Here is a 288,358-nt window from a genome sequence, read left to right on the forward strand (position 1 = left end):
CGCCGCAACTTTTTATAGCGCCAGGGACACCCATATACTACCGCATAAAGCCCCCTGATTGCCCCCTAGTTAACCCTTTCACCAGTGATCACCATATAACTGTTACAGGTGACGCTGGTTGGTTAGTTATTTTTTTTATAGTTTCAGGGCACCCGCCATTTATTACCTAATAAAGGTTTAACCCCCCGATCACCCGGCGGGTGTCATTTGTGACTGTAATAACTGTTAGGGCAGTTAGGGTTAGCCCCCTTTAGTTCTAAGGTAACCCCCCCAATAAAGGTTTAACCCCGTGATCACCCCCCGTCGCCAGTGTCACTAAGGCTGAGTTCACATTGCAGCGGTTTATGAGAACGGATGTGATTCGCACCGCACTGCAGTGCAAATCACATCCGATCTCTGTGCGATTCGAGTTCAGCCATACAGATAGTATGGCTGAATTCGTGTCGCACCCGCCGCAAACTCGCACGGGACCCTTTTTTTGGTCCGCAGCAGAATCGGATCGCATGGGTGTTCACACCATGCGATCCGAGTTTGCAGATCGCATTGCGATATGTGAACTGATCTGGGGGTGTCATTAACATTTCACTGACACTCCCAGCAGTTCGCATAGGGCAGTGTGAACTGCCGCTGGGAGGCATGCGATGCGGGAACCCGCCGCGGATTCGTGGCGTTCCTGCATCGCTCCAGTGTGAACCCAGCCTAATAAGCGATCGTTTTTCTGATCGCTGTATTAGTGTCACAAGTGACGCTAGTTAGGCAGGTAGGTATTTAGGTTCGCCGCAGCTTTTTATAGCGTCAGGGACCCCCATATACTACCGCATAAAGCCCCCTGATTGCCCCCTAGTTAACCCTTTCACCAGTGATCACCATATAACTGTTACAGGTGACGCTGGTTGGTTAGTTATTTTTTTATAGTTTCAGGGCACCCGCCATTTATTACCTAGTCTCACTAGTGTACCCCTAAATTTAGGGGTGTCTACTTTCCAAAATGGGGTCATTTGGGGGGGGGGGGGGGGTTTGTGCCATCTTGGCATTTTATGGCCTTCAAAACTGTAACGCCCTTAGAAAGCCTGAAGGCGGTGCTTGGTTTTCGGGGCCCCGTACGCGGCTAGGCTCCCAAAAAGTCCCACATATGTGGTATCCCCGTACTCAGGAGAAGCAGCAGAATTTATTTTGGGGTGTCATTTCACATATGCCCATAGCATGTGTGAGCAATATATCATTTGGTGACAACTTTGTGTAAAAAAAAAAAAAAAAATTTTTTTTTTTTCATTATTCAATCGCTTGAGGCAAAAAAATAAAATATTCAATGGGCTCAACATGCCACTTATCAATTTCCTTAGGGTGTCTACTTTCCAAAATGGGGTCATTTGGGGGGGGGTTTGTACTGCCCTGCCATTTTAGCACCTCAAGAAATGAGATAGGCAGTCGTAAACTAAAAGCTGCGTAAATTCCAGAAAACGTACCTTAGTTTGTAGATGTGACAACTTTTGCGCAAACCAATAAATATACAGTTATTGACTTTTTTTTTACCAAAGACATGTGGCTGAATACATTTTGGCCTAAATGTATGACTAAAATTGAGTTTATTGGATTTTTCTAATAACAAAAAGTAGAAAATATCATTTCCTGTCGCATCATGGCAGCATACACCTATGGGTTGTGGCTCCGCCCCCGCAACCTGATAGGACCGTTTAACTATTAAATCTTGAGGGGGCCCCTGCTTCAGCATTCTCCTTTTTTTCCTCACCTGAGAAGACCGGACATCACCCCTTACCGCTATCGCCCCAGCCAGGTTCAAGCCTCTCCTGGGTGGAAGTCCTACCTGTACAGCCTCTAAATGAGCTTAATGGAGGAATCCCCACTCTGATGGTCTCAGGGGTATCGTTATTTATCTTTACAAATCTTAAACAGATTTATTATGCAGCGGCCTCTAACCTGTACTTTCTAGGTATTTTCTGTTCCTTTCTTGTCAAGCTCTGTAGAACCTCGCTCCTCGGGCGCCGATGATTGAACTCCTCTGCGAATGCGCTGGCGTTCAGTGCCTCGTTGTCTTGTTGGTTTGCCACTTTCCAAAATGGAGCCGAACGTCGTGGGACATTTCTGCGCATGTGCGGGATGACGTCGACGTTACGACGGCATTGGCGCAGGGTTTAAAAATGGCATTTTTGCTTTGTGTACCGTGGCTGCTGCTGCTTCACGACCAAGATCGTCTTCGTCATTCCGATCGTTTCTTACATATCGTTCCCTTCGGATCTCAGGTCAGTCTCTTAGTTTCTAAAGTTCTTTTTCTGCAACTTGCATAGCTCCCTACCTGTCTTTGCACACTGATTTCCGTTCGTTTTTAGGATTCACTCTTCATGGAGGCCGCTGCCCCAGCAGACCATCGCCAGCCTATTAGGTAAGTGGGGTCAACCTGGTAAGTACGAAGAGGAAAAAGAGAGCCTGTCACTAACGCTGTCTAAATTGCACAGCCCTATCAGATCATCCAGATCATCGCACTCAAGGCGCTCAAGAAGAAGCCGCTCAAGTCATAGACGGGACCGAGACCATAGCAGAAGTCGCTCAAGGCGCAGAGAGAGCGGAGATCACAGGAGGAGACGATCAAGGTCCTACTCTCGACATGGACACTCCTACCACAGAAGATCCCCTACTAGCAGACATTCTTCTCGCGCTCAAAGTCTCCATCTCTCTGGAAACTCATGCTGGGTTTGTGGCGCAATAGCACTCCCAGATAAGCTGGCCTGTCGTTCATGCTTCAATGAAGCAACAAAAGACAGGGAATTAGATCCTAGTATTCCAGCCACTGAATTGCCCCTCCAAATCGCAGGGCCGGAAACTAGCAGACCTTTGCAAGGCACCACATCTCCTATTCCCTCCACTTCAAGGATGTCAGATCCTTTGTCAGATAATGATGACATTGACGCCTCTACCGGCTTCGATTTTGCATTTGTTGAACCCTTCATTAAATCAGTGAAGGAAGCGATCAATTGGGTGGAAGAGAAACAAACTCCTCAGAAGCTGAGGAAATATTTTCCAAATCTCAAGAAAGATCCTGAGACCTTCCCATTTATTGAGGAACTAGAGGATTTGATTAAAGAGGAATGGCAAAAGCCGGATAAGAAGATCAGTCTAACTAACAGGTTAGCAAAACTTTATCCCCTGAAGGAGCCTAGTGTCACTCCATTAGTGACCCCGCCAGTGGTGGATTCTTCTCTGATGCGTCTTGCCAGACATGTGACACTTCCAATCGAAGATGCGGTTACATTTAAAGATGTGTTAGATAGGAAAATTGACCTAGATCTGAAAAGATCTTACCTATCAGCAGGAGGCGCATGCAGACCAGCTGTGGCCCTAGCAGCTGTCGGTAGAGCCATTTCCAACTGGTCCGCCAATACCGAGAGATTGGTGTCAGAAGGAGGGGAACAAGAGAAGGTAATCTCAGCCCTACAGGAACTATCTCTCGCAGGCGACTTTGTCGCAGAAGCCTCTGTAGGTATAATTAAATCTACATCTAGAGCAATGCTGAGCTCAGTAATGGCCAGAAGGGCACTTTGGCTGAAACCCTGGTCTGCAGACCCATCCTCATTTCAGAAATTTCTCCGTTTTGTTGTAGGTCATCAACATTTCCAATTCCAAAGTCTCCCGTTCGGAATATCCACTGCCCCAAGAACATTTACAAAAGTGTTACTGCCAGTAATTGCCCTATTAAGGGAGCAAGGCCTGAGGGTGCACCACTACCTAGACGATATTCTTCTCCTGGCCGACAACCGAGATTCCCTCCTACTTCATCGCGCAATCCTAATTTCCACCCTGCAAAAATTTGGGTGGCTGATAAATTGGGGGAAGAGCAGTCTAAATCCCACACAGCGAATGATTTTTCTGGGGGCAAAGCTGGATACCCGACTCAATACAGTAGAACTCCCGGAGGAGAAAGTTCCTATCCTAATCCGGAAAGTAAAGAGATTACTCGTGGCCACTACCATCCCCGCCAGGGAATGTCTCAGTATTTTAGGGTCATTCTCGGCAACTATCCCAATGGTACAATGGGCCCAGTGGAATGCCAGGCCTCTTCAAATATCATTCCTCAAACAATGGAACGGCGTGTCAATGACCCAGCCGATAGTGATCCGGGAAGAGGTGAAGCAATCGCTATCATGGTGGACAAAACCACACAATCTGAAGAGGTGCAAACGCTTAGTCCTTCTCTCTCAAGAAGTAATCACCTCGGATGCCAGCATGGAAGGATGGGGAGCACACTATCGTCACCACGCAGCCCAAGGTTGTTGGCCATTCAGGACACACGATGTGGTTTCCAACTTATTGGAGATGAAAGCAGCATTCCAGGCACTACTAGCCTTCAGCCCATTTCTGGAGGGAAAAGATGTCCTACTAAAGATGGACAATCGAGTGGCTGTGGCCTATATCAACAGGCAAGGAGGCACCAGAAGTCGCTCCATGTTGCAAGAAGTCCAACCAGTCTTCCAATGGGGGCAACTGAATTTAACCAGTCTCAGGGCAACATACGTGCCAGGTGTCCAGAATCAGATAGCAGACACCTTGAGTCGACAGTTCGTATCCAACCACGAATGGGCCCTAAGCAGTCAGGCCTTTTCTCTGATAACGAAGACTTGGGGGGTTCCGGATATCGATCTGGCAGCAACTCCGAACAACGCAAAGTGTCAGAGGTACCTGGCGAGAGTTCCCTTTCCTTCGGCGGAAGGCACGGATTGTTTACAACACAACTGGAATTTCCACCTAGGTTACGTGTTTCCACCAACTCCAATCATATCGAGGCTTCTACTCAGACTCAGGAAATCAAGTTCCACAGTTTTAGCAGTCCTGCCCTTTTGGCCGAGGAGGCCGTGGTTCACGACCCTACTCCAATTGAGTACAGCGGAACCATTGCCGCTCCCTGTGACAGCGGATCTACTCTCTCAAGGTCAATTCCTCCATCCATGCCCGGAGAAGTTACACCTAACAGCATGGAGACTGAAAGGGTTAGGTTCATAGCTCACGGATGTTCCCACAAAGTGATAAACACCCTTCTCCAAGCCAGAAGGTTTACCACTAATAACACTTACAAGAGAATCTGGGATAAGTTCCTCTCGATCGCACAACAACAAGCCTGGGACCCTTCATCCCCTACAGTTGCTCAGGTCCTAGAGTTCCTTCAGCTAGGTCTTGACAAAGGTCTTGGTTCAAGCACCTTGAAAGTACACGTATCAGCTCTATCTGCCATAACGGGGGTGAAATGGGCTCAAGAACCTCTTATTTCTCAATTCCAGAAGGCTTGTCTAAGATTGAGACCTCCCAGAAAGCCCTCATTTCCAACTTGGGATCTTTCGATAGTACTGGACTTCCTATCCCATGATCCATTCTTTCCAGTTGAAAAAGCTTCCCTTTGGAATCTAACCCTCAAAATCACCTTTCTGATAGTGATTACGTCAGCCAAGAGGGTGTCGGAAATGCATGCACTAAGGGCAAAGGAACCATACCTTACCATCTACCCAGACAAGGTAGTTCTGAAACCTTCAGACCGCTTCGTCCCCAAAGTGGCTTCCTCCTTTCATTTTAATCAGGAAATATGCCTTCCCACTCTTTCTACAGAGCAGGGCGACCCTCATCCACTGGATGTAAAATCTAACTTACTGGCCTACCTCTCAAAGACCAGTGACTTCAGGAAAGTGGAAAACCTCCTAGTCATCCCTCATGGCTCCAGAAGAGGACAGGCAGCTACTTCCCGCACCATCGCAGCATGGCTTGTGAAAATCATAAAGAAATCCTACTCTTCTAATCAAGCTCAGATACCTGAGGGCTTAAAGGCGCACTCTACAAGGGCAATGGCAACCTCCTGGGCAGCTTTCTGCAAAGTCTCCTCAGAAACCATCTGCAAGGCAGCCACATGATCTTCAAAAAGTACTTTTATATCCCACTACAAAGTGGACTCCGCTAGGTTGTCCACGGTGGAATTTGGTAGAGCGATTATTCAGTCCAATTCCTCCATTCCTTGTAAATAAACTTTTTCAGCTTAGACCCACCCAGTTTTGCGAGTTATTCCCCATAGGTGTATGCTGCCATGATGCGACAGGAAAACGGAAAATTGTATACTCACCTTTCCGTAATTTTCCTTTCCTGTTGCATCTCATGGCAGCATACAGATGCCCACCCGTCTAAGGTGAGGTATCTATATATTGAGAATGCTGAAGCAGGGGCCCTCTCAAGATTTAATAGTTAAACGGTCCTATCAGGTTGAGGGGGCGGAGCCACAACCCATAGGTGTATGCTGCCATGAGATGCAACAGGAAAGGAAAATTACGGAAAGGTGAGTATACAATTTTCCGTTTTTTTTTCAAAATTTGCGGTCTTTTTACGTTTATATCGCAAAAAATAAAAATCGTAGAGGCAATCAAATACCATCAAAAGAAAGCTCTATTTGTGGGAAGAAAAGGACGCAAATTTTGTTTGGGTACAACATTGCATGACTGCGCAATTACCAGTTAAAGCAGCGCAGTGCCAAATTGTAAAAAGACCTCTGGTCATTGACCAGCAAAATGGTCCGGTCTGAAAGTGGTTAAGGAAGAATGGTGAGAACTCTGATGTAAGGGGGTCCCTGGTAACTGGAGCCCCCCCCTTACATTGTCGTTCGTAGCATTCCCCTTTAATCAGGGTTCCCAGAGCCCCCGTTACTTCAGGGTCTGCATAATTTCCACTTGCACTGTAAGGGCCCTTTCACACATGCAAAGTGATCGGACCACCCATTGTTCTGTATGAGGAGGCCGATGTAAACAGATGTGTTCATTTACACCTGCCTGCATCTGATCCAATGAAAACAGAAGGATGGGGATCCATTCCCCATCTGGCTAGCGGATTGGATTACAGTCAGACCGGCCCATAGAGAACAATGGGCTGTGTCCGTGCCCACTCTGCACAAGTGGAGCACACACGGACCTGTCATCCGCCTACTCAGTGGCGATCAGCAGAGAGATCCTGCACTGTGCAGGCAAATCCGCTTGGCAGAGTCCGCCCATGTGAAAGGGCCCTAAGGCAGGGCTTGAGTCCTGCAGGAACACATGGGAATGACGTTTCTGTACTTTTTTTTTACAGTGGGAACTCAGTCCCCGTTAGGAGCCACGTTCTGCAAGACTGCGAGCTGTGGCAGGCAGTGTGGGTGAGTGGTAAGGGTAGGGTGTCTGTGCCAGTGGGGGTCAGTCCGGCCCGAGTGCCACACATTGGGCACCTGGGGAGGTCCTCCTCCAGCAGCCGCTGTAACAAGGCCTCCCAGAGTACACTGATAGGCAGAACAACGCCGGCGTGCATTATAGAAGGAGGGACAATTATTCAGCGGCTGGGGACACTGTAACAAGGCCTCCCAGGCCCCCCCATGGTGGTGGAACTCAAGGGCCCAGTCGCAAGTGCAACTGCTGCGACACTGGTACTTCCGCCACTGGCTGGAGCCATGACCACTCCCCAGGTTTCTAGTTTCACTGTGGCTCCTTTCCCTATTTAGTTTATTGTGTTCAATGTGTTGAGCTAAAAAATGATTTTAATACTATAACTAATAAGTGGAAATGTAAAAATTGCTTTTGTGTACAGGTACAAAAACTGAACCGGTTAATGATGCATTAATAAAAATAGCGTTGCAGTAATTTGTCTTATATCTACATGTAGTTCAGCTTTAAATCCAAGGTGGAATAGTACAAACTATCTATTTTAATTGTAGACTCGTGCACAATGGAATAGTTCATTTTGTTTAGTTTCCATTCGTGAACGACATCATTTCGTTCTGTTATGTTACGTTAATTCGTTTTTGGATAATTTCTGTAGAGTATAGATATTCATTATAACAAATCTTTTTCACATAGTTTGTTATGTATGTATGTATGTATGTATGTATGTATGTATGTATGTATGTATATATATATATATATATACACACACACACACACACACACACACACACACACACACACAGTATGTCACAAAAGTGAGTACACCCCTCACATTTTTGTAAATATCTTATGATAGCTTTTCATGTGACAACACTTAAATTACACTTTGCTACAATGTAAAGTGTACAGCTTGTAGAACAGTATAAATTTGCTGTCCCCCAAAATAATGCAACACACAGCCATTAAAACCACTGGAAACAAAAGAGAGTACACCCCTAAGTGAAAATGTCCAAATTGGGCCCAAAGTGTCAATATTTTGTGTGACCACCATTATTTTCCAGCACTGCCTTAACCCTCTTGGGCATGGAGTTCACCAGAGCTTCACAGGTTGCCACTGGAGTCCTCTTCCACTAGAATGTTAGAGACCTTGCGCTCCTCCACCTTCCATTTGAGGATGCCCCACAGATGCTCAATAGGGTTTAGGTCTAGAGGCATGCTTGACCAGTCCATCACTTTTACCCTCAGCTTCTTTAGCAAGGCAGTGGTCATCTTTGAGGGGTGTTTGGGGTGGTTATGATGTAATACTGCCCCGCGGACCAGTTTCCGAAGGGAGAGGATCATACTCTGCTTCAGTATGTCACAGTACATGTCGGCATTCATGGTTCCCTCAATGAACTGTAGCTCCCCAGACCACGACACTCCCATCACTATGCTTGACTGAAGGCAAGACACACTTGTCTTTGTGCTCCTCACCTGGTTGACGCCACACATGCTTGAAACTATCTGAACCAAATAAACCCATCTTGGTCTCATCAGACCACAGGACATGGTTCCAGTAATCCATGTCCTTAGTCTGCTTGTGAGCTTTCTTGTGCATCATCTTTAGAAGTTTCCTTCTGGGATGACAGCCATGCAGTGTGTGGCGTATGGTCTAAGCCAGTGATGGTGAACCTTGGCACCCCAGATGTTTTGGAACTACATTTCGCATGATGCTCATGCACTCTGTAGTGTAGTTGAGCATCATGGGAAATACACTGACAGGCTGAGCCCCCCCCCACCCCTTCAACCTCTGCAGCAATGCTGGCAGCACTCATATGTCTATTTCCCAAAGACAGCGTCTGACTGTGAGGCTAAGCACGTGCATTCAACTTCTCTGGTTGACCATGGCAAGGCCTGTTCCAAGTGGAACCTGTCCTGTTAAACCACTGTATAGTCTTGGCCACCATGCTGCAGCTCAGTTTCAGGGTCTAGGCCAGGGATATGCAATTAGTGGACCTCCAGCTGTTGCAGAACTACAAGTCCCATGAGGCATAGCAAGACTCTCACAGCCACAAGCATGACACCCAGAGGCAGAGGCATGATGGGACTTGTAGTTTTGCAACAGCTGGAGGTCCGCTAATTGCATATCCCTGGTCTAGGCAAACTTCTTATAGCCTAGGCCAGTGATGGCGAACCTTGGCACCCCAGATGTTTTGGAACTACATTTCCCATGATGCTCAACTACATTGTAGAGTGCATGAGCATCATGGGAAATGTAGTTCCAAAACATCTGGGGTGCCAAGGTTTGCCATCACTGGCCTACGCCATCTTTATGTAGAGCAACAATTCTTTTTTTCAGATCCTCAGAGAGTTCTTTGCCATGAGGTGCAATGAACTTTGAGTGACCAGTATGAGAGAGTGAGAGCAATAACACCAAATTTATCACACCAGCTCCCCATTCACACCTGGAACCTTGTAACACTAACGGGCCACTTGACACCAAGGAGGGAAAATGACTAATTGGGCCCAGCAGTTTAGACATTAATGGCTGTTATTTTGAGGGGACAGCAAACTTACACGGTTATAAAAGCTGTACACTTACTACTTTACTGTAGCAAAGTGTAATTTCTTCAGTGTTACATGAAAAGATAGAATAAAATATTTACAAACATGTGAGGAGTGTACCCACTTTTGTGAGTGTGTGTGTGTGTGTGTGTGTATATATTTTTTTTGTTTGTTTTGTTTTCATGATAATAATTAGTAGTTCAGAAAGTAATTTGGTTATTAACATACAATGACAATATCTCTTCTCCTATGCTCAAATACAAGACCCTTCTCACTCAGTTCTCAGGAATGCACTTTGGCAGTTCAACCTCAATCATTCGTTATAATTTCTTTTGTATTAGTTGAAATGTATATTTTCTTGGGATGCATCTGAATGGGATGCATCTGAATGTCCAAAAGTTGCAAAATTCCCGCGAATTTCGATTTGTTACGAAACGAACTCCACGTCTACATAATCGCACAGTACAGGACACCGGCAGAGTATTAATCATACACCATTGGTTACTGGCATGTACCTTTAAAGCTTTGCCTGTATCCAATCACCTATGACACATCCCCTGGGCTCCTCACCTATGACCCTGCCCTACTCCATAAGCCCTCAGTTTTAGCTGGGCGTAAACAGACACAAGTCCGTTTACATCTGCCGTGCTATAGAGGTGAATGGAGGGTCCGACTGAAAAACAGACAGGTGGGCCTAAGGCTTCTTACACACTGATGTACTGCAGTTTACCTGCACCTCAACTGACCTCAATCTTCACTTCTTCCTCGTGATTCCTGCAGGTATCGCTGGCTGCTGCTGTCCCCTGGGACAGTATGGCTGGTGGCTGCTGTTAGCTGTTCTCCAGGGCCGGTACTGCTGGCTGGTTCACAACCCACCAACCCTGAGCATCATTTTGACAGGAGCCAGCTCTAGAGGAAGCAAGTGGCTGCAGTAGAGACCAGAGCTGATGCTTCCTGTATTGCTCCCGTCACAGGGGGAGTACATTTGGTATCACTATGCCTGTGATAGGTGTCGGCGATATACAGGAAGCATCGGCTCTTCATCCTCTAGAACTGGCTCTGTTCATCACACTGATGCTTGGGGATGGCGGGTTTGGAACCCTCATATGAGCTTGCCGACCTGCCATCCCAGAGCAGGAGGCCACATTAGCGGGTACCGCGGGCACCCCTGCTCTAAAGATTTGCCAGGTCCAGTCATCTGAAGGTACATGCTTATAGCCCAAGGTGTATAAATAGTCTGCCTGTATCCTGCACTGTACTCCAAGATCTGGACTTTACAGGCAAGTCAAAATTCCACTTTTTATGGTTTGGAGTACACATGTGTAGCGTGTGTGTATGGTCACATGCATCATTTGTTGCAACTAAGCTGTTACTAACCACAATGTTGACCGTAAAGGGTCAGGGAGATAAAACACATTAGATCGTGACTGGTGACCACTGATGGTAGAGACAGCATTTTTAATTATGGATATTTCATACCCTGTTTGTATTGTATATATGCAGAGCTACACCTAGTAAGCACAAAATGGTGGTAACTAAACCACTCAAAACCAAGAATGTGCATTAAGTGAAGTCCGAACACAGTTTACCAAATGTTACTCACATTTTAATTTTATTTTTCAAAAGAACACAATTTTCATTTCTATATATTTTATCTCTATACAAAACTCTGATGAGAAAAGTTAAGCTTAGAAATGTAGAACAGTTTTCTCTCCAATGTACAAAAACAAATACATTCCCACATTCTAAAACGCAGACAGGAGTATACATTAAGGCTTGCAGTGTAATGCACACCACATTTACACATATCAAATGGGCAAACTATTTACAGGTTAAAAAACATGTAAAATATTTCGTGTTTCCTGATTTGACTTCAATTTCTGAATATTATACTGTGTTTGATTATCGGTTCCCATACCCTATGTACAAACCCTTACCCATGGGTACAAATTTAACAAATAGAAAAATAAAATAAGGATGCCTTTCTGTGTATGCCAGGATGTCATTGTATTACAAAACTATTGTAAATAAAGAAAATAGAGACCATTGACAGGCACAGTAGAGGAAAGGTTTTGGTGTTTACAAGGCACTAGAGAATAAAACAGGTCCTTAAATTACAAAACTGCTCATTACAGAAACAGAAAACATTACAATTGTTAACATTATTGCATTAACATAAAATTCAGATGCTTAATATGCCTTTGTGATGACTACCCTAAAGTGGCGTTTCCTACTCTGCGCCTCAGTGACCATTACCAAGTAATATTTTCTGAACATCTAAATACAATTTTACATTTATTAACAGCAGTTAAACACCTAAATTAAGCAGAAATTGTTTTTCTTTTGTTTTTTAGAGATATAGCATGGGAGGAAAAGTACTTCTTTCAGGTTTCTATGGCTTCCCAATTGGGGAGACTTCCAATAATTTTCAGTCTTTGTCACAGGGACAGGAAGTGATAAAATGTGTACAGCAACAAAATAAAGGTTTCCCTTAGAACACAGAAAGACCGTAAACTGAGGTTTTTATTGCCCTCTCTACCTACCTTTGCTGTCACAAGGGGAGAAGTCAGAAAAATATCCCCAATGGAAAAATAAAGCAATAAATTCATGTTAGAATGTATAAACCTTCCGTACTGCATTCATAAAAAAGCTGGATTTTAAAGCAGACCTGTGTTCAAAGCACCATCCCACTATTCTCAAAATGATGCTGCATTAGAGATACATTCACAATAAGATTGATGCTTGGCCGTGGTTGAAAACACAACCAATTCCCTTTTACATCTATGTGAATGGAAACAAAGTAACCCCATTAGTCAATTTTAAAAGCAGAAACAAAACTAGAGATCGTACACTTGTGTGTTTTTAAGGTGTGGCTTTGCATCACACTGATCCAAGTGCTTCATATGCAACATTTTAGATCTGGGGTCTCTCTGGTAGTTGGTGGTCTCTTTTGGAGAATCACATCCAAGCATAACTGGCCTAAACATTCATCCTCCATTTGGCAGATTAAACATTTAAAAGTTTAATACAGCAAAAATGTAACACCTAAGGGAGTGGTACATAAGTTAAAAGTCTACTTAAATTAGGAAAACTATAATGCAGTAAATTTGGAATTACTGTTAATGGCACCCAAGGCTTAGCTTGGCTTGGGAAGTCACTATTGCATGTTCAACGCTTGCTCTCGTTACAGAGAGTGGAAACATTTTTAAATGGCAAATTTTGAACTGTACTTTTCCATAGTAAATGTCATCTTTGTAAAGTTGACACCATTTATAATGTAGAATGCAGCACTTTCTATATATTTTAAGTAAAAAGCAGAATAGGAAGGTATTTATTTTTAAAGAAAAGAAGCCCACTTTTATATCTACTCTAGCTTTACAATGCTTCCTTACTGTCATAGTCATCTCATTTTTGTATAAAGTACAAAATAAAGTTATGTTCTACAATCTTTGGACGGTAATAGGACACAATTGAGTGTCATGCAGAGAAAACAGTGGACATTTAGTTTATGAGGACATGTATTTTCTGCTGTTTCACTGTAAAAAAATAAAACATTTTTATTGTATTAGGTGCACTAAAAACAGTACCACATACTGTGTGCAATTGGCCTATTCAAACTCTGCATATAATAAAAAAAAAAACACCTTTGGAGTCCATTGAGGGACACAGGAGAAGTCCCAACTTAGGGTTATAGCACCACCTACTAGTGGAATAGACATTAGCAAACAAACTGTAGGCCAGCCCAGAATAACCCCTCCCACTATCAGCATGTCTCGGTTTCATAGCAAAGCAGTACTGAGACCATGATTAAAAGTATGAGCACTTTGCCTGAAGGACCATACTCCCAAAGCTGGCATCAGAGGAGGGTGCAACTTCCACCTGGTAGCAAACTTATTGAGAACAGAAGACCAAGTGTCAAGCCTTGCTTTGAGAAACTAATGCCAGATGCATGCAGGGATCAAGCAAAACTCACATAGTGAGTGAAGTTTTGATAGGGAAAAAGAGAACCAAACCTTAGGACCATACGCTTGAAAGGCAGTCTACCTGAACAATCCAGAAGGCCTGAGCTGTAGTCAAACAAGGAAGAGAAGCTCATCTCAGTGAACTAGGGGATCAGAAAATGATTTCCTGGTTGAGGAAAAGTTTAGAAACTGTCTAGGTCAGAAGAACGTCGTAGGCCTCAATGCACCCGATTCCATTGTAGGCTCAAGGTGGTGTTCCATGCATGGAAAGGCTATCAAATTAGACACTCAACGAGGTGAGGACTACCAGGGATGAACCCTCTTGAGGGTGAGATGGATGTGAATTACCTACAAGGAGTGCAAACAGTGGTTCCTAAAAATGCAGAGTGAAAGTTTAAAGACTCAATCAGTTCCTTTTAAAAAAAAATTGTAATAATAAATGCTATTTTTTTGGCAGGAAAAAAAGTGCATTCGTTTTTTTTTCCTATGGAGCCTGCAGAGCATTGCACCAACAAACTCAGGTTCCTACAGACTCTCAGTATAGCTGTCTGCACATACCTTGTACGGGCAGGCAGTTAGCTGAGAGAAGGAAGCTCAATGGACTGTGAGCGCCCTCACCAGTGCATCTCATTAAGAATTGCAAGCCGTCAGCCGCTATGGCTGATGGTACCCGTGGGCATTCATTCACAGGAAATTTTAAATAAATGAAATGCCCATGTGGGAAGAGCCCTGCACAACAGCACAATTTTTGAATTGTGACAGAGGGAGTGGGGAGAAGACACCTTCCCACCCCCCGTTGTCACAGGAAGGGGAGGGGGAGGGGGAAGGGGAGGGGGAAGGGGAGGGGGGGGAAGGGGAGGGGGGGGAGGGGGGGGGGTGAGGCTGCAGATGCTGGAACATGTAACATATTTCAAAAGTGAACTTAGCCTTTAATCCAGAGTCACAAGGGGCTAATAGGGAAGGATACCCAAGACCCTTCCAAACTTAGGCAAAGAATAGCAGGCTATACCCAAGCATGGCTGTCGGAACTGTCAGGTCTAGATTCTTCCTTGCTATTTATATTTCAGAAAAATAACCATTTTGCTAGAAGAAGTCACTCCTAGGACAAAGCGCCATAATAAACCTTGTTGGAATGTCTTTGCCATTATCAAGCATCATACGATCACAGATTTAGAGATGCCCCTGAGCAGCAGTCAGAAGCCTTTCATACATTTGTCTGGATTTATCTGCAGCAAGAAAGATCTCAAAAAAGCACTCGATCTCCTGTCTATGAAACAGACAAGAAGTGGAAGAGCCTAAATAGTGTATAGATGCCACATGGTCACCAGAGCATTCGCTGGTACTGCTAGAGGATTCCTGCAGCTGGAAACACACTTGCATGCAGTAGAACCTCTGGTATCCTCCATCCGCAATGCAGGTCCCGGAATGCACTCAGATCTATGAATCGTTCATCCACGCTCCCCAGGATCCATACTACCTCTCCTGTCCCTCCCTAACAGCTGCCTCAGGCCAGCATTGTGGCGTTGTCTATTTGGATTCAGATTAGATGACCCGCCAAGGGTATGTTTTCAGTGATGTAGAATGAACCACATTTTTTTGAAACTTTTAGATGTAGATCAGGAGATCAGAATTCTCAGAAGACCAGGGCCCCTTCACTAGCAGGATGCCCATGCCTCCTCCTCAGCTCTGATAATAGGATCTTCCAAAAGGTGGGAAGGGAAGAATTCCCCAACTCCAGAGCTAGAAGACTAATCTACCAGACCAGAGACTACCTGATCCTCAGAGGCAGACAATTCAGTCTCAACTCCTAGACTAAAAGACCAGAACATGCGGCTGGATAAACTAAAGATTTTTCTGTCGAAGAAACATTTTGGTCTGATCTACCTGCAGGCGAAATGTGGATTCTAGCATAGATTTTTTAAAAATTCGGGCCCCTAAAAGGAAGACAATTTCTGTGGAAAAAAGAACAATGACCAAATAGGAGCACAACTCCTGAAATGGATTTGACACAGGAGCTAGGGCAATGACACCTTGGTCCAGGTGACCCCAGCGGGGCAGAGGTAGGTCAGCTAATCTGTGTGGTGACACAAGGTTAACGTTAAAGGAGCCAAAGAGGAAGCTGAAAATGAAGATTCATTTTTGATGCCTGCAATTTCACACTCTGAATGCCTGAAATGCAAAATATTCAACAGTCCACATTAAAAGCAATCACCCCCCCCCCCCCCCATTTTCAAATGTGGAGGGTGCTTTTCCATGCTGAAGAAGGCTTTTTTGAGGGTATGGCAGGCTTTTTATTACAGACCTTGCAGGTGACCAGACAACCAAGTTTGGGAAAAGTACATATTCATATTCTAGGAGTAAAGAAACAAGCTTAGGGAAAGGTCTATCAAGTCTTTCCTTTTTATTTCACTGGGGCAGGGAGAGTGCTCTTGCTTCCATACTTCCTAGATCAAGGTTTGGTCTGAAGAAATGCCTTTCAAAGACCATACAGATCAGGTGCTCCTTGGGCACAGGGTGTTCAGGCCGGCACTCTAACCTCCTTTGTATTGACAAAAAAAGATCAGTATGGGAGATAAGCGGAGATGCTTAAGGCAGTACAAAGCTCCAGCCATCTGCCCTACAGATCAGTAGCGATCCACTGATGCAGTGGAGAGATCTCTTAAGAGATTCTGACCACTCCCTCCTTGTTTGCTCTAATTTGGCTCCGACTTTAATTTATCAAAGTACAGGGCCCGCCAGCTAGAACCTGGTTATAAAGAGGGTGTTTAACTGGAAAACTGTCAGGATCCTTAAATCTGAGAACGTCCTCCACTACCCTAGTGATTTCACTGCTCGGATGGGCCACAGTCTAGTAAGTGTTTCAAGGATGTTCAAGGATGTTTCCATGTACATAGAGGGAGATCTCAAAGAGCAAGTGCAGAGGGATGGTCTTTGTAGCTTCAGAGGCTCTGGAGAATGGAGATGGTCTGATCTCCAAGTTTCAGATTAGTGCACACAGTATCAATAAGATCCAAATCAGTCCCTTAATTCTGGAGTTAAAAACATAGGACTTACAGGCTGGCTATACATGAATCATTTTTTTATTTTGATCAGTAGTGAAAGACTTCTCTTGTTCCTCAATGGACAAAGAAATAAAAGGATTAATCAGAGGTTACCTTTTAATAAACAGAAATAAAGGCAACTATGGTTATTTATGTTTTTTTTTTTTTTTTTTGCCACATCATTAAAGCTCAGCCTTTTTGTAAAATCTGAGCTTGGTTCCACCATATTCCAGAGGCTGCCCATACCATTAAGTAACCATTTGGGAAGTTCAGGGAAATGTGGTGTGGATTAGGTTCAACCTTTACAGAAAAATTTGATATTTGTATATTATGTCTCAGCTGCTTATCTTTGGAGCTACTTAGCTTTGAAATGAGGTTGTGGTATGGTTTCTTATGCATAATTTTTTTTTCCCCAAGAACAAATTCAGAACTTGAAAATCAACAGTTCTCAAAAAAGGCAACATGTAAATAAGGCATATACTAGAGAGACTATTTGTTACAATAGTAAGAATAACAGAGAGCCCTTTTGTTAACTTTACATAGTTTACCAAATTAAAGAGAATCAACACACCATATGGGTAATTTGATAAGTTAGTTAAAAAACAAACAAACACACGACACACAGTATTCCACAACAATCAGAAATCTGTCTTCATGGGCCTGCCTATTCTGTGCTGAAAAAATAAAATGGTTTCTGATTGGTTACTATGAAGTCCTATAGTTTATATGAAATTAACACGTACATTTCCTTTCTTAAAAATGGAGACACAAATTCTACACCTTTTCTGTCCTCAGTTCACACATACCTGAGGAAATGTATATGAGGAAAAACAAGCTGCAACTTTAAAAACAAATGTCTTTTGGTAGGGAATATAAATGAGGAGCATAGGAAAGACATACCAAAATCAAAGCCATCGCCTCTCAGCAGTGGATGGCACTCAAAAGCCAAAAGTGATATTGTCTCCAACTACAATATAACTACACTAGTATCCATTGTATGACATAATTGTTAATGAAAAGGCAAAAGTGATTACAGTAATGAATTACAATAATAAAAGTAAAGCTAAACTGTATTTTCCTATACTGCATTAAAGTGGTTGTATAGTCAATTTTGGGACTTTTACCTACAGGAAAGCCTATAATAAGGCTTACTTGTAGGCAAAACAAAATCTCCTAAAACTGTACGGTTTAGGAGATATTCCCCTGGCAATGCGCTGCTGACTGCAGCAGCGCACGCGCACAGGGGATTCTCGGCTGAAAGTCCGGCAGACGCCGGACAGAAATCTCTTGCGCGCATGCACGGGAGTGACGATATCGCAGCTCCGGCCACTCACAGCGCCGGAGCCGCGATACCCGGAAGAAATGCCTCGGCGTGGATCAAGCCACATGTTTGGGCCTCGTTCTAAGGTATTTCATAATGAGCATACTAGCTCATTATGCCCTTTCCTTTGCAGGCGAGTAAAAAAAAAAAATAATAATTCAGCGGATATACAACTGCTTTAAGTATGCGTGATTTTCATCTGCTACATTGCTTATACTCTACTACTAACTCAACCTCCAGAACAAACTGTCCCATCAATGGCTAAGTTTTACACGTAGGCAGTCAGGTAGAAAAATGTAACACTGAACATGGCTTAAAAGCAAAGGCTTTACCATGCAGTATTAGAAGAGATATATCCTCATCTTCTGTAGTGTCTAAAGTAACATTCCTTCAAATAGCAATATTGTGCTGTAAACCACACCAACTAGATAACACGTTTCAGCATTTTAGTGTAGTTAAACTAAAATAAGCTGATCTCTCATTGGTTGCTATGTGTTACTCACACACCACTATTTGCAGCATGTCGGTATACTAACCCCATTATGTAGTGCAGGGTTTCTCAACTCCAGTCCTCAAGGCACCCCAACCAGGTCATGTTTTCAGGATTTCCCTCAGATGAAATGGCTGTGGTAATTTCTAAGGCAGTGAAACTGATCAAATCACCTGTGCAAAATAATGGAAAGCCTGAAATTATGACCCGTTGAGGCGCCCTGAGGACTGGAGTGGAGAAACACTGATGTAGTGCATGTTTGACAGAGCTTAAACCAGTCTTAAAGAGAACATGTCTTAACAGAAATACAGCAGCTGCAACTGCTGGCTTTTGGTTGAAGTCATGCCATGATCAATGGTAGGAGCAAATGTCTTAGAACAAGCATTGCAAGCTGGTAATTATCACTTCACATGCCAATAATTACTTCTGGGCCAGAAACTAGCTAAATGACAAAGCCACAGCCAGGGAACCAATAACTAACAAAGTCAGTAATGGCATGGCAGCATATACATTTCTTTTAAGACAGGTCTAGTTTAAATGGAAGTATAGGTGATGCCATTGAAAATCACACAGGCCTAAGGATGAACAGTTCTGAATTGAGTTATGAGAGGCACACAATATCTAGGGGAGAATTTCAGATAAGGAAAGATCACATTAATTGTAGGAAGTTTTGGTGCATATTGGGATTAGCTTTTGTTTTACAAAGTGAAGTTCCCTAGGAAAACATAGGGGAAGGGAAATATATTGCCCATCTCCTTCTGAAGATGAGATGCCCGGATATTACACTAAAGCTGGCCATACATTGATCAAAAGTCGGCTGGTTAAGTAGGGCCTGGTCGAATTTCAATCCATATATGGGTACTGTGCTTGAACAGATGTCGATCTACCAATCAACTTCTGTACAACTGTTCTGTTTGATTTTAGCCACTCAATCAGCATTGCAAGCTATAGCCTGCAGTGCTGAACAGTGTATTCTGACACAGGGAAGTCTCCCCACTGTCACAATACAATAGCGCAGCAGGGAGAGTTCCCCCACCCACCTCAAATCTGTGGATGGGGAAATCAGGTCAGTTATTTTCATTAAACCCGCTGGTTGAAGGAAACAAAACGTACTAATATATAGGCAGCTTTATTATCAGTCTTCAGAACTTTGTAAGTTACTGATGAAGAAAGTCAGAGTAAACTCAGAACTTTGTATTTGCTTCTTCCAGGCCAGTGGCACAAAGTACTGAAGACAAAGGCTCAGCATAACCATCAACTAAATTTGCAGATGAAGGACTAGCAATGATGACAGTGTTCATCTCAGAGTTTTTCTTTAAGGCACTTAAATGCTGCATTTATAGTAAAACATCCTATTTCTAAGATACCATTACAGAAAGGTGATCCTAATTTGTAATATGTAATGGCTATAGTACACCACAAAGCTCATGTCTGGCTGGTCTAGATTTTAAAAATATTTGTGGTTTAAGCCTTAAGACTTGCTACATGCCCAATGGCAGTAAAATATACAAACTGTACAGCACTGTACTGACAAACGTCATGGCCATTCTTAGTCTGAAAGTGGCTAGGGCTGGTATTGGGCAACACCCCCCATAAGGCACTATGCAATAAAACGATCATCCATAAATAAGCTAAAGTTATAATTTCACTGAAAGCAGGAAAAAAAAATGTTTTCTTGAAAAGAAGCCACTGTTACAGATATAGAATATATATATATATATTTTTTTTCTTATATGTAGGTTACCTGGCCCATAAGGGTGCCATGGATATAGTCAAGTGTCTGGCTGGGCGATTGTCAAACAAAGACAGACCAAGTTTCGCTAGTTAAGAACATTGCAAAGTATTACAAGGTGAGCCTACCAGAATGGCATAACTGTTGGTGCTACCTGTCAATTTTAAATTGTAAATAATAATAAAATAAAATCAATAATTTAACGGTTAGGTTAGAAAAAGCTTGTACTTTAAAGTGCTGTATATCTTAAATTCAGCATTAATTTTTCATATGAAGGTGGGCGAATGTGGCAGTGTGATGGAAATCTCATTATACTTGCATCTTGATCATTCTTGTTCAAGCCTTCCATTCATTTCCATGCATATTAAAGAGGAGTAGAAGTAGCAGTTGCTTATATTGCCTTGCACAGCAGATGAACCTGACATGTGTAGCAAATGCAACCATTCCACTTGGGTCCATGCTTCCGGGAGATTGAGCAGAAACGAGGCACTCTGTTTTTTTACATTTGTGTTGAACATATAACAAGGAATGAAACAAATTAATTTAAAAGAGATTCTTCAAATCAAAGGGGCCCCAAAAACAGCTCGACAGTACTCTACGTTCTTGCTTGGAGGCCCATCAATCTTCTGCATTTTTTTGAGAAACTCAGATGGAAGTTTTTCATAAGCAAGTCTGTATTCATTGTCGAATGCCTCTAAAATTAGAAGAAAAGATCAGAGCATATGAGCTGAGATTTTAGGGGTATCTCTGCTGAGTTTGGTTAATAAAGGCTTTAGTATAACATAAGCATGTAACCATAGCAACATGATAATCCACAGATATTAAGTTCCTCCATGCATCTCCTCTCTTTGCTGCTTTTAGGATTAACCTGACTTTGTACTATAGACTTTAACAAGTAATTATCCAATTCACAGAGGCACAAAATAGTAGCAAAAAGCACATTCCACATTTTACAGGCTTAGGCTGCATTAACACCTGAGCGTTTTTGTAGCTTGAACTGTGAAGCTCGAAGACCCTCAACAATAAAAATCCCATTAATTTCAATGGCTCCTGCTCACATCGGAGCAAGAACAGGGGCCACTGAAATGAATAGGATTTTGCTTGTTGAGCACAGTTGAGCTTCGAGCCAGAAAATGCTCAGGTGTGAATTATGGCGACAGGTCAAAGTGAGGGTTTGTGTAGCTGCTTGACGGGTTCAAACTGATGCGTTGTGAAAGATCACATGAAATTTGCACCGCTGTGAAAATCACATGCGATGTGTGTGCAATGCAATTTCAGCCATACAGATTGTATGGTTGAATTTGCATCGCATTCTGACCAAATTCGCAAAGGACCTTCTTTTTGGTCCGCATCAGAATCTGATCGCATGGGTGTTCATGCCCATACGATCCGATTTCTGTCCAAACTGTCAGTTCACACTGCGATATGCGAACTGAAATGGGGGTGTGAAAAATATTGTATTGACGATCCCAACCGTTTGCAAATGGCAGAGTGAACTGCCTAGCGAGTCAGGTGCGATGCAGGAATCCCATGCAAGAGAGAGCTGGGAACACAGCGCTCAAAGCCACCTGTGAGGATCTCATGAGCTGCTGAAGAGATCCGGGTGCCTGTCTGGTCCGCAGCCAGGGAAATCCAATGGAAACAAAGAAGAATGGCAGCACATCCAGAAGTAAAATGAAAAGAACTTACAGAAAGTCCATAAAATCAAGCGAACATGACAAACATCAATCCAAAAAGGTGCTCAGTGGACACGTTTCACACAGATGTGCTTACTTATCACAGTGAAGAGTAAGCTCGTCTGTGTGAAACACATCCACTGAGCACCTTTTTTTGGATTGATGTTTGTCATGTGCGCTTGACTTTATGGACTTTCAATAAATTCATTTGATTTTACTTCCGGATGTGCCGCCATTCTTCTTTGATTCCATTGGAGTTCCCTAAATGCAGGAACCCGCTGTGGATTTGCAGTGTTCCCACATCGCACCTATGGGACTGAAGAGTTTATTGAACTGCATTGGGGTGTCACAGTCACTGTGTATACAGACAATGGAGAAAAAAAAAGAACTACCATTCATTCAATTCATGTCAATAGCAGGTAGGTTGCTTTACTGGACTTAATGGGACAAAACATCCTTGGTGTAAGAAAATCTTGGATGGACTAAAACATAATTAATGTTCGCTGATGCACAAATGATTTGCAAGAAATAAAGACCTACTCTGGTCATAAGTTCTTAAATGCCTCTGATCATAAAACGTCAACACAAAGCTCAACCAAAACCATTCAAATGCTACTATTAAAAAATACTTTTTCACTTACCAACATCAATATTTTCTCTCCCCAGGGAAACCAGAGACAGGTACAGTATTTCTCTGTAAATGCTTCTATGTAATTACAAAAAAGAAACATGTTTGTAGTAGGATTTATAACTTAATAGCTCATTAAATACAAATCGCAGTAAAAGCCAACAAGGCTTACCTTTGCCGTTTAGCCCCTGAGCCACACTTCTGCAGGACAAGGCTGATAGGCCTCAGAACATCATTGTGCTGTATACTTAGAGTGACGCTCTCTAATAAATGATTGATTTCATGAAGTTCCTTTGGGATAGGAGCTCCCGTCTTCTTAATAGATTCTGGTAAATATATTAATATTTGTTTAGTCAATAATCACATTTTGAAAACCATACAGCAATTACCCAAGCTGGGTTAGCATTTTCTATTTGGGGAAATATAATTTTATATATTAAAAGGTATCAATCACTTATCAAGCTTAAAGTGATTGTTACATATATATATATATATATATATATATATATATATATATATATATATATATATATATATTTATTTAAAAAAAACACGATACAAACATGTTATACTTACCTGCTCTATTGCAATGGATTTGCACAGAGCAGCCCCGATCCTTCTCTTCTCGGGTCCCTTGTCTGTGCTCCCGGCCCCTCCCACCTGTTCAGTGCCCCCAGAGCAAGCAGCTTGCTATGGGGAACCCAAGTCGAGTCACAGCTCCGTGTGTCCATTGCTGTTTCTCAGCCAATCGGGAGGGAGAGTCTTGGACAGCCGAGAGACTCGTGGACAGAGATGGGGCACAGGAAAGTATTTGGGGGGTTGCTGCACACACAAGGCTTTTTATCTTAATGCATAAAATGCATTACGATACAAAACCTGACTTTACAACCCCTTTAAAACTATAATTTACAAGCTTTGTCTCTGCTTACACTGTAAAGGGTAATGGCCTAGGGTTTCTGGCCTTTTTTTAATTTGTTTTTATTTATTGTAAACTCAGAGCACATCACCTGGAAACTGATAACAGGTTTGAACACCATTTCATTTCATATCTGCAAACACATTTATTATTTATAGTTGCAACTAAAAATACTACTTTACTTTACTACTATACTCAGGACAATAATAACTAAAACTAACTAGCAGAACACCTAAAGTACCTATATCTGGACTGATCCAAACCTGCCTCTGCCATCTTCTGAAAGCCTGGTAAAAAAGAAACATGGCTTTTAAAAAACAAAAACAATCATACTCACCTAGATGGCTGCAGCACCAATCCCAGCTGCAGCTGTCCCCCGCCACCTTGAAGACTGAGTAGAGTGATCAAAGAACGCTGATCACTCAGTTCTCGGTCTTCAGCCTTTAGAGAGGGGGTGACTGTCAGTCAAGGCTCTCAGCTCTGCCCCCTCCAGTGCTCACTGAAGCGCTGGGCTGTGGAGGAGAGGGCTGGCTCAGTCTCTCAGCAGACAATGATGAGAGAGCAGCCCCACCTCTGGTAAAACAACACCCTCTCTGAATGAGCTGGTCCAGTCCATGGCCTGGGCGTAGTAGAAGAATGTGGGACAGTAGACCGCACTCCAGACTTCAGAGAAAATGTATAATATAAACTCTAAAAAAGACATCACAACCCCACGATACACAGAGCAGCATGCCAAGAGGCTGAGCCAGCCGTCAGTCCCAGCAGCAAGGTGGATCATGAATATAAAGTCAGTAATGCTCCCAAGCCTGGACTGGCTGATTGAGCTTTAGCCTGTTGGCTGAAACCAGGTCACAGGAGTGCAGAACGAACTGCAATCCTGTGATCCATAAGTATAGCCAAAATAGCTTTGGCTATACTTATTTAACTTATTATATGAAAAGATAATTAGCACTGCCAACACTGTCAAGCTTGAGCTTAGTTCCCCCACAGCAACTCTGACATTTAAGCCTATCTACAATGAGCCATCCTTCACAATTTTGGATGTTAAATCTGATGGACCTCATATACAGTCATGCTCAATAGTTTGCATACCCTAACAGAAATTGTGAAATTTTGGCACCAATATTGAAAATATGACTGATCATGCCTAAAAACTGTCTTTTATTTAAGGATAGCAATCCCATGAAGCCATTTATTATCACACGTTTTTTTAATCCTTTTTAAATCATAATAACAGAAATCACCCATGTAAAACATACCCCGGAATGTTTGGCCTTGCTACAGACACAGGTGGTGCACACACAGGTTAAAATGGCAATTAAAAAGGTCTATTTCCCACATTTGTGGCTTTTTAAATCACAATTAGGCCCCTTTCACACTGAGCCGCGGGGGGCGTCGGTGGTAAAGCGTTGCTATTTTTAGCACCACTTTACCGATGTTTTAACGGTGCTAGCGGGGCGGTTTTAACCCCCGCTAGCAGCCGAAAAGGGGTTAAATCCGCCCGCGAAACGACGCCGGAGTGGTGTTTTGCCAGCGCTATCGCAGCGCTGTCCCATTGATTTCAATGGGGAGCAGCGGTGGAGGAGCGGTGAGTTCACCGCTCCAAGAAGCTGCTGGCAGGACTTTTTGTGACGCCCCGGCAGCGCACCGCTCCAGTGTGGAAGCCCGAGGGCTTTCACACTGGAGTGAGAGAAGCTGCTGTTTTCACTGCAGTAAGCAGGCTAGACGCTGAGCCATGAGGGGGTAGAAAAGAATAGTCAAAAGACCTGCATATAATAAGGTAATGAAACTTTACAAAGATGGAAAAGGATGAAAAAGGATATAAAAAGCTATCCAAAGCCTTGAATAGGCCAGTCAATACTGTTTAATAACTTATTAAGAAGTGGAAAATTAGGGGCTCTTTGGATACCAAGCCAAGGTCAGGTAGACCAAGAAAGGTTGCTGCCACAACTGATGGAAGAAATGCAACAAACACAGAGGGGGATGACAGGCAGGAAGGAGGGGGAGAGAGGAGAGCAGAGGGGAGAGTGTATGACAGAGAGATGCACTTTTAGAGGGGAGGCAGATTACACAGAACAAGCACTGTGCAATCTGCTTTAACCACTTCAGTCCCGGAAGAATTGGCTGCTCAATGACCAGGCCATTTTTTGCGATATGGCACTGCGTCGCCTTAACTGACAATTGCACGGTCGTGTGACGCTGTACCCAAACAAAATTGATGTCCTTTTTTTCCCCCCACAAATAGAGCTTTCTTTTGGTGGTATTTGATAATCTCTGCGGTTTTTATTTTTTGCGCTATAAACAAAAAAAAAGCATAAATTTTGAAAAAAAAAAACAAAAAAAAAAACACACAATATTTTGTACTTTTTGTTGTAATAAATAGCCCCAATTTCTTTAAAAAAGCAACTTTTTTTCCTCAGTTAAGGCTGATATGTATTCTTCTACATATTTTTGGTAATACAAATTGCAAAAAGTATATATTGATTGGTTTGTGCAAAAGTTATAGCGTCCTAAAAATAGGGGATAGATTTATGGCATTTTTTTTTTTTTTTTACTAGTAATGGCGGCGATCTTTGATTTTTGTTGAGACTGACATTATGGCGGACACATCGGACACTTTTGACACATTTTTAGGTTGATTGACAATTATACAGCCATCAGTGCTATAAAAATGCACTGATTACTGTATAAGCAATGCTCCCCCCAATATAGTGAAATCCTAAGGTCTAGGTCACATGGGCTTCAATTGTGAACACAAATCTAAAAACAAAATTATTATAAGAAAGAATTAGCAGTGCCCCAAAAAAAAAAATCTGAAGGCTTCTAATAACTTGCTTAAAAAAATAGGTAGCACTTCCATTAAAGACCTGTGTTTAATTCTCACTCTTCGGAGTGGAAGTGAAGAGTGCTTTAAGGGCTTCAAGAAAGCTGTGTGAATAATGCTGCGTACACACGATCAAACAATCCGGTGGAAAAGTCCGGCGGAAATCTGCCCGTGTGTAGACTCCGGCGGACTTTTTTTCCCCAAAAGTCCGGCGGACTAAGATTGGAGTTTTGCACATCAATCTGTCCGCCGGACTCGCATTTCGGCAGACAGTACCGACCGTGTGTGTGCCAGTCCGCCGTACTTTTGAAATGAATGGACTTTTTCCCGCCCGGAGAAAAGTCTGCTCATTTTGAGCACGGCTCCAGGTAGCCGGTGTTCTGGCAGATAGTGTCCTGCCATCATATAGTGTCCGCCCCGTACTGCGCAGTACAGAGCAGACGAAGCTTCGGAAAATCTACGAAGATGAATGGCGCCTGCGCCCTGAGTGGAGGTGGTAGCCCCACCATCCAAGCGGACATAGGGTTGGGAAAATTAGAGGGCCCCTCGCGGGTTCGCCAAGCTTCGGGCTCTGTCTCGCTGCGCTTGGCTCTTTTATATTCCAACTCTATGTCCACTTGGATGGCGGGGATAGAACCTGGACTCACGGCGCAGGCGCGGTTCATCTTCGGGTATTTTCTAAATCTATGTGTGCTGTGTACTGCGCATCCCCAGTACACAGCGGACACTATCCGATGGGGGACAGTATATGATAGGACACCGCGACCAGCGAAGGAGGCGTTGCTGGCCCCGTCACCTGGTATGGACTTTAAGGGGAAGCCTCTACGCCGAAAAAATGGCGTGGGAGTCCCCCCCTAGGTCCATATCAGACCCTTATCCGAGCACGCTACCCGGCCGGCCATTAAAGGGGGTGGGGACGAGCGAGCGAGCGCCCCTCACCCCCCCCCCCCGAGCTGTACCTGGCCGCGTGCCCTCAACATGGGAGGTGCCTTGGGGAAGGGGGGGCCTCGCGGCGGATATCCTAGTCCGCCGAAAAAGTGCCGTGTGTGGGCAGGTAGCTCGTTCGGAAAGTCCGGCGGATACGTGTGTACGCGGCATTAGGCTTAAAAAAAAAAAAAAAAAAAAAAAAAAAAAATGTTGCTAGGAATGACCAAAAACAGTTATCATGATCACTGCAGAACTTATTACCCAGATTTCGCCACTTTATATAGAGGGCCTCCCCGGGATCCTGGTGTAGGTTAACATTGTCCCATAACAACTGAATGTAAACCAACTTGCTGTCTTGTGACAAGGATGACTGGGAGATCTGTTAACAAAAAGAAAAAATATTTAGCAAATTTCTCAGTAAGGCACAATGCTTTGAGTAATACAAGATGCTTTAAGTATAATGTTCTGAATACCAAATTATAACATGCCATGTATCAGGCCAATATCTAATTCAGTTTCCATAGTTTTCAGTACTTTAAAGCAGTTGCACACCCAGAAGAAAAAAAAAAAAAAACACTATAAGGCAAAGGCATAACAAGCTAGTATTAACCGCATACTAGCTCATTATGAAATGCTTAGCACCAAACCCCCCTGCACTGTCTCCTGGTCACCCATGAGGGAGCTGACATTTTGCCTCAGCGATAATTCCAGGTTTGGCGCTTCAATGCTGTGAGTGGCCGGAGCTGCGATGACGTTACACCCGCACATGAGCCCTCCGTTCCGCCACGATACACCACGCCTTTACCAGACCCTCACTGCGCATGCACTGCCGACGTCAGCATCTGAATGCAAGGTGAATATCTGCTAAACCTTATAGGTTTAGCAGATATTCATTTTACAAACAGGTAAGCCTTATTATAGGCTTACCTGTAGGTAATAATGTGCTAAAGGGGTATACAACCGCTTAAATGTGACTTGTTTTGAAAAAGGTACATATTCTGGGGCTGTATTTCTGCCCCAGGCTTTGCAAACTAGCATGAAACCAACCCAAGACAAACGTGACACTTTATTTTTAAAACTATACTTGATACTGTTTAAAGTAGAAGAAATGGCAACATCCAAAGCAAGTTCAAAATGGTACCTCTAGAATCTTCAAAATCACCAAAAAAAACCCCCACAAAATACCTTTGTTACATTTTTCTGTGCACTCACACAACTGCCAACACTCCCTGCTTGTCCTTTCCCTAGTAAGCTACAGACAGCTCACTAAAGAATACCAAAAAAGTAAAAATTGAGGGAAGGAAGGACTGTACATTCATCTGGACTGAACATTGTCAGAGGAAGACACAAACCATGCATACAAACTGGGGGAAGTCTACGCAGAAATATGTTAATGGAACAGTGCAGCTTCTGACCATGCTTGAGGAATTAGCTTTTTGGTGGACCCTAATCAGCACTGTCAGCCCTACACCGAAAACCAGATAATAATGAAGGGAAATTGAAAAAAAATCACATTAATAAGGTTTAAAATAAAAATGGGCATTATGGTAAAGTGAAAAAATTGGGATAACTTGCAGTTACACTATTCTTTATTTTAGCCTGGAAAGACGCTTCTTTCAATCTAAACATTATTCAAGACCTGAAGCTGTATGAGACAGCTGTAAATGGGAGTAAACATTAACATTTCCTCTTCATTAGACATTCAACAGGCAATGTTATATTACAGACAGTAGATGGGAGAGGATTCAAATTGAATTTTTGTACTTACCAAAATGTCCAGTTCATCGACGGACACAAGCAGTCTAACCATCAGTTTATACAGCAGCCTACGGGGATTTGGACACAAACAAAACTGTAGCTCAGCTTAGAAAAAGCCCCAGAAGCCCTCGTTAATCTAGTCGAGTGTACAATGATAGCATAACGCACTGCCTGATCCTTGCGGCCAAAAGCTTAGATGACGGCCTGCCTAAGCCTCCCAATGATGGTAGAATGAGAATGTGGTACACCCATACAGGGTTTTTCCAGTATGACAAAGGTACCAGTCTTCATGAAAGAAGCCGTGGCTGAGAGAGACTCTCTTAGCCTAAACCAAATACAGACAACGAAAAAAATCTTGTAAAGGTGTGACCAACTACCAAGTCCCCGCTTTACACACTTGAGCGACAGACGCTTGATGTCGGAAGGCCCAAGACGTTCCGATTGTCCTTGAAGCATGGGCCATGACCGGAAAGGGGGGCACCTGCCCCTTCAAGGCGTAGGCCTGAACCGCAATCTGTCTGATCCACCTGGAAAAGATGGCCGACGAGACCGCCATGCCTTTTTTTGGAACAGCCACCGAAACAAACAAGGAGTCTGACTTCCCGAAGGGAGCGTGATAGACATACCCCACAGAGCCCGAACCACGTCCAGGGAATGAAGGGCCACCTCCTTAGGATGTGTTGGCTTAGGACACAGAGATGGTAACACAAAGCTTCATTAATGTGGAACGACGAAAACACCTTTGCAGAAAAGACGGTTGCGGACGCAGCACCACCCTATCCTGTGGATAACCAGATAGGGCGACTTGCAAGACAAGGCCGCCAGTTCCAAAACCCTTCTGGCCGAGTGATGGCCACTAGAAAGACCACTTTCTGGTAAGGAGTCAACAGGGGAATCTCTCATATATTCAAATGGCGGTTTCTGAAGCGCCGCTAACACCCGATTCAGACCCCACGGGGGACGCACCGGAGGAACTACATGTCGGACCCCTTGAACAAAAGTGCTCACTAGAGAGTGAGATGCCAGGGGTCGCTGAAAAAAGACAGCCAAAGCTGATATTTGTCCCTTAATGGTGCTTAAAGAAAATTTCTGGTCTACACCTTGCTGTAGAAACAGCAGGATCCTGGATACAGAAAAGGAGCGCGGACGCCATCCTTTCTCCTCACACCTAGAGATGTAGGCCTTCCAGGTACGATGATATATCTTCTGAGAAGAAGATTTCCGTGCTCTCAGCATAGTTGGGATCACCGAGTCCGCAAGACCTCAACACCTGGGTCTCAATAGCCATGCCGTTAAGGCCAGCGATGGGAAGGCAGGATGGAGAATCGGACCTTGAGACAGAAGGTCCTCTTGCAACGGCAGTCGCCAGAAAGCGTCTGCCACCAGGTGCACTAGGTCTGCGTACCAAGGCCAATCTGGGGCAATCAGTATTACTGGGATCCCCTCGGCTTCCACTCTGCAAAGCAGACGTGGTAACAGTTTTAGTGGAGGAAAGGCGTAGATCAGCTGGTACTGATGCCATGGAGTCACCAGCGCATCTGAGACGTCTGCCCATGGATCCCTTGTCCTGGACACGAATCTCGGCACCTTCCGATTGAGATGGGAGGCTAGAAGATCCCCGTCTGGTGTGCCCCAGCGCAGGCACAGTAGCCTGAACACCTCCGGATGCAACGCCCATTCTCCTGGGTCCAGCATCTGGCGACTTAGATAGTCTGCCTGCCAGTTCTCAACTCCTGGGAGGTAAATGGACAACAGGGCGGGTACATGTCGCTCTGCCCACCCAAGTATGCGAGCGACCTCCTGTGCGGCAGCCAAGCTTCTTGTTCCTCCTTGGTGATTGACATATGCCACAGCCATGGCGTTGTCTGACTGGATCCTGAACGGACGCCCTCGCAGTCTTATCGACCATGGAGAGGCATAGCCTGATCGCTTCAGTTTGAGCAGATTGATTGGCAACTTGGATTCCTCCGTCGACCACAGGCCCTGAGTTGACTGAACTCCCATTACTCCACCCCAGCCGGATAGACCGGCGTCCGTTGTGATCACCGTCCATTTCTGAGGTAGGTACGACTTCCCAGTCTGAAGTACCAGGGACCTCAGCCACCAGATCAGGGAATCCCTGACTAACTGGCTCACCTGAATCATTCGATGCAGGGACAACGGAGATTTGTCCCACTTCATCAAAATCTACTTTTGCAGAACTATGGTGTGGAACTGGGCATATGGTACTGCCTAGAAGGATGCCACTATGAGTCCCAGGACTCGCATGCAGAAGCGTAGCGACGACCATTTTCGATTCATCAGCAGTTTTACTGCGGCTCTGAAAGTCTGCAGCTTGTCTGAAAGGAGAAACACTCTCGCTTCCATGGAGTCCAGCTGCAAGCCTAGGTACTCCAAATGCTGAGTCGGTACAATCAACGACTTCTTTAGGTTCAACAGCCACCCAAATTCCTGCAGGGCCTGCATGGTGATGGCCATATCCTCCTCTAATTCTGAGGCGGAAGATGCTCTCAGGAGGAGATCGTCTAGGTAACCCATGATCGTGATCCCGCGTTGTCGCAGCAATGCCAAAACAGGAGTCAATACTTTGGTAAAGACTAGGGGGGGCTGATGCCAAACCAAAGGGAAGAGCCACAAACTGGTAGTGGGCTTCCCCAACTGCAAATCGCAGAAACCTGTGATGCCGAAGGCATAAGGATATGTGCAGGTACGCATCCTGGATGTCCAAAGACGCCCTTGATGGAGTGCAGCGACTACTGAGCGAACTGATTCCATTCTGAACCCCTGTACTTTTATAAAGTAATTGAGGGCTTTTAGGTCCAAGATTAGATGTACCACTTCCTTCTTGGGGACTACAAACAGTTTGAGTAGAACCCCTGGAAATGCCCGGGAGTACGGGTATGCTGGAGGGGAAGAATCTGTTTTGCGGCCAAGAGAGGAACTCCATCTTGTAGCCGGAGGAAATCAGATCGCAGACCCATTGGTCGGACAGCCGAGAGTTCCACCGTGCTGCAAACTCCCGAAGCCCACCCGAGTTGTGGGTGGAAGCAAACCTTCATGTGGTAACACTTTTGTTCGCAGGCTTGCGGTTCCAGGGACGTTTCTGTCCTTCTGTGGTCGGGCTGGGGAAGTCTGGCCGAAGCTCTGGGCGGACGAAAAAGCCGCTTGTGAGCGGAAAAGGAGGGCCTTTGCCTACGGCGTGGCTCCTTAGCCTTCCTGGCCTGTGGGAGTAGAGTACTATATAATGTCCAAATATATAAGGCTCCAAAATCCGGTCGCCAAGGAAGGAAAGATCCGTCAGGGCTTTCTTGGATGCCTGGTCAGCAGACCAGCATTTCAACCAAATCAAGCGCCTCAGCACCACTGCTGACACTGAAGCCCTGGATAACAGGGGGAGAGTATCCAGGGCCACGCCACAAACGTACTTAAGGCCTTTCACTAGTTGGTCTGCTAGTTCCACGCAGACAGGAGAAGCCTGCTGTTCTCCCAATTCGTGGTGCAACAACTTTGCACACTCAGTTAGTGACTGCGACACAGATGCCAGTACTGGTCGCACGGCTGACCCCACAACCGTAAACAAGGAATGAGTCTCTGCTTCGGCCTTCGTCCATAGGATCCTTAAATGCAGGCGTCCCCTCTACCGGGATCGTGGTTACTTTGTTTAACCTGGATACTGGGGGGCCCACGACTGGAGGAGCCAACCACTTTTTGAGAAGGCTCTCCTCAAAGGGGTAATGCACCGCCATGTATTTGGGGACCAAAAAGGTCCGTTGCAGTCGACCCCATTCCTTGTAAATGAACTTATCAAAATAAGCCAGATACGGGAACACTTATGTGACTTAGGCTTACGGGACCCAAAAGGGACCGCTACATCAGCAGAGGGATTTGCTGGCTCCTGAATCTTCAGGGTATCAAACAAAGCTGTGATAAGTGCTCCAACAAGCGCTTTGTCGCGCACGGACCCGGGTGGGGACTCATCCTCACTGTCCAAACGGTCCTGGTCAGCGTCATCTGAAACGACAGAGCAGGGGTCACCAGCCTCAGCAGGGCCCGAGCCTGCGTCAGAGCTCTCACCAGAGGACGGGGGGGGGGGGGGGGCGCTTTTTAGCACCGCCTCCATCTTGGCAACGAACGAATTGAGGTCCGCCGACAAGGTGTCCAAAGGCACTGCGCATTCCGCAGGCGAACCGGTTGCAATTGCCTGGATTTCGGGGGAAGAAACACTAGTTTCTGAAGCCATGCTGACCCTACCCTGTCTGCCAACTGAAGGGGACTTAGGACAGTGACAGTCCCACCCTCCTTACTGCTGCTGGATGAGGACTCACCACCCTGAAAGGTTCTGCGCTATCCTGCGGGTAGTGCCTGTGGTCTCTGTTGGCTCCCATGTGCAGAGGAATCAGCTCTGTGTCGGTGGAAGCTGCTGCTAATGGCACTGAAACCGCTCTGCAATGTGCTCAGGCTCAAGGAAAATGGCTGCCCAGCGTCCAGTATAAGGACATAAAACACAGGGAAAATGGCCGCCAGAGCACAGGGGCACATGCTGCCGCTAGAGAACGCTGAAAAAACGTGAGAGAGGGATGTGAGGGACCCCCAAATCGACCTTGCAGGGAATGCCCAGCTGCTCAGCCCCACTGAGGCAGGGAGAGCTGTACTTACCAGTCCTGAAGAGCTGGGAGACATTCCATTACAGACCCACTCTCTGATCAGTACAGGGTGGCTGCTGGCCGAGCACACTGTGACGCAGACATCAGTAGCCCGGTTAAATGTGTGCCCCACAGCATAAAAGCTCCCCGACAACCTCTGGAGCTGAGGTTTTGTCATGGCCGGCCTAGCGGGGAGCTGCGACCTGCACATGCGCAATGGCCCGACTGGGGAGACTACAAGGATAAGGGTATCCAGCCTGTCACCCAGACGGCTGTTGATAGCAGATCACAGGATCTATCATCTTGTGCAAAAAGCAAAGCTTCTGCAGAAAAAACACAGACCGATAGGCCAGTCAGGGTTCCTAGGTCCTTCTTCACTAGGCAAAATAAAACGGAGGCTGCAGTAGCATGCTGAGGGGTTGTTACGTAAGGGACCGCCCCTTGGGCGGAACTAGAAAGTTCTAGTTTTATTATCGCATATTAACATGTAATGCCTAGTCCTCTCCTGAAGGTGGCATAGCAACCCAATGGTCTAAAGAGAGAAGCTGTGTCAGTCGGTGAATATAAAAGTGCAGAGCACCCAGGTACACATCACCCAACAGATAAAGTCAGCAATCAGTCCTACAGAGTTTAGCCCTTGCGCAGTAACACAGACTGGAATGGGGATTAAAGGTGTCCAGAGACTCAAATAAATGAGGTAGCTCCTGATAAAATCAAGCAATATCATATACATTGTATAACTTAGCTACATATTAAAAAAACAAGTAGCCTGTTTACACTATAAAATATTATACCATTCAAACCCTTTCCAAGCTTTTCTAATGCATAATTGGCAATGACTTACTGTACCTGGACTCCTCCATTGCAATGCTCCGATGTTAGTATCAGTCCTGGCAGATTGCTTGGCAAGTCTAAACGCCTAAAATACCACACCAAATTCCAGTAGATGATGGGATGCTGATTGATAAAAGTAGCTGTATGGATGACTTGGTCGCCATCATTCTCAAGCAATGATTCCAACTCTTTCCGCAGCACAAGTGGACTTAGATAAGGAACAGAAACAGGTGGAGGATTGTGCCTCTTTTCTAAAGGATCCTGGAAAAAAATAAAATAAATCAGAAACCCAGACAAGATACAGTCAATCTACACATTAAATACAGTACAATTGTGACAGCTAGTGGTTCATGTTTAGGACAGGGAGCTTGGAGAAATCTGCTACTATGATTATGGTTGATAGAGGAAAAAGGTTTATGAAGGAGCAGTTAGTCAGAAACAAGAATAAACCAAAAAGTCAGAAGGAAAATAATATCCAAGGGGAAAAGTGGAAGGAAGAGTTAATTTGGGCTTATTATGGTAAACTAAGGATTACAAAGATATTAAATAGGATGTTATACACATTTTATTTAAAAAATCTTGTCAGGTTGCATTACCCGACATCATATGCAGATCAAAGCTTTGACCTGCAGATGAATGAAATAGAGTAAACAAAAAAGTAACAATGTTACTCTGTATCTCTGAATCACGTAAACAGTATTTATAAACAACGTGTGAGAAGGTCTACTGTTTTCACAGCAGCTTCTGTAAAAACGGCTGCATTTACACAGCAACTGCTGGCTGTCATTTTGACAGCTGGCATCTTAGGCAAATAGTAAAAAGGGAGGGGTAGAGCAACACAAGTGAAAAAAGGACAGGACATGCTACACACCCCTGATGGCATTCTTCCTTTTTAACACACAGTTCATCTAGACAGGTTTCCCAATCCTTTCAGTGTCTAGGCAAAAATCTACTGCAGTTATCTGACATTTATGAGGAATAGCATCCTATGAATTTTCTCTATTTATATTTTCTTTAACCACTTAACAACCGCCCATTGCCGATTAACGGCTTCAGGGCGATTGTTTTACTCTGAGAGGCCGTTAATTAACGGCCTCCCAGAATTCTGCTCTCGCGCGCACCCTGGGGCGCGCACACGAGATCATCCGTGGACCCGGCGCATCACGGATCACGGTAAACGCCCGCTCGTCGCGGCCGTTTACCACGTGATCGCTCCGTCAAATGACGGAGTGATCACTTGTAAACAAACCAGCGTCATAACATGACGCCGGTTCCTCCCTCCCCCTCTCTGTACCGATCGGTACAGCGGAGGGGAAAGAGATCGGTGTCAGCAGCGATGTGGGCTGCATCTGCAGTGCCCACATCGCTGCTCACCGAATTTAACCCCTCAATTCCCTGCCAATACTCTGCAATACTCTGCAGTACCCTGCCGTTACTCTGCAATACCCCCCAATACTCTGCAATACCCCCCAATACTCTGCAATACCCCCCAATACTCTGCAATACCCCCCAATACTCTGCAATACTCAGCCATAGACGCCCCCCCCCCCCACCCCTCACCACCCTCCGGTGCTTCTACCAACTCGCCAGTACGATCAAAGCCAGAATCTTTTTTTTTTTTTTTCAGGCTTCCCAGCCTAGAGGTGAGATGTGGGGTCATATTGACCCCCAGATTTCACTGTAAAGAGGACCTGTCACCCCATATTCCTATTACAAGGGATGTTTACATTCCTTGTAATAGGAATAAAAGTGATCAAAAACTTATTTTTGGGGGAAAAAAATGTCAAACTAAAATAAAGTAAAATGAACAATAAAAAAAATTTTTTTTTAAAGCGCCCCTGTCCCCATGTGCTCGCATGCAGAAGCGAACGCATACGTAAGCCCCGCCCACATATGAAAACGGTGTTCAAACCACACATGTGAGGTATCGCCGCGAATGTTAGAGCGAGAGCAATAATTCTAGCCCTAGACCTCCTCTGCAACTCAAAACATGTAACCAGTAAAAAAAATTTAAAGCATCGCCTATGGGGATTTTTTAAGTAGCGACGTTTGGCGCCATTCCACGGGCATGTGCAATTTTAAAGAGTGACATGTTTGATATCTATTTACTCAGCATAACTTCATCTTTCACTTTATGCAAACATTGGGCTAACTTTACTGGTTTTTTTGTTTTTTTTCAGCACAAAACAGTTTTTTCCCCCCAAAAAAACACGTTCGAATAATTGCTGCACAAATACCGTGTGAGATAAAAATTTGCAACGACCACCATTGTATTCTTCAGGGTCTTTGCTAAAAAAATATATATAATGTTTTGGGGTTCTCTGTAATTTTCTAGCAAATAAATGATGATTTTTACATGTAGGAGAGAAATGTCAGAATTGTCCTGGGTGCTCCAGAACGCCTGATGGCGCTCCCTGCATTTTGGGCCTCTGTATGTGGCCACACTGTGTAAAAGTCTCACACATGTTGTATCGCCGTACTCGGGAGTAATAGCAGAATGTGTTTTGGGGTGTAATTTGTGGTATGCATATGCTGTGTGTGAGAAATAACCTGATAATATGACAATTTTGTGGAAAAAAAAAAAAAGGAAAAAAAATCTTGATTTTGCAAAGAATTATGGGAAAAAATGACAACTTCAAAAAGCTCATCATGCCTCTTACTAAATACATTGGAATGTCTTCTTTCCAAAAAGGGGTCATTTGGGGGGTATTTGTACTTTTCTGGCATGTTAGGGTCTCAAGAAGTGAAATAGGCTGTCAGTCCTTCAGGTGTGATCAATTTTCAGATATTGGCACCATAGCTTGTGGACTCTATAACTTTCACAAAGACCAAATAATATCCACCAATTTGTACTTATTTTTACCAAAGATATGTAGTAGTATAAATTTTGGCCAAAATTTATGAAGAAAAAATTACTAATCTGCTAAATTTTATAACAGAAACAAGAAAAATTCATTTTTTCGCAGAATTTTCGGTCTTTTTTCTTTTATAGCACAAAAAATTAAAAACTGAGAGGTGATTAAATACCACCAAAAGAAAGCTCTATTTATGTGAAAAAAAGGACAAAAATTTCATATAGGTCCAGTGTTGCATGACTGAGTAATTGTCATTCAAAATGTGAGAGCACCAAAAGCTGAAAATTGGTCTGGTTATTAACCACTTGCCGCCCGCCCTATAGGCAATTGACGGCTGCAAAGTGGTTTCATAATCCTGACCGGACGTCATATGACGTGATCAGGATTATGAGCCGCTGCGCGCCCCCGGGGGCGCGCATCGCGGCGATCGTTGTTGCGGGGTGTCAGTCTGACACCCGGCAACTACGATCTCGGTAAAGAGTCTCCGACGGAGACTCTTTACCATGTGATCAGCCGTGTCCAATCACGGCTGATCACAGTGTAAATGGGAAGAGCCGGTGATCGGCTTTCCCTCACTCGCATCTGTCAGACGCGAGTAGAGGAGAGCCGATCGGCTGCTCCTCTGACGGGGGGGGTCTGTGCTGATCGATTATCAGCACAGCCCCCCCAGGATGCCCACACTGGACCACCAGGGACGCCACCAGACCACCAGGGAAAAGGTAATAAAGGTCATAATCCTCCCTAGACCACCAGGGATGCCAGTCAGCACAATGGGTGCCAATCAGTGCCCATAATGGATGCCAATCAGTGCCCACAATGGGCATCACTGATTGGCATGCATTATTGTTTGGCACTGATTGGCATCCATTACTATAGTATAACACCGATGCCGCCTATGAGTGCCCACCTGTGCCGCCTATGAGTGCCCACCTGTGCCGCCTATGAGTGCCCACATGTGCCGCCTATTCATGCCCACCTGTGCCGCCTATCCATGTCCACCTGTGCCGCCTATCCATGTCCACCTGTGCCGCCTATCCATGGCCATCCGTGCCGCCCATCCGTGCCGCCCATCCGTGCCAGCTATCAGTGCCAATTTGTGCCACCTATCAGTGTCCGTCCGTGTTGCCCATCCGTGTTGCCCATCCGTGTCGCCCATCAGTGCCGCCTATCAGTGCCGCCTATCAGTGCCGCCTATCAGTGCCGCCTATCAGTGCCGCCTATCAGTGCCGCCTATCAGTGCCGCCTATCAGTGCCGCCTATCAGTGCCGCCTATCAGTGCCGCCTTATCAGTGCCGCCTTATCAGTGCCGCCTTATCAGTGCCCATCAGTGTAGCCCCATCAGTGCCCATCAGTGAAGGAGAAAACGTACTTATTTACAAAGTTTTGAAACTGAAACAAAAAAAAAAACTTTTTTTTTTTCAAAATTTTCGGTATTTTTTTATTTGTAGCGCAAAAAATAAAAACCGTAGAGGTGATCAAATACCACCAAAAGAAAGCTCTATTTGTGGGAAAAAAAATGATAAAAATTTCATTTGGGTACAGTGTAGCATGACCGCGCAATTGTCATTCAAATTGCGACAGCGCTGAAAGCTCAAAATTGGTCTGGGCAGGAAGGTGTTTAAGTGCCTGGTATTGAAGTGGTTAAGGGTGTTTAAGTGCCCAGTGGTCAAGTGGTTAAAGAAAAAATGATACAAGTGCTCTGTTTGCTCAGATTAACCAGTGTGCTTTATTTCCCTGTAGAAAAGGCAAGCTTTCTTCCACACATACTTCCGAATGAATTAGTGCCAGAAGAAAGCTATACTTCACAAATTGTATGTGCAATGGGTAGGTGATCTGCCAAAAAACATTCTGCATTGAAATATATAAAAATGATCTAATTCTCAAAGCACTACATATAACCTAGCAATTAACCATAAGGTCACAGGCCTTCAGAGAGTTCAAAAATTACATTTGCTTTACCAAGTTAACAACCAGAAAGACATACCACAACTTCCTGAAGGCTGTTAGGTAGGCTGACAGTGGACACCCCATGAGAAGGTCTCTGTGAAAGGTCTATATTCTGAAGAGGTCCACCCACACTGTGGCTTCTTGTAAGAGAAGCAGCTCGTTTTGGAGTACCATTTTTGTCTGAAGGCTTTGTAGCTGCATCTTGGATGTCACTGGAACTAGAAAAAAATGGTTCAAATGAAAACAGGGCTAAACAATTACCTCCAAATACAAAAACACTGTCTACTTTTTAAAAGACCAACAACCCAAATCTTTACCTTGCCAATAGAGATGGGCTCGGGCATGTTCGAAACCCCACATGCCGATCCAGCTAGGAAGCCGACACTGCACATGGCTAATCACAGGCAGTGAGACATTCCCCAGTCCGCAGCTGCACAGATGGGGATATGTCTCACTGCCTGTGATAAGTCCTGTGCAGCGTCGGCTTTCTGTACAGATCAGGCATGTGGGGATTCAAACACGCCCAAGCCCATCTCTACTTGACAATAACAATAGTTTTCTTTTCAGGCATCATCTCGTCTATCAGAGACATTGTCACCATGACCACACCAGGCAAAAAAAATAATGCAAATTGGTCCCGATTGCTTGTACTAACTCTGCCTGTGCTCCTGCACATCTCTTTCCTGCCTGGGCAAGGTGACAGAACCTTAAAGTAAAATGATCGAAAACCTAATGCTTTACTGGCTTAGGTTATTAACCACTTCAATACCGGTCTATTCTCGCACTTCTCTCCTACATGTAAAAAGCATCATTTTTTTGATAGAAAATTACGCAGCACCCCCAAACATTATATATGTTTTTTTAGCAGACACCATAGCGAATAAAATAGCGGCCATTGCAACTTTTTATCTTGCACGGTATTTGCGCATTTTTCAAACTTCATGAATTAACAAATAACAAAACAGTAAAATTAGCCCAATTTATTTGTATAATGTGAAAGACAATGTTACACCGAGTAAACAGATACTTCACATGTCATGCTTTAAAATTGCGAGAGAGGAGGTCTAGTGCTAGAATTGTTGCACATGCTCTACCACACACGGCGATACCTCTCATGTGTGGTTTGAATGGCGTTTACATATGTGGGTGGGACTTACATGTGTGTTCACTTCTGAGCGCAATCTACCGGGGACATGGGCGTTTTACATTTTTTATTTATTTTTTTACTTAATTTTTTTTATTTGTACACTTTTTTTGATCACTTTTATTCCCATTACAAGGAATGTAAACATCCCTTGTAATAGGAATCTATTGTGACAGGTACTCTTTATGTAGAGATGCGGGGTCAATAAGACTCCACATCTCTCCTCCAGGCTGTAAAGTATGAGATTGAGAAAAAAAATTCACCGATCTCATGCCGACAGCCGTGATCGCGGTTTCGTATACTTCCGGGAACTCGAGCGTGATGTCATAACGTCGCACCCGGGCCTCCGATGGGAAATCTCTATAGTCTTCATCCGGCACCGGCTGATTCTTTCTCCGAGCCCCCAATGGCACGAGAGAGCCCGGATGGCGGCAGTAGGGGGGAGCCCCCTCCCGTCGCCTATAAGAATGATCAAACGGCGGAACTGCCATTATGATAATTCTTATTGTGCACAGAATCGCCAGCTAGAAAGAATAATATCTGAATGATGCCTGTAGCAGGCATCATTCAGATATCCCCTCACAACGTCAAGGACGTCATATGACGCCCTAAGCTATTGAAGTGGTTAAGTGGTATTGACTATTGACTTATTTTTTACATAATATTATCTGCAGCAAAGGAAAAGCTCCCAAATAAAATTATGTGGCTGAAAAAGACAATGGTTTTGACACATTCCATCTTCGTGGATGCGGCCTTGTGTTTGACTGCACGCTGCTAACGAAAGTTTAAAACAATATACAAACACACAAAATGCACAAATGGCTTCTGTTTAGCAAGTCCCACACTAAGAATTCACTATGCGGAGTACAAAAACTGGTACTTTTAATGGGTCCCAGATCCCACCTTTGAGATGTTACCTGGGTGTGGTCAGGAATGGCGTAATTTACAAGAAAAAGGACAGGTAATGTTGGCCATAAACGGCTTGAATTTAATCCGATTCTTGCTGCACTGGCCTATCGACATCGCCCTAAAAATCGAAGGACCAGGGTTGAAAATTTGTGGCCAAACCGTAACTGCAACCAATTAGATGGAGTCACTGTACAGGTATTCTGACAGCCATGGGAGCAACGCTGTTAAAATGCAATCACATTTAAAGACATGTTGGTTGGTTAACTTGATCCTGTCCAACATTGGCCCTAGTATGTATGAATGTGTGTTAGGAACCTTAGATTGTAAGCTCCTTGAGGGCAGGGACTGATGTGAATGTACAATGTATATGTTAAGCGCTGCATAAATTGACGGCGCTATACAAGTACCTGCAATAAATAAACAAATAAAATATTCAGCAGGGGAGTATCCTCCATCCACCACAAACAAAAGATCTCCCAGCAGACTTAGCAGCCACCCTGCAAAACAACCGAATAGAGTGATGTGTGTTTCCCTTCCATGTGCACCTCTATTGCAAAAGCTGGTTATAGGTTGGGGTGGTTGCCACTTTTTTGTACACCTGGTTGAATTGGGTGCAGGAGCTGCCATTGTGCTCTTGCTGGGCATCATATGCATCCCTGTGCCTTTAAGGAGGGGTGAGCTCCCTCCAGGCTCACCTGCCCTTAATCTATTGCTATATTCGCTCTTATTCAGGAGACTCTGAAAATTAAAGAGGTAGGACTGCAGTATACAGAAGAGCCTTAATGTGGCAACTGCAATTTACACATATTAGTCAAATGTGTGCAAACAAAACCCTGTTCATTAACATTAATTGTTAGACAGGGTCAATTTGGTTGTTTTGAAGGCTGGCTAGTGTGCTGGGAAATCTTTGTTTGTGATGTGCATTTCCCTTCCGTGTGCACCTTACTGCAAAAGTTCATAAAAAATTGGGACGGCTGCCACTTTTTCGTAGAGTGTCCTCTGTCCACTTTCTTTAACGTGGATAGGGAAATCTATTACTCTCTATTGTTCAGCTGGTGAGGCTGAACAAGAAAAGTCTTGTGTATGGCTTAGTCACACGCAGAACCAATGTCCCATGTATGTTCCCTTCCAACCATCAAAAACGAATAAATAAAAACAATAGTATATTTTAATAAAAATAACATAGTTTCACACTCTAACAGTATGTACACGCTGAAAAAAGCAGATTACCTATGCGCAGTGTTTTCTGCTGTTGCAAGTGGAGGCAGAGAATCTGTCACATGGCTTGTGTCAGTGGTGTACGGTGAAGACTCCTTTTTACGAGGAGTAGTGTCTGTTGTTGACTGATGGTTACTGCCATGCAGACTGTCCCCTGAGTTGCCAGGCTTGAGGAAAAAACTGAAAAAAAAAAAAAAAAAACACAAAACATAAATGGGCCTTATTAACCACTTCGCATCCAGGACAATTCTGACATTTCTCTCCTACATGTAAAATTCATAATTTTTTTGCTAGAAAATTACATAGAACCCCCAAACATTATATATGTTTTTTTAGCAAAGACCCTAGAGAATACAATGGCGGTCGTTGCAACTTTTTATCTCGCACGGTATTTGCGCAGCAATTTTTCAAACACGTTTCTTTTCAGAAAAAAAAAAACAACAGTAAAGTTATCCCAATTTTTTTTGCATAATGTGAAAGATGTAGATACGCAGCGTAAATAGATACCCAACATGTCACGCTTCAAAATTGCACACGCTCGTGGAATGGCGCCAAACTTTGGTATTTAAAAATCCCCATAGGCGACGCTTTAATTTTTTTTTACTGGTTACATGTTTTGGGTTACAGAGGAGGTCTAGGGCTAGAATTATTGCTCTTGCTCCAACGTTCGCAGTGATACCTCACGTGCGGTTTGAACAGCGTTTTCATATGTGGGCGGGACGAGCTCACAGGGACAGGGGCGCTTGAAATTTTTTTTTATTATTAATTTTACTTTTATTTTTTTAGTTTGACACACAAAAAAAAATTAATTACTTTCATTCCTATTACAAGGAATGTAAACATCCCTTGTAATAGGAATATGGCATGATCGGACCTATTTACAGTGAAATATGGGGTCAATAAGACCCCACATCTCATCTCTAGGCTGGGAAGCCTAAAATAAAATAAAAATAAAAACGATCACAGCTTCCCAGCCGAGGCGGCACCGTTATTTTGAATGCAGAGGCCGGGCGTGACGTCATAACATCGTGCCCGGCCTCCGAACAGTCATAGAGACTCCAGGGACCATCTGGTCCGCCGGAAAGCTCTATGATACCATCCGGGGGACGGCGGATACTGTAACCGACTCACCGATGGAAGCGGTGAGTCGGTAGAAGCAGTGGATGGAGGGGGTGGGGCGTCGCCCTTAAGAACGATCAAGCGGCAGAACAGCCGCTATGATGGATCTTATGGTGCACGGAATAGCAGACTGAAAATGCCGATATCTGAATGAGGTCTGTAGCCTCAGGCATTATTCAGATATAACACCACAAAGCCCACAATGTCATATGACGTACCTTGGGCGCCAAGTGGTTAATGAGCTGGTGGAAGAACAGCTTTGTGCTTTTAACAAGCACTGAAAAATAGGATTTCTAGGATTACCATGAAATTATTTTCTTACAGCCCATTGAGGGATACATGAATTTAGGTACTGTTGGATTAAACTGCTGCCTACAGGGATTGGACACTGGCAAACAAAAATAGTCGTAGGACTATAATACAGGATTTAAGAGCACCAACAGTTTTGTGCAGCGCTTTACTATACTATATGAAGGGAGACAATACAGTTAAAATACAATAAAACACAAGGGGGTTAAGCAGGCCCTGCTCATAAGACATTCTAATAGGGTGGAGCAAGTGGTACAAAATGTAATAGATTTGAAGAGTGAACTGACAGAAGAATAAAAAGTTCAGTTGTTAGGTGGAGGTGAGATAGGCTTCGCTGAAGAGATGAGTTTTCAGGGATCGCCTAAAAGTGACCAAAGTAGGAGACAACAGAGTGAGGCAGAGCATTCCAGAAAGTCAGAAGTTCTGGAGGCAAGCATGGGAGGAGGAGACAGAACAGCTAGAGAGGAGGTGGTCTTGGGAGGAGCAGAGATGACAGTTTGGATGATAGTTTGAGACGAGATTGGAAATGTAACTCAGGGCAGAATTGTGAATACCTTTGTATACTCATACTTTCCTTAGAAAGCCTTAGTCTGTAGCAACAGTACCACGAGCATGAAAAAAATAAAAAAACAATAAAAATAAAAACCACAAAAAAGGTGGGACCAGTGTCCCTCAATAGCCTCCAATGATTTTTTTTTTATGACAAGTAAAAATTCCTGTTTCATTTCTAGTGCATTGAGGGACACAATAATTTAGACACTGTCAGGATGTCCAACAGCAATGAAAATTGAGGGTTAGACAACAGAGCAACAACTGCTAAACAGGTCCAATAAAATCCCAATCTCAAACAACCCAATACTTAGACAATTATCAACGAACCTGGCAGAGCCACGCAAATCCTTGAATTCAATGTAAAGGAGAGGCAAGAACGTGGTTTTACAAAATGGGCATACAGTGTTCAGATTGGAATCATCTGCAGTCCATCCTGCCATAATCTCTTCATCATAAACCAGAGCATCACAAGCTCTGCATTGGGAACAACTAGACATCAGGACCTGCAAAAATAAAAATTTGCCATTTTTAAAAATTTCTTTAAGAGTACATTTCCAGGAATTTTAAATCATCATCTAAGGCTCCATGCACACGATTGTTTTTCATAAGCTCGAAAAAAAAAGCTAGAAAAAATGCTGAATAAAAAATTCCGATAACATTTTTGTGCCAGCTTCTAGTAGCATTTTAGAAGCATTTAGGAACATTAGCATTTTTGCAGTACTCTACATGAAGACAAAAAAAAAGCTAAAAAAAAAAAAAACTCTAAAAAGTTTAAAAAAAAAGCTGTTAGGTGTATTTTAGTATCATCTAGAAGCAGTTAGGAGCATGCAGCATTTTTTTCTGCTGGAAAAATGCTCCAAGAAACTATTTTCTGCTCCTAGACACTGAAGCTCAAAAAATGGCAATAGCCTAAAGTAGCGTACATGGACACATAAAATAACACTATTTAGCTTCTAGGAGCTTAAAAAAAACAAAAACGCTAGAATACATGGAGCCTAAAACAAACCTCTCTAAAAATGTTTACATTTTATGTGCAACAATTTAAAACCTTATAAAAGAAAATACACGCACTCCTCACTTAATGATCAGGTTCCGTTCCAACAACCAGGTCATTATACAAATTGGTTGCTAAACGAGGAGCAAGTAGTAATTAATATTTCAAGCATTGTTAACTACTATACTGTGAAAAAAAGGTCTAAAAACACAAAACTCCAACTCAATAATGTTGTTTTAATTTACATAGGTACAGAACACAAACAAAAATTCTGTACTGTACAATACGATACAATGATGTATAGCGCGTCATTCGGTTGGGGAGAGCTGGTCGTAAGTCCAAGTGGTCGTTAAACAGGTAAGTTGTTAAACAAGGAGTATCTGTATCTTCATACATGCACCAATTCTTATGACATGCATGCTACACAACTGTCCTTAAGAGACATCAATTGGTGATCTATTAGCTTTATTGTGGATGAAGGTTCAATAACAATTATAAATGAATATAATTTATCCTGGAGTAAAAAAAAAAATGTCTTATAAAAGAAGATCATAGTTACATAGTTGGTCAGGTTGAAAAAAATACACAAGTCCATCTAGTTCAGCCAAAAAAACAAAAAAAAAATTCAAATCCCATACCCACAGTTGATCCGGAGGAAGGCGAAAAAACCCAGCAAAGCATGATTCCTTCCTGATCCCCCGAGAGGCAATCGAATATTTCCTGGATCAACTTTACCTATAAATGTTAGTACCCAGTTATATTATATACTCCTAGGTAAGAATCCAGGTCTTTTTAAAGCAATCTACTAAGCTTTCCAGAACCACCTCTGGAGGGAGTCTATTCCACATTTGCCCAGCTCTTACTGTGAAGAAACCTTTCAGTATTTGGAGATGAAATCTCTTTTCCTCTAGACGTAAAGAGTGCCCCCTCCCCCTCTTCATTACCTCTTATTTAGGGGCCACCAGTGTATAGGAAGAATTCCTTCAGTTCTCCCACATAGAGGAGTTTGGCTTCCATGGTTGAGATGCAGGATCTTTCATTCTATTACTAGGGTAGGACCCACTAATTCGGGGGGTACTACGACGCATTAAGTGGGCTTAGCATTATATAACCATATAGTGTGACCAAACCCCCGTATTTTTTTTTTAATACGTTCAGGTGTTTTTAACTAGCCTGCTGGAAATGTCATTCTTGAATGTGTGCGCTGTAATATGTTCTGTACCGTTTGTTAGTCTTATAGCAGCACCATCTTGAATTTAAACGCATTAGGGTGTGCCCCCCAAATATGTTCGCTGTCACTAGTGCCACTGTCACATGACATTTAAAAAAAAAAAGTATCGGTAATTGATAACGTCAAGTACGTGAAAAAAGTATTGGTACTTGTACTCGGTCTTAAAGAAGTGGTAACGGTGCAACCCTAATATACACAATCAGAAAATCGTACTAGAAATGCCACTTTTGAAGTGATCGTAAAATAATCTGATTGTTCACAGCTTCCGAAAGTCGATCACGACAGTTGATTCGATGGTACAAGTACGAAAAGGTTTCCTCGTACGATACCAGATTGTACGATTTTTATTAAGTCAGCACAGTTGTCGTTGGAAAATACAATATATAATACATCACTTCCAAATGTTTATTCTGTCGTACGAGAATTTTTGTCACTTTAGTAAATTCTTCATTTTCGATAGGAGACTAGCATGCAAAAAACAAAAAGGTATGATTATTCCACCAATAATCTCATCATGTGTACCAGGCATAAGACTAGAATGTAATAAATGCTGGCCATAATAAATAATAAATGTAATGCCGGCCATACATGGTCTGAATTCCAAACGACTCTGCTTTCAAAAATCGCAATTAAGAATTTTTGTTCCGAATTTTGCACCATTAGTGGGCCGCAGTAACAGCCGATTTTCATGCAGCCATCAAACTTCAATGATCGGCATGTTGGAAATCGTATGAAAAACAAATTTCTAATCAATGATGGAAGAATTGTGCGAGAAATATAATCGAAAAAGAAATGGGCATGATGAGCTTTGACTTGGGGAAAAAAAAAAAAAAAAGAGGATTCCTGACCACAACATTTCTTCTCTGTAGCAACATGAGATGAAATTGAAGGCTTGGTTGGTCGAATTTCAAAATCAATGGTGGCACCATCGGATTACAAAACACATGAAATTTATGGTTTTCAAAAGAGAAATCGTTTGGAATTCGACCGTGTGTAGATTGCATAAGTATAACAAAATATGCAATACAGCCTAAGCTGAATTCTGCCATGGGCCCAGTCTGGAAATTTTTTACAAGAGGCTTTGAAATCTAGTAAGAATTACATCGCTGGAATAGGGACAGGTGAGTATAAGAGTAGGAGGGAAGAGGGAGGGGGGATGGGGGCCTACCATGTGTTTTTTTTTTTCTTTTTCCTTCCAAGTTTGTGCAGAGCCAGAGCCAGCACCTGCGAGTTCATAATAGGGTGGGTGTTTTTAAGACCCCTTTCACACTGGGACTTGGTCGGCAGTAAAACACAGCTATTTTTAGTGGCGCTTTACTGCCAATTTTGCAGCGCTATTCGGCCGCTAGCGGGGCGCTTTTACCCCCCCGCTCTAGCGGGTGAGAAATCGTTAAAACCACCGCAAAGCGCTGCTGTAACAGCGCTATTCCAGCGGTATAGCCGCGCTGCCCCATCAATATCAATTGGCAGGAACGGTGAATACACCGCTCCAAAGATGGTGCCAGCAGGACTTTTTTTTACCGTCCTGCCAGTGCACTTCTCCAGTGTGAAAGCCCTCTGGGCTTTCACACTGGAGACACAGCAGCAGCTCTTTCTGGGCACTTTGCAGACACTATTTTTAGCACTATAGCACCTGCAAAGCGCCCCAGTGTTAAAGGGGTCCTAAGGTCTGGAGCTTTTGGAGCAGCAATCTTCTCCCATGGGGCCTATCATGTGTGTAACCAAGAACCCAATTACACCTTAAACCAAATGCTACCATGGTGTACTGCTGTTTTTATCCTTTCCCTCAAAAGTTGAACAGAAAGAACATTTGCACAGAATATTAAATGCCCAGCGACAAATCTGCTAGAATCCAGGGTATACATAACATACTGTATATCAACTTCAAAGCATACTAATGCAAACGCTTGCTACATATTCTTAAGAACAGCTAACAAAATTTTTTATTTTTATTTTTACAAAAAGGGTTTCTTCGTGACTGATCCATCAATGACATTGCACTCACCTCCATAGCACAGTTCTGAAATATACTCGATAAGCTGGTATTTTGAGAATGTTCTGATCTTTCTGAATCCAAGCCTCTCATACCTCTTCCTGGAGTTGAATCACCTTTAGACAGTAACACAGGAGAACATTTTATACACATATCACTTACTAAATGTCTATGACGTTTGTCATCATATGATGTAATTCTTACTAAAAAGATTTAGCTCAAAAGTTAAGACTTTTTTTTTTTTTTTTTAAATCAATGTGACAAGATTCAGGCTCCAGTCACACTTGTATGACTCCAGTTGTGCAATTTCTATTGCGACACTGATGCAACTTTGGATGGGTGTGACACACATTAGCGAAAATAGGATGGGGATAAAACTTCCAGAAAAGCATTTCTTCTGCTCCATTGCTGAATTAAATACATGTATCATACCCCTAATATAAATGGGACTGCGCAGGTATGAAACAGATTTGATTTCAGAACTCTGCTTCATACTTTAGAGATAAGCTGATGAAAGTTTTAAAATTGTGCACTTAAAAAGTGGAATTAGAAGTTATCACGTTCTTCAGAATTTTAAAGATCAGAATTTGTCTCAGAGGCTAGGCGAGAACCACCTAGTCTGTTCTAAAATGGAATACAGATGCATTGGGTGGTGTCCGGTGAGGAACACACAGGATCTAAACAATCCCCTCCCTGTGACGGTATAAGGATTAAGCATTTGGACTCTGACAATCTAATGCAGGGGTTCCCAAACTTTCTAAACAATGGGCCAGTTTACTGTACTTGAGATTTTAGGAGGGCTAGACTGTGCCAAAATGTCCCAGTATCAGTGGGAGTAAACAATTCCCCATCACTGGTGTCATTGGGAGGAATTGTGTCGCATCACTGGTATCAATGGGCCCCATTGTTGGTGTCATTGGTAGGTATTGCACCCAATTATTGGTGTCATTGGGTGGAATTGTGCCCTTCATTGGTGTCAGTGAAAAAGAAAAGGGACCAGGCTGCAGTTAGGAGATCACTGCTCTAGTGTTATTGTACTGAACTGCAATATTTCTGAAAATAAGTGAAATATGATCCAGAGACCTTTGCATTCTTGGATGAATCATGACAAACAGTAAAGACAAATATTAACCTTTTAAAAAAAAAAATGATCATAACCATTACAGTTTCCCGTTGAATGAACACCAAAACAAATCCTACATAGGATTTAAAAACAGTAGCAAATTCAAGTGAAAACCCATACATACTGTTTGTGTAGCTATGTTTGCTATAATCTCCGCTGCTGCTGCTGCCCAGGCTGGTAGTGCTGTGATTCAGGTTGTTCACAGACAATCCCTGCAAGGTCGTCTTGATGCTGTCACCATGAATGTGTTCCTCAACATTTGAAGGAAAGTGAGCTTCCCGTTGATGTCCATCATCCTGTAAGACAACGTGAATAGGGTGAAATACAATATCTAGCTCCCAGATAAACCACTGAAACCCAAACCAATCTCTTCCCTTAAAGAAAATGCATTAGTACTGGCTGTGAGCGGTGACTGCTAGCCATGCAGTTTATTGGCAAAGCAATGGTATTGTAATTCCTTACAAAATGTAACAACTCATTATTTTTCTGCCTGAATATTAGAATGATAGCAGTTTTCCTTCAATAAGTAAATATAAAATATACTACAAACCTCATCATCAGAATAGCTATAAGCAGATGATACTACTCCCCACATCTTGCTGGCTACGGTGGCAGCTTGCTTCATGCTGGATTTTAACACGTCCATTTTGGGTCCCGCCAATAGATGGTCAAATTTAAGTCCAGGCAGTGAATTTACCACTGAACCCAAAGATCCATGTTGTGAGTTGCGCACAAGAGCAGTTAGTGATAGTGAGCGCTCTTTTTGATTTTTTAGGTGATGCTTTGGACTGTTCGCAAAGGTTTTCGACCTAGAGACCGTGTTTTTTTGATTCTCAATCTGCACATCAGCGGAAGGCACCGAGTCCACAGGCAGACTTGATCTCCTCTCTAGGCTACACTGACTATCTGCCTTAGCAGGCTCCTGGTTTCTAAGTTCCATGCTGGACGACTTGCTGCCAAGTGGACTTTTTAAATTCATATAACTTTCTATTTCATCTGCTAGGTTACGTGCAACAACTGGAGATATTGTTTTCTCCTCAACTGGGGATGGTTTTTCCTCCACGGTTTCTGATGCCATAAGAGATAAAGGATCAAGGCCTGTCTTTACTCCTTCCCTCTCTACTGCTTTAGGAACACCATAGAAACTATTTCTCTTACTTGGCTCCTCTGTGTTCTTAAGAGTATCAGGCATGTTGTCTTCTACAAGTTGTAGAGCCTCGGAAGAGTCCACTGTGCTTTCCTCTTTGACAGTATCTAAGGAGTCAAACATGTCCTGCGATCTCTGTACTGATGTCTGTTCTGCAGTCAGTTCAGCAGTGTCTCTTTGATGACCTGTTTGGCCTTCTGTTGTCAAAGAGGCAGTATGGCTCTCTACAGTTTCAAAATCAAACTGTTTGCTTGTCAGAGGATGTGGTGGTGTCTTTGAAAGTGCAGCTGTAAGGATCTTGGCATCTGCTCCCATCTTCATAGCCATCTCATTGGTTGTGATGTCTAGACTGCCTTTCTTCATCATTCCTGCCCTGCTCTCTGCACTGAAACTGCAGCTTCTCTCTGAAAACATTTTCTGCCTCTTCTGAGCCTTCTCTTCAGATTTTTTACTCTGGCCTTCACTTAGAAAAACAGAGTCATCAGCGGAATCTTGAACTGTGGGTAACTGGGCTGGCAGGGCACCTGTAAACAAAATACACACAAAACGCCTATTTTAGTACAGCAAGCATACATTAATTAGATCAATCCATTTTAAGTATTATGAGAATGACACATTAAAGTGTAACTAAAGGCAAAACTTTTCTTCATTTTGGACAGGGTAAGGAAATGTTACAAACCCCATCAGTGTTTTTTTTTTGCCATCTGTGTCCCACTGGGGAGATTTTCCTTCACTCCTTGTCCCAGAGCCAAAATTGGAAGTGAAAGGGAATCTCTGGTCTGTCAACAGGGTCACCAAAACTTGCATCACCATTGGAAGATTTCCCCTGTTAAGTGTTCTTCTGTCAACCCAGATTTTGTGATTTTTACTTTTCATGATAACAGAACCCAGGACAAACAGAGAGGGTGAATCTCCCTAATGGGGGCACAGACAGCACTCTATCCAAAACTGAAATAAAAAAAAAAAGCTTTAGGAAGCTTAACGTTGGCTTTCTAAGCTCAGTAACAGAAATATAAACGATTAATCAGATGGTATCATTGTCAGGCCATACTACATACGATTACTCCATCTCTACTGGATCAATGTAGGAGACGTTGAGAGCACGGTGGTACACATCTCCACATATGGGGATGGGAAAAAAAAAATTTTGTCGGCTATATTTCAAGTTAGCCATCTTATTACAAGCATGGCCAGAAACTCCGGAAGTTGCCCTTCTTTCTATGATCCCTAGATCAATTGAATCTCTTAAAAAGGCAATATTTACATTCCTACTGATGGCAGGCAGAAGTCCAATGCCCAGGTAATGGAAATCGCCTACAATCCCTACAACACAGGGATGAAGTGCGGAAATTAGCTATATTATGCGTATTGAGGTAGCTAATGAAAACCAGTCTAAGACTCCATACACACCATTAGATTTTCTGCAGATTTTTGTCTTCAGATTTATCAAAACCATATAATATGAGGTCAAACCTTAGAAGTTTCAATTTGTATGCAATCAGGCAGGTTCTTGCACTACATGGTTTTGGTAAATCTGAAGCCAAAAATCTGAAGAAAATCGAATAGTGTGTATGGGGTCTTAGTTCAGGGACTTTGGATGTACGGTGTATGACTGTAGCTGCTGACTTAAAAAAAAAAAAAAACAGCCACTCACCTGTCCCATGATCCAGCGGTGTGCTCACCCCCAGTTGCTCTCACCTGCTGTCTACATTCCTCAGCATCTTCCCTATGGGCACCTGGCTGTGACAGCTTGCGGCTTCACAGCCTGGTGCCCACTGCGCATGCGCGAGTAGAGCTGTGCATCGTGAATGGTGGATGCAGTCTTCTGGGACCTGGGGGGTGAGGGTGGAGAACTTTTGTTTCCGAACACCTAGGACAGAAGTGGGAGATGGTACCTGTCAAAATTAAGGTATCTGCTCTCCCCATGCTCCTCAAAAGTACCAGTTCTTCAAGAAGAGTGGGGGGCGAGTACTTAATGCTGACCTTCCCCTTTTGGGTGGAGCTTGCTTTAGGGGAGATAGCATATACCACACCGATTATAAATCATGTTAAGTTGTGTACTGACAACATGGAATGGTTTTCCATAAGCTCTTACATAAGGCTTATTGAATATATGTGGAACTTACCGCTACTGCTTTTTCTCCCCGTTGCATCAAAGATGCCAGAAGGCACTTTAACAATACTATTTCCACAGGGTGGGGATTCAGGTGGACTGCATGCCTCAGAGACAGTCACTGACTTTTCAGGCGATGTGTCCATGCCAGATTCTAGTGGGAGAAAACCAAACATAGTTAATGGCATTTTTTTTTCAATATTAAAGTAGAACACCATTCAAAAAATTGAATATTACTTGCTGAAAATTCCTTTTTAGCATCCACACAGCATGTATTTTACCTGTGAGACAAACTGCTCAAGAGAAGTGGACACAGGGAAAGAAAATGCAAAAGCCCAAGCAGTTGTTTACCAGGTTAGCTGGGATGGTGGTCTGCCTGTGCCACCTAGAGATGGTGGGGAACAAGAGGCTAGTGCACCTTTACATGGTCCATCTGTAAAACACAATCTTAATCTACCTTCTCGAAAGAAGCAGTAGCTGAGAGGTAGACTAGCAACCCAAAACAATGGAGGGTTATTTTCTTCTGGTGAATCTGAGCTAGACAGAGTGATGGGAAAACCATGCACTAGTAAAGGAAAAAGGCAAAAACAATTGTTTAGGGTAGAAGGAAGTCCTGGGCTTTAATACGACGTTGTCTCTATGCAGAATTAAAACTGGTTCTCCTTGCAGGATAAGACTACCATTTGGGGCAGCGCAGGATGCATATCACCAGCACACCAAGAATCTCCAGGATGGGTCCAAAGCTTGATTTAACGATCATATCATAGTCACAAAAGCGGCATTTTGGAGCCTCGTAGGACCCCTTCTTCATCAGGCATCATCAAATGCCTGATGAAGGGGTCCTGTGAGGCTGCAAAAAAACAAAACGGAGAAATGTTTCTAAAAGATTTTCAATGGCAGTCCTTGAAGGGCAGAGAGAACCATATTAATATCCCACAAAGTCACAGGAGAACAGTTGGGGAAAGAGGGATTACACAGGACAACCTCCAAAGATCTGACAATAAACCTTACAAGAAGCAGATTTCCTAGCTTTAAAGCATCACAGATTAGGAGATACCCCTGTCTCTTAGAACCTGGGCTACAAAAGGCATCATGTTAAAGCAAGCAAGAATATCCTGACGACCCAGAAGAGCTCACTGAGTGTCTACCATGGGCATCACAAGTCAGCCTATCACATCCATCTGGGCTGGAGCAATAAGGAATACCAGAATGCCCTTCATCTTAGGGCGGCCATACACAGCAAATTTCTTTCTTGCAACCATGCATTGCAGTGGATTAAAGTGGGTCTACAGTTAATTTGTTCTGATCATAATGCATTCTCTGCCCACTACTTGTCCTACCAACCCTAAACACCTACCCGATTCCTATCGCCTGGGCTATCTCAGCTGCAGCACTGCTCCTCCCACTTCCTGGTCTCACAGAAAACAGAGCAGTGGGAGCCAAAGGCTCCTGCTCCTCTCAATCAGAGGAGGAGGGAGTGGGGGCATGGCTTACTGGTTTTGAGAGTGTCTATAGATGCACACAGTTCTCCATAAGAGCATGCAAGGGTGCCTCCTTAGCATCCATTTTTTTTGAAGGGGCACTTAAGGGAGGAAAAGATAACAATAACATTGCACAGAGCAGGCAAGTATAAACTCTTATTTTTTTTATGGAAGTCCACATTAAAAGGAAGTTAACAGCCTAGTTTAAATAAAAATACACAGTAACAAAATTATAATATGCCTAAGCTTTGATTTGATAAACAGTGCAAGGTTGGAGACACAGGCCACCATCCACCTCCTATATAGTAGCTACTATATATATATGCTTCAATTCATCGTGGGTATACATGTTTCATTGCTCATGCACATTTATGTACAGTAAGCAGATAAGGGGCATGGGAAATGGAGGGATGCGAGCCCAAGCTTTTTATCTGACTACTATTACAACCTATATGGCCAAAGTTTTGGACACCTGACAACCACAACTATGTGAACTTATTGGACAATCCATTCTATAACCATAGTTATTATAACAGAGTTGTGCCCAAACCCACATCACCAGCCCCTTGCAGTAATAAAAGCCAATAGTCTTCTGGAAGCCTTTCCACAAGCTTTTGTACGTTCTGTGGGAAACTTACTCATTCAGAACATTTGAAATGTCAGGTATTGATGTTGAACATTAATACTGTAAAATACTTTTTCACAATTTATGCTCTAATTCATTCCTAAGATATTCCGTAATGTCGAGACTAGGGTTCTGTGCTGGTCACTAAAATTCCGCTACGCCAAACTTGATAAAGCATGTATTAATGGACCTGATTTTGTGCACAAGGAGTACAGTCATGCTGGTACAGAAAAGGGTTTTTTCTTTATCATTAGATAAATGTGCACTTTCAACCTTGTAGCATTAAAGCTACTCTTTACTGTAAACGCCCGACACTATTTTGGACACATTTTTTGCCATAAAGTGTGCATATACTATATACACACGTGTGTATGTATGTATGTATGTATGTATGTATGTGTATGTATGTATGTGTATATATATATATATATATATATATATATATATATATATATATATATATATATATATATATATATATATATATATATATATATGCGTTACTGTTGCCTATCATCTCAACCCAGTCTGCCCGTTCTCCTCTAACATCAAGGCATTTTCATCCACACAACTGCTCCTCACTGGATATAGTCTGTTTATTCGGACAATCTCTGTAAACCCTAGAGATGGTTGTGCGTGAAAACCCCAGCAGATCGCCAGTTTTTGAAACACTCAGATTAGCCCATCTGGCACCAACAATGCCACATTCAAAGTCGCTTAAATCCCCTTTCTTCCCATTCTGATGCACGGTTTGAACTTCAGCAAGTCATCTTTTCTTCACCATGTCCTAGATGCCTAAATGCATTGAGTTGCTGCCATGTGAATAGCTGATTAGCCATTTGTGTTACCAAGCAACTGAACAGGTGTAGGAAAGAAAAAACAAAGTGGTCGCACACCAGAACCAAAATATGCTTGGTAAAACCTTTATTGTCAAAAGCCAATGTACAGGAATTACAGTTGACACGTGTCACACGAATGTACCATGCTTGTTCACAAGGTTGTGCGCAAGCACCATACATTCATGTGAAACGTGTCGACTTTAATTCCTGTACATTGTCTGGCTTTTGACAATAAAGGTATCAAATGTATTTTGGTTCTGGTGTGCAACCACTTTGTTTTTTCTTCCTATTTGCTGTGGAGGGTGGTGAGCTGGGGTCTGCACCTGGAGCCTATTTGCACCCGTAGCTTGCCTGGAGCGGTGTGTTCTCTCTTGTTTTGGAATGGAACAGGTGTACCTAAAGTAGCCAGTGAGTGTATGTGTATATACATACATGATATATATTACACACACACACACACACACACACACACACACATACATACATACATACATACATACATACATATATATATATATATATATATATATATATTATACACACAAACAGTATTATATATAAATGTTGTTCAAATTACAAGCTTTTTGCTTCATCAAAGTAAAATAAGCAGGTTATTTGAATAAACAGTGGACTTCACAAAGAAAAATGTTCTGTGAAGCCACAAGCAGAAATGCTTTTGTTAAAAGTGTATGAAAATTTGTCTTTGGGCCTTTGTACCTGCTGTTGTCATTACGAAATTTAACACCATCCCCAATTGATTTTTAAAGCTGAACTTTAGGTATAGTTTTTTTTTTTTTTTTGCAAAGTTACATTGGGCATTGGACCTGAATGCTAGCAGGGCCTACTACAATAATTTCTAGCTTCCATGGGGAATGGCCAGGTATTACACGTACATCTGCAAAATTGGTTCTGGGAGTCCACCAATGTGATTCAGGTGCTCGAACCACCGTATATAATAATATACACAATATTATTTGGCAAGGATTTTTCATCCTTCATGGGATCCCATTCTCTTCTTTCTTCTCTTGGCTCTTACACTCTTTGTCTCAGTTGGTCCTGTTCTTGGACCTGTATCTGCTTATTTTACTTGCCTGGAGCTTAGGTTAGGCTGATTTGGTCTAGTTGTTTTGCTTCATGCCCTGGATACATTATTATAGCATATATTCACTTTATAAAACATAGTTTAGTTTTTTTCTTCATGTAGACTATTTCTCATGTTTGCTTGCTACGCAGTCTGTGTGTGTCATTTTGAAGCCTTGTTTGATTCTCATTTGCAACTAGGCTGTAATCTATGCTTCTCCAGGACACATTGGTTTCCTGTCCATTTTATGTTGTTAAATCTTTAATAAAAATTATTGAAAGTAAAAGCAACAGAATACTGGTGGGTGTCACCACAATAACTTCTTAAAGAGGAAGTAAACCCTGATGAGATTACTTCCTCTTTGATTCCCTGCAAAGGTAAAGCATAATGGACTACTATTCATCGCATAGTAGTCCATTATGTGTCACTTACCTGACACAGGAGCCAGCGAAATCACCGCTGTCCCCTTGTGTACGAAGCCTCCATCTTCTTGGTGGGTCTCGTTGCTCCGGCGCTGTCATTCAACGGAGCTGCGATGACGTTACTCCCGTGTATGTGCACGGGAGCCGCCACTCGCGGCACATCACAGTTAACAGCGGCGCGCTCAATGCGCCTGTGTGCTGCTGTCTACGGTGCATGCGCTGTAGACAGCGGTGCCTGTCTTTTGGCAAATATTTCTTGGACCTACAGGTAAGCCTTAATCTAGGCTTACCTGTAAGCCAAAGTGGTTTGCAAGGGTTTACAACCACTTTAATGCAAAAACAAAAGAATGAAAATGTGGAGAGAACCCAGCATATAGCTACCTTATCACAAGCATATTACCATCAATTAAAAATAATAATAGAATTAACAATATAATAGTATTTTTATAAGTAATGGGTGGCAAACAATTGTGATAAAGAAGCCTTGATGTTTTCCTGGGTATGACACAAACATACTGTACATACCAAGCTGGACCAATGTCAGTACACAAAAAAAGCCATACCAAAACTGTAGCTCTAATTTATACCCTAATTTATAACCTATAATGTGGCAGGAGAGTTGGGGACACAAAAGATGGGCAAAAACACCCAAAACTCCCATAGTTAGGAATCATGGCAGGGAGATCTCACTGCTTCAGTATTCAAATTATATAGCAAGACCACACCAACAGCTATAAGAAATATATCAAGTTTTGCTGGGCTGACCCGTTATGTACTACCACAAAAAGCATGAGCACAAATTCAAATCTGAGAGAGTTCTACAATAAAAACAAGTAACAATAAATGCATTTCTGTGGAAATCCACGCTTATAGGCTGATTGCTATGGTTTATAATTAATGCTCCTTGCCCTAAGCTAACAAAATGGTAAAATTTACCTAGTACACCAGAAGATGAAAGCAATTCTTCATTTCCCCCAGGCTGCCGAATAAATTTTGAAACAGAATCTGTTTCTATGCTGTTTTCCTGAACATCATGAATCAGAGCTTTGTCCTTGTGGAGTTCATCTTTGGGTCCTGTCCTCTCATCGACCTGACTCCCTACAGATTGCAATGACATTACAAGGGAACGGTTACTATAAAACCACAGGATATTGATGCGCCGGCTTTATGAAGTTTCTACTTAAGAATTTACTACTATGCAGTGTGTGATGCAAAAGGCAATCCGGATTACTTTGGCTAAATATCCCCGTTTGACATGTGCGCTGTGTAAAAAGAAAGCTTTGCGGAGGCCAGCAGTTCTGCTCTCAAGGAACATTATTTGTGATGAATACATTAAAGATTTTTCTACTGAAGCATCAAAAAGCTACATTTTGACATTGATTTGAAAAGACTTCAAGTTTAATTAACACCCCTATCGTTTTTCAGCCAAAGAAGCTGACAACTTTACCTGTTTAATCTACAACTACCATGATGCTGCACATGTGATCAGTTATGACACCAGCCATTGGATGGTTTGACAATTTGATTGAGAGCACAACCAATGGGAGTGTCGCATATCTGGCACGTGCCAGAAATGAAACTTTTTTGAAACTGGTAAACAAATGGATTTACTTCTGCTATATGAGCTTTGAGGTGAAAGGCTTTTTTCTGAGAACACTCTGGCCTAAACTGACAATTCTATTTTTTTATTTTTTAATCACAAAAACTGGTATATCATAATAAGAGAAATGTGTCTTTTATGGAGTTCTGTGGTCTCACCTACTGGATGTTATGTCACTACTGAGTCCCGTAGCGACATTGTGGCCAACAGTAGGTAACAAAGATAGCATTCAACTTCTTTCACAAGGTGCTTTTAGCTGACGCTTTGTCACAGTGACAGGGTTGCTTTAAAATTAATGTATAGACATAATACACACACTTAAATTTTCTCATTACTATGACCAGGATTAAGAAATGGCCCCTGCTGACTTAGAGCTAGAGCTTTCCAAACAGCGGACACCATGAGCTTTGCTGACTGCAGAGCTAAGCTATAAGAGGTCAGAACTCAGAGGTCATGTTGGACCACAGCGGAGAGACCCCTGCTTCCAGAGAGTGCAAGAGTACCTTTCTACAGTACACTGGCAGGGAACAGGCTTTTTTAGTCAAGCTGTGGCTGCTAACGAAAATTACTGTAAAATTTGCATACTTTTTGTGCAAAAACCCACTGCAACACGTTGTTGAGGTTTTGCGTTGGCACTGGAGGTGAACTCTGAAACATAAACTGCCCGAGAACTTTCCTATACAGAGAAACTACATCAGGGCATACAAATTTTGATTTATATTAAAATTTACTTCATTTTTCACATGCCGCCACTTACCCAGAAAAGGCATTTAACATTTTGAAAGTCCAATCGCCATCTCCATCCTTGTTCAAGATCAGTGACTCCAAGCCATATAGTGAGAGCATCAAAACAGCCAAGCAACTAGCAGTTTTAGAAGGATGCCAGGAATTGCAGCCCCCTGATGTATTTTAAGATACAACTCTAGCCAAAATTACATACAAGTTTTGGACAGACTGGATAAGGCTTTGTCAGATTGATTTGCCATTTCTTAAAGCCCATTCTGGGAAAAAGTTAACTCCTTTCCACTCCTCCCTCCTGCCCCTCTATAACCCATCTATAAAACTCTGCAAGTTTTAAATACTTTGTAGAGAGGTAACTACTTACCTAAGTAAGCTGTCTGTGTCCCTCGCCAGCACTATTTCCAAAAGTGGGGATCGCTAGTCAAGCACTGTATTTACCCACTTAAGCTGGTCCCCAAGCATAATCACCTCTTCTGGTCCAAAGACCCTGGCACTGGACAGCAAATAGGAAGTGTCCACATCACATATGTGGTGACGGGGACACTTTAAATAACCCACTTCTTGTGCACATGAGAGAGAGAGAGAGAGAGAGAGAGAGAGAGAGAGAGAGAGAGAGAAGACGCGGGACCAGAATGGCACACGACTGACTTTAGGTGAGTAATGGCACTTTTATTTTTGTTTTTATTGGGGGATTTGTCCATCACTTCCTATATGGTCACTGAAGCAGGAAGTGATCAGAAGCTCTCCAAATGGTCTTTGTGTTGATGTGTCCTCACTGAGCAGATTTGGTCAACAGGACAGAAACGTAATGAAAACTCTCCAACGCAACACAGAGGTTACAACCCACTCAAAAAAAAGAAATCCAATAAAATATTGGTTGGAGAAAATATTTGGCCTTAAAAAGTGTCTTTGAATAACATCAGGCACATGAAGTACAGTCATTGTTTAGTGCTACAGAAGGGCAACCAAATCCTGCATACCTGTAAGTAATAAGTATGATTGACCCTTGTGCAAATATAACTAAAAAGGTACACAAAAAATATTATTATAAATTATACACAGAATCCGGTCTTAAAGCGGAAGTAAACTCCCCTATCGTTTTCATCCACGGAAGCTGCCATCTTTGCCTCTGTTTAATCTTCAGCTGCCAAGGTGCTGCACATGTGATCCGTTATGACACCAGCCATTGGGTGGTTTGACAGTTTGGTTGAGAGCACAGCCAATGTGCAGTTAGCATTCCTGGCATGCCGTTTTTTGAAACTGTTTAAATCGATGGGTTTACTTCCACTTTAAATACTGATAAGATTTACATATCACTATTGCTAATATATTACATACTGTATTTGTTATAAAGGAACTATAATTTCTTTATAATAATTCACCATAATTTTCCTACCTTAATGGATCATATATAGGCATCAATTAAATTAGTATTAAACCCAAACACAAAGATGTAACATATTGCAGATTGCAAATTCCTACATTTGGTAGCTGCATTGTTTTTTTTTTTTCTTTCTTCCCTTTATTTTCATCAGCTAGTAACACACTTCCTGTCCTGCCTCCACTCTATGGAGAAGCACCAGAAACATTTGGACAGCAGGATAGGCAATCTGGAGTGAAGGCTAGTGTTTGATGCATGAAAAGATTTAGATAGACCTAACAAATTAAAGCCGACAGCTAACGCTTTAGAAGGAGTCACAGCAACAGATTTTTTTTCCGCTTGGGATAAAGGTTTTACATAAATAAAATCTGAGCACTGTAAACACCCTTTTTAGTAGTAAATGGTTTGTCTCAACACCACTTTTGCTGGACAGCTTGTTCTGTTTAAGGACGTTGAAAAATACCATACTTACTGGGCACATCAACAGGTGAAGATAAAGGCAAAAAAAAGCCTAAAAAGGAAAATGAATTCAGCTGCCACCTCTAAGAATAAGTAAGCTGCAATATAATACATTGTTGTTTATGGGTTTAATACCACTTTAAGCAGGGGACATAAAAATGCCAGACAGAGTGCCTTAACAGGGGCTCCATATTTCACATCACCCATCCAGTCTAATGGAACCCAGGACAAACGTTTACATTTTATTCATCAATAGATATTCTATAAAATCCAATTACCCAGGAAGTAGCTATACAGTGAGGATGGAAACTATTCAGACCCCCTTAAATTTTTCACTGTTATATCGCAACCATTTGCTAAAATCAGTAAAAAAATTTCCTCAATGTACACACAGAATTGTTGACATTTTTGCAGATTTATTAAAAAAGAAAAACTGAAATATCATATGGTCCTAAGTATTCAGACCCTGCTCAGTATTTAGTAGAAGCACCCTTTTGATCTAATACAGCCATGAGTCTTTTTCGGAAAGATGCAACAAGTTTTTCACACATGGATTTGGGGATCCTCTGCCATTCCTCCTTGCAGATCCTCTTCAGTTCTGTCAGGTTGGATGGTAAACGTCGGTGGACAGACATTTTTAGTTCTCTCCAGAGATGTTCAATTGGGTTTAAGTCAGGGCTCTGGCTGGGCCATTCAAGAACAGTCACGGAGTTGTTCTGAAGCCACTCCTCCGTTATTTTAGCTGTGTGCTTAAGGTCATAGTCTTGTTGGAAGGTAAACCTTCGCCCCAGTCTGAGGTCCTGAGCACTCTGGAGAAGGTTTTCATCCAGGGTATCCCTGTACTTGGCCCCATTCATCTTTCCCTCTATTGCAACCAGTCATCCTGCCCCTGCAGCTGAAAATCACCCCCACAGCATGATGCTGCCATCGCCATGCTTCACTGTTGGGACTGTATTGGATAGGTGATGAGCAGTGCCTGGTTTTCTCCACACATGCCGCTTAGAATTAAGGCCAAAAAGTTCTATCTTGGTCTCATCAGACCAGAGAATCTTATTTTTCACCATCTTGGGAGTCCTTCATGTGTTTTTTTTTTTTTTTTAGCAAACTCCATGTGGACTTTCATGTGTCTTGCATTGAGGAGAGGTTTATGTCGCTCAACTCTGCCATAACGCCCCGACTGGTGGAGGGCTGCAGTGATGGTTGACTTTCTACAACTTTCTCCCATCTCCCGACTGCATCTCTGAAGCTCAGCCACAGTGATCTTTGGGTTCTTCTTTACCTCTCTCACCAGGGCTCTTCTCCCCTGATAGCTCAGTTTGGCACGACGGCCAGCTCTAGGAAGGGTTCTGGTCATCCCAAATGTCTTCCATTTAAGGATTATGGAGGCCACTGCGCTCTTAGGAACCTTAAGTGCAGACATTTTTTGTAACCTTGGCCAGATCTGTGCCTTGCCACAATTCTATACAGGTGTGTGGCTTTCCTAATCAAGTCCAATCAGTATAATCAAACACAGCTGGACTCGAATGTGTAGAAGCATCTCAAGGGTGATCAGAAGAAATGGACAGCACCTGAGTTAAATATATGAATATCACAGCAAAGGGTCTTAATACTTAGGACTATGTGATATTTCAGTTTTTCTTTTTTAATAAATATACAAAAATGTCAACAAATCTGTTTTTCTGTCAACATGGGGTGCTGTGTGCACATGAATGAAGAAAAAAATGAATTTAAATGTTTTTAGCAAATGGCTGCAATATAACAAAGAGTGAAAAATGTAAGGGGGTCTGAATACTTTCCATCCCCACTGTATATCCAATAAGTATTAAGTCTGTGAGTTCTGCATACCCTCCACCACTAAAGAACACTAATGGGGAAGGACCCATTCCTCCATACAGCTTGCAAATTTACAATGACTTTGAGGGAAGTAGCCACTTCTTTTGGTGAAAAGCATGTGGAAATGGCAGCAAACTCTTGTTTTAATAATATAAAATTGTTATGGTTGATGATATGAGACCTTCAACGTCCCAATGGTACTATAGTATTTACTATTGGGATGTGGCGTGCAAGTAAGATCTTACAAATCCGATCTGCCGAAATACTACAAATAACCAATGTACAGCCTGCAGCAATTTTAACATTTTGAGAAATTTTGCGGTTTTAGAATCCAAGTTAAATCTGCTGACTGAAAAGATGGTAAACATATTCTAAATGAAACAACTGAACAACACAACTGTGCGTTAGTAGCAGTATACAAAACCTTGTGCAAGTTAACCCTCTTGTGCAAGTTGAAAGCAAAAGTCCACTCACATGGATGCCATGCAGAAAAATCCCCAACACCATGTTATAATGTTAGAACATGACTGGAAAGATTACCCAGTAAATGGTAATGGTTAGAAGCTTATGAAGAATACCTGAACTAGAGTGCATATCAGTAGAATCAGTAGACTCAAGCCTGATTAAATCCCTCATGAAGACAGTGTGCTCCCCAGAGTTAGCATCATTAGAATTATCCACGCCATGGCTCACCATGTCCCCATCACTCCCACGTGCAGCACCCTGGGAAGCTGAAGAGACAACACAGGTTAATAAAACATACAAATGCACACTATAGCAGGATATCTTTTCGGTGATCAACTCTTTGCGTTTTACATTCAGAAGAACACCCACTCCCTAACACTGGTTATCCAATATTTTAAATCTGCTAGATGATGATTTTGTGCAGCATTTCTTCATAAAAGTCTTGACTCAAAAAAGTGGCTGGGTCATGTAAAGTTTTTTGTGCCATAAGGCAGATTTCAGTTGCATTCAGTTGGAATTTGAGATCAGTTTGAGATGCTTCGGAGATCACAGTTCACTGACAGATGCATATGACTTTCAGTTAATCTCCTAAACTGCATTGTCCTGCTGTTTTTGCATTCCCATTGACTTGTAAAGGGGTAGAAGCAGCTCTGAAAGTAAAAAAAAAGCTCTTATACAGAGTTTTCCTAAACACATCATATTTTGTGAATTTATTGCATGGTTTTCTACCCGGGGATCCTGCCTATAGGAGCACTTCCTGTTGCAGGCTAACAACACTGAAACCCCAAGTCGTAATTAGCAGAATGGTCCAAGGATCTTCATTTGGCCAATAGGCTGCCTATCTGATAGACCTGATAGGCAGCCCAATGGCCAACTGAATAAGCCCACATGGCATGCTGCCAATGCTGGCTGTAAAGAGGCTGCAGGAGATCAGCAGCACTGAAATATAACAAAGGATGGAAAAAGGTAGAAAGTATTTTTTTTGCAATTGTTCATGATTCATAGTGTATTTAGCAAACGAAATGTTAAATGTTTGAATTTACATCAACCTAAGGGCCCAATTATAACACAACACCGTGCGCTTCAATGCACACATTATGTTAGGCAGCGCAATAATTTTAACATATTTTGCAGTGAGGCATCTCAACGAACATCCAAATGAGAAAAACTGGTGATGTCACACCATTAATATTTTTAGGTCACCCTGGCTTAAAATAGAAGGGGGTGAGAGGACGGCCACCACGTTACTCAACTGTCAGTCATACAACATAAGATGACAAAGAGAAATCAATCCGGGTAAACCAAAGTTTCACAAATTTAGAGTGACAATTCTGATAATAATACTGTTAAGCTCAGCAACCCATTCCCTGGGAGACTGGATACTGGGAGAAGTGGTTGTCATCCAGTACCTTGGAATACACAATTGGCAAAGTGCGCAGTGCAAAAACAGGGCAACAAAGAATGTTTAGTGCAAACAGTTCACAAAACTGATGCGCGTGTTGCCCAAATCCAATAATCCTGTATGAACGTACACCACTTCACACCCAGGTGCACGCCCCACTCATGAGCCGCTTACTGACAGGTAAGAACTCAAAGGTGGAGGTCTGGCTGCACTTTGGGAGAAATCCATACTGGGATGAATGGATGGCACATTCCAGGACTCAGGAACAGGGTTTCCAAAGCAATCCAAAGAAAAGTTCAAGAAGATCTTAAGGCAAAAGGAGGGACTCAGTGTAGTAGTATATAATTCCACCAATTTAAAAAAAAAAATACTCACATACTGCAGGTAAAAAAAAAAAAAAAAAAAAAAAAAAAAAAAGACAGCATGTAGTCAGATATGCACAATCAACACCCAGACAAGCATGATTACGTCACCACTGTAGTTTTTTCCAGCGCGTTTCATAGGGGAATATGTCAAAGCTCAGATGGGTGGGGTGAAAAGCATCTCAGTGTGTGGTGTAGTGGAGAAATGTAGGCGGGAGGTCACTCATTGTTTATTCACCTGGGCTTGTACTTACAAGCCCTCTGGATTAGTATCAAGACAAGCCTGCGCCCCATGCTCTGAGATAAAGGAATATGCGTTCGCCTCTACTTTGAGAGGCGCCAAAAGCAATATAACACAATGGATTATTGTTTACAACAACATGCAATATATATCACACACTGCAATGTGAACGAGCCTTTAAGGTTAATTTGAGATCAGTTCACACTTTTATTATTTTTCGATACAATTTAATGTGAGAGCACGGCAAACATCTTATGCACACCATATACTCTTAAAGTGGCGTTGCGCACACAAAAAAAATGTAAATTTCGAAAAAATATATATAAATGCCTGTTTCTAGGGGGTCCCTCGTAGTCTGCCTCGTAGTCTGCCTACTTCAGTGCCTGGGCTCATGACATCACTTCCCCTTGGCGCAGGAAGGGCTCAGCTCCGCCCCCTCCCTCCTGTCAGTCATCTGGGAGACGTGTGCGGCCAATCACGGCGAGTGGCGCCACTTGTGCATGCGCAGTGGGTGCCCGGCTGTGAAGCCGCAGCCGGGTGCCCACAGTTGAAAGCTTCAAATCCCCCGCAATGCTGGACCCTGGGACAGCTAAGTGTCCAATTAATAAAAGTCAGCAGCTGCAGTATTTGTAGCTGCTGACAATTTTTTTTTTTAAATGGAAACTCCTCTTTAAGGTCACCATACACTATACAGTACAATCGGATTATACAATCTCCTTTAGATCTACCATCAACTATCTAGTGCAAGGGTCTGCCAAACTGGATACTGGTTCATTAGATAGCTTAGGTATGTCCTATTATATAGTTTTGGTAAAATATATATATTATATTATATATATATATATATATATATATATATATATATATTTTTATCCCTGGGGAGCCAGTGCATATAGCCCCTGCTCTCGTTTTGATTGGTGGCCCCTGAATGTAGCGACACCCCCCCCCCCCCTTTTGAAGCCTAAATCATGGGCATTCAGTGGGGGGAATTTTGAAAAGTCAATGGCTGAAAGTGCAACACTCAGAACCGAAATTGGGGGGGGGGGGGGAGGCACATGCCCCGAGTGACACATGGGGGGCCAGGGGTTCCATCACCCCCACCTGCACTGGGAAGTGCTGCTCCGAGGGTGTCACTGCTGCCCTGGACTGGGGGGGGGGGGGGGGTTGCAGAGGAGGCCCTGGACTGGGGGGGGGGGGTGCAGATGAGGTCCTGGACTGGGGGGGGTGCAGCAGAGGAGGCCCTGGACTGGGGGGGGTGCAGCAGAGGAGGCCCTGGACTGGGGGGGGTGCAGCAGAGGAGGCCCTGGACTGGGGGGGGTGCAGCAGAGGAGGCCCTGGACTGGGGGGGTGCAGCAGAGGAGGCCCTGGACTGGGGGGGGTGCAGCAGAGGAGGCCCTGGACTGGGGGGGGTGCAGCAGAGGAGGCCCTGGACTGGGGGGGGTGCAGCAGAGGAGGCCCTGGACTGGGGGGGGTGCAGCAGAGGAGGCCCTGGACTGGGGGGTGCAGCAGAGGAGGCCCTGGACTGGGGGGGTGCAGCAGAGGAGGCCCTGGACTGGGGGGGTGCAGCAGAGGAGGCCCTGGACTGGGGGGGGGTGCAGAGGAGGCTCTGGACTGGGGGGGGGTGCAGAGGAGGCCCTGGACGGGGGGGGGGTGTGCAGGGGAGGCCCTGGACTGGGGGGGTGTGCAGGGGAGGCCCTGGACTGGGGGGGTGTGCAGGGGAGGCCCTGGACTGGGGGGTGTGCAGGGGAGGCCCTGGACTGGGGGGGGGGGGTGTGCAAGGGAGACCCTGGACTGGGGGGGGGGGTGTGCAAGGGAGGCCCTGGACTGGGGGGGGGTGTGCAAGGGAGGCCCTGGACTGGGGGGGGGGTGTGCAAGGGAGGCCCTGGACTGGGGGGGGGAGTGTGCAAGGGAGGCCCTGGACTGGGGGGGGGAGTGTGCAAGGGAGGCCCTGGACTGGGGGGGGGGGTGTGCAAGGGAGGCCCTGGACTGGGGGGGGGTGTGCAGGGGAGGCCCTGGACTGGGGGGGGGGTGTGCAGGGGAGGCCCTGGACTGGGGGGGGGGTGCAGGGGAGGCCCTGGACTGGGGGGGGGGTGCAGGGGAGGCCCTGGACTGGGGGGGGGTGCAGGGGAGGCCCTGGACTGGGGGGGGGGGTGCAGGGGAGGCCCTGGACTGGGGGGGGGTGCAGGGGAGGCCCTGGACTGGGGGGGGGTGCAGGGGAGGCCCTGGACTGGGGGGGGTGCAGGGGAGGCCCTGGACTGGGGGGGTGCAGGGGAGGCCCTGGACTGGAGGGGGGTGCAGAGGAGGCCCTGGACCCGCCCCCTCCACAGCCCAGTGTTTCAATGAGCATGGGGGGGACATAGGAGCGAGCCAAACACTGACAACAGCTCTCTGCTCAGGGAGCACTGAGAACTGAGTGGTCAGCTGTGTTTGATTACTATTTTCTCATCCTTAGAGCTGACAGGGGGACAGATGCAGCATCCACCTACTTAATTAAGATTAAAAAAAAATTTCCATGACAGACATCTCCTCTCTTCTGCTATCTGACCCACATGATAATTAGGCCTTATTCACATGGAGCATATGCATCCATGCCCAATGTGATAGCATCGAAATTTGACACACAGCCAGTAAGGAATGTATGTATCCAAACGCACAGAGTCTGCATTCGGATCAGTGCAACCACTTCTATAGGTGAAGCTCTCAGATGCAGAAAAAAGTGGCTCAGCATAGAGGATCTGTCTCAGTGCCTGTCTGAATGAGCCCTTAACGTAAAAAAAAACTTCTTTGTGCAGCAGTGAACCCCCTCTCAATCCAGCGATGTCCACGAGAGCCTCGATTCTCCAGGGACTAGCACTCCCGATTGGCTTTTGGGTGCAGTGGGATGTCAATCACAGCCAGTGAGCCAATCAAAAGATGAAGAAGGTGGGATTGCGTCTGCTTGTATACCCCCATAGCAAGCTGCTTGCTGTGAGGCCCACCTCGAAGGAGGGTGGGGCTAGGGGCACCAACGAGGGACCCGAGATGAGACTGCTCTGTGCAACACCATTACACAGAGCAGGCAAGTATAAAATGTTTGCCATTTAAAACAAAAACAAAAAAACAAGACTTTAATATCACTTTAACCGCTTGCCGACATACATCGGCAGAAGGGCTCATACAGGCAAACTAACGGTACCTGTACGTAGCCTTTTAGAGGCGGTCGTGCACGGACGCCTGCGGCAAGCTCCGTGAGTCGGGTCCCGCAGACTGTATCGCAGCGGGCATACCCGCGATCGCCGAACGGGGAGATGCTAATGTAAACAAGTATCTCCCCGTTCTGCCTAGTGACAGTGTCGCTGATCTCTGCTCCCTGATGTTCAGGAGCAGAGATCAGTGAGCCACGCCCCCCCCCCCCCCAGTTAGAAACCCTCCCTAGGATATACTTAACCCATACACTGCCCCCCAGTGGTCAACCCTGTCACTGCCAGTGTCATTTACACAGGAATCATTGTATTTGTATAGCACTGATTGCTGTATAAATGACAAGGGTCCCAAAAATGTGTCAAAAATGTCCGACGTGTCCGCCATAATGTCGCAGTCACGATAAAAGCTGATCGCCACCATTACTAGTAAAAAAAAAATAATAATAATAAAAATGCCATAAAACTATCCCCTATTTTGTAAACGCTATAACTTTTGAGCAAACCAATCAAACGCTTATTGCTATTTTTTTTAACCAAAATATGTAGAAGAATACGTATCAGCCTAAACTGAGGAAAATAATGTTTTCTTATATATTTTTGGGGGATACTTATAGCAAAATTTTATAGCACAAAAAATAAAAACCACAGGGGTGATCAAATACCACCAAAAGAAAGCTCTATTTGTGGGAAAAAAGGATGTCAATTTTGTTTGGGAGCTACGTCGCACGACCATGCAATTGTCAGTTAAAGTGACGCAGTGCCGAATTGCAAAAAGTGCTCTGGTCAGGGAGGGGGTAAATTCTTCTGGGTCTGAAGTGGTTAAGGTTAGCAGCGTGTAGTAAAGGATATGCAATAGAACAGTTTTATTTTATTAAAATTAGTGTACTGTCTGTTACATACTCGCTTGTGGCACAGTCAATAAAGCATATGGCCATTTAAGACCCTCCCACCGTTAATGTAATCTGACCAAACCCACACTTTCGGCGTGGCGCCGCTGTATTGACACATACTATTTTTCTTCAGGGGGGTGCAAAAAAATGACCAGCTCCAGCTGCCAGATGTGCTAGCTACACTACTGGCAACACTTAAAAATTCAATAAACTTTTATTATTTTCCAGAATTATAACGGTGGTGGATTTTGTAACGCAACTTTCTTTCAAAATTCTTTTATTTCAGACATCAGCTCTCCAGAGTATTCTTTCAAGTTCACTGCTGTCAAGTACTTGGAAAATTATTTAATCTTTATTGTTTTGGGTGAGGCACATTCCTTAATGTTTTTTTCTTCGGCTTGCTTATCAATGTCTATAAACAAAATGTTACATCCCGTACAGATTTCAAATGGAAACTATTCTTAAAATGGTAGTAAACCACAGTGAATGAAAAAAAAAAATCCCCTACAAGGCAATGTCATGATGTGCTAGAATGCCTCGTATACTAGCACATTATAAGAAACTTACCTTAGAACGAAGCCCTCCAGCACCACGCTGTCACCACTGAGAGGGCTGACATCTTCACCCAGTCTTCCGTCCGGGTTTGTGTCCTTTGGCTACACGAGGGTAAACTGTGCAAGTTTAGGAGATATTCACAGTACCTACAGGTAAGCCTTATTATAGGCTTGTTGGTAAGTACAAGTGGTAAAATAGAGTGTACTACCATTTTAAGTTTGCCATTTTATACATGGATTTGATTAAAGATTGTATGGCTCAGAGCAGTGGGAAACAAAGTCTTACTTTGGAAGTTTACAGTCAAGGTGTCCAAGCTGAGGTGTCCTCCCATACACCAATAGACAAACGGTCATAAAATAAAAGCAGCCGGCAACTCCATACCATCAAGCGTATTTATTTTCAAGCCTTCACAGTGAGTACAGTCAGCAGCAGACTAGTTTCAGCGATAAAACTTGTTCACAGCACAGTGCTATGAATAAGGTTTATTCTGGAAAAGCCTTTCTGCTGTGATCCAAATTAAAATGTACAAAGTACATGCTCAAGTTACTGGGATATTGGCATTGTGTATATTGTATGTATAATTATTTTACCTGGTACTGAGGAGGACCTAGATCCTGCCTTTGCCTTTTTCATCGGGTTGCGAAACTGGGATAATCCAAATATCACATTTCGGACTTTTGTCCACAAAAAAATTCCCACTGCGGTTACTGCTTGGCCAGGGGCTCACCAGGACAACCTGAAATCAAGTCAAAAGGAAAAGTACCTATTAAAACAGCATCCATGGGTACAATACAATACTGCACTTAAAACAGAACTAAAGCCCAAACTTTTTTTTTCCATTCTGAAGTGTGTGTTGGAGGTTGCTATAAATAGATTAGAAGGCAGCTAAACTATTCACAAGCAACCTCTGTGTGTATGGGCAGGGGTGTGTGCCTTTCCTCCAATCAGCTGTGTCACAGAGTCTATCAATAATTCAATCCTACAGGGGAATCAGGAAGAGAAAATTATAACAGGAGGAGCACTTTCTAAACAGTATATTAAGCTGAAGACAGAAAGATATACATGTAAAACTTATTTAGGGAGATTTGTTTCATCTCTGTGTATCATCTGAGGCTGTTCAGTTCACTGGGTATATGTGAGGGTTTACATCCACTTTAAGACAGAGAGCATGAGAAATAAAAATAGAAAACAAAACAAAATGCAATATACTGTGTAACAAAACAAAATCCCTTAGGCATATAAAACACACCTTGTTATAGTAGCCATATGTTATTGCATTAGGCTGTATTCCAGCATTCTTCATTTCAATGAAGACTTTTACTGCCAAAGCAGGGTTCTCCCAAATGCCACACAGCTGCATTACCACTCTGTAACAAACCTACAAAGAAAGAAAATGAACATACTAATGTGGGAAAGTAAACTTTAACTTGGGGTTAAATTTGTAACAAAGGAAATGCCTTCATAGGTCTAGTAGACTGCATAGTTAAAGCTGAAATCTGGACAAAAACAAATACAGGGGAATTCATAAACGACACTCTTTAGAAATCCATCATGTCCCTGCACAACACATCAGTTCCATGCTAAAGCCCCTTTCACACTGGGGCAAGAGCGGCATCAGCGGTAAAACGGCACTAGTTTTAGCGCCGACATTCGGCCACTAGCGGTTTTACCCCCTGCTAGCGGCCATGAAAGGGTTAAAACCACTGCAAAGAGCTGTATTAGCCATGCTGCCCCATTGATTTCAATGGGCAGGAGCGGTAAAGGAGCAGTGTATACACTCCAAAGATTCTGCTAGCAGGACTTTTTTTTTACCGTCCTGCTAGCGCAAAGCTCCAGCGTGAAAGCCCTCGGGGCTTTCACACTGGAGACACAGCAGCGGCTGTTTCAGGTCGGTTTGCAGGCACTATTTTTAGCACCTGCAAAACGACCCAGTGTGAAAGGGGTCCAAGAGGCTGTTGGCTGTGAGGCTGAAGATGTCCTTACCAATCAGTGACAGTTTGGGGGGTGGGAGGATGAGGATCCCCGTGCCAAATATGCTGCCTGCTAAAAGCATACAGAGACAGGCAGGCACTCTATTGGTCTCTGTACACCAACTTACAATTGGTCTTAGGCTTCATGTACACGGGACGTTTTTACAAACTCTCCTGAACAATTTAACTTGACAGATAGTAACCCATGTTTAAAACATCAGTTTTGCCGCGTTTACATGTTGCATTTTTAAAAAATAGCTAAAAGTGAAAAACGCCTGTAAACGAAACGCGGGTTACCGTGTTTAGCGCTTGAAATACCTGTAAACTCAGCATCAGAGCGCATTTTTTGCGTTCCAAAAAATGCCTTTAAACTCAACTGCCTAGAAAAGACTATAAAACAACCCTGTGTATATGTACAAATAAGATAAGAGAGGAGATTTCAGGGGCAGTTGAAAAAAACTCCCAACTGCTCCTAAGGCCCCTTTCACACTGGAGCGGTGGATGCACCGGCGGAAAAACGCTGCTATTTTTAGCGACGCTTTACCGCCAATTTTGCTGCGCTATTCTAAAGTGTTGGGACCCTTACTTTTTAATATCTTTATAAATGATATTGGGTCTGGGATTAAAAGTACCATTTTAGTGTTTGCAGATGACACCAAACTATGCAGTGGAATAATATCCTTACAGGATGTTTCCAACTTACAAGCTGACCTCAATGCACTGCTTCATTGGGCACCTATGTGGGAAATGAGGTTTAATGTTGACAAATATAAAGTTATGCACTTGGGGGGCCAAGAACATGCATCATACATACTAGGAGAGTACAATTAGGGGTATCCATAGAGGAGAAGGATCTTGGCGTTTTGGTAGATCATAAGCTTAATAAGAGCATGGAGAGAGAGAGAGAGAGAGAGAGAGAGAGAGAGAGAGAGAGCATGGAGAGAGAGAGAGCATGGAGAGAGAGAGAGCATGGAGAGAGAGAGAGCATGGAGAGAGAGAGAGCATGGAGAGAGAGAGAGAGAGAGAGAGAGAGAGAGAGAGAGAGAGAGAGAGAGAGAGAGAGAGAGAGAGAGAGAGAGAGAGAGAGAGAGAGAGAGAGAGAGAGAGAGAGAGAGAGAGAGAGAGAGAGAGAGAGAGAGAGAGAGAGAGAGAGAGAGAGAGAGAGAGAGAGAGAGAGAGAGAGAGAGAGAGAGAGAGAGAGAGAGAGAGAGAGAGAGAGAGAGAGAGAGAGAGAGAGAGAGAGAGAGAGAGAGAGAGAGAGAGAGAGAGATCATTTCACCCCTGTACAAATCATTAGCAAGACCTCATCTGGAATATGCAGTTCAGTTTTGGGCACCAGTTCACAAAAAGGATATCGGGGAACTGGAGAAAGTGCAGGGAAGACCAATCAAACTGATAAGAGGCATGGAGGAGCTCACCTATGAGGAAAGATTAAAAAGGAACTGAATGTATTCTCTCTTGAGAAGAGGAGATTAAGGGGGGATATGATCAACATGTACAAATATATAAGATGTCCATTTAGTGAACTTGGTGTCTTTAACCACTTTCACTTTAACCACTTCAATTCCAGGCACTTTCCACCCTTTCTGCCCAAGCTAATTTTAAACTTTCAGCGCTGTCACTTTTTTAAATGACAATTGCGCAGTCATGCTACACTGTACCCACATTTTTTTTATCATATGCGGTACTGATGGTACCCACCTATGGGTGGCACTGATGGATGGCACTGATAGTGCCATCAGTGATGGCAGTGACAGTCATTGCTAATGGGTACTGATTGGCATGTCTGGCATCTCTGGTGGTCCACGGTGGCCATCCATGATCAGCATCCCTTGTGATCCTGGGCGGGCATCCGTGGGGGGGAACTGTGCTGCTAATCAATCAGCGCAGAGCTCACTGTCAGGAGAGCCACCAATTGGCTCTCCTTTACTTGCGTCTGTCAGACGCGAGTGAGGAAAAGCCGATACATGGCTTTTCCTGTTTACACTGTGATCAGCCGTGATTGGACACGACTGATCATGTGGTAAAGAGCCTCCACCAGAGACTCTTTACCGAGATCGATGATGCAGCTTATCAGACTGACACACCACATCAATGATCTGCGCGCCCCTGCGGGCGTGGCTTTTCCTGCTGGACCTCATATGACGTCCAGTCAGGATAACCGAACCAACGCCCGGCCATCATTTTGCTATAGACCGGGCGGGAAGTGTGATTAAGGTCATCACAGAGGACAAGGGGCACTCCTTACGCCTAGAGGAAAAGAGATTTCGGAAATACGGAAAGGTTTCTTCACAGTAAGAGCTATGAAAATGTAGAATAGACTCCCTACAGAGGTGGCTCTGGCCAGCTTAGTAGATTGCTATAAAAAAGGCCTGGATTATTTCCTAAATGTGCATAATATAAGTTGGTAGTAACATTTATAGGTAAAGTTGATCCAGGGAATATCAGATTGCCTCTCGTGGGATCAGGAAGGAATTTTTTCCCCTGCTGTAGCAAATTGGATCATGTTTTTCTGTTTGCTGTTTTTTTTTTGCCTTCCTCTAGATCAAATGTAGGTATAGGATTGTGTATATGGGATTGTGTATTATTGGTTCAACTAGATGAATATCTCTTCTTGTTCAGGATAGCCAATCTTGTAACCGATTCCTCTAGTTTTCTACAGGCAGAGCTTCCGCATCCTACCCACAGCTCTGCTCATGCTATGTGCAGCCCAGGGATCTGAAAACTATTTACAAGGTAATATCTGTGTTTTTAATGGCATTTTAGGCACACAAAGTAGCTTTATATCCTTTGTGGCTATTGAGGAAAATATTTAAATGAAAATTGTTGTGCCTGAAGTTGAGCAACATAAATTGATTAAAAAACAAAACAAACAAAAAAACATGCTCAACAGTTAGCATTTTACAAGTACTTACTTCATCCAAAGGATCCACTTCAGTCTTTCTCATTTTGACCAATGCTTCATAGGACTTCTGAAGTGCTCTGGACTTTGACTGGGAAACCTTCACATAAACTGGCAAACAGATGAACCACAGACTAAAGCATTGGCTAAACAAGCACTTGGGCCAGTTACTGGGATTGGTGTAATATTTCCTGGCCATCTTGTGAGCCGCTTTAACTTCCTGCAACAAAAACAGTTAAATCTTGTAATGTTCACTGATGGTTATATATAGAGGACATACAGTATATAGGAGAAAGTTTAGGTAATGTTGTATAAAACCTTACTCAACAAGCCCAGCCGTGCCCTGTCATATCACAGGAGAACAGATTTTTTTCTTTTTAAAATGTGCGCATGCAGCTTCAACTAAACCATAATTCATATGCCTGTTTCGTATGAGCACATCTACTTGACAGGCACAGAAGAGACACACTGCTTGGCTTAATGCAGCTTGGGGTAGTGGGAGCATCATTTGCAGCTGAAATCCAGAGAGGAGGGCAAAATACACCAAATACTAAGACTGCATTTACAGATGAAGCAATTTTCTTTCCTGCAACTAATGTAGCCAGAGGACGCAAACCCAGAAGAAAGACTGGGGGAAGATGTCACCCTCTCAGTGGTGACAGCATGGCGCTGAAGGGCAATCCTCCTGACCTTTTACATCTACTTGATAGAATCTGGTAAATGTATGGACTGAAGACCAAGTTGCAGCCTTGCAGATCTGAGCCAAGGAGGCTTGGTGATGCACTGCCCAGGAAGTACTAACAGCCCTGGTAGAGTGTGCTTTAATATGAAAAGGAGGAATCTTCCTCTTTAACCACTTGACAACTGTGCACTTAAACCCCCTTCCTAACCAGACCAATTTTTTAGCTTTTGGTGCTCTCACACTTTGAATGACAATTACTCAGTCATGCAACACTGTACCCATATGAAAGGTTTGCCCTTTTTTCACACAAATAGTGCTTTCTTTTGGTGTTATTTAATCACCGCTGGGTTTTTAATTTTTTGTGCTATAAATCAAAAAAAGACAGAAAATTCGGTATAAAAATAAAAATTCTGTTTCTGTTAACATTTATGGCAGAGTATTGGCAGAGTACTGTCACAGAGCAGCGCTGTGGGCACTACACATCCTTCCCACAGCGCTGCTGCAATCTCTCCCCCTGCACTGTACCCCACTGTCATTTTACGGAGCGATCACGTGGTAAACGGTCGCTACCAGCAGCCTTTTACCGCGATCCGTGATGCGCCAGGTCTTCCGGACTCTGTGGTCATGGATGTTTGCCGGAGCGCGCCCCAGGGGGGGCGCGCGAGAGCAAGATTCTGGGAGGACACCCTCCCAGAAAATCGCAACCGCGCTGTAGCCATCTTTCAGCTATGGCCCGGTCGGCAAGTGGTTAAACCATAAGCTTGAATGATTACTTGTCGACTCTATTTAAAATAGTATATTTTGATGCTGCCTATCCTCTTTTAGGACCTTCAGGCAACACAAACAGAAACATCCGTTTTCCGAATCTGAGTAATCGCCTTTAAGTAGACTTTGACTGCTCTCACCATATCAAGAAAATGTAGTGATCTTCCTTCCAAAGAACAGGGTTGTGGAAAAATGAAGGTAGCAGAATATCCTGGTTTAGATAAAAACCTGATACTACTTTAAGTAAAAAGTTAGGATGAGGACGCACTATCCTTGTGAACACTAAAATGTCTCTTTACAAGAAAGAGATGCCAATGCCAATACCCTTCTTGCAGCAGATATGGTTACCAGAAAAATAGGATTTTTTTGTACTCACCGTCAAATCTTTTCTCTGTAATTCACTGACCAACACAGCTCCTCTCTTAGCCATTGGGTTGTTACTCCCTATTACTAGGAGATACTAGGCATTAGTTGTAATACAACACTCAGAACTCTTAGTTCCACCCAGGGGGCGGTCGCTTGGGCAACAACCCTCCAGCCTGCCATGCAGCCATCAGTACGTCAACAAGCAGTATAACGTAAAGATAAAAAGGAGGGGCGGGTGCTGTGTCAGTCAGTGAATTACAGAGAAAAGGATTTTACGGCGAGTACAAAAAATCCTATTGGCTCTTATATTCACCAACCGACAGCTCCTCTCTTAGCCATTGGGACGTCCCCAAGCAGTGCCAAGCGAGGGGTGGGAAAACAGCATAGAAACTTCATCCACCATGGCAAGTGGGAACTAGTGTAACTTTACCCACAAAAAAACAACAGTGCGTGGAGAAATCCACCACAAAACCAGGGTACCCTCAACAGGAGTGACTACCCACAACCGCACCAAAAAAAAACTTCGGAATGTAATGCAGCATCGCATTAACTTAACGATACTGCATTTTTTATCGAAAAAAACAGGAAAAAATAAAATATATTGCATATTCAATTGCAACTATACGGTCACCTGCAAAACGTTGCGGCCAAAACAGGCATCAGCCGATGCACTGACATCTACCTTGTAGAAATTGGTAAACGTGTGGACAGACGACCAGGTCGCCGCTTTACACACCTGCGCGACAAACGCTTGGTGTCAGAAGGCCCGAGATGTTCCGATTGCCCTTGTGGAGTGGGCCTTGACCGGAAAGGAGGGCACCTGCCCCTTCAAGGTGTAGGCTTGCACTACAATCTGTCTGGTCCACCTGGAAATGGTGGCCGACGAGACCGCCATGCCTTTCTTTGGACCAGCCACCGAAACAATGAGTCTGACTTTTGAAAGGGAGCAGTGACAGACAAATACACCTTAAGAGCCCGAACCACGTCTAGAGCGTGAAGGGTCACCTCCTTAGCGTGTTTCGGCTTAGGACACAGAGATGGTAATACAATGTCCTCATTGATCTGAAAAGCCAAGACCACTTTAGGCAGAAAAGACCGCTGCGGAACGCAACACCACCTTATCCTTGTGGACAACCAGATAAGGCGACTTGCGGGACAAAGCCGCCAGTTCTGAAACCCTCTTGGCCGATGTGATGGCCACTAGAAAGACCACTTTTTGGGAAAGAGTCTACAGGGGAATCTCCCTGATATTTTCAAATGGCGGTTTTTGAAGCACCGATAACACCAGGTTCAAATCCCACAGGGGTAATGGTGGACGCACTGGAGGGACTACATGTCGCACCCCCCTGAACAAAGGTACTCACTAATGAGTGAGACGCCAGAGTTCTCTGAAAAAAGACAGCCAAGGCTGAAATTTGCCCCTTAAATGGTGCTTAACGCCAATTTCACATAGGCATGACAACATTTACTAAATTAAAAAGAGACATTCATGTAGTACAGAAACCATAAGCAGGATGTGCTTATGTATATCAGATACTGTATAGCCGACAGATATATATTAGTGCAATAATACCCAACCTGTTTGCTCCTTTTAGCAATAAATGTAGGACTGCTTGCAGCTCGCTTGTCTTTTGAGTTTCCATTAAATGTAAGGTACTGCTCACGAGTCCGGTCAAAGAGAGCATAGTCAAGCCTTGGAAAATTTTTGTAGCTGAGGATAAAGCACAAAAAATACTTTAAAAGAAAGCAATTCATTAATTCACTGATAACATTATTATTAAGGATTAGTTATAAAACATAAAATGACATATAGAATGAAATAGAATACAGAGCCTTGAGAGAAAAATGTTGACAGTCATTTAAGATTAGACAAATACAAAGGATATACAGTATATAACTACAATCTTTAAACAGTTCATTAAACTGTATGTTATAGGCTAACAAAGTAGTTATAGTATACAAAAGCTTTGTTGGAATGTGGAGAGCAGCCAGACCCTTCATCTTCCCTGTAGTGACAAAATAAAGTAAATTTATCTATCTAATTTACACCCAAGTGCTACAATGATGTGGCACATCAGTGGGATTATTTAAAGCGGTTCTCCACCCTAAAGTGGAAGTTCCGCTAATCTGATCCCTCCCCCCCTCCGGTGCCACAATCGGCACTTTTCAGGGAGGAGGGGGGTGCAGTTACCTGGATAAGCCAGGTATCTGCACCCACTTCCGGGACAGACCGCCGCAGACCCCCGCAGATGCCCCCCCCGTTGTGTTCTGGGAAACACACAGTTCCCAGGGCACAGCGGGAACCAGAAGAGATGCGCAGCGTGACTTGCGCATGCACAGTAGAGAATCGGGCAGTGAAGCCACAACACTTCACTTCCCGATTCCCTGACAGAGGATGGCGGCGGGGGCAGCAGAGAGACGAGCGATCGCTCATCATCTGCCGCCGACATCGCTGGACCCTGGGACAGGTAAGTGTCAATTTATTAAAAGTCAGCAGCTGCAATATTAGTAGCTGCTGGCTTTTAATATTTTTTTTTTTTTTTAGGTGCAGAACCGCTTTAATTACATCGAACATCAAAATTACTCTTTATTTAATAACCCTGATAATGTAAGAAAGCTGGCATAAAAGGTACAATCTGTCAGATGGCAAAAAAGGAACAAACTTCTGACTGAAAAACATGATCTGTCAGTTATCAAAGCTCTCTACTCTTCAAAAGCACCTGGCCCAGATGGCTTTTCTGGCCATTATTATAAGAAATACACTGAATTGTTAAGCCCTGTGTACATGGGCTGAATGTCGGGAGACAACGGGCGTTTAAAAAAAAAAAAAAACACTGCATGGAAACAAAAAAAAAAAAAAACGTAGTGTGCATCGAGCTTTAGAACCCCCCACCTCACTTATGTTAATCTAATTTGTGTTTACAGCTGCTTCATTTAATATACCTAGATTCTTGAAGTTTCCTACTAGTCTGTTTGATTTGGTTAAGACTAAATTGTCCTGGATTATGATTAATAAAAATCTTTGATACCCCACAATAAAAAGATAAAAAAAAAATCACTCTTAAAATATCTTTTAACTGCTAATTGGTTGCTTATTTTTTTCTCTTTTGCTCCTGTTCTCTTTATTGTTGTTTGTGTTTGGTTAATGGTATATACCAGTGATGGGGAACCTTGGCACCCCAGATGTTTTGAAACTATTTTCCATGATGCTCATGTACTCTGCAGCGTAGTAGAGCATCATGGTAAATGTAGTTCCAAAACTTCTAGGGTGCCAAGGTACCCCATCACGGTATATACTCTACATGCTATACCCCACAAGGCACACTGTTAAGGCTCCCGGGACAGACATATTTGCAGGGAAGCACTCCTCTTTAAGGGGGATGCCTCACTACCTCAACCCAGAGACCATTCTTTCCGATACTCAACCAGGGAGCCTCTGTGGAGAGAGACAAAGCCTCTATTAAAATTCAACTGTATGGGAAAGTACCACCAACAGGCCATCCCTTCCCCGAAACAGGATTGGTGGGCAGGGACTGAGAAGACCAGTATGCTCCGTTTATACCATCTAACAGTGGGTCTTTGTATAGGGCAAAATAAGCAAGAAACATTTTGTAGCCTTTCGGTCTTTATGGATATAGGACCATCTTGATTTTGTAAGAGTTTATTCTCACTTTGTACTTATTATAAAACAATAAAAATGTTTGAAGATGAAAACATGTTTTTTTCAAAGTGTTGTATAGTTTATTACCTGTATTTTGGAGCAGGATCAGGCCCATCCTCTGGAAGAGGCTCAGGTGGCATTATAAAAACTGTGTGCTCACTCTTCTGAGACTCATCTAGCTCTATCAGACGGGTATCCTCAGGGGATTCCTGATCTACCTGCCATATAGATTAATACACTAATTAACTGTGACTGAAATGAACAAAAAGGAAATGTAAATGTGCAGGGCACACAGTAAGCAGGAGAGACACTGAAGCTGAACAATGGAGAATGGGGAGGTTTATTCTATTGTGTGAAGGATTCCATACCTTGTCTCCTTTTTCATTGCTCTTCTCTGGGAACAGCTACATAAATTAAAACAAAAGTTAATGTACATACAAATACATAGACACAGAAATTGATTTCATACTAGCTGATATTGCTGGTTTATCATACATTTTCTATTATTCTGGTCTGTGCCTTGTTCAAAAAAAAGCTATGCTACAATTAGGGTTGCACCGATACTAGTATCGGTGGCGATGCAGAGTATTTGCAGAAGTATCGGTACTCGTGCAAACGCACCGATACCTGAAACCGATACTTTCAGGCTCGGTTCTTTGAGCAGTGGGTCTCGCCAGTGTTAAAGAAGTCCGGTAATTGGAGCTGTCAAAAAAAAAAAAAAACAGCCTGCAATGTTTATTAACAACATTGCTCAGCCCCGAAACCCTAAAATAAAAAGAAACATTGTTTCTTTTTGTATATTTCTGTTTCTTCATCTGTAGATCAAAGGGATGAACAAATGTTCCTCTGTTTAACCCCTTAATCACCCTTAATTTAATCTAATCAGCCTTTATTAACTCCCTATTCTCCTCCATTTAATTATTTACCTGCTTTTTTTCTTTTGCTCACGTCTATTTTATAAACGATTATTAAAACTTTTTTTTTGATTGCTTTGTTAATGAATATTTTTAAACATATATATTAACATATATTTATACATTTCACATTGAAAAAGTACTAAATTAAAAAAAAATAATAATAATTTCATTTGTAAATAACTTTTCAATGCTTTGTACCATTGCCAACAGCTGAAGTTAAAACAAAACAGTTGAAGTAGGTATCGGCAATTGGTATCGGCGAGTACTTAAAAAAAAAAAAAAATAAGTATTGTACTAGTACTCATTGTAAAAAAATGGTATCGGTGCATCCCTAGCTACAATGTTAGCATAAACATTTCTGGCTTTAAAGGTCACAAGAAAATTGGAAACAAATACCCTTGATGTAGTCAATAAAAGTTCTCATTTCAGTCTGCCAACATTGGATTAAGAATGATAGACTAGGCAATGATGTATTACTAAAATGGTCAAACCCGAGACTGTATAAGGAGTGCTGTCCACATCAGCAAAAGCCTGGTGATTAGGGAGTAATTAAATAAAGAACTTCCCAGATTCAACAAGGCAGCCATGGAAATCTAGGCATTTGCAAGGCCATGACTATGTAATATGGAAAAGGCACAAAAGTTCTGAAATGAGTGAAATGAGGTGTTAACTGTGCGAGTAAGGGCTCATGCCCACAGGGCGTTAGAAAAATGAGCTGCAAAGCCATTACCAACTCCAGGAAAAAGCATCTGTAAAAGCGTGCCTTTAGTAGCTTTTTTGCCATTAATGCACATTTAGCCGCACTAGCTTTTAGCAGTGTTTCTCTGCCTCTATTCAAAATCAATGGTTCCCTATGAGAGCCCATTGATTTGAATAGAAGTCGCACCAGAAGTCAGATCATGAAGATCCAACTTGCAGTGCAACTTGTGCGCCGAGGATCTTGAAAAGGAACTCCGCGCCAAAAGCCAAGAAAAAAAACCCGGCATTGGGGTCCCCTCAAAATCCATACCAGAACCTTATTCGAGCATGCAGCCCAGCAGGTCAGGAAAGGGGGGCGGACGAGCGCCTCAACCCCGAAGCACCTTGTCCCCATGTTGAGGACAATGGCCTTTTCCTGACAACCCTGACCGTTGGTTGTCGGGGTCTGCAGGGGGGCTTATCGGAATCTGGAAGGCCCCTTTAACAAGTGGGCCCCCAGATCCCAGCCCCCTACCCTATGTGAATGAGTATGAGGTACATCGAACTCCTACCCATTCACACGGAAAAAAAAAAGTGAAGAATAAAAACAGTACACAGGTTTTTGACAAAGTCATTTATTAAAGCAGCTCTGGCGTAGTTTCTCCTTCCGGCGAGGTCTTCATCCTCCGGTTCTTCTCCTCTGAAGAACGGAAGTGGGAGCGAATACCTTTAACAGATTTACTGGCCAGATCACCAGGTGAAAATAAAAAGTAAAAACCCGAAAAAAGACAGACTAATGCAGCCACCACATTTAAAGTGGAAGAAATCCTTAACTACATTTATTCTTAAAAATTTTCCCTCCCCCTTCTCCTACTTATCCTGAATAAAAAAAAATCTGCATACTTGCCTAATTTTAACCCACTCCAGTCATATGACCGTGCGACTCTGGTTCAGGGAGTGCTCAACAATGGCTGGAATTTTACAGCAGTTGCGGAGTCACTGATACACTCATGGTCCTGCCATAGGATTGCATGACTGGACCACAGCAGATTAAATATAGGCAACTATACAGATCTTTTTTTTAAAACTTAGGCTGAATAAGTAAGAACAAACGTGTTTAATAGATGTAGTTAGGCTTTTCTTACACTTGAAGGATTAGTAATCTGCGATATATTAAATTTTTGCTTTTGGGTTTATATACACTTTAAAATATATTTAAAAAAGAAATAAAAATCATTTTTTCTCTGTACCTTATCAATGCAGTCATCAAAGAACGCCAGACTGGTGTCCTTGTCACTGACAAAACTGCACTCTTCGATAAAGCGGATAAAGATCTGAGTTTTTGTCAGCTGTGCGTAGAACTTCACGTGAGCTCGATCCCTACTTTTCAAAAACCCTGTAATAGCAACGATAACTTACATTAAGGCAGAACTTCACAAAGTAACATTCAATAAAAATAGGTGAGATGTACTGTAAGAATGTAACACCAGTCCCCCTCCATCCATTCAGCAAGATAAAAGCAGCAACAGCTTATTTATATATCTTTATAGTAGAGTTGGCAGTAGGTTGCATTGTTCTTTTTGCAATTTTTTTTTTAAAGTGCTTACATTTGTCAGAAAACTTTTATACGGCCAGGACTAGGTTGAAAAAAGCCTGGTTGGAAGGTTCCATAGCAATAGCTGTGCAGCTCCCACAGGACAGCAAATCCAAGACGTCCAAGGAGCAAGGACATGCAAGTATAAGCTGTGCTATTGGGTTCCGACAGGGGGGGGGGGGGGCGATCTTTATGTACGTATGTGAGTACGTACGTGAGTATGCATGTACGTTACTTTTCATCTTAACCCTGAATCCTGCACGATCAAAACCGCGAGGGGTTGTTCACATTAGTGACAAGAACTGCCGATCCTCGGAAAAGTGATGATCACCTTTATGATGTGTTTAAAGTGGCTCTTCAGTCATTTTTTCAACTTTCCATCTATTAAATATTCTTTCCTTGTTTTAACTTTGGATAGTAACACTTTTTTTCTGCCAGTAAATACCTTATACAGCTTACTTCCTCTTTGTCTGGTCATTAGCGTAGGCTAATGACATCATGCACAGATCTCTAACTCTTGAGAGAGTTTACCAGTAAGGGAGGGAGGATGAGTCATAGGAAGGCCAATGAGAGCTGCTGAGCTGGAGGGTGCTTGATGAGAGCGGAGATAACAGGAGATCCATGTGTATTCATCCGCAGAGGAGAAATGAGCAGGTAAGCAGAGGTGTGAGTGTGTGTGTGTGTGTGTGTGTGTGTGTGTGTGTGTGTGTGTGTGTGTGTGTGTGTGTATAGTTTCATAGTTAGTAGGGTTGAATAAAGACAACAGTCCATCCAGTTCAACCGGTGAGTGTCTACAATTGTCCCTATCCCTGTACATTGCTCACTCACTTTGGTCCCTACCCTCAAGGAGCCCACAATCCAAGGTCCCCATTCATATACTAGGGCCAATTTTGGACAGAAGCCAATTAACCTACCTGCATGTCTTTGGATTGTGGGAGGAAACCGGAGTACCCGGAGGAAACCCACGCAGGCACAGGGAGAACATGCAAACTTCAGGCAGGTAGTGTCGGTGTATGTGTGTGTGCGTGTCTGTGCGTGCCTGTGTGTGTGCGCGTGCCTGTGTGTGTGCGCGTGCCTGTGTGTGTGTGTGCACGTGCCTGTGTGTGTGTGCACGTGCCTGTGTGTGTGTGCACGTGCCTGTGTGTGTGTGCACGTGCGTGTGTGCGCACCTGTGCGTGTGCCTGTGTGTGTGCCTGTGTGTGTGTGTGTGTGTGTGTGTGCCTGTGTGTGTGTGTGTGTGTGTGCCTGTGTGTGTGCCTGTGTGTGTGTGTGCCTGTGTGTGTGTGTGTGTGCCTGTGTGTGTGTGCCTGTGTGTGTGTGCCTGTGTGTGTGTGCCTGTGTGTGTGTGTGTGCCTGTGTGTGTGTGTGTGTGTGTGTGTGTGCCTGTGTGTGTGTGTGTGCGCGTGCCTGTGTGTGTGTGTGCGTGTGTGTGTGCGCCTGTGCGTGTGTGTGCGCGCCTGTGTGCGCGCCTGTGCGTGCGTGCCTGTGCGTGTGTGTGCGCGTCTGCGTGCGCGCGTCTGCGCGCGTCCGCGTCTGCGCATGCGTCCGTGTCCGCGCGTCTCTGTAAATCCAGTAAGTGAACACGCAGCAGCTTCAGCTGCCCACAGTTAAAATGGATGCAGCCAGGCTTAGTGGAGGGAGATTTCTGTAGCATATTTGGCAAGTACAGAATCGCAGTATATATAAAATATGCAAAGTGGTTGGAGGGAAGCTTCAGAATGGCAAAGATGTTTTTATTACAAATTATGTAAGCAGACTGCATTTCCTTTTTAACAGGTGGTGAAGTGGAAATACGTCACCTCCTGACCAACTGTGACCAACTGTTTGACCCCCTAAATGCACATGATTGTGGGGCAGTTGCAGCGCAGCGCAGCCCCATTCAACTGAAGGTATATTTCTGCCGTGGCCACATCATGTGTACAACTATTGCCTCTACAGCTAAAGGGGATAGTAAAAATGCAACTCAACCACAGGGTTTTGCTCTTCCCCAAACCACCTGTGAATAGGCCCTTTGTTTACATCTGTACAGCTGCGTGCTGTTTGTAGGGCAGTCCTTTCATTTCAAAGAGCCTCCCTACCGACCATGCCGCATTGTTTTGGCACACAATGAAAAGCTCCAAGTTGGCCAATGCGTGGGAATACTATTAAGAAATAATGGCACCCCTGTGCATCTGCTAAAGAGCAGCAGGGTTGTTTGCATGTTGGGAATGTGTACAATTCTGCACACGCAGTAATGTGAACCTAGCCTTAAAACTTTTTTTTCAACAATGGCACGACTAAAAAAAAAAAAAAAAAAAAAAAAAAAAAAAAAAAAAAGGTTGAAAACACTGTTCTAGAGGAACAAGCCAATAATGAGTGGCTCTGCCTAGACCAGGGGTCTCCAAACTGAGGCCCTCCAGTTGTTAAGGAACTACAATTCCCATCATGCTTATTCATGTCTGTCTGAGTTTTACAATGCCTCATGGGATGTATAGTTCCGCAACAGCTGGAGAGCCGTAGTTTGGAGATCCCTGGCCTAGACAATGATCCTCCATGTCCGCTTTCATCACAAGACCATACACCGGGGATATGTGGAATTTCACACATTAAAGCGGAGGTCCACCCTAAAATGGACCTCCGCTCATCGGAATCCCCCCCCCTCCGGCGCCACAATCGGCACCTTTCAGGGGGGAGGGGGGTGCAGTTACCTGGATAATCCAGGTAACTGCACCCACTTCCGGGCTAGCGCTCTGCGGAACGAGCGTAGGTTACGCCTCTGTTCCGCAAGCGCCCGCCCCCTTCAGCAAGTGCCCCGCTGCCTGCTGGGAAACACACAGCTCCCAGAGGCAGCGGGGACCGTCCGGATTGCGCCGCGCGGCTCGCGCATGCGCAGTAGGGAACCGGGAAATGAAGCCGAAAGGCTCCATTTCCTGATTCCCATACCCAAGATGGCGGCGGGACCCGGCAGCCAAGCGAGCGATCGGCTTCGGGTGCCGACATCGCGGGCGCGCTGGACAGGTAAGTGTCACTATTTAAAAGTCAGCAGCTGCAGTATTTGTAGCTGCTGGCTTTTAAAAAAAAAAAAAAAAAACGCGGAGTCCCGGTGGACTCCCGCTTTAAAGGCAGCCAAACTTTTGAGGTCTTTAATCTATATACAAAAAAAAAAAAAAAACCCCTGTAACAGCATGCAGACATTACAATTATACATTCAATTGAACTGAATGCGCTATACATAAAATATCATCAAAAACAAATGTATTCAAAGCGCAAAAATAGTAAATAAAAACCTTAATGCTAGACATTTACAACAAAGGTTGACAAAGGTCTAAACGAAAATGTACCTTGGTGGTCAAAAAGCGAGTTTGCTGCAGTGGCCTTTTTAGAAGGTGCTTCAGTTATGGGCTTTAAGTAAGACCTGTAGCCCTTAAGTATGGATGCCATAAAGCGCAGAAATGCTTCTTGAATTTCCAGCTCAAGCTCTTTCATTTTCTTTTGCCAGGAGAAGTCAGCTTCAATGGGAGTCATCTCAACTGCACTCTGTTCTTGGTTTTGTCTGTGAACTTAACAGAAGTACAAATATCAAAACCGTCTATTCAGTAATACATGTTCATACCCTACACTAGCCTATACAAGCTATATTGCAGCTGCATGGGAAAAAATATGATTTTTTCATCATACTTACCTGTAAAATACTTTTCTTTGAGTACATCATAGGACAGAGTTAAGCTAATATTCATTACCTGCTGGATTATACTTCATCTACTGATGAATGGACATGGGTAGACCAAAGGTGTTTAGACAGGAAGTGATCCCCTATATAGCCCCTCCCATACAGGAAGTGATTAAGTTTTGTAGCAAGCACACTGAATCCTCAAAAAGAGGGGAGGGACCTCTGTGTCCCATAATGTACGCAAAATAATTTTACAGGTAAGTATGACTGAAAAATCCTATTTTCTTTTTCATACATCATGAGACACAGAGTTATGCTAATATTCATTACCTAGATATAGACAAATAAACCTTGCCTCTTCCACCGAACAAGGGCGAGAGAAAAAAAGGAGGCAAAATAATGTCCTGGTTTAAATGAAAGGCCGACACCACTTTTGGCAAAAAGGATGTAATACGACCCTGTCCTGGTGAAGGGTCAAGTACCATTCCCTGCATGAAAGGGCTGCCAACTCTGACAGCCCTCTAGCCGAGGTGATAGCCATCAGGAAGACTAGCTTGTGAGAAAGCAAGTCAATGGAATTTCCTTGATAGGTTCAAATGTTTTTTTCTGCAACACGGACAGCACCAAGTTCAAGTCCCAAGGACACATAGGTGACCTACTGTGGGGAAGAAAGCAAATTGCCCCCTGCATAAAGGTTCAGACCAGTGAATGGGAGGCTAAAGGCCTTTGGAAGAATACTGATAGGGCCGAAACTTGTCCTCCGATTGTACTCAAAGCCAATTTGATTTCCACAGCTGACTGTAGAAAAGAGAGAATTCTCCCAACCACATATTTCCAAGGATGCAATTTTTGGCTTCACACCCAGCAATATAAGTCTTCCAGACCTTATGATAGATCTTCCTAGTTGCAGTTTTTCTAGCATTCACCAAGGTAGACACCACTGGTCCCGAGATGCCATGGTCCTTTAACACCCTGGCTTCAATAGCCATGCTGTCAAATTTAGAGACTATAAATTGGGGCGGAATATAGGACCTTGAGACAGTAGATAGGGGCGACGTGGAGGTGTCCATGGCCCATCTATTGTCACTCTCACAATCTCCGGGAACCAGGGCCTTCTGGTCCAGGCTGGTGCCACCAGAATGATTGGAACTCCCTCTCTCAGAAACCTGCGCAACGAATGTGGAAGGAGAGGGACCGGAGGGAAAGCAAAGCATAAACAAGGGAGTATTGGCTCCATGGATCTACCAGAGCATCTGTTAAGATTACCAGAGGATCTCTTGTTCAGGACACAAACTGCTGTAGTTTGTTGTTGAACCTGGATACCAGTAGATCGACCTCTGGCCATCCCCAATGTTGGCAAACTTCCTGAACACCCTGGGTGTAGGGACCCTTTCCCCAGGCAGATCTGCTGGCAGCTGAGATAATCTGCCTTTCAGTTCTTTACTGCCGAGATATGGACTGCCGATAGAATCGGCACATGTCCCTCTGCCCAGGCTAGTATGTGGTTCACCTCCTTCAGAGCTGAGCAACTCCTGGTACTACCTTGGTGGTTTATATAGGCCACTGCAGTGGCATTGTTGGATTAAGCCCTGATAGGGCAATCCTGAAGCTCCACCATCTAGGACCGAAGGGCCAGTCTTACTGCCTGTAATTCCAGGACGTTGATGGGCGGCATCTGTTCTGTCCTTGACCATTTCCCTTGAGCTGTGAGCCCCTCCAGGGTCGCTACCCAGCCTGAGAGACTGCCCTCTGTAGTCAGTACTCTCCACGTTACCAGGAGGAAGGATCTTTCTTTTGACAGGTTCTGATCCTGCAACCACCAATTTAGGCTTAAGCGTGCCCGAGGAGATAAGAACATTGGATAATCCAGGTCTTGTCCGCTCCTGTTCCAAGCCGACAAGATGTTTTGTTGTAGAGGTCTGGAATGGAACGAGGCATAGGGCACCATCTCGAAGGGCGATACCATCCTCCCTAGAAGACTCATACAGAGCCGAATGGAGGGTTGTCTGGTGCCCCTTATCTAAAGCACCTGATGCTTCAGGGTACAGATCCTTGCGTCATGGGCCATCATACAGGTAAAAAACAGCCAGACAAGAAAAAAAAGGTACACTTTGCAAACACCCACAGCTAACCCAAAACTCCCCCGTATGGTCACCGCACACAGGTGTCCAGCCTCTAACTAGCTTGACTGATTGTTACAATCACTGGGACACCCCCCAATAATAATAATAAAGGGGTTTCACTTACCCATCTAGGTGAAGGGCAGCTTAGAAACTAAGAGCCCAACTTCACCCTTCACAGTGGGTTCCTCTCACTTGAGGACCTTCCAGGACTGGGTACCCCTTTCATGTTTAGGGTTCACTCCCTTGGACCTGTACAGCACCCGGCAGGAATGCCTTATCACTGTAGTGTCCATGAATCCACTTCGCAGGGTCCAGAGGCCGCATTACAGGCAAAACCTCTCAGGATCTTGAGTCTTCGTTGCGAGGCTCAGGTACCATTTATCTAAGCATATAAAGCCTATGTCAAATGGATGTGATCGGTCAAATCCCTTGATTCATTTAAGAACCGTTTATGGGACTAGAGACCTGGAGCCCAGAGAGCTCAAACAACCGTACCATCCACCTTGCAGATACTGGTAAAAATAACTGAAGTACTTCCTGTATGGGAGGGGTATATAGGGGATCACTTCCTGTCTAAAGACCTTTGGTCTACCAGATCAGTCCCCACTTCTTGTCCTTTGTTGCCCTATTATACTTTTACTGTGCCTGCTTGCCTCCTTTGTTCTATTCATAACTGGCCTAGCAGTGATGTTTTATCCTTCTGGCATCACTTTACTATGGCCATATAGGAAGAGGCAACCAGGAGCCAAAAGAGGGCACAAAGGTAAATGACCAGTAGGCAATTGGGGCCAACACAGAGAAAAACACACGCTTGGAAGCAATGACGATAGAGAAGACATGGCTTGGGGAATAGTGAGAGGGTAGTGATAATACTTAAAATCCAGTAATATTTGCAATAATAGCTGACAGAAAGAAAAATGTTGGGGCTGCTCAGAGACCTGCTTCTAACACTGGCTGCATGGGCTTGAGGTGGGCAGCTGAGCCCTCTATGTATCACTGCTTAGCAACTGTGCAAGTTTTACATAAAAACAGCTGTATACCTGTATAGATCACATTATATAACAGAACAACAGCAACAGTATGAGATACTTACCAAGCAACAGCTGAGGATGGACTTTTTTCAACACAGCAAGGAGGTTTTTCACTGGTTTCTTTGGAAGCTGTTTCCAAGTCACATTTCTTTTCTCCTCCGCTCTGGTATGAAAGAAGCAAAAAAGTAGTCACTGTCTGAATATAATGTACCTAAATACACTAAATTAGAATCCTATGCAAAATAGCCCTCAAACATGTTCTGAGTGTTGTATTAATGATTCTACTTAAGAACTTTGATAACACTAAGGAATTTACTATTTCTTTATTTTTGACATGTCAAACATCATATTTTACAACTTAGTTGATGCTCATGTGGCCTTAAAGAAGTATGGCCAATGTTCTTTAGGCCATACTTCCCCTGTGACCCAGATTTAGCTGACAACGGGCTAAAGTCCGCTGTCAGCTGATGTCAAAGAGCCGGTCCAGGCTCTGCAGGGATCCCAACAATAATGTCAAGACAAGCAAGTAGATTACAAAAGCACAGCCCACTGTTTCTTTACGCTAACATGATGAAGTCTGCAATTTAACAGAATGAAATACAAACGGATGGTGAGGGGACTGGTCACCCTGCAAAAGGAGAGAATAGGTATGATTGTCTGATCTCCTACACAGGAAATTATTGCAGAGCAGCTTCTGAATTAGGACTTTGAAAGAAAATACCAATAGAGTGGTGCTGCTTTATTGGTCCGATTGCCTAACACTGTGCCAAAAGATTTATTACAGTGTGGGGCTTTAAAGAAATAGTTTTCTGTAGGATACTAGTGCCTTGGGCTAACAGTTTTTAATATGGTCTGGTCTTTGGTTTTCTTGCATAATACTAACTAAATTGTTGAGATCAGAGCTTTGTAGGGGCCATATCATGTCTACTAGAACTACTTGCTCATCTGAAGACAGTTCTGTAGGACTTTGGTTGGAAGTTAGTGGTCAATGTCCAGCTGCATAATGAATTTAGAACAGTGCCTGTACATTTCAGCTTTGAGGAGACCATTCATTCCAACCAAAATCCCAGACTTCTTGTGCACAAATACATACCTGCATTGATTGTCCACCATGCTTCACCATTGCCTACAGGCACTCATCCTTGTACCGCTCTCATTCCTACTACACAGCTGATTTTGTTTGATTTAATGACTATATTTTAGGCTACATGTTTAGGTTATCTACTTTTTCATTAACAGCTGTTGGTATCATTTTGTTCCCCATAAACTGGACCATGTGCATGCAAAATCCATAAATTGGGACACACCAGATAATTGAAATTCATTTTTGTTTCTGGTTTATGCATTTTACAGGTTGTTAATTGACAAAAACTAGATCCATTGTTTTTGAAAGCATCTTAACGTTACAGCATTTTACCACAAATGCTTAAGGGTTCATTCATATGGGTACATAGACCCATACCTCTGTGCGTAGAGTTGTGTTTATGTGCCCAGGGAATCACAAGTGTTCCATGAAGCTAGCCTGTCAAAAAATCTATGAGATGCTGAAAGTGAGTGGCGGTACAAATCTTCAAACACATGCCAGTATTCATATCCTACAGGGACGGAGATCCAATCAGCTGTTCCATCCCTCAGCGTCTCATTAATGTTGACAGTCTGGCCGCACACACACCTGTCATTCCTGGGGTGCATAAACAAAAATCCCCCACATGCAGGTACAAGTCTAGATGCTCAGGTGAATGAAGCCTTAAACATTTGCATAGTACTGCGTGTCGTGAGAGAGTATATATTATTATATAAACATGTGACTTTACTTCAAACACTTACGTGTAGACCATGCTTGTATCCAAATCGATGCACACAACATCCTGGGGTGGGTCATATAAATCAAAATACCGAGAGTCCACTCCAACAATAAATGGGATAGGAGCACTAAGTACTCCTGCCAGAGATAAGGGGCATAAGGGAACATATGGGCACTGCCACTGGAAAGGGAAGATCATCTAGAGACAAAATTAGGAATATGTCATTTCTTTACAGACAGCTATACTTCTAAGCCTAAATGACAATGCATCTAAATGCATACGAACATAAAAGAGCACACAAATGAATGTTCCTGACCAAAAAGGTGCTTGATTAGCACAGATAGGCATAACCTAGCATTCACACAGCCAGTATTAGCTGAAGATTTAATACTAAAAATATGATTTTATAACCAACTGTGTTATAATATATTGTCTTCTGAATTCAGGAACATTTGTCATAAAAAGTTCACCAAAAAGGCATCCTTCCACAATGACAAGCTGTTAGAGAACATCCAAATTCAGTAATGTGATAACAGCATGATGGGCAGGTATCAAGATATTAAATCATCAATTTGTGGCTGGTTCTCTTTAAAGTTCTGTAATGCATACACACAGATTTTCAACTACAAAAAAATGCCCTCATCATATTAGGTGCAAATAGGACAATGGGTGCAGCTATTGAAAGGTTTCTTTTTTCACCTTAATGCAGACAATATATCAAGTTAAAAAACGTTTGCCTTTATAACCACTTGTCCTGCGACTATCCTTATTTTCCAAAAATAATACATATCCTATACATAAATAATATGTTACCCCTACTTCACTCCAAGCTCCATATGCAGCAGAACAGAGGTTATGTAATCACTTATTAATAAAAAAAGATATTTATATTGCAGATAGAGGTTTTGCTTTCATTTCATTGTTTCTTTTCTATTTTAAAACACAATGGGGGTTATTTACGAAAGGCAAATCCACTTTGCACTGCAAGTGTACGTGAAAGTGCAGTCGCTCTAAATCTAAGGGGTAGATCTGAAATGAGTGGAAGCTCTGCTGATTTTATCATCCAATCATGTGCAAGCTAAAATGCTGTTTTTTATTCATGTCCCCCTCAGATCTACAGCGACTTAAATTCCAAGTGCACTTGCAGTGCAAAGTGGATTTTACTTTAGTAAATAACCCCCAATGGGTTGTTTTACAAGGTGAGGGTTCATATATACTTTAAAGTTAATAGTTAGGTATGGATATTTTTGCATAGTTACATTGGTCAAACTTGGACCAAAGTATGCATATGCCATATCTGAGAGACTTGTGTGAAAACTGGAAGCTGTAGCAGTAGTAGGTACCCTCAACTACAGTAATCACCACTAGCTTCCGGGTCCCTGCTGGTTGGTGAACACAGGATGTTGCTCACAACATGCACATCATTTAGAAAACACTTCACATTTTTTCCAGGAATGCAAAGAGCTCTCAGTATGGGCGAGGTGGAGATTGCGACATCACCCACCTCTCCACCTCATCCAATCCGAGAACGCTCAGTTCAAATTGGACCAATGTAACTATGCCAAAATATCCATACATAAATTTCAGCTTTAATAGTCCTGTTATCCATTTTTCATTAAATGATTGCTTGCTGTGTTTTTCTACCCTTTTCTGCTCTTTTGTAATATCCTCCGTAAACTCCCGAATATCTTTCCCCTTTTGTTTGTTTGGAAACAATGGTACACATTAGTTGCAGTCATGTGCACTGCTCTATAAACACAACTCCCAAAGGCCCTAGTCCATCTTCTGAGTGAGCAAGAGAGGGGGGGGGGGGGGGCTACGTTCCTACATACAGATGGAGAACAAATGTAGCCACCCTCTAATTGGAAGTTGGATCAAAGCATGAACAAAAATAAAAAAGATGATGATGTGGTGGAGCTTGTGTAGAGCAATAAAAAGGTACTTTTTTTTTCAGTTAAGAGAACATAATTGAAAATGTTTTTACAAACCAGTTTGGCATAATTTTAAGGAATATATTGAAATTTGCATATATGTACACACTAAAGCTAGAGTTCAGCTGATTATTTCTTTTTTGCTCTACAGCTTTGGTGACATACATACTTTTAAAAGTGGAAGTTTAGCCTTTTTTTGCTTTGGTTTACAGATGCTGCTTGCTTTTAATAAAGGATTCCCTTGTCGAGCAGGCAGCTGAATCCTGTAAAATGTCCTCTTCCTGTGGCTGAACTTCTTGAGCACACAGGGTTAACAGCTTGTGCTGAGTGGCTGTAAACAAAAAAAAAAAAAAAAAAAAAAAAAAAAAAAACCTCCCAACAAGGACCCACCTCCTTGTTCATTGAGAAAAGTTCTTTACTTTCTGTCTGTAACATGATCTGTTTAATACGAAACCTCTGGGAGAAAAAATATCACAGGATTCTCTTCCATATTCAGTTAGACCCCTTTCACAAAGAGGCTGTTTTCAGGCGTTTTAGCGCTAGAAATGGTGCCTGTAAACTGCCTCCCTTTCTCTGCAATGTGTGCTTTCACACTGGGGCGATGCGCTTGCAGGGTGTTATAAAAAGTCCTGCAAGCAGCATCTTTGGGGCAGATTGGGAGCATTATTAATAGCACTCCCAAAATGCCGCTGCCCATTGACATGAATGGGCAGCACTTTGAAAGTGTCGAAAAACTGGTCTTTTTTTTGAAAGCACCGCAAAAATGAGCGTTGCTTTAGTAATAATGGCATGGTGCTGCAGTGTCAAAGGGGTCTTTACAGGCAGCTCAGGCAGCCTAAAGCTATTAACCCCCTGCATGCCAGAAGTCGAGCCACAGGAGGAGGAGGATGGGTCACACCTGCAGTGCCCAGAATCTAGCTGCCTGCAGAAAATTGGGCATCCTTTATTAAAAAGTAAGCGGTGTGTGCGTAATATATATATATATATATATATATATATATATATATATATATATATATATATATAAAAAAAGGTATAATAATAATAATATCGGCTAGACTTCAGCTTACAAAAAGTGACCCTGTCACCAAAGATCAAATGTAAAATCTAGAAGTACAACAGTCTGCTTGGTCTGTCAGTACCTTCCTTTTACAGTGGAGAAAATTTGTATTTGAACCCCTGCAGATTTTGTAAATTTGTTCACTTACAAAGAAACGAAGGGTCTACAATGTTTATCATAGGTCTATTTTACGATAGACAAAATATCAACCAAAAAAAAAACACATGATACGAATGTTATAAAATCAGTTGCAGTTCAGTGTGTAATATAAGTATTTGATCCCCAAGCAAAACATGACTTAGTACTTTTAGCTTTGTTTTATAAAAAAAATGAAAACAACAAACATGTCATACTTACCTCCACTGTGCAGTTAGGTCCCTATCCTCCTCTTCTTGGGTCCCTCAGCAGCACTCCTGGCTCCTCCCCACATCAGGTGTCCACGTCAGAGAAGTGCTCTCCTTGGTGGACACCTGTGCGGGCCTGCTACCAAGTCCTGCATCTGTGTCTATTCACGGAATGTAGGACTCAACCCCGCCCTATGGCGCCGCGTCATTGGATTTGATTAACAGCAGTGGAAGCCAATGTCTGGGCTGCTATCAATCTATCAAATCAGGACACGAGACACCAGCTAGAACTGGTATGCTCGTTCCCAGCCAAACAATGACAGTGTTCAGATAAATAAAACGAGGGGTCTGGGGGGCTGCAGCACGACAGAAGTGTTTTCAACTTAATGAATAGAATACATTAAGGTGAAAAAACATGAGGGTTTATAACCCCTTTAAGGTCTGGAAACTGGCTAGACCACTCCACGACCTTAATGTGCTTCTACTGCAGCCACTCCTTCGTTCCCCTGGTGGTATGTTCTGGGTCACTGTAATGTTGGAAGACCCATCCACGACCCATCTTCAGTGTTCTGGCTGAGGGAAGAAGATTCTCATCCAAGATTTTAAAATACACAGCCCCGTCCATTTGCCCCTCAATGGAGCAAAGTCGGGCTGTATCTTTAGCAGAGAAACAGCCCCAAAGCATAATGTTTCCACCTCCATGCTTGACTGTAGGGATGGTGTTCTTGGGGTCATAGTCAGCATTTTTCTTCCTCCAAACACGAGTCGAGATCATGCCAAAGAGCTTTGGTTTCATCTGACGCTTCATCAGAACTTTCTTCCAATCCTTCTCTGAATCATTTAGATGTTCATTGCCAAACTTCAGATGGGCCTGTACATGTGCCTTCTTGAGGAGGGGGACCTTGTGGGCACTGCATGATTTCAATCCTTGGCGGCGAAATGTGTTTGTTTGGCGATTGTGCTCCCAAGTGCCTTGAGATCATTCACAAGCTCTTCCCATGTAGTTCTTGGCTATTATACCTCACTTTTCTCATGATCATCCTTACCCCATGAAGCAAAATCTCACATGGATCTCCATACTGTAGGCGATTGATGGTTATTTTGTATTTATTCCATTTGCGAATAATCGCTCCAACAGTTGTCTTCTTCTCACAAAACTTCTTGCTGATTGTCTTGTAGCCCATTCCAGATCTACAATCTTCCCCCTGACGTCTTTTGACTCTATGGTCTTGACCATGATGGTGAGGTTTGAATGAAAGAAAGTTTCTTTGAGCAGGTCTCTTTTGAACACATAAGTTATTGTTAGAAGCATCTTAACATTGACAGGACTAATCTGTGTACCATACAGTTGTGCTCATAAGTTTACATACCCTGGCAGAATTTATGATTTTTTTGGTTATTTTTCAGAGAATATGAATGATAACACAAAAACATCTTTCACTCAGGGTTAGTGCTTGGCTGAAGGCATTATCAACTTTTACACTTTTTTTTAAATCATAAGGGCAACAGAATGTACCCAAATGACCCTGATCAAAAGTTTACATACCCTGGTGATTTTGGCCTGATAACATGCACACAAGTTGACACAAAGGGGTTTGCATGGTTATTAAAGGTAACCATCCTCACCTGCGATCGGTTTGCTTGTAATTAGTGTGTGTGTATAAAAGGTCAATGAGTTTCTGGACTCCTGACAGACCCTTGCATCTCTCATCCAGTGCTGCACTGACATTTCTGGATTCTGAGTCATGGGGAAAGCAAAAGAATTGTCAAACGATCTGCGGGAAAAGGTAGTTAAACTGTATAAAACAGGAAAGGGATATAAAAAGGTATCCAAGGAATTGAGAATGCCAATCAACAGTGATCAAACTCTAATTAAGAAGTGGAAAATGAGGGGTTCTGTTGAAACCAAACCATGGTCAGGTAGACCAACTAATATTTCACCCACAACTGCCAGGAATATTGTTCGGGATGCAAAGAAAAACCTACAAATAACTAAGAAAGCCTTTACTATGCAAATGCCACAAAGTATCAGCTTACAATACGCCAAACAGCACAGAGACAAGCCTCAAACCTTCTGGTACAAAAAGTCATTTGGAGTGATGAGACCAAAATTTAGATTTTTGGCCACACCCATACACACAAGGGTCAACAAGGCCTATGATGAAAGGTAAACCATTCCTACTGTGAAACACGGAGGTGGATCGCTGTTTTGGGGATGTGTGAGCTACATAAAAGGCACAGGAAATTTGATCAAAATTGATGGCAAGATGAATGTAGCATGTTATTAACCACTTCAATACCAGGCACTTAAACACCTTCCTGCCCAGACCAATTTTGAGCTTTCAGCGCTGTCACACTTTGAATGACAATTGCGCGGTCATGCTACACTGTACCCAAACGAAATTGTTATTTTTTTCCCACAAATAGAGCTTTCTTTTGGTGGTATTTGATCACCTCTGCGGTTTTTATTTTTTGCTAAACAAATAAAAAAAATACCGAAAATTTTGAAAAAAAAAATGTTTTTTTTTGTTTCAGTTTCAAAACTTTGCAAATAAGTAAGTTTTCTCCTTCACTGATGGGCACTGATGGGGTTACACTGATGGGCAATGATAAGGTGGCACTGATGGGCACCGATGAGGTGGCACTGATGAGGTGGCATTGATGGACACCGATATGTGGCACTGATAGATGGCACTGATGGGTGGCACTGATGGGTGGCACAAATTGGCACTGATGGGTGGCACAAATTGGCACTGATAGCTGGCACAAATTGGCACTGATAGCTGGCACGGATTGGCATGGATGGGCATGGATAGGTGGCACAGGTGGGCATGGGTAGGCGGCACAGGTGGGCATGGGTAGGCGGCACAGGTGGGCATGGATGGCCACTGATAGGCGGCATTGTATTATAATATATTGTACTAATGGATGCCAATCAGTGTCAATCAATAATGCATGCCAATCAGTGATGCCCATTGTGGGCACTGATTGGCATCCATTGTGGCACTGACTGGAATCCCTGGTGGTCTAGGGTGGCATACCTTGTCCTGGGCATCCCTGGTGGTCTGGTGGCGTCCCTGGTGGTCCAGTGTGGGCATCCTCAGGGGGGCTGTGCTGATAATCGATCAGCACAGACCCCCCCTGACAGACGCGAGTGAGGAAAAGCCGATCACCGGCTTTTCCTATTTACACTGTGATCAGCCGTGATTGGACACGGCTGATCACGTGGTAAAGAGTCTTCGTCGGAGACTCTTTACCGAGATCGTAGTTGCAGGGTGTCAGACTGACACCCCGCAACAACGATCGCCGTGATGCGCGCCCCCGGGGGCGTGCAGCGGCTCATAATCCTGATCACGTCATATGACGTCCGGTCAGGATTATGCAACCACTTTGCCACCGTCTATTTGTTATAGGGTGGGCGGCAAGTGGTTAAAAAATACCTGAGGAACATTTGCATGCATCAGCCAGGAAGCTGCGCATGGAACATGCTTGGACATTCCAACATGATAATGATCCAAAAAACAAGGCCAAGCTGACCTGTCATTGGCTACAGCAGAATAAAGGGAAGGTTCTGGGGTATCTCAGTCTCCTGACCTTAATATCATTGAGCCACTCCGGGGATATCTCTAACGTGCAGCTCATGCAAGACAGCCCAAGAATTTACAGGAACTGGAGGCTTTTTGCCAAGAGAAGTGGGCAGCTTTACCATCTGAGAAGATAAAGAGCCTCATCCACAAATACCACAAAAGACTTCAAGCTGTCATTGATGTTAAAGGGGGCAATACACGGTATTAAGAACAGGGTTATGTAAACTTTTGATCAGGGTCATTTGGGTATTTTCTGTTCTGATTAGGATTTAAAAAGAGTAAACACAGTTAATAGATAATAAAAGGGTTCAGCCAAAAGAGACGTTTTTGAGTTAACATTCATATTCTCTGAAAAATGGCCAAGAAATTCTGCCAGGGTATGTAAACTTATGAGCAAAACTGTACAAACACACACTATAGCCAGCCTGTGGGAGTCAGAATTATTGTTGGTTGGTAGGGGATCAAATACTTATTTTACTCACCGCCTTTGGGAGCGCCAACCCATTAATACATATTGGGACTCTGTATTGAACTTTATCTACAGGATCACTAAAATACGGATTCCAAGACATCACCTTATGTGCCTGTTCGGCTGTAAACCACCCTTATCCACACCACCAGCAAAGAGTCCACTCAACATCTCCCACTGGACTCATATTTGCCTCCTGGTTGCCCGCAGAAATATCATGTCACATTGGATCAAGTCAACACCGCCAAATTTACCAGCTGTGAAAAAAAACCTCTCTTATCGTTCTTCTACCTGGAGAGATTGGACACCATTGTGTTGAACGTTCACTCTACCTCATGATTCTTCACGAGATGGCGTAAATTTATGGAACACACATTCACCCAAAAGGATCTACAAGAACTCATGCAGCCATTTCGCTATATGGACTGGTATCTTAAAAGGGACCTTACAAATTCCCTAGGCAACCTCAAACTATCCAACCTCTGCTTTTTTCCGCCCTGGACCACAAACACAAACCCCTGAAGCTCTTTGACAGTCATGACTCTTTCTTATTTACATCTGTCAATCCCACCTACCGCCACTGTTGTAGCTAGTCCAAGATTTGAAGTTACCATGATATGGAAAAGCGTACAAAGTTAAAATATGAGTTCAGCAATGGGGGTATACCCTAAGTGCAAAATATGCAACATACAAGTATATACATGACATCACATGGCAAACAATTAGATGGTCTCCCCGGCTGGCCAGTTAGTGGGAGGAGCCCCGTTTCTCACCTGTGGCGGCTTTCCATTGGTGAGCACATATTCAGGGTCATTCACACTATACATCCCCCAGGATGCAGACTGGTCAGTTCATGACCAGCACACATCCTGTTTCAGTGCGGGCGGACATTGATTTCCTCCACATAAGTACATCTGCACAGCCTTTCCATGTTTTTTTGCAAACGGCTATGGCATTTAGGCATATAATACCCCAATTACTTTTATCATCAGGTTCCAATTTACTTGGAGGTACCTTCCACACAAGATTTATATCTATCCAAATTTTCAATCGTGGTCTCTTTAGCTTCTCTCCACTATTCAGGTATTGTTCTCCACTTTGTTCATTCGTTTTTTCAGCACATCTATATACATTTTTCACGTTCTCCTTTTTCTTAATTTAATTTGTTTTGATGTTCATCGATTTTTTGTTTACATAGTTTTTGCACATTTTAGTATCACTGATCCCCGTTTCTTCACTAGCACACACACCTTTTCACTGTGTCATTTTTTCATTCACTCACATTCTCTCTACATCACATCCACTCTTCACCTCACTATCCTTAGCACATTTAGTTTCAATTCCACTTTCCACTCTCCCCCTCCCCTCCCCCCCCCTTTCCCTTCACACCTTTTTCACTGCTCCCCTACTCTCCCATTTTCACCCCCTTCACGTTTTCATTCATTCAGCTTCCCCCCCCTTTTTATTTTCTCTCTCTTACCACACTTCCTTGGTCCCTCCCTGTTATATAATACTTACCTACGCTTTTGAAGCCCGTTGATGTACTTTGGTGGAGGTGTCCAGCTGTAATACTTATTATAAACTATTTATAATCCAAGAGCAACACTTGTATCTATTTCAGTTATTATACCCTGTACTTATGCTCTGGAAATTCTGCCGCAGGCGCTTGGCCTTCTCTGCTAATTTTCTGCCTGGCCCTGGCAGTAACAAATGTGGTGACCCCTTGTAAGCCGCACCAGATGGGATTTTGTTCTCTGCTGGGGGGTGCCCTGTTCTTCTGGCCCGCCGCCTTTGCCTTATAACTTTCATGTAATCCTTTGGCTGGGAGATCCCTTCTTGCATACTCGTAGGTAAATGTTTTTAGATGATCAATTACAGCTGTTTGTGCATTTTTTTCCATTTTAGATGCTCAGTGTATTTTTCTTGCAGCAAACTCAGCCTCTGAAGAAGACCCCACCTCTAATGGGTCGAAACATGTCAGGGGATTTGTCTTTCTAGACATGCTTGCCATGTAATGTCATGTATATACTTGTATGTTGCATATTTTGCACTTAGGGTATACCCCCATTGCTGAACTCCTATTTTAACTTTGTACGCTAAATACATTTTATTAATACAATAATCTTTCTTTGAATTTTTGCTTACACTATTTGCTGCCTGAAAACCCCACCCTTTGGGGGAACCTTTTCATATCATATTATCTGGAGTGAGCAACTACTATACCTTTCTATATGTATCTTTCCTTTGCTATATTTGAAGTTAACAATTTGATATTCCAAACGTTGCTTCCACTCCTGAAGGTACTAAGGTTTCACCGTTGTTTGATTCTTTAAACACCATGTTGTATTAATGTTGTAATGTTGACATTTTTTCCCTACCATCCTTCCCCCTTCATCCACCCCCCCCCCCCCCCCCCCCCAATATACCCCTTTACCAATTGTTTACTTTTGTTTTTTTACACGACTGTATATGCCTTGAAATTCATTTGCTACTTGCCAATGTAATGTACAGAACCCAACATTAAAAAATAAAAAACTTATTTTACTCACTAAACTGCAACTGAATTTATGACACTTGTATCGTGTTTTTTCAGTTGATATTCTGTCTCAATCATTTAAAATACACCTATGATAACAATTATAGACCCTTCTTTCTTTGTAAGTGGGCAAACCTACAAAATCTTCAGGGGATCAAATAATTATTTTCCCCACTGTACAATAAATTGCATTTTTCTTTCACCTTTGATACTTCCTGGAGTGACAAATACTCTCTGAAGAGACAGACAGCAGCTGTGACTGTATAAAACAGAAGTATGCAGCATTTTACAAGTTCGTGTTTACTTACGGCCACAACGGCTTCAGCCACACCAGTCAGGACTGCTGGTCGGAGTGAATGGAGGAGGATTTTGCTCTCCAAGAGTACAAAATGCAGCAAGGTGGCACAGTTATCTGGGCCGAGACTTGTCACCAATGTACTAAAATTTGCTCCACTGCAAGAAGCAAAAACAGATTAATTAAAAACGAAACACAAACCATGTAACAAAAACATCCAACAACCAAAGTGAATCTTGCATCCATTACTTCATAAAGACCTTTAGACCAATGGCACAGTCCTAAAACTGTCAGGGTTGATAGAAAGTTTGTAGAGAAAAAATATAGTTCTGTTTTCCTATATCAAACCATAACATAACTACTGCTGTCAGAAAAAGTATCAGCTAGCTAGTCTATGCCCGGGGTGTGGCGCATAACATAGCAGGGGTGGAAGTAGTTTAATTTTCAGCAAGTTTATTTTCGTGGTTAGGGTCAAAGGATGATTGATCCAGGTTAAGTTTTGAAAACTTGGAGATGGGGGAAAAAAAAATATTAAGTTTACAAAAATCCTGCACTCTAAGACCCCTTTAACACCACACCTTGCGTCGGCGGTAAAACGCCGCTATTTTTAGCGGCGTTTTACCGCCGGATTTGTGGCGCATTTTGGCCGCTAGCGGGGTGCTTTTACCCCCCGCTAGCGGCCGCGAAAGGGTTAAAACCGCCGGCAATACGCCGCAATAGCGGCGTTTTGCCGGCGGCATTACAGCGCTGCCCCATTGATTTCAATGGGCAGCAGCGGTGGAGGAGCGGTAAACACACCGCTCCTTCACCGCTCCAAAGAAGCTGCTGGCAGGACTTTTTTCTGACGTCCTGCCAGCGCACCGCTGTAGTGTGAAAGCCCTCGGGGCTTTCACACTACACACAATGGTGCAGCTTCTTTAGGGCGTTTTGCAGGCGCTATTTCTAACGCTATAGCGCCTGCAAAACGCCCTGGTGTGAAAGGGGTCTAAGTATACACTCCTAAGTGTGTGATCTTTTCTGCCCAGCATAATGAGAACAGTGGGTCCGCTACTAGTGTGGCAGCAGGATCCACTGGGAGGGTCAGGGATTTGTCCCAATTACCTTCAACCCGGTAACAGTGGCAAAAATGTGATGGCAAGTCCAATGCCGCCCGGAGGGCCCAGGGTCCCAAAAGAAAAGAATGAAATCTTCGCATAAAGGGCCAACTTTTCCTCCAGGAATTCATCATGCACCCCTTGAACCGCATCAGAGTACAGGATGGCTGAGGCAATGAGCTCCACTATAAGGGAAAACAGGGCTGGGAAGAGATGCCCCGTTCAATAAGGAAGGTAGCAGAGTCCCACCAAGTTTAATTTAGGCCATCGGAAGGCAGGACCGAAAAAACTAAAACTGTTAGTACCGTATTTTTCGGACTATAAGGCGCACCGGATTATAAGGCGCACTAGCAACGACCGGCTGATAAAATAGATATTTCCATATATAAGGCGCATCGGACTATAAGGCGCACCGGATTATAAGGCGCACTAGCAACGACCGGCTGATAAAATGGATATTTCCATATATATAAAGCGCATCGGACTATAAGGCGCACGGTCGATTTTGGGAGAAAATTTAGGCTTTTACGTGCGCCTTATAGTCCGAAGGTTTACGTCAAGATGACAGATACTGTTAACAAAGAACTCCAGCGATGTCAACAGGTCATATATAAGGCGCACCGGACTATAAGGCGCACGGTCGTTTTTGGGAGAAAATTTAGGCTTTTACGTGCGCCTTATAGTCCGAAAAATACGGTACCTCTTTCTCTGAGGGAAGCTGCAAATGGGTAAATACTCTTCGAATGTTAAACGTCTGTCGACTTAGATGGCATAAAGCAAGTTTGATCAATGTTGTCCAAAAACAGGAGAATTTTCATCAATATGGTAGCAAGGATTTTGGTGAGAATTTTTAGACCATAATTCAAAAAGTACTATTGGGCGATATGCAGAAAATTGTGTGACGCCTTTTCCAGGCTTTGGAATCAAAACTATGTGGGTTTTAACATAAGAAAATGATTCCGGATGGCTGAAAGGTTGGCACCATGAGACCCAGAACCTGCAGAGATCACCTTCAGGGGATGCAGCAACGAGACTGTAGACTGAAGTTTCTGAGCTTGTGAAGCAGGAATAACACCTAGGCATGCACGTATCAAGTCAAGAATTAGCCCCACATATTCAAGATGCCTGGATAGGGTAGGAGCCGACTTCTTAAGTCTCAACACAGAGCTGAACTGCTGCAAAGTGCACATGGTGATTGCCACTGTCTCCATCAGAACACAGTGAGACGTAACGGCAAAGGGCATCCAGATAGTCTATCTTGGCAATTCTCTGCTGTGTCAGCAACGTCTCAGCAATGGTAAACACCCGGGAAGTAGAGGTAAGATCAAAGAGGGGCATCACAAACTGATAAAGCACATCCCTCACCACAAAGAGCAGAAGCGCTTGCGTCCAGCACAGATGTGGCTCATGTAAGTATGCATCCTTAATGTCTATGGAGACCAGGAAATCCCCCTTATAAAAGGGAGGTCATTCCAGAATGGATGAATTCCATCTTAACATTTGAACCTCCACAAAGCAATTCAGGGCCTTGGTGTGTAATGAATGTGATTAAGGCCATCATGAAATGTCTATCCCAAATGTCTATTTCAATACATGCTTTATATACCCAACATATATATATTAGCTTTTACGCTTAATAAACCTTAAAAAGACATATTCCGATATTTGCAAAGCTTAGCTTATCCCTCCCTTGCTGCTGTGGAACTGTAGAGTTAACAGAAGGACAGTTAACAGAAAAATCACACCTCTTCTAAGAATACACTCAAATTTGACACCATTTCAGAAGGAAGAATGCCGCTGCAAGAACAAAGCTACTTCCTCAAATGAGCACCCAATTAAAACAAATGTTTTAGCACTATATGTATTTTTATATTCGTGGTTTGTATGGCCAGCCTTGTTGACATGTCTTAATCTTTAATGGAGTTGTATAAAAGTCTTGAGAAGCGGAAATATTAAACAAAGTATTTTACTCTGAACTGGTGTCAGCGTATTACTTCAGAGCGCACATGCTTTATTTTCAATCTGATCAGGGGTAGATATAATAATATTGTACTTCTGTTCTGATCCAAAACAGATGTCCACTAATGGACAGACCCCCCCTCCCCCTTCCGGACCGCAAACAGGTTGGCGTAAAACCTCCAGAACCTCTTCGTGCTGAGGACTTAAGTATCACGCTTCTAGGAAGCGGGTCCTACCCATCTCTCCCCAGTCTCATCCAAAAACATCTAATCTGGACTATAGTATGAAACCCTTTAGCAGGGATATGCAATTAGCGGACCTCCATCTGTTGCAAAACTACAAGTCCCATCATGCCTCTGGGTGTCATGCTTGTGGCTGTCAGAGTCTTGCTATGCATCATGGGAATTGTAGTTCTGCAACAACTGGAGGTCTGCTAATTGCATATCCCGGCCCTATAGTGTAGGGCAACAAAATCAATCTGGCAACCCATTCATCAGAAGATCCATTCTTTTAGGGATGCGCAAAGATGACCCCTCCACCCTGGTGTAATAAAGGGGACAAGCCTTGACTCTTTGGAGGGCCTGTCGCCAGCTTAGAGGGTGAGAGCAGCCCTACTTGACCTGGATCCGCAACTGAGGTACTTGGGAAAAGAAGGAGGAAGGATATGCTATGGCAGGTTCCTCGTACACTCATACCATGCGCGCGCACATAGTATGCTGGCCATTAAAGGGGGTTGCAGAGTACACCCCATCTGTAATAGTACTGGCAACAGGGAAACCAAACTTAGCAGGAGACCTGCACCATGCACCCCCACAGCTGCAGTGCACACCTGACCTCCCACCTAGGCATAGGGGTTGCTGCAGCCTATGTAATGGTCACCAGGCCCCACACAGGCGTTCCGGGACCAAGGGAGAAAAGGGAGGGAGTTGCAACAGCATGGCCCTGATCAGTACCAATGGGGGAGAGTAGCAATAGTACAAAGGGGTGTCCCAGGAGAGACCGAAAAGCCCTAAAACCACCCTGGGGGTGACGCGCCGTGAACCTGAGATCCTCCCAACCTGCAGAAGGGGAGAGGAAAAACAGGAGTGGGAGGGAGGGCATGGACATTGCCCTGAGGGTGAAGAGGATCCTGCAGAACTGACCATCCCAGGGAGCACCTATGGACCACTACCACACCTGAGGTATAAGGGCGAGGCGGGAGGCAACTACTTACCAGTCCAGCAGTGGTAGCTGGTAACATGCCCAAGACAGACTTGTCTCCCTACTAGGTGAAGGGGGGCTGTTGGCCAAAGAAACACTGACATGGATGTCAGGTGCTCCGTCGTGTGTGTCCCAAGAGAGGTTTAACTCATCAGTCGCTCTAGTGCAGGATGGTGCTGTCGCAGCCGACCCAGAGCGTAGCAAAAGGTCTGCGTGTGCTCTCTGGCCAGGTAGGGAGGACTAGAGGACTTAGATTGTCCAGCCTCTGGGCTGGCCCAGCTGTTGATCGAGGAACTCAACAGGAAAAAATTCCAGGATAGAAAAAGAAAAAAAAAGGGGGGGTAAAGGGAAAAAGAAAAAAAGCTACAGAACCTCAGGTCCCAGTGGAAAGCTAACCCTTAACTCCTAACACTAGGCAGAAAAAAGGAGTTGCCTATAGCAAAGAGGAGGGTGTTTACCAACAGCCCATAGGCGGTACTGTGTTGTTTCTGCCTAGTCTCCTACTCCTGAAAGTGGTGATAAAACCATATGGTCAGGAAAATTGAAGGATTGTATCAATGAACAAAAGAAATGTATTTTTGACAATTCAATATTATCCTACTTGAAAAATCTCCTTTCACATTGTGAGTTCTGCCCATCTGCTGGCATCTCTCTTCACAACTTCCTAAACTCCCTGCATGCTTTGCAGTATATCCTCTGCTGTTTACTTTCAATTTCTAAGGACTATGTATCCCATGGTGCCTTGCTAGCTGCAAGCAGCGATTCCTGTACTGACTCTGCCAACTGAAACACCTCCCCCCTGTGGACTCTGAATTCTGTGACAAAGCAGTGCCTATCAACAGTGCATAGTGAATATATGTCAGAGTTCCAGGCAGTAAATATGTTGGATTCTTCACAAACAAAGTTTACAAACTTCAAGATCATTCAGATTATTATGAGTAGACTAGAAATAATTGAAATGCAATGTGGACGTGTAGAAATGATTTAACATTTTGACCCTAGATACACTTTAAATGTTATGGGTTTATGTTTTGGGGCAATTTTAAAATGAGAAGCGAAGAAGATTTTTCATTAAGATAATTCATGGTTTTTAATAGCCATAGTTATGGTAGCTTATCTGAAACAAATTACTTGTATTTCAACAAATGCGTTTCTAATTTAGGTTATAAAACTAGCTTCTGAACGTATTTAAATAAAGTGTTTAAGATGACAAATGCAAAAATACAAATTTGTTTTTCATTAAAATAAAAGGCTACCTGAGTGGCAATGGAGTTGACACAGGCTGGGAGAGAACCAATGCATCATGTGCCGAAAGCTGCAAAAGGACAAAAGGCAAATCATTATTTTACACAATCCATACCTAAAAAAAAACAACATCACTGTACTGCTGATATTACTACAAACTGTCTAGTTAGAATATTTTACTATATAGAAAAGTGTAGTTGCAACTTTCAATTAAAAAAGGTTAACTGCAAAAGAAGAAGAGTTGGCAGAAAAACATAAAACAAGGTCTACATAGGATGACCACCCTGCGTACATGTGCTATGCAGGTTATATTTTTGTTCAGAAACAAATGTTATAAATGTTCGGTCAATAAGTTATCACTTGGACATTTTTAAACTTTTTGCTTAAAGGAAAACAGTCACAAACCTGGACTGCATATACTGGTCATATGATGAAAAAATGCAAAACCTACAAGTGGCCTTCAGGGAAAACCATGCGTCTATACAGCCAGTAGATCAAAAAATCTAGGTTGCTCAACTTGTACACCAATCTCAACAATTTTAATAATGGTCAAGCTAGGTGCCACCCTCTCCCCCTACCGAGCTTGCTTTAATCAGGGTAGGTGGCCTCAGAGTCATCAACATAGGTAGTAGGAAAGGAAAAAAGGCTAGACTAAGGCCTCATGCACACAGATGTTCATTAGCGCCAAAGTTCTCAGACATAAAATCCCCAGCACTTTCCCTCATCCAGGCAGCCATAAATGGCATGTTCAGCCTGCCATATAAGTAAATGGAGGTAGTCGTGTGCACTCGCATTTGTCCTATGCATGCACTTACAGCGGTTTTACCTGAATGCAAGGTGGGTTCAAGAAATACAGTACTGTGCAAAAGTTTAAGGCAGATATGAAGAAATGCTGTAAAGTAATGCCTTCTAAAAATATGTATTCTTTTTATTTTTATCAATTTACAAAATGCAAAGTGAGCGAACAGAAAAATAATCTAAATCAAATCAATTTTGGATGCGACTACCCTTCGACTTCAAACCAGCATCACTTGCACAAAGTCATGGATTTTGTTGGATTAAAGTCAGGTGTATGATTAACCAATTATACCAAGCAGATGATAATAATCATAAATTCTATATGCAGGTTGAAACACACATCAGCCTCCAATTCCAGAGGATGCCTTTTACGTAGTCAGAGCTGGTTCTGCGATATCATCACGCCAGGGCTAGTTGGATGGTACCACAGCCAAAGATTTTATAGTTTTCTGCCAAACGATTGCTATTGTTGGAACTCAAGTAAGTGCAACAATCTAGTGAATAAATTGGATATTTTAGTTGAACTATGAGATTTCTCCACCTTTTGTATGTACGTGTGTCTGGAGCGTGATTAAAAAGTGCTGGCTGAGGTCAGAGTATGTGCTTGAGACATTGCTGTTAATGCTGTCCGCTGGGGTCACCGATTTGAGTGGAGATCCGAGGTTGAGGGCATCAACTCTTCTAAGCTACACTAGCACGTGTGATTTGAGATCATTGTGGTCTAGTAAGAGGCCTTATTATCTTACGAGCACTTTAATAGATATTCCATATTAGAACAAAGAGCACTCTGCATTGAACATGGATGGACTTTTTAAAGATTTTGGACGTTCTTTTATGAATGATTAACCACTTGGGATCCGCGCTATTGCAAAATGACGGCAATAGCGCGGACCCACATTTTCGGGACTACGTCTATTGACGTAGTCCCGGTTACGAGCGGCCTGCGCGCCCCCTGAGGGGCGCGCGCAGCGCGCTCTGTGATCGGCGAGTCCGTGAGACTCGCCTGATCACCGATCCGTGTAAGGGGTCGATCCCGACCCCTTATCACGTGATCAGCTGTCAGCCAATGACAGCTGATCATGTGATAAAACGGAGCCGGTAATCGGCTAGTATTCCTCCTCGCGCTGACAGCGCGAGGAGAAAAAAAAAAAGCCGATCGCCGGCGGCCGTGTTCGGGACATCAGTCCCGATCACGGCCAGCAATTTAAACGGACACCTGCCCCCTGCCATTGCCCACCTGCCACCCACAGTGCCATCCTGAAATAAAGTAAGTGCCCCCCTGTCAGTGCCACCCAGCAGTGCCCATAGTGCCCACAGTGCCACCCAGCAGTGCCACCCACAGTGCCACCCACAGTGCCACCCAAAATCTTGCCTCAGGTGCTGCACCCCAGTGCCGCCCATCAGTGCCCAGCAGTGCCGCCCATCAGTGCCACCTATCAGAGCCACCTATCAGTGCCACCTATCAGAGCCACCTATCAGTGCCCATCAGTCCCATCTATCTGTGGTACCTATCAGTGCCCATCCGTGCCACCCATCCGTGCCACTTATCCGTGCCACCCATCCGTGCCATCTTATCTGTGCCCATCTTTGCCCATCAGTGCCGCCTTATCTGTGCCCATCTGTGCCGCCTTATCTGTGCCTATTAGTGCCGCCTTAACTATGCCTATCAGTGCCCACCAGTGCAGCCTATCAGTGCCCACCAATGCAGCCCATCAGTGCCCACCAATGCAGCCCATCAGTGCCCACCAATGCAGCCCATCAGTGCCGCCTAATCAGCGCACTTCAATGAAGGAGAAAAATGACCCGTTTGCAAAATTTTATAACAAACTATTAAAACATGATTTTTTTTTTTTTTTTTTTTTTGCATCTTTTTTTGTTTGTTTAGCAAAAAATAAAACTCCGAGCTGTAACTAAATACCACCAAAAGAAAGCTCTATTTGTGGGAAAAAAATGATAAAAAATTCATTTGGGTACAGTGTTGTATGACCGCGTAATTGTCACTCAAAGTGCATCAGCGCTGAAAGCTGAAAATTGGTCTGGGACTGAGGGGGGTTTAAGTGCCCAGTAAGCAAGTGGTTAATGAATTGTTTTCATAATTTATTGTTTACACGTTGATTCCATTTTTTTTTATCTTTTATTGGGTTCTTTTGACTTATTTACACATTTTTGATTAATTCATTCTTTATGGAATAAGGTTTTCTTTCGCATGCACATTTGTTCACTCTACGAATCGACTGCTATTTAAGCAGACAGCACACTCTCTACTTAGTAAAATGTAGTCATTAACAGAAACAGCTGTGTAGCATGCTTAAAACTGGTCGAGGAACAGCCAAAAACTCTACTAAAGCTACTAAGATGAGGAAGGCTCATAAGATGAGGAAGGTTGTGGAAGGCCGTTTCATGTCACAGTTCATATACTATGGCAAGACTGAGCACAGCAGCAAGACACAAGTTAGTTACACTGCATCAGCTCCCAGGCAAAGATTTCAAAGCAGATTGGAGTTTCAAGATGCGCTGTTCCAGCTCTTTTAAAGAAGCACAAAGATACAGGAAAAGTTGAGGACGGTAGACACAGTGGTTGGCCAAGGAAACATAATGCAGCAGATGAAAGATATCATGCTTACTTCCCCTTCAACATCTGAAGATGTCCATTAGGGCCATTAGCACAGAATTGTCAGAAACCAGTGAGACCCAGGTACACCCATCTACTGGCCAGAAGTGGTCTTCATGAAGCCTTGTGGTCAAAAAGCCACACCTCCAACATGGGGAAACAAGGCTACAGGGCTAAGCAACTCAACTATGCACAAAAAATAGAAATTGGGGTGCAGAAAAATGGCAGCAGGTGCTCTGGGCTGAGGAATCAAAATCTAAAATATTGGGCAGTAACAGTAGGTTTCTAAGCCAGAGATGGAGCAGTGCTGGCTGGTGGTGGTGTCGGCGACAAACCCATCCCCCCCCCCCCCCCCCCGGAGGATGGTTGGGACATCAAAGCCCCGCACTTAGCCCATCTAGGAAGCAGGTAAGTGGGCAACTTGTCCAGCAGGTGGCAGCTTTCTTCTTTCCTTCTCCTGTGGATCACAGCAGCTTCTGCCGTGCATCTCCCCCCTCCTCCTAGGCATCCAATAGGATCGCCTGTCCTTTCAGCCAATTGGGAAATGGGCATCAGAACCACGCTTCATGATTGGTGGAGAGACGATTCAGTGTTAGAATAGCGAATAACACACATCTAACACAGCATCTAGCAATGCTCTGCATCCGGAGCCCACCCTATTTTGAAGCCTACAACAAGTGCTCCAAAAAAAAAAAAAAAACCTGCCGCTGTAATCCATGCACCCAGCGTCCTGAAAGCAATGGAAAGGGAAGGTGGCACCCGTGCGCCCTTAATCGACGGGCCTCCCCTGGGATGGAGAGTGGTACAATAATAGGTTTTTCTGGATGTAACATATCTATGCTTATTTGCACGTATTTATTTATTGATACCATTAAGCGCTGACTTGCACATGCTGAATTGAGTAATGTCAATAATGAGTTTCTGCAGGCAACAGTGAAGCAAGGTGGAGATTCCTTTGGGGCTGCATTTCTGCAAATGGAGTTGGAGATTTGGTTAGAATCAATGCTGTCCTCAATGCTAAGAAATACCAGCAGATATTTATCCATCGTGTTGTGTCATCATGAAGGGGTACGATTGACCACACATTTTTTCTGCAGCAGGACAACGACCCCAAACATACAACCAATGTTATTAAGAACGATCATCAGTGTAAAGAACAAGTTCTGGAAGTGATTGTTTGGTCCCTACAGAGCTCTAATCCAACCATCGAATCTGTCTGGGATTACATGAAGAGACAGAAGTATTTGAAGAAGCCTACATTCACAGAAGATCTGTGGTTAGTTCTCCAAGATGTTTGGAACAACCTACATTTTCTTCCAAAACATCAAGTATACCTAGAAGAACTGATGCTGTTTTGAAGGCAAAGTGTGGTCACACCAAATATCGATTTAATTTCTCTTCATTTACTTTCCATATTGTTAATTGATAAAAAAGAAAAAAAAATGAACACTTCTATTTCTGAAAGTATTTTTAATTTATACCTGCCTAAAACTGTTGCACAGTATTGTACACTGTACGAACATGTGCAGATTAAATGCTGGTACATGGGAGCATTGCATTTTTATTTTATTTTTTACAAGAACACGGGTGCATACAGGCAGGCTGTATGTGGTTGCCAGCAGCTCCTCAGATGCAGAAAAGTGGCAAAATTTTACATTTGAGGATTTTGCAGCTGATAAATGGGCAGCACAGTGACTAAGTTGTTAGCACTTCCGCCTAGCAGCACTAGGGTTGTCGGTTCAAATCCCAGACACAACACTACACGCAAGGAGTTTGCATATACTACCTGTGTCATTACCTCTGGGTTTGCCGGTTTCCTTCCACACTCAAAAGACACACTAGCAATTTAACTAGCTCCTGTCTAAACCGATCCTAGTATATGCACGTATATATGCAAGAGAAGAATATTAGATTGTAAGCTCCTTGAGTGCAGGGGCTGATGTAAATGTACAATATGTAAAAGCACTGTGTAAAATTGTCAGCGCTATATAAATTCTTGTAATAAATAAAAGGGTTTTTTTTGTTTTGTTTTTTAAAAACACAACTAGGACGGATTGCAGGTAAAGTGCAAAGTGTAAATGGCACCAATAAAAGTTAATTACATGCATTTATATGCATTTAGAAATGTCCTCCGTCTAAATGTAAGTTTGATAGTGCCAGTGTGAAATACTTTCCTGAAAGTCAACATCAGCATTAAACTTAAGATGTCTATGTCTTTAGATCAGCTAATTATTTAGGCATGAAGTTAAATAAATGATTGCGCAATTTTTCATCTATGCTCCGTTTGAATCACTCAGATATTCAACGGATTTATTTTATAAGCAAACCTGCTGCAAGACAAAAAAAAAAATTAAGCTAAATGCCATAAAATAAGTATTATAATATTTCACTTTTTGGCTATAATTAGTCTAACAGCAACATAGGAGTCACAGGCAATAGTCTGATTCCGGGGTTATGGAGTGAGCAAGCATGCCCTTTACATTTTCAGGTGCCCCATTATCCTGCCAGAGCATGTAAAGTATCTCACAAAAGTGAGTACACTGCTCACATTTTTGTAAATATTGTATTATATCTTTTCATGTGACAACACTGAAGAAATTACACTTTGCTACAATGTAAAGTAGTGTACAATTTGTATAACAGTGTACATTTGCTGTCCCCTCAAAATAACTCAACACACAGCCATTAATGTCTGAACCGCTGGCAACAAAAATGAGTACACCCCTAAGTGAAAATGTCCAAATTGGGTCCAAAGTGTCAATATTTTGTGAAGCCACCATTATTTTCCAGCACTGCCTTAACCCTCTTGAGCATGGAGTTCACCAGAGCTTCACAGGTTGCCACTGGAGTCCTCTTCTACTCCTTCATGACGACATCATGGAACTGCTGGATGTTAGAGACCTTGTGCTTCTCCACCTTACATTTGAGGATGTTCCACAGATGCTCAATTGGGTTTAGGTCTGGAGACATGGTTGGCCAGTCCATCACCTTTACCTTCAGCATCTTTAGCAAGGCAGTGGTCATCTTGGAGGTGTGTTTGGGGTCATTATGTTGGAATACTGCCCCGTGTGACATATAACAAAATATGGACTGCTCTAACCTACCACCAAAATGATATAAATAATTATATATGATTTGTCTGTGCTCTGATGCAATGTGTAAACCAATAACACCACCTGTGCTATTTAAACACAATTAAATATACTCTCAAATTAATAAACCCCACAATAGTGACAATTCATAACCACTTCCCACCTGGCCAATGCACATATACGGCCGGGTGGGAGCCGTCTACTTCTGATAGGACGCTTCAGAAGGAGCGGGATTGCCCGCGTCACCCGGACACGGCACATCTCAGATCGGCAGGAGGGCTCTGTGATTGGCCCTCCTGATCACATGACGGCCGTGTCCAATCACGGCCGTCATGTGATGTAAACAAACAGCCAGTTGCTAGGCAATCGGCTCCTCCTCTCCTCACACAGAAGTCATCACTGAGGAGAGGAGAGCAGATCGCTGCAGCCGGCTGATGATCAGTGAGTATGAGCTGTTCTTTACAGCTTTTTACTCACTGATCACCAGTCTAGTGTAAACACACAACACACCACACAGTATAAACACAATGTCCCCACATATGTCCCCAAATAATAAAAACACATGTCCCTAATAATAAAAACATGTCCCCCACATATGTCCCACTAAAATCACATGTCCCAATGATTATCTGCACACATATGTACATGATCATTTGCGTACATATGTCCGTGATCACACAAACCAATTATTATACACTTAACGGAATTTTTTTTTACCAAAAACATGTAGCAGAATACATTTTGCTTAAATTTATGACAGAATTAGATTTTATTGGATTTCTTTTAAAATAGAAAAAAGAAAAGAAAATATTGTTTTTTTTCCCAAATTTCCGCTTTTTTGCGCTTAGATCGCAAAAAATAAAAAACGGAGTCGTGAATAAATAACACGAAAATAAAGCTCTATTTGTGCGAACAAAATGATAAAAATTTCATTTTGGTACAGTGTAGCATGACCGCGCAATTGTCATTGAAAGTGTGAGAGCGATGAAAGCTGAAAATTGGGCTGGGAAGGAAGGGGGCGAAAGTGCCCTGTATTGAATTGGATAAATAACATTAGTTCCAAAATAAATGAAATCAGATGCAATTCCTTCCAAAAACCAAAGGCGAGCATTAATTTAGCATCCGGTGAGTGGTCATTTCATGAGGTGGTGGTGGTGGCACGAAGGGTGAATTTTGTTATGGAAGCAGAAGTCACATATGTGCATCTAGGAGCAGCAGAATATTCATAAATTAACTTTCTTTTTAATTTTGGATTGTAATGAAGGAATTGCATCTGATTTCACTTATTTTGGAACTAATGTTATTTATGAATTGTCACTATTGTGGGGTTTATTAATTTGAGAGTAGATTTAATTGTGTTAAATAGCACAGGTGGTATTATTGGTTTAAACATTGCATCAGAGCACAGACAAATCATATATAATTATTTATATAATTTTGGTGGTAATTAGCGCAGTCCATACTTTGCTATATATTGTTTTCCCCAGACTAGGGGTTGTTTGACTGCAGCACATCTATATGTAATTTGAGCGCCGGTACCTTTTTTTGTTTTGAATACTGCCCTGTGGTCCAGTCTCCAAAGGTAGGGGATCACGCTCTGTTTCAGTATGTCACAGTACATGTTGTTATTCATGGTTCCCTCAATGAACTGTAGCTCCCCAGTGTCGGCAGCACTCATGCAGCCCGAGACCATTACACTCCCACCACCATGCTTGACTGTAGGCAAGACACACTTGTCTTTGTACTCCTCACCTGGTTGCATCCACACATGCTTGACACCATCTGAACCAAATAAGTTTAGCTTGGTCTCATCAGACCACAGAATATGGTTCCATGTCCTTAGTCTGCTTGTCTTCAAACTGTTTGCGGGCTTTCATGTGCATCATCTTTAGAAAAGGCTTCCTTCTGGAATGACAGCCATGCAGACCAATTTGATGCAGTGTGCAGCGTATGGTCTGAGCACTGACAGCAGGGCCGTCTTTACTATTGATTAGGCACTGGGCAAAAATTTTCTTGCCCCCCCCCCCCCCCCCCCCCATGCAATTTCACTCTCCACCTGCTCTGAGACATACAATAAATAGCAGCTAGACTTGAAATCAGTTTACTGTATCAGATCAGGCAGCAATTGCAATTGGTTGCCAGTGGTTACAGCATATCATTACTGCTTACTGACTGGTTGTTAGAGGTTACAGCACACATTATGGCTCACCGATTAGTCGCTAGAGGTTACAGCAAATGATTTCTGCTTGTTAATTGGATGCTATAGATTACTATACAGTATTACTGCGCACTGATTGGATGCTAGAGGTTACAGCACATCTCCTCACTGCAGGGGGGCATGATATACATATCAATGCTGCTGGCCACAGCTATTTACTTATGAATGCCGCCGCTATTTACATATGAATGCCAGTTATTTACATGTAAACACGGGTCTGCAGGTGAGTCATCTGTACAAAACAATAAGGCAGAGCTGGGCAGCATTAGTACCAGCACTTCACACTGAGATATTGGGGGACAGCACAGGACTAAAACTGCAAAAGGATAAGGGAATTTAAACTGGGATAGTTGGCAAGTATGAGGCAGCTGCTTCGGGCCCCACAACAATGACAGAGCACAGGGCAGCTGCCCCTTTTGCCCTGCCTTAAAGATGGCCCTGACTGACAAGGTGACCCCTCCACCCCTTCAACTTCTGCAGCAATGCTGGCAGCACTCATACGTCCATTTCCCAAAGACAACCTCTGGATATGACACGGAGCATGTGCACTCAACTTCTTTGGTCCACCATGGCGAGGCCTGTTCTTTGTGGAACCTGTCCTGTTAAACAGCTGTATGGTCTTGGCCACCGTGCTGCAGCTCGAGGTTTCAGGGCCTTGGCAATCTTCTTACAGCCTAGGCCATCTTTATGTAGAGCAACAATTCTTTTTTTTCAGATCCTCAGAGTTTTTTTTTGCCATGGAGGTGCCATGTTGAACGTCCAGTGACCAGTATGAGAGAGAGAGAGCGATAACACCAAATTTAACACACCTGCTCCCCATTCACACCTGAAACATTGTAACACTAATGAGTCACATGACACTGGGCAGGGAAAATTGCTAATTGGGTACTCACTTTTGTTGCCAGCGATTTAAACATTAATGGCTGTGTTGAGTTATTTTGAGGGGACAGCAAATTTACACTGTTATATAAGCTGTACACGCAATACTTTACATTGTAGCACAGTGTAATTTCTTCTGTGTTGTCGCATGAAAAGATATAATGAAATATTTACAAAAATCTGAGCGGTGTACTCACTTGTGTGAGATACCGTAGCTTGTGGGTTTATGTAGGGTGTGAGGGACACAAGTCTGCTTTGCATAGGATTTTCAGAAACATCTGGCAAAATCTCAGAAGGCTGAATAACATGAAAATTAAAATTACTATCTCGCAGCTTCATAAACCAAAAATCTTGCAAGCTACCAAGGAATTGATCAATACATAGTCACACCTAAACCCATGTGTGATAGACGTTTGAAAAAATATAAATGTTCAATAATGTGAAGACTAATATACAGCCGTTAAGCATTAATGACACACCCATAATTTGTGCTAAAAAATAGGATTTTTGTACTCACCGTAAAATCCTTTTCTCTGTAATTGACCGACCGACACAGCTCCTCTCTGGAAATAAATGGGTTTGTTAGCCTACCACTAGGAGAACTAGACAAAAAATTGTAACACAATACACAGAACTTTAGTCCCACCCGGGGGCGGACCCTGTGCCAACAACCCTCCCTGCTCCCAGGCAGAGCTCAGTACGTCAACAAGGGGGTAATGGTGGACGCACCGGAGGGACAACATGTCGTACCCCCTGAATAAAGGTACTCACTAATGAGTGAGACGCCAGGGGTCGCTGAAAAAAAGACAGCCAGGGCTGAAATTTGCCCCTTAATGGTACTCAACGCCAATTTCTGGTCTACTCCTTGCTGAAGAAACAGCAGGATCCTGGGTATAGAAAAGGAGCACGGATGCCACTCTTTCTCCTCACACATGGAGATGTAGGCCTTCCAGGTACGATGGTATATCTTCCTTGAAGAAGATTTCCGCGCCCTCAACATAGTTGGAATCAGGCGCCTCAGCACCACAGCTGACACTGAAGCCCTGAATAACAGAGGGAGAGTATCCAGGGCCATGTCACAAACGTACTTAAAGCCTTGCACTAGTTGGTCTGCTAGTTCCACGCAGACAGGGGAGGCGTTTTGCTCTCCCAATTTGCGGTGCAAAAATTTTGCCCACTCAGTCAGTGTCTGACACCAGTGCGGATGCCAGTACTGGTCGCACGACTGACCCCACAACCGTAAACAAGGAACGAGCCACTGCCTCGGCCTTTCTGTCCGTGGGGTCCTTGAATGTAAGGGTCCCCTCAACCGGGATCGTGGTTACTTTATTTAACCTGGATACTGGGGGGTCCACGACCGGAGGAGCCGACCATTTCTTGAGAAGGCTTTCCTCAAAGGGGTAATGCACCGCCATGTTTTTGGGGGCCGAAAAAGTCCTTTGCGGCCGACCCCATTCCCTGTAGATGAACTTGTCAAAATAAGTCAAATACGGGAACACCTTAGGTGGACTTGCTGGCTTGCAGGACCCAAAAGGGACAGATACATCAGCAGAGGGATCCGCTGGCTCCTGTATCTACAGGGTATCGCACACAGCTGTGATAATTGCTCCAAGCGCTTGGTCGCGCCCGGACCCGGACGGGGAATCATCCTCACTGCCCGAATGGTCCTGGTCAGCCTCGTCTGATAGGTCAGAGCAGGGGTCACCAGCCGCAGCAGGGCCCGAGTCTGCATCAGAGCTCTTCCCGGGGGCGGGGGGGGGTAGGGGACTTTTACGCGCACCTTTCCTTCCACGCACCGCCTCTATTTTAGCAACAAAAGAGTTAAGGACCGCTGTCGGGAGTCCATGGGCACATCGCTATCCGCAGGTGACCCGGTTGCAATAGCCTGGATTTCGGGGGGGAAGGAACACCAGTTTCTGAAGCCATGCTGACCCTACCCTCTGCAAGGGGACTTAGGACAGTGAAGGTCCCACCATCCTGCTGCCGCCTGGGGGGGGGTTCCTAGCGCCAGACTCACCACCCTGGGGCATTCTGTGATGGTCACTAGCCGTGCCTGTAGTCCCTATGAGGTTACCCAAGTGCAGAGTGAGGAAACTGTGCCAGCAGCAGCTGTAGAAAATAGTGGTGAAACAATCTGCAGAGCTTGCACCAGCGTTCAGGGAATTGCCATCCAGCGTCCTGTATACACAGTGGACACAGGAAACATGTGAGAGCACATATAATGCTGTCACAAGAGAACTGCGGTGAAAAGAGGGCTCAGGCTTAAAAAAAAATGGCCGCCAATGCAACCAATAGGAAAAACTCCTAGAAAAATGGCCGCAGAGGCTCACAAGGGGAACCTGCCTTGCTCACAGCCAAGATGGCCGCCGGACAGCGCCATGCGTTGACAGAAAAAATCATCAACAGCGCTGCCTTAAACCAGCAAGAAAACCCCCACAGGCACCTTTTTTCAGGACCAGGGCCAACACTAGCCGCACAGAGCCCCCTATAGGTGAGAGACCCAGCGAACCCCACACACACCGCCCGCAGCACATGAAGCCACCCCCCGGAGGGGGGGAAGGAGGGGAGATAGGGACGTTGGAGAGAAGATAAGGTGGTGAGGTGGCCCCCAAACTGAACTCCCAGGGAATACCCAGCTGCTCATCCCACCGAAGCAGGGAGAGCCGTACTTACCAGTCCTGAAGCTCACCGACCACCTCTGGAGCTGAGGTATGTTGTGGCCTGCCGAGCCTTAGCTGCAGCCTACACACGCTCGATGGTCGGACTGGGGAGACTACAAGGATAAATTAACCAGCCTGTCACCCAGTCGGCAGTTGATGGAAGATCCCAGGATCTTTCATCTTGCGCAAAAAAACAGCAAACCTGCATCACAAAAATGGACCAAAGGGCCCGCAGGGTTCCTAGGTCATTCTCCTTACTAGGCAAAATAAAACGGAGTTCTTCCGGGAGGGTTGTTAGCACAGGGTTTTTTGCCTAGTACTCCTAGTGGTATGCTAAGAAACCCATTTAGTTACAAAGAGGAGCTGTGTCGGTCGGTGAATATAAGAGAAATATTAATTAAAAATAATGCAGCTCTGTGTGAATGCATTCTTAATACCGTAGTATCAAGATCACTAAAAAGGTGAATAGAAAGTCCTAAAGTGCCTCAGGTTAAAAAAATCAAACAAATTTCATGAATATATACATAAACCATTTGAACTGGTAAGTGAATGCAATATTGCACATTGCTCCAAACCAATTCACAGTAAAAAGAAGTTTTGAAAAAAGTCGTATATTAAGCAAGTCCACAGTGAAAGTAGTTGATACTGAAGTTCTATGAAGTCCAGATATTGTAACTTTGTGATGATGCTCCAAACAATGGTACAGTGACTTCAGACACATGCTCCCCCGTGTGATTGTGCTCACCTCAGGGTATGTGACCGCACAACTAAGTTTGGTCTGGAAAAGCAGCTGAAGCACCTCTGGGCTCTTAGTGTAATGGTCTCTGTGGGATCCCAGGTAAATCCAATGAAGCTTTCCTTGATTCAAATTAAAAAGAGGCTGGATAGTGAGCCCCCACCACCAAATACCCAAATACAAACATGTAGGAATGTAAATGCATACATCGGGGATGCCTATGCATGAAGACATTGATTGCAATATTATTACAAACCGACGTGCACACTGGAGTCAGCAATAATTCTAGGCCCATTATTTACTGTTAACTCTAAACTGATGACCTGTGGGTTTTTTGTGTTGTCTATGCAAAATATAGGGTACTGATGTTTGCCGTCATTTCACAAGCACATGCAATTATTATAATAATAATACAGGATTTATATAGCGCCAAAAGTTTGCGCAGCGCTTAACAAAATGAAGGCGACATTACAGTTAAATTGCAACCTGGTACAAGAGGAATCAGAGGGCCCTGCTCATTAGAGCTTACAATCTAAAAGGGAGGGTCAATTGATACAAAAGGTAATAGCTGTGGGGGATGAGCTGATGGATAAAGTAAAATAGTATTAGTTAGAAGCAGGATAGGCTTCTTTAAGGAGAAGACTTTTCAGGGATTGTCTAAAGATGGATAGGTTGGGGGACAGTTGGACAGATTGGGGTAGGGAATTCCAAAGGATGGGAGAAGCTCTGGAGAAATCCTGGAGGCGAGCATGGGAGGAGGCGACAAGGGAGCTAGAGAGCAGAAAGTCTTAAGAGCTGTTTGGTTGGTATTTTGAGACTAGGTTAGTGATGTGAAAAACACAGTGGAGTATTGGAAACCTCTGCTGCTGTGGAGAGGGAAGGGTTTAAGCCTTTTGTGCCACTAACTATAAGTTGAATGTAGAAGCACAGGATCGCTATGCTGGGCTCTGAAAGAAACTGTGGAGTCACTGGTGCTGACTGAGAGAAGCATACCCAGAGAAGGAAATGGTTACTCACATGCTCACAAAAGCAAAAATGAGGCTGTGCAAGCATAGTAACTCAATTATACAACTGGAGATGTAATATTTCTTGGTGGGACTGGCGGTGTATATCCCAGGGGCTACCTCTTGCTTCTGTGGTTGTGGCATGGAGGGAACAGTACTACATACTTTGTAGTCGTGTCCAAAAGTTAAATGATTTTGGATCTGTATCTATAATTTTAATTTATCCACTCAGGTTAACCTACTAAAATCATCACACCAAGCATTGCTGAGACATCCAGTTGATGGAACATGCAAGAAAACTCATAGCATTAATTTTTACGGCAGCTAGGTTTGCTATAGCTAGGTTCTTCTACGATCCCCTTCGACTTGGTGAAAACTAGACGGTCATGGATCATGGTCAATGAATACCTCTCGGCAACCTTACTTGAAAAACGAGCCATATTTGACAAAACTGGGAACCTTGGATTAACTATTTGTCTGCCCCCTTGTAAAGCATTGGTCATTAAACAGGTATAAAGTTACAGAATGCAAGCTCTTTTTTCCTTCTTCCGGTTATCTCTTTTCCTCCACTTTCCCTGAACTACCAGGGAGATAAACAATCTACGTTTCCATAAAAAATGGGAACGAGAAATTCAGCCTCAAGATCAAGATGATATTGGTCTCCCCTTCACCCCTCAAACGGTTTTAGGAGGGACATGGGGGAAAGTTAAAATGCATTTTTTTTTTGTCTATGATGATTATTTTATAGCATAATTTGATGTGGCCCATTGAGACACGAGCAATATCAGGAGTGCAATTTAGAAGATTCCTGTATACTATTGCTGCAATACCCATTGTACCACTATATAGTATTATGGAATTTTGCTATATTCCTTTGATGACCAGGGTCTCACAGAGCCCCAGAACTCCTAATTTCAGGTCACCTGATCGCTGTGATAGCCTCTGATTGGCTATTATAGTGATCAGTCACTGTGAAGCCCGCTGCTGTGTTTTCTCCCTCCGTGAATGGTGGAGGGAGATGCATCGTATCTCTCTCTCCTTGCAGAGAGAAAAAATAATGTTTGGTTCAAAGGTCAGGGTCAATATTTTTGTTTGACAGGATTTTTTATTTCATTAGTATCAGTGTGTTTTAGGAAGGTTAAAAAGAAAAAAAGAAAAAATGTGCACTATTGTTTCTAGACCGTACCGCGGGTACATACAACATACACAGTATCGCTGCAATCATCAGGAACAGGAGAATTTATCTTGGGTTGTTCTTTGGTGGAAGGTTATAATAGTAGAATATAATTTACAGCTAGTTTAAAAAATTTTTTAAAAAAATCATCATTTACTACCAAATGAGAGCCCAATTTGTCCTGAAAAAAAAAATACGGTATAATCCACCTGGATGCACAAAATAGAGGTGATGATATGTAAAATTTTACGTAAAGTTTTACTAACACTTTTCAAAGTTGCAAAATTGTGCTTAGGCATTAAGATTTGTTTTAACCTTAGGCGCGAATGGGTTAAAAACATAATTGAGGGCAGGCTGAACTTCCTGTATGCATTTCATGATTTAACTTTCAATTCTGACTGTAGTGTACCTTTAGGACTACAAACATTATGTGCAAAATTTAAAGCTAAGTACATACAAAACAATTACCTGCATAAGGATTCTTGGCCTTTGAGGAGATGGGAAAGGAACATTGTGCATGAAGTGTGAAATATGTCTGAAAGTAAAATAAAAAAACAGTAAGTCCTATTGCATATTTTGTTTACTTTCTTTTGTTCATTGACGGACAAAGCTCCTTTAATTCTTGACCTTAGGGTTATCACGCCACCTTCAGGAGAGGACTAGGCAGAACATGTAACACATGTAAAAACAGCAAGACTGCACAGCACCGCCCAGGGGGTGGTCCCTCTGGCTATATCCCCTCACCCTGCTTCCTGCAGCTCAGTTAGTCAAAAAGCAGTACAAACATAAATAGGAGGGGTGGGTGCTGTGTCCGTCAATGAACTTCAGAGAAAAGGATTTTACGGTGTGTACAAAAATCCCATTTTCTCTTTCTTTCACAGACAGACACAGCTCCTTTAATTCTTGACCTTAGGGACATCCCCAAGCAGTGTAAAAAAAAACGAGGGGTGGAAACAGCAAAACATAACTTCACCTACAACAAAAGGAAGACCTCAACAGAGGAGTTGCAATCTTAAAAACGGCCACCATCAAAACCAGCGGTCAACTTATGCATCAAAAGATGCATTTACAACAAACTTGTAAATTAAAGAAAGTGTAAATTGCAATCTCACACAGTCGCCTGCAAAACCTTGCGGCCAAAGCAAGCATCCGCAGATGCACTTACGTCAACTTTGTAGAATTTAGTGAAAGTGTGAACGGATGACCAAGTCGCCGCCTTACGCACCTGGGAGACAGACGCTTGATGTCGGAAAGCCCAGGAGGTTCCAACTGCCCTTTTTCTCTGGAATGGAATGAGCCATGACAGGAAAAGGAGGCACCGCCCCTTTAAGGCATAGGCCTGAACCACGATCTGTCTGATCCACCAAGAGATGGTGGACGTCGAGACCGCCAGACCTTTTTTCGGACCAGCCACCGAGACAGAGTCTGACTTCCGGAAGGGAACCATAGCAGACAGATACACCCGCAAAGCCTGGACCACGTAAGGCAGCCTCTTTCGGGTGTGTCGGCTTAGGACATAAGGATGGTAACACAATGTCCTCATTTAGATGGAATGCCGAAACCACCTTTGGAAGGAAAGAGGGCTGCAGACATACCACCGCCTTATCCTTGTGGATGACCAGGTAGGGAGACTTGCACAACAAAACGCCAACTTAGAAACCCACCTTTTAGATGTAATAGCCACCAGAAAGACTACTTTTTGATAAAGCGTTAACAAGGGAATCTCCCTAATGTTTTCAAACAGCGGTTTCTAAATCGCCAAGAGCACCAGATTCAGATCCCATGGAGGTAGTGGTGGTCGAACCGGAGGCACTACGTGTCGAATCCTTTGCACAAAAGTAATCAACAAGTAAGTTGCAAAGGGACGTTGGAAAAAGAACCAAGGCCGATATCTGTCCCTTGATGGTGCTTAAGGCAAGTTTATGAGCCACTCCTCGCTGCAAAAACAGCAGGATCCTGGAAACGGTTTATGTGCGTGGATGCTAACCTATCTCCTCACACATGGAGATGCAAGCCTTCCACGTACCATGGTAAATTTTTCGAGATGACGACTTCCGTGCCCTCAGCATAGTGGAAATTACTGAGTCCAACAGACCTTGGTCCCTTAGTACCTGGTTTTCAACAGCCACGCCGTTAAAACAAGCAACGGAAAAGCAGGATGAAGTATCGGACCCTTCGATAGAAGGTCTTCTTGCATCGGCAGCCGCCAAGGAACATCCGCCACCAGTCGTACTAGGTCGGCGTACCAAGGACATCAAGACCAATCTGGGGGCAATCAGAATCACCGGAATCCCATCGGCCTGCACTCTGTGTAGCAGACATGGTAGAAGTTTGAGTGGGGGGGAAGGCATAAATCAGCTGATAATGCTCCCATGGAGCTACCAACGAATCTGACGCATCCGACCAGGGGTCTCTTGTCCTGGACAAAAACCTCTGCACCTTCTGATTGAGCCGAGAGGCCAAGAAGTCCACATCTGGTGTGCCCCACCTTAGGTAAAGAAGCCACAATACATCCGGATGCAACAACCATTCCCCTGTTTCCAGCATCTGATGACTTAGGTAGTCTGCCTGCCAGTATTCTACGCCCAGAATGTATATGGTCAACAGGGCTGGCACGTGCCGCTCTGCCCACTGGAGGATGTGAGCTACCCCCTGTGCTGCGGCCGAGCTCCTCGTTCCTCCTTGATGGTTGACATATGCCACTGCCTTGGCGTTGTCGGACTAGATCCTGACCGGATGTCCTGTAGCCTCCTGGACCATGTGGAGAGGCACCGCCTGATCGCCCGATGCTCGAGTACATTGATCGGCAGTTGGGATTCTTCCCGCAACCAGAGGCCCTGGGTTGACTGTACGGCCAAAACTCCTCCCCAACCGGTCAGGCTGGCGTCCGTTGTGATCACCGTCCAATGGAGAGAAAGGAACGATCTCCCGGACCAAAGGGCCGGAGACCTCAGCCACCAGAGAAGGGCATCCCTGACTAACTGGCTCACCCGAATTTGACAATCCAGGGATAATGGAAATTTGTTCAATTTTGACTCCAACTCTCCTTCTGCAAGACTTGAGTGTGGCTACAATGAGGTCCAGAACTCGCATGCAGAAGCACAGCGACGACCACCGGCGGTTCACCAACAACTTCACCGCAGCTTGAAGAGTCTGAAGCTTGTCTGAAGGGAGGAAAACTATAGCTTCTGAGGAGTCCAAAAGTAAGACCAGGTACACATTGAGTTGGCACTAACACTGACTTCTTTAGGTTCACTACCCAAACGCCCGGAGAGTCTGCATGGTAATCACTACATCCTCCCTTAATTCTGAGGCGGAAGCTGCTCTGAGAAGGAGGTCATCTAGGTAACCCACGATTGCGATCGCACGTTGCCTTAACAACACCAGGAGCTAACACTTTGGTAAAGACTCGGGGTGCTGACGCCTAAAGGGAGAGCCACAAACTAGTAGTGCTCTTCCCCAACTGCAAATCGCAGAAACCTCTGATGCCTGAGGCATATGGGTACATGAAAGTACATGTCCTTGATATCCAAGGACACCAGGAATGATGATCCCCCTGATGGAGTGCAGCGGCCACGGAGCGAACTGATTCCATCCTGAACCTTTACACTTTCACAAAGCTGTTGAGGGCCTTCAAGTCCAGGACTGGACGTACACCTTCCTTTTTGGGGACTACAAACAGACTGGAGTAGAATACCCGAACCCTTTCCAGCGTCGGCACAGGTACCATCAACCCGCGCAATAGCAGGTCCTGTACTGCGCCGAACAGGGCTTCTCGACGAGCCGCAAGCAGAGGTAGGTTGGAGGGAAAAAAAATCTGTTTGGTGGACAAGAAAGAAACTATCTTGTATCCCGATGCACCCAGTTCGCAGACCCATTGGTCGGACAGCAGAGAGGTCCACTGAGTTGCAAACTCCCAAAGACAACCCCCCCACCCGAGAGTTGGGCGGGGGCAAACCTTCATGTGGTAACATTTTTGCTCGCAGACTTGTTTGGCTTGCGAAGCCAGGGACGCTTTTGTCCTTCAGCAGGCGCCTTGTCGGACTGGGAGCGCTTACCTGCCGACCCGGGTGGGTGAAAAAGCCATTTCTGTGCGTAAAGAGGGCCCTTGCTTGCGGTGTGGCTCCTTACCCTTTCTGGACTGTGGGAGCAATGTGCTCTTCTCACCAGTAACATTTTTAATAATGTCATCCAGTGAAGCTCCATAAAGCCTCTCACCTTAGAAGGGAAAATCCACCAGTGCTTTTTTAGATGCCTAGTCCGCAGACCACCATTTCAGCCAAATCAGGTGCCGTAGCACCACTGCTGATACTGAAGCTATAGAGAGCAGGGGGACCGTATCCAGGGCCGCATCACAGACATACTTAAGGCCATGAACTGGTCTGCCAGCTCGGGGGAGACTGTTGCTTCTCCAATTCACGGTGCAACAATTTTGCCCATTCAGTAAGCGTCTGCGACACCAAGGCCATGGCCAGCACAGGTCGTAACGCTGACCCCACTACCGTAAACCTGGACTGGGCCACTGCCTCTGCTCCCCTCCTGTCGGCAGGGTCCTTGAGGGCAGGAGTCCCTTCTACCAGAATCGTGGTTACTTTATTTAACCTGAATACCGGGGGGGGGGGGGGGGGGGGGGTCAATGACCGGAGGAGATGTCCATATTTTCAGGAGGCTCTCCTCAAAAGGGGTAACGCAACGCTATTCTTCTTGGGACTAAAAAGGTCCGCTGCAGACTTCCCCATTCCTTGTAGATGAAGTTATCAAAGTCAAATACGGAAACACCTTAGGCATGCAAGCACAGTTTGCGGGATCCAAAAGGGACCGCCACCTCAGCAGAGGTTCCTGCTGCATCCTGTATCGTCAGGGTATCCCGCACCGCAGTGATAAGTGCTCCTACTAGCATTTCCTGAGTTGACCTGGATACAGAGTCATTCTCACTGTCCGAATGGTCCTGGTCCGCATCCTCTGACATGTCAGAACAGGGGCCACCAGTCACCGTGGGATCCCAGCCTGAATCAGAGCTCCCCCCAGAAGACTGGTTGCAAGGGGCATTTTTTTTTAACCTCCTTGCCCCTGCATGCCGCTTCCACTCTGGCAACAAAGGTCTCCAGGACTGCCAACAAAGCGCCCATAGGCACCACCGCATTTTGTGCAGGTGAGCTGGTGGCAATATAAGGGATGTCTGGGGAAGAAGCACCAGCTTCTAACGCCATGCTGACCCTCACTCGCCTGCAACAACTTAGGGACTTAAGGCAAGGTACACAAATCCCACCCTCCTAGCTGCTCACAGACTGAGGGGCCCCTCCACAGGACTCACCACCCTGACCGAGTGCTGCCGCTGACTGCTCTGCACTGTTTCAGTCACAAAGTGCTCAGAGTGAAAACCGCGCTGCTCTGAGGTACACCGACCAAACACTAGGTAAAAACGCGCTGAGGCTGCAAGAGAATGGTCGGCGGCCATCCTTAGCACAAAAATCACCAAGAAAATGGCTGACAGCCCATACACTGCCTAAGACTATAGGAAAATGGCAGAGGCCTGCGTGGTGTCCTCTCCTGAGGTAAATTTACTCAGGAACCTCAAAGCAAAGAAAAAAAGAAAAAAGAAAAAAAAAAAGGGACAGAAAAGTAAAAAACAGACCCTAACAGCCCCCCGCCAAAGCCCGGATCCCCAGTAGGGGGAGGAGGGAACGAGGGATATGGAGAGAGGAAATAGTGAGAGACCTCCTAGTCGACCTCCCAGGGAATGCCCAGCTACTCTATCCTGCCTAGGAGCGCCAAACTTACATAAATAAAATAAAAAAATAAAAACTGCTAAAAATTACATATGTGAATATATAAATCACCTAATGTGTACTAATAAATAAAGTCCATGCAATCACTATGTGATCCAATAGAGTCCAAGAACACAAGTGAATAGAAATCCTGGATATGCAAACACCATGAAAACATGATCCACCACTCTATAGATATCACGCTTACCAGAGGGCAAGCTTTATACAGCCTGTAAGATGAATAACCATCCGGAACATCAACCCAGTGGTGTCACCTCTCCATGACCAGATACCGTAATAATGGTAAACCCGGGGACACAGCAGGCGTATGAAACATACATCAATCACAGGCTCATGGAAATGGAAAGAGGCCAACCATAGTGTGAATCCGTAAACTTAAATTTATTAAACAATTAAAATTGCACTTGCACATATTCTGTAAGAACAAGCATCCATAAAAACAAATTGCCTGAAAATACCAGGAACCAAAGAACCCCCCCTCCATTGGGGAACATATCTATCAATTCCCCAAAAAATGGTTTTAGCCGGACCCTTGTTGTGGACCTCTAAATAATGTCTAGACACTGGGTGTTTGGGAAACCCATTTATAATGTTCGTCACATGTTCATTAAGCCTAACCCTGAGGGGGTGTTTGGTCTTGCCCACATACTGTAGCCCACACGGGCATTGGAGCAGGTATACCACCCCCTCAGAAGAACATGTGATGAACGGCCTAATTTCAAACTCAACCATAGTGCTAGATGATCGAAACTTGTGGGTTCTTCTATGTAGATAATCTAGCACGATGGTCGAGTTTAAAATTATAAATGGGTTTCCCAAACACCCAGTGTCTAGACATTATTTAGAGGTCCACAACAAGGGTCCGGCTAAAACCATTTTTCGGGGGAATTGATAGCTATATTCCCCAATGGAGGGGGGGGGGGTTCTTTGGTTCCTGTTATTTCCAGGATCGAGATGGCATGAATACACAGGATCAAATGTTATACCCCCTTTGGGCTTAATGTCGATATTGATCTGAATGCTTTTATTGATAATTCTTGATATATTTTATGTACACTTGATGTGAGACCTCAGTGGCATTTTGAACCAGTCAATACAGTTAATGTAATTGATTTTTTTATAACAAATTATTTTTATAAATTATAAAATGATTTTTTATATTAATTTTTATATTAATTGATTATATAAAAGATATTTATTTTCATTTTTATTATTATTTTTATATTTATTTTAATTCTTATTTTTATTTTAGAAGTATTCAATAATTACTTATTTATATTTATTTATTTTTATTAAATACATTTTTGAGGATGGATTTCATATGGGTAACTGTACATTATAGTCATATATGTGCAGTATATGTGAAATTCAGGACCTAAATACATATATAGATTGATTTATTGGTTTGCCATTCATTTATATACCGTATTTGCCGGTGTATAAGACGACCCGGCATATAAGACGACCCCCTAACTGTACAGGTTTTTAAAATGTTTTGCCCGTACTCACCGTTTAAGACGACCCCCCATTCCGAGGCTTCCGACGCTTCATATCCCTCTTCTTCGTTCTTGCTGGAGCCATTTCCTTCTTCCTTCTTGCTGGTGCTGGAGCCAATCACGGCGAGCAATGTATTCTATTAATGAATACAAAGCCTGCTGGGATTGGCGAAGGCTGTAACATCATCAGCCCGCGCCTCTCTCACTCTCAAAGCCAATCGGAGCAGGCTACTGTGTGTAGCCTGCTCAGATTGGCAGAGATTGCTACTCCAATCTGAGCAGGCTCTGTATTCATTTGAATACATCGCTCACTGGGATTGGCTCAGTGGTATATACTGTATGTAGTCGAAGCTACATGCAGTATTACCGGACATCCAGAAGGCATCCCAGCAGCTGACCCGGTGTATAAGACGACCCCTCCTTTTTGCCCAGATTTTTTTTAAGTGTAAAAGGTCGTCTTATACGCCGGAAAATACGGTAACCTTATGGGCCTGTTATTCTATTCAGTATATTTACGTGGGTGAATGTTGTAACTCCTTTTGTCCACTAGATGGCAGAGTGGGAATTACAAGCCATTTCATACTGTTTTTATATGTTGGTTTAAGTTAAAACGATTAAGATTAAAACCCCATTTATATTGTTTTATAACTTAAATTATGATATATTTATATTGCTCCTGTCTATTAGTATTATTCTAATTGTTCATATTATCTATCTTGGTATGAGATAATCGGTTCCGCCATTGAGGACTCACAACGAGGCGTGGCTACTCATGTATGTATTTAAGGCGAGGAGTCAGTGCGTCGCCTGTTTCCCAGACGACGTCAGTTATAGACGAAACGTGCGTAGGGAGGTTAACGCACTGACCGGCACCGGCAGGCGATTTGTTTTTATGGATGCTTAAATAAAAAATAATTTTAAGTTTACAGATTCACACTATGGTTGGCCTCTTTCCATTTCCATGAGCCTGTGATTGATGTATGTTTCATACACCTGCTGTGTCCCCGGGTTTACCCGTATTATCTGGCCATGGAGAGGTGACGCTGCTGGGTTGATGTTCTGGATGGTTATTCATCTTACAGGCTGTATTAAAGCTTGCCCTCTGGTAAGCGTGATATCTATATGATGGTGGATGACGTGTTCATGGTGTGTGCATATCCAGGATTTCTATTCACTTGTTGTCTTCTTGGACTCTATTGGATCACATAGTGATTGCATTAACTTTTTTGTTATTTATTAGTACACATTAGGGGATTTACATATTCACATATGTCATTTTTAGCGCTTTTTTTCGTATTTTATTTCTGTTTTTTGTGTAGATCTCACAAAGTTGAGCTGCTGCTGGTTAGGGTTCACTGTGGTAGCGCTGTATTTTTTTTTTTTTTTCTCAATTTAGAGCCATACTTACCCTTCCTGTCGGGATTGTTGAACGCATTCCACCACAGACCCATCACCCGAGCAGTACAGGGTGGCCGGTAGCTGGTCATGTGTGTGCCCTGGAGCATATAGCTCACCGGCCGCCCCTGGAGCAGAAGGGGCATGTCGTGGCCGACCCAGCGCATAGCTAGGGTCTGCTCACGCTTGGCCAGGCTGGGGAGACTACAAGTATCTATATTATCCAGTCTGTCACCCAGCCGGCTGTTGATAGATCACAGGATCAAAAACTGTAGAAAAAAATCCCAGGACCAATGGTCCCCTCAGGGACCCAGGTCCTTCTCCACTAGGCAGAAAAAAGTGAGGTGCAGGAAGCAGGGTGAGGGGTTATAGCCAGAGGGACTGCCCCCTGGGTGGTGCTGTGCAGTCTTGCTGTTTTTATATGTGTTACATGTTCTGCCTAGTCCTCTCCTGAAGGTGGCGTGATAACCCTAAGGTCAAGAATTAAAGGAGCTGTGTCCGTCAATGAAAGAAAGAGAAGAAATTAGATGTTGTTAAAGATTGTTACGTTAATGTATACAAATACTGCTAGATTTGGTCTGGACATCCAGGCATGAATGACCTTTGGCCTTAAATGGTTATACACTTACTTTTCAATGGGAAGCGTGTGAGGACCAGACACCGAGAGCTTGTAGATGAAAATTAAAAACTTTCGAAAGGTTTCAAAGAAGGGCCAGTGAGAAAGCAGGCAGATACACTTGTTGGTATTGATAATTTTAGAAGTCAAGACTTTTTTGTCCACAGCTGTAATAAGTCCAAGCTGTTTCATCTGTTTCTCAGACAGCATTTCTCGAGGGTATGGTTCATAGAATTGAATAGCAGCACCATAGACCTTAGTGTAAAATAACAAGTGAAAATACATTAATGAAATGAGGAAGTACGTTAAAGCCAAGTCAAAACTACTCTTGTACATTTGCACATTAAAAGTAAGTTACCATGAGCCCCCATCTGTGGCTGTCACGTATGTTCGTTACATTCTTACTTTTATTCAGGCCTCTCTCTCCTGTTGGCAGTGAACATCCATCACTGAGATTTCCAATTTTGCCTGTAGTGAACACAATGGGTCCCCTCACTGTACCCTGTACCCTTATCCTGTATTTAGGAAACGCCCTGCATTCGTTTCACAAAATGCAACGTGTGCCGTGATTGGCGGAGGCAAGAGTGAACTTAATCATCTTCCTTCCACCAAATCACAGAATGCCTTGCACCCTGTGAAAAGAGTGCAAGGTCTCGGGGCCATCATTTGGTGGCTATGGATGCCAAATGATGGACTCGGGAGCTCACCCGCAAGATAATCCCCCGGGAGAGCGCTTCTTCTAGAGGGTTATCTGATGTGGGGAGGAGCCATGAGAGCCCTCGAAGGACCCCAGAAGACAAGGTTTGAGCCAGTCTGTGCAAAACGAGCTGGTAAGTATGATGTGTTTGTTATTTAAAGAAAACAAAAAAACAAACCTTTACAATCACGTTAAGCAGATTGTAGGGGAATGAGTTCTGTCACTAATCTTGGAGATCAAATGCAGACAGAAAAACGCATGTCAACTGCATGCAAATGCGCATAAAAAATACACATCAAAAGCATGCATACATGCAAGGCAAAAACGTGCAATAGATGTACAGTTTTTAGTGTGAACGGGCCCTACGTCTAAAGGGGTAGGCAACCTTAAAGAGGTGGAGATATACGTGAACAACATGGGAGAAGTCAAAGATAACACCCGATTTAAACCTCTAATTGCTGTACTACTGTGTCAGAACTGCGTGCAGAGCACGGCAATCATGGGTTTAAATCAGGTGGCGAGGAGGTAATATATCCCACTCCACACCACACCACCTGTCAAACACACTTTTCAGAGGAACAGCAATGCCTACTACACTTCTGAATGAGCCCTTAGTTGCATTCAGCAACGGCACTTAGGGCTCGTTCACACAAAGTTGACGAGTGGTAAAACAGTGCAATTGTACCACCCCCATGCCTTCCTTCTTCCTTTAGCTGCCAACACACCCAGATTGGTTTGCAGTGCGAACTGTAAAATTTTGCAGGAATCGGATTGCAGAGGTGTGAATACCTCTGCGATCCGATTCCAATGCAGACCAAAAAAAGGGTCATACGCCATTTTGGTGTGAATGCGATGCAATTTCAGCCAGTTTGTACGGCTGAATTTGCATCACACAGACATTGCATATGATCTGCACAGGAATGCAGTGCGAATCACAAGCGTGAACCCAGCCTACAGCAAATAAATGCAAGAGTGTGAACTAGCTTTCCCAACTACACGTCAGTAGGCATTCCATTGCAATCTAGGCAATACTGTGACAAACAAGGCTCAGGACCAAAAAAAACAAAAAACTTATTTGGGCGGGGGTGTTAACAAGTACATACAGTAAGCCCTAAGGATTTGGTTTTTCGGTTCAAAGTTGTACACTTGCTGCTGATGCCATCCCATTTTTGCAGGCCAGGGTGACATCACATATCTCCTATAGACATGGAAGCCTGGTAATAGGACTTGTCATTGCCAACTACAACACTCTTGTGAGTGCTCCGTATAACCATTACAATGGGCTTGCTTAGTAAAATATGGGTACCACTAATCCACTTTTTGGTTACGGTATATAAAATTAGATTATTCATGTACTCCCAAAATGGTTGTCTCATATCAAACTTGTTACTGGTATCAATTAATTCTCCATTCTAAAATGTTTACTTTATAGTACAATACAGTATATGGTAAAAATCGAACACTCTCAGTGTTTAGTATATAATAAAAATCACCTACTCTGCTCTATTTATGGTTTGCAGAAACGTTTTTCTTGGAATTACGCACACTATAATGTGGTGACAATACTCAATAAAAACATTTGGTTTTCCCAAGGACTTTCCCTTCAGCTCTGTGCTGCTTTTTTAAAGACTTCCAAGAGACATTTGGTTACCACAGCTGGTATTTTAATGAACAGCTCATTCGCATCGGTTTTAAATACCTAAGATTTCCTAACATGATCTCTGCAATTATCGTTCAAAACCAAAATACCATGAACCAATAGGAGTCTCTCTTTTAGGAGAAACCAGGATAAAAACTTGTAGAGAGCCATAGTGACTTGTACATACTACTGCTCAGAGACTGCAAACACTGTCGCACCCTTTTTGTACAGCTCTTGCTGATCCTTTCAGCTGCTATCAGCTTTTGCTGTCCTTGCCAGATAACAGCTTCGCTTCCTCTCTTTCCATAGCAAAGCTCAATGTGCTCAGACCTCCTAGCAATGCAAAACAGTGATAATATACCACATTACATGCAGCCAACTAAAAACTTGGCAAGAAGGGTAAAAGCGTCCTGCAAAATCTACTCCTAAGAATGGGCTTGGGCGTGTTCGGATTGAACCCGCCAGGAAGCCGGCACTGCACACACTATGGTAATAACTCGGTGTGTTCACAGATCTAACATTCTAGTGGTCAATGTAAATGCAACCAGAGGAAGGAAAAGACGTCACACACCTGGAAACATAATGGAGTTAATATATGGGTAAGAAATGCGCAAATGACAAATAGGAGGATTTTCAATCCCAATACGAAACGCGTAGAGATGAGTCAGGCAGCAGCTCTAGATCGATTGGGGTATCTGTATGGTGCCTTCAGGTCCCGCATAGCTAAAGGTTTCATATGAAGTTTATACAGCACCATTCATGTTCATCATTTATGTCTTCTCTATCATTGTGGTACACGTTAGTGAGGTGTGAGTCTTTAAAAATCATGTGGGCAATTTTTTTTTTTCTGTTTTGTACATTGGCATTTCAAATCCGTTGTTTAAGCTGGCACCATGTCAGGTGCCCAGTTTTGTAATACAATTCTGCTGCAGAATACATGTTTTATTTTTCTAGATACACTTTTACCTGTAAAATTACTTTTCCTGGAGTACATCACAGAACACAGTCCATCTCCATATTCATAACGATAGGGTAATGTTGCCACCTTCAGATGGATACTTGCAAAGAAGTCAGGAAATGCCCGCCAATGCATAACACATTCCACCTAAGCAAAGCTTCGGTTTTGTAGCAAGCCAAGAAACAGTTAAAGGCAGAAGGTTTTTTAGCTTAATGCATTTCTATGCATTAAAATAAAAAAGCCTTCCGTGTGTAGCAGGCCCCCCCCCCCAGAACTCCTAATAATTAACTAATTTTTGTCCGAGTCCCTGGGTCATCCGGGACTCTTCCCCTCTGATTGGCTGAGACACAGCAACCGCGCCATTGAATCCCACAGCTGCCAAAGTCAGTTTTAACCAATCAGGGGAGAGGGGGGGGCAGGGCCCGAACGGCAGCTGTGTGTCTAAATGGACAAGAGCAGCGAAGAGGAACCCAAGAAGAGAAGGATTTGGACTACTCTGCAAAACCACTGCAACACAGCAGGCAAGTATAACATGTTATTTATATAAAAAAAAAAAAAAAAAACACACACACACACACACACAAAGAGTTGTGATATCCTGATAGGGATATCACAAAGCACTGAACATGGGGAGGGAACATGGCAACAATCAAACCCCCAATGACTGAACCAGAACAGGTTAGAACCTCACACAGAAGCCTGCAAAACTCACCAACCAGGTAGAGGCCTTACAAACTTGAGCTAAAGAGGCCAGATGTCCATTAGCCCAGGAAGCACCAACACTTCAGTTAGAATCAGCCATCACTGAAAACTGAATTTTGCCACCAGTGTTTTGTTTCCAACCTTTTTTTCAGTCACGGCACCCTTTAAAATTATTTTTAGGCTTGAGGCACCCCAGTCTAAAGTCTTGCTCACACATGAGGTGCAAGGGACAGTAAAATCACGTGGTTGAGCTTAATTTTTCCACGCGTTTAATTGCTCCCTCTTTAGTAGGGATGGGCGAACGGTTTGGCTCGAGCATAAGTTATGCGGTGTTCGGGGAAAATTCAAAACACTGTTAAAGTCTATGGGACATTAACATGAAAAATCAAAAGCGTTAATTTTAAAGGCTTATATGCCACTTATTGTCATAAAAAGTGTTTGGGGACCCGGGTCCTGCCCCAGGGGACACGTATCAATGAAGATTTGTTATTTAAAACGGCCGTTTTTCGGGAGCAGCGATTTTTATAATGCTTAAAGTGAAACAATAAAAGTGAAATATATTGAAATAAAAAACTGAGTGCGGTAATAAAATCAAAATGTGCTTCAACAAAGTATTAGTTTAAGGGTGTGCACACTCATCCAACCATATTCGTTTCGTTTTTTTTTTGTTTTTTACTCCCCGCCACCTAAAAGATTTTAGTTTGTTGTTCAACTGAGTTGTTCAGTTTATAGGTCACATTAAAGGTGGAAAAAGTTCTGAAATGATTTATCTTTGTCTCATTTTTTACATCACAGAAACCTGACATTTTAACAGGGGTGTGAAGACTTTTTATATCCACTTTAAAACAGCCGCTATCCATCAAGGCATTGACTCCATTTGACCTTTGAAGGTATGCGAAGGTATTTGCCACCAGTAGCAGCATACATTGCAAGGTGGGGCCTCCGTGGATTGGACTTGTCACTTGCCACAGATGCTTGATTGAATTGAGATCTTGAGAATCTGGAGGCCAAGTCAACACCTCAAACTATTCTATTCTTAAATCATTTTTGCAATGTGTCAGGGCGCATTATCCTGCCGAAAGAGGACAGTGTCATCAGGGAATATCGTTTCCACGAAGCGGTGTACTTGGTCAGCAACAATGTTTAGGTAGGTGGTACATGTCAAAGTAACATCCATATGAATGACAGGACCCAATGATTCCCAGCAGAACATTGGCCAGAGCATCACACTGCCTCCTCCGGCTTGAGTTTTCCCATACTGCATCCCGGTGCCATGAACCACTTACAAGGAATGAATAGCCTTGTCCCCTGACATCAGATACTTTGGACAGAAAGAAGGTAGCACAATCTTCTGAAAAGGATGGAACAAAGAGTCCACATTAGGTAAAAAGGATGGCTGAGGCATAAAAACCACCTTGTCATGGTGCAGCCTCAGAAAAATGTTTCTTACAGGTAAAAGCAGCCAATCTTGAAACTAAGAACTTAAATAATGGCAACCAGAAAAATAACCTTCTGTGTTAAAGGAATAACGGAATGTCCCGGATGGGTTTAAAAGCAGGTTTCTGCTATAGAGAAAAGTACTAAATTGAGGTCCAACGAGGTCCTAACCGGTAGGACAATATGAGTGACCCCTTTGTACAAAAGCACACAGCAAGGTATGTAAAGCAAAGGGGCGCTGAAAGAGAACCATCAAGGCAGAAATGTAACCTTTATGCATACTCAGCAAAACCCTGGTGAACTCCAAACTGGAGAAAAGCCAGAATACAGACTATGACATATTTACAAGGATGAATTCTCAGAGCCTCACACCAGATAAAACAAGACTTCCAAGTCCTGTGGTAAATATTTTGCCTTTCTAGCTTTCAGCAGGGTAGGTTTGATTAACCCAGATAAACCCATCTCTCAATCCTGGCTTCCATGGCTATCCTGTTAATTATAGCGACTGTAAAGAAGGATGGATGATCAGACCTTGTGACAAGAAGGTCGGTCGATTTGGAAAGGGCCATGGTTCTTCCACGACAAGTTCAGAATGTTTGGAGTAACACATTCTCATAGGCCAGTCCAGGACAATCAGAATCACCAGAATGCCCTCCACCTAAATCTTGCAAAGCAGACGATGTAGAATCTTTAATGAAGGAAAGGCATAAATTAAGGAAAACTAATCCAGCTTTGTCACCAGAACATCCACTGCAAATGCTCAAGGGTACCTGGTCCTTGAAATTAATCCAAAAATATATAAAAATGGAAACTGAAGAATCATGCCACTGCCAAGATGTCCAGATACAACTATATTCTAATAACAATGAGGGGAACAATCCAAAAACGAACCAATGCATTGGGGGGGGGGGTCCAAAAACACCCCCTGCATCAGAGTATGATCGAAGACAATGTGAACTAGAAGTGAACTGGACCTTTAATCTTATTTCTTCCATTGTGAATGCAAGCACAGGCCATGTAAGCAGGTGTTTTGACTGATAAAGAGTTTACTTGGCTTTCAGCCTGTTCCTAAACTCTGCTACAGCTGTGTAGTGCCCTGGGTCAGCTGTGGCCCTAACTGTAGACACGGTCAGCAGATAATGAACAAGTACAGAGAAACACAATATCAGTGTCCTGATCCTCAAGGAACAAGCACCCTGAAAAAGGACTACAGAACCCAGGAAGCTGCATAGTAACCTGTTCATGTGGGCAACAAGCAAAGAAGGACCAGTTTCCCCCTACCCCCAGACACGTATAGCACTCTGCCTGTCCACAAGGCAATATATCATTGCACAGGGTCACATACTGAAGAGCCTGTTGCTGAACAGTAACACTACAGGCTGTACCCTGCATGTGTCACATGCTCCGGGTACCATTCATCTAAGCAGACAGCCATAGGTATCAGACCTAGATAAGCCAGTCTCCTATTCGTGAATGGAAATCTTGAGGAAAAAACAGCTACAGAAGAATGCATAGTCATTACCATCACACCTAAGACACTAGCGAGAACTGAATTTATGCCTGGGTGGGGATTTCCTGTCTTTATTGACATTATCGAATCACCTGAAAGTGGCAGAAAAATCCTATTGTATTGAATGTGAAGATGCCATACTGTGTACTGGGATTTATTGTATCATAAAGACTAATGCAGTATTTAGCACTTACCTTATCAGCATTGGAGCCAGTGAGGACAAATGTGGAAAAGACCGGAAGTGGGTACTTGATTTTGGGAGCCCAGCATTCAATGGTTGCTCCCATTGGAAGACAGAAAAGAGGCACAGACTCAGGTAGTGGAAATGATTCATAATCTTCTTCTGGATATCGGAAGATCATATCTGCCAGCACAAAATGTAAAAAACCTGGTTAAGAAATGAATAAAAGTGTTTGATACCCAACATCTCATATTCTTTTATGAGAGCTCATCCATCTCAATGATTTTTTTTTTTTTTTTTTTTAACAAAGTGAGAGTTCACATGAACTTTAAACTCAACTCCAGAAAGATACACTTGGGGGGGGGGGGTATCATGAAACCAGTGGGCCCTAGGCATTAAAAAAAAAAAAAAAAAAAAAACAAATGCAGAAAAATTGGGCATGGTTTTAATTGTGCTAAATATTTGGAGTGGCTTACAGGGGGTGTGGTAAAGAGTCTAAGATGACTTACATTGCAGAATGTGTTCAGTTTAAATAGGTAATGTACAGTGCAGTACAGTTCATTCCTGCTGTTATTGTGAACCTGGGCTTATTAAGAGTTTGTCCACACATTGTGTGTGGGAATAGGGCTCTTAGGAGATGTAGTTCTGGAGCTGGATGTGTACACTAATAACAAAGGACAGTCCAGCAGCTGCCAAAGCAAGAATTTTGCAAGTTTGATGAGGAGTTTACAGGAGGTTAAAAAAAAGCTGTTTGCCGTTTCTCACTAAAGGAACTGGGTAAAAGATTAAATGAATTTGGTGACATTAATCAGAGAAGGAATGCTAGGGAAAATTTTGGGTAATGACTAGACATACACTTTAACTATGGAAAGAAACAGTCTGAAAATTAAACAGGCCATGTTGTTGAAGGCACTGGTTTTAGACCAGGCCTCGGCAAATTGCGGCCCCAGGGCCACATCCAGCCCTTGTTGCCTCCACTCTCAGCGTACCTCTCTGAGCCTGTCAGCTTCCTCACTATGGAAGCCGACAGGCTTAGAGAGGCACACTGTCAGATTTCTCTATGAAGAGCTGTAAGAACTGGGAGGAGAGAGTCTGAGGAGCTGGTCGGTACAGCAGGGAGGCTCAGTTCTGGTTGGTTCCCTGCATAGGAGCTGTCCCGATGCAGTCTCGCCACTCAGCCAAGTTCTTCCTGTATTAGTGCCAAATGCTGAAAACCCAGAAGCCGTGCACCTGTTCTTCACTCCAGGCCAGGATCTGCAGAAATCCCCACGTTACCGATCTAATGCTCTCTCTTTCCAGTCACAGTGCTGCTCAGAGGGCATTTGACAGGCAGTGAGGAGGGGGTGTTATATTGCCTCATCACTGCCCGATTATACCCTATAATATTCTGCACTACCATGCTGCAATTGGGTGCATTGTACGTGCTTGCGGCACAGCCCAATTGAACTCAAAGGGGTGAGTATGCAGAATTGTGAAGTAGATGAACAGGGCCATTCAAATGCTGCGGCTGCGGCTGCAGCATTTTTAACTTGGGCTGCAGAGTTTGACAGGTGGTGCTGCTTGTCAACTCTGCAGCCCAAGTTAAAAATGCTGCAGCCGCAGCATGTAAACAGCCCTGTCCAGCTGTCATTTCACAATTTGTGTGGGAGCGTTCAGGGGACCGCCCATCTAAAAAAAGACCTATTTCATGAGCAGTGGTATCAATTAATCTTCATGCCAGATGTTTGTTTTCTGTATGTTTACGTACGGACTTTCTCAGGTGCAAAATTGATATTGCAGAATTAAATTCGGCCCTGCATAATGCCAGTTTCTCATGTGGCCCCCTTGGCAAAAGTACATTTCCCATCCCATTTTAGATTTCAGAAGAATTGACAAGGGCTACATTGTGTCAAATCCAGTCACAATATGATACAATATGTCTACAGACTGAATAATATTGCTCAATACCTTTGTTTGCCAATAAGCATGGCATACATATTTTCTGGGAAGGAGAAATGTTAAAAAAAAAAAAATTAGGACACCATAAATATCTTGATTCTTACATCGCCTGCAGTTGTTTAAAAAATAAAATAATAATAATAATTTAGGAGACACGAGCAGTTAGCCCAGCAGCTATACATCAGCTATTGCGTCTCCCTGTGACTGCACTGTATCCCATTTTTTCCCTTATCAAAGTTGTTTCCCTTCAAGTTCCTGCATTTCTAAATGCTTCATTTCACCGAGTAAATATAGCCCTATGGTCTGTGGTTTTCAATACCCTTTAACCATATACCAGGATGAAATACAGAACTGTCCACAAAAGTATCTGCAGCCTTATAACCTTAAAAAATACATTTTAAAAGTAAACAGATGTAGCTAAAGCAGGGTGAAAAGATCTCCTGTAAAAGATGTATATGGTCTTGTACTTCAAGTTCCATTCACCAAATTAAATCAAAGGAGAAACACCAACACGGTTTATTTTAAAAGAACAATGTGGTTGGGAAAAGTGCAGTAGCCAATCAGGTTTCAAGTTAAGGGCCGTACACTAGGGCAGTATCAGATACTCCGCCGTGTCTACTGCAGCCAATCTGTCTTCTGTCAAAAAGGCAGGACCGAAAAAGGTCTGCCAATTGGCATCCAATCAGCTAACCAGTGTGTGCGTGGGGGGGGGGGGGGGGGCTCCCCCTGTCAGAACACAATAGCTCAGAGGGGGAGATCGCTGTACTAACATTGTATAGTTAGTACAGTGGCTCCTCCTGAGCTCTTCCTGTTTTTTTATTCAGCTGCTGGGTTGAATGAATAAAATAGAAAAAAAAATGGTGCGTACCAGGCTTTAGTGCAGTTGGCACATGTCACAGATTTTCCACTATGGACGCACTTTGAACATTTACACTGGTCTTTTTAGATGGCCATGCACACCTCAATTTTACTATCCAATCAATGTGCAACTCGACTAAAATTATTAAAAGCTCAAACAATCCACAACTTCCCTTCTGATGCGATTTAGACTCGATTTCAATCAGGTTTGATCAAACTGAGTCAAAAGAATGAATACATTTATGTAAGGAATATAATCATATTTCGATTGATCAGATCATAAGATTACATGTCGGAAACAAATGCGATTGATAAGATGCAATTGTAATTTACGATCACAGGTTAACTATCCAAATCTACTTCCCCAGCGTGGCATGTTAAATGGGTTGTTGACTACAGGTTGATTACTCCCATTGGTAGAGACCGATTGGAAAATAATTTATTGAAGCATGTATGGCCAACCATTAGCCTTACAAGAAAATTAGTAATTTTGAGTTTTTGGATTACTGTACAGCTACAATCGATTGTATTCCCAGTTCCCTCATTTACTGTATTCTTTTTCCTTTTTTTGCTTCTTAAAGCACACAGCTGAAAAGAGTTGCTGAGCTCCATGTAACATGCATACAGCTTTACTCCTAATCATCATTTACAAAGGTAAAACAAAATGCTCAAAAAAATATCTTAGTTCATAGACATTTCAAATTGATGTTATACTAACCAGCCTTATAAGCAATAGAGTTTGAAGCAGGAACAGACTTCTTATAGCACAGGAATACATTGGATCCCCACTAAAAAGGGAAAGGATAAAAACACATTTAGGATTGTGCTACAATAAAAGCACACTTATTTGTCCAAAACAGTTGTAGTAGAGCATTATCAATGTACATATGCAAGACAAGTGAACACAAACTGAGCTACCAAGAGATGCTTGGCTAGCGTTAACTGATCAAGGTACCAATAAGCACCATTCAACATTTATACTTGTTGTGAATAAAGGGAGCCGGGAAACAGAACCCATCTGTGATTATCAAAAGCGGCCTTTCAATCTTTTCAACGCCGAGCAAGCCTTGAATTTATTTTTCAGGAAAACCCTTCTAAGAGAGATTCTATGTACAGTTCACCATCTATTTAATTCACCGGTTTTGGAAAAAAAAACGTTTTTTTTCGTTTTTGTTTTTCTAACACCACCAGCTGTATACAAAATTATTCTTAATTATAATAATAATCTTGAAATATAAAGTTATGATTAAAAAGAAATGCAGTGAAAACTGTGGAGTCCTGTAATAATCATACGTGTACATTTTACCCCTTACACAAATAGTCAATGGAAAATCTCTCATTTGGTATTGGTGGTCAGTTAAGATCTGGCCTCTTGCAGTCAATGTAGGTGGGGGATCATTACACTGCTCAAGGAGCCCCTAGAATCTTCAGGATAAAAACATAGCTGAGAAAGGCTGATTTAATACAACCAGATTCTCTCCAACTCTCTTTTTAACGGATTGGATCTTACGAGAAGCACAGTTTTAAATTTCAGATACCTTTATGAATGAGGCCCACAGTAAATAAATTACAGAAGCACACATAATAAGTGAATACATGAAAATATTTGTGATTATTAGTATAGACACACCTATATGATACTGACCACATCATACGCTCTTCTGCCTTTACTGGTGAAAACTGCCATCCTCTGATGCTATGCATCACCCTCATCAAGTTCCAATTTGCAGTAAAATTTAGAAACCAATCTTTTAGTAACTAAACTAGACAAAAGGTTTAATTTAACTTTCTTTTTTCTTGCAATCTGAACTCTATGTACCCTAGATAACGCGAGAATGGACTAGATCCTCTGTCAGCTTTTATTGATGCCTGTGTCTCCACTGGTAGAGATTTTCCATCACTATATGTACATTGACAAGAGATCACTGTGCTTGACAAGTGATGGAAAATCTCTGAACTAAAACAGCAAAAGATAAATGAATTAAAATATCTAAAGGGTTTTGTTTATGCATCCATATCATCTTATACTGCCTATTCTGTAGACCTATATATCTTGTGTCACAAGGTACGAAAATTCAGTCAGAACTCTCCAATAATGTCACAATCCACGATAAACAGCTGACAGAAGTTTTAACTCTTCCCCACGCTCTCTCGGCCTATAATAGCAAAAAATAAAAATAAAAATTTAAACTGCAGTCAGGCTTAAACTACACACGGGGCAGGCTCCTTTGGATGTTAACATACATACATTCCCCTGCGCTCGCAGTGGTTAACGCAGAAGTACACAGTGCAAAATCCCTGCTTAGCACCAAAAGTCTTGCTGCCCTCTCGGGACAAACATTTAAGTAAACGCATGTCATAGCAAGTGTGATCGACTGCCTGAAGGTCTAATCAAGTCCATCAGTACTGTCGGAAGACCAGGAGGTGTCTGAAAATGGCAGACGGGTTTCAAGGGCGAATCGTCTTCATCAGAGCCAAGGTAGTGAATGACCCACTGACATTCCCACTATTCATATATACACACCCAGCTGCAATGTTGCTGCCCCCCACAAGCTATTGGGAGGTGTGGTGTCTAACATATACAATAAATGCAGGTGGTTTGCACACAAAATACTTGAAAGGTAGAAAACCATAAATAAATAGATACAATCTCATACAAATGCATAACCATGATAAAAAGAGATATATATATAAATATACACACAAAAAAAAAAAAAAACATTATATATATATATATATATATATATATATATATATATATATATATATATACATACATACATACATACATACACACACACATACATACACACACACACACCATGTAAAAATTGTTATATAAAAAACACAGCTCATTGTGGTAAGGGGAAGTTGCCAGCATAAATGCCATACCTAAAGCATAGCCTCCCGTGTTTTTGGGTTCAGATATGATGGGCGTGCATTCCACACATGCCATGTTCACATTATAGGCACCAATGCTGACATATAATCACAACATAGGTTGGACTTGATGGACTTGTGTCTTTATTCAACCTCACCTACTATGTAAGTATGGGAACCTGCAGCCCTTTCAAACAAGTATACAAAACAGACCAACAGAATCATACCCCCATATGGAATAAAGCTTCAGGTATGGCACAGCTGGGTGTGTATATATGAATAATGGATGTGTCAGTGGGCCATTTACTACCTTGGTTCCGATGAAGAGGGTTCGCCCTTGAAAATGCATCAGCCATTTTCGGATGCCTCCTGGTCTTTTGACATTATGAATGGACTTAATTAGACCTTCAGGCAGTCAATCCCACTTGCTATGACATTAACTTATTTTATGTTTGTGAGTATATTTATCTCTGTTTTTATCTTGGAATATATTTTATCTCAGTAATGCTCTAGGGCGGGGTGCCCTTTTCTTTTTTTCAGGCTTCATTGGAGTCTAGCTGCTCAGCAGGGAATCAGTCCACTGAACCCCAGTGAGCAGGCAAATAGCTGGTCCTTTCTGTTCTGCTAACGCAGAGCAGACACAGCCCGCTCTCCTCTATGGGCAGTCGGATGTAAATGAACTGTCTGTCCTTTTACAGCGACTGCCACATGCCCGTTGATACCTGCCGCTCCATAGAAGAGACTCGAGGGTCCAATCAGGTCTGCCTGAAAAACTGACAGGCGGACCCCATAGGTCCACTAGTGTAAAAGGGGTATAACAATCCCCAGCTATACATGTCCTATCAGAACTTGTGTTTAAATAGAATGTATGTCCATACTGAATAAGGCTGCTACTTATTGGGCTCAGCCTTTCAATCAAAAGAGGGCTGATTTTTACCATCAAAGTGCAAAAATAAGTGAAAAACATGAAGTGATAGTAAATGAACCTAAAACGTGAAACAAGCTTTTACATGGAACAGTTCTCATTCAAGTGCTTTTTCCTTTGTTTCTTCTTACCACACCACAGTTGAGGTTTTTGTCCACCTTACAGAAAGTGTGAGGTGGGATCTCCCCTTTGTTGGTGATGATCACGCAGATGTCAGTGACTGCAAGAGAGTTCTGAGTACGGTCAAGAGCTGCGCGGCGATAAGTGACGAATATTCTTGATGACGTAGCCGAGCTATTGTTTACATTAGCACAGCGCCCATATGGAGTTGCTTGGATTGTCTCGCAGCCCGACATAAGACGCTCCTTTCCTTCATACAGTACTCTAAAAAAATAAGAATAAAAAAAATTAAAAAATTAAGAGATGGGAAAAGGATATACATTTTTATAGGTAAAGCATGTAAAAATGGGTCAGGAATCAAGAGTAAAATGTTTCTATTACTCATTCTTGAATATTTTTCACACATGAAATATGACAGGGGTGGACCGGTGATGAATACAAGACTGACCCTATTAAACACTGGAAAGAGCTAGAAATCTTTACCAAGCCAGGAAATATGTTCTACGATAAGACAGGATAAAACCTCATGTACACAGGGCATTTGCCCAGATCTCCTAGACATCTTTCCTCCTGACAGCAACGTTTTGGGAGAAAAAACTCTTGACACTTCTAAACTTGTGTAAGGTGCTTAGGAACATCAAGCACTTGGGCGTTTATTTTGGCCATTAAAATGAATACTCAAGCACTAAACGTGCCAAGCATCCTTGTGCACTAGTATGCATTTACACACGTCCAGCGGTTTTTCTACCTCTGAGTGTGTGTGTGCATGGACAGATAGGCTAACATGTTAGGGAGTTTAGATAAATAAAAAATAAAATGCCAGACACCCCTAGGAGCAGGGCCGGATTAACATAGGGGCTATTGGAGCTGCAGCTCCAGGCCCCTTTCTCAAGATAGGCCCATTTGCCCCAAAAAAAAAAAAAGATAGACTTCGAAGATTGTAGCTCGGCGGTGAGGTGTCACAGAGACCCCAAATTTGGGGGGTAGGTAGCTAAAAACCCACGCCAGCACTGGTTAAAATATGGGGTGGCTATTCTCTATGGTTCCGGAGATACGGGACTCCTTGCACAGCCTGTCAGAAGCTACATACAGAGTGGCAGTATAAATACAAGCTGGAACACTCTGCAGCAGACGGAGAGGAGGACCTCACAGAGCTTATAATAATTATTTGTATATTACTTATGATAATTAACCCCTTGTCACCCAGGCCCATTCGGAGACTTCTCTCCTACATGTAAAAATCATCATTTTTTTATGCTAGAAATTTTTATTTTTATTATTATTTTTAATTTTTCAGACTTTTTTTTGGAAAGAAACTGTTTCATTCATAAAAAAACACTAAAGTTAAATTGGAAAAGCACGATTTTTTGTTGTGTACTAAGCGATGCTTTACATTTTTTTACAGGTTACATGTTTAGAGTTACAGAGGAGGTCTAGTGCTAGAATTATTGCTCTCGTTGTAACAATTGTGGCGTATGTAACCTGTGTGTATCTGGCTCTGATACTAACCAATGCCTACCCAGGGACTGACTAGTATCTCTCCCCAGCCTGTCCCCACACACCCTCTCACCTGCTGACCTGTGAATGGGGCAATCACTCCCGCAGTGTTATTGTGTTCTGCCAGTGAATACAATGATTAGTGTTGCTAACTATAGCTGGCAGCACTGATTGTTTTGGGGAAAACCTGACAGGCTGGTTGGACTCAAGTCGGTTAATAGGTTGACTTGTGTAAAACCAGCTAGCCTATACATAGATCAACTATGGCTGGTCTCTGCTTAATTGGTGTAATTTCAACCCATGTATGGCCCGCTTAACCACTACACAGTTCCTAAACATCCTTCCACAAACCTTTACATTTTTCCTTCCCAGATTACTTCATCCTCCTCTCCTATACATAGTGCCCACTGTCATACTCTCCACACTTCTCTCCTATACATAGTGCTCACTGTCATACTCTCCACACTTCTCTCCTATACATAACGCCCGCTGTAATATCCTACACACTCCTCTCCTGTACATACTACTGTCATACCCTCCACACTTCTCTCCTATACATAACGCCCCCTGTCATACTCTCCACACTTCTCTCCTATACATAGTGCCCACTGTCATACTCTCCACACTTCTCTCCTATACATAACGCCCGCTGTAATATCCTACACACTCCTCTCCTGTACATGGTTCCCGCTGTCATACACTTCTCTCCTGTACATAGTGTCCACTGTCGTACCCTCCACACTCCTCTCCTATACATAGTGCCCACCGTCATACCCTCCACATGCCTCTCCTGTACATACTACTGACTGTCATACCCTCCACACTCCTCTCCTATATATAGTGCCCACTGTCATACCTCCAACACTTCTCTCCTATACATAGTGCCCACTGTCATACCCTCCACACTCCTCTCCTGTACATACTACTCACTGTCATACCCTCCATACTCCTCTCCTATACATATTTCCCACCGTCATACCCTCCCTCCACACTCCTCTCCTGTAATTACTGCTTACTGTCCTACTCTCCACACTTCTCTCCTGTACATATTGCTCACTCTCATACCCTCCACACTCTTCTCTTATACATAGTGCCCAATGTCATACCCTCTACACTCCTCTGCTGTGCATACTGCCCACTGTCATACCCTTCACACTCCTCTCCTGTACATAGTGCCTTCTGCCATAACCTCTGCAGTCCTCTCGTGTACATAGTGCCCACTGTTAGACCCTCCACATTCCTCTGCCTCGCCTGCACATACTTCCCACTTTTATACCATCCATACTCCTCTCCTATGCCTCTTACCCACAAAAAATGTTCTTTAAAATTATACACAATTATACATGCTCATGTGCATCCCCTTTTCTCTCTCTCTCATCCTCCCTCTCTCTCTTTAATTGAATTTGTTATAACAAAAAATAGTTTGCATTTTTATTTATTGTTTATAAAAGGCCCCACCAAAATCCTCAGCACCAGGCCCATGATGTTCTTAATCTGGCCCTGCCTAGGAGAAGCGTTAAAAATGTCCAGTGTGCATGAGGTCTTTTTATCTTTTTATTTCGGTGCACTGGCATACTAAGACTTTCTATTGTAAGCATAGACTAAAATCATTTGCCCTGCCAAAAAATAAAATAAAGTCTTTTAAAATTTGCACAAAGTTGCCAATGACAATAAGTGTGATATATGTGGTACAGTGAACCATACCTTTTTCTAAAATTCACTAAACTTAAAGCGGGAGTCCACCGGGACTCTGCGTTTTTTTTTTTTTTTTTTTTAAAAGCCAGCAGCTACAAATACTGCAGCTGCTGACTTTTAAAATAGTGACACTTACCTGTCCAGCGCGCCCGCGATGTCGGCACCCGAAGCCGATCTCTAGATCGACACTCGAGTGCTGCCGCCGCCATCTTGGGTATGGGAATCAGGAAATGGAGCCTTTCGGCTTCATTTCCCGGTTCCCTACTGCGCATGCGCGAGCCGCGCTGCACAATGAGGACGGTCCCCGCTGCCTCTGGGATCTGTGTGTTTCCCAGCAGGCAGCGGGGCACTTGCGGGAAGGGGCGGGCACTTGCGGAAAGGGGCGTAAGTTACGCCCCTTTCCGCAGAGAGCTATCCCGGAAGTGGGTGCAGTTACCTGGATTTTCCAGGTAACTGCATCCCCCTCCCCCCTGAAAGGTGCCAATTGTGGCACCGGAGGGGGGGGGAGGGTTCCGATGAGCGGAAGGTCCACTTTAGGGTGGACCTCCGCTTTAAGATAACGAAGAGAGCCAAACAGATTTTAGTCCAGATCAGTCAGTTCTACAAAACATACCATTAAATATTTAATAGCTCAGCCACGTTTATTTACAAATATAAGATTATGAGATGAAGAGGCCCCAGTAATAATTAAAAGTGTCAAAAAGAAAATACATAAAAATGGGCCCTCCTAACCCACTTACCTTGAATTGAAATGTAACTGTACGGTTTTCATTTATATTGTAACACACTGCACAAAATATTGGTGCTTTATAAATCCTGTATAATAATTATAATTTACATGACTTGGCTTTACTATAGGCTTATAGAAATGAAGAGTGCCTGCAGTGTATTATACAGCCATTGTGATTTGTCCTTGCTTGTATTTGCTGACAGTTTAGTATCATTTCCCTGGGTCTCAGTACAGTAACAATTTGCTTACAGTGTTTGGTTCCTTGGTTTAAAAGTTTAACCCCCATTTCCGATTGCATAACACAAAAATGTGTAATCCATGAAATCCTCTGTGCCACATAAATGTGTTCTGTGTTTGTGCTGGAGGTGCGCTCACTTGCGAGCTCCCAACACAGGGACTGGGCTGTTGGTGACAGCTTCAGGCCTCATACTAACCATCAGGACTCAGGGAAAAAAGCACCCGATCACATGATCACCGTGATAGCCTCCATTTGGCTATCACAGTGATCATTTACCTTGTAGCACGGCTCGATGTTGTTGTCCCTCATGTTGCTGTGAAGAGGAGAAGCAACAAAGAAATATATACAGAAGTCCAAAAAAAAAATCTGTTGGATAAAAATAACAAATAATCTGTTTATGGGGGGAATAAAACATAAAAAGATAAAATAGTTCAAGACTTGATCTAGTTTAGGGAGTGTTAGGGGGCAATGTGTCAGCTAGTGATAATGCAAATTAGTTCCAGTAAGTGGCAGTAGTGGCAGTGTGGCAGCATGTTTTTGGCAAGAAAAGGGTTTTATATTTAGTGTCAGCGCAAGTCCACGAATAAAGGGGAAAAAAAAATGCAGACTATTGTTTAGAAATCAAAAAGGAGATTTCCAGACAGCCACACTCTTGAGCGATCCTCTTTGTTGTAAAAAAACAAAAACAAAAAAAAATCCAAAAAGGCAGAGATGCATACCGTGGGGGACAGAAAGGTTGACACATTTTAAGCGCTCAGTACTATTGTTTCTTGGCCCTACTTTTGGTACAAAGGACAATGCAATTGACAGGGAGTAGAAGAATGTATTTTGCAAGGGGGTTTTTTTGTGGTGGGTCATAGGACCAGCATGAAAATATCAGACAAAAATGAAAATAAATATATTTGATTTTTTTTTTACTATTTTGGGCCAGTTTTCTTTTGATAATTAAACAAAATCAGGAGATATTTGTTAGTATTTACCACCAAATGAAAGCCCAATCTGTCCTGATGAAAAATAAAATAAAATAAATAAAAATAAAAGTATAAATTCACTGGGATACACCAAGTAGTTCTGATGAAATATACAGTTAGGCATCTTTCACACCAGCAGACCGAACAGGTCCATCCGTTTCTCAGGTGGTCCCGACCGGACCACCCACTGTTCCCTATAGGAAGGCAGATGTCAGCTGTCACTGGCCGGCATGCGATACATTCGCCATTCCTCCCTTTCCAGCCGCCCGCCCCATAGAGAACATCGGGCTGTGTTCGTGTCCGCTCTGTATAGTGGAGCAGACATGGACCTGTCATGCGCCTGCTCAGTAGGGATCAGTTGACAGATGCCGCATTGAGCAGGTGGATCTACTGAGATGGATTTCGTCCTGTGTGAAAGGGGCTTCATACTAACACAAAATTGGGTCTAGGCATTAACGTTTGTTTTGATAATGGTCATGAAGGGGTTAAGAACCCATTTTCTATGGACACAAAGAAAAGCAAAATCCTCAGCTCATTTTGCAAGCATAAAACCAGTTTTAGGAGACACTATGGGATTGACAATCTTTTCATTCACAGATACAATAAACCTCCTAATTTTATACTGTCACAAAAACCAAGACCATCCACTGACATGTCTGCTGGGGAAAATTATGTAGATGTAATAAACTTGGCCTAAACAAATAATGACTATGCAGAGCACTAACCAGAAGAATTGCCAGCTAAGCATCCATGAGCTCTGGACTGCACCACAAAAGACGTCATCGTACAATTTTCAAAAAAGCAAATCATTTTCAGACTTATTTTTTTTGTCTTAAAAAAAAAAATCAGCTTTTTTCACTGGAAATTAGTCACTCTAATCCAAACACTTTGAATTTGCTGTAACAGCCACTGCAATGGTTCCAATAGAAGCAGGACAACGATTTGTGGTGCATGTACAAACTGACAATATTTAGACACTGAAGCTCATACCTGGGTGTTGGAAGGAAGAGGCTTTTTCCCCAAAGCAACACAGAAATAAATAAAAACATTTTAGAGTAGGCGACAGGTAAAAACCCTTGTTTTATCACCAGAGTACACATGTGAAGGGTCATCTCATCGAGCCCCAGGTAGTAGTTAAAAAAAAAAAAAAGACAAAACCCCCCAAAAAAACGCTTTTGGCTTGACAAACTTTATTTGCCTCCTTCTTTCTGGTCCCTACTATGTAAATAGGTTTTAGAACAATTCCCAAATCGGCTGGCATGGCAACAGTAGTATGGGTGGCCAAAAAGACATGATGTTTTATATCTGAGAATCGCTTTTAATTAATTTTAACTGCTTACAGCAGTGGTCTCCAAATTTGCTTGCTTTTGACCAGCCCTTGAGGCATTATTTCTGCCACTGACACCAACAGTGGGGCACTATTCCTTCCACTGATACCAACAACGGGGAATTCCTAAGTGGAGCTCTTAAAAGTCCAACTAGGCTTTTGGCTTACACAATTGGTTTTACACTCTCAGGAATGCTGTGCGGGAAACTGACACTGCATTCAAAACGCACTGGGTGTGCGATCTTCTGCAGGTATCAATATAATACGTATAAGGACACCTCAAAATGCAGATTGCATACAAAGTGTGTTTGCCTACACCAGATGACATGGTACCACAGTAGTAGTGCATGAGCTACTTATGGTACGATAAAGTGCGATTTCAGCCTATTCAAAGGAGTTGCATGTTTCTTTGCCATTCAGGTGTGAAACAGCCCGAATAGCTATAGGTAAGTGCAGCCTGTCAAGTAGGACCTTAAAGCTCGACTTAAAACCAAGCAAGGTTTGGTCAGCTGGACTTAAAAGATTCACCCTTTAAAAAAAAAAATGTATTTATTATTTCAGTTACTTATATAGCGCCATCAATTTACGTAGCACTTTACATATAAATTGTACATTCACATCAGTCCCTACCCTCAAATACATGCATTTTTTTTGCAGGTAAAATAAATGTGCATTTACGATTTTTTTTTTTTAGGAGCTTTGAAAGCATTGCACCAGCAAATCGCTGGTATCATGCAGGACTTCTGCAGACTGTTAGTGTAAGCTGTATGGCCGTCCATCATACAAGTAGGCAGTTTTACGCGGACAGGAAGAATTAATGGACTACCACAGCGCTCAACAGCACAGAACTACAAATCAACAGCTGCAAAGTTTGACAGGACTTGTAGTTCATTCCTTCACAAAATGGCCCCACATGGCCGCGCTCTTTTCAAAAAGTGACATCTTGCATGGGGAACTTCTCCCTGTACTGATGTCACACAGAGGCAGCAGATTCCAAAGCGGCTGCAGGAGCATATTCCATGTTCCACCCTAAAAACAAGTATAACATGTTCCCTAAGGGGAACTTATCCGTTAAGCAGAAAAAAAGAGCAAATAAGAATATGCCCCAGAGAATGATTTCCATGTTAAGTGTTTGGTTGAGCAAGATGTTATATAACAATAGCTGTAGATCAGGGTTTCTCAACCTTTTTCAGTCAAGGAACCCTTTAAAAATTATGGAAAGTTTCAAGGCACCTCATTGTAAAATGTAAAAACTATTTAATGTTTCACATAATGCAGAAACATCCGCAAGTCCAAGTAGGACACCCAACGTTAGAGGATTTTTTTTTCTTCGAAAGCAAACACACTTTTGCAAACTGGTACGGACTTGTTTTCCAATGTTTCTCCATCACTCAGCTAATGTGACCCCGCCACTGATGAAGAGGGGCAGGAGAGTGTCAAACAAGGCGATTGACATCCTTATCAGCTGATGACGCCATTGGTCATCAGGATGCCAGCAGCTAGAAGGTTGTAATGGTGCACAATGAAAACCTGTGACTTGTGTAACTAAAAAGGCAGCCTTCATTCACACGACGGTATGTAAACAGTTTTTGGGTCATTTTTAGGTATTTTGCCAAGGCACCCCTGAAGAAACCTCAAGACACCCTGGTTGAAAAAGGCTGCTATAGATTACCAAGTGTTGCTATTGTACACAGATCTTTTTACTTAAAGTGGTGTTGCCACCAAAAAATTAAAAGTAATTAAAATTCATAAAAAAAATAAATAAAGAAATAATTGGCAAAAAAAAAATTTTTTACTCACCTCTAAATACCGGTTGCTAGGGGGTCCCTTGTAATCTGCCTTCCTCATTGCCCAGGCTGGTGACATCACTTCCCCTCGCGCCGCACATTCACCTGGGACCTGTCATGTGTCCCAGGTGACTGTACGGCGTATCACGGCGCCCTGCGCCGCTCACGCATGCGCAGTGGATGCCCGGCTGTGAAGCCACAGCCGGGTGCCCACAGTATGCATGGCGGCGCCGCGAGCGGAGCGGGGAGCGAGGGGGGGGCTTCGTTCCCCCGCATCGCTGGACCCTGGGGCAGATAAGTGTCCGATTATTAAAAGCCAGCAGCTGCAGTATTTGTAGCTGCTGACTTTTAATTTTTTTTTTTTAGGGGGTACCCCACTTTAAAGTGGAAGTAAACCCATCAATTTAACAGTTTCAAAAAACAGTTACATTCTCGGCATGCCGGGAATGCTAACTGCACATTGTTTGTGCTCTCAGTCAAACTATCAAACCATCCATGCTCTCAATCAAACTATCAAACCATCCAATGGCTGGTGTCATAACTGATCACATGTGCAGCTCCATGGCAATTGAAGATTAAACAAGGTCAAAAATGGCAGCTTTCGTGGCTGAAAAGGATAGGAGGGTTTACTTCCACTTTAAATTTCTCTTAAATCATCATTAGCAGTTCATGTCACTCTGCTGCTAAAACCCAAAACCAAGCTTCAGTTTCTCCCAGGTATTTTTTTAGAAGTCTGTAAATATTCGATGGCAGTAACACACATTGTATATCTGGGGTTGGCAACCCGTCAATAAGTATATCACAGCTTTGCCAATCCTTCCCCTCTGCCTCCATTACTCACACTTTCACTGCAGAGCAGAGGGCAGGAGGCAGCACAGTACTGGATAGAGGGAGGGGGAGGAGCAGGAGCACACCCCCCCCCCAGTACTGTTTGTGGAGGGAGCAAAGGACGCTCTTGGAAGGGGGCTGTAAACACAGAGGACATTACTGTGGGGGGCAAAGGAAACTGCTATGGGGTCAGAGGACAGTACTGTGGGGGAGGGCGCTAGAGGACACAATTTCAGAACAAATTGAATGTACTATGTTCCATTTATATCAGATAAACATGCAAGGCCCAAGACCAACTTAGTACTTTATACATCAACTATGAGCTCTAAATTGCACATTTCAGAGAGATACATACAATACTAACAATCACCTGGGCTGACTGTGCTATTAAGCCACCAAAGCTAATCATGAAATTATACGGTACAGTTGTCTCCAGGGTCAGGTGCTCTTAAAACATCACAAATGGGTTGGATGACTTGGCAGAATACCAGTACTTATCCAAGGCCAATGCTGGGTTTCCAGGAAACCTAAGTCAAAGGGTCTACACACAGCAGGTGCACACTTAATTACACAAGGTCTGGACACGTATGAAAGGGAGAGCGGAAAGGTGAGACCAACAAAGGCTTATATCCATCCTTTCTAAAGATGAGCTCAAACAGCATTTTGTAATGAGGTTAGTGGAAAAAACAGCAAATATGCTGCTGACTTTCTCTAATTGGCATGAAGCTTTGGAAAAAAGCAAAAGCAGGATATAACATCTGCCTAATGCACATATGCATGGTGGACAGCAGAAACATGAAAAAAGAAAAAAAAAAAGTTATTAAAAAAAAAACGTAATTAAAGCAAATGTAAAGCTAAAATGTGTTTTTGTAGGTTTAGTTAGAGTAGGGAAAGACCAGAAACCTTGTCAAGTGTTTATTGTTGTCTGTGTCCTTGCATAGTAGATTCACCCTCCTCTATGTATCCGGATGACTTGCTACCAAGATGGAAAGTGATGGAAAAATGTTACAGTTGTCACCAAAACAAGAGTTGGGGGCAACATGTTTTGGCAAAAACACCAAGGACTCATTTACATTTGTGGCAGCTCTTTGCGGTCCCTCTGAAAAATGATCCACATTTAAATTTTTTTTCAGGGAGCAGTAGACAGGTGCCTGGGAGACAAATACGTCACCTTCTCAGTACCTGCTTTAATCCTTAAAATCCTGCCCCACCACACAGTTGCAGCACAGCCCTATATTCACTTGAATGGGTCACATTCAGCAGTCATACTGAGGAGAGTAATTTTTGCCCTGTCTGGGAAGCAAAGCATCTTGGCTGCAGCATGTGTACAACCCATTCTGCAACCGAGCTAGGCTAAAGGGACGGTAAAAAACCGTGGCTCGGCCACCTATTTTTACCATTCCCAGCCCCCAATTGTGAACGAGTATAACTAAAAGACAAAAAAACTTTTTTTTGCTTGGTTTTACATGGGGAGAGGGATTAGAACACCTATTAATTTGCATTGCTGTCTGTGTCCCTATGAAGAAGATTCACCCTCTCTGTTTGTCCTGTTTACCATTATCATTGAAAGTGATAGCAAAAGAAAATCCCACATTTTGGGTTGTTTGGGTAAATCTTCCAATGAGGTCACTAGTTCTGGTGAGCTGGGGATTCCTAAAAAAAAATCCCTTAATTTGCAGGTTTCCTCTCACTTCCCATTTGCCTATGGGACAGGAAAGTGAAGGGAAATCTCCCCAACTGGACACAGATGGTGGAGAAAAAAAAAAAAAAAAAGTCTGACAAGGGTTAAAACCCTCACTCTAGGGGGCGTGGTCTGGACATGGCCGAGTGAAGAGGTGTTTGCTCTGAGCTCCCGGCCACCTTCCTCCTAGCCTTGCACTTACCTACCGATTTGCCTAGAATGCACTCTTCTAGAAAGCGGACAAGCCAGAGGCACAAGCACCGGACAACTCTCACCCCTACCACTCCGGCAACTGGGGAGTTACAGAGACTTTTTGGCCGTACGAGTCCGGGCATCCCGGGATCCAAGATGGCGGCGCCGCGTGCCTCGCATTCCTCAGCCTTGGTGCCAGAGGATCTGCCGGCCGCTTCAGAGGGATCCCAGAGCCCGATCCTTTATCCAAACTCACCGGCGGCACCTTTGACGGACCCAGGGGGAGCTCCTCCACTGCCACTACTCTATCGGGCGGATCCAGAACTGAAGGCTATCCTGCAGTCCCTCCCGACGAAAGCGGACATCGAGGCGATCGTGGGGAGAGTGGAGGCGGCGCACAGGAAAGAAATAGCGGCTGTCCGCCAAGAGGTCAGCTCCCTGGACAATCGCCTTACATCGGGGGAGCAGTCAGTGGCCTCCCTGGAACACAGGGTCTCTGCACTGGAGAACCAGCATAGTGCTCACTCCCTGGCAGCTGTAGACCTCCAGCTCCGCATGGAGGAAATTGAAGACCGGAGCCGCAGGAATAACTTGCGGCTCCGCGGCATCCCGGAAGCTACCGGTGCTACCGATCTCCTGGCCACGGTCACGGCGATCTTCCGGCGGATCGCGGGCGAGCAACTCCCAGAACAGCTGGAGGTGGACAGAGTACACAGAGCCCTGGGCCCACGATCCTCTGACCCAGCCCGGCCGAGGGACGTCCTTTGCCGGCTGCACCATTACACCCACAAAGAATTGATTGCCCGCAAGTCGTGGGAAATGGGTGCTGTGGATTTTGACGGGGCCAAAGTAAAGATCCTGCCTGATGTCTCCAGGCCGACCCTGCACCGCCGAGCACTCCTCAAGCCTCTCCTGGACCTGGCCAGACGCTGCAGTGCTACCTATCGCTGGGGCTTCCCCCTCTCCGTTACTTTCACCAGGAATCAGCGATCCTTCATGCTGCGATCTCCGGAGGCCCTCCCAGCGCTATTTAACTTCCTAGACGCCGACCCCATTGAGGTTCCCGACTGGCTAGCCTACCTTCCACGCTCGCAGAACCGCTCGGCCGCTCCGGGGCGCAACACGTCGCTGCCGCAGAGGAGACCACGAGAAGCCCGCCGCCCGCGCTCTATCTCTCGGGATGGTGAGAGAGAGGCGTAAGTGTTGTTTTTGGACCCTCTTTTTACCTTCCTGGCCTTGCCGACACCTCCCCCTTTGCTTTTAACACAGTGGTTTTTGCTTTTTTGCCCCCTGCTCCCCCCTGCCTACCATTTAACCTTGGTTCTCACTGTCCATAACCCCCTGGACACTGGCTGCCGAGCTACCGGATCGTTTCAGGGGAGGGACCTATAGCTGCCTCGCACTGCCACAGTTAACTGGTCGCTCGGAAATACGGCGACGGATCCCATGGCTGCCTTGCTCCTGTCCCTTCATTAGACGAGCTTGCCACCCCCCCTTGGCTCGGCTGCCCCCATTACCTGGTGCCCCCCTGGGTCATTGCTGCCACCCGCCTTCTTGACGGAAGGGTCCTATCCTCACATGAGCAGGCTCTTGGGGTTCGTTGTGTTTACCCCCCCCCCCCCCCCTTTTTTTTTTTTTTTTTTTTTTTTTTTTTTTTTTTAGGTGTTATCCCTGAGGACCGGTCTTCTGTCTCAGAAGTGCGCTGTAATCTCACGAACGGACGTTGACGTTTTGTCTCCTATGAAGCACCCGCCTACTGGACGCCTATACATGGTACGAACTGGGGAGGGGGGGGTCCTTAACGGGGGAGGGCGGTGGCTAAGCGGGACTCTTGAGAACCACCGAAGTTCCCCTCAATGGGATGGAGCTGGATGGGGGGGCTGTGGTGGTGGTGGTGTGGGGGGGGGGGGAGGACTGGGCATAGAAGGGTATTGGAGACTTGTGTGCCTATTGAGGGTCAAACATTTATCTGCCTGTTTTGTGCCCTCTCGCTTGCTTGGGGGGTGGTATTGTGGGCAGTGGTCTATTTTTATGCTGGCTGCCGGGCTGGTTTGGGTGTTCCCCCCCCCCCCCCCCCCGTACTGGTGGGGTGGAGCGTCCCTGCCGGACTGTTCTCCTCCCCTTTGGGTGCCCCCCCTCTCCTCCCCCCCCCCCCTCCTTTTTTTTTTTTTTTACCACCTGGGGTTACTCGGCAAGTGCCAGGTTTAGTTTTTGTTTAATATGTATTCCACCTGTGTCCTGAAGTTTGGGGTCAGCGCTCAGCGCTGGACCTCGGATCATACATGCGGGTAGTTGCTGTTAATGCTACTGTTACCTGTTGGATGTGATTAATGTGTTTGCATCTTCCCCGTTGTGTCCCTTCCTCTCCTTTTTCCTCCTTTTGGTGCACGCTCTGCATCTAGTATTCTCTATTTCCACTGAGTCATTCTTTCCTTTTCCCTTTTTATGGGTGCGCCGGGCTGGGAGGGAGGCCCGGGGGCTCGCCACCGGTCCCCCGTCTGCCCTCGCCCCACATAGGCCACTGTGTACTCCCGGCAATCCGGTGCTGTACACTACTGAAGGCTAGGCCTTCCTATTAGCTTACTCCCGGCGGTACCGGAGTGGTGGGTGTATTTTACCCTTCTACCCCCTAGACTTCACCCCCTTTCCTTCCTTCCTTCTCTTTTCTCTTCCTCGTCCCCTTTCTCTCCTTCCCTACCCTCTCTTCTCCCCCGCGTTTGTTTTCTACACTACCTTCTTGGGATTCTCTTTCTGTTCCCTCTCACCCCACACTTGAGACATGGCGGTGGCCTCCGTCAAGGTGGTTTCCTTGAACGCTAGGGGTTTAAACACCCCGGAAAAGAGACGTATGCTCCTTCATGATCTAAAGAGATCTCACGCGGACATAGCTTTTATTCAAGAGACCCACTTCAGAAATGATAGACTCCCTCTGCTTCAGAACAGACACTATTCCAAGGTCTACCACTCCACTAACCCCCTTTCTAAATCCAAGGGAGTGTCTATTTTAATATCTAGCAAGCTACCCTGGCAGTGCCAAAAGGTAACTATTGACCCGACAGGGCGATTCCTCTTTTTAGTGGGTCATATTGGGATGGCGCAACTTACGCTCGCCACGCTCTATGCCCCTAACGACCACCAAGACACTTTTCTCAGACACACCCTTTCTAAGCTGATGGAGGTCAAGACAGGTCAGTTGATACTAGGAGGTGATTTTAATGTGCCTTTGTTCCCGGCATCTGACACGTCTTCTGGGTTCTCCTCTACACCGCCAATCTGCAGGAAACGTGTGACACAGACCTTACATGACACCCAACTCATAGACGTCTGGCGACTCCAACATCCTGGAGAGCGAGACTATACTTTTTACTCCTCCCCCCATAAAGTCTACTCCAGGATAGATCTCTTTTTGATTCCGCACGATCAGCTACACTTAGTCAGTTCTACCGCCCTGGGTCAGATCACGTGGTCCGACCATGCGCCCATCTCTTTAATTTACACTCTTAGCGATCACCCCTCGCCCAGGTCCCTATTTTGGCGGTTAAATGAAAGCCTCCTGCAGGCCCCTGAGGTTCTTGCGGATGTTTCCCAAGCCCTTAATCTTTATTTCCAGGAAAATGCCACCCACGATTGCGACCCCGGGATTCTCTGGGAGGCTCATAAACCGGTTATCCGGGGTGTTCTTATCAAACATGGAGCCACCCTGAAAAAGAAAAGAAATGCCCATATAGCTCATTTACTCACCCGGCTGGCCGCTGTGGAGTCTTCCCATAAGCATTCCCCCACACAACCCTTGGAAGTAGAATTGACATCGCTTCGCACACAAATCACGGAAGCCCTCCATTACAAGGCGAAAGCGGCGGTGCAATTTACCCGTCGGCTGTCGTACGAAACGGGAAACAAATGCGGGAAGATGTTGGCCAGGTCGGTCAAAGCGATTAAATCAGCATCCTACATCCCCCAGGTGATAGATGCGCAAGGCCAACGGGCCTCCACCCCACAGCAGATTGCCACGGCCTTTGGTGAATTTTATTCGGGTCTTTATAATCTTCCGCGCTCTACTTGCACACAAGCACAAATCGATAGTTATATTGCAGACTCTCGGCTCCCTTCGCTTTCTCCAGAAGCCCAGGCCGTTTTAGAGGCGCCGATTACTATTGAAGAACTGCGGGTGGCTGTGAACGCGATGAAGGCGGATAAGGCCCCGGGCCCGGACGGCTTTACCGCCCAATATTATAAGGCCCTACTCCCAATTTTAGGACCCTACCTGGTGTCTTTCTTTAATGCTTTAAGTGCGGGCACTAGCTTCCCCAGGGACACATTGAGAGCCCATATATCACTGATCCCTAAGGAGGGGAAGGATCCCAACCAATGCGGCAGTTATAGACCGATCTCCCTGCTAAACCTGGATTTGAAACTGTTTTCTAAAATAATTGCCTCTAGATTAGCGCACCACCTCCAATCCCTAGTACATCTGGACCAAGTGGGGTTCATACCCGGTAGAGAAGCAAGAGACAACACTATCAAGGTCCTGAACTTGCTCCAAGTAGCCAATTCACGGAAGATCCCCTGCCTCTTGGTCAATACCGATGCCGAGAAGGCATTTGACAGGGTCAACTGGCAATACATGTTTTCCGTTCTCAAGCATATAGGACTGGGAGAGAGGATGATGAAGTGGATCACCAGCATTTACTCGGTCCCCTCGGCTCAAGTTAAAGCCAACGGGGTCCTGTCGACCCCCTTTCCTATTAGGAATGGGACGAGACAGGGCTGCCCTTTATCCCCGCTACTCTTTGCTCTCTCACTAGAACCATTTTTAGGTACCATTCGACATAATCCAGACATTTCGGGGCTCCAAATCGGTAATTCGCATTATAAAATCTCTGCATATGCAGACGACCTCCTCTTCTCCCTAACGAACCCCCACATTTCTTTGCCGAATTTACTTAAGGAGTTTGGGAAGTTTGGGGAACTTTCCCATCTAAAAATCAATTTTACCAAATCGGAGGCCATGGGATTGGCAATCCCCGCCCGCACTCTGTCAGACCTTCAGGCTAGTTTTAGTCTTAAATGGACCGACACGGCCCTCACGTACCTGGGCACGAAAATCCCGGCGGACATTTCCCGAACGTTCGATCTTAACTTCCCACCCCTATTGACGTCTACCCGTTTACTGCTTGAGTCATGGACCGGAGGTCTTCACTCCTGGTTCGGGAGGTGCAATCTCCTCAAAATGACCATCTTACCCAAATTTATCTATCTCATCCAAGCATTACCTATACATATCCCTCCCTCCTTTTTTAAACAGACACAAGCTCTCTTTACCAAATTTGTCTGGGCTGCTAAGAGACCTAGACTACGTTATTCTCAAATGACTCTTCCCAAGCAATGGGGAGGCCTGGCGCTTCCCGACATTCGCTGCTATTATCTAGCCTCTCATCTTGGACGGATTCTTGACTGGCGCCGCAACAGGGCCTCCAAACTTTGGACCACCGTAGAACAATCCCAAACCCGTATACCCCTGCCTGGAGCACTGTGGTGCTATAGAGACCTTCCGACTGCCTTGAAGACGCACCCCCTGATAGGGACGACATTGACGCAGAGTCATAGGGCCGTTACTCAAAAGTCCCTTTTGTCATCTGTATCCCTTTTACTTCCCATTCTGGGTCACCCGAAATTTGAACCGGGTCTCAACCAGACGGACTACACATCTCTTAGAGACTCAGGTCACGATCATGCGGCCAAGTTCCTGGCCGGTGGACGCTGGCCTTCCATTTCAGAACTTTCGAAAATGACGGGGACGTATCGGCTCCCTTTCTGGGAGGCCCTACGGTTGCACCATTTCCTTCACTCGTTACCACGGCCGCGGGACTTTGAGCAGCAACTAACCCCTTTTGAGATCTTATGCTCAGGCACAGAACCATTGACCCATATTCTCAGACTCATGGTCTGTTATCCACACCGCGGGATCCGTCCCGCCTACCCTGCCTAGCTAAATGGGAAAGAGACCTTCAGTGCACTTTCTCGACCGCGCAGGCACAGCGCATTGTCACTCTAGCTCTTAAGTCCTCGTCCTGCACCAAAATTCAGGAAACTAACTTTAAGGTCCTTAACCGCTGGTACCTGACCCCCTCTCGCCTGAGTAAATGCTTCCCCGCCTCTTCGGCACGGTGCTGGCGCTGCAATGAAGAGGAGGGTACTTTGCTCCATGTTTTTTGGAATTGCTCTTGCCTAAGGGGGTTTTGGGATGAGGTCCGCCGCATTACTCAGCAATTTACGGAATATGAGGTCCCGAATGAGGCGGCTTTCTTCCTGCTTCATCACTCCCCGACTCCCGTCCGGCAATATAGGAGATCCCTGGTCTGCCACCTTCTCAATGCAGCTAAAGCGTGCATCCCTCTACATTGGAAGCAAAACTCCCCCCCAAGTGTGGCACATTGGTTGAGGAGAGTGGAGGACGTGCGGAGGCTAGAGGACGTGATTTTAACGGCACAACATAAACAAGAAGTTTTTAACCACTTGAGATCCGCGCTATAGTAAAATGACGTGTATAGCGCGGATCTCAATTTCCGGGACTACGTCTATTGACGTAGTCCCCTTTAAGAGTTCCCCGCGCGCTCCCGGGAGCGCGCATCGGGGAAAATCTGTGTTGGCCGTGTCCGCTGGACACAGCCAATCACAGATCGCTGTAAACGGCCAATCACAGCGGCCGTTTACAGCGCGATCGCCTCCTCCAATGGGTGATGATCTCAAATGTAAACAAATGAGATCATCACCCATTGCCGAACGTGTCTCCTCACACAGCGATAGCGTGTGAGGAGACCGAAGGTGCTTGTGAGTTAAAAAAGACAGTAAAGTGATAAAAAAACCCACCTGTGCCCAGATCTACCCTGCCAGTGCCCATATCTACCCTGCCAGTGCCCTGCCAGTGCTCAGATCTACCCTGCCAGTGCCCACCTGTGCCCACCTGTGCCCACCTGTGCACCGCCAGTGCCCACCTGTGCCCACCTGTGCACCGCCAGTGCCCACCTGTGCACCGCCAGTACTCCATCTGTGCACCACCAGTGCCCGCCAGTGCCCGCCAGTGCCCGCCAGTGCCCATCTGTACCCATCGGTGCCAATCTGTGCCCATCTGTGCCTCAGCAGTGCCCATCTGTGCCGCCTAAGCAGTGCCCATCTGTGCCGCCTCAGCAGTGCCCATCTGTGCCGCCTAAGCAGTGCCCATCTGTGCCGCCTAAGCAGTGCCCATCTGTGCCGCCTAAGCAGTGCCCATCTGTGCCCATCTGCTGCCTTATCAGTGCACATCCGTGCAATAAATCAGTGCACATCTGTGCCGACCTATCAGTGCCCATCTGCCGACTCAGCAGTGCCCATCTGTGCCGATTCAGCAGTGCCCATCTCTGCCGCCTCAGCAGTGCCCATCTGCCGCCTCAGCAGTGCCCATCTGCCGCCTCAGCAGTGCCCATCTGCCGCCTCAGCAGTGCACATCCGTGCAATAAATCAGTGCACATCCGTGCAATAAATCAGTGCACATCTGTGCCGACCCATCAGTGCCCATCTGCCGCCTCAGCAGTGCCCATCTGTGCCGCCTCAGCAGTGCCCATCTGTGCCGCCTCAGCAGTGCCCATCTGTGCCGCCTCAGCAGTGCCCATCTGTGCCGCCTCAGCAGTGCCCATCTGCCGCCTCAGCAGTGCCCATCTGCCGCCTCATCAGTGCACATCCGTGCAACAAATCTGCACATCTGTGCAATAAATCAGTGCACATCTGTGCCGACCCATCAGTGTCCATTTGTGCCACCTCAAAAGCGCCCATCTGTGCCACCTCAAAAACGCCCATCTGTGCCACCTCATCAGTGCCCATCAGTGCTACAATGGCTAAACGCGTCTTTTCCGCTGAGGAGGCGTACCAAATTATTTCCGCGGCCGACGAGAGCAACGGGGAGCTCTCCTCTTCCGATTCCTTTTCGGATTCGGATTCTGAAGCCGACGTAACTTATGAGCCAGTCCTCAGCAGTGAAACACTGACTGATGAATCCGAGGAGGAAGATATCCGGCCCATCAAGCGAAGGCGTTCTAGTGAGGCAGTGCCGTCCACCAGCACCGCAGTGCCGTCCACCAGCACCGCAGTGCCGTCCACCAGCACCGCAGTGCCGTCCACCAGCACCGCAATGCCGTCCACCAGCACCGCAGTGCCCCAGCAAGAAAGGCCAAGTACCAGTGGGGTGTCATCTCAGCCCCAAAGGGTTAGGAGCCATGCTGGCCTTCCCTATGCCCTTCAGAACCCCTTGTGGCTTCCTCCTAATTCAGGAGAGGCCAATGTTCCCCCTTTCACCGCCCAGCCAGGAGTCCAGGTGGACACGGAGAATTTTAGCCCCATCGATTTTTTTAATTTAATTTTTACGGAGGACATGTTGGCGTCAATTGTGGCCCAGTGCAACCTGTATGCACAACAATTTATTTTTCAAAATCCGACCTCCTATTATGCCCGTCCCTACGAATGGAGAGACCTAACGGTGGAGGAGTTCAAGCTTTTTTTAGGCCTCACATTTAATATGGGACTCAACAAAAAAAACCAATTACGTACCTACTGGTCAACCCACCCCCTCCACCACTCACCGCTCTTCTCCGCGGTAATGTCCAGAACCAGGTATCAGATGATCCTGAGGTTCTTACATTTCAGTGACAATTCCCAATGCCTTCCACGAAATGATCCAAATTATGACCGCCTTTACAAAATTCGACCAATACTAAATTATTTTTCTGAAATATTCCCCAAATTGTTTACCCCGGACCAACACATATGTGTGGATGAGTCCCTTATTAAATTTAGTGGCAGGCTTAGGATGAAGCAATTTATGCCCAGCAAAAGGGCCCGCTATGGGGTGAAGGTCTACAAATTATGTGACCGAGCCACAGGGTACACATATTCCTTCAAGGTGTACGAAGGGAAGGACACCCAGCTACAGCCCCCTAATTGTCCGGATTATTTGGGATCCAGCGGAAAAATTGTTTGGGACCTCATATACCCCCTACTGGATAAAGGCTACCACCTCTATGTAGACAACTTCTACACATCTCTGCCCCTGTTCCACAACCTTCACCGGAAGAAGACGCCAGCATGTGGCACTGTAAAAAAGAACCGGAAGGGCTTTCCTCAAAGTTTGGTGAACAAGAAGCTGCGGAAAGGAGAAACCGCAAGTCTAAGAAACAAGGAGGTTCTGGCAGTGAAGTGGAGGGACAGAAGAGATGTGTACATGTTATCTTCTATCCACAACGATACCTTCGTAGAAATCCCCAGAAGGAATGGCCCCGTAAAGAAACCCAAATGTATTTCAGAGTATAATTTGTTCATGGGAGGAGTCGACTTCAACGACCAAATGATGGAACCATATCTGGTCTCAAGACGGACATATCATTGGTACAAAAAAGTAGTAATTTATTTTTTTCAATTGGCCATTTACAATTCATATGTAATTTACAGCAACGCCACCCAAAACCCCAAACGTTTCTTTGGCTACCAGGAGGAAGTTTTCACAGCCCTTTTATTCCCAAACGGCCCACCAGAAAATATCCGATCAGACGTTGTAAGTCGACTCTCCGAGCGCCACTTTCCGGATAAAATTCCCCCCACACCAGCAGGCAAAAGACGCCAAAAAAGATGTAAGGCGTGTACCAAAGCAGGAGTCAGAAAAGACACATCTTATTATTGTGCACAATGTCCTTCCCAACCAGGCCTCTGTATAGGCGACTGTTTTCGGCGTTACCATACTTCAATAAATTTTTAGTGAAGTATGGTAAACATAATCCTCAGTTCCTGCCTTCATACACCTTCACACCCCTTATGCCACTGCCTGCTCTGTAACGGACCCTGGCTTGTTATTTGACCACTCTTATGCCTGCCGATTCTGTACATACCGCTGCCTGATCTGGAACTGACCCTGGACTGTTATTCGACCACGCTTCTGCCTAATGATTCTGTACATACCTCTGCCTCATCTGGAACTGACCCTGGACTGTTATTCGACCATGCTTCTGTCTAACGATTCTGTATATATCTCTGCCTGATCTGGAACTGACCTTGGACTGTTTGACCACGATATTTGCCTGCCTCTTGGACTGATCTTGTATTCTGCAACTGGACTAGTGGGATTCAACACGGGGTCTCACATATGTGAGGGGCTCCAGTATAGTTTTTCTGGAAGAAGAAAACAATTTTCTTTGTTTTCTTATTCCTAGATTAGGGTCTGGAGACTCGGAGGCTTCAAAGAGATTTGGGAGGGAGAAGCCTCTACCCCTATCCCCATTCTGTCCTGAACGAGGCTCTACTTTTGTCTGCTGCCTGTAGGACTTACTGCCATCATGCCGCACTGACCACACCACAAGGACCTGCCTACTACCAGGACCAATATTTTTGGCACTGCTGACATCTCTGCACTAACCCTGGACTGTAATATGGACAGTATCCCTGCCTGCTGCCTGAAAAACTGTGTTCGCTGTTGCTGACCAAGTCCCTGCCTGCTGCCTGGACCAGTGATATCCTCCTGTGGACAACTGCACTTCTAAAACCACAGGTAATCTTTTCTTTACCCTTTGCTCAGCATAATGTATTTGGGGGTGTAATTCTTGGTATGTGCAGGCTATGTGTCCCTGGAACGCCGACGGTGTTTCTTGCATGTTGCGCCTCTGTATTTGGTCAGGCTGTGTAAAAGTCTCACACATGTGGTATCGTTATACTCAGGAGGAGTAGTAGAACGTATTTTGGGGTGTTATTTTTGCTATGTAAATGCTATGCGTTGGAAATATCTTATAAACGGACAACTTTGTGTAAAAAAAAATGCGTTTTCATTTTTTTCCACATTTTCCGAAAACTTCTGGAAAAAAATGAACCATTGAAAAGACTCATTATGCCTCATAGATTATACGTTGGGGTGTTAGCTTTCCAAAATGGGGTCATTTTCTGGACGTTTCCATTGCCCTGGTGTTCCAGGGCCTTCAAAACTGTAATAGGTGGTTGAGAAATGAAATGTGTAATTTATGCTCCTAGAATGCCTGAAGGTGCTACTTCAAAATTAGGCCTCTGTATGTGGTCAGGCTGTGTAAAAGTCTCACACATGTGGTATCGTTATACTCAGGAGGAGTAGTAGAACGTATTTTGGGGTGTTATTTTTGCTATGTAAATGCTATGCGTTGGAAATATCTTATAAACGGACAACTTTGTGTAAAAAAAAATGCGTTTTCATTTTTTTCCACATTTTCCGAAAACTTCTGGAAAAAAATTAACCATTGAAAAGACTCATTATGCCTCATAGATTATACGTTGGGGTGTTAGCTTTCCAAAATGGGGTCATTTTCTGGACGTTTCCATTGCCCTGGTGTTCCAGGGCCTTCAAAACTGTAATAGGTGGTTGAGAAATGAAATGTGTAATTTATGCTCCTAGAATGCCTGAAGGTGCTACTTCAAAATTAGGCCTCTGTATGTGGTCAGGCTGTGTAAAAGTCTCACACATGTGGTATCGTTATACTCAGGAGGAGTAGTAGAACGTATTTTGGGGTGTTATTATTGCTATGTAAATGCTATGCGTTGGAAATATCTTATAAACGGACAACTTTGTGTAAAAAAAAATGCGTTTTCATTTTTTTCCACATTTTCCGAAAACTTCTGGAAAAAAATGAACCATTGAAAAGACTCATTATGCCTCATAGATTATACGTTGGGGTGTTAGCTTTCCAAAATGGGGTCATTTTCTGGACGTTTCCATTGCCCTGGTGTTCCAGGGCCTTCAAAACTGTAATAGGTGGTTGAGAAATGAAATGTGTAATTTATGCTCCTAGAATGCCTGAAGGTGCTACTTCAAAATTAGGCCTCTGTATGTGGTCAGGCTGTGTAAAAGTCTCACACATTTGGTATCGTTATACTCAGGAGGAGTAGTAGAACGTATTTTGGGGTGTTATTTGTGGTATGCACATTCCGTGTGGGAGAAATAAGCTATTACAATGAAAATTTTGTGAAAAAAAAAAAATCGTAATTTTGCAAAGAATTATGGGAAAAAATGACAACTTAAAATAACTAACCATGCCTCTTACTAAATACATTGGAATGTCTACTTTCCAAAAAGGGGTCATTTGGGGGGCATTTGTACTTTCCTGGCTTGTTAGGGTCTCAAGAATGGAGATAGGCCTTAGTACATCAGATGTGATCTTTTTTTGCAAATCTTTATGATTTGCACCATAGCTTGTAGACTCTATAAATTTCACACAGATCATATAATATGCAAAAATTTGGGTTATTTTTACCAAAGATGTGTAGTAGTATAAATTGTGGCCAAAATTTATGAAGAAAAATTGCTAATTTGCTAAATTTTGTCACAGAAACGAAGAAAAATTCATTTTTTTTCAAAATTTTCGGTCTTTTTTCATTTATAGCGCAGAAAATAAAAAACCGAGAGGTGATCAAATACCACCAAAAGAAAGCTCTATTGGTATGAAGAAAAGGACAAAAAAATCATTTGGTTACAGTGTTGCATGACTGAGTAATTGTCATTCAAAATGTGAGAGCACTGAAAGCTGAAAATTGGTCTGGGACTGAGGGGGGTTTAAGTGCCCAGTAAGCAAGTGGTTAAAAAGACCTGGGACGCCTGGTGCCTGTTTATTTTCTCAGTCGAGGGTCAACGCATATTGGCGTCCTGTCCTTCTTCGCCACCTTGAATGGGGGGGTGGCTGGGGCTGCCGTCATGTCCATGTCTATTTCTGCCCTCTGAATTTCTTCTATGCTTTCTCTCTACCTTTCTTACCCCCACTCCCCCCCCCCCCCTTCCTTTTCTCCGACCCTTCTATCTCACTCCTTTGCTTTTAGTTACTAATCCTTCTTAGTCCCGCACTCCTTCTCTCCGGGAGCTCGGGACGCCCCCCCCCTCTTAGTTACAGGGGGGGGCGGAGGGGTCGACTCCTGCTCCGGTGCTGTTTGACTGGGCGTAGACATGGGCTATTTCTACATATTTTCCTCCTACTTTTTGTTGCACGTACCGTATTTTTCGGACTATAAGGCGCACGTAAAAGCCTAAATTTTCTCCCAAAAACGACCGTGCGCCTTATAGTCCGGTGCGCCTTATATATGACCTGTTGACATCGCTGGAGTTCTTTGTTAACAGTATCTGTCATCTTGACGTAAACCTTCGGACTATAAGGCGCACGTAAAAGCCTAAATTTTCTCCCAAAATCGACCGTGCGCCTTATAGTCCGATGCGCTTTATATATATGGAAATATCCATTTTATCAGCCGGTCGTTGCTAGTGCGCCTTATAATCCGGTGCGCCTTATAGTCCGATGCGCCTTATATATGGAAATATCCATTTTATCAGCCGGTCGTTGCTAGTGCGCCTTATAATCCGGTGCGCCTTATAGTCCGAAAAATACGGTACATTGGAATGTTATTTGCTATATCTCATGACCTGTTTTTATTTTTTTTGTACTGCTGCACCTGTAACATTTGCCCTGTGTGTATGTTTTACTATATGTACTGGGGAGCCTCGACCCCTCTGGAATTCAATAAAAAAATTTATATTTGAAAAAAAAAAAAAACCCTCACTCTATACAAAAAAAAAAAATAAGTTTTGCCTATAGTTCTACTTTAAGAGGAGCTTCTCCCACTGTGTCAATATTTTCTCTTGCTTCCTGTTGTATCTCTGGGCTGAAAAATGGGCTAAACAAAAATTGTCTAAATGCAAGAACCATGTCTATTATGACTCAAATCTTGTAATTTTTTGTATATTTGATGCAGCGCTTTACAAAGATTTGTGCAGTAATCCAGTGTTAAACAATTCCTGTAGTTTACCTCTGTACAGGAGTTTCAGATAACATAGAACAGTCCTTGCTGCTCTCTCTCCCTGAGCTAGGTTACTGGTCTTCTATCTGCCCCCCACTCTGTACAGTCTAAAATGCATGTACTGTATAGCTATTTAAAGGCTGACTATAGACAGGTAAATGTCTTGCTGAAGTGGAGAGAAATCTGCCCAACACCCAAAAGATGGGAAAAAAAAATAAAAAAATAAATAAATAAAAAAGGGGCTTCTGCAACCTGCCAGCATCCTAACAACCAGTGACCTGCCCCAGCTGTATTTCCTCTTCTGGTCAAACGTTTTTAGCCTATAGTATTGGGCTATTTTCTCTACTGGTTGAATGTTCTTAAAGTGTTACTAAACCCAGGACCCTGCATTCACTATATTTGGTCTTCCACAGTACAAAGAACATGGAGATGCAATTATTTTTGTCTTGTGATTTCTATCAGTTCCTAGTGAAGCTTGTAGAAGGAGTTTTCATACTGCACTGAGCTGTCCTATGAGGCTGCAGGGCTCCTGACTCTCTGTTTGGACATGTCTGGACAGTGCAGATTGGCCCACAATGTGTGGATCACATGCACTTTCCCAAGAAAAAAAAAAAACTATCAATACGCACCAAACAGAGCATGTGCAGCCTGACTCCAAAGGCTCCGTCTTATCCGGAAAAGTTTTAGAGTCAGTGGAAGAAAAAGAGGATCTGTGTATACAGGATTAAGCAGCCTTTTTACACACTGCAGTGGATTAACCCATTAAGTTCCACAGTGGGTATAGCAAGCATGCTTTACTGCATTCTACAAACTGGCTTTACTGTTGTGGGTTTAGTTAAGGCCATTTTTCTCAATCTCATTAGGATCAAATGTTAGGAATGTTTCATACTCATGCCAAAAGGCAACAAATATAAACTCACAATACACACCTACTCCAAACATTACAGGTATTATTTGTGACTTTTGCACAAATGTTGAGACATTTGCAGATCAAATGTTTTATACACACACCCCTTTAAAGTACTATGCACAGGTAGAATTATTTGTACACCGAAAACATAGTGCTGTGCTATTTAAAGAATCTATGTCACAGCACAAGTTTGGCAAAGGAAGCTTCTCTCTGAAATACAAAGCAAAAGCTTCCTTTACAAACATTACAACACGCAGAAAAGTCAGTCTGTTTGTTCCACAGGAAGCAATGCTTTGTTTTAAATTATTAAGTACTCTGTAGAAAAAAATTACTCGCATATCCTTAAAACATAAAAGTCCCAATGCAACTTTGAGGCCTCATGCACATAGGATGTTTTGCAAACGTTCGAAGCCTTTCCTCCTGGCAGCAGTTACAGTAGAGAAAAATAAAAAGCCATAATATCAGGTTATTTCTCACACACAGCATATGCATACAACAAATTACACCCCAAAATACATTCTGCTACTCTTTCCGAGTGTGAGACTTTTACACAGCCTGGCCACATACAAAGCACCAACATTGAAGTAGCACCTTCAGGCGTTCTACGAGCATAAATAACACGACAATGACACAATGACGCAATGGAATTGCCCACAAAATGACCCCATTTTGGAACGCAAACACCCCAATGTAAAATCTGTGAGGCATAATGAGTTTTTTTTGAACGGTTCATTTTTTTCCCAGAAGTTTTTGGAAACCGTGGAAAAAAAAACGAGCACATTTTTTTTATTTATTTTATTTTATTTTTTTTTTACACAAAAAGTTGTCAATTTATAAGATATTTCCAACATAGCATCTATATAGCAAAAATTACACCCCAAAATACATTCTGCTACTCTTCCCGAGTATGGCGATACCACATGTGAAACTTTTACACAGCCTGGCCACATACAGAGACCCAACATTGAAATAGTGCCTTCAGGTGTTCTAGGAGCATAATTTACACATCTCATTTCATTCCTACCTATCACACTTTTGAAGGTCCTTGAGCACCAGCCCAGTGGAATTACCCACAAAATGACCACATTTTGGAAAGTAAACACCCCAACGTATATTCTATGAGGCATGGGCTGAAATGGGGGCTCCGATGGGCCGGCGACAGGTACTCGGGGAACTGCGATGGGCCGGCGACAGGTACTCGGGGAACTGCGATGGGCCGGCGACAGGTACTCGGGGAACTGCGATGGGCCGGCGACAGGTACTCGGGGAACTGCGATGGGCCGGCGACAGGTACTCGGGGAACTGCGATGGGCCGGCGACAGGTACTCGGGGAACTGCGATGGGCCGGCGACAGGTACTCGGGGGAACTGCGATGGGCCGGCGACAGGTACTCGGGGGAACTGCGATGGGCCGGCGACAGGTACTCGGGGGAACTGCGATGGGCCGGCGACAGGTACTCGGGGGAACTGCGATGGGCCGGCGACAGGTACTCGGGGAACTGCGATGGGCCGGCGACAGGTACTCGGGGAACTGCGATGGGCCGGCGACAGGTACTCGGGGAACTGCGATGGGCCGGCGACAGGTACTCGGGGAACTGCGATGGGCCGGCGACAGGTACTCGGGGAACTGCGATGGGCCAGCGACAGGTACTCCGGGAACTGCGATGGGCCAGCGACAGGTACTCGGGGAACTCGGTATTCATATGAACTGTGACAGGTACTCATATAGACTGTTAAGGGTACTCAGATGAACTGTGACAGGTACTCTGATGGGTGGAGACAGGTCCTCTTTATTAGGGGGGGAGGGGAATCAGTGTGTTTGGTGTGTACTGTAAGTGGTAACGAGATGTTACTACAATCTCCTTCTCAAACACAATTGGTGTGTGAGGAGGAGAACCCCGTAACATCTCGTTACCGCGGTTTGACTACATTTAGTGTTCAGCTGTGAAAAGGATCACAGCCAACGTTACCAGCATCGGTGACGTGCAGTGCTCCTGGGTACGTGCTGCCGACGTGCCCCATGCTCAAGATCGCAGCGGTACCACCTGGGATCGGCCATGATGAAGTCAATTGGCCATGATGAAGTCAATCCCTTACTAAACAGCCATACCCAATGTCTGTTCACCCCCCCCCCCCCGGTGGCGAGCAAAGGAAAAGGGATGTGCGCATTCCGTTTAAATGGACGGACGTCATATGACGCCAGCCCAGAACGAGAGCCGCGCTGCCTGCCCTGTCATATTTGACAGAATAGAAATGAAGTTTCATTAGTAATAAACATTAAAATAAGCTATAAACACTCTTTTCCAAAGCAATACCCGATTTAACAAGCTCCACCTCTTTAGCTTTTGAGACCAGAGACAAATGGGAGCTGTATTGCAAACAAGACTAGTAGGTGCTATCATTTAACCACCACTCTAGTGCGATCATGTTTTTTTCAGTAAAATAGGAAAAATATAGCACCACTGAATAGAGACAGGGGACATTACAAAGACTATACCAGTCCACTCTGTTGTGTAGGGCCGAAACAAATCGATTATGAAAATGGTTGTCAACCATTTTCATAATCGATTAATCGGCCAGCCAATTTAGTTGGCCTGCATACAGAATTTATTTTTTTACATATCAGGAAACAGTGCACCGCATGTACAGCTCAGTACACTGTTCATACATGTCAGTACGTGCCTGAGAACTTGTGAATGTGTGAGGAGCAATGCCTCTTGGGACATGTAGTCCTGGGCAGGAAGTGAGTGGTTCTAAAGTCAGAATTTTTTTTACCTTGCTATAGGGGCATTCTATACTATACATTGCAGCTTGCTATTGGTGCATGCTGAAGACAGGAGGAGCAAGAAGCGTCTGCAAGGAAGATCCGCATCTGAACCCAGAGAAGGTGGAGGCTTTTTATATTAGAGATGCGCCGAAACATATTGGGTGAAAATGGCCTTTTCGGCAATTTGCCAAAAGAGAAATCACACCCCGCCTCTGGTGCCACTTATTATGGGGGTGTCGTCAGGGCAGACAGAGGTGTGGCTGCTGAAGTACCAGAGTGCTCCCCTCCATCCTCCTCCTCTCCTTGTCCATGTCGAGAGGCGGCTATCCCCGCCACCGCTGTGTTTCCAAAGCCTGTCCCCGCTCCCTCCTCCTGTCAGAGGAGGAGAGCGAAGCAGCCAGAGATCGGAGAGGCTGTCTCTGTGTAGAGAGAGACTAGCCACACAGTGACATCACTGTCCATGCCTGCAGTGACATGTGTTCTCCTCCTCCTCCTCCTCGCTGTCTTAACTCCTGCCTGCTGTGATCTGTTTTTATATACCCCGTAATGGAGGGGGGGGGTTTGTATTAATGAAGGGGGCGTTGTCCTGGGGGAGGTCTGTACTAATGGATGGGGATTGGCTTGTCCTGGGGGTCTGTACTAATGGAGGGGGGTGGTTTGTCCTGGGGGGGTATCACTGGGTCAGGTGAGAGGGCCAATCGGGCATCATCTACTAACGTCCATAGGAACTGTAGTCTCTGATCTTCTCCTGTACCATGTCCCTAGTCTCCTGTATAAAAATATTTTTTAAAAACAGTAAGTCATTTTCGGTATCGGTTTTTGGCCTAGTGTATTTTAAATTTTCGGCACCAAAAACCCATTTGGTGCACCCCTATTTTTTTATTATTATTTTACTAGAAGCAATATATATTATTACTTTCACTCTTTCACAGTATAAATGTATACTATAACCCCTTACACACACACACACGTGTGTGTGTGTGTGTGTGTGTGTGTGTGTGTGTGTGTGTGTGTGTGTGTGTGTGTGTGTGTGTGTGTGTGTGTCATAACCCCTTATAGTAGCGATTTTCTGCTCTTTTTTGTACTATAAAGGGCTAATTTTTATTTTATTTGTTTAACCCCGATAAAACAGGCGATACCAAACAAAAAAAAAAAAAAAAAAAAAAGCATGCTGTTACTAAATATCTTAGGCCTGCTTCACACCTATGCGTTTAGTGCTTTTTGCAGAAATGTCCTGGGGGACATTTCATTTAACATGGTTTCCTATGGGACATGTTCACAACTATGCTATTTCAGCCACTGCGTACTTTTTTGCTTTTTTGGTTCAATAGATTTACGGAAAAGCTGTAAAAAAGCATGTAGTGCGTTTTTGCTACGATTTGCATTTTTTTTATGAAAGATTGTGAAATCTGAAATAAGCATCATATCCTGGTCGGACCACGCATCCATCTCCATTAGGGTGGGAGATCGAAGTACTGAAACTAGAGCAAAGAGGTGAAGGAGTGATGTTTCGACATTATACCAACCTGAAAACACCAAAATGATCAAGAAGGCTCTGAAGGAGTTCTTTGAAATGAATGCTCATTCGGTTGCCGATCCTTTCAACCTTTGGAATACACATAAGGTGTACATAAGAGGGTTGTTAATACAAATGAGCAACAGAGCGGCTTAAAGACTTTAGACAAAATTAAACACCTAGAGACTACCAACAAAAAAAAACACGCAAAAAACTAGAGACTCTTGTTTCATGCCAGACAAGAACTCACCTGATTCGCCAGTAAGAAAAACGCTTTCGATCTCTAAAAGTGAACTATAGATATGGAAACAAGGCAGGGAAATTGCTGGCGGGTCAGTTGAAGGCCAAAATAATAAATCAAAAAATCCAAAGTATGAGGAATCCTAAATCAGGAAGAGTGGTCACAAATCCTAAAGAAATAGCAGACGCCTTCAGCGATTATTATGAATCTCTGTATAACCTCAAGGACGATCCAGACACCCACCAACCCTTGATACCATGATTTCAGACTTTTTAGACTCCCTAGACTTACCGAAACTCTCCCCAGAGGAGGTTTCATCACTTAACTTACTGGTCACAATCCCAGACATTGAAAAAATAATTCAAAATTTGGCAAGCAAATCACCAGGACCTGATGGCTACTCATCCGAATACTACCAGCTGCTCAAATCTGAACTGTCACCCTAAAACAGGTCTTTGATGCCGCAACGTCCAAAGCTTCCTTCCCACCAGAAATGTTAACAGCAACTATAATCACTTTGCCCAAACCAGGAAAAGACTTAAACCCCGCAGAATTTTAGGCCCATATCGTTACTGAATGTCGATGTTAAATTGTACTTTAAATTGATTGCCAACAGACTATCTACCATATTACCGAAATTGGTCAACCAAGACCAAGTGGTCTTCGTGCCTGGGCATCAAGCAAATGACTCAACCAGAAGAATTATGCGCATTGACTACTCCATAGTATATATATATATATATATTCTTTATTAACATCTATTTTATTTGTCTTTTCTATTTAGATAAATACTATACCCATGGATTTGTGGGAAATAATTTCCTCCAATAACCCTTTTGTATTTACTTATTTTCTTTTGATTTTCTATCTCTATTCGTGTATTGCGAAGGGTATGCGATTTCTTCATACTGTCAGCATACTATTTGGCATATGACACCATATATGCAGACGTCTTTTTCGCACCAATCCCGTTAGAAGGACTGGATGTAACTCCTTCGTTTTCACGATTTAACTGATTTTTTCGTTCGCATTTCACGGAGGGATATGCGATAATGAAGTGTTACGCGATTTAGATATTGCCAACTCTCTATTCGTGTTACACGAGCACATTTATTTATTTACTTTTTAATGTTTCTTTTCTTTTTAAACACACAATATTTCTGTTGGATGTGATTTTCATCTATGATGTTCTATTTAACAGACGTCAAGTGTGTTCGTTACGGGTTGCTATAATATTTTAATTCTGGATAGATAGCGCTCGTATTGGGGTTATTTGCCATTTTCCGTAATGGCGTATGTTGACTAAGTCTTGCATCTCAAAACGAGGCTTGGTTCCCTTCGTTAGTTCTATTAGGCGGAGCGTTACTGGGCCTCGTATTTCAATACGAGGCTTGGTTCCCTTCGTTAGCTTTATTAGGCGGAGCGTCACTGCGCTGCCCGTTCCCCATTGGCAACGTCAGGTATGACGAAACGCGTCTGGGAAGGCACGCAGTGACGCCACCACGTTGTAGGAGAGGAGGACGGGCTCCTGTTTGCCGGCCGGCTTTTTACATTGCTTCTATATGCTGTATTTTATCTACGAACTTGTAAGTGCATTACTTTTATTTATTAAACTGTTCCTACGTTATTACGCTATGTCAGTCCCTTTCTTTTCTGGGGGTCTCTGAGTGCTTCATATCGAGACCACTGAACAGACTATCATCTTGGAAACACCGTTAAGAGATGGAGTGCTGACCCAGCTGAGGAAGGTTAACCTGGATGTCATCCACTTATCATTTGTATATGCTTCATTCCATATATTTTCTGGTAAGCGCATTCAACATATGGTGACGGGTATCTCACGCGCCTTGGAAAGTGTTGAACCACTGTGGTGTTGTCATTTAAGAACACTTACGTCCGTCATTTGGATTCACTTATGAACTTTTCTTTAATTGGACTTTTTTCACTTTTATGCCATGTTTGACTTTTTTGGTCATCTACACATTATTTGAGGTCTTTTTACATAATTGTATCAGTATTTCTGTATTATCTTCATATTTTATTTTATTTATCTGTTTAATCTTATTTTCATATTATATGTAGTGGAGGGTTGGCGCGGCTTTGTATATACTTTATTACTGTTGGGTGCCATATCACATTTATTGCTGCAGCCTATTTTGTTAGTTTGTTAAATTCACATTATTTTTCCTAGCGCGGTTTACATTTTTCCTATCAACCAGAAGAATGGTTAATATTATACACTCTGCTGAAAAATCAGGAAGGCATTCTCTGCTTCTCACGCTGGACACAGAGAAGGCCTTTGACAGGGTCCACTGGGGTTACTTAGCTAGAGTACTGGAAAAGCTTGGCATAAATGGACCAATATGTCACTGTACTCATCCCCATCAGCATTTGTATACACAGAGGGCTTGTACTCTAAATAACCAACGGGGCCCGACAGGGGTGCCCACTGCCCCCCCCCTAATTTTCGCCTTAATTATGGAACCCCTGGCAGAGAAAATTAGATCACATCCAGACATTCATGGTTTCCACTCCCAATCACACAAAATCTCACTTTTTGCTGACGATGTCATATTAACGCTGACCCATACTCTTCGCTCATAGCAGCCCAGAATACCCTCCTTCAATTCGGTGAAATAACATACTACAAAGTCAATGCATCTAAATCGAATATTTTAGGGATAGCAATAAATAAATACCTCAGATCAACCATTCAAAAATAATTCCCATACCCATGGTCACCCAACTCAATTTCATATTTAGGTATACAGTTGACATGCCCCACATCAAACTTATTTAAAGTAAATTTCCTTCCATTGATACACACATTCCAACAGGAAATGGACAAAATTCAAAAACACTATATCTCTTGGAGTGGCCCACTTAGCAGCATACAAGATGTTACTCTTACCAAAATTAACGTATTATTTTAGGACACTCCCAATTCCCATTCCAGAGTTGTTCTTCGTAGCCATGCAAGCTCAACTTTTGAAATGTATCTGGTCAGGCAAGAAAGCATGGTTTCCCGCAATAATGCAGAAGAAGCATAGATCAGTGGGGAGACTGGGAATACCAACCTTAAAGGACTACTACATAGCGAGGATTATAGACCAACTCAGAAGCTGGGTCATCCAACCAGTATTGAAACCATGGTGTCAGCTAGAACAAGCCTGGATTTACCCATTCTCACTAAAGTCCCTTCTATTAGTACGTAATATATCAGGCACAAATCTTGCAGTTGATCACCCCAGTATACAAGCCACTTTAAATGCATGTACATACCTACAAGGCACAATCCACCATACCACACAGAAAGAAAGGATTCATATTCCTTTAGAATCCTTGCACTGGTTGATTCCAAACATCTCCCTGTCTCACTGGTTAAAGAGGGGGGGTCTCCTTATTGAACGATATTATGTACAATGACTGTGTAAAGTCATTCTCAGACATCCAAACTAAATTTGACATACCCTCATCCGAGTTCCTCACATATCGTCAAATCCTGACGATATCCCAACGACTGAATGTAAAGAACTTACCAACTCCTACAAAAATATGGGCAAACCTGAATTCCCCCAACTTGAAAACAAAAGGCATATCTTTGATCTACAGCTTAATCAACCACAAATTAGTCTTCCACAGGTCTAGCCCACTGCTAAAGTGGGAAAAGGAATTGGGAGAATCTTTCACAATCAATGGTTGTTGGCATCCAGAAATAAACTCCATGCACGTTGGCACTACACCCCATATATTCTTGCGAAATTTTCCGATTCCAACCCAAATACTTGCTAGAGAGGGTGCGGACAGGTGGGGACTCTTGCTCACATGGTATGGAAGTGCCAACACTTGCGTGGGTACTGGTCAGAAGTTTTTAAATCGATTTCAAAAGTCACAGGGGTATTTGTAAAACCTTCAAACGAAAAAGCTATCCTGAGCATTAATACGTCAGTTTATCCAAAAATGGTCAGATCTATAGTAATGCACATAATCTTTGCTGCAAGATCCCTGTTGTTGAGTTACTGGAGATCCAGCGAAATCCCAAGCATGAGAGAATTAATAGTGAAAGTGAACACAGTAGCAGAATATGAAAAAATCCTAGCATTTAGGGATGGCTCACAAGCAAGATATACCTCCAACTGGTCAATATGGCTATCCATGAACAAACCTCGGCCATAGTCCTGTACAGTGTCAGTTGTCATCGTTTGATTTTTCCTCCTCTTTACCCTAACTGACCACCTACCTTCCCATCCCCCCCAACCCCTCTGTTCTTCAAGTATGCAGTGCAGGAAACTTAATGACTAAATGGATCTAAGGTTACTGAGAGCAATATACCACACGGATTGTCTGGGGGGGCTCGCACTGAGACACAGCTAGATCCCTGATGGAGTGTCTAGATGTGGAGCCCTTAACCCTTTTGAACCAAGTTATACCATCTTAGCGCTGGTATTACACAAGATATTGGATTTTTCTTGCACTTCAATTACCTTGCCCTACAGCCTATGTGGTACAATTTTTAAAGATTACTGTATCTGTATTTACTTTCTGTAAACCTTTCTGTAAACCTTGTATAAAAACTCAATAAAAATGATTTAAAATAAAAAAAATATCTTTTGAAGGAAGACATTGTTTTTGTATGGCCAGCACAAATGACAGCAGGTGCAGGTAGCTTTTATCAAGCCACCTGCCTATGACAAGAGAGTCTGTCATACACAATATATTACAGTTCTGTCAAAATCTGCAAAACAGTCTTTAATTATTTTTTTTCCTTTAACCACATGCCAACCTGGGCACGCCGATATACGTTGGCAGAATGGCACAGGCAGGCAAATGGGCGTACAGGTACATCCCTTTAAATCTGCCTCCGGCCACGCACGCACACACGCCGGTCAGGACCTCCGTGAGTCCGATCGCAGGTCAGGGATACCCACGATCGCCTCATGGGGAGGCGTAACAGGGAGATGCCAATGTAAACGAGCATCTCCCCATTCTGCCTAGTGACAGGGTCACTGATCTCTGCTCCCTGTGATCGGAGCAGAGATCAGTGACGTGTCATACACAGCCATGACCCCCCACAGTTAAAAAACACTCCCCAGGGCTCACTTAACTACATTGCCACCTAGTAGTTAACCCTTTCACTGCCAGTGTCATTTACACAGGAATCAGTGCATTTGTATAGAATTGATTGCTGTATAAATGACAATGGTCTCAAAAATGTGTCAAAAAATGTCCGATGTGTCCGCCGTAAGGTCGCAGTCACAACAAAAACAAAAAAAAAATATCGCTAAACGCCGCCATTACTAGTAAGAAATTTTTTTTATAAAAATGACATAAAACTATCCCCTAATTTGTAAACCCTATAACTTTTGCGCAAACCAATCAATAATCGCTTATTGCAATTTTGTTTCCCAAAAATATGTAGAAGAATACGTAACGGCCTAAACTTATATATATATTTTTGGGGGATACTTATAGCAAAATGTAAAAAATAATGTTTTTTAAATTGTTGCTTTTTTTGTTTATCGCGCAAAAAAATAAAAGTCGCAGGGGTGATCAGTACCACCAAAAGAAAGCTCTATTTGTGAGGGGGGGAAAAAAAGACGCCAATTTTGTTTGGGAGCCACTTTGTACGACCGTGCAATTGTCAGTTAAAGCGACGCAGTGCCGAATAGCAAAAAGTGCTCTGGTCTTTGGCCTGCAAAATGCTCCGGGGCTTAAGTGGTTAAAAAAAAAAAAGAATTCAGTCTGTTCACCAGATTCAAGCTATACAGAAGTATATACAGTATATCTCTTCTATCATTCTCAGAGTGGATTTGAGATTTTGCTCCCGAACTATATAGTTGGTTATTTACATTTACCACTGCATAGATAAGAATAAATTGCCTTTTATTTTAAACTTTACATATTAACCAAATTATACACCATACTTTAAGGTTATTATCCGATTAATCTAAATAATAATTGGCCAACTAATCTACACATCCATCAAGACCCTCTGCAGACAATATAATTATGCAGGCCCTTGGACAGAACCAAATCAGCCATTCTTAAACTCTCTCAAATTTGTAATACAAATAAAATGTACCTTTTTGCAGGTAAAAAAAAAAAGTGCATTTTTTTTCTACTAGGAGCCTGCAATGCATTGCACCCATGATCAGCAGATCACAGGAGCAATCTCAGGCTCCTACAGACTGTCAATGTACCTCTCTGCTCGTACCTTGCAATGACAGGAAGCATCAATGAACTACCTAGATCGCTCAAAAGCACCCTGGTAGTTCATTAAGAACTACAATCCATCCACATCAAAGGCTGTTGGTTCTTGTAGTTCTCCCATATACAGAACTCTGAACTAATAATGCACGTGCAAAGGGGGGGGGGGGGGGGGTGAAGGAGCCTGAGGGGCTGCGGCAACAGGAAGGAGAACTTATCTGGTAAAAAAAAAAAAAAAAATCTTTTGTATATGGCTCCCCTGGCAGTGCCATTCCAATTACTAAAAAAGAAAAAACATATGTACACCCATACTACATCTCCACTTGTGACATATTTTAGATAAAAGGTTCTCTAAGAAGAACAATGAAAGCCCTTCTCAAAATTGGCTACAAGGAATCATGTGAAAATTCTATAATTTCCATTAAGGGCATATCAATAGCAGTTCACTAAATATTTTTTAACTTGTTGCTTGCAGATGGTCTTTAACCTGTTTTTACCAAAGCACATTTGTTAGGAAATCCACAAACACAGACAGTCTGAGAAAACAGCGAACAATCTAGATTCTAGAGCATAGAGCACTGTTAACAAAATTCAAGCAGGAGGCAATTCTCTATTTTATTACACAAGGGAAAGACACTGCTGGTGGAAATATCTGGCTGGGCTTTTATGGAAAGTTGGCTCGTATTGCTCTTCCTCCTTAGTAAATTTCACAGCCAGATAAACTGAACTTGAGAGCAAGGTAAAAAGAATGTATGACGAATCTTTCTCTAATACATTTTCATGAAAGAATGCAGTCTTCCCAACTCAAGAAGAGTCTTATAAAGGCCCAAAATGTAATTAAAACTCTAGGTTGAAATACACCACATTGGACCAGCAAATTTAAAAGGCATTATAACCCTTCCTAAACAAAACCAAAGAAATTCCCAGCTCAACTCGCTAACCAACCAAATTACCTTGTCTAACAGTATGCGTTAACAGGGATTTATGAAATTGAAGAAATTCAACAGGTTACCAAAGTCACGAAAATTCTCGTACGACAGGAAAAAAAAAAAAATCCAAAGTGATGTCATTATTATTATACAGGTTTTATATAGCGCCAACAGTTTGCGTGGTGCTTTACAAAAGGAGGGCAGACATTACAATTTGGTACAAGAGGAATCAGAGGGCCCTGCTCGTTAGAGTTTACAATCTAAAAAGGAAGGGTCAATTGTTACAAAAGGTAATAGCTTTGGGTGGATGAGCTGATGGAGGAAGTAAAACAGTGTTAGTTAGAAGCAGGATAGGTTTCTTTGAAGAGAAGGGTTTTCAGGGATTGCCTAAAGATGGATAGGGGAAAGTCTGACAGATTGGGGTAGGGAGTTCTAAAGGATGGGAGAAGCTCTGGAAAAATCCTGGAGGTGAGCATGGGAGGAGGTGACAAGGGAGCTAGAGAGCAGGAGGTCTTGGGATGACCAAAGAGAGCGGCTTGGTTGGTATTTTGGGACTAGGTTAGTGATGTAACTAGGGGCAGAGTTATAGATGAATTTGTAAATTATTGTTAGTACTTTGAATTTTATTCGTTGAGTGAGTGGGAGCCAGTGGAGGGATTGGCAGAAAGGGATGGAGGACACTGAATGGCTGGTAGGGTGGATGAGTCTGGCAGTGGCATTCATTATGGACTGAAGGGGGGATAGTGAAGGTAAAGGTAATCCAATGAGGAGGGAGCTGCAGTAGTGGAAGCGAGAGATGACCAGGGAGTGAATTAGAAGCTTGGTTGTGTCATTAGTGAAAAAGGGCGTAGTCTGGAAATGCTGCGGAGGCTAAGGTGGCATGATTTGGACAGAGATCGTATGGGGGCCTGAAAGGACAGTTCAGAGTCTAAGGTTACCCCTAGCACCCTGGCATGTGGGGATGGACTGATAGATGTGCCACTTATCTTGACAGAGAAGGCAGGGGAAGGGGCACGTGGGGGAGGAAATACGAGTTCAGTTTTAGATTAAGTTTGAAGAAGTGGTGTGACATCCAGGCTATGTCTGTTAGTAGATCAGTGATGCGTGAGGAGATTGATGGGGTGAGCCGAGGGGCAGAGAGATAGATTTGGGTGTCATCAGCATGTTGTACTGCATTTGTATTGTATTTTCGGACGACAACTGTACTTTACTAAATGAAAATCATACGATCTGGTATCGTATGAAGGAAAATTTTTGTGCTTGTACAATCGAATATCATCGGATGAACTGTCGTGAAAGGCTCTCGAAAGCTCTGTACCAACGATCCAATTATCGTATGATCGTATCGAAAACGGTATTTTTCGTCCGATTTTTGGATTGTGTGTACGGGCCATTGGTTTGCACACATTTGCAAATATATACGTAAATTATAGAGCCCAGCCAAGATACCCCAGTATTTTCTGTAGTTTCAACTTTGAGAGCCTCCACAGTGGAAGCACATGCATTATAATGGATAGAGGGCAGGTGAGCCTGGAGGGAGCCCATCCCTCCTTAAAAGCACAGGGGCACACTGGACACCCAGTATTTGCAAATGTGTGAAAACTAAACCACTGTTTAAGGCATACTGTTAGACAGGAATATTTGGTTGGCTAGCAGGCTGGTAGGCAAGTTGGAGATGGGAATTTCTTTGGTTTTGTTTTGCATACGTCACCCTTCCATGTGCTCCTTGCTGCAATGGCCAGTTAAAGATGAGGGCAGTGGCCATTTGTTTGTATTAGAAACCTACATGCACCATGTGATTTATATCTGTATAAAGCATGCACCAAACATGTGGTTTCTTGGTTGTCCTGTACACAACACCTATAGTAAACAAAATCTTCGCATTCCTGTGTGAACAGTTTGAGTGCAAACATGAGGCATGACCTCTGTGTGTAATCTAAGGAACTGACACTTCCTGCGAAGAAACTATACATCTCTCAATCACTGAGTCTAGTGGTATGGAGGTGAGCATTAAAACAGTAACTGGATGTGATGTAGGCACAAACAGGCAGAGCTAGTAGAAATTACCATGGGGCCTTTCAGCACATCAGCACTCATATGTGATGCAAAACAGAGGAAATGGTGAGGCATTTATGAACACTACGTGACCCGAAACTAGAAGGCGCTCGTTACTTTAGCAAATATAAGGAAATCGATCATACATGACAATATAAACCACAGTCACAAAACTTGAGCTTATCATTACAAGGCAACACATACACTATATTGTCAAAACTATTGGGGCGCCTGCCTTTACACGCACATGAAGTTTAATGGCGTAACAGTCTAAAACCCCATACACACTATCAGATTTTCTGCAGATTTTTTCATTCAGATTAGAGCTGCACAAGTAAATCGTCAAGAATCAGTATCGCGATCTTGACTAAAGTGTTTCAAAATTCTTTCTATGCAAAGAATTATCTCTGCTTTTCTGAAGCCACAGCCTTCGAAAGAAAGGAAGAGAAAAACTGGGCCGTCTGCCAAGAATCAAAACATTCTTTATCAGTTGAACTTAAAGAGGAGTTTCCCTTAAAAAAGAAAAAAAAAAAAATTATGTCAGCAGCTACAAATACTGCAGCTGCTGACTTTTAATAATTGAACACTTACCTGTCCCAGGGTCCAGTGGCGCGGGGGATCGAAGCCCCACTCGTCCCCCCCCCTCTTGGTGATGCCGGTATTGCAACTGTGGGCACCCAGCTGTGGCTTCACAGCCGGGCACCAACCAAGCATGCGTGAGCGGCGCCGCGTGTCATGATTGGCCGCGCAGTCATCTGAGACCCGTCACGTGTCCCAGATGACTGACAGGAGGGAGGGGGAGGAGCTGAGCCCTTCCTGCGCCGAGGGGAAGTGACGTCAGGAGCCCAGGCACTGGAGGAGGCAGACTACGAGGGACCCCTAGCAACAGGCATTTAGAGGAGAGTTAAAAAAGAAAAATTTCCAATTTGTTTTTTTTTTGTTTTGTTTTTTAGGAATTTTAACTACTTAAGGACCAAGCCTCTTTTTCAGATTTGGTGTTTACATGTTTAAAACATTTTTTTTTGCTAGAAAATTACTTAGAACACCCATTGTATATTGTTTTCTTGCACCCTAGAGAATAAAATGGCGGTCATTGCAATACTTTTTCACACCATATTTGCGCAGCGGTCTTACAAGCGCACTTTTTTGGGAAAAAATTCACTTTTTTGAATAACAAAATAAAAAATAAGACAACAGTAAAATTAGCCCAATTTTTTTTATATTGTGAAAGATAATGTTACGCCGAGTAAATTGATACCCAACATGTCACGCTTCAAAATTGCGCCCGCTCGTGGAATGGCATCAAACTTTTACCCTCAAAAATCTCCATAAGCGACATTTAAAAAATTCTTCAGGTTGCATGTTTTGCGTTACAGATGAGATCTAGGACTAGAATTATTGCTCTCGCTCTACCGATCGCGGCGATACCTCACATGTGTGGTTTGACTACAGTTTTCATATGCGGGCGCTACTCACATATGCGTTCGCTTCTGCGTGCGAGCTCATCGGGACGGGGTGTTAAAAAAAATTTAAACATTTTTTTTATTTTTTTTATTATTTATTTTACTTGATTTTATTTATTTTTACACTGTTTAAAAAGTGTAAACATCCCTTGTAATAGAAAAAAGCATGACAGGTCCTCTGGGGTCAAAAAGTCTTCAAATCTCACATTTGGACTTAAATGCAATAAAAAAATAAATAAAAAAAGTCATTTGAAAAAATATTGAAAAAAAAAAAAATGTGCCTTTAAGAGCTATGGGCAGAAGTGACGTTTTGACGTCGCTTCCACCCTCCTATGGTATATAGACGGGTGGGGGCCATCTTAGCCTCACTCGTCTCCGTACCCAGGACATGACAGGTCCTGATCACCTCTGCCGTTACTGACGGCTCCGGGAGGGGGCTGGAACCTCTCCCGCTGTCGATAACGGTGATCTCGCTGCGAACCCACCGCAGAAACCGCCGTTATCGTACACACGACCGGCGCCTGAAGAGATAGACATCTCGTTACATCGTCATGCACCGGTCGTAAAGTGGTTAAGCATTTAATTTAATTTTTTAATCTGAAGACAAAAATCAGCAGAAAATCTGAGTGTGTATGGGGCTTTTGTCTGTAGGGGTCAATATTGAGTTGGCCTGCCCTTTGCAGTTATAACAGCTTCAACTCTCCTGGGAAGGCTGTCCACAAGGTTTAGGAGAGTCTATGGGATTGTTTGACCATTCTTCCAGAAGCACATTTGTGAGGTCAGGCACTGATGTTGGACGAAAAGGCCTGGCTCACAGTCTCCACTCTAATTCATCCCAAAAAGTGTGCTATCTGGTTAAGGTCAGGACTGTGCAGGACAGTCAAGTTCCTCCACCCCAAACACGCTCATCCATGTCTTTATGGTCCTTGCTTTGTGCATATATACTGGTCCAAATTAATTGGTGGACGGTGGATTACAGTGTGGGGTTTTTTCAGGGGTTGGGCTTGACCCCTTGCTAAGGGAACTCTTAATGCGTCAGCATAGCAAGACATTTTGTACAATTTCATGCTCTCAACTTTGTGGGAACAGTTTGAGGATGGCCCCTTCCTGTTCAAATATAACTGTGCACCAGTGCACAAAGCAAGGACCATAAAGATATGGATGAAAGCGCTTGGGGTGGGGGTACTTGAGTTGCCTGCACAGAGTCCTGGCCTCAACCCAATAGAACCCCTTTAGGATGAATTAGAGCGGAGACTGCAAAACAGACCTTCTTGTCAAACACCAGCGCCTGACCTCACAAACGCACTTCTGGAAGAAAGGTCAAACATTCCCAAAGACACACTCCTAAACCTTGTGGACAGCCTTCCCAGAAGAGTTGACGCTGTAAAGGGTGGGCCAAATTAATGTTGAACCCTATGGGCTAAGACTGGGATGCCATTAAAGTTCATCTGTGTGTAAAGGCAGGTGTGCCAATAGTGTATACATTCTCTAACAATATATACATATACTGATACTATTTTTACATCTTGTAAGTGTACTGGGTAACTGAGTCCATTGCAGGATATGTACATGAGTTTTAAAAGGCCATACACCCACCCATTGGTGACGATTCCAAGAGTGACAAAAAAAACACTAGAAGCACTCTAATGGAACAGGACTAAGGCAGCCCCTGCCTAAGGGGAAGGCGCATCAGACCTTGCTAATAGTGGGTCCATCTCTTGAGGTGAGAGCACAGGTGAATGGTGGTGTAAATCGCAGCTTTCCTCCTCTAAAAGCTGCACCGATTCTTAGAAGAGAACACTGGATGCGCACAAATATCTTTTATGATGCCTTCATAGAAAAGACTAATCATTTTTTTGCACCATGAAAATATGCACATATGTGTATATTATTTTATATGTACAAATATACATATGTATGAACTTCTTTTTGTAAGGTATATTTGTATAATTTGTCATGCACTATTGGTTTGGATTGGCACATACAGTATATATGTTTGAGGTGATGTGCAACTGCTTTTTTTTCACCAGTTTTGCACGGCATTTTATTTGCATCGTTTAATCATTTGCAGGAGTCATGCACTTTATTGGTTTGTGATTTGCATATATACGTTTAAGGAGATTTGTGATTGTTTATATTTTTTAGGGCGCTTATTTAAAACTTTGCGGAGGAGCAACAGGGTTATTATAAAAAAAAAAGTATCTGTAGGCGTGGAAACATACAGGGTTTGCAGCCACCTGCAAAAAATATATTTTTTTTAATGGTAGTGCAGGTATTATAATTTTAACGTTTAGGTAGGTGGAACATGTCAAAATAACATCCACATGAATGGCAAATCCCAAGGTTTCAAGACAGAACATTGCTCACAGCATCACACTGCCTCTGTCAGCTTGCCTTCTTCCCATACTGCATCTTGGTGCTATTTTTTCCCCAGGTAAGCGACGTACATGCACACAGCCATCCACATAATGTAAAAGAAACCCTGATTCGTCAGACTAGACCACCTTCTTCCATTGCTCCATGGTCCAGCCCTAAAGCGCCACATGGCCATCGTAGGCGCTTTTGGCTGTGGACATCGGTCAGCATGGGCACCCTGACCAGTCTGTGGCTATGCAGCCCCATACACAACAAACGCCCATTTGTTCCGCTTTCAACACATCATCAGGGACAACATGCTTACTTGCTGCCTAACATAACCCACGGACATTTAGATGACATTATATCGAGATAAATTTTTTTTCACTTAACCTGTCAGTGGTCTTAAAGTTATGGCTGATCTGTGTAAGTGCACATAAAAGCCTGAGGAGCATAATTTGGTTGGATAAGCAAGCTGAAAGTATTAAGAAATGTGAGGGCAAGCTAAGTTGGGGGAAACCTACAATACCATAATGAAAAACGATTTGGACCAGAGGTTTTACCATCAGACAAGGCTACAGCAAGGGAAAATTCTTCTTCTGCGATGGACAGTTTAACATTCTAAACCTTGAGTTTAGGTCAACTTCAAAAAAAAGGGAAGGAGAACACATTTTATAGTCTTAGAAAATGACAAAAACTGAAAATGTTTTTCGTCATTCCTAACAGATTACTAACAAGGAACAGGTGCTAAGAGAATGCAGCCTGTTAACTCAACAAAAACCTGTGTTGTAACTTTAGTAGCCTAACATAAGTGGGAGCAGATACAATTCAAAAATAAAAATTCTTGAAGAAAGTTAAGTTAACATGCAGTCCATAAGAAATTGGAATTAATTTTTTATTTTATTTTTTAAAATCAAAACCAACAAAACCATACAGATCACATTTATCTGTTTGCTTACTACACAAAAAAAAAAAAAAAAAAAAGTGTGTGGGAGAGGGAAAATGGAAAGAATTTTGTGAAAGATCGTGAATAAAGTATTTATATTACTTGATAATTAAAAATTTAAAAAAGGAAGTAGTGATATGATTAATTCTGCTGATAAAATGAATTAAGAATTCAGAGACTGACCTTCATACCAACCTACAAAGCATAAATACAGTAAGCATTAAGTCACAGCTGTACAGTGCCTCATAGGTGCTCTCCTAAGTATTCTGGAAGCATTTCACTGGAATCTCAGCTATGCTTTAGCTATGTCAAGGTACTGGCTAAAAACACTTGGTGGACACTTTGAAGAGTGCCGGATTTACAAAAGCAAAAAAAAAGGGTCAAGTTGTGCTAAACATGAAGAGCTGAGCAACTGAAAGGACATCATTAAATCTCAAACTGCATTCATTTACTGCAAGCCATTACTAGGATATACTGTAGATCAGGGGTAGGCAACCGTTTTACAGGTTGCGATCTACCTGGACAACATGTAGGAAATCAAAGATCTTTACATATTACATAGTAGGGGAGGTTGAAAAAAAGATAAGTCCAACCTATGTGTGTGATTATATATATGTATTACATTGTATATCCCTGTATGTTTTGGTTGTAAAAATAAATACAATTTCAAATAAAAACACAGAGGTTTATTTACTAAAGGCAAATTCACTTTGCACAAGTACACTTGGAAGTGCAGTTGCCGTAGATCCAAGGGGGACATGCAAGTAAAAAACAAAACAAAAAAACACAGCATTTTTGCTTGTACATGATTAAATAAGGCAAACAGCAGAGCTTCCCGTCATTTCAGAACTTCCCCTCAGATCTACAGCGACTGCACTTCCAAGTGCACTTGTAGTGCAGAGTGGATTTGCCTTTAGTAAATTAACCCCATAATGTGTCACAGTAGTGTCTTCTGACCTGCTTCAAATCACTCCTCTCCAGTAATATACTATGCCCCTCCCTGTAGAGTTCTATGACCACCCCTCCCCCCCCCACCACCACCACACACACGGTAGTGTCCTCTGCCGCCGCCTCCCCCAGCCCCCACACGGTGCAAGCAGCACCTTTGGGGTGGTGAAGGAGCAGTGTGTACACCGCTTCTGCCCATTGAAATGAATGGGCACCGCTGCCGAATCGCCTGCAAAACGCTTCGGCAGCGGTGCTGCACGGGCGCATTTAACCCTTTTTTCGGCCACTAGCTGCACCCCGATAAAAGCCACTAAAATGAAAGCATATGACTGTCAACACCCTCCCAGTCCAGTGTGAAAGCAGCCCAAGAGTAACTAATGGATGCAGGTGACAATCTAGAATGGAAACAGGATGTGATGAAGGTAGACATTATTTTAGCCAGGTGCAGGGCTCTTTCAGCAGCAAAAAGCAGTGCAATTGCTAAAAAGGGAAATGCAGACCTGTTGCATGAACACTAGCTTCAGAAACTCTCAGGGATCTTATGAGGAGTGGGCTTACTCTGGAGATGCCAGCTCCATCTCTCTGTTCAAATATTATGCAAAACTTAATTACTACTCTCTAGTATTACTAGAGAAGTGCTGTTCACTTCCTATGTCACAATGGAGAACATAAACAGGGTAGAGGGTTGTGACGGGAGTCACTTTGGGCAGGGGGGCTGTTGGAACCCAGAATCCCTTGGAGGTTGGGAAACCCTTGCTTCAGCTCCACCTGCACCTCCTATGTCTAAGAAACCTGTGTCTATTAGGGGCACAGGGTGACCAAGAAAAGAATGGACAGCTTTATAATGGACATTGAGAATGTGGCTTGGATTACTTAAAATGGAACAGTAATATTTATCCATAATATCTAACAGGAAATATACAAAGCCTATTCCTGGTTTGTTTGATTTTGAACTACATGCTAATTGAAATTGAAAGAGCTGGGGGCTCTTGTGTTCATACTTCTGATCATGTGAAATCTACTGTATGAAGCTCAATGACAATATCTGAGCTATAGTGAAATCCTGATTAATCACGAGAATGGCCAGGTGGGCATGGAGCCACCTCGGCTGCTTTAAGTGACTAGTTAATTAGCTAGGTTAATTCTGTTTCTGGTTATAGTTTGTATTGCTAGGATAATATGAGCAGAAGGGGGGGGGGGGGGGAATGACCTCCTGGTGTATACATTTGTGTGAGTTTGTTCAAACATTCCATGTTCCAGCTTTGTAACCAAGCTAGTCTCGCCAGGTTCTTGGTTACACTGTATGGGCTGTAATATCTGAGGATCCAGATTGGAGGAAGCAGTGTACTGAGAGAAGCACTCAAGCGGAGTGCAGCAGGGTTCCGTTACAGGAGTAAATAAAGAAGTGGGGTGGGTAAGTGAGATGTACAATCTCCATGCCTTTTTTTTTTTTAGATGGACTTATGAGGCCATTCATGCCAATTAACATGCACCGCTTTAGGCCAGCCCATTCAAAATGAATTCAACTTAATACACCTGGAGCATTTTAAGCAATGTAGTACAACATAACATATGCTTTCTGTGTTGTGGTGTGCTACATACATTGTATGCATTAATGTGTGCTCTGGTAATGTGGTACAACATTTTACTACATTTTGCTACTGCAACAAATCTGTGTAAATGGGCCCTTAAAGAGGTAGTAAGCTCAGCCCCGCAAAAAGCTTTCCCTAACATTCTGCATTATTCTTTTCCCCTTTTCTTTTCTTTTTTGTTTTGTTTTTAAAATTCTTGTTCCCAGCAGCAATCAGCACTATCTTTTCTACTGTCCTTCAAGTCAGCAGTGCGGTGTACTTTTCGCCCTGTTTGTCCCTGCTGTAATCCCACACATGCTCAGCAACGTTGTAGCCAAGACTAGTTTTTATTCACAATTTCTATAGAAATCATGTCCAACATATCAAGGAACAGACAGGTGGGCAAGCATTTTAAAACATTTATTGATTGTGTAGGGTTTTTTTTTTTTGTTTTTACACCAAGATACAGTCCACTATGTGATACAGCTAATCTACTTGCTCTGGGATGCTGTGCAATATGCCCATGTTTACACCCCCTGTGACAATGCAAGTCACACAGAGTGTTTCAGGAACTGAATGGCACTGTATTCACACAGGATGTCAGAACAGTGCCGCAGAGAGGAGATGCATATTAATGGATAGACTGACACAGTCCAATGAGTGTGCCATGAATCAGGAAAAATATGCACATGCACTGGTGACGTCATAAAAATGAACAGGACAGATTACAGGCAAACGGAGCAAGTTAGAATTGATCCACACACAGCAATTTGTACAGTGCTTATAAATGATTAAAATGGGAAAAATATATCGGGGAGAGTTCACTACCACTATAATTCACAAACAGGACACAAAAACCTTGTAGGTTAATTAAATGGAAATAATTTTAAATCTGTGTTTTTTTTCAAACTTGCAATCATTATGAAGTATTTAATCATTAACTTAATTATAATAATTGAATGTCTAACAATTGCATGAATAACACATTTAAAGCATAACTCCACTTTTGTTGAGAAAAAAACATTCCCCTCCGGGTGATGTACATTACAAGGATTTTAACAAAATTTGTTGCAGATTCCTACCTTTTATTATTCTGAAGAAATCACCGTTTGTAGTCTAATGGGAGTGGTTTCATAATTATCAATCAGCTGTGCACCTGCCAGGCTCTAGTGAGGAAGGTGGCAGAGTCTGCATACCTTCAGCCGTGATTTACTATTAAAAGGTATCTCACCAAAAATGGCAATCACACAAGCAGGAAATTATGTTTCTGGGGGGTTACTCTGTGTACAGAACACCTCCAGGTAGCCATACTGCATTTTCAGAAAAATACAGAGCTGCAGATTGAAAGGGAAAGGTCATTTTTAAACATTCAATTACAATATGACATGTGATGCAATTGTATATGCCATAATATTTTTTCTTTATTTGCTATTTTTTTCCCCCACGAAAGTGGAGTTAGCCTTTAAAGAATAAAAAAAAAAATTAACAGTTTACCCAACATCTATCAGCGGTGCTTTTCCCCTTTCTCGTTTGTAACACACAAACAGCTCTGGGCTCTTTAAACTGCCATGGTTGAGATTTGCTTGCAGACCACTTGGTGTGACCTCAATGCATGTATATCCCTCTGGCACCGTCTCACCAACTGTTCTGTTTATAACAACAATATCTGTTATTGGTGCTTTGGGGCCCACAGCTTTGGTATCCACACGTCCCCCCATATCATGGTCCAGGAGTTTGGAGGTTTCAGTCAAGCCTGCCACCACAAAGTAATCTGCAACCCGAGGACCTTTATCTTCCATCATGTCTGCAGCCAGCCGCCTACAAGAAAAGTAAATTAGTGTAGTTTTAGTATAAATCCAAAGATTTTGTTCAAGGAGTCTCCTCACAACTTCACTATATTTATTATAAATTATAATATTCATAGTATAACCATAATGTATTCATTTGTCAACTGACAAGCAAAACAAAACTTCCATTTAGTTCAACAAATACTCCCAAAGGCTGCAAAAGCAACGGAACAGAATTTGTAATAATGTGCAAGATCTCTGAATGATGTAGCTGTGGGGCACTTGAACCCCAAACATGGGTGTAACCAGTCCCAACATACAGGGGGGGGTTGTGAAATCCAAATTTGCAGACACTTGCTAGGGATTTTGATTTTTAAATACCTGACCTCCGTTCCCCCTAGCAGGCAAACTAAAACTTCCACACTGTAACCGGTGGGAGACAGGGTGCACCATAGAAGTTTTAAATTTGCCTGTTGTCAGAGAGCACAAAGTGCGCAGTAGGCAGGCAGGACGGTGTGCATGTCCCACTGAGAGAGCAAACCTGCAACGATGCAGAGGGGGCAGATCCTAGGTTTGTGCCGGGAGGCGTTGGGGCCCCGCAGTGTGCGAGGGGGGGGGGGGGTCAGACCAGGGGGTACCAGCGGAGGGCACTGAGGAGGAAGTTACAGTGGGGGTCCCCCTCACTCTTTGCTGCAGCCGCCCCCAGAGATGCCAACATGCCTGCATGTGTGGCGGGAGGATGGTCAGAAAATGCTTTTCCACCTGTAGACAAAAATCTTTGCTCTGGCTCCAGCGCTTGGAGCTGCAAAAGGAAGAGCTGTAAACAATGTTCGGCTTCATGTACACTACAGCTCCTAAACTTCAGTTTCAGAGCTTTTGGATTTGGAATGCACACATAGGCTTTTAAAGTTTAGGAGCCGATACGGTTAGGGGAGGTTCAAAATCTTTCGGAAGAAGCGCGTTCAGGACAGGAAAATTTTGACTGATTTTGCCGGCGGTCAAAGTAAGCTGTGTGTACATGAAGCCTTAAAATTCTCAAACATTTGTTTCTATGTATAGTAGTTTGTACTAATATATGTACAAGGGGCAGCTTTATGCTCATAGCATAAATCAGGCTCTGCTTCCTGCTCTGCAGCACTAGTCATTTTGCTTTCAAGCTCGCTTCCTCACGATAACGTTCAAAAAAAAATTCCCTGGCTAAAATCAAAACTAATCAGCTAATAAAGAAATTAGTCAGAATCATTGTAAAGTGTAATCTGCCCTCTAGTGGTCAATCCATATATTTCTACATTTAATACCGTAACAAAATATGGATGAACACGTGGGCACATAAAAGGTAAAACACAATTAAAACATGCACTCACGGAACATACCCAATAGTAGTTTTCCTTAAAAGCAACTCTTAATAGGTGATGCTTCAAAAGCCTTCATAGGTTACCAGTTTAGAGTTCAAGGCGAGCTCTCAAATTATTGTTCTTTTTATGATGTTCGTGGCGATACCTCACATGAGTGGTGCGATCAGTTCACAAATGCGTGTAGGATTGTGTGTGCATTCGTATGTGAACATGAGGGAGCTTTAAATTTGTTTTATTATTATTTTTTATTCAACTTATTGCCATTAAAAAGGGGTGAACATTCCTTGTGATAGCTGTGCCCTAAAAGGTACTCTTTACTGAGAGATCTATGGTCTATTAGACTCCTGATCCCTCCACTGCCCTCAAAAGCAGTCTATCAAACCAAGATAGATTTGATTGACTGCTTCCCTAGGAAGTAACATCTAGTAAACAAACTGAAACTGAAGTGACAAATTCCTCGTCACTTCCAGTTTCTTGTGTCACAGAACGTAAGTTCTTCCCACTCCTCTGCGTCCTACAGATGCGAAGGGTCGCATAGGTTCCAAGTTCCCCTGTGGATTGGGAGAGCCCATAAGGCGGTGCGCAGTCCACTTCCTCACCCTGTAAAAGCAATAGGGTGGCTGTAGTCCCGCCTGCATCTATTTTACAGGAAAGGCAATGGACACCCCCCCAGTACATCCCAAGGGCTTAAAGTGGTTGGTTCAAGTTAAAAAGGTTTTTTTTTTTTTGGGGAAAAAAAACACTTTAAACAAGAGGAACAATCAATTTATTTATTTTTCTGCCTCTAGCAAGGCTTGCAGCTGTCATAATTGTACAGTGTTTAGTAACTACATGTAAATAAGATATCAGCACTGAAGCAGGATGCAAGAACCCCTACTACTACTACATCGGTTTATCGCTTTCTGATAAGGATTGACCGCTTCTATTCAGCAGAACACAACAATAGTTTAAGTCAAACTGATCAACTGACTTAAAAACGGTCACATTTTGTTCATGCCTACTTTCACTTTTATAATAGTCAAAATGAAACTATGGACAAAATAAGACTTACTGTATATGGAGAAGTCTTTCACAGGCATTAAGGGCTGAAACACACTTTTACACAACGTGTTAGAGCTTTGTGGTCCATTCATAGCACCCTAATGCACTAAGGCAATATACAGTACCTTGAAAAAGTATTCACACCCCTTGGAATTTTCCACATTTTGTCATGTTACAACCAAAAACATAGATGTATTTTATTGGGATTTTATCTGATAGACCATCATAAAGTGGCAAATATTTGTGAAGTGGAAGGAAAATGATAAATAAATACCGTATTTATCGGTGTATAACACGCACTTTTTCCTAAAATCTGGGGGAAATGGGGGGGGGGGTGTTATACATCGATCCCCCGCTGTTTCTAAGCCTTTTTACCATTCTGGGCAGCACTCGGCGGCTTTCGTAAAGCCGAAAAGCCGCCGAGGATGGCCGAAAATAGCCGAGAACGGCCGAGTGCAGCCAAAAATACCCAGAAGACGCCGAGAACTACCGAGCGCCGCCGAGATACACAGGACATCCGTTCTGTATCTCGGTCGTGCCATTTTTAAATGGCAAACACACAGACAAGGCTGCAAAGGACTGACAAGGTTAAATGGATGGCTGAAAATGACACTGACAAGGCTAAATGCAAGGCTGCAAATGACATGGACAAGGCTGCATTGATGGGCATTAAATGCAAGTTTTTTTTCCTTAAACTTCCCTCCTAAAAGTTTTTTTATTTTAAATTCCCTCCTAAACTTGGGGTGCGTGTTATACGCCGATAAATGCTGTAGTTTTCAAAATATTTTACAAATAAAATAGGTAAAAAAAAGTGCGGCGTGCATTTGTATTCAGCCCCCTCAGTCAATACTTTATAAAACACCACCTTTCACTGCAATTACAGCTTCAAGTCTTTTTAGAGCTGTCTCTACCAGCTCTGCACATGTACAGAGTGACATTTTTTGCCCATTCTTTGCAAAATAGCTCAAGCTCTGTCAGATTGGATGGAGAGCGTCTGAACAGCAATTTTCAAGTCTTGCCACAGATTCCCAATTGGATTTAGGTCTGGACTTTGTCTGGGCTATTCTAACACACGAATATGCTTTGATCTAAACCATTCCATTGTAGCTCTGGCTGTATGTTTAAGGTCATTGTCCTGCTGGAAGGTGAACCTCTGATCAAAGATTGCCCTGTATTTGGCTCCGTCCATCTTACCATCAACGCTGATCCCTGCTGAAGAAAAGCATCCCCACAACATGATGCAGCCACCACGTTTCACGGTAGGGATGCTGTGTTCAGGGAAATGCACAGTGTTCATTTTCTGCCACACATTTTTAGGCCAAAAAGTTAAATTTTGGTCTCATCTGACAAGAGCATCTTCATCTATGTTTGCTGTGCCCCCACATAGCTTTGAGCAAACTGCAAATGGGACTTTTCGCTCCCCCCCCCCCCCCCCCCCAACAATGGCTTTCTTCATGCCACTCTTCCAAAAAATCCAGGATTTGTGGAGTGCGCGACTAACAGTTGTTCTGTGGACAGATTCTCCTACCCAACTGTGGATCTCTGCAGCTCATCCACAGTTACCATGGACCTCTAGACTGCTTCACCGATTAATGCTCTCCTTGCCCGGCTGTCAGTTTAGGTGGACGGCCATGTCTTGGTAGGTCTGCAGTTGTGCCATACTCTTTCCATTTTCGGATGATGGATTTAACAGTGCTCTGTGAGATGGTCAAAGCTTTGGATATTTTTTTTTTATTATTTTTTTTTTATATAACCTAACCCTGGTTTAAACTTCTCTACAACTTTATCCCTGACCTGCCTGGTGTGTTCCTTGCCCTTCATGATGCTGTCTGTTCACTAAGGTTCTCTAACAAACCTCTGATGGCTTCACAGAACAGCTATATTTACTATATACCAAGATTAAAATGACACACAAGTGGACTCAATTTCTAATTAGGTGACTTCTGAAAGCAATTGGTTCCACTAGATTTTAGTTAGGGGCATTAGAGTAAAAGGGGGCTGAATAGAAATGCACGCCACACTTTTCAGATATTTGTAAAATATTTGGAAAACCATTTTTCATTTTCAAAATACATATACGTTCTTGGTTGTAACATGACAAAAACGTGGAAAATTTCAAAGGGTATGAATATTTTTGCACATGTTGCAGCACACTACAATGTATAGCAATACACTATTAAACTGTGGTGCACTGCACAAAAAAAAAAAAAAAAAGAAAAAGAGAACGATTGTTTTTCAAAACCTTACGACCAGGCCTTTCATGGAGCTTTTTGTTCTCAAGTTTAAATCGGAATTTTTTGCTAGAAAATTACTTAGAACCTTTGTTTAGCCAAGACCCATAAGAATAAAATGGCGATTGTTGCAATATTTCGTGTCACACCGTATTTGCGCAGAGGACTTAAACGCTTTTTTTTTTGTTAGAATATTATATATATATATATATATATAATAAAAAAATAAAAAAAAAGGAACAAAAAACTGTAAAGTTAACCCATTTTTTTGAATCACGTGAAAGATTTTGTTAAAACGCAGAGTAAATACATACCTAAAAATCTCCTTAGGTGAGGTTTTTTTATTTTATTTACAGGTTACCTGTTTAGAGTCACAGAAGAGATTAAAGAAAAGTAATTTTGCCTTTAAGAGATGAAAAAAAAATCATCCCTTTAAGGCCGGAAATGATATCAGACATCGTTCCAGTCCTCCAAGGGCATAGAGCCGAGTGGGGGCTTTCTTGCCCTCACTCAGCTTTCTGCCCAGCCATGTAATGGATCGGCTCTGGGCCAACCGACAGGTATGGTAATCCTAGAGACGACCGGGAAGCGACTGGAGGGGGAAGCTCTCCTGCCACCTCAAAGTTATCCACTGGCTAATCCGCTGCCAGAATCACTTTTATCGGGAAGAGAATTGCCCACAGTATAAAACAACAACGCTATTTAACATCAAAACGATGACGTGTGTGTACACACACACACACACACACACACACACACACACACACACACACACACACACAGTGGGCGGTCTTAAGTGTTTAATCTCTGTGTGTTCAGATACCTACGAAAGATTTATTTTTCCTTCCTAGTTGGCAATAAAATGATTTACAAGAAAAACAGAAATGTAATGCGTGCACACCTAGTGCATTACCAGAGAATTTATTATTATATAAAATTTTTGTATAAAAGTGGGTACTCACAAAGCCCAACTGACAAAAAGCCATAAAAACAGTGCATGGACATGCACAGAACACGGGGTGCAGCTAACGTGTTTCGGGGGCGCACCCCTTCCTCAGAGCTAGGCTAGTCTCGTACACCATGGCCAAGCACTTTTATAGGGAATGGAGGAATTTAAAATTGTGTGTCAAAAAGCCACGCCCTCAAAGTGTGATTGAGGGCATGCACTTATATCTTAAAACACATAAGTTAATCAAATATAGCTTTCTCATTGCTTCCCCCTCCCATTTTCGGCTCATGTGACTGGTATGAAGACAAATCAGGCATCTCATGCTGGCAGTGCACATAATGATAACATTTAAAAGTGTTGTGGTGAGCTGTAGTGCATTATAACAAAAATATGTTCTGAAGGAGCGATGGGATGCCTTTCAAAATTAAGGCTACTTTCACAAGCACCTATATAGCATCTCTCCTGCTTCTCCAGTGTGAAAGCCGGCTTTCACACTGAAGCGGTGCGCTTGCAGGAAGGTCACAAAAGTCCTGCAAGCCGCATCTTTGCAGTGCTTTTAACCCTTTCTCGGCCGCTAGCGGGGGTTCAACCCGTCCCATTAGCGGACAAATAGCACCGGTAAAGCATCACTAAAAAATAGGATTTTTATAACAGCTTACCCAGAAATTCCTTTTCTTGGAGTACATCACCAGACACAGAGCCACAGTAATTACTGTATGGATTTTATAGGCCACCTTTAGGTGATGGACACTGGCACACCCTAGACTGGAAGTTTAACTCCCCATATAACCCCTCCCCTTACTGGGAGTACCTAAGTTTTGTAGTAAAGCAATACACGTGTAACCGCCGTGTCCTATGATGTACTCCAAGAAAAGGATTTTACAGGTGAACCATTATAAAAATCCTATTTTCTTTATCGTACATCACGTGACACAGCCACAGCAATAACTGTATGGGAAGTCCCAGAGCAATACCACCTGAGGATAGGGGGCACATCAAAAGTAGGGTGCAATCAGACCTGAGGAACTATACTGCTGCCAGCAGCACACTGCGCCCAAAGGCGATAACCGTATGCCTTCTTACATCCAACTGATACATTCACCAGATTCTATGGAATTAAGACCAAGTTGCGGCCTTGGCCTTGCAGATTTGAGCCATGGAGGCTTGGTGATTCATTGCCCATGAAGCACTAACAGCCCTGGTGGAGTGCACTCCGATTTGAAAAGGTGGAACTTTCCTCTTAAAACCATAAGCTTGAATAATTACTTGCCAAATCCATTTAGCAATAGTAGATTGCAACGCTGCCTGTCCTTTTCTAGGACATTCAGGCAACACAAACAAAACATGTGTTTTCCGAATCTGAGCAGTCGCCTTCAAATGGATTTTGACTGCTCTCACTACAGCCAGCGAACGTAGTGACTTTTCTTCAGTAGAACACGGTTTTGGAAAAAATTAAGGAGGAATATCCTGGTTTAGATGAAAACCTGAAACCACCTTTGGCAGAAAGCTAGGATGAGGACGCAACACTACTCTATCCTAGTGAATGATTAAATATGGCTCTTTACAAGAAAGAGCAGCCAATTATGATACACTTCTTGCACAAGATATAGCTACCTGAAAAACTAGCTTTCTTGTCAACAGGACCAAGGGAATATGTTGTATCGGCTCAAAAGGCTGTTTCTGTAACGCCAACAGAACTAAATTCAAGTCCCAAGGGTTCAGGGGTGCTCTAACCAGTGGATTAAGTCGTGTTAACCCCTGTATAAATTTTCAGACCAAAAAATGCGAAGAAAGTGGTCATTGAAACAAAAATCGATAAGGCCGAGACCTGGCCTTTGATAGTACTCAAGGCCAGCTTCATCTCTAACCCCATTTGCAAAAAGGCAAGGATTCTACCTATAACATACATTCTAGGATGCCAACTCCTGTATTCACACCAGGAAACATATGCCTTCCAGACTCTATAATAAATGACTCTGGAAAATGGCTTCCCTGTATCAAAGTAGATCTCACTGAGCCTAAAAGTCCATGATTCTTCAGAATGTGGGTTTCATAGCCAAACCGTTAAATGTAGCGTTTGTAAGGTAGTATGGAATACTGGTCCTTGCGATAGCAGATCTGGACGTGGTGGTAGGGTCCATGGGGCCCCTACCGCCATCCTTACTATTGCTATATACCAAGATCTTCTGGGCCACAAGAACTACTGACTTCCTTTCCCACTTGAGCCTGCGAAGAAGTCGAGATAGCAGGAGAATAAAGAGGGAATGCATAAATCAGTGAGAAGTGATCCCATGGGGGTCGCCAACGCATTTGTTCCTCATGCAAGTGGATCCCTTGCTCTTGACACAAAGTTGTCAATAGCCAGGAAGATGTCATGGTGAAGGGACCATTCAACCGGGAACAACTGCTGGCAACTTAAGTAGTCTGCCTGACAGTTCTCTACCCCTGGAGTGAAGATTTGCAATATGCACGACACATGCTTTTCTGCCCAGGTTAGGATATGGTTTACCTCTCCCTGGGCTGCATGACTTCTGGTGCCCCCTTGGTGATCGATATAAGCCACTGCTGGGGCATTGTCAGATTGAATCCTGACAGGAGAATTCCGCAACCTGAATGTCCAGGCCTTTAGGGGTAGGTGCGCTGCCCAAATCTCTAGAATGTTGATGGGCAAGGACCTTTTCTGTTCTGGACCATTTCCCTTGGACAGATGCTTCTTCCAGGACTGCTCCCCAACCCGAAAGGCTGGCATCTGTTGTTACCACCTTCCAGGTAACTAGTAAGAAGGATTTCCTCTTCTGCAGATTCTCGGATATCCTCCACCAACTGAAGCTCTGGCGCACTTTTGGCAACAAACGCATTGGAAAATCTAGTGCTTGGACCTTCTGGTTCCAGGCAGGCAGGATACTGGTTTGCAGCAGTCTCGAACGAAGCCGAGCATGGGGAACCACTTAGAAGAAACCATCTTCCCCAACAACCTCATACAAAAGGCGAATAGAAGGGCCATTCTTCGCCCTGACCACCTGAACCAGCTCCTTTATGGCGCTGATCTTTGCCTGGGGTAAAAACACCCTCTTCTGGGCTGTATGTGTAACCAGACTCAAGTACTCTAATCTTCTTACTGGCTTTATAGAAGATTTCTCTAGGTTGAGGACCCAACCTAGGTATTCCAGGTAGTTGACTGTGGTGACCATACTTTGGTCTAAGCAGGCTACCACCCGGTCCATCAGGAGCAGATCGTCTATGTATAATTGTTATACCTTCAGTCCTTAATCTGGCCAGAGGAAGGGCCAGAAGTTTTGTAAATACCCGAGAGGCAGTAGCTAGACCGAAAGGCAAGGCTACAAAACAAAGTAACGTTTTTCTACTTCGAAACGCAGATATTTTTGATGAGTGGGGAAAATAGTCACATGCATCCTTGATGTCGATTGATGCCAGAAGCTCTCTTCCTTGTAGGATGGAGGACTACTGATCAGATTGATGTAGGTTTCCTCCCCCAGGACTTCTTTTGTCCCTGGGGTTGACCCTGAGGTTTAACTCTTGAACCTGACGGTGGTAGCCGTTGCAACTGCCTGGAGGCTGGTGCATTTGGTACAGGAAAAAGAGCCCATTTAAATGAGGGACATTTACTCCTTTTCGTAACTAGCAAAAGGGTACTTTTCCCACTCAATATCTTTTGGATATATTTATTTAATTTATCCCCAAATAGCTTCTTACCGCGAAAAGGAAAACCAGCCAGGAGCTTTTTGCATGGGGCTTCGGCTGTCCAACCATAAGATTCTAGACGTATATGCACCAACCCAAGCGTAAGGAGAGAGGTTTGAAGAATAGAATCTCTGATTGTGTCAATTGCAAAACACAAAGCCGCTGGCAGCTCGGCTAAATCCTGGGCCTGCTGATCAGGGAAAACCTTGAGCACCCATTTCAAATGGTCTCTCAAGGACTGACATAGTTCAATTGCCACCACTGCAGGTTGAGCCACTGAAGCTGCCAAGGAGAAAATGAATTTTTTATCTGTTGGATCTCTAAGCATTTGTGGATTGTCAACTCGACAAGTCAAGCTTTTATCCACAGAGAATATAGGAGTGTCAATTGCTGGTATACTCCACATCTTGGTAAATTTTTCCTCCATAGGATAAAGTGTTGAAAACTTTTTAGGGGGGAATGCTTGTCTGGGTGATCCCACTCAGAATACATAAGCTTTTCCAGCAACGAACGGACAGGAAAGGCACGCAAAGCCTGAGGGGGTTTAGTGAAACCAAACAAGTGGGCTTTTCAATCGACTCAGTAAAGGGTAGCTTAAATGTGGAGCAGACCATTTCAGTAAGAGAATGCACCAGCAATTTCTCAGCTTGTGAAGCTGAAGAAGGTCCTTCCCCACTTGATCCATCGGAAGAGGAGTCATCAGTCTCTTCACGGTCCCCAGAGGGGGATTCGTCTTCCCTCTCCCACTGTTCCTCTGTCTGAGGATCCTGGGTGGTAGAAGGGGACCTAATGCATTTCCTTCCACTAAGTGAGGATGCGATTAAAGCTGCTAATCTTTCCTCCAATCCAATCATGGCTGAGGAAAAAAAAACTACTCAGTAATATAGACAAGGGGGACAGGGGCTGAACTTTTAGAAGCAATTGCAACCCCCGATGACCCCGATGGTTCACTCTGACAAGCTTCCCTAGGCCTTTCGGGGGGGGGGGGGTGTTGCAGAGGGAGGATCGTTAGAGCCCGAGGGCAACCGCTTTGTGGACTTGTATTTTTGAGACATTTGTACCCCCCCCCCGTCAAAATGCCAAGCACAATTGCAGAGGTACTACCAAAATGCACCCACTGTTGAGCAAATAGTCCAGCAACTGCCACTGCTATTAATGCTCAGCCTGATGCTAAGTAAATGTGCCCTGGGAATGCCTGTGTCACCAACACTCACATGCCCCCGTCTGCTCTGTGTCCCTCCAACAGCTAAATGCACCTGAAAAAAGGTGTACTTTATAGCTTACACAGCCCTGTGTTTGTAAATGTCTGTGGCACGTCAATGTTGCGCTAAGCCCCCCCTTTCTTAGTCTTTCCTCCACGCCCCCCGCACTCTTTTCAAAAAAGATTGATCACATGTGGAGGGAGGCTGGGGTGGAAGAGAGCTGATGGAAGGAGAACTGCCATTATGGCGGCGGGAGCCGCGCGGCATACCACTGACTGGCCAATGCTCCTTCTGCCTCCTGGAGAGAAGCTGTCCAGGTGGGTGACATTTTAAAAGAAAAAACCCCTTCCCACATCTTACCTGGGGCTTGGCTGGAGGAAGCGTGCAGCTTGTATAGACACAGAGAGAGACTGACAAGTATGGAACAGGTACATGCTCTTGACAGCCCCCTGGTGGCGACTTTAGGCATGACATTTGCTTTAAACAAGAAACCCCACAAGAATTAGAAAAATTCCTTAGGAATCTCCACTTACCTTATTCATCTGCAGGGTTCTGTGGTAAACCAGACAGACCCAATCTTCACCACTCACAGTGGGCTCCGTTAAAAAAACCTTCAGGGACCAGGGCCCCTTTTTAAATCAGGGGTTACACACCCCTGGACCTGTAAAGCACCCCGCCAGGAAATATGGCGGAAAAAACCCACAAGCACTATATTCCAGGGTCCAGTTCTCTAAAAAGAGAAGCGTTACAGGCAAAACCTTATTTCTTCTGACACAAGGCCTGGGTACCATTCTATTCGGCCTGAAAAGACACTTTGAATGGATCCAGTTGAATGGCTTGCCCCAGCAAACATTTCTCCAGCGGAGTTCAGCATAGCACATCTTTACTCGTGACCAACACCTAAGACACTGGCAAAAAAACTGAGGTACTCCTGGTAAGTAGAGGGGTTATATGGGGAGTTGAACTTCCTGTCTAGGGTGTGCAGTGTCCATCACCTGAAGGTGCCATATAACCCATACAGTAATTACTGTGGCTCTGTGCCCCATGATGCATAATAAAGAAATAGTGCCGCTTTACCGCTGGCATTCGCCCCAGTGTGAAAGTAGCCTAATGGTACCACAAAGCAGTAAGACACCCACACGCTAGCACAACGTAGGTAGTGTGGACTAGTTGTAAAAAAAAAAGGTAAATTACCTACAGATCTTTTCTGAATTGCTATTATTGCTGATATGATTCATTATCGATTAGGAGACAACCACTTAACTTCCATGTTATCAATAGTTGCAAACTCCCAGATAATAACCCAAACATACATTAGCATAGATAACTCAAAGCCCATAAAGAACAGAATCATAAAATTAACTAACTATTTCTGAGCTACAGATGAGCAACACAACAGCTAACAATTTTCACCGTGGTTTGCAAACTGTCGGTATGAATATGCACAATGTAAAGTTATTTGCACAAACACATAGGTGCTTTGTGCAGATGTGCAGTCACATCTGCTCTGGGGAATATGTTGAATGACATGGCTTGAAAATGTTAGGAGGTGTAGTCCAGGCCAACAACCAAATATACAAGCAAATTACACAAAAATACAAATCTTTTAATCAGGTTAAAAATTGCCTATTTGTCTATACAGTCTTACAATTTAAACAGCCCTGCAGGACAGGTAAACCAGGTTGTTGACCTACTGTAGTCAATGCATATTTCCCTGCCCACCTGGCTGCAGAGCCAGATTGTCAAAATGTTGCCATTCCCTCTACTATACTAGTCTGAGATCTTCTGTATTGGAGTTTAGAATAGGCCAAGATCAAACAGATTCAGGTACTCAAGCTTGGCATTCACAGTTTTTTTTTTTTGTTCAGCCAGCGACCTAGGGTAAGAAGGGTTTTTTTTGTGCAGAGAATGAATTAAAGTGATTGTAAACCCTCACATATACCCAGTGAAGTGACTGGCCTCAGGTGATACTCAGAGATGAAACAAGCCTTCCTACATCAAATCGTACCCATTTATCTACAGCCATCTTTTCCCTACATCCACTCAAAGTGCTGAATTTACACAGTATCTCTCAGCTCTGAAAGGCTGGAGGCAGAGAGCTGAAGTTACATCAGCGAGGAGAGGTCCGAGAGCTGATTGGAGGGAAGAGACACACCCCCTTCACACAGCACACAGGAACATAGTTGAGGTTGTTAATCAACTTGAGGTCCCGCCCTGTCACCATTTTTCTCTTGGTGTCAGGAAAAATTATCAAAAGTGACTCATGCTTATAGTAGAGGAATGAAGCAGCAGACAGAAATTACACTTCATGCTCCTAGTTGAGACTAGCACACACTATAGAAGGATATGCTTTGTTTATATTTCATGTCTGAGTTTTACAACCACTTTAAAAAAAAAAAAAAAAAAAAGAAAGGTAAAAAGTGCCTATTTATTACTACCTAAAAAAAGAAGAGCGGTGAGGCTCCATGAGATCTGACAGTTGCTGCTCTGCACGTAAAGCCAACTGTGCCTGCTGCTATAAAGAAAAATCTGTAAAGTATACGAAAATGCTCCCTGATATTGCCCAAATGCTGACAGCAGAGTTACCTATGATATTGTTTTCATCGACATCTGTGTGCCGAGCCCTCTTGCTGTACAGAAGGCCTTGACTTGTGCCAAATTTGAGGCTCAGGTCCAAACCACCTTTCAACAGTCCAATTCCAAGACCTTGGGCTGTTGAATGACAGGGATTATCTTAGTTTGACAGATATGAAGGCCCTCTGTATAGAAAGGGGGGGGGGGGGGGGGGGGGAAGAGTTCCTATAGAGGTGCATAGATACAACTAAACGATTATCCAGGGTATCTTGTGATGCCTGTGCTTTGGCATCAGTGTTAAGCCTAGTAAACACTGCTAAATTTTTTTCATGCAACCCAGCTGGCTTCTCTTGCACTGGCTGTAGTACACAAATACGAATGTCGGCAGGTTTCTATAGAACCGGCCGATGCCGCCCGACATTCAGGCCATGTTGCCCGAAATTCAGCCCATGTGTACAGGGCTTTAGGTCCCTTTCACACGGGGTGGACTCCGATTAGGTTAGCAAGGAATCTGTTTGCAAATCCTCTGCAAAGCAGAGGGGGCGGATGACAGGTCCATGTCTGCTCAGTTTTTGCAGAGCGGACACAGACTAAGCCTGCTCTGCTCTATGGACTGGCAGGTGTAAAATGGACTCCGTTGTCTGTTTACACTTGACTACCCTCCAATTCGATCCCCCTAGATGGAGGACAACAGATCCCCTTGCATATTGTTTTAGCAGACCGTTTCAGATTGGAGGTAGGCGGGTGTAAACGGACTTAAGTCTGTTTATGCCCAGGGGCCCATAGGAGTGAATGGAGGTCAGATCCTGCAATGTGATCAGATCCTCTTGAAACACTTATAGATGGCCCTGATCGGACCTTTCATGTGAAAGGGGCCTTAAATTGTGCACATTGATGTACCCGTCGACTTTCTTTTAACCAGATCACGACCGGCTCACGTCTATTTACAGGGCCAGAATGGGACCCCTGCACGAAACCCTGTACCCATATGGGGTTTCCTTCAAGAGGCGACAGAGGGGACACAAGCCCGCTGCACAGCGGGGGAACCGAATGCGTGTAGCCGGTCACAAACGCGTGCACGAGCGACAGCATGGGGATTTGTGTTCTTGAGCTGTCAGGAGAGGAGAGGAGACATGTTTGTTTCTAGTAAGTGGGAACAGCAATAGGTCTCCTCTTCCACTCTGTCTTACCTCTATACAGTTAGAACAAACTGAGGAAACACGCATTTAACCCCCTGATCGCCCCCTAGTGTTAACCTCTTCCCTACAAGTAACATTTACACATTAATCAGGGCATTTTATAGCACTGATCATTGTATAAATGTCAATGGTCCCAAAAATGTGTTAAAAGTGTCCGATCTGTTTGTTGCAATACCGCTAAAATCGCAGATCACCGCCACTACTAGTAAAAAAATAAATAATAAAAATGCCATAAATCTTTCCCATAGTTCGTAGACGCTATAACTTTAGCGCAAACCAATCAATATATGCTTATTGTGATTTTTTTTTACCAAAGATATGTAGAAAAATATATATTGGCCTAAACCAGTGATGGCGAACCTTGGCACTCCTGATGTTTTGAAACTACATTTCCCATGATGCTCCACTACACTGCAGAGTGCATGAGCATCATGGGAAATGTAGTTCCAAAACATCTGGGGTGCCAAGGTTGGCCATCACTGGCCTAAACCATTTTTCAGCTTTTGCTGCTGTCACACTTTGAATGACAATTGCGTGGTCATGCTACACTGTAAGGCTCCATGCACACTGCAGTTTATTGGAGTTTGGGAGTTTTTTTTAAAAGCTCATAAACTCCACTCTATGTTAGCCTATGTGTCTATGCACACATGGACGTTTTTCAGCTTTAACGAGCAGTGGAGTTTATGGGCTTTTTTCTGAACCCCAGAAATTCGCGTTCAAAGTGCTGTTTTTCACCGCCAAAAAACGACAAAGGCGCGTTAATTAGTGTTCGGCATTCTATTTTTTCAATGCATTGTGGGAGTTTGGAATGTACTGTGGGATTTTTGGAGTGTCCTCTGTGTATTTTTATTGAAAACGCCCATAAACGCTAACGCTAATAAACGCTCAAATGCTAGTACAAAACGCTGTTAAAAGCAAGTTTTTCAACCAGTATTTTCTGCCAGCAATCTGGCGTCCAGAAAGACCAAGTTAGACTTACCGGTAACTTGTTTTCCAGAAGTCTTTCAGGACAGCACCTGAGAGATAGCGACTCCACCCTCCTCGTTAGGAAACACCTTCTTCCTCCAGACTTTAAAGGGAGGCGCCTCCCTACCACACATCAGTTGTAGAAGAGAACCTCCGGCCCCGGCTGGAACACATACGTTAGTCACAGCGTAGCATAATATAATACCATAGGGCGGGATGCTTGCTGTCCTGAAAGACTTCTGGAAAACAAGTTACCGGTAAGTCTAACTTGGTCTTTCCCAAGGCGTCTTTCAGGACAGCACCTGAGAGGATAACAGAGACTTACCCCTTAGGGCGGGACAACAGCTTGCAGGACCTTTCTGCCAAACGCCTGATCGCTGGCAGAAGTGAGATCCAGTCTATAATGTTTCACAAATGTGTGAAAACTCGACCACGTTGCCGCCTTGCAGATCTGCTCAGGGGTGGCACCAGCTCTCTCTGCCCACGTAGACGCCAGAGCTCTGGTTGAGTGTGCACAAATTCCTGCTGGAGGAGATAACCCTGCCTGGGAATATGCCTCTGAGATAGCTAATTTCAGCCATCTAGCTAAAGTAACTTTAGAAGCCTGAAAACCCTTTTTTCTTCCTGAGAAAAGTACAAACAGTGAATCTGAACGCCTGAAGAAGGACTCCGTCCTTTCTAAATAACTCAGCAGAGTCCTTCTGACGTCCAAAGTATGGAAAGAAGTCTCCTTATTTCCTTTGGGGTTAACACAAAACGTTGGCAGTACTATGTCCTGTATACGGTTCTGAACTGAAGCTACCTTCGGTAAGAATTTTGCATCTGTTCTAAGAATAACTCTGTCAGCAAAAATGGAAAGATATGGTTCTTTAATTGACAGAGCATTTAGCTCACTGATCCTGCGTGCAGAGACAATGGCAATCAGAAACACGGTTTTTAATGTGAGAAACCTAAGGGAAGCCTCCACAAGAGGCTCAAAAGGCCCTTTTGTTAGAGACTGTAGGACTACCGACAAATCCCATCTAGGAAAAACCTTAACAGGAGCTGGCCTAGATCTTTTAAGAGCTCTAAAGAACCTGATCACCAGCGGATCTGAGGCCACAGATTTTTCTAAGAACACCGTCAGGGCTGCTACTTGCACCTTCAGGGTACTAACTGCCAGTCCCTTGTCTGCACCATCTTGTAAAAACTCCAAGATGGAGACAAGGCTCCCTGGCACCTGGGCGGCTGACAAACACCAAGTTTTATAACGCTTCCAGACCTTAGAATAAATGGCCCTCGTAACCCTTTTCCTACTTGCTAAAAGGGTCGAGATCAAACGGTTGGAAAACCCCTTGCTCCTAAGGAGCTGCCTTTCAGAAACCAGGCCGTGAGAGCCAGGCTGGCCACTCCTGGATGGTTCACTGGGCCCTGCAACAACAGATCGTGTCTGAGGGGCAGACGCCAACAAGGCTTGATTGCCAGGCCTAGAACTGTCGAAAACCAAGCCCTTTTTGGCCAAAAGGGCGTGATTAGAATAACTGGTACCTTCTCCCTCTGAATTTTTCTTAAAATTAACGGGATTAACTGAAATGGGGGGAAAGCATAGCAAAGACGAAATTCCCATGGATAAGCTAGCGCATCTGTGCCCAGCGAGCCATCGCGACTGTCCAGGGAAAAGAACTGGGGAACCTGGGCGTTCACCCTTGAGGCGAACAGGTCTACTTCTGGTAAACCCCATTTTCCGGCAATCATTGTGAATACCTCCGGGTTTAGAGACCATTCTGCTTCCCGAATAGCGTTTCTGCTTAGGAAGTCCGCTACCCTGTTTAGATCCCCTTTTAGGTGGACTGCTGATAGGGATAACAAATGTTTTTCCGCCCACCGAAGAATCTCCATGGCCAGTACCTGAAGCGACCTGCTTCTTGTACCCCCCTGTCTGTTTAAATAAGCCACTGCCGTGGCATTGTCTGTTAGGACCTGGACGTGATGGGACTGCAGTTCCTGAACAAACAACTCCAGAGCTAAGGCAATCGCCTTGAGTTCCCTCCAGTTTGAGGACCTTATTGTCTCCTCTTTGGCCCAGGACCCCTGAGTGAAACGTGTTCCTAGATGGGCTCCCCACCCCCAGGAACTGGCGTCGGTTGTTAGTCTTTTCCCGACTGGAAAAGCCCAGACTAACCCTTCCGATAAGACCTCCTGTCTTTTCCACCACCATAGGGACCTTTTTACCTGGGTTGACATTCTCACCTCTGCCTCTAGGGATGCCACTGTGTGATCCCAAGATTTTAGAAGGAAAGCCTGCAGACACCTGAAATGCATTCTTGCCCACTGGACTGCTGGCATTGCTGAAGTCAGAACTCCCAAAGCTGACATAACCTGTCTTACTGTCAGATTTTGGCTGGTCTGTAATAAAGACACTGCACCGGAAATCCTGTCCTTTTTGTCTAAGGGAAGGAAAATTTTTTGCTCCACCGAATTTATTAGATACCCTAAAAACCGAATCTCCTGAGATGGGTTTAGGGACGACTTTTGGAGGTTCAAAATCCAACCCAACGCCTCCAGATGGCTGCGAGCTTTGCCTAGATTGGTCTGCAATTCCTCGCTGGATGGGGCGAAAAACAGCAGATCGTCTAAATAAGGAATAACTGCGATTCTCTGAAGACGCAGTGGCGCTAAAGCTTCTGCCATTATTTTGGTAAAAATTCGGGGAGATGATGACAGGCCGAAGGGTAGGGCCCTGAACTGGAGATTATGAACCACACCCCCCAACCTCACCGCCAGCCTGAGAAACTTCTGAGACTGGGGAGAGATCGGAACATGTAGGTATGCGTCTTTTAAATCTACTGACGCCATAAAACATCCTGGCGTCAACAGATTTCTGACCGAAAAAATTGAGTCCATTTTGAACTTCCTGTACCTTATGGACTCGTTTAAAGGTTTTAGGTTGAGAATCAACCGAAATTTCCCTGTCGGTTTCTTTACTAGGAAAACATGGGAATAAAACCCCTCCTGCTGTTCTTGCAGGGGTAACTGTACTACTACGCCCTGTTGCATCAGTTCCTCTAGAGAGGACTTCATGGCCAGGGCCCTTACTGGATCCCGCGGGGTGTTGGTAATCAGGAACCTTTTTGGGGGGTCGTTGACAAACTCGAGTGAGTAACCCTGCGCGAGAGTGGTCAGGATAAACTGATTTGAAGTTATCCCTGACCACTGCGGAAGAAATTCTTGTAGTCTTCCGCCCACCCGCAGAGACGAGTCATTGCGATTTTTCGGCCTGTGTAGGAGGACGGAAGAGAATTCCGCCTCTACCCTTCGGCTTCGGGGCGGACCAACTTTTCCTTCTCCCTTGCAACTTGCTGTCCTGATCCTGAGTTTTTTGAGGTCGAAAAAGACGCTTTGGTACCTGCTTTTTCTTTTTGACCGGAAAGGATCTCTTTTTATCGGCTGTCCTGTCAAGAATATTATCGAGGTCAGAGCCGAAGAGCAAGTCTCCTGAAAAGGGTAACCCACACAGCTTATTCTTTGAAGCCGAGTCACCCGGCCAGGTTTTAAGCCATAAGGCTCTTCTTGCAGCATTAGTTAGAGCTGCTGACCTGGCCGATATCTTAATTGCCTCAGCTGAGGCATCTGCAACATAGGCCACTGCCGTAATCAGGGTAGGAAAAGAATCTAAGATTTCCTGTTTAGGGGAATCTGCAGCTATATGTGACTTTAACTGGTTAATCCAGTATTCTAAATTTCTGGCTACACACGTTGTGGCCATTGCTGGTTTTAAATTGCTCATAACTGATTGCCATGATCTCTTGAGCAAAAGATCCATGCGTTTGTCCATCGGATCTTTCAAAACTCCCATATCCTCAAAGGACAGATCTGTGGACCTTGAAACCTGGGAAAAGGCGGCATCCAGTCTGGGCACCTTGTTCCATACTGCTGCAGGGTCCTCCTCGAAAGGAAAACGCCTTTTGTGGGCTTTGGAGAAAAAGGGCTTTTTCTCTGGATCCTGCCATTCTTTCCTAATGGCCTCAGAGATGACCGGATGAACTGGGAATGTTCGGCCCTTAGGCTCATCCAACCCAGCATACATGCGGTCATGGAGTGATAATTCCTTTTTCTCCTCACTTAAACCAAGCGTAGCATGAATGGCTTTAAGGAGCCCATCGACCTCTTCAAGGGACAGTTTGAATTTAGAGGGGGCTACCTCAGAATCCTCCAACTCCTCTTCCGAATCTTTAACGGAAAGAGCAGTGGACTGCTTTTCCCTATCTGAAGGGTCTTCAGGCAGAGATTCTAACACCGGGATTGAGAGAGACCCCTGGGAAGACTCTGAAGTGGAAGGCTGACTAGCAGCCGGGTTTGCTAGTGAGTCACGAAAATTCTGGATCGTGGCGTACAGCTCCTTCTTTACAGAGGCCACCAGATCCTCACATACAGAGGCAGATTCCTCTTTAACTAAAGAAGTAATGCAGGGACTGCATAAGGTTTTCTTCCAATTTTCTCCCAGCTTGGCCCTGCAAGAAGGACATCTTTTCTTTGGGTCAGAGCTCTTAGCCTATGAAGAAAAAGACAAAAAAGGGAAAAAAACCAGGGAACCCTTAGTGAGACCCAGTCTCAGCTTTGATAGGGATCACCACACAGGTGCACTAAGAAGAAACCAGTCAGCTTCTAGTGCCCAGACAGGCCCCTTGCCACCAGGGGGGAAAAAAGAAAGGAGAGAGCGAGACCAAACGCCAGGAAATAGAAAAAGAAAGGCAGACTTTAACTGCTGCCTCTTACCTGGGCCTTGCTGGTGCCTGTGCCTGTCCCCACCGCTGCAGACGCTGAATCTTCCATAATCAGCTGTGCAGAGATCCACTTGTGGCTAAACGCCGCCTCCGGAGTCACGCCGTGCAGCTGCACCGGACCGGAAGCGGAAATAGGCACCAGCACCTGTCCTCCCTCCTCCCCCCTGCGTCCACGCCGGAAACGACGTTTCAGCTGACCCGATGACCCGCTCTGTCACTTCCGGCGCGACCGCCGAAAACAAACATGGCGGCGGCACACGCGCGCCGCCGCGCCTACGAACGTGCGGGCCACCGAGTCTTCGGCTCTCTCCGAGCACAAGAGGGGAAGAGGAGCCCGCTTGCTACCGCTGACGAGGCGTGGGTAGGTCGGGAGGACAGCGGGTCTCTAAAGGAGGAAAAAAAGGGAAAGAAGCCTAGTCCCTCAGGAACACCTAAGAGAAACAGACTCCTTCCCAAAAGGTGTTGCCTCCGGGCCGGAGGAAACACAAAAACTGATGTGTGGTAGGGAGGCGCCTCCCTTTAAAGTCTGGAGGAAGAAGGTGTTTCCTAACGAGGAGGGTGGAGTCGCTATCTCTCAGGTGCTGTCCTGAAAGACGCCTTGGGAAAAAGCTTTTTTGAGCTTCAGTGTGCATGGAGCCTAACCATGTGAAATTGTTATTTTCTTCACACAAATAGAGCTTTCTTTTGGTGATATTTAATCACTGCTGGGTTTGTTATTTTTATTTATTTTTCATTTGACGGTGGGCGGGTGGGTAAGTGGTTAAAACATTTTTTTGGGATATTATAGCAAAAAATATATTGCTTTTTTTCAAAATGAATCGCTTTTAATAGCGCAAAAAATAATAAAACACAGTGGCAATCAAATAGCACCAAAATAAAGATCTATTTGTGGGGGGGGGGACAGAAATTTTGTTTGGGTACAGCATTGCATGACCGTGCAATTACCAGCATCGCAGTGCCAAAATTGTAAAAAGTGCTCCGATCAGGAAGGGGGTAAAACCTTCCGGGGCTGAAGTGGTTAAATTGTGACTATAACCAAAATGCAATATATTGCAGCTTAACAAGCTTAAGATGGGATGGATGCACAATTTTATTCTTTACCTTCACTTGCTAGCAACACACTTCTTCTCCGAGGGTGACAACACTCCCTGTACTGTATCTACCGGTATAGATAGGCAGCCCAGTTCAATACCACCTTTGCCACCCTAGGCCAACGTTTCTCAACCCATTTACAGTCAGGGCACCCTTGAAGAGCATTTTTTTTGTGTCAAGGCACCCCAGTCTAGGCCTTGGTTCACGTTAAAGTGTCAGGAACAAGTGCATAATCATGAGCGTTTCTGACATGCAGACAAATGCTCTGCTCTTTAGCAGATGTGCGGAGGTGCCATTCATTCTTAAAAGTACACCAACACATTGCCAAACGCCATGCATTTTGGTATGGCACGACTTTAAAAGAAACAAAAAAAGGGTTGGAATCAATGGGCTGCCCTACATGCAGTACAAAGTTACATAGATATGAACCAAGGGCTTTTTAACTTGTGAGGTTGGGGGGGATGGAAAAGCCACGTGGTTGAGTCACATTTTTACCAAACCTACCTGTAGTTCACAGGAGATAGCTCAGAAAGCTGACAACATTGTTTTTACACTGTTGTACTTACAGAAAAGATATTCAGCCTGGGAAAAAAGGAAATTAATTCAGCTAGCACATCTAAAGACTAGTAACTGCAATATATCCATTTAGCTAATCCTCTGTGCTGCTAGACTGGTCCCTACAATGTTTTCTCCCCCATGCTCTAATAGTCTAAGGTTCCACAGGCATCTAGACCAATGCAGGGGTCCATAGCCCATAGCCCTGCATTGGGCACGATGACACAGGTCACTGCTGGAGCATATGCAAGTGCATTTCTGCTAGGGAAGTGGAAGTTCAGGTAAGTTAAATCGTGCTTTCTCTCTCCCCTAGACTAAACGTGCAGGTTACTCTTGCAATGTGGGTGAAGCCCCCACTAAAAGAGGATTTTCTCATTTCCTGGAGTTGGGCTTTTAAATAAGCAACTTACACATTTTATTTATTAAAGAAAACCTGAACTGGGTATGCCATTTCCCCCAAAAAATATTCAATTTAAGAGCGAGTAGCTGGACGTGAGAACTGGCTGTAGGCTCCATGCAGCTGATCTATTTTCCATTACAGACTTTTCATGCCTTGTTTCCAACAGTTTCTCTGTTGAGTGGTGACCATCTTGGTACAGGAGCAGTGCTGTGGTTCCTCATGTCAGAACAGCATGACTAGTGGTTTGATGACTGGTGGGGATTCGATGACGCTATTAGGTCAATCTGTAGGACTGCACAGGGCCACAGAATGAATGAGGCAGAAGCGGGGCGTTGCTTACTTTGCACTATAATGTCATCCCCAAATCTCACGCAAAGCCACAGGAAAACAGTACCCAAGATCAGCGTTTTGCGGCACCCTGGGGTTCTGCAAAGAGTCCTCAGCGGTGCCTCGGCAAAAGGATAAAACAGAAAAAAAAAAAAAAAATATATATATATATATATATATATATATATATATATATATATATATATATATATATATATATATATATATATATATATATATCCCACCAAAGACAGGCAGTTAAAAAGACACATTCTTCACTGGCCACACAAGCCTTGTTTTTAACTGCAGCGTCGGTTTGGTGTGTTTTATACAGATAACCTCCTCTGGGTCTCTATGCCATGTGAGTTTCCTGCCCTTATCCTGCCAACCGATGATGCCATTGGTTGCTAAGGAGTATGTCGGGAGCCTACCCAGCATCCTTCCTTGGTTGCCTTCACTTGCATGCACAGCTGAAAGGAATGTTTGATACTACATACTGTTCACTGACCACCCTACCACTGCATACTGCCCTATCCTGTCAGTACTTACCATCTGCTATTTTGAATATTGTATAAGGTAGAAGGCAACTTTGCATCACAACCTACTGACCACTGTACTCTTCACACCAGGTGTGGTTCGGGAACACGTGCGAAATTGCACCTTTTCCGGCACCACACATAAACATGCTGCCCTTTGCAGATGCATAGGAGAGTCATTCTTAATGCCACTCCCAACCATCTGGGGCATGCACATGTATTTTGCGCCTGCTACAATGTATTGTACCACAGAACTGTCCATTTTGGTGCGGCACAAATAAAAAAAAAAAAAAAAAGTTCCAGCACCTTTTCTGCTTGTTTCACAGGGCAGACCATTGAAAAATGCAATGCGCAAAAATGGGCACGTGGTTGGACATACCTCCTGGTGTGCCCCGAGATTGTGCAAAATTCTTAAGGGTGTCTTGACTGAAAAAAAAAAAAAAAAAAAAAAAATGTTGAAAAACACTGGCTTAGGATTATCTCACAATGTACAGCCACATACATGGAAGTGCACAGATATTTTTCAGGAGGCATTTAAGTCAAGAGGTAGAGTTTTCATGCCATTGCTCAGGAAAATGTAACTTTTCTATATATTCCCTATAAGAAAACAGTCAAAGGGAACTGAGTAGTTCAACAAGCCAGTTTGCATTGTGACTTTAGCTACAAATGGCAGCTACATAAAAAAGAAAAAAAAAAAAAAAAAAAAAAAAAAGAAAAAATCTATAAATACAACACAAATGTGTATCAAAAGGACGAAAACTCATGACCCCTTCCTACCAGAGTCTGTGGTTTTACTAGTTACTATGCATAAGTCAATAACCATAGGCTCTATATACAGTTCTGAAGCTTAAGAAGTCTTGTTGCTTTCCCTGCTGTGTTTTTCCCTGATAATTTTCTATCAGGTGACTCAAACCACCATCCAGGAACCTCAGGTGATAAACAGCTGATTCAAAGCCTGCGTCTATCCACAACGTGGAATCGCAGACACCAGAATATTACAGGAATTATTATGACTGCAATTGGATTAGTTGCTATGTACAAAAAATATCTATCTTTCTCCATTTTTTTTACAATGCTTTACTTTTCAAGTGACAAGCAGGGACTAAAGCATACAGAAGTAACATATAACAAAACATGTATTCAAATTAAAGAGGCTGTAAACCCTGCCATATACCCAGTGAAGTCAACAGCCTCAGATGATACAAATGTCCCTACATAAGTTTTACATGTATATCTGCTGTCTTGAGCTTTATATATTCTTTAGAAGGTGCAGATCGGGTTAGAAATTCTCTCTTCCTGTTCACCCTTCCTATTCACCCGGGGTCTTGGCAAACACCAATACAGCTGATTGGAGAAAAGGCACCCCCCCCCCCCCCACCCCACACACACAGGCAGAGGAACGAAGGAATTTGCTGTGAATAGATCAGCTCTCTGCTAATCTATTTATAGCAGCCACCCAACACAAATGTCAGGTTGGTTTTATATCGATTTAATCTGAGAACTTATCAGCAGTTACCAGGCTGATAACAGGGGAACGGTGCATCAGAAACACACGGGACTTGGTGCTTTGAAGAGAGATAAGAAAAGACTACATATTTATGCGTGCCCAGGTCAGAATTTGTGAATCAGGCTTACATTCACTTTAATAAGGATTAGGATCGGTCTTTGCCCGTTGGAACAACTCTGATATCTCATGCACTGCTGTCAACCTATACATTTGATAACGTCATTCTAGAATAACCCCCCCCCCAAGTTTTTGAAGGTTGCGGTGAGGTACACAGATTTTGGTGAAGCCAAGCTTCACAATCTGATCACAGGTGGATGTCAGTCATTTATCCACTTGAATCTGTCCTTTATGCCATGCTTTCCATCCCCATCCACATTTGGCTGAAGCTGGCATAGACATCACAATAAATGTCCAAGTGGCAAGGCTTGCTAGGTTCTAATTTCTTATGGTAGTAAAAATATTTGATCTATTCACATCATATAATATTGGTAGATTTTAACGGTGCACAACAAAATCAAAATGTGAATTGGGTCTTATTTGCACTCACAGTAGGAGATAATGGAGAACCTGTAGGGACATGTGGGCTTCCAATGTCGACCTCGATTTAAATATGGTAGTTGCCTAGTTGAAAGTGCTAACATCAGAAAGTCAGGCATCTAACATTTTCAGAAGGGTAGCCTGTATATTTCTCTTAGGGAATGTTTCCTTTTAAAAATATGCAGGCTAATATGCTTCTTAAAGCGACACTAAACTCTGTTTGAAAAAAAATAAAAACACCACACAAACTATTCAACTATGTATTCTTACCTCAAAAAGTGCCTTCTCTATTGATCTCATCCACCTCCAAATAATTTTTATATTTTTTCGCTGCTGCTGCAATCTCATATCTTGTTGGATGGTGGCTACGTTTGTGTTCCATGCTCCCACTGTATGAATGAACAGCCACCCTCTCTTGCTCACTCCCAATGTGAACTATGGGCTATGAGATTTGGAGCATGCATAAAGCACCGCGCATGACCACAGCTAATGTGCACTGCACATTCCAAATAAATAGAAGAATAGGTCTTGGAGCCCTGGGAGGACATTAAAAGTGGAAGAACACAGCAAGAAACAAATTTCATGAAAATAGATTACAGAGCCACTAAAAGTGGTTGTATTCAGGTTAAAAAAAAAAAAAAAAAAAAACTCTCATGTTCGCCTGAGCCTGATCACACACTGTGCTATGAGCAAATGTGCTGCTCTTTCTTCAAAAGACTTATAGGCAGCAGTGGAAGCTATTATCAAATGCTGAAGTGGGAGCAGGGCCAAGACTGGGGGGGAGGGGGGGGGGTGAAACTCCGCTTTAAGGTGTATTAAGTATAGAATTAAAGTAAAAAAAAAAAAAAAAAAACTTCTACCTTTAGAATTTCTTTAAAAATGTTACCTAAACATTTGATATTTCTGATATGCGCCTGTTGTACCATGTACTTGTACGAGTCTCCTGTTCTCTATGTATTGCTTCCTTTGTGTGAAATACCTGGTGATCCTGTCAGTCCTTTACTTTTCAAACTGATCACACTAGGCATGAGACCACATCCTTCCCATTGTGGCTGTTCAGGCAAAACAGCGTGTCCACCACTGATCAAACCTGTGCCGACACAGAGGAAGATAGGAAGATCAGTGTACTGCTGCTTCTCCACCCTCAACTCTCTAAGTCCCTTAATGCAGCTGAGAACAAAGCTTACAATTGTGCTCATAAAATTGGGAGAATTTATGATTTCTTGGCCATTTTCCAGAGAATATGAATGAGATCACAAACTTTTCTTTCACCCATGGTTAATGTTTGGGTGATTTAATTTATTATAAACTGTGCTTACAGAATAACAGAAACTACCCAAATGATCCTGATCAAAAGTTTACATACTCTGGTGATTTTGGCCTGATAAAATGCACAGAAGTTGACCCTAAGGGTCGGTTCACACTAGGACAACTTGTCAGGCGACTTAGCCCCCTGACAAGTAGCGTCCCACTCTGTACAATGGAACCGTTCTAATCGTAGCGACTTGTAACTTGTGACTTAGAACAAGGTTCCTGTACGACTTTGGTGGCGACTTGCATTGACTTCTATACAGAAGTCGTTTTGCAAGTCGCCGCAGCGGTCGCGTCTGGGTCGCCTGAGGCAGTCACGCTGTAAGTCGTGCTGCCTCAGTGTGAACTGGGCCAAAGGGGTTTGAATGGCTATTTAAAAGGTAACCATCCTCACCGGTGATCTGTTTACTGGTAATTAGAGTGTGAGGGTGGGAAAAAGTAGTTGAACTGTATAAAAACAGGAAAGAGATATAAAAAGATACCCAAGGATTGAGAATGCTAATCAGCAGTGTTTAAACTCTCAGGTGGATCGCTGATGTTTTGGGGATGTGTGAGCTAGGCACAGGAAATTTGGTTAAAATTGATGGCAAGATGAATGCAGTATATTATCAAAAAATACTGGAGGAACATCTGCATTCATCAGCCAGTGCTGTACTTGGACATTCCAACATGACAACGATCCAAAACATAAGGCCAAGTTGACCTGCCATTGGCTACAGCAAAATAAAGTGAAGGTTTTGAAGTGGCCATCTCAGTCTCCTGACCTGTTAAAGGGGGCAATACACGGTATTAAAAACTGGGGTATGTAAACTTGTGATCAGGGTCATTTGGGTAGTTTCTGTTGCCATTACAATTTAAAGAGGAAGTAAACCCTAATGGGTTTACTTCCTCTTTGATTCTCTGCAAAGGTAAAGCATAATGGACTACTATGCATCGCATAGTAGTCCATTATGTGTCACTTACCTGACACAGGAGCCAGTGAAGTCACCGCTGTCCCCTGTAGTTCCAAGCGTCCATCTTCTTGGTGGTTCTCTGTGGGTCTCGCTGCTCCGGTGCTGTGATTCGCCGGAGCAGCGATGACGTCACACCTGCGCATGCGCACGGGAGCCAACACTCGCCACGATCTGCGGCTTACCCAGTGCGCCTGCACGCCGCTGTCTACGGCGCATGCGCCAAAGACAGCGGTGGCTGTCTTCAGGTAATTATCTCCTAAACTGTGTAGGTTTAGGAGATATTTCTTGGACCTACAGGTAAGCCTTAATCTTATCTAGGCCAAGGGTGCCCAACCAGTGGCCCGGGGGCCACATGTGGCCCGCGGAGGACTCTGATATGGCCCTCGACCTCCTGCTCTAAGATGGCAGGTTGGCAAGCCCAGATCACAGGTTGCCGACCAGCCATCCCAGAGCAGCAGTTTTGTGAATGAAGCCACTGGCAGTGGAAGCAAGTGGCTGCGGAGCAGAGCCACATAAGCCAATGCTTCCTGTATGGTGTCCGCTCCTATCACAGGCGGAGTGATACCAAATGCACTCCGCCTGGGACAGCAACAGCCAGAGATAGACGGTTATTAAAAGGTAAGTTTACTACTAAATTCACAGTATATATGGATATATCTGTTTTGCTGTGGTCTGGGCTGCTTTCAAACTGATCCGCATGAGCAGTGCAGCTGCGGGTTACCTGCATTGAGCCATAGACTTTCGGTTATTATCTGCAGATTTGTTGCGCCTTCAGAAAGTGTGCCCCACCTGCAAAACATAATAGAAGTTTATGGCAAAGTGCAGCAAACCCGCAGAAAATCCACAGGTTCACTGCGCTGCACCCGCGCTTTGGGAAAATTGCAGCGCATCAGTGTGAAAGCAGCCTTAGGCCCCTTTCACATGATTGGTCCAACCCAATCGGCCTTACTAGTTACCTCTATGAAGCAGCAGATGTAAACAGACTTTATCTGTTTACACCCGCCCACCTTAAAAAAAAAAAAAACAGAAAGGGATCTGCCCCTTCCGTCTGGGCGAATCGGATTGGATCCCAGGGCCCATAGAGTAGAGTGGGCTGTGTCTGTGGGCACGGACATGTCATCCTCCCGCTCCACTCATTGTGGCCTGCGACCAGTTAACAATTCACTTAAGTGGCCCTCGCTCTTCAAAAGGTTGGGCACCCCTGATCTAGGCTTACCTGTAGGTCAAAGTGGTTTGTAAGGGTTTACAACAACTTTAAAAAAAGAGTAAACACAGTTAATGGATAATAAATGGCTTCAGCCAAATACTAACCATGAGGGAAAGAAAAGTTTTTGTGTTATCATTGTAAGGGCACTTTCACACTGGCACGAGTGGGCGTCGGTGGTAAAGCGCCGCTATTTTTAGCGGTGCTTTAGCTTCTTTTTGCGGTGCTTTTCGGATGCTAGCGGCGCTTTTAACCACCGCTAACAGCTGAAAAAGGGTTAAAAGCGACCGCAAAGCGGCGCTTTGCAAATTGATTTCAATGGGTAGGGGTGCTGTAGGAGCGGTATATACATCGCTCCTACAGCACCTCAAAGATTCTGCTTGCAGGACTTTTAAACGTCCTGCTAGTGCACCGCTCCAGTGTGAAAGCACTCGGGCTTTCACACTGAAGCGAGGGAAGAGGCGCTATAGCGCCTCAGTGTGAAAGTTGCCATAGTCTCTGAAAAATGGGCAAGAGATCAAATTCTACCAGGAGATTATATTATATATCACAGAAAGTTTGGTCGCCGAAAACTGTTTTTGGCATGCAGCAGAAAGAAAAATGCCTATAATGGAGCCGAAAAGGGGGCATTGGTCAGAGACTGAGGCATAAAATGAGGACATCTAGAGCTGGCTGCACATACCTACAGCAGTCTCCCAAACCACTCTGTTAAGGCCCCCGATCTTAAGTCGTTCTAACAGGTAAGCATCACCATTTCCTGAAAGTGCCCATGGCACAAGCAGGCAACACTATTTTTTCCAGACATATTGCCTAGTAGCAACTACAAAAAGACTTAGGACCTACCGTTGACGGTATTTCTAAAGCCGCGTACACACGATCAAACAATCCGGTGGAAAAGTCCGGCAGACTCAAGTCCGCCGGATAATCCGCCCGTGTGTGGGCTCCGGCCGACTTTTTTTTTTTACCCAAAAGTCCGGCGGACTAAGAAAGTAGTTTTGCACATCAATCTGTCTGCCGGACTCGCATTTCGGCGGACAATACACTTATGTGTGCTAGTCTAGTGGACAATACGGCCGCGTGTGTGCTAGTCCGCCGTACTTTTAAAATGAACGGACTTTTCATTTTGAGCGTGGCTCCAGGTAGCCGGGACCAGCAAAAAAGGCGTCACTGGCCCCGTCACCTGATATGGACTTAAAGGGGAATCCCTACGCCAAAAAAACAGCGTTCGGATCCCCCCCCCCCCGTCCATATCAGACCCTTATCCGAGCACGCTACCCGGCCGGCCAGGAAAGGGGGTGGGGACGAGGGAGCGCGGCACCCCCACCCCAAAGCACCTTGTCCCCATGTTGATGAGGACAAGGGCCTCTACCCGACAACCCTGGCCGTTGGTTGTCAGGGTCTGCGTGTGGGGGGCTTATTGGAATCCGTGAGCCCCCTTGGCTGGTCCCGGCTACCTGGAGACGTGCTCAAAATGAGCGGACTTTCCTCCGTGTGTGTGGGCGAGTCCGTTTATTTGAAAAGTACGGCGGATAGTCCGGCGGACCTAGTCCGCTGCAAAAGTACCGTGTGTGGGCAGGTAGCTCGTTCGGAAAGTCCGGCGGTTTGTCCGCCAGATAGTCTGATACGCGTGTACGCGGCATAAGAGCCTTTCAGGAGAGAGTTTTAGCTCCACTTTCTTCTCAGGAAACGCATGCAAGTTTTTAAAAACTCCTCCTCACCCACCATGGCTTCAGTTATTGTGGCCTTCTGACAACTGGAAAATAAAGCACAGAAAAACCACACAACCATGATAGATACTTAATACTACTACTAAAATTAACCTAGGGAGGGAAGTAACGGTTGTCCTGAAAGTCTCTTAGAAATACCGTCACCGGTAAGTCTAAGTCTTTCTCAAATCGCCTTTCAGGACAACCCCAGAGAGGATAACCGAGAAACTTACCCTAGGGTGGGACTACCGCCCGCAGTACATTCCTGCCGAAGGCCTGATCTGCAACGGACAGTAAATTCAGATGGTAGTGCCGGAGAAACATTGAATAACTGGACCAAGTGGCAGCCTTGCAAATCTGTTCAGGCGTCACACTGGCCCTTTCAGCCCAGGAAACTGCCGTGGATCTAGTAGAATGAGCAGCAATACCTGAGGGAGGTATTCCTCCTTTTGCTTTATAGGCTTCTGCTATAGCCAGCTTAAGCCATCTACCCAGCGTACTTTTCTCTCCCTTGCATGGGCCTGAGAAGACCACAAAGAGGGCGTTTGACCTTCTAAACTCCTTGGTCACCTTGAGAAACTGTAGCAAACATCTTCTCACGTCCAATGTATGGAAAGCCTCTTACCCAGGTTTAGCTGGAGTCACAGAAAAGGTGGGCAGGACTATTTCTTGCGACCTATGAAAGGCTAAAGACATTTAAAAAGGTAGGAATGCTGGGTCTGTCTGAAGGACCACCCTGTCTGCAAATACTCTTAAGAAAGGTTCTATAAACTGCCAAAGCTTGTAGCTCACAGATTCTTCTCGCAGAGGTGATGGCCACCAGAAAAATAAATTTTGAGAACCAGATTCTGTAATGAAGTTTCTAGTAAGGGTTCAAAACAAAGCTCCTGAGAGACCCTGCAAAACGGTAGACAAATCCCAACTGGGAAAGTCTTTAAGGGCTACTGGCCTACTTCGAGCGAGAGCCTTAAAAATTTAGAAATTAAAGCTTCTTTTGAGAAAGTCTTTTCAAAGAAAACTGATAAAGCCACCACTTTCAGGGTGCTGGCTGCCAGACCCTTCTCCATTCCCTCGGACACCAAACGGACACCACACTCCTGACTTGGAGGCCCTTGGACACACACCAGGAATTACATTTTTTCCAGACTTTTATATATTGCCTGCGTGACTTCTTTTCTGCTAGACAGCAGGTTCTTTACTACTTTGTCTGAAAGTCCCTTTGATTTCAAGAGGTCTTCCTCAGAAACCAAACGGTTAGCTGCAGAAACTCCACTTCCGGGTGGTTTACTGCCCCCTGGGATAGCAGATACTTCTAGATTTAGTAGCACCGCTAAGCAAGGTCTTTTTGGCCAAAAAGGAGTCATTAGGATCAGATCTGTCTTTTCCTCTCTGAACTTTCTTATGACCAGCAGAAACAGAGGGGGGGGGGGGGGGGGCAAACGAATCTATGCCTACTGCTTTATCCCCTTGGTGAAGAGAAAATAATCTGTTTACTTTTGAATTTTGTTGACTGGCAAATAGATCTATTTGCGGATGTCCCCAAGTCTTGGAAATCATTAGGAAGACTTCCAGATTCAGACTCCACTCTGCTTCTATCAGCTTTCGCCTGCTTAGAAGATCTGCCAACAGATTCTGTGAGCCTTTCAGGTGAACTGCCAATAATGAAGCCGTGTTCTGCTCCGCCCAAGACAGCAGTAGGCTGGCCAGCTCCAGAAGCCCTTTGCTCCTGGTTCCCCCTTGCTTCATTATATAGGTTACTGCAGTCGTGTTTTCTGACAACACCTGAACACGATGACCCCTCAAAAACTGCTGAAATGCCAACAGACCCAGAAAAATTGCCTTCAGCTCTCTCCAGTTTGAAGACTTTTGGGCCTCTGCCTTGGACCAGACCCCGAGAAGTCTGACCGTCCAGGTGCGCACCCCAACCCCAGGCACTCGCGTCTGTCGCTAGGCGCTTGTACAAGGGAAAAGCCCAAGAAAGGCCTTGTTAGATTTACTGGATCTCTCCACCACCAGAGAGCCCTTTTTGTCTTTGTGGAAATCTCTATCTGCTTCTCTAGAGGTTCTTGATAGGACCAATTGTGCAGAATGTTCGTCTGAAGGGGCCTGGAGTGTAACCTGGCCCATTGGATGGCAGGGATTGCTGCCATAAGCAGACCCAGAACTGCCATAGCTGACCTGACCGACACTGGCTGGTTGCTCTGAATCTGTTTTACTGCTGATTGTATCTTTTCTCTCTTTTCCGGTGGCAGAAAAACCTTTCTAGAGTACAGAGTTCATGGTATAACCCAAAAACATCATCTCCTGTGAGGGTACCAGATTTGACTTCTCCAAGTTACACTACACCTAGTGCCAAAACTGCTAACAAATCACCACCAAGCCAGTGCAGAGACCGAACACCAAAGGCACATGTGAGACCCCCAGACCATGCTGCAGGGTCCGAGCGACGTCACCTCTGACCCTGCAGTGACAGGCCCCCAACAGGGGGGCAACAACAACCCATAAGGTAGCATAGAAAGGCACCACTGCACCCCACCTACCTGGGCTGGACCTGTGCTAGGGGCGCCTGCCTCCGCCATTGTAGATTTGATCTCGTCCATTCCTTTTTTTTTTATTGTTTATTTCTTTATTTGACATATTACAAGTTATAACAGACCAAGTTACAATATCAGTATATATTTTACAGTTTTGTTTCCTTATACCGCTAATACATCATATTCTCGTTTTCCTATTTATTTCAATTGATCCGTGCAAAACAACTTTTTATATTTTTCTCTTATTCTTACTTGCCACTATCATATATACTACCTAACCATCCTTTAGACACAAGTATTTACAAACATACACACAGACATAAACACAAAAAAAAAAAAAAAATAAATAAATAAATAAAAATAAATAAAAAAATATAAAAAACACACGCACTCTCCGGGCGAAAGATCCATAGCGTAGTTTCCATAGTGAGTTATATATCACAAGCTGACAAAGGAGGAGAATGTTTATACCCACATCTTCCTTTGAATACTGCTTTTACTGTCCCACTCAAACAGAAAAAGAAAAACTATACTAACCACTCAATACAGACTCTCCCATTACCAATGAGGGTGGAGCTACCCGTGGATCCGATATCCATCGTTTCCATATTTTAATCCAGTTATTGGATTCTCCCCTATTGCAACCAATTTGTTGTTCTTTCAAGATGTTTTCATTTACCTGAAGACGCCAGTCCTCAAGTAAAGGTGCATTCGAAGATATCCACCTTAGAGCAATTAACTTACGTGCAATAAACAATAGTCTGGTAACTAATATCATCACCTCCCTGGGAAAGAAACCTTCCTCGTCCAAATATCCCAGTAGACATGTCATAGGGGTCCTGTCGATATGCGTATTACATGTAGCATTGATTGTATTAACCACCTCTCGCCAATATCTAGCCACTTTTGGACAATTCCACATCATGTGTATTAAATCCGCTGGAGACTTTTGACATCTAGGACACTCTGGAGAATCGCGTCTGCCCCACTTAAATAATTTAACTGGTGTTCTATATACCCTATATATTATAAATAGTTGCGTCAGGCAATGAGCCGGTGATAATGATACTAGGGGCACCCTTCTCAAAATAATTTGCCAGTTTTCATCTGAGATGTCCCCTATGTCTCTCTCCCAGCCTGTTCTACCCGGGCTGACAACTTTATCCTGATATAGTCTCATCAATTGACCATATAAAGACGAGATCAAGCCCTTTTTTTCCTCCCCCCTCCTAATGATGTTATAAGTGGGGTAGGTTTTATCACTATCTTTTCCCTTCTAAACTGAGTTTGAATCGCATGCCGTAATTGTAAATATTTATAGAAGTGACTAGGAGGCAGTTGAAAGGATTCTTGCAGGTCCTGAAAGGAGCGCAGAACGTTATGTGTAAACATCTGTTCTATATATTGAAGCCCCTTAGAGTGCCAGCTTTCGAATCCCTCCAATTTATATAGTTCTTTGTATTGCTTATTCCCCCAAAGCGGGGAGTATTTTGAGACTCCTTCAAATTTCATTATACTCCTCATTTCCTTCCAGACTCTATTCATAAGTGTCGTTGTTAGACCCCTACCGGTGTTACCCAGGGCTCCGGATTCCAACTGAGCCACAAGATTATATCGAAAACTGTTATTTAACAGTAAAACCTGTATGGGGTCTTCCCAATTACTTTCCCCCCAGCCTGCAAAATGCTGAAGCTGGGAGGCTATGAAGTAGAGTCTTGGCTGTGGTACCGCTAATCCACCCCAATCCCTTGCCCTCTGGAGAATTGATAACTTAATTCTCGGGGTTTTTCCTTTCCACAATAGCCTACGAAATATTGATTCTGTTTTTTTGAACCATTTTAAAGTTATCCATAATCGGTGAATTATGGAGTATATATATAACAATTGAGGGGTCCAGATCATTTTTATGAGATTTGCACGGCCTACCACCGATAATGGCAATTTGGTCCACGCCATGCTCTTAAGTTGAAATTTGTTAAGAATAGGTGACAAGTTATCCATTAAATAGTTTTCTATTCTAGAGTTTATAATTATTCCCAAGTATTTAAATGATGACACTATTTTAACTTGAGGGGCCTCTTTTAACCTGGACAGACTAGGATTATCTAAGGGAAGTAGTACGGATTTATCCCAATTAATAATGTAACCAGAAAACGATCCAAATTGTTTTATTAGTGACATTAAGGAGCTTAAAGAACCTTCTGTATCCCCAAGAAACAGTAATGCATCATCAGCATACAAGGAGATTTTTTCAATCCTCGTTCCTCTAATAAATCCGCAAATAGATTCTGCCTGTCGAACGGCCTCGGCCAGTGGTTCAAGAGCCAGTGCGAATAGTAAAGGAGACAGGGGACACCCCTGTCTTGTTCCTCTGTATAATGGGAAAAATTCTGAAACCATGCCATTTATTTGCATACATGCCCTCGGAGTGGCATACAGCATCCTGATCCACCTTATAAACTTGTCCCCCAGGCCAAACAAACCCAACACCTCCCACAGATATGTCCACTCGACACTGTCGAAAGCTTTCGCAGCGTCGAGTGACAAAATCGCTCTTGTCCCAATATTATCAGTTGGTATTTGCATATTCAAATAAAGCCTCCTTATATTAATAGCTGTAGACCTTGTTGGGATAAAGCCACATTGGTCATGATGAATCAATCCCTGCATATGTCTACTTAGTCTTTTAGCCAGGACCCTGGCTAGAATCTTAGCGTCCGAGTTCAACAATGATATCGGGCGGTAGGATTCCGGAGCCAAAGGGTCCTTTCCCGGCTTTGCTAATACAATAATACAAGCATCCCTCATAGATTCAGGAAGCCTGAATGATTCCAAAACCTGGTTAAGGACCTTCAATAATTCTGGAAGCAAAACCTCACCATATTGTTTATATACTTCTGAGGGTAACCCATCAATACCCGGGGCTTTATCATTTGGACTTTCTTCCACTGCCTTAATCAATTCCTCCAATGTCAGAGGAGCACCCAGTTCTTGTTTATCATTTTCAGAAAGAGAGGGGAGTTTTAAAGGTTCTAAAAACTCTCTAAATCTTGTCTCGGAACAATTAACTTTATTTTGATATAAATTACTATAAAAATGAACAAAGGATCGCATTATTTCCTTCTGGTCATAAGTAATATCTCCCTCCACTGTACGAATAGCAGAAATAATTTTACTATCTTCTTGGGATTTAGCTATTACTGATAGCATTCTGCCTGATTTTTCCCCTTCTTCAAATCTGCGACATCTAGACAAAAAGTCAGACCGCGCAGCCTTTTTCATAGAAGTTTGTTTATATAATAATTGTGCATCCTTCCACACCCTACGATTAGAGGTAGTAGGACTCTGAATATACTGAACTTCTTTCTGCTGCGCCTCTGCTGCCAACAGCGATTCCCGTTCTCTACATGCTTTTTTGTAGATGCTTATGGCCTCTCAAAAATGCCTTCATGGTGTCCCATACTACCTGAGGTGATGTTGAGTTATTATTAATTTGAAAAAATTCAACTAAGGTAAACCTCATTTCATCCCCCTGATGGGGAACTTTAAACCAGAAAGCAGGAACTCTCCAGTTAGACCTAATTTTAGGCTTTATTTTATCTACTGTTACTACTAACGGTGAATGATCTGATAAATCTCTCGTTAAATAATAAACATCAGAAACCCAAACAATAGCTGAGTCTGTTCCCAAGAACATATCTAACCTTGATAGGGTCTGAAAAGTACCAGAGCAACAAGAATATTCTTTAGAAGATGGATTCCTAAGCCGCCATATGTCATACAGTCCAAGCTCCTGAATATAATTGTAGAATGTAGTATTCACATTAGGGCCTGCTGGATATCTGTCCATGCTGGGATTACACACATTATTGAAATCCCCCATAATAAACATGGGGGTCCCTGGATTATCAGCCAATATCATCCCTATCTGTCGCATTACTTCACTGTTATATGGAGGAGGGATATAAATAGACCCCAAAATACATTGCGTAGAAAACAGTGTACATACCAGCAAAACAAACCTACCCTGTGGATCTATCCTTGCTTGCTTGCAGGAAAACTGGACCTTTGAGGAAATTAATATACTTGTTCCTCTTGCGTAAGCTGAATATACTGAATGGTATTGAGTAGTGTACTTTTTATTCTGTAATAAGCTAACAGTATCTTTAGTTAAATGTGTTTCCTGCAAGCAAACAATCAACGGGTCATGCTGGACCAGTTTATTGAACATAGCACGCTTTTTAATAGGGTTCTTAATCCCTCTAATATTCCATGACCATATTCTGATCTTATTATCCATTAATAATTATATATACACACACATGACATGGTGCCCATATTGTCCACACGATCCCCAAAATACGGTAAACCATACAACAGTAAGTCATTATACGGTCTTCCTCCATTTGAAGAGTTACAGACCTGACCAGCCCAACATTCAGTTGATCTCTTAAGCGTATCGTACTGTAATAGACATAAACAAAATAATACAACAGCATCAAGCAGTAACATGTAAATTGTCGCCCATACACCCATACACACACAAAAAACAAAAAAGAAATAAAACAAAACAAAACAAAACAAGAAAAACAGAAAAAAAAAAAAAAACAACATTGTTTCCCGCAGGAAGGTGTATACAGGGGAGAAGGAAAAAATACATCCAGGCTTGAGCCCTAATGAGGAGGAGTTCTTGTACTATTGCAAGTACAAAAGCAAAGGCAGGGGCTCCTGCCTAAAAAAAAAAAAAAAAAAAAAAGATATATATACATATATATACATACATACACACACACACACACACACACATACATACATATATACACATACACATATACACATATACACATGCATACACATACATATAAATAAAAGGGGAGGGATAAGGGAAGGAAGAAAAAAAGAAAAAAAAAAAAGCCTCAGGTGGGCGCAAGGAAAGGACAAGGAAAGGAAGGGGCAGGAAGGGACAGGGTTGGGGACAAGGAAGAGAAAAAAAAAAAAAAGAGATTAAAGGTTAGAAAACAAAACATTTTTGTCTCTGTCCCCTCCCCCATATAGTACAGAGAAAAGTTCTTTTCCAAATCCCAGTCGCATTTCTTCACCTTCCATCGCATTTTTAACACATTTTTAATTTTTCATCATATTTTTAATCATTATCCTTTATCCTTTGAATTTATTCATAAAAAGTTCAGTTTCCTTGCACAACATCAGTGCTGTCAACAAGCGATGAAATATGTTGCTCATTTTTGTCAAGCCAAGATGCCGCTGCCTTAGAATTATCAAAAAAAAAAGTTTCTCCTCTAGCTATAATCCTTAATTTGGCAGGATAAAGCATGGAATATTGAACTTGAATATCACGAAGTCGCCTTTTAACATCTTTAAATTGAGCCCTTTGCTTTTGAACCTCAGCAGAATAGTCCGGAAAAAAATAAATTCTAGACCCATTGACTTCGATGGTGCCCTTAGATCTCGTCCATTCCGCCGAGTAGAAACAGCCCTCTGCATTGATTCCAGCAATTCTTTGGTCCCTGCGTTCCTGGCGCTTGGAACCACAGCGTCACGTCCCCTCAGAGCACCCTGCATCGCCGGAAACAACGCACTCGTCGTCCGAGACCTGGATCCGAGAACGGGGACATGGCGCCTGCTACAGAGCCCTCTCGGCGCCAACCCCGCGGACTCCAGGCACAGGACGCTGGCCCCGTGAAGGTCCTTACTCCCCTGAGATGGCGGGACTGGAGACACCAGGCCACCCCCCACCCCTGGGGGGGGCTGCTGGCTGGCCATAGAACTACAAACAGCAACCGGTAAGTCTGCTCTCCACCCCAGAGAGCGTGTAGCTTCCCTGGTTCCAGGCACATGCTTCCACCATGGAGGAAACACAATAAATGAAGCCATGGTGTAAAAGGAGGAGTTTTTAAAAGCTGGCATGTGTTCCTTAGAAGAAGGTGGAGCTACACTCTCTCCGAGTTTGTCCTGAAAGGCGATTTGAGAAAAAGGGAAGGAGGAAAACACATTTAAGTGAATTTATTAAAAAAAAAGAACAATGACTGTTTACTTTGCAGTCAATGTCAAATATACACAGTACTCGTCAGAGTCTACTGCAGACTCTATAATATCCCTATCGTCTGCTAAATGATAAGACAAGTTACTAAAGAGCAGTCATTTTCCCTATAAGAACACAGAATCAAAGACTAAAATTACATAATTTCCTTAGTGATGTTTTAATTTCCATTTCTGCAAACTATTCTCTGGGGTGGAAAGGAGCCGTTTTAAATTAACGCTTTACCAGTATGAAGTAGACTAATGAGATCAGGTGGACCATCGCAATTGCTTACAGATGACAAAGACCTCAGCCTGAAGAGAATTGATGTATATCTTCTCCTTCAGGACCCAGATGATAACTGCAAGCTGACATAACAAGCATGCCGTGGGGCGAATGATTAAGGATTAAACTGACCAACACCTGATCTTTGATCATTAGCTGTTTAGAGTGGGAAAGCTAGAAATGTAAAAATAGTGTTGGAGTCCACTCACATCACAAAATTCTGGTTCTTTGTGTTGTGTTGCACAGTAACATGGATTCTGGCAGCCCATTCATTTGAACAGGCAGGCAATGCACAAAAGGGAAAAAAGAAAAAATTATAATATATATATATATACACACACACATATACATACACACACACACACACACACACACACCTGTGCCAAATTTTATATTTCAATATTTTTATTGAAAGATTTTAGAGATAAAAATTAGAAGATACATTTCAGATTTTTGCTATGACAAAATTAGAAGTATCTAAGACATAATTAACCAAAGTATTGCATGGTCCATTAGTATGAAGGACCAAACAGTAGCCATGGGATGTTTTAACATATAAATCTGCTAGGAATAAAAAAAAAGAAACCCCAGTGTGTAACATCAAACAGTATTATGTATATAACTAACCCCACCTTTAATTTTAACCAGTGTTCAGCATCATAACCATAAAGTGACATCCCAAACTTAAGTATGGTATCATTAGGCAGATTAAGGGGAAGGAAAGGTTGAGGGGGGGGGGGGGGGGGGGGGGACAGTTTCTTTATAATATCAGTATCAAAAACTTGGAGTTCTATACCAATAGCACTTTCTATCACCGCATATGGTCATGCCCACCCATTCAACAATATTGGTCACAAGTTATCAAATTTCTCCATGACCATATGGGATCCCCCTTAACACTATGCCCACGCCAAAGCATACTTGGCCTCCTTGCCTTACCTGAAGAAGAGAAGCATCTTACAATATTCCTGCAGGAAACGCTTTTCACGGCCAGAACGCAAATAGCTCAACTATGGCTCAGACTCACCTCTCCCACTATCCTGCAGTGGAAGAGGGCTATGAATCTCACGCTACCTTATAAGAAAGTTCTTTACTCTCACTGAGGCAGTGAGGGGTAAAAGACTCCTCCACTTGTACAGATTAAGTGGAACGGTTCCTTAAAGCTAGGTGGTAAAACTAACTTGCAATCACCCTTATTGTTTATGACAGTGGAATTCACGTAAACTTATGTTTCCATTTCAGGGAACTAAGACTGGAAATACTATAGATCTTAGTACGTTTTGTCAGACAAATCTTTTATATCTTATCAGCATATGTTGGTGCTTGTTGCACCCTGCACTTAGTGTGTAATATCCTGTATTGACTTTCATGCTCAAACTTTTATTTTGATTAAAAAAAAAAAAAGTTCTAAGACAACCCAATAAGAATTGGGTTTAAACTACAGATGGACAAAAGTGGAGAAAAAAAGACAAGTAGAGATAGGGGGAAAAATAAAGAGGAATTCAAGAGAGTCAATCCAGAGCTCATTAGGAAACCGAAATGTAGCGGATCTACGGGTCCCATATTTTATCAAATTGTTTGGAGTTATTATGGTGTGTGTGAATAAGTTTGTAATTTACCATAATCCAGTTAATTTTATTTTTAACGTAATCTAGTGGGATACTAATTTGTTTCCAATGCCGAGCCCCTGTAATCCTTGCTGCTAACAGTATATATGTGATTAATTTAGTTAATTTCCTGGGTATCTCTTTGGATAATCGATAGAATAAAGCCACTTCTGGGGATCTACGGATGTTCACCTCCATCACTGAATTTATTATATTAAATACCCTAATCCAAAACCTAATCACCAGGGGGCATTGTCACCAAATATGGCGATAACCATTTAGCACAACAATTAGGTGATGAGGATGGATGCATTTTAGCTACCCGAGTTGGGACCAAGCACCAACGTAACAATGTTTTATAGTTGGCCTTGACTAGCGTGGTATTGATAGAGGTTTTGGATAGGCTATAAGCAATTTCTTGCCATTCAAACAGATCAAAACTAAGATTCAGATGTTTTTCCCATTGCTTCATATAGGAAAGCTTTGGAGGTAGGTTCAGTGAGGGAAGCATAGACCACAGATAGTCGTCCCTTCAATTGACCCCTTGCCTGACATGATAACTCAAACATTGTAAGCGTAAGCGGTACAATTATTAGATTAAAGTTTCTGTCTGACAAAGGATGTAATTTCGTTATATCAAAATATTTGCGTTGTCTCTCTTTTGTTCTCTTTGTCATATTATGTCGATTACAAAAACGATCCATGTAAAATATATACATTTAAATTGTATTCATTTATTTTATACACAACTGATTTTTTTTTGGCCCCCGAATACTTGTAAAATCTACAATGCGGCACTCGTGTTGAAAAGTTTGGAGACACCGGTTTAAATAAAAGCATGTTCATGTGTTAGAATGGCCCAGTCAAAGTCCAGACCTAAATCCAATTGAGAATCTGTGGCAAGACTTGAAAATTGCTGTTCACAGATACTCTCCATCCAATCTGAAAGAGCTTGAGCTATTTTACAAACAAGAATGGGCAAAAATGTCACTTTCTAGATGTGCAAAGCTGGTAGAGACATCCCAAAAAAGACTTGCAGCTATAATTGCAGTGAAAGGTGGTTCTACAGAGTATTGATTCAGGGGGGCTGAATACAAATGCACGCCACACTTTTCACTTTTCACATTTATTTGTAAATAATTTTGAAAAACATTTGTCATTATCCTTCCACTTCAAAATTATGTGCCACTTTGTGTTAGTGTATCACATAAAATCCCCCTAAAATACATTTACGTTTTTGGTTGTAATATGACAAAATGTGGAACCTTTCAAGGGGTATGAATACCTTTTCAAGGCAATATAGATCCTAGAGAAGAAAAAAAAAAAAAAAAAAAAAAAAGGGGGAACACTCTCAGTGCTCATTTAGATGTGCAAAGAAATTTGGGCACCCATTAATGCACCTAACGTGTTAATATGCATTACTAGTGTGTTTGTTGTGCGTCTGCGTCAAGTAAAAAAAACAAAAAAAAACCCAGGCTTCCCAGACACCCCCTCTATTTTGTTTTTTATTATTATCATGGCTAGTAATGCTTTCTAAACACCATATGCACGTTTGTTTGCATCACTGTTACATCGACATGATTGAAATAGTTTGGGAAGCAGCAAAGCCTGGCAAACTACACATATTGGGTCAATTAACGATAAACGCAAATATGTGAACAACACTGGGCGCTGCAATACACACAATTTTGACAGCCATTCGTGAGCTTTAAAAATGCTCATAAAACTGCTTTTGAAGATAGTATAAACTTAAGCCGGTTCAACAGAGACAGACTGAGATTCGAACCATGTATGTGCAGGCTGATTGATGATGATGAACACTTCTGTGCTACAGGATCCAGCAACGTGCACGAAAGCAGCGACCACTGTCTCCCTCCTCATTGGGCAGACTGATAGCAGCGGCAGCCATTGGCTCCCGTCGCTGTCAATCAAATGCTGTGACAAGGGAGCAAGGCCAAGTTGCCCAGTCTGTGTTAATAGATGCAGACAGGGCGGCTCAGGAGCGAGCACACATGGGTTTCCCTGGGGGCGCTGGCAGAAGAGGAGGGGCCTGGAGCACCAGTTAAAGAGAAAGTAAACCCTGATGAGTTTACTTCCTCTTTTTTTCCCTGCAAAGGTAAAGCATAATGGACTACTATGCATCACATAGTAGCCCATTATGTGTCACTTACCTGACACAGGAGCCAGCGAAGTCGCCGCTGTCCCCTGTAGTCCGCCGCATCCATCTTGCTGGTGGCGTCTCGCAGCTCCGCCGCTGTCATTCGGTGAAGCCGCGATGACGTCACTCCCGCGCATGCGCACGGGAATTGACAAATACGGCAGCTCCATTCTTGGAACAGCCACTGTCTACGGCGCATGCGCCGTAGACAGCGGTGCCCGTTTTCGGGCAAATATCTCCTAAACCATATAGGTTTAGGAGCTATTGCTTGGACCTACAGGTAAGCCTTAATCTAGGCTTACCTGAAGGTCAAAGTGGTTTGTAAGGGTTTACAACCACTTTAAGGACCCCAAAAAAAAAGAGGATCAAGACTGATCTGGCAAAACCATTGCACAGAGCAGGTAGATATAACATGTTTATTATACTGGTTTTAAAAAAACAAAACAAAGGTTTAGAATTTAGGTTTGTAATTTTTTTTTTATGCTAAACGAAAAATAAATTTTTGGAGAAAAAAAAAAGTTTTTCTCAGTTTCTGTTATAAAAACGTTGCAAATAAGCAACTTTTCTTCTTCTTCACTGATGTGTGCTGATAAGTCTGCATTGATGGCCACTGATAGGTCACACTGATGATCATTCCCCCCGATTATCAATGTAAACAGTGTGCTGGCAGGCTTGCTGGTTATCGGCAATGCTTTCCTCACACAGACACGGAGAGTGAGGAAAGGACTACCGATTACCAGCAAGTCTGTTTACATGTGATCGGACACAGCTGATCACATGGTAAAGGGTCGCTGTGATTGGCCCTTTACCCCCGAAGGATACAGCAGTCACAGTGCACACGACAGGGGCTGTGTTCTGGGAGGCCATCTATGGATGTCCTCCCAGAACTTAGTACCATGTATTCGATCAGATTACCAGTACCCATCAGATTGTGTAACGGAAGTGATGTTTCCAACCAAAAAATTCTTACTACACATGTGCGATGTGTTCCAAAAACGTCATACTCTGATGGGTCTTGAATTTCTAAGTAATGTTTAGCAATAAAGTGAGGGTATATAAATATAGTATATTGACATTTAGGGATGAGCTTCTTCCAAAACGTATCATCAAAACAGCATCCCAGATGTCAATAGGGATGAACTCAGGCGTGTTCGCATTGAACACGTTAAGAGCCCGCCAGGAAGTCGGCGCAGCGCTGCGCACAAGCAGTGAGACATTACCCCGATGTGTGGCTGCAGAGATCGGGCAATGTCTCACTGCTTGTGAATACAGTAGCGCTGCGCCGACTTCCTGGCGGGCTCTACACGTGTTCCATGCGAACACGCCTGAGCTCATCCCTATTGACATCGGTGATGCTGTTTTGATGTTACATTTTGGAAGAAGCTGGACGCCAGCAGTAGGAAGGTGGCGGAGGCCATGTTGGTACACCCCCTACTGCTCAGCGCTAAATCTTAAGGCTTTCAAAATTAAACATCCAAACATCATCACAGATATCAATATACTATCTTTATATACGCTCACTTTATTGCTAAAATTATTCTGAAATTCAAGACGAAGCTGGGTGTAGGAAGATGTCCGCATGAGTGTTCTATCAGATTACCACTACCCGTCAGATCATGAAGAGTTTGGAACACATGCGCTGTATGTTTTTGGTCGGAATGTCACTTCCTTTACACAATCTGATCACTGCGCTGCAGCTGTCTTTTTGGCTATAGCGCGGTACCGAAGTGTTTAATATCACGTTATCAATTTCCAACTGTTCCCCACGTGCAGCATTCTATTAAAGGATTGACTATAGTTTGAGTACTCCAAAGAAATGGATGTGTTAAGGAAGGGTGGTTCTGCCATTACACCTGACTTTGCACGCTTACTATAAACTCTACGACGTTCGTTTACTAAAACACGAATAGACTGTGTAAGGGAAAAATTACACATTGCAAAGGAATTATCCCCAGAACAAGGTGAGGCTTCCATTGTCGAATCAGGAGCAAGCAAATGTACGGTTTTATTTCCTTGGCACGTGATTGGCTATTGTTTACAAATTGAAATGCCCTGGCATTCAGTAAGCGGTGGGGAAAGTTGTACTGCTAGGTGAATGGCCTTAAGTAAAGTGGCCTCGGTGGGGTGTACACGTCATGGAGGAACGTCAGGTAACCTGAGGAGCCGTGCAGAAGTGCTGTGTCCTCCATTGTCTCCTATGACATGTCACTCTACAGGTGCCACTTCTACCTCCATAATAGAGTACTGGGTCCAGGCGGGTGACCTGTGCCCCCCACATATATTACACACCCAAGCACCGCTCCTTCCTCACCCTCCCCGAACTTCTTACCTTGTGGGCGGAGATCACTAGTGCTAATTGTCCTGAAAGCGATGGCGATCGCCGGGAAGACTCCGCAGCGCTGCTACCACATCACACAACTTCTCCGATCCGACGCTGCGGCCGTGATCCGGACGGGCGGCGCCATGATCTTCTCTAGTGACCGGAGAATACTTCCGGGCTTAGCCCCGGTGACCGCCTCTTTGTCGCCACCTACCGCCAGGACACTGTAGGCGCAGCCTGGTCCCGGAGCAGGGGGAAGACCCTGGCCTGACGTCACTCACTTGGTTTTGTAATCCAAGTCTGGATGCAGCATGTAGAAAGTCTGCACTCACCTAAATGACTGTATGCTCTGCCTTAGAATAGCTGCTTATTGGATAGTCACGTCTTTCCTGCAAAGGCAGAACTTTTATTTTCAGTAAGGGGGAGGATTATAACGCCTGTTAGTTTTGCTTGCTAACTGTGTCCCATTGAGGAGATTTCCCTTCACTTCCTGAACCATAGCCAAAAAAGGAAGTGAGAGTTAATCCCTCCAACATGAGGGAATCCCTGGTTGTCAGTCACCAGAACCAATGTCTCCATTGAGGCAGGGTTCACACTTAGTGCAGATGCGGCTGACAGAAAGGGTCCGGTGTGTCCCTGTTCTCTGTTTCAGAGACTAAATCAGGTCCATATTTTTGCCTAAATTCAGCCCTGAAACAGAGCCAAAGACGCACAGGACTCCTGTGCAATCCAGTCTGCAGGATGGATATCACAGGACACTTTTTTCCTTATTTAAAGGGGTTGTAAAGTAAAAATTTTTATTTTTTTAAAATAACAAACGTCATACTTACCTCCACTGTGCAGCTCGTTTTGCACAGAGTGGCCCCGAACCTGCTCTTCTGGGGTCCCTCGGCGGCTGTCTCTGCTTCCTCCCGCAGGTGCTTCTCACGTTAATGCGAGCTCCCTCGCATTGGTGAGAAGCACTGCGGGCGCGCTCCCGTGATACAGCCGGCGGCTATAGCCGCTCGCTGTATCACAAGGCCCCGCCCCCCGGCGCGCTGCGTCATTGGATGTGATTTACAGCAGCGCGAGCCAATGGCTGCGCTGCTTTCAATCCATCCACTCCAGCCAATCAGCGGCCAGGCTGAGCGGCGAAGAGGACGGCGGGGGCGAGCGCGGGATTTTCGAGGGGTCAGGTAAGTAAAACGGGGGGACTGGGGGCGCCGGCAGTGTGAGATGTTTTTTCACCTTAATGCATAGAATGCATTAAGGTGAAAAAACATTTACCTTTACAACCCCTTTAATCAAGGAATTGTCAAAAAACTGTCTATTGTGGTTTTTACTTTTTAACACTTTTCTGGTGAATGGGTGGGGGTACAATGTACTCCCTACCCATTCACATGTGGGGTGGGATTTGGGGGCTCCCTTGTTAAAGGGGGCTTCCAGATTCCGATAAGCCCGCAACCACCAGGCCAGGGTTGTAGGGTAGAGGCCCTTAACTCCATCCCCATGTTGAAGGTAAGCGGCATGGTATTGTTCAGGAGGAGGGGCGCTCGCACCCCCCCCCTTTTCTGGCCTGCCAGGCTGCTTGCTCGGATAAGGGTCTGGTATGGATTTTGGGGGGACCCTATGCCAATTTTTTTTTTTTTTTACATTTTGGTGTAGAGTTCCCCTTAAAATCTATGCCAGACCCGGAGAGCCTGGTATGAATTTTGGGGGCGACCCCATTCCATTTTTTTCTTTATTCTGTCATAAGGTTCCCCTTACCCATGCACTATTATATACTCTGCACTGAATATTGAATATATATATATATATATATATATATATATATATATATATATAGTATCTCACAAAAGTGAGTACACCCCTCACATTTTTGTAAATATTTTATTATATCTTTTCATGTGACGACACTGAAGAAATTACACTTTGCTACAATGTAAGGAAGTGAGTGTACAGCTTGTATAACGGTGTACATTTTCTGTCCCCTCAAAATAACTCAACACACAGCCATTAATGTCTAAACCGCTGGCAACAAAAGTGGGTACACCTCCAAGTGTAAGTCCAAATATGGCCACCATTATTTTCCAGCACTGCCTTAACCCTCTTGGGCATGAAGTTCACCGGAGCTTCATAGGTTGCCACTGGAGTCCTTTTCCACTCCTCCATGACGACATCACGGAGCTGGTGAATGTCAGAGACCTTGTGCTCCTCCACCTTCTGTTTGAGTATGCCCCACAGATACTCAATAAGGTTTAGGTCTGGAGACATGCTTGGCCAGTCCATCACCTTTACCCTCAGCTTCTTTAGCAAGGCAGTAGTCATCTTGGAGGTGTGTTTGGGGTCATTATGTTGGAATACTGCCCTGCGGCCAAATCTCCCATGAGAGGGGATCATGCTCTACTTCAGTATGTCACAGTACATGTTGCCATTCATGGTTCCCTCAGTGAACTGTAGCTCCCCAGTGCCAGCAACACTCATGCAGACCATAACACTGCCACCACCATGCTTGACTGTAGGCACACTTGTCTCTGTACTCCTCACCTGGTTGCTGCCACACACGCTTGACACCATCTGAACCAAATAAGTTTATCTTGGTCTCATCAGACCACAGGACATGGTTCCAGTGATCCATGTCCTTAGTCTTCTTGTCTTCAGCAAACTGCAAGCTTTCTTATGCATCATCTTTAAAAGAGGCTTCCTTCTGGGATGACAGCTATGCAGACCAATTTGATGCAGTGTGCGGCGTATGGTCTGAGCACCGATAGGCTGACTCCCCCAACCCTTCCACCTCTGCAGTAATGCTGTCAGCACTCATACGTCTATTTCCCAAAGACAATTTCTGGATATGATGCTGAGCACGTGCATTCAACTTCTTTGGTCGACCATGGCGAGGCCTGTTCTGAGTGGAACCTGTCCTTTTAAACCGCTGTATGGTCTTGGCCACTGTGCTGCAGCTCAGTTTCAGGGCCTTGGCAATCTTCTTATAGCCTAGGCCTTCTTTATGTAGAGCAACTATTCTTTTTTTTCAGATCCTCAGAGAGTTTTTTGCCATGAGGTGCCATGTTGAACTACCAGTGACCAGTATGAGAGAGTGAGAGTGATAACACCAAATTTAACACACCTGCTCCCCATTCACACCTGAGACCTTGTAACACTAACGAGTCACATGACAACGGGGAGGGAAAATGGCTAATTGGGCTCAATTTGGTTATTTTCACTTAGGTGTGTACTCACTTTTGTTGGCAGTGGTTTAGACGTTAATGGCTATGTGTTGAGTTATTTTGAGGGGACTGTAAATATACACTATTATACAAGCTGTACACTCACTACTTTACATTGTAGCCAAGTGTCATTTCTTCAGTGTTGTCACATGAAAAGATATAATATTTACAAAAATGTGAGGGGTGTACTCACTTTTGTGAGGTACTGTATGTGTGTATGTATATATATATATATATATATATATATATATATTAATACATTGCCTGCACTGTATATATATATATATATATTCTACACTGACTGCACTGTATATATACTATACTATACTATACTATACTATACTAACCTGCCTAATCTAGCTCAAGTTCTCAATTCAGGTTCCTCCATTAATGCACACTATACACGGCCGTCGTGTAAGCAGCCTTATATAGTGTGGGTCATGGATTTTGGCCAATCGTGTCTCTCACAGCAGATCACGCTGTGATTGGCTAAAGTATGCAGGTCTGGTGCATGTTTTGGCCAATCAGCAGCCATCAATGCACTGCTTGAATTTGCCACGAATGCCCCATATGTCCGGTTGCTCTGCGAACAAACGAACAACCGATGTTCAAGTTGAACTTACGTTCGACTTGAACATCAGGACCATCCCTAATACTAATAACATGGAAACATGGAGTTAAAGAGGGATTCCATCTAAAAAAAAAATATTAAAAGCCAGCAGCTATAAATACTACAGCTGCTGACTTTTAATAAATGGACACTCACCTGTACCGGGTTCCAGCGATGCCGGCAGCCGAGGCCGATCGATCGCTTGGCTCTCGGCTGCTGCCGTCACCATTCTAGGTGAGGGAATCAGGAAGTGAAGCGAATCGGCTTCACTTCCCGGTTCCCTACTGCGCATGCGCGAGTCGCGCAGCGCAATAGGAATTGTCTGCGCTGTCACTGGGACCCGTGTGTGTCCCAGCAGACAGCGTGGTAGGACAGGAAATGACATAGACTCCCACGGGAGTCTATGCCCGGAAGTGGGTGTAAATACCTGTCTTTGACAGGTATCTCCACCCCCTCCCCCCTGTAAGGTGCCAATTGTGACACCGGAGGGGGGGAGGGTTCCGATCAGCGGAAGTTCCACTTTAGGGTGGAACCCCGCTTTAACATAACATAATAAATGGGTATATGTCGTTGTTCTTGCTTAGGCTTCCTCCATCCCTGGAAAAAGTACCCTGTGATTAAACACATCAGTAGAGGAACCTAAACAGGTTTGGAACAGGTCACAGAAGGCAGTTCCAGAGAGCCAGTTATCAGTTATTCCAGAACAGAGTTGACAAGTGAGAGACGTGGCTCATGACTGTGAGCACTGCAGCTTGTTGGATCTGCTATATATTATGCTGGTTGTACTAGTGCAGTTTCTATGCACTTTTAAATGGGATTGTTCTGGATTTTTTTTAGAATTTCAATAAACTGCTTTGTACATTTTTATACTAACTAGGTGATCACGCACAAAATCGTGTTTCCAAAAAAACACATTTTACACTTGAGTCTTTCGTTGTTATGGCCAGGGCTGATGCTACCACTAGGCGAACTAGGCAGCCACCCGCACAGCTGCCTAGAGTGCAGCCATAGCCACTAGTTTCCCTACTATCCACTACAGTGACATAGATAAGGGGGAGGGTTAGGGATATCTGAATACAGCCTAACCTATCCCTCATACTGCCTCAACCACTCCCCATACTGCCTCACCAACCCACATACTGCCTCATCCACCCCTCATACCACCTCACCTACCCCTCCATACCGACTCCCCTACCCCCATACCACCTCACCTACCCCCCATACCGCCTCACCTACTTCCCCATACAGCCTCACCTACCCCTCATACAGCCTCACCTACCCCTCATACAGCCTCCCCCCTCCCCCATACTGCCTCACCCACTCCCCATACTGCCTCACCTAACCTCCATACTGCCTCACGTACACCCCCCCATACTGCCTTACCTACCCCTCATACTGCCTCACCCACCCAGCATAATGCCTCACCTACTGCCCCAAACAACCTCACCTACACCTCATACTGCCTCACCTACCCCTCATATTGACATTCAATTAAAGAACACTCAAAGCTGGAAGCTCTAATAGGTGCATGACCTACTTTGCTACACATCCCACAATGGCCACAGGGGTACATTCCCTTCAGTCTGGGCAGATCAGTAAGCCAGTTTCTATTTTGTGGACGGGTGAACTCGGATTGGACCATTTAGATTTCATTTGGATTTCTTGCTCGCCTTTCCACCATATGGGGCCTAGAGCCAGCAATGTCCTCCATGCCCTTGGAAAGTATCAGAATGTGCCAATGATCCTGCATGATCTTGCCAATCTGATCCCACTTTGTACCATATTGTGTTATTAGTCTTATGCCGCGTACACACGACCGGACTTTTCGACAGACTAGGTCCAACGGTCTTCCCGACAGACTATTCAGCGGAGTTCCGATCGGACTTGGCCACACACGAACGGACTAAGTCCATTCATTTTGAACGTGATGACATAAGACAGGACTAAAAAAGGAAGTTCAATAGCCAGTAGCCAATAGCTTCCCCTGCCTCGTATTTTGTCCGTCGGACCAGCGTACAAACAAACGTTTTTCCCCATAGGGATTGAGTCTGTCGGACAGATTTGAAACATATTCTATTTCTAGGTCCATCTGATTTTTATAACGAAAAACAATTGGATTAGCCCACACATGATCAGATTGTCCAAAGGACTGATCCTGTCGGACCTAGTCTGCCGGAAAGTCCAGTCGTGTGTACGCAGCATTACCGGTCCCTCTGGTGCATCAGTTGTCCCATCACGGGCCAAGAGGAGGTCGGCCCTAGTTTTTTGCCCCGCAATTTTCCTAACTCTTCTAAGGACACAATGGGGATAACCTCTCTCCCTAAATGTCGATAAAGTAAATCAGATTTGTACTGATAGTCCTCCTCAATGGAGCAGTGACTCCATATACTGAGGAACTGTCCCACTGGGATCCCATGAATAAGTGGTTTAGGGTGATGGCTGTCTGCTGAAAGTAAAGTGTTGGCCACTGTCTTTTTCCTGTAGGTTTTTGTTACCAGTTTACCCCTTCTAGTTTAATAGAGAGGTCAAGGAAGGAGATCTTGTGGGAATCTACCACATAGGTTAGATGTATATTCTGTGTATTGCGGCCGATTTCGTCCATAAATTCCAGCAGTTTGATTCTAGAGCCCTCCCACACCATCAGGGTGTTGTCGATGTACCTTAGCCAGGTACAAACATGGCCAAGGTACATCGACAAGGCATAAACCACCTCCTCCTCCCACCATCCCAAATGGAGGAAGGCATAGGCGGGTGTCCAGGGTGCCCCCATGGAGGTGCCACGTAGCTGTTGGTAATTGTATCCCAGGAATTGGAAGAAATTATGTTTTGGTGCCAGTTCAAGGAGCTCAATGACAAACTCATTTTGAGCCGCCATGGTGGGAAATTTTTCCCCCAAAAAATGGTAGACAGTGGAAATACCCCATTCATGTGGTATAGATATATATAGCGCCTCTACGTCAATCCCAAAAGGATGTCCCCAGGAAAGGTCAAGTGCTCAATTTTGTTAAGTACATCACCAGTATCACATACATACAAAGGTAATGTACTAACCAAATTCTTAAAAAGGGAGTCTATGTATTTGCCGACCCGTTCAAGTGGGCCCCTGATTGCAGAGGCGATTGGTTGTCCCGGGGCTGCCATGATCACTGCCCCAGGTTTCCCATATCACTGTGGCTCTTTTCTCTTGCAGCAACCTATGGAGTCACCATTGCATACAGGGACTAGAGTTGTGTCTCCCTACACTGTGTGCATCAACAGAAACACACAGCCCTGTAACCTAGTAAGGCAAGGCATGCCCCTGCTCTTCCTTCTTCCTCCCCTGTTTTTTCCAAGCTAGCAGACTGACTGGATGCTGTGCTGTCCACTATTACCTCGCTCTTGTTAAGAACCGAAGTTAGGTAAGCTGCACTGAGAGAGCAAGGGTTAGCAGCATTGAAAGTGGTAAACTGCAAATACTGGGGTAAGAACTTCAACATATAGTTTACTGGGGAATGCTTATTTTACTGTACACAGTGTGTTAAACTGAATTATTATAGGGGTTTAATACTACTTCAAGGGAATAAATTCAGTAATTATGCCAAGGGTTAATTTTATGTGTGCAATAAATTCGTTTTCACGTGATTAATGAGAGGCTGGTAAAACCATCAAAAAGTTTTAATTATAAAATTCCGCTGCATATGAGATTGAACATTTTTTACATGAAAACTTTTCACAAGTCTGAGATCTAATAGGCTCGCTTAAAATGGAAATAAAGTCCACTTTCTAACTTGTATCTACAAGTAAGTCTATAATAAGGCTTTCCTGTAGGTACAGTAAATATCCCCTGAACTTGCACTGTTTAGGAGATATTGACAAGGAATGCAGCCAGGGACCTAACTGGCGCATGCGCTATTAAGGGATTGCATACCCTTGCCGTACCCTCAGAGCTTGCTCTTACACGCATGCATGGAAGTGAAATCATCATGGCCCGGGCCATTCATAGAATCGCAGTCCGTAACCCGCAAGGAATATGGGGTGAAGATGGAAGCACTGGGGAGCTGTGATAGCACTTCAGTGGACGGCTCCGTGTCCAGGTAAGTCTGTCATAATGTGTTAGTTTGTTGTGCATACTAGCACATTATGACTTAAACTTGCAGGTGGCGCAATGTTTTTAATTTTTCTGGCAGTTTACTACCTCTTTAAATAGGCTCATCTCTGGAGGTGGAAAAGTGGTATAGCAAGCAAACCTATACATTACTACTGCACATTTGTGCTTTTAAAGGATTTGGTTCATGTCTAATGTATAATTACTGTTATTTTTTTAATGTAACGTTAGAGCACAAATGTTAAATAGAACTAATAATTACAAAGATATACAGTACATAATAGCTGTAACGACACCCCGAGTATGAAAGGGGTTAAAGCCGTTTAGGACATTCCATTTCCGAACACAAAGGCGGCTACCGAACACCCCAATCAGCCGAACAAGAAACCCATACGAATAATTCTTCCCTCCAACTACGAGACGAGGCTCTGTACGGAGGGTAAACAGGAATCAGACTTTTTATTGAAACGAATACAGGCTCTTTTTATACACTTACCTACAACATCACACAATGGTTACATAATGAGCCCCCAATACACATTATTCTGAGTGTCAATACCACCCCTAGCGGACAACAGGTGAGTTCATTAGCATGCTTATTAATGCCGCGTACACACGATCAGACTATCCGGCAGACTAGAGTCCGCCGGACAATCCGCCCATGTGTGGGCTCCGGCGGACTTTTTCTTTCCAAAAGTCTGGCAGACAATCCGGCCGTCTGTGTGCTAGTCTGCCGGACTTTTGAAATGAACGGACTTGCCCACACACAGAGAAAGGTCCGTTCATTTTGAACGTGGCTCCAGTTAGATGGAACTAGCGAAGGAGGGAGGTCAATGTCGCCGCCTCCATCGGCGAGATTGACACCTGGCTAGCCTCGTCACCTGGTATGGACTTAAAGGGGAAGCCCTACCCCAAAAAACGGCGCGGGGGTCCCCCCCAAAGTCCATATCAGACCCTTATCCGATCATACAGGCTGGCCGGTCAGGAAGGGGGGTGGGGACGAGCGAGCGCCCCCCCCTGCTGAGCCATACCAGGCCGCGTGCCCTCAACATGGGGGGGTGCTTTGGGGAAGGGGGGCCCATGTTGATGAGGACAAGGGCCTCTTCCCGACAACCCTTTTCTCCATACCCAGCAAGTGACAACATCCAATTGCCTCCACCGCTGCCGACGGCTCCGGTAAGCCACATAGGGCACTGGAGCCTGTAGTCCTCTTGTAGCTGTCCTTCTGGGCTGTGGGAATCATCCTGCTGCTTGCCACCAATTGTAACGACACCCCGATTATGAAAGAGGTTAAAGCCAAATAGGACATTCCATTTTCAAACACAAAGGCAGCTACCGAACACTCGATTAGCCGAACAAGAAACCCATACGAATAATTCTTCCCCCCAAGTATGAGACATGCTCTGTAAGTAGGGTCAAACAGGAATCAGACTCTTTATTGTAACAAATGCAGGCTCTTTTTATACACTTGAGAATACTGCAGGTGCCACACGAACAATGACCTGGATCCACCCACAACATCACACAATGGTTACATAACGAGCCCCCATTACACATTATTCTGAGTGTCAATACCTCCCTTAGCGGACACCAGGTGAGTTCATTAGCACACTTAATAATAGGTGAAGGGAAAACTGCCTTAGACAAGATTAACATGATTTACGTATCCAGAAAAAAGCAACATCGTTAAGCAATAGACGGTTGGTCTCTTACATTGAACTTCCTGGAATGCCCATATTAGGAGTAATATTTCCTGGCCATAGACCTCACAGTGTACAGGGGATAAAATCTTCATATTTCTTGAGAGATATTGTTAATGAATATTACTGTCCCATTTGAAGTAATCCAATCACATTCTCAGGGTTCATTCTTTTCTTGGTCACAATGCGCCCAAAAGTGACTCCCGTCAAAATAGCTAACTATTGTAAACAGCAAACATGATACACTTTACAATTTTATGTTAAATATAATATATAAAAATCCTCTGGTCAAGTACCAAGAAAAATAATGACCATTACTAGCTCATGGAAAGTAAAGGCCCTAATAGTGACATAAATGACAATTTTATTGTTCTCTAGAACTCTCACAAAACCAGTCAGTCTGGTTAGGCAGGTGTCACACCCTTAGTGAGTTTCTTTCAGCTTATCATGGATTTGTTTGGATTTATTTATTTTTACTTCTCACTCTGTGCATTATTTGCATTTATTGCAGCATTTTATGAAACAAAAGGAAGTATGTGCCAAGTTCATGAGTCTTTTAGGGAAACTTAAAGGGTAACTCCACTTTCATGGGAAAAACAGCAAATAATTAAAAAATATATATAATGTATACAATTGTGACTCAAGTCATATTGTAATTGAAAGTTATTAAAAATTTTCTGCAGCACTATAATTTTCTGTAAAATGCAATGCAATATGGCTACCTGGAGGCAGGGGCAGATCCAGAGTCTAGTCTTGGGAGGGGCACTGCTAGAAAATTTTCTGTGTGCTATGGGTATCTTTTTTACATGCTACGTTGTATGTTTTATTACTTGCCATGCTATATGTTCTAGTCTTCAATTGTTAGCAAAGATTATTTGTTTGATTATTAATGTCTTTTTGAAACCTTGTTATACAGTATGACTCTCTTCCTTACAAGTGTCCCTGACGAAGGGATATAATTGGCCCTGAAACGCGTTGGGCTGTCCGGATCTACACGAGCAGTATCACTATCTTTGTTTTGATACTTCTTGAATATTGTTGCAATTATTTTTGTACCTATATATGTACTTTTTGAATAAAATATATTTTTTTACCTTTATACATTGTTGCCATTAAAGTCCCATCCCCCTTGGGGGGTTTCTCTTTTCTACTGTATTTTGGGATGTAGGCAACCCTTGGCCTATTTGGATGGATATTCTCTTTTTTATGTCTGCCAGAAAATAAGGTGTTGCTATACCCAATCAAATTAAAATGATGCCACTTCCTCTCAGTGCGGAGGAGGTAGGGAAGAATAGTGAGACCTGCCAACCACAGTGATCAAAGTGTTAAGGCCAGCCAAGACAGTGGCGGCAGTCTTAACAATTTTATACCAAGGCCTTGGGGGGGAGGGGGTCAATGAGGTTTTTCACAGGCAATTTGTCAGGGAATGGCTGGTGTTGGCGCTTCATCACAGCACCATGGTTGATATGGTGTCAGGATGATTGAAGCGCAATATTTATATTATTACAGTGTAATATAAAATGAAATAGTTCAACTTACCATAATGCAGAATCAGTGGGAACCCTGAGTGTGTTACTAGCCACCGTCACCTGCCACCAGATGCAGCTTGTCACTTGCTACATCACCTGCCACAAGATGCAGCTTGTCATTTGCCGCATCACCTGCCACAAGATGTAGATTGTCACTTGACACGTCACCTGCCACAAGATGCAGCTTGTCAATTGACACATCACCTGTCATCAGATGCACCTTTTCACTTGCCAGGTCACCTGCCATAAAATTAAGCTTGTCACTTGCCATGTCGCCTGCCACCAGATGTAGCTTGTCACTTGCCACGTCACCTGCCACCAGATGCAGCTTGTCACTTGCCAGGTTACTTGCCACCAGATGCAGCTTGTCACTTGCCATGTCACCTGTCACCAGATGCAGCTTGTCACCTGCCACCAAATGCAGCTTGTCACTTGCCATGTCACCTGCCACCAGATGCAGCTTGTCACTTGCCACATTACTTGCCACCAGATGCAGCTTGTCACTTGCCATGTCACCTGTCACCAGATGCAGCTTGTCACTTACCAAATCACTTGCCCCCAGATGTGGATTGTCACTTACCATATCGCCTGCCATAAGATGAGTATTGTCACTTGCCATGTCACCTACAAGATGTGGATTGTCACTTGCCACAAGATGCAGATTGTCACTTGCCAGTGCTTGTGTCCTAGAGTAAGGGCGGGCAGTGAGAGATGATGCAATCTCTCTGCTGCCCATGGCTGCACAGTGAAGGCGGTGTTCTGTCAGAAGCTGAACTGCATTGATGCAAGGTCGGCAGTAAAAGATGATGTCATCCCTCTGCTCATTTGACCCCCTGCTCGCCTCACCAGCCTACCCGCCCGCCCACTCACCTCACCAGCCTACCTGCCAGCCCGCTCACCAGCCGGCTCACCCACCAGCCCACCCACTCACCTCACCAGCCTACCCGCTGGCCTGCTCACCTCACCAGCCTACCCGTCGGCCCGCTCACCAGCCAGTTCACTCGCCGGAATGCTCACCTCACCAGCCAGCCTACCCGTTGGCCCGCTCACTGTTTTCTTGGGGGGGCCCAGTTGCCCCATTGCCCCATAGGATCCACCCCTGCCTGGAGGCCTTCTGAAATCCTAAAAATGTCATCTCCTGCTTGTGTGATTGGCTCTCTCATTTTCCCAGAGGTCTGCACTAAGATACAAGTCAGATTTTTGGCATTCCCTGCAACAAAAATTTAATTTTTGATGAGATACTCCCAAAGGAAAAAGCATGTCTAAAGGGATGCAGACCCTGCCACTATCCTCATTAGAGTTCTGCAGGTGCAGTAGCTGATTTATTATTATAAGCCCTGATGCAAAAGTTGAACTGCCCCCCCCCCGCGCTCTACCCTCAACTTCTATTGCTCGCCAAGATATTGACACCATGCCAAGATACTTGTCATGAAAATCGCATGAAGAAACTGACCCCCCGGTCTTCTGGTTTACAATCGCGGGCTTCACCGAGGGTGCGCGCGATCGTGCGCGCGTGCGCGCGTCCGTGTTGGCGCCAAACGGCCTATTTAAACTTGCCTCTTGCTAATGGTCTCTGCTATCTGCTCTACAGCGTTATACCTGAGACCTGATCCATAGCATTCGTTCCTGATTGACTTGGCCTGCCTGTGACCCATCTGCTATCTGCCTGCACCCGACCCCAGCTTGTTGTGACGATTCTCCTGCCTGTTCCCTTGTACTTCGCTTCCAGTCTGATATCTGACCCGGCTTGCTTTGACAATCCATCGGCTAAGGTGAACCTGCTTATATTGAACTGTATCATCTGCTGCAAGTAACCTGCTTATATTGAACTGTTCACCTGCTGCAAGTACCTGCTTATATTACACTGTTCATCTGCTGCAAGTTACCTGTCTTATTGAACTATTCACCTGTTGCAAGTACCTGCTTATATTGAACTGTGTCATCTGCTGCAAGTAACCTGCTTATATTGAACTGTTCATCTGCTGCAAGTTACCTGCTTATATTGCACTGTTTATCTGCTGCAAGTTACCTGTCTTATTGAACTGATTCATCTGCTACAAGTTGCCTGCTTCTCTGCGCTGCTTTCATCTGCTGCAAGTTACCTGCTTCATTGAACTGTGTTACCTGCTATAAGTTTCCTGCTTTGCTGAACTGTGACATTTATTATAAATTACCTGCTGATCCATCCGCTGTGATTACCTGTTCCACTGGACGTTTCCCCCTACTGTTGTGCACCAGTCTGCAAAAGCTGAACCTCATCTATCCATCCTTCTCATCTGTTGATCCTGCCAGGCACCTGTACCCCTCCTTACTCCTGTGTTCCCTGTTACATTACCAGGAAACCGGTAGTGGGAGTTGTAAAGGGAGGCCTCTTTCCGCAATCCGGGCTTGCTACTAAAAGGTACGTGACAGTAGCAGACAGCCATGTCTGAGCCCGAGCGGGGAGCCTCCGCCATGGAAGAACTTTGTCAACACCTGGCAGGACTTTCTGAGGCAGTTAAGAGCCTCCAGCAAGGCTACACCCGGCTGGAAGAATGGGTGATCGCCCTTTCCAACCCCTCTGGATCCTTGGGGGCCCCTCAACCATCAGTTTCTTCAGCTGAAGCTGGACCAGCACCTACAATTGTGATGTTACCACCAGAACCTAAAGTTCCAACACCTGAGGCCGCGTACACACGGGCGGACTGTTCGCCCAACTTTGTCCGCTGAACAGTGTTTGGGCGGACAGTCCGCTCGTGTGTGGGCTTTCAGCGGACAGTTTCAGCGGACAGTTGGACGGACAAGGTTTTTCGGAATTTCCTAAAAACTGTCCGCTGAAACCTTGTTTCAGCGAACAGTCCGCCCGTGTGTAGGCTTGTTCGTCAAACAAAGTTGCGCGCATGCTCAGAAAGGATTTTCACGCCGAAAGCTATAATGCAGTGTATAGGACGTCGTATTTTTCGTCCCGTCGTACGTGCCGTTCACGTCATCGCGCACGGTTTCAGCAAACTGTTCGTCCGTCGTGTGTGGCCATGTCCGTCCATGCTAAGTTTGAGCGGACTGTTTGCCGAAACTGTTGGACGGACAAAGTTGGGCGAACAGTCCGCGCGTGTGTACGCGGCCTGAGCGATTTTTTGGGAATCTCATTGGCTTCAGGGCCTTCCGCAACTCCTGCGAATTGTATTTCGCCCTCTAACCACGGACCTTTTCTCTGGAGGCTACCAAGGTGGGTTTTGTGGTATCTTTACTTTCTGGAGACCCCCAGACCTGGGCCCACCGCCTGTTAGAACAGAAGGACGCAGCGTTTGGCCAATCTTACTACTTTTTTTGATGCAATGGCTCAATTATACGAAGATCCCCAACTTTCAGCGACTGCAGAAACCGCCTTGTGGACCCTCCAGTAGGGACGAAGGGTGGTAGAAGATTATGTGGCCGAGTTCAGGCGATGGGGTGCGGATACGAACTGGAATGATGCTGCCCTTCGTCATCAGTTCCGCATGGGACTTTCTGATTCCTTGAAAGATGAGCTTGCTAGAGTCGGTGTTCCACAGACCTTAAACGCACTAATTGACTTGGCAATACAGATCGATCGTCGTCTGAGAGAGAGGAGAGCCGAGAGGGCCACAGGTTTCTCTCGCCCAACTTGGATGTTTCCAAAGGCCCCAAGCCATTTACATCCAGCACCTGCTGCCCGACCCGGGGCCACGTCTGACACACTTGAGCCTATGCAACTTGGGGTCTTGCGACCATCTCTTACCCCCGAAGAACGTTAACGTTGGTGGAATAATAATCTATGTCTCTATTGCGGGGGAATCTGGACATTACGTCAGGAACTGTCCTATTAAGCTCCGTAAGTGTCCATCTATGCCTCCTGGTCTCCCAGACTCTTTAATAAAGTTCTCATCTCACCTTTTCATTTCTGTCTCCTTTCAGTTCCCAGGAAAGACTTTACAGACGTCTGCCATTATTGATTCCGGGGCATGCAACTGTTTTATGGACTCATCCTTTGCTGCCCAACATCAGATTCCTCTCCTACCTAAGACCCGTGGACTCTCTATCCATTTGGCCGATGGCTCCGCTATTAAATCTGGTCCTGTAATTCAAGAAACTGCACCGCTATCTACTGTTATCTCTGGTTCGCATCAAGAACTTCTTCGTATGGACATTATCACCTCTCCACTTTTTCCTGTAATACTTGGAATGCCCTGGCTACAGGCCCACAATCCAACCATAAATTGGGCCACAGGAAAAATTACTTGTTCTTCACCTTATTGCCAGAAGTTCTGTGGTACCTCCCGTTTCCTGAAACCAGCAACCTTATTATCTATCGACTCAGAGACCGAATTACACCAGGCCATTCCCGAAGTTTACCATGAATTCCTAGACGTGTTCAGTAAACAAAAGGCAGAGGTGCTCCCGCCCCACCGAGCTTATGACTGCCCCATTGAGTTACTTCCTGGAGCCAAAATTCAGTTTGGAAGGGTTTTCCCCTTAACAGAGGTAGAGCAGGAGAAACTCAAAGAATACCTCGAAGAAAATTTGAAGAAGGGGTTCATTTGCCCGTCTACGTCCCCAGCAGGTGCGGGTATTTTTTTTGTTGAGAAGAAGGACCACACTCTCCGACCCTGTGTAGACTACTGCGAATTAAACAACATCACTATAAAGAATCGGTACCCTCTTCCTTTATTCCCAGAGTTATTCCAAAGACTGGGAACTGCTATTGTTTTCACTAAACTCGATCTCCGCGGGGCTTACAACTTGATCCGTATCAAGGCCGGAGATGAGTGGAAGACCGCTTTCCGTACCCGGTTCGGACACTTTGAGTATTTGGTGATGCCCTTCGGTTTGTGTAATGCCCCCGCCACTTTCCAATACTTTATCAATGATGTGCTCCGGGACTTTCTGGACTTATTCGCTGTCGTTTACTTAGATGATATTTAAATTTTTTCTTCCTCCCTTGAAACCCATCGCAAGCACGTCAATAGCGTGTTGGGTCGGCTCCGCCAACACGGACTATATGCAAAAGCAGATAAGTGTTTGTTCGAACAGGAAAGTATACCATTCTTGGGGCTGATTATTTCTAGTAAAGGTATAAAAATGGACCCCCAGAAGATCGCTGCGATTTTGGACTGGCCAACTCCTGTAGACAGGAAAGGAATCCAACGTTTTAGTGGATTCGCCAACTTCTATCGCAAATTTATTAAGGGCTTCTCGGCTATTGTCGCACCCATCACACAAATAACTAGACAAGGAACCCGTTTTCATTGGACCTCTGAAGCTCAAGAAGCATTCGAGACTCTCAAGGGACTTTTCACCTCCGCTCCTATTTTAAAACATCCAGATTCCTCCCTGCCATTCGTTTTAGAATTGGATGCATCTGAAATCGCTGTAGGGGCTATATTATCCCAAAGACAAGGAACTAGGGTCCTGCTCCATCCTGTGGCTTTCTTTTCGCACAAACTATCAGCAGCTGAGAAAAATTACGATGTTGGAGACCGGGAGCTGTTAGCGATTAAATCTGCATTAGAAGAATGGCGCTATTTGTTAGAAGGAGCTTCTCATCCAATTTTAATATTTACCTATCACAAGAACCTGGAGTACTTAAGATCTGCAAAAAGACTAAAACCAAGACAAGGCAGATGGGCACTCTTCTTCTCCCGGTTCTCTTTTCATGTAACTTATCGCCCAGGGTCTAAAAACATAAAACCAGATGCCTTGTCACGGATGTTCCACAAGTCCCAGAAAATTTCTCCTCCAGATACCATTCTTGCTCCTGGGAATTTCCTTCTGCTTCAGGAAGATCTTCTCTCCCAACTTAGACAAGCCTCCATGGGACAAAGACCTTTTTCAGAACCAGAACTACAATCCAGAGGTGGGTTACTGTGGTTTAAAGACAAGATCTACATCCCCGAAACTCTGCGGGTATCCATCCTAGAGCTGTGTCATGACCACGCACTCGCCGGACATTTTGGTATCACTAGAACCATTGATTTGGTACAGCGTACTTTTTGGTGGCCTCAGTTATGGGAGGATTGCAGGAAATATGTGAACACCTGCACTACGTGCATTAGAAGTAAGAACTGTAAGACTAAGGCCTGGGGCCTCCTTAAACCGTTGTCTGTTCAGGACAGTCCATGGAAAATGCTGTCTCTAGACTTCATTGTTGAATTGCCTCCGGCAGACGATCATACCACTATCTTTGTGGTGGTTGATCGTCTGTCAAAGATGGCATATTTTATTCCCATGAAAGGTACCCCCTCAGCCTCTGAAACTGCACAAGTGTTCATCAAGGAAATCATTAGGCTCCATGGGGTACCAGCCAATATAGTTTCGGATCGAGGGGTACAGTTCACCTCTCGATTCTGGAAGTCCCTCTGCAAGGCTTTGAATTTTGAACTGTCTTTCTCATCCGCCTATCATCCTCAGTCCAATGGGCAGACTGAGAGGACGAACCAAACTCTTGAACAATATTTACGCTGTTTTTCCTCTTTTGCACAAAATGATTGGATCTCCCTGCTTCCACTAGCTGAGTTTGCGTATAATAATTCTCTCCATTCCGCCACCAAACAGACGCCCTTTTTCGCCAATTACGGCTTCCACCCTTCATTCCTACCCAACTCCCTTCTTGAATGCTCAGTGCCAGCAGTCCAGGAAAAGATTAATTTTTTCTTAACCAACAACAAACTTCTGCAAGAAACAATGACTAGAACTCAAGAGCACAACAAGACAACCTTTGACAAGAAGAGACGAGGACAGTTAGTACTGGTACCTGGTGATTTGGTGCGGCTATCCACGGTAAACTTGAAAATGGCGTGCCCTTCAAGGAAACTAGGTCCCAAATTTTTAGGATCTTTTTCAGTCAAAAGGAAGATTAACGAAGTTGCTTTCGAACTAGAACTTCCAGACTCACTAAAGGTCCATCCGGTATTCCATGTGTCCTTATTGAAACCTTTCACTCCCAATCCATTTCCTAACCGAAATACCACTCCTCCTGATCCGATCTTGGCTGATTTGGAATTTGAAATAGAAGCCATCCTAAATTTCAGAAGAAAAGGAAACCAGAACCAGCTCTTAATCAAATGGAAAGGATACGGTCCCGAAGAGAACTCCTGGGAGCCCGAGGACAACATTCATGCAAAAAATCAGATCCAATCGTTTAAAAGGGCCCATCCGGAAAAATTTGCCCGAAAGGGCATCCGGAGGCTGCCCCTTGGGAGGAGGCAATGTCATGAAAATCTCATGAAGAAACTGCCCCCCAAGTCTTCTGGTTTACGATAGCGGGCCTCACCGCGGGTGCGCACGATCGTGCGTGCGTTCGTGCGCGGGTGCGGGCACGTGCATGGTTGCGTGCGCACGTCCGTGTTGGCGCCAAACGGCCTATTTAAACTTGCCTCTTGCTAATGGTCTCTGCTGTCTTCTCTACAGTGTTATACCTGTGAGACCTGATCCGTAGCATTCGTTCCTGATTGACACGGCCTGCCTGTGACCCATCTGCTATCTGCCTGCACCCGACCCCAGCTTGTTGTGATGATTCTCCTGCCTGTTCCCTTGTACTTCGCTTCCAGTCTGATATCTGACCCAGCTTGCTTTGACAATCCATCTGCTAGGGTGAACCTGCTTATATTGAACTGTATCATCTGCTGCAAGTAACCTGCTTATATTGAACTGTATCATCTGCTGCAAGTAACCTGCTTATATTGAACTGTTCACCTGCTGCAAGTACCTGCTTATATTACACTGTTCATCTGCTGCAAGATACCTGTCTTATTGAACTGTTCACCTGCCGCAAGTACCTGCTTATATTGAACTGTGTCATCTGCTGCAAGTAACCTGCTTATATTGAACTGTTCATCTGCTGCAAGTTACCTGCTTATATTGCACTGTTCATCTGCTGCAAGTTACCTGTCTTATTGAACTGATTCATCTGCTACAAGTTGCCTGCTTCTCTGCACTGCTTTCATCTGCTGCAAGTTACCTGCTTCATTGAACTGTGTTACCTGCTATAAGTTTCCTGCTTTGCTGAACTGTGACATTTACTATAAATTACCTGCTGATCCATCTGCTGTGATTACCTGTTCCACTGGACGTTTCCCCCTACTGTTGTGCACCAGTCTGCAAAAGCTGAACCTCATCTATCCATCCTTCTCATCTGTTGATCCTGCCAGGCAACTGTACCCCTCCTTACTCCTGTTTTCCCTGTTACATTACCAGGAAACCGGTAGTGGGAGTTGTAAAGGGAGGCCTCTTTCTGCAATCCGGGCTCGCTATTAAAAGGTACGTGACAATACTCCAAGTGGCTAAAGAATTATTTAAGACCTTTATTTACATATTGAGAGGGTAATTCAAACGAATTGGGGAGGTATGTCAAAATGTGGACAGTTTCTTCACAATCTTTTGAATACCCTGGAGCAGGTGTAGGCAACCTTTTAGAGGAAGAGGAAGAGATCTACCTGAACAACTTGAAAGAGATCAAAGCTCACCGGAGTTAGGCAACCTTTTAAAAAGAAAAAAAAAGAAATGAACTAGCAAGGCACAACTAGATACTAAGAAAAACGTTATTAAAATATAATACAACAAATGTCACTGTGAAATTATAAACACACCATCCTAAAAGCAGAAAGTGTCAGTTAATAGAGCAGTATGTAGTGACAGGGAAGTCAGTGAGCAGTATGTTGTGACAGGGAAGTCAGTGAGCAGTATGTATTGACCAGGGGCGGACTGACCATTCGGTCACTCGGTCACGGACCGAGGGCCCGGCCACTAGGGGGCCCCATCAGGGTTGTCAGCCATAATAAAAACCAGGGACAGTATGTAAAAAATCTATGTTTTTTTTACTTCTGTCCCTGAAATGTCCCTTACCGACATACTTTTAATGTAAAAATCCCGAGATTGTAGTTGCCCCGCCTCTCCACTGCCTCCTCAGCCAATGGGAAAACAGTGTACCCGCCCCCTTCTTCAGCGCGGCTTATTCGAGATATGAGCAGGAGATGCCGACAGCTGGAGGAGAGAAGAAGAAGAAGGAGGGGGAGGGCACAGCCTGCAGCCTGATAGAAGGTAAGCAACTGAGCTGAATATATTATTATGAGTGGTTTACCCTTGTCAGCAAGGGGGAGGGGGGAGGCTGTGTTTGCTCAAGCAGAGCTCTTCCTGTCTCTGAAGCAGTTAGATCGTTTGTCTGAGGAGAAGTGAACTGCTTCTGGAGGATGTGCTGAATGTCTCTCCCCCCCCCCCCCCCATCTGTGCTACACCTCCCTACTCATTACCTGCTTACCAGTACACAGGCACAGTCCCCTCACATGCATTCCTGTGTCTGTGAGCTGCTGGGGTACTAGAAGTCCCAGCATGCCAGGAGATGGAGGCAGCAGTGTGTTCCATCAGACTTTTTATAGTGTGTGTATATACTGTGTGTATATATACTGTGCAGGCATGTGTCTGTGTCTATAGTGTGTGTGTGTATCTATATATACTGTGTGTATATATATATATATATATATATATATATATATATATATATATATATATATATATATATATATATATATATATATATATATATATATAGTGTGTGTGTGTATATATATACTGTGCACTTGTGTGTGTATATACTGTGCAGGCATGTGTCTGTGTCTATACTATGTGCGTGTGTGTGTATACTGTGCACTAGTGTGTGTCTGTAAGTATACTGTGTCTGTGTTACTGTGCATGCGTGTAGGTATACTGTGCATGCATGTGTTTGTGTATATACTGTGCATCTGTGTGTACTGTGCATGCGTGTGTGTATACTGTATGATCCATGTGTGCTCACTGCCGCTCAACAGAATTTGATCCAACAATCCTGTGCCCGTGAAAAATGCCCTTGTTGCCATTCGGAGCCATCTGATTGGTGCACTGCTGAGCTCAACCTCGGATCAGGCAGCAAGGCAGGTCTGGGTGCACACCTGTGCAGTGATAACATGGTGCACAGCTTTTATTCATATGCCCCACTGCCCGATCTGAGGCCAACCACTGCAGTTCACTATTCCGCTGACTCTACGACAGCACATGTGCAGTTCAGAGCCTGCAACATGTGGCTTTATTTTTTTTTTAAAGGCCTTGCCCACCAGCTGCCTACCTCACCAAGCACCAAGGTGCAAAGGTGTGTGTGTGTGTGTGTGTGGGGGGGGATATTCATGGAAGGTGGCACTCTGGGGGCTCTGCCATAGGGCATGTCAAAAGTGTCCAATCTGTCTGCCATAATGTCGCAGTCCCGCCGCCATTACTAGTAAAAGAAAAAAAATTATAATAAAAATACTATAAATCTATCCCCTATTTTGTAGACGCTATAACTTTTGCGCAAACCAATCAATATACGTTTATCGTGATTTTTTTTTTTTAACAAAAATATGTAGAAGAATACATATTGGCCTAAACTCTGGAAAAAAATGTGTTTATATCTATCCATCTCTCTATCTATCTTACTTTTTTTTTATAGTATAAAGTAAAAAATATTGCTTTTTAAAAAAAAAGTGTCTGCCTTTTTTCGTTTATAGCGCAAAAACTAAAAATCCCACAAAAGAAAGCTCTATTTGTGGGAACTAAAGGACATCACTTTTGTTAGAGGAAATACCTCGCACGACTGCGCAATTGTCAGCTAAAGCGACACAGTGCCGAATCGCAAAAAGTGCTCTGGTCAGGGAGGGGGTAAATACTTCCGGGGCTGAAGTGGTTAAGACTCTCCCATTGACCATGCCCATTGTTCGCCATGGTTCACTATGCATGCCACAGATCATCATCTCCCTGGTAGGGGTCCCAGTGCAGTATTTTGCCCAGGGGACCATGATGTTAAGGTGGCACTGCCCATGAGAGGCTCGTGGTGCCTTTACTGGGTCACCAGCTCTAGGTCTCCTGCCACCCTGCATGTCGCCGAGCTTGGTGCCCCTCCTCTAAAAAAAAAAAAATGTCTGCCACGTGGCGGCCATCTGTAAGCCTGGGGGCCCCATAATCTGTTATTGCCCGGGGGCCCCATAAGTTGCCAGTCCGCCCCTGGTATTGACGGAGAAGTCAGTGAGCAGTATGTAGTATGTCAGATAGTACGTATCTGACCCCTTCTCAGTCAGGCAGGAATTCTGGATACCGCATGGTAGACCGCGATCTCACTCTCTCTACACAGAGAGGTCCTTCCAGACGCAAGGCCCACAAGGAAGAGAGCGTGGGGTGGGTTTCTTTTATAGCTCTTCCCAGCAATTTACTTGATGTTAGCAAAGATACCTGGGATGTGTGGTCGGGGTCTATAGTCAGGCAAGAGAACAGCCATCTGAAAGAACTACAAATCCCACAATCCCTTTTGTTGGGCTCACAAATATGATGTAAGTTTAGTAACGCTGGGCACTAGGGGGAAAAACGATATACAGATAGGGTACGGAATAACTGTTTGTTGCAATTGAGGTCCATATTGCTACACATTGATAGATGGGTAATTTTGCGTGGCCTGACACGAATTCTGAATGGTCGCATAATCCCGGAGCTCCGGAGACATGGGACCGAAGCGACTACCAGCAGCCTCATCCGAGACACCCACTCACCCAGAACTGCAGCGGACTGGCTTGAGAGGGCACCGGAGCCATGCCCAGAAAACAGCACGGCGCTGGGAAGCCCCAGCGGCTCACAGACTTTTACTCCAGCGTCTCAAAAAGGGACAGGCAAGATGGCGCCGAGTCCTACTCCTCTCTGAACGCTCCATCGCACATGAGAGCCTCAAAAAAAGGTAATACACAGCCCAAAAGCACTCCCCTGGACAATCATCGATCCTACCCCCCTCTCTATCGACCAGTAGCCCGGCAAAGTCCAGACCCAGGATGGATGACAATAGATTGAGCACAGCGGGGAGCCCGGCCCTGGATTCCGGGGATAACATGAGTGAAATGCCAGAACCCATTGAAACTTTTCCCACTCAGAATCAACCCGTACTTGATACGGTGCTGAAGGATATGTTACTGTCGCTGCGTAGTAAAATACAGTCAGATAAAGCATCCTGCATGCACAGATTTAACAAGGAAATACATGCAATAGGAAACAGAGTTGATCACATTGACACTAAAATGGGGGAATACGCAGAAACCATAAACGATCTGGTTGATGCTAATGATGAGAGGGAGGGGGACACGGAATGGATCAGAGCAGAACTGGCTGACATGGAGGACAGATCAAGAAGAAATAACATGAAAATAAGGGGGATCCCCGAATCTGTCCAGCCAAATGACCTGAATGCCTATGTGGCAACCCTCTTTAAAACAAATCCTGCTGGATTTAACAGACTTAGATGTCACCATAGACAGGATTCACCACCTACCCAAGCCATCGCACCTGTCTGAACACATCCCTAGGGATGTCCTCTTACGCCTTCATTTTTTCCATGTGAAAGAAAACCTCATGACTGCCATGAGGAAAAGGGAGCAAATCCCCCCACAACATCAAAACCTCCAATTTTTCATTTACTTGTCTCAATACATGCTACAAAAAAGGAAAAGCTTGAACACAGTGACCAAAACCCTGCGTAATCATAAAATAGCATATAGATGGGGATATCCAACTAAAATCACTGTTACCAAAGACAACCATGCCTATGTAATCACTTCCTTGGAAAAAGGCATTGCTCTACTGAAAGAGTGGGACATAATCCCTCAACAAGAGGATGGAGGCCCTGTCTCAAGCACCCTGCGACAAGTTGACTGTGATTGGAACACATAACAGCAAGGAATGCTAAATCGCACATTTGATTGAACTCGGATGCTTCGGTATTATTCCAAGGTCCTTGTGTTTCTTGACCCTAGGGACCCAAAGGTTAAACTTACCCCCCAGTTGAATTTAGCAGCTTAAGCTGCCTACAGTTATTACACGTTCTATACACTTCTCAAAGTGTGTGCCAATGATTCTCCAGTTACTGTGTTGTTTTGTTTTCTATTTTTTCCTTTTCTTTCTATTTGTTGCCAAGTTCTCGGAAGCCAGCGGAGTCAAGCAACCAGAATGGCCATACTGGATCAGCGAACAGCGAACTTCATCCACATGGGAGTACAACCACCCGAGATTGCCTGTACATTGCAGCCATATTTGCTTCACTTCCAAGAGTGAGTACCCTATTACACCCATCAGCCATGGCTCCCTCTGCCACCTGTGGTACCAACTGCGGTTGGCAGAGAGACTCACTCTCACTAATAACAATGATCTGAGACACACAAGCAATATTTTCCACCAATCCCATTTATGTCATTGAACATATTATCTATTAATACTAAAGGGCTTAACGACCCTGTGAAATGATATTTTCTATGGAAAGAAGCGATTACCCACCACTGTGATATTATTTTTTCGCACAGGAGACCCACTTTTTGGCTTCTAACTCCCCTAAATGCTCACACAAGAGCTATCCACATATATTCGCTGCAAACGCAGATTCCAAGAAGAAAGGCATTCTCATTGCCATTCAGAGATTCAGTGGCGTTTAAATTGCATCAAGTTGTGTGTGATCCATTAGGCATATTTTTTATATTATTATGCGACCTGAACTCCACCACTTACACAATAGTCAACGTGTACTCTCCTAACAACCACCAAATCCAATTCTTCAACAGACTTTTAAAAAAAGTGAAGTGCATCCAACAAGGATTGTTAGTGATGTGTGGAGATTTCAATCTCATTCCAGACCCAATTATGGATTCAATCTAAAAGAGCAAATCCAGCGCTTCTTCCATCCATTCTTAGGCATGATCTCCATGATGCATGGAGATGTTTACACGACAATGAAAGCGATTTCACTTATTTCTCACCACCACACCGTGTATATACCAGAATTTACTTATTCTTAGTGGATCAACAGACTTTGCTCTGAACCTTCTCTGTGTCGATTAATCTGATAACATGGTCAGACCATGCCTCAGTGGTGCTCTCCATGAGGGACTCGTCATCAGCTGGCACGAGTCCAGTATGGAGAATAAATTCATATCTGTTACAACAGAGTGATTGCAAAAAGATCTTTCAAGATCGATTGTTGGAATTTTTCTCTTTTTCTGTTAAAGACCCCTTCATTTCATGGAATGCCCATAAGGCAGGGCTTGACAAATTTGCTTGGAATCTAGGAGCCAGCTAAAAAAGTTAGGAGCCAGGTCCGTAACGGCGATCTGGACCTGTCCCTGGCCTGACATGGAGATGAGTGAGGGGAAGAAAGCAGCCCCCCCCCGCCACCTGTCTCCAAGTCATTGCCCATAGCTCTTAGAGGGACATTTAATTTATTTATTTTCAAATGACAATTTTTTTTTAAATTGCATTTTAGTGTAAATCTGAGGTCTCTCTGACCCCAGATCTCATATTTAAGAGGACCTGTCATGCTTTTTTCTATTACAAGGGTTTTTACATTACTTGTAATGGGAATAAAAGTGACACAATTTTTTCAAAAAAGAACAGTGAAAAAAATCTAAATAAAAGTTAAAATAAGAAAAAAAAAAGTATTTTAAATGCGCCCTGTCCCACCTGCATATGAAAGCAGTGTTCAAACCACACATGTGAGGTATCACTGTGATCGGTAGAGCGAGAGCAATAATTCTACCCCTAGACCTCCTCTAACTCAAAACGTGCAACCTGTAGAATTTTTTTAAACGTTGCCTATGGAGATTTTAAAGGGTAAAAGTTTGTCGCCATTCCATGAGCAGGCGTAATTTTGAAGCATGACATGTGGGGTATCAATTTACTCGGCGTAACATTATCTTTCACCATATAAAAAAATGTAACTTTACTGTTGTGTTAATTTTTTATTAAATAAATTGTTTTTCCCCAAAAAAGTCTGCTACGCAAATACGGTGTGACAGACAGTATTGCAACGACCACCATTTTATTCTCTAGGGTGTTAGAATAAAAAATATATATAATGTTTAGGGGTTCTAAATAAAGGGAAGGAGATCAATGAAAAAAGGCAGGGGAAGCTCCATTAGCATTGCTGGTTGTCATACCAGCGGCCACCACAAGATGGCGCCAGTTTCCAGAAGGAATCATAGGACCGCAGAAGGCCTCAAAGCCGCGGCCTCAATTACCGGCCACCGGCAGAACGGCCCGACGCCATCACGCCAGGGGGGGGTCCACGGAGACAGGATACCCCCAGCTGTGCTGCCCCAGGCGCCAGGTCACTAATTCTAGTCGCAAATGCGACCTGGCGCCCGGGTTTTGTCGAGCCCTGCCATAAGGGATATATGAGAGGTATATGTATACAGATGGGGGCGAGGATTAAGAGGCAGAGGCAAAAAAGTTTTAATGATCTAGTGACTACAATGTCCAATCTGGATGCTACAAATAAAACTAATCCCTCCCCTTCTCTCTTCTAAAAAATTACACAACTTAGACACGACCTTAAACTTTTGTTACTTGAAAATTTTGAAATAAACAGTAAAAGAGTAAAAATGTCTTATTATACAAATGGGAATAAAGCAGGTAAGCTACTAGCTCAGACTATTAAAGGGCATAGATATAAAACAAAGATACCATATATCATTCACCCGAGGACCAAACAGAAAGAATTTCACCCCAAAAAAATAGCAGATGCTTTTAGTTTTTATTATAGCTCATTGTACAACTTGAAAAATGACTCTACGACTTACCATCCGACTTTGGAAGCTATTAACAACTTCTTATCCCAACTATCCATGCCAAAATTGACAAATAGCCAACTGAAATCCTTGAACGTACCGATTGCTGAATCAGAGATCCACAGCATAATTGATTCCCTACCCTTAAACAAATCCCCAGGCCCAGACGGATTTAGCGGGGAATACTATAAGGAATTTAAGTCCGTTCTAGTACCATATTTAAATAAAATTTTTAATACCGCTGCTGTTTCTGCCTCTTTTCCTCCCAAAATGTTGGAAGCGCTTATTATAACTTTGCCTAAGCTAGGGAAGGAACCAGATTCCCCTCCGAACTTCAGACTGATTTCACTTTTGAATAACGATCTGAACATATGTGCAAAATTAATAGCCGCCCGTCTGGTGGATATATTACCCACACTTATTCATCCCGACCAAACGGGTTTCACCAAACACAGACAGACATCAGATGCCATCCGGAGATTAATAAATATCATACACCTAGATGAGGTGCAGAAAGGGCCTTCTCTGCTCCTAACGTTGGATGCGGAGAAGGCCTTTGATCGTATCCACTGGCCATATTTGGTCAAAGTGCTCAAATCATTTGGATTTAAAGGCAACATACTATCGGCCATCATGACGCTATATTCCAAACCATCCGCCAGAGTGTACTTATCAGGCGTACTATGCTCTCCTTTCTCTATTAGACATGTGCAAAAGGAAAAAATTTGTTTACTTTCGTTTAGTTTTAATTCGTTAATTCATTAATTTCGTTTAGTTATATTCGTTAACTTCCTTAAATTAGTTTTCGGATTTCGTTTAGTTTTCTACCGAATTCGAAAAATCGGCCACATTCGAAAATATTTCAACGAAATTCGAAAATATTTCTACCGGATTCGAAATGATTTCAACATGATTCGACATTATTTCAACCACATTTGAAAATATTTTGTGACCCGACTTTAGGGCCATGTATCTTGGGGTCAATTGGTGCAAAATATTTTCGAATGCGGTTGAAATAATGTCGAATCATGTTGAAATAATTTCGAATGCGGTTGAAATAATTTCGAATCATGTCGAATTCATTCGAATTCATTCGTTATATTTCTTTCGTATTCGTTGTAATTTGTTATTTTTTATTCGGACATGGGGATGCAAAATTCGGCCGAATTTCGATTCCTTACGAAACGAATTGCACAAGCCTATTCTCTATATCAAATGGAACAAGGCAAGGATGCCCCTTATCCCCTCTCATTTTCAATCTATTGATGGAACCCCTGACCATCCATATTCGATCGCACCCACAAATTACAGTTTTTTCAGTAGGTAACACAGATCACATCATTAGCTTGTTTGCTGGTGATGTTATTATGGTTTTATCAGACGTGGACTCTTCCCTGGCTGCAGCACACAAAGCCCTTTCTTTGTTTAGTCAAATATCCTACTATAGGATAAACAAAAGCAAGTCTCAAATATTGGGTTTAGGAATAGATGCCCAAACGAGAACTAGACTTCAGCAGCATTTCCCCTATGCATGGAGCTCCAAGGGAATACAGTATTTAAGCATAACACTAACTGAAAAGACCGAACAACTATTTAATGCAAACTATCTGCCTTTTCTCCAAAGGCTAGATTCGAAACTATGCTCTATAACCAAAACCGAAATTACATGGTCAGGTAGACTAGCGGCATTTAAAATGATGGTCTTACCACAATTCATTTACTTATTCAGAACCCTTCCTACAGTAGTCCCTGAAAGCTTTTTCTCTAGAGCACAATCGCTAAATAACACATATTTATGACAAGGGAAAAAAGCTAGGTGCGCATTTAAAAAATTGATTACATCAAGAAGAGCCGGGGGTTAGGACACGTATTATTAAAAGATTACTACCTAGCCGCTATTCTAGCCCAGACAAAACAGTGGTTCCGAAACAACCAAGCACCAAGATGGTTAGAATTGGAGAAATCTCAATGTACCAATAGGAACACATATGATTTGCTTCTATCAAATACATTTAATCCCACGGAAGCAGGCATTATGTCTCCCACTATGAAAGCCATGCTTAAAGCATGGAACATACTCTTAAGCTCCTCTATGTCCAACCATACTATCAAATCTATACCTTTCCCTATCTCAAGCTTACAGCTAATAAATCCTTATCTAAATATAAGGAATTGGATAGTGAATGGGTATTACTAATGTCGAAGATATCACGGTAGGCCCATCTATCAAATCATTTAGAGCAATCCAAATATAATATGGCCTAGAATCAAAGGATATATATGCTTACAACCAAATAACTCATCTTCTATCAGCCATTTCTACACCCTATGTATCTATACCAACTAGGATTCTTCTCTATTGTACTAATCCTAACACATCATTGAAAGGTATATCCCTTTTTTTATAACTTTTTGAACCAAAAATCTGAATTTTCTAAATCACCATCCATGAAAACATGGGAATTGGATTTAATGTTCTCATACTCCATAGAACAATGGCAAAACTCAATAAAAATTATCTATGTAGCTGCAAAATGCGTGAATTTATGGGAACTTTCTAACAAAATCCTCTTAAGGTGGTATTTAACTCCCATAAGAGTAGCTAGATTCCATTCCCAAACATCACCACTATGTTGGAGACATTGTGGGAACAGAGGTTCACTCATACATATATTATGGGCTTGTCCATTACTAAAAACTATTTGGTCTCAAACTTTTGATTTAATTAGAAAAGTCACCAACATCCTTCTTCCCAAAAATCCAGAACTGGCTATTCTATCACTGGGAATAGAAAGGGTCCCCACAATGTAACACACTTTTGAAAAATTCCTTTATTAAAAATAAAAAAATAAAAAAAAGATTCCAGCGGCGGTAATCCACTCTTGCTATCCAGCGATGGACGATCATCTCTCCAGCGATGTCTCATGTCATCCAGCGCAGCGAATCCTTCGTCCTTCTTCTGTCTCCTCCACGGAGACACTGCAAGGATTCCGGCGGCTGACGTTTCTTAAATACGGAGGGCGGGGCCACCCGTCACCTGACCCCGCCCCCCTCTGACGCAAGGGGAAACCCGGGGTTCCCCGTGACGTATGGGTGACCCCGCCCCCCTCTGATGTAACGGAAACCTGCCTGTGTTACATCAGAGGGGTGCGGGTCACCCCTACGTCACAGGGAACCCCGGGTTTCCCCTTGCGTCATTTTGCACTTTCTTTGTGAAATGGTAGGGGTACTTTTGTACCCCCTTACCATTTCAAACAGGGGGGGGGCCGGGATCTGGGGGTCCCCTTGTTAAAGGGGGCTTCCAGATTCTGATAAGCCCCCCGCCCGCAGACCTCCACAACCACCGGCCAGGGTTGTGGAGATGAGGCCCTTGTCCTCATCAACATGGGGACAAGGTGCTTTGAGGGGTCACGGACCCCCAAAGCATCCTCCCAATGTTGAGGGCATGTGGCCTGGTACGGTTCAGGAGGGAGGGGGGGCCGCTCTCTCGTCCCCCCCTCTTTTCCTGCGGCCTGCCAGGTTGCGTGCTCGGATAAAGGGTCTGGTATGGATTTTTAGGGGGAACCCCACGTCAATTTTTTTTTAAATTTGATGCGGGGTTCCCCTTAATATCCATACCAGACCTGAAGGGTCTGGTTATGGATATTTAGGGGGAACCCCACGTCAAATTTTTTCTTAAATTTGAGGCAGGGTTCCCCCTAATATCCATACCAGACCTGAAGGGCCTGGTAATTGAATTTGGGGGACCCCCACGCTTTTTTTTTATTTATATATTTATTTTTTTATCAATGACTTTCAATGAGTGTTCTCTGTATTACGGAGCCGACAATTCATAATAGCTGCGAGTGATTTTAAAGGACTTTTTTTCCTGCATAAATGACACTTTGTGCAGGGACAATTCTAAGCACGGGAAACATGCGCCCCTTCACAGGCATACTATAGACAACCCCCCCCCTACGAAATTTAAAGGAATATTACACTTTTATTGTTTCACTTTAATCATTATTAAAATCACTGCTCCCGAAAAAACGGCCGTTTTTAAAACTTTTTTTTGCATTGATACATGTCCCCTGGGGCAGGACCCGGGTCCCCAAACACTTTTTAGGACAGTAACTTGCAGAATCTTTTCTCTCTGTCAAATCTTTTTTCTCTGTCGAATATTTTCTCTATATAATCTTGGACTAATAGAGGTAAGGTTAGGCACATTCGACCACAGGTTCTATAGACAGATTGTTGTCAGAGTCATGTCGAATCTCCTATTCTATATCGAACTGTTGTAACAATGAAAATGAAAATAAAGCATTTATTTATGTCGGATCTTTCGTTTTTCGGATTTTGTGCTTTCGTTATCGTTTGTCAAAACGAAAACGAAAATAGCTGAAATTCGGACGAAAATGCATTCGGACGAAAACGAATGCACATGTCTATTAAATACAGTACCTGAAAAAACTAAAATTGTGCCTGTGTCAAAATATACAGTATATGGACCTAACTGTATATATATATATCTAGAAAATCTAAAAAATGCAAAGATAAAATATAAATAAAACACCCTGGCATTAACAGTGCTTAAAACACATCTAACCACAGATGTTTAAAGTGCAAAAAGTGGCAAGTATGCCATACATGAACCGCACAATTATATAAAATATATAATATAGTAAAGTCCCAATAAGGAGTCCATAAAGTGAATGCAGTGCTCCGCGATCCCTCAGAAATGTAGGATTACTTCACAGTCTATACACTATCACCACAAGAAGAAGAAACCTCGTGCTCAAAGTGATCCCCTTTAGTAATTGTCCCCATGATGGTCTTGATGACATTGGGGCTGATTTACAAACGGTTTGCGCCATGAGTTGGGGTGCACGCCGATGTGCAACGGCCGTTTTTGTATTCACAAAGCATTTACGCCTGTAACAGCGCAATTCCCCATTTATGATTATCATGCCGGCGCATGGGAGCCGGTGATCAGTGCGCCACTATAGACATGGTGCATGCATTATTCAACTCAGAATTAAAAGAAGGTGGAAGTGCCAATATTATGGGGGTGATTTTGGTGATGTGAGGAAGTATAGTTATAACTGTCCAAGTAACAAATATGCCCAAAATAGAATGGAAATGTAACTTTCTCTGAACAAGCCTGCTGTGCCTGTAAATACACTTGGAACTGCGTGAGCTCAATTTATGCACTGCGCATGCGCAAGCGGCATTTGCTCACGTTCAAGTGCTTTGGTTCACTGCGCTGGCAAAATCTTAGTTAATGTCAAGCCATGTAGATGTATTTGCATAAGTTGAACAGGCGCACCTCTCAACTTGACTTTTTTTTTATTTTTTACGCTGGTTCACTTCTATCTTTTTTTTTAAAGGCTATTTGCACACAGGTCATGTTAGCAGTAAGAAAAAAAATGCGTGGGGGTCCCCCAAAATTCCATACCAGGCCCTTTAGGTCTGGCATGGATTTTAATGGGAACCCCACACAAAAAAAATGGCGTGGGGGCCCCCAAAATCCATACCAGACCCTTATCCAAGCACGCAAGGCAGGCAGGCCCCAGGAAAAGAGGGGGGACGAGAGAGCGCCCCCCCCTTCTGAACCGTACCAGGCCACATGCCCTCAACATTGGGAAGGTGCTTTGTGGGGATGAAGACAAGGGCCTCATCCCCACAACCCTGGCCGGTGGTTGTGGGGGTCTGCGGGTGGGGGGCTTATCGGAATCTGGAAGCCCCTTTTAACAAGGGCACCCCCAGATCCCGGCCTCCCCCCCGTGTGAAATGGTAAGGGCCTACCATTTCACCACAAAAGTGACAAAAGTGTTAAAAATGACAAGAGACAATTTTTGACAAGTCCTTAATTAAAGTCTTCTTCTTTCATCTTCTTCGGGTCTTTTTTCCTTCTTCCTTTCTCCATCCTTCAGTTTCTTCCTCTTCTTCCATCTTCTTCTTCCTCCGATCCTCTGCTTCTTGCTCCGGTGTTCTCATCTGGCATCTTCCTCCATGGCGTCTCTTCTTCCCCACTTCATTCTCGTGCCGCTCTGTGCAATGGGAGGCTCCCGCTGTGTGACGCTTCTCTTCTCTTCTTCTTCTCTTCTTCTGGCAGTTCTTATATAACAGAGGGCGGGACCACCCAGTGACCCCACCCCCTCTGACGCACGGTTCAGTTATATAAGTGTCAGAATAAGAGAAGCGTCACACAGTGGGAGCCTCCCATTGCGCGGAGTGGCCCGAGAACGAAGCGAGGAAGAAGAGATGCAGTGGAGGAAGATGCCGGACGAGTACACCGGAGCAAGAAGCAGAGGATCGGAGGAAGAAGAAGGTGGAGGAAGAAACCGAAGGATGAAGGAAAGAAGAAGGAAAAAGACCCGAAGAAGATGGAAAGAAGAAGACTTTAATAAAGAAATTGTCAAAAACCGTCTCTTGTCATTTTTAACACTTTTGTCACTTTTTTGGTGAAATGGTAGGGGTACTTTTGTACCCCCTTATCATTTCACACGGGGGGAGGCCCGGGATCTGGGGGTCCACTTTTTAAAGGGGGCTTCCAGATTCCGATAAGCCCCCCTCCCGCAGACCCCCACAACCACTGGCCAGGGTTGTGGGGATGAGGCCCTTGTCCTCATCAACATGGGGACAAGGTGCTTTAGGGGGTACCCCAAAGCACCCTCCCAATGTTGAGGGTATGTGGCCTGGTATGGTTCAGGAGGGGGGGCGCTCTCTCGTATTTTCCTACGGCCTGCCAGGTTGCGTGCTCGGATAAGGGTCTGGTATGGATTTTGAGGGGGACCCACACACCATTTTTTTTTGGTGCGGGGTTCCCCTTAATATCCATACCAGACCTGAATATGCTCTTGGAGGGGAACCCATGCCGTTTTTTTTTTAATTAAAATCGCCTTGCCTGGGGGCAACTTAAAGTTGTGTTGTAAGTCGCCCCAAGTCGTGCTGCGATTCATACTCAAGTCCTGTCCAAGTTGCCTCCCAAAGTCGCGCTGGAAGTCGTGTTGCCCCTGTGTGAATGGACTGTTAATGATACAGCGTGCGCTATTATCAATGGCATATCATTATCGCGTGCGCTGGCATATTATCTGTTGCGCTTATGCGTGTGCCGGTTCACACGCTCAATTAATAATTTATCTGACGCACAAATTAAGGTCTGAACCTGCACAGCGCATTCATCTTAGTAAATTACCCCCATTGACTCCATGTCGGAGTGGCTAGATTTTTTCAATGGAGTTGGTTTTAAATTACAACAATTGGTATTTAAATCTGAAGAGTAAATTGGACCCTATCAAAGGCACACCTCAATTGATTCATTTCAATAACAAAATTAAGAAAAGACTGGAAAAAGTTGATAGGGAAACTCAAAAGAAAAAACTCTAAAAATTCCGAAGAGATATTGGCGATTTTAAGAAAAATTCCATTTATCTCTGGCAGGATATGGATAAACCATCTGGCTCAGTTGCAGGGGTTGTTAATGATAACCCTCCAGCCAATGATTATCAAACTGTCAAGGGTTTGAAATGCAATACAACACCTATGGCAAATTCACAGGCTGGTGATTCTAGACCGCTACCCGTGCCTCAGGGTAATAGAGGAGGGGGTAGGAATCAACGGCCCAGAGGCCAGAATGGTGGCTATTTTCAACCTATGAACCGCCCTGATCATGGGTATCAGAGCTCTTACGCGATTAATACGCAGAATCGTTATGAAACTCTAGGAAATATAGGAATTAATTATTATTCACAGTCTCCTGGCCAGTCTCCCCGTCCTTTTTTAGAGAGAGGGATGAGAGGTCATCAAAGAGGAGGGAGCAGAGGGAGTCGCCCCTGGAGGGGCCGCCCCCACCAGCCCCAGGCCCCATACAATATACTGGTATGGTGGAACCTTCCAGAATGGGAGAAACCATATTGTCCGATCAGACCCCCAAGGGTGATACGAGAAGGGGTTGTAGAGCAGGACGGAGGGTCCAGCAGAAAAAGACGAAGGGAAATGGACTAAGTGGAATTTATAATATAAGTCCAGCAGTTTTGACCCAGAAGGAAATTAATATCCTTAATGCTGGTCTCAAATGTACTTCTCAGAAGCTGATAAATACATTTAATTTATATATTGTGTGGCAGCATGCAGGTAAAATCACCTGGTTGTATTCAGGATGGGAAATATGTGTGTCCTAGATTCAGGCTTTATGCAGACTTTTACAATTAGAGGGGAAGAGTTAATGAGCCCAGCTGAAGTAAGTGGGCTCATTAAGACCTCTACAAAAAACCCCAGCATGCATAGGGAGATGCTCCATCCTGGAACCAGTTTTGTGTGTATAGACTGGGGAGTCTGAGATCTGTTCTGTGCGGTGAGTTAACGCCTGTGTGGCAAACCCCTACAATAGAGACAGGGACTGGGGCAGCACAAGGCTGCACCCAGTTGTTAGACAGGGAGTCTACGTGTGTAGTTAGAGGTCAAGCTGACCAGGATTTATTTTCTTGTTTTATTTTGTTTGGCTGTTATATGTATCACTGCATGTAGCCTAAATAAACCGGACCTTTTGTTTTTTGCACCTACACCGCTGTCTGCTGTGCCTGACTTTGTGTTGTGAACCCATCCAGGGGGTCACACACACCCGCTACCGAGCGAACCCCCTCACAATTGATATACATAAATATTTGAGGAAGATCAATATGAAAAAATATTTTTTAAGTAATAATTGTAATGTAAGGAACAGCAGGGGAGCAGATATGGTGGGGACTAATAGCGATCTAAAGAATATAGATGAGGGCGGTGGCGAGTTTTTTCATATCGTATTTGTATTGGTCCAGCAATGCACCAACACCTTTAGAGCCATTGTACTACATGCTGGGTGTTTGGTGTGCTGCATGTACCTTTAAGAAGGGATTGGCTCCCCTTCAGTCCGCCTGACCTCATCTATCCATTAGAATGCGTGTGCCTCCACTGTGGGGACACTCATATTTTAGTGTTAGGACCACAGATACCAGGGTGCCTTGACGAGGCTCTGTGGCTTACGCATGCGTTTGCAAATGCGTGCGGACTAAACCCCTGTTTTTAACGTACTGTTAATTTGGTTGTCTGCGAGCTGGTGTTAAGTAGGCTTGGGTTTTTCCTGGGCATTCCCCAGGTCTTGTTGTTACATTCAAAAAGGCATCAAGTCGCTTGAGGATAGAAAAAATTTCATCATCCGACCCACTGATAAGGGAGGAGGGGTGGTCATTTTGGATAAAAGCTTTTGCCATTCCCAGTTAATTACTATGCTCACGGATGAACTAATGTACTTACAGTTAGATAGATATCCTACTACCGATTACAGGATGGATCTTTTCAACCTGGTGAATGAATGAATGAATTAAATATTTGTATAGCGCACAACGCAAACTGAATCGCCTCAAGGCGCTGAACCTGGTGAATTATGGCTTTTATATGAGGGTTCTTACAAAAAAGGAAAAGTTATTTTTGACCCCTAGTGTTAATCGGATTCCGACTATATATACTTTACTGAAAACCCACAAAAACCCGACAGATCCTCCAGCTAGGCCTATTGTAAATGGGATCAACTATGTTACCTCAAGAGTCGGGCAATATCTTGATCACTTTCTTCAAATGAGTGTAAGCTCTACAAAGGTCTACCTGAAGGACACTACTAACTTTTTGCAGTTATTGAAGGGTGTAGCCTTTCCTGATGATGCAGAGATCTTTTTGGTTACAGCTGATGTATCATCGCTGTACACAATTATTCAACATGATGTGTTACTATCCCTTAATCGGGCTTTGGGCTTAATTGGGAAGACATCCCTTTTATTCAAAATAATTTTCTTAGGATAGTTTTGGAATTTTGCCTCACACTATTTTTGGTATGATGGCAAATTCTATAGCCAAAATTTGTGCCCAGTCTCGCCAATTTATTCATGAGCGAGTGGAAGGATAAATGGATTTTTGGCAATAAAAAGAAAGAACTTATCTTTTGCCAGTGTTACATTGATGACCTGTTCTTTATCTGGAAAGGTTCTGAGGACTCTTTGGTAGGGATGAGCCGAACCCCCCGGTTCGGTTCGCACCAGAGCCTGCGAACAGACTGAAAATTGGCACAAACTTTAAAACTCCATTAAAGTCTATGGGACTCGAACGTTTGAAATCAAAAGTGCTAATTTTAAAGGCTAATATGCAAGTTATTGTCCTAAAAAGGGTTTGGGGACCTGGCTCCTGCCCCAGGGGACATGTATCAATGCAAAAAAAGTTTTAAAAATGGCTGTTTTTTCCGGAGCACTGATTTTAATGATGCTTAAAGTGAAAAAAAAAGTGAAATATTCCTTTAAATAACGTGCCTGGGTGGTGTCTATAGTATGCCTGTGAAGTGGCACGTGTTTCCTGGGTTTAGAACAGTCCCTGCACAAAATGACATTTCTAACGGAAAAAAGGTCATTTAAAACTGCTTGCGGTTTTAACTTCTTGAGATCCGTGCTGCTTCGCCGGGACAACGTCTATTGACGTCGTCCCTTTCACGAGCGGCCTGCGCGCCCCTAGAGGGGCACACGTGGCGCACTCTGTGATCATCGAGTCTATGAGATGACAGCTGATCATGTGATCACAACAGAGCTGGTAACCGTCTATTTTTCCTCCTCGCGCTGACAGCACGAGGAGAAAAAAATAAGCCTATCACTGGGGCCGTGATCGGGACATCTGTGCCCATCAGTATTGCCTTATTTGTGCCTATTGGTGCCACCTTATCTGTGCCTATTAGTGCCGCCTTAACTGTGCCTATCAGTGCCCACCAGCGCCGCCTATCAGTGCCCACCAGCGCCGCCTATCAGTGCCCACCAGCGCCGCCTATCAGTGCCCACCAGCGCCTCCTCATCAGCGCATTTCAATGAAGGAGGAAAATTACCTGTTTGCAAAATTTTATAACAAACTATTAAACATGATTTTTTTTTTTGCATCTTTTTTGGTTTGTTTAGCAAAAAATAAAACTTCCAGCTGTAATTAAATACCACCAAAAGAAAGCTCTATTTGTGGGAAAAAATGATAGAAATTTCATTTGGGTACAGTGTTGTATGACCGCGTAATTGTCATTCAAAGTGCATCAGTGCTGAAAGCTGAAAATTGGTCTGGGCAGGAGGGGGGTTTAAGTGCCCAGTAGGCAAGTGGTTAATATAATGTCTGGTTTTGGCAATATGGATGAAAATCATTGAGAAAAATGGCATGGGTAGCCCTCCCTGCCCATTACCAGCCCCTTTGGGTCTTGTACGGATATTAAGGGGAACCCCGTACCCAAATTAAAAAAAGGAAAGGCGTGAGGCCCCCAGGCCCTATATACTCAGAACAGAAGTATACAGGCGGTGCAAACAAGACAGGGACTGTGTAGGTTTGTTGTGTTAAGTAGAATCTGTTCGCAATTTTGAACTGGTACATTTTTAAAGTGTAGCTCCAGTCAAAAAAATTTTTTTTAAGCTTTTTGAAAAACATAGGGAAGGGTGATCACCCCTGTATAATTTTTTTTGCTGTCCGTCTTTTTTCATTTCACTTCCTGTTGTCTCCTTCAGTTTGCAAGTAGGAGACGTTTGTAAGTTGGATGTTTGAAAGTAGGGGCCTGCCCTATATGGTCTGCAGAAATTTGGGCCTAAGGTGTTGGTAAGCCCTCAAAGTGACTCTTGGCAGGCGCTGGAACGCCCCTGATGTGAATTATTATATCAAGAATTGTAATTACATGCCATTGTTGAACAGTGGTAGAAAAATTGGGCCTTTGGTGGTGGTGCTGGTGCCATAACACTGTAAATCCTCACAGTTACTCTTGGTGGGAGCTGGGACCGCCCCTTCTGTGAAATATTATATCAAGAATTGTAATTACATGCACCTGTTGAACAGGGGCAGAAAAATTGGGCCTTAGGCACTGGTGCCACGACACCGCAACACCTCACAGAAACTCTAGTTGGAGAGCAGAAATTAGCCCTGCTGCAAAGTATTGCATCAAAAATTGTAATTACACGGCCCTGTTAAACAGGGGCTGAAAAATTGGGCCTTAGCCACTGGTGGCCCAGAACCAAAAATGTTCTTCCAAGCTATCAGCAGTATCATTGAGGAGGAAGAGGATAGTCCCTCAGCATCAGCATAGGCAGTTTTGAAGGGATCTGATATTTAAAAAAAAATTATTCGGTTACATCAGCTCCAGGTGCTTGGTAGCTGGTGGTGATCCAAGACTGATTCATCTTTATGAAGGTCAGTCGATCAACTGAGTCGGTAGACAGGCGCACCCTGTGATCGGTTACAAAGCCTCCAGCAGCACTGAATGTGAGTTCCGAAACAACGCTGGATGCAGGACAGGCCAGTAGCTCAATTGTATACTGTGCAAGCTCTGGCCAGTAATCCATCCTCAAGACCCAGTAAACCCGAGGATTTTCAGTGGGAAAGGTGTCCAAGTCTGATCTTGCCCCTAGGTATTCCTGCACCATGTAAATCAGACGCTGGTGATGGTTGCTGGAACCGATCATACATTGGGGCTGCAGACTAAAAAATTGTCTGAACACATCGGTCAGGCGGCCACCTTCTCCACCGCTCCTTCTGTGACTGACCGAAGCCTCAGCAACAAGTTGTCCAGGACCAGGAATTTATAACCTCCCAGTCTCTGGGAACGCGTTGCACAGACCTTTCTGCAAGGCCTCCCGAAAATGTCTCATCCTCTGCTCCCTCTGCAACAGCAAGATAAGATCTGCAACCTTACCTTGGTACTGTGGATCAAGGAGAGTTGCCAGCCATTAATGATCCCTATCCTTGATCCGCTGAATACGAGGATCCTCCTGCAGGCTTTGCAGGATCAGGGAGGCCATGCACCGTAGGTTAGCTGAGGCATTCGGTCCAGAGTCTTCTGGGTCACTAAGGACGACATGATTCGCAGCCACCACCTCCCAGCCACGTACAAGTCCACAGGTTTCTTGGGACTGTAAATCATCCCAAAAAGACTTCTGCTGATGCTGAGTTCCATGCTGACACAATCCTCCTGCTCGTCCTCTTCCTGTGTGATCGGCGGGACAGCAGGAACACTGTCTGGATAAAGGGGGCCTTGAGAGGCAAGGAAGTCCTCCTCTTCGTGCCGCTGTTCTGCCTCAAGTGCCCTGTCCATTATTCCATGCAGCGTGTGCTCCAACAGGTGGACAAGAGGTACAGTGTCACTGATGCATGCACTGTCACTGCTCACCATCCTCGTGGCCTCCTCAAATGGTGACAGGACAGTGCATGCATCCCTGATCATGCCCCACTGGCGTGGTGAGAAAAAACCGAGCTCCCCTGACCCTGTCCTGGTGCCATAGTCGCACAGGTACTCAATGATGGCCCTCTGCTGCATGTGCAGCATGGTCAACGTTGAGTTCCACCTGGTGGGCATATCACAGATTACACCATTCTTGGGCAGGTTCAATTCCTTTTGGAGGTCAGCCAGCTGAGCACTGGCATTATATGACTGGCGGAAATGCACACAGACTTTTCTGGCCTGCCCCAGGACATCCTGTAAGCCTGGGCACCTACCCAAGAACCGCTGAACCACCAAGTTAAGAACGTGAGCCTAACAGGGCACATGGGTCAGTTGTCCCTGTTGGCGGGCGGACAGGAGGTTGGTGCCATTGTCGCAAACCACCATTCTTGGCTTAAGCTGGCGTGGTGTCAACCACCTCTCAGCCTGCCCCTGCAGAGCTGACAGAATATCTGCCCCAATGTGGCTCCTATGCCCCAAGCACACCAGCACAAGCACATGGCATCTTTTTGCCTGTGTACTTGCGAAGCCCCTTGAACGCCTACAAAGCACCGCTGGTTCCGAGGACAAAGCACAGGAAGAGGCCATGGAGGAAGAAGAAGAGGAGGGGGTGGAGGAGAGAGGTGTGTTACAATCACCAGTAGTAGTATTTTGGAGGCATGGTGGCAGAACAACCTCCAACACTACTGCACCTTGTCCTGCATCCTTCCCAGCTGCCAGAAGAGTCACCCAATGCGCCGTGAAAGATAGGTAATGTCCATGTCCATGCCTGCTGGACCATGAGTCAGCGGTAATATGCGAGGCATGGACATTGCCTTCCACATGCCACATTCCTTCCACATGCCGTTAGAGAGCCGGAATCGCCTTCCGTGAGAAAAAGTGGTGTTTGGGAACCTGCCACCGAGGAACTGCACACTGCACAAACTCACGAAAGGGGGCCGAATCTACCAACTGAAAAAGCAGCAGTTGAAGTGCTAGCAATTTAGTCAACTGCTGGGCATGTGGATGGCTGAGAGTGAACTTCTTTCGATGGTCCAGCAGCTGGGGCAGGGAAATTTGCCTGGTACAATCGGACGTCGATGTACCGCTAGCAGATTGCCCGCAAGTACTTGGCTGTGACACACCTAATTCTACACCTTCATTCCTCTCAGTGCAGGTTTCAGAGAGGACTGAAGGTATAGTGGGGTTGTAGATCCCAGCTGATGAGGAGCAAGGAGAGGTCCACTTTGTTCTTTGGTGTGGGTCTTTTAGGTACGCTTGTCAACGAACTGCATAGTAGGTCGACATATGTCTGGTCAAGCATGTGGTGCCCAAGCGGCTGATGTTTTGGCCATGCGTTTGGAATTTGCCAAACGGGCGAACAGCTGATGTTCGAGACGAACATGGGTTCGACTCGAACACGAAGCTCATCCCTACTCTTTGGTAGAATTTTCACAATGGCTGAACACTATAATGAACAATATTAAATTGGAGTTTAGTTGGAGTAAGGAATCTATACATTACTTAGATGTGACAGTCATGAGAGCTCAATGCTCACTTTTGACTAAGGCTTACTTTAAACCAACTGACCGGAATATTTATATTCCATTTAACAGTGAACATCATCCTTTGTCGTTGTGTAATATCCCTAAGGGCCAATTCTTGCCTATTCGTTGGAATTGTTCCCGGGATTCCAATAGATTAGATTAGAGCAGGTTTGTAGAGAAAGGATATAACTCAGAACGTTTGGATCAGGTGATCAATGAGGTGGGTGATACTACCCAGGACGCTTGCCTCGAGACAAGGGTAAAGGTCCAGGATACGAAACATGAATGGGGTTTTATTAGTACCTTTCATGAGCAGTATAAAGATGTGGAGGCTATTTTTAGAAAACATTGGGATATTCTGAGGATGGATAAAGTGCTGAAGGGAGTAATTCCAGATACCCCCCTTGTTCATATATAGAAGAACACCGTCCTTTGGTGATAAGATGGTAAAAAAGGTTTTAGACACTCCGGCTAGACCCCAGATGTTCTAGGATTGAGACGGTTTTTATGCTTGTCGAAAATGTAAATCCTGTTGACAGGTTCACACCCATCTTAGAGTCTTATGCTGCGTACACACGTAGCAGACTATCCGGCGGACTTAATCTGGGGAACTTTCGCCGGACTGTCCGCTGGACTTTCCGAACGAGCTACCTGCCCACACACGGCACTTTTGCGGTGGACTAATACGGCGTACTAAGTCCGCCGGACTATCCGCCGTACTTTTGAAATGAACGGACTCGCCTACACACGCGGAGGAAAGTCCGCTCATTTTGAGCGCTTCTCCAGGTAGCCGGGGCCAGCGAAGGAGGCGTCGCTGGCCCCGTCACCTGGTATGGACTTAAAGGGGAATCCCTACTCCGAAAAATCGGCGTGGGGTCCCCGCCCAGGTCCATATCAGACCCTTATCCGAGCACGCTACCCGGCCGGACAGGAAAGGGGGTGGGGACGAGCGAGTGCCCCCCTCCCGAGCCGTGCGGCCCCCCCACCCCAAAGCACCTTGTCCCCATGTTGATGAGGACAAGGGCCTCTTCCCCACAACCCTGGCTGTTGGTTGTCGGGGTCTGCGGGTGGGGGGCTTATCGGAATCCGGGAGCCCCCTTTAATAAGGGGGCCCCGGATCCCGGCCCCCCACCCTATGTGAATGAGTATGAGGTACAATGTACCCCTACCCATTCACCTGTGAAAAAAAGTAAGAAAAAAACACAACACACAAGGGTTAAAATTGTTTATTGCACAGCTCCGGGGTTCTTCTTCCGCCTTCGGGGTCTTCTCGCCGGACTCCTCCGCGATTTTCTGCTAGCTCTTTTACTAGCGGAGGAGCCCGGCTTTCTTCTTCGCCGCCGCCATCTTCTTCCGACTTAGGGGGTCTTGTCCCCCTCTTCGGGGGTCTTGTCCCCCTCTTCGGTTCTTCTTGCCGGGCCACTGCACCTTCTTCTAGCTCTTTTACAAGCGGTGGCCCGGTCTTCTGTCATCGCCGTCGCCATCTTCTGTTCTTCTCTTCTGGAGATGTTGCCTCGTCGCTGTCTCCGGTTACAATGGCAGGGACGCAGCGTGCGGCGACTTATATAGGGACATCGCCGGATGATGTCCCCGCCCATTATGATGTCACAGTCAGAGCATCCCAGGCAACATCTCCAGAAGAGAAGAAGAGAACAGAAGAACAGAAGACGGCGACAGCGGCGACAGAACACCAGGCCACCGCTTGTAAAAAAGCTAGAAGAAGGCGCGGTGGCCCGGCAAGAAGAACCAAAGAGGGGGACAAGACCCCCAAAGTCGGAAGAAGAGGGTGGTGGCAAAGAAGAAAGCCGGGCTCCTCCGCTAGTAAAAGAGCTAGCAGAAGATAGCGGAGGAGTCCGGTGAGAAGACCCCCGAAGATGGAAGAAGACCCCAGGAGCTGTGCAATAAACAATTTTAACCCTTGCGTGTTGTGTTTTTTTCTTACTTTTTTTCACAGGTGAATGGGTAGGGGTACATTGTACCCCATACTCATTGACATAGGGTGGGGGGCCGGGATACAGGGGCCCCCTTATTAAAGGGGGCTTCAGGATTCCGATAAGCCCCCCGCCCACAGACCCCGACAACCAATGACCAGGGATGTCCGGAAGAGGCCCTTGTCCTCATCAACATGGGGACAAGGTGCTTTGGGGTGGGGGGCCACGCCCCATGTTGAGGGCACACAGCCTGGCACGGCTCAGGATGGGGGGAGGGCGTTCGCTCGTCCCCACCCCCTTTCCTGTCCGGCCAGGTAGCGTGCTCGGATAAGGGTCTGATATGGACCTAGGGGGGAAACCCCATGCCGATTTTTCGGTGTAGGGATTTCCCTTTAAGTCCATACCAGGTGACGGGGCCAGCGACGCCTCCTTCGCTGGCCCCGGCTACCTGGAGACGCACTCAAAATGAGCGGACTTTTCTCCGGGCGAGAAAAGTCCGTTCATTTCAAAAGTACGGCGGACTGGCACACACATGGCCGTACTGTCCGTCGAAATGCGAGTCCGGCGGACAGATTGGAGTGAAAAAATACTTTCTTAGTCTGCCGGACTTTTGGGTAAAAAAAGTCAGCCGGAGCCCACACATGGGCGGACTTTTCCACCGGATTGTTTGATCGTGTGTATGAGGCATTAGAGGTTTAAACAGGTTTAGATCTATGGCCAATTCTAGGGAATTTGAGATCAACTAATTTATTTCCTGTCTCTCTACTCATGTCGTGTATGCTTTGGAGTGCCCTTGCGGGTTAATATACATTCGCAGGACCAAGAGGACGCTCACCAAGTGGGTCTCTGAGCATATCTACAATAGTTTAATTGAGTATAAGGACCATAGTGTCTCCCTTCATTTTAGACAGAAACATGGCAGAGATCCAACTGGTCTGAAGTTTTGGGTGATAGATAGGGTCCACCCGGCTTGGAGGGGTGGCAATATGGTTTGAGAATTGTTCAAACGCGAGACCTAATGGATCTTTTTGACCAATGCGTTGAGTCCGAATGGAATGAATATTGATCTGGATCTGAATTGTTTTATCAGGGAGTATTAATGTTGTAATGTTCCCCTTTAATGTTCATCCCAGAATATTTTATCAATATTTTGCCTTAGTCTTATATTCAGCATAATTGGAATCTGTTCTTATCACATTTTTTCCTTACAAATTTTTTTCTTTATATTTTAATATGTATATTGTTTCACACATTTGTATTTTTCCTCACGAACACACAAATGTATCTGAATATGAATTGTTTTATCAGCGATTATTAATGTTGTATTGTTCCTCTTTAATGTTCCTCCCAGAATATTTTATCAATATTTTGCCTTATCACATTTTTTCCTTACAATTTTTTTTCTTTATATTTTAATATGTATATTGTTTCATACTATTGTGTTTTTGCTCATATTATTCCTTTCTCGCAGTTTATAATCTGGCTAGTTGGTGCAGATGGTTGGGTTTGCTGAGGGATTGAATCCACATCTACGACATATACGACCCAGATCGGATTAGTTCTCTGCAGAGTTGGCTATGATTGCCGCATACTTTGCAAGGGGATTGCGTAGTTCGGGAGGACTGTGCGTGTTTTATGACAGCAGAATACTATGTGCACTGCTTGGTTAGCTCATATTAATTCTATGGATTTTAAAGTATTACTGTATTATTAATATTTTATGATGTACTTTTTTGGGTCTAATGTGTTTTCACTACTGAATCTGTTAGTGTTGTACTTTGTATTATTTATATAAATGTACATATGGATGTCCCTTTACTGTCAACCAGTTTGTAGTTGCTGATTATCGGGATCAGTTTACGAATGCACATTGCTCCAGTATGTATGAGTACAGCTCTTGACTCGTTCTGCTGAACAGTGTACGTTTCATTACCTGCTGAGTGTAATGTGCCTGTGCTGGCACCATGATGTATACTGAGCTCCAGGATGTGGGCTTCAGTTTTAGAGTGGTGCGGGAGCGGACTACTTTCATGATGCCAGGCCGTTTTAGAACATACGGTTTGGGTGTTTTATAATACTGCAGATTGTTACTGGCAGCAGTTTGGCAGGAGGATGTTCACACTGACTGCTTGTTCTGGCTTTTCTGGCAGAGTAAGTGTTAAGTCTCTTCTCACAGGACATATTTAAGGGACGAGCTGTGCTGCGTGGCCATGCCCTCTGAGGAAGATGTTATTACGAAATGCGTTAGGGCATGTCCATGCCACTGTCCTGTATACTAGCTTCAGCGTGAGTCATCCCGGGTCTCACCTAGTCCAATTAACACCTTAGGAAGTGGTGAGAATTGACTTATCACTGCGCGGTATTTGACATGAATTTTTCAATGCTATTTGATATGTTCTATCATGTAAGCATACTTTTATTGTGTGTGGAGATGGCCTTAAATAAAAACGGTGTTATGCTATGAGAATCCCCCTTTTTTTCTTTGCATGGCCCCTGTGGTGAGCAATCCATATCTGTGGTTCATCCAAGAACAGGATTTCAACTTGTAATATAAAGCAGATTCTGGGTTAATCCACGATAAGATTTCTGTGTTTGGGAGGATTCCAGTCCACATTAGCGACATATGCAGTTTCCTTTTTGGGAATTTTAAGGCTCAGTGTTAACTCTTTTGGGGTAAGTGCATTACTATAGGGCAGTGATGGCGAACCTTGGCACCCCAGATGTTTTGGAACTACATTTCCCATGATGCTCATGCACTCTGCAGTGTAGTGGAGCATCATGGGAAATGTAGTTCCAAAACATCTGGGGTGCCAAGGTTCGCCATCACTGCTATAGGGGATCACTTGGAGCACAAGGTTGCTACTTGTGGTGATGGTGTATAGACTGTGAAGTAATCCTACATTTCTGAGGGATCACGGAGCATTCACTTTATGAACTCCTTATTGGGACTTTATTATATTATATATTTTATATAATTATGCGATTCATGTATGGCATACTTGCCACTTTTTGCACTTTAAACATCTGTGTTTAGATGTGTTTTAAGCGCTGTTAATGCCAGGGTATTTTATTTATATCTTAACTTTGCATTTTTTAGATTGATTTATTTTTTAACAGCAGCTACAGTGCATTGACAATTTCTCTTCCCATTTTGAGCGCTTGGATCAGAAATACATTTGTGTTTCTGATACTCTTTTAACTGTATATATAGTTTAGATAAGGAGTTGTGTTTAACATAGTGATTGTATCGAAACTGACTTGCAGACTGACCTAATTGCCATGCTGTAACCTATCTTTTTTTTTTTTTATTTGGGGTTGGGGGTAGGTAATTTGGATAGTTTTGTTTATTAAATTTCAAGTTCTTTGTACTGTTTTTTGTCACACTGACATGCTCCCTGCCTGGGTCTCTGCTTCAGCCAGCACTGTACTAAGAAGAGCTCTGCTGCTTCCTTAAACGGCTAGCACATGTGTTTGCAACATGTTTATGCACTAGCTGCCAAAAACCCCTGGACCTTCTGGTGACTATCTCCGGTATTCCCCAATGCCTCTGTAATTGCCCAGTGCCTCTAGCATCTTCCATGTTCCCCTTAGCACCTGTCAGGTACTCACCAGGGGCCTAAGTGCTGAGAGCGGCTTCCCTTGCAACTGGGTGCACAGTACCCCTTAGGGTGGAACAGCGGGTACAGGGCACGGGTTGCCAGCAGGTGACTGGTATGCAGGAAGTCTTCTGAAGGAAGAGATGCCCATGCAGATGGCCTTGAGATATACTTGAAGAGAGGGGTTCTAACACTTGACTTGTGTGAAGGTCTGGAAGAGGGCTTGTGCAGGATTGACCGGACCAGAAGGTAAGTAGCAAGCCAGTCTGTAAAACAGGTAGGAAAAGTGCAGAAACAGGCCGAGGGTCAAACACAAGTAATCAATCCAGGAGCCAGCAAGGCTGAATGTAGAGGATAATCCAGAGGCAGGCTGAGGGTCAAACACTGGCATCAGTCCGGGAGCCAGCAAGGCTAAGTGCAGAAGACAGAAGATATTCCAGAGGCAGGCCGAGGGTCAAACACAGGTATCAGTCCGGGAGCCAGCAAGGCTAAGTGCAGAAGACAGAGGATATTCCAGAGGCAGGCCAAGGGTCAAACACAGGTATCAGTCCGGGAGCCAGCAAGGCTAAGAGCAGGAAGTCCATTAAACAAGCCAGGGGTCAGGTCAGGAGAGAATCAGTGTAGTCTTCAGGCAATCCGGGTCACAACAGGAAGTGGTAAGCAGGAACAGGAATCAGAGGAACACAGGTGAGCTGAGGAGACAAACCAGCAAAGACACAGAGCAAATGGTTGCCTTTTATAGGCTTGCCAGAGTGATCAGGTGATGTGCAAACCCGCCATATCGCGCACCCGTGTGCGCCTCTGCGCTGGTCTACCCCGCAGGCACACAGGGAAGCACCAACGTTGAAGTCTGTTGATCCTCTGACAGTGCCCACCCCAAGGGGCAGCCTCCGGATGCCCAATCTGGCTGGTAACTCAGGGTGTCTACGGTGGAAATCCCGTATTAAGCGAGGAGCATGAATATTACTGGAGGGTTCCCAAGAATTGTCTTC

The 288,358-nt window shown here is 43.9% G+C and overlaps 1 protein-coding gene across 1 annotated transcript; it reads right to left on the minus strand.

Moving 5' to 3' along the window:
* Positions 1-16,740: 16,740 nt before the first annotated feature.
* DENND4C (DENN domain containing 4C) lies at positions 16,741-240,571 on the minus strand. The gene is given in 34 exon segments (XM_077475224.1): positions 16,741-20,956; positions 22,580-22,644; positions 22,739-22,892; positions 27,495-27,612; positions 34,484-34,729; positions 39,308-39,488; positions 42,554-42,721; positions 44,849-45,024; positions 48,752-48,855; positions 49,987-50,158; positions 50,413-51,533; positions 53,136-53,276; positions 58,507-58,668; positions 64,163-64,315; positions 71,272-71,377; positions 71,379-71,417; positions 71,931-72,059; positions 75,567-75,773; positions 78,945-79,077; positions 81,115-81,245; positions 81,396-81,431; positions 83,873-84,018; positions 87,537-87,755; positions 91,082-91,182; positions 92,847-93,022; positions 103,060-103,204; positions 108,556-108,614; positions 124,185-124,251; positions 133,026-133,267; positions 140,150-140,319; positions 143,651-143,720; positions 146,869-147,121; positions 195,023-195,346; positions 240,376-240,571. Coding segments are annotated over 33 exon segments (5,835 nt in total). The 5' UTR covers positions 195,331-195,346; positions 240,376-240,571; the 3' UTR covers positions 16,741-20,819.
* Between the last annotated feature and the right edge of the window lie 47,787 nt (positions 240,572-288,358).

This window comes from Lithobates pipiens, unplaced genomic scaffold (genome assembly GCF_037356315.1).
Source record: "Lithobates pipiens isolate NorthernLeopardFrog02 unplaced genomic scaffold, aLitPip1_a1.2 Scaffold_13, whole genome shotgun sequence".
NCBI lineage: Eukaryota > Metazoa > Chordata > Amphibia > Anura > Ranidae > Lithobates > Lithobates pipiens.